Source organism: Syzygium oleosum, unplaced genomic scaffold (assembly GCF_021117445.2).
Source record: "Syzygium oleosum isolate NSW1041296 unplaced genomic scaffold, Sole_v2.1 Sole_v2.05, whole genome shotgun sequence".
NCBI classification, from domain to species: Eukaryota; Viridiplantae; Streptophyta; class Magnoliopsida; order Myrtales; family Myrtaceae; genus Syzygium; species Syzygium oleosum.
The window spans coordinates 15186867-15465649 of NW_026607489.1; the positions used below are offsets into that span (position 1 = coordinate 15186867).

Genomic DNA, 278783 nt, shown 5'->3' on the forward strand with positions numbered 1-278783 from the left:
ATTAATTAATTATAGGAAATACCTTTGCACGAATATTTTTCTAGACTCCCCATTTAATAGTTCACGGAAATCCTGTCTTGGGGCTCTATGACAAGGCTGTGCAAATTCTTTACTCGACTTGTATCGAATTTTGCTTACCGCACTTTAATAATGTCATTATCATCCTACTTTGATTTCCGTGCTTTCATTTTGATTACTTGGACGTGGATATGTCTATTTATGACCCGTCATGTTGAGCTCGATTGCGCATGGACACGTAGATGAACCAATTTAGGGAATTAAAATTGAAAAGACCCCATTTCCGATAAAGGGTGGTAATTGAACTATTAGAGTAACCAAGTCCCTAGATCCAAATCTTTGGTTTGTGAAAGTAAATCGACCTCCCGCGCTTTACTTGTCTCATTACCATGTCCAAAAGGTTAGTGTTTGACTCCCGAAGAAAAAAACACATGTCATAATTAATTGAGAAAACCAAGTTGTGATCAGAAGGTTGGGGGAACACTCGCCAAGTGCAAACAGCCCCTTGCGTTTGCGCCTGCTTGGCAATGTGTCAAACTTCCTCGGGGTTTACCTCAAGAGGGTCGCTACAATTTCGATGTGCATCACATCATGCTTAGAAATGAAGATCACGTGTGGGAATAAGTAGGTTGTATCTGTAAATGCAGACCGAAAGTTAATACTGAGTTTCTCCCACTTCTAGTGAACGCTGCAAAAGTAGTTTTCGCATATCAGAATTCTAGATATAAAGGAAAGTAGTCAAGTACGTTCCTCAACTTAGTAAATGTGTTCAAATGTAGTTTCCAGACTACAAGTGGAGGAGTGGAGTAGGAGAAGTAATCAGTGAGAGATCATACCTGGTTTTAACGAAATATATCGAGGCATAGAAATCTTCATGAGATCAAAGTATATAGAGAATATCTACAAAACCTCCCCCGGGGGAGTCAGAACCAATGAATCTTGAAGAAGTGTACTCAAAGTCCAAACCATCCTGAACAAATGGATGTCCCGAGTCAGTCGCAAGAATGATTTGGAAGAAGGCATTCAGATAACTCCAACACCATCTCCGCATAAACTGTAGAAGGGATTTCAGAACGACCATACTGACAGCAACTAAGAAGAAAATAGAAACGAGAACAGAACGACAGGTTATTCTGATTGAGTTGACAAATTTTATTTGTAAAGAAACGGTCGGTGAACGAGGGAATTTAGCTGCCCTTCATGATAGATCCTCGTTCTAAATTCTAATTCTACTTCATGACCATAACTCTCATCCTTCGAACTAACAGCAGCAAGAATAAGAAAGCAGTCGAAGATAATCACCCAACGAATACAAATCAAGTATTCATATTGTTGCCATAAACAAGCGATCGAGCACAATAATAAACAGAACAAGAAAATAAATCAGACACCAAATTTACTTAGTTCGGTCAGTGGGACCCACTTCATGGGAAGACACATGATTTTACTATAGATCAAGCAATGACTCACACGGTACCTACTCCTGATAATTCTTCACGAAACAATTTTAGAATCTCACAAATGAATTGACAAATCTTACCACAAGATTTATTGGTTTCAAAACACTTGCAATATCTTCATGACGTAATTCAGAACCACGCCGCAATTGTTACGGCCAAAAGCTCATCTGCTCACTGATATGCTGAAAAACAAAAAAACCTATGTCTTATGTGTATAACATTTGGGTTCAAAATAGGAAGACTACCCATCGGCTTTCCTTTATGGCTCAAACTTGGCAGAGATTTTCAACACTCAAAAAAGATGACTTCCGGGATTTCGTGGATGAGGTGCCAATAGCTGCCGGTCAGTTTTGAGCATCGCTCATTGAGAATCCCACATCCTTTGATCCAGAGTTGTTGCAGGGAGGGAGGGAGTCCCTCCTGGGGCAAGTACCTCAGCTTCGGGCATTGAATGATCCACAAGCGCTGGAGAGAGGGAGGGAGATTGCTGGACAGTCTTTTCAGGTTCCGCATATCATGGATACCAAGTTCGAGCAGAGAGGAAGGGAACGAAAGCAGAAGATCCTCCTTCTCTCCCACTTCTCCAACGCTGCCATCGATTGACAGATATTGAAGGGATGTGAGGAGGGTAAGCCACTCTCTCACTGGCTGCTTCATATTCCTGCATCGCATTACCGTAAGTCCCTTTAGCCAGGGCGGCAATCCTCCTTTCGGGAAGTGCTTAATACTCTCACAATCTTGAATTGCCATCTCACGAAGACGTATAAGTTGATGCAACTGATTAGGTAAGGATTTTATTTTCGGACACCCATAAAGACAAAAGTACGAGATGCCAGGAGGAAGAGGAGGGAAGCATTCCAACTCCAAAGCAGGACAGTTGCCCAAGGTCAAGGAAGTGAGATGGGATAGTGTGTGCAGGCACTCCGGTAAGCTTCTCACATCCTCGCAACACCAAATATTTATCACTTGAAGCGATTGAAGACGGTCTAGATCCACAAGCGACTCCACTCCACTACAGTTCAGCATTTCAAGTTTCTTGAGGGTCGAATATAAAAATCTACCCTCGCTGATTGGAGAGGTTGGCAGGTATTTGCATCCGGAGATTGTTAATTCTTGCAAACAAGATATCATGTCACCAAGGTTATTGTTGCTATTGCTTGGTTCATCCAAATGAATACTTAATCCTCTAGGCAATGATTGCAACATCTCGCAGCGTATGATTTTTAATGATATCACTGATGCCGGAATACCAGTTTCGGGAAAGGACACAAGTTTTGGACAGTTGCGGACAGTCAAGCGTCTAAGAGAGGAGAGGGTGTGTATCTTGCTTGGGAGCTTCTCTAAATTGAAGCAATCCTCCAAGTGGATAGTCTCGAGGTTGTCAGGCAGCTCTACATTTTCTTCTCTAGCCATAAAAGATATGAATTCAGGACAACTTTTGACAAGTAAGCTCTTCAGACAAGCAAGATTTTGAATTACATCTTTGTCTTGCCACAAGTACATTAACTTTTCACAACTTTTTATCTCCAACTTCTCCAACTTGATTAAGGAGCTTGTAATCCCAAGATTCAAGCACGTAAGTTCAGCAACATCAACTATGACAAGAGCGGTTAAAAATGTCATATTTACCAAACTATTTAGCACCCCCTCGTTACAACCTCCAAAGTTTAATTCATTGAGAAATGGAAGGCTAATGATAGAGGGCGAGTCATCCATACGCGGACAGGACTTGATTACAAGCTTGATGAGGGAGCTTAGTTGGCTTGGCAATCTTCCCATCAACATAGGACAATTCCGAATGACGAGACGCTCAAGACGGGGGAATAAAACTCCTACTTCAATGCCAAAGCCATGAGACCAGTCCTCCCATAATGGCATGTCCCTGAATTCCAGAGTTCTTAAGGATGGAAAATGACTTTTAGTTCCATAAAATTCAGGACCTACTGTGCATATTGCATTTAAACCTTCGATGTACAATTCTTTCAGTGAAAATAGCTGCCCGAGTGATGGTAATGCTTTAGCCCTATGACACCCTTGTAAATATAAATGCACTATGTTAATATGTGAGGGCCTTCCTAACCATGACGGGAATTTTAGGCCACCATAGTAGGATAACGTAAGAGTTTCGAGGTTTTTAGGAGGGCAAAGAAAGTTAAGGACCTCTGCTTCTAGCTCTTCATCCTGGAAAGTTTCAAAATCTTCACTCCATTGCATGGTCAATTGCCTTATTCCCTGCTTTGTGCGTAAGCTGGCATCCTTGGCATCACTGGCTTCTCGAACCATATGCAAATCAGAGATGCACAATTCCCCTTGAAGGTTTTCCAAGTTTTTTAACTCTTTCAACCTCGACCCATTTTTTGTTCCCACTACAAACTTGGACAACATCTCAAGACCCACCAAATTACCTATATACAATGGCATTGCTCTTAGGTTCAGTGTGTCCGTAATGTCTAGAAATCTTAAATTGACCAATTTCTCCATACCTTCTGGTAATTCGATAAGGTCTTGACAGCCCTGCAACATCAAAGCCTCTAGGTTGTACAATTCAACAATCGACTTTGGAAGCGTTTCAATATCAGTATACGACAGATTAAGGTACCGTATGTGCCTTAGTTTGCCAATGCAATCTGGTACCTCACTAATGTAATAGTGACTTAATGAAAGAACCCTCAAGTACTCCAATCTTGACAACAAGTCACATAGCACTTTCTGGGACACAAAAGACCTATTATAATGTCTAGGTTGCTTCCCTAATGATATGAAGCTCCTAAGTTCCCTCATTCCATGATATATCGTGAATGTTTTTGGCACAATGTGACGACCGGAAATGAATGAGGCGTGACGAGCTAAAGATGTGCCATTTTGATCACTCCCAAACTCAAACTCCCCTGAGCTAAAATAGGTTGCACCCGCAACTAGCTTTGCCAGATCATTCACAAGATCATGCATCAAGAATCTTGATCCACTGCTATTCGACTTTTGAAATAACGATCTAGATGCTAGCTCGTTGAAATAATTCAAACCTATATTCCAACGGTTCTTTCCTTCTTTTAGCTCTAACAAGCCCTCTGCAATCCACCAGTGAATCAACTCATCTCGTTCGATTTCATAGTCCTTGAGAAATATAGCACAGTAAGCGAAACATCTCCTCAAATGGGAAGGGAGATGGAGGTAGCTAAGTTTCAAAGCCGGAAGGATCTCATTTTCTGGTAGATCCCAAATCTTGCTGTTCAATAGAGCTTCCCATTCATGAAGACTGACCTTAGAACGTAGCAGCCCAGCCAAAGTTTTCACAGCTAATGGCAACCCTTGGCATTTTTCCACTATTTTCAAACCTAATACTTTAAGATCAGGATGATGATCGAAGTTTTCGACTCCAAGAGCATGAAATGCGAATAAAGTTATACAAGCATCTTGTGACAACCCTATGAGAGTATAGGGTCGAGCCCCGACAACTGAAGCAACGAGGTGGCTACGAGTCGTGATGATGATCGTGCTTCCCTCTGCTCCCAATTGAAAAGGCTTCAAGAGGGTTATCCAGTTATCATAGCTCTCGTTCCAAACATCGTCTAAAACGACAAAAAACTTCTTCCCCGAAAGGCTTTCCTTGAGCTTATCTTGAAGCCAATTAAGACTTTTAGCTTCACAATCCAAATCTCCATTGATTGTCTCCAGGATGCTCTTTGTAATAGCATGCACGTCGAAGTCATCAGAAACGCAAGCCCATGCTTTCACCTCAAAAGAGCTGGTGACTCTAGCATCATTGTAGACTTGCTGAACCAGAACCGTCTTCCCAACACCCCCCATCCCCACTATGGAAATCACTTTTGGATTTGCACATGTTCCATCATCTTCTTCAGTCAGTAATCTGAGGATCTCCGTTTTTTCAACCTCCCTAGCAACAAAACAACGCTCAGGCAAAGGCGTAGTGGGAATTCGCCCAATCTGTCGGCCGTATGCCGATCGATTCCCATTAATCTCTCTCAAGCGCAGAGCATTTATACGAGCTATGAGCTCCTGTAATTTGCCATCCATCTTCTCTATCTCGGATCTCATTTTGTGGTTGAACATCAATTCTCCCAGGCTCAATCTGAAGCAACAACTTGGAAGAAAGGAACGCGCCTTGCTAGTGCGAGGTTCTGCCTTGGACTTGTTTTCCGTAGATTCTGTGGTAAACTCATCAAGCAAGTCATCAATGTCGTAGGCTAAGTTCCTGAGATCTTCGAGCCATGATTTCACCTCGAGATCGCCGTTCAGTTGCCTGTCCTCTGCATCATCCAGCACCCAGTTGATACTAATCAGCATCTTCTCCCATTTCTTCAGCAACTTATTGATACCCCCGCGCCGCGCAAAGTTGAGAAGCTCGCGAGAGGCCAACCTCTCAAACAGCACCTGAAGAAAGGCGCCAAGAAAGAGCTCTGTGATGGGCATGGCTTGGTTCGTGAGCGGCAGAGGATTAAACAAGAAAGTTTCTGGATCGAAACAAAGTGTACAGAGCGGAGAGGAAACAAAAGTTCTTCCGTCCTGGACAGTAGCATCAAATGATGGCGTGAATCAAAGACTTTTCAAGCACCGAAGTACTCTTTCTTTCCTGGAAGAAGCTGCCATTGTATTTCATCTCGTCTCATTTGATTTGATTTAATTTAATTTCTTTTGCCTTAGTTTTTCGGAAGCAACTTGGTCGGACGTGGGACCCAGTCTTGGCATCATTAAAGCCACCAAAGGCTCGGAATGCAAAGAATTGGGCCCGTCCCCAACCCAAACTTCTTCTCCATTATTGTTCAATCAGTTCTCTCTCACCACTCGCATCACACGGTACCCAAATGCACTCATCCACCATCATCATGCATCACATAGATCATGTGGCATCATGGTTCCATTGATGCAGCCTCATGAAACCCATTGTTTTATTAATTAAAGGAGCAGTTATTACATAATTTAATTTATGTAGACGTAGCCATTGATCATATCGGTCCCAACATTATTCCGTGTAACACAAGAGCTCAACGCATCAAAAGCTACAAAAATTACGTAGTTGATTGCTCAACAAGTGTCCACAAACACTTGATAAAAAATTCATTTTTAGAAAATGACCAAAAAGAAAAAATTGTTGCTTTTCTTCATTGATATGGTTGCTACCTTGATTTGCTCCGTGAAAGATATATTTTGCTTAAGATTAGAGGGGAAAATTGAATGGCCTTAGAACGAATTAAATTGCAGACCTTCAAGCTTCATTTTCTTTTTACCTTTTTGCTAAGCAACGATGATTATATTCATAATGAAGCTTCCTCGTTTTATTTGGTCCGCGGGGTCAAATAAAATTTGCTTACTGTTTTGTCCCAGGAAGAGAGGAGCTACCTCACTTCTATATGCCCATCGACCACTCAAATAGGTAGAATTTGATGTGTGAAAATGAATTTATTAGCGTTAAAGAAATAGCTGGATCCCTAGATCACATCTTTTTGTTGTGGCATCTTATAAAAAAAAATGACTAATGTGGAGGAGTACGCTCTTAAAATGGCTCAAGGAGATGAACTAATTAAAACGTGAGAAAGTCGGTTCGGACACAACTTAACTGCTAAATCTTAAAAAATAAAAAAAATATCATAAAATGCTCATTGGTCTCAATGTCAAACAAAATGAGGAATTTCAAGGCAACAAGTTCAGATAAGATAGACTTATGTTTAATTAGGAGAATAGTTGGAGTACCTAACTACAATATGGCACTAGCTAAATATTTAACGAGCGACAATGATTATGTTCATAATGAAGCTTCCTCGTTTTATTTGGTCCGCGCAGTAAAATAAGCTATGGAATTTCCATGCGTCGAAATCAAATAATACATGCTTATGTTTAATTAAGAGATTAGTGGGAGTACCTAACTACAATTCATCCACCAGATAAATATTTTATCCAAAGATGGACAAATCAATAAATTTAACTAATTACAAGGTTTAAGGGGTGGTTCAAGAAGTGAGTTAGCACGAGGATGCGGTTTAAGGGGTGGTTTAAGAAATGGGAGCCAGACTACAGCAAGAAATATTGTGCGAAGGAGAGGAAGAAGGAATCAAACGTCATTCTCTCTCTAAACCTCTTCACCATTCCCAGATGCAGGCCCCATGTGCAAAGCATCGAAAGGAGGGTGATGATGGCAGCACATGCGTGGAAGCCAAGAAGTCAAACTTTTATAATTTTTATATTACTTCCCTATTTTCATAGTTCTTTTTGCACAAATAATTTATTTATTACTTTCTCTCTCTCTATATAAATTACTTTTCAGTTTTCTTTGCTATTTTATTTGTAGTTTGTATGTTATTGTTGTTCTTTCGATGCTTTGCACATGGGGCCTGCAACTACAGGAATCAAACTTTTATAATTCATATATTACTTCTCTACTTTCATTGGTCTTTCGCACAAATAATTTATTTATTACTCTCTCTCTCTCCATGTATATTACTTTTCGATTTTCTTTGCTATGTTATTTATAGTTTGTATGTTATTGTTGTTCCTCGGATGCTTTGCACAAGGGGCCTTTAACTGCACATGGTAAGGAGGGTAGAGAGGCAATGACATTTGATTCCTTCTTCCTCTCCTTCGCACAGTACTACTTGTTTTTTTTTTTTTTTGGTCGAGGCACGGTATTTGTTGTCTGGCCCCTATTTCTTGAACCAGCCAAATACAGGGTGTGAAGAGGAGAAATTACAAGGTTCCTATTGAGATGCAGTCCTATTCTAAAGGGATAATAACACAATTAAAAAGAAAGCAAACGAACCCAATTAAATCACTTTCAACAATAGCGTGCTATATTAATCATTAGGATTTATCTAAGAAACACTGCTAGTATAAGTCATTATATATAGATCTTGCAAATACGATGACCGCAAGTAAGCACCCACGTTCTCAATTCCACACGTATTGAATATGTGGCCTAGGACTATAGTAAATATACCCAAGTTTCCCCAAGTTATTATAATGTGTCAATATGACCTCATGAACCCCATCACATTATCAAATAATGGAGAAGTTATTACATGAGCTTACTTTATATAGATCGAAACAATCATCACCATTAATCATATGGGTCCCAATCATAATTCTATTTAACATGACAACTCAATGTATTGAAAGCTGCAAAACTTCCTGATTGATTGCTCAACTATTCTCCAAAAGCACTTGATAACAAATCATTTTTAAATAATGGTAAAAATAAATAAATATTTGTTACTTTCTCTTCGTTATTGTCGTTGCTACCTAAATTTGCTCTTTCAAAGATACATAATGCATAAGATTAGGGTAAAGAAATCGAGTGGCCGTAGATCGAATTAAATTGTAAACCTTCAAGCTTCATTTTCTTTTTCCCTTGTTGCCAAGAAACCATTATTATATTCATAATGAAGCTTCCTCGTTTTATTTGATCCACCAGGTCAAATGAAATATGATTATTGTTTTGTCCCAGAAGGAGAGGAGCTACATAACTTCAATATGCCCACCAGCCATTTAAATAGGTAGAATTTAATACTTAATAAGTCATATCCTATTATTATAGTGCGCGAATATTTTTATCGGTAAAAAAACAGCTGGGTCCTTAGATTATAGTTTTTGCTATGGCATCATATCATAAAAAAAATGGCCAATATGGAGGATTGCACTCTTAAAATGGCATGAGGAGCTGGACTAGCTGAAGCGTAGATCTCCAAATGTTCGGGAGTTCCTCTATTCAATCTTTTTCCTTCTTCTTGTTGCTACATATATCGTTCGTACACATCTTTTCTCTGTTTCCAATGCAGGCTCATGTTTCATTGGGAGAATAGTGGGAGGACCTAACTACAGTCTGTCTAGTACGAGCATTTTGAAATAGAGATGAAATTTTTTCCATTAATTTAATCATTGGTGAGTGTCCACCATAAGTTCCCAACCAAAATTCCCAACTCATTGTGTTTTGTCCCCTAGGTCAAAATTGAAGCAGAGGCCATCCTTCTCGCCGGCAACCACGGAAAAGGTCCTGTAGCTCCCGAACATCATCAATGGAAGTGATTGCAAGTTAGCCATTGATGCTCTACTCTGCACTCTCGCGCCTTGTCCTTGAGAGATTTAGCCTCTGGTCTATGCTTTGCTCTACTCTAGATAAAGGCAGGATTAAGTGTAACCCGGTCCTCCCGTTTCTCCAACAAATAATGTTTTCTTGTATGGCTATTTAGATGATCACTGAATGACATAACTTTCTAGCAAAAAAAAAAGAAAAAAGAAAAAGGAAATGGTATATTAAGACTCATTTATTAAATTGAAGAATTATGCGAGGTTTCAAACTTTTCTTAATTGTTGCATATGACTTTTTTGTTTAACGGTCCATTTACAGTTTGTTATATCGCTTGATATATCACTCTAGTTGACTGTTTCTAACATTATCTGTCGTAGTCATCTCTACAAATGGAGAGCGTTAGCTAACATTGACCGGTGATCGATTTAATACTCTACTCCTCTATTTTTTTTCTCCATAGCTCAAGTAGTTTAGACATAAATATATTCATCGCGTTCCTAACGTGGGATAGTGCATATAAAGATCTATCATCCTTCAAACACGAAATTGAATATGAGAAAATAAAACATTAATTTATTAATACGATCAAACAGTATCATAGAAGTTAAGGTAGTCTATCTAGTGAGTTTGGAAAGGTGACTTGATAATGGGAACATCATTAAAATGTCACCATTCTTTCAAAGTTTCAATATCAAATGTTATATCTTCAAAGTCTTTATCATTTCTCAAAATTGTTACACGATGTAACGCGAGACAACAAGCAATCATTCACGGGTCGAAGACATGGAAACATCTATCTACTAGACACGAAGTCTAACAATTTGCAATGTCTCGTTTCCATAAAAGAAGAATCTGATCAGTGGCACAGAAAGCTTGGACACCTTAGTGTCAAGTTAATATCCAAAATAGCTTCAAAGAAACTTGTCAAAGGATTGCCAGAACGAAGATTCAAGAGCACACAGTTATGTTCAGCTTGTTCTAAAGGTAAATAGGTAAGAAGTTCATTTAAATCAATAAATTATGTCACCACTAACCGAGCTTTGCAGTTGCTTCATATGGACATTTTCGATCCTACTCAAACTCTAAGTCTTGGAAGTAAGAAACACTGCTTAGTTATTGTAGATGACTATTCAAGATTTACTTGGGTATTCTTTTTAGCTCATAAAAGTGAAACATTTGAATATTTCTCAAAATTTGCCAAAAAGGTACAAAATGAAAAGGGCTATACTATTTCGAGCATTAAATCTGATCATGGAAGAGAATTTGAAAATCAAAATTTTTCTTATTTCTGTGATTAAAATGGTATTCAACATGCTTTTTCCTCACCCTATACTCTGAACAAAATGGAGTCGTTGAAAGAAAGAATAGAACTTTGCAAGAAATGGCTAGAACTTTTCTATTTGAAAACAAAACTCCAGCACATTTTTGGGCTGAAGCTGTATCAACAGCTTGTTATATATCAAATAGAATTTTTCCAAGACAAATTCTTGAAAAGACCCATTATGAACTGTTCAAAGGTAAAACCACCCGCCTGGGTGGCGCTGCTGGAGCGCACACTCTTCCTCTCGCAAAAGGTTGAGTGTTCGAATCCCGGGCGCCGCAGGGTGACTTAACCAGTGGCACGTGTGTGGTGGCTAGCACGTGTCGCCCCCAGGGTTTACTCCCCGGCTGTCGGCCGTGCGGGGGTTCCCTGGGTTACCAAAAAAAAAAAACTGTTCAAAGGTAAAATTCCCAATGTCTCGTATTTTCGGATATTTGGTTGTAAATGTTTTATTCTCAAAAATCCTAATGATCGTGTTGGTAAGTTTGATGAAAAGTCAGATGAAGGAATCTTTCTTGGATATTCAACAACAAGCAAGGCTTATAGAGTATTCAATAAAAATACTCAAATGGTCAAAGAATCACTAAATGTTAAGTTTGAAGACTCAATTCGGACTCAACAAGATGATTCTGACACTGAAAATCCAACATCTGAAGAATCTGACATAGCATCTTATGAAATGACGGTAAGTGAAAATGATCAGAATCAAAGATCTGATGAAGCTCAAAAATCATCAAACCAACAAGACAATGAAGAATCATCAAATCTCAATGATGAAAATGATAAAAGATTCAACAAAAACTGGAAGCAAAAATCCAGTCATCCCAAAGAACTCATCATTGGAAATTTAGATGAAGGGATCAAAACCAGAGCAAAGGTGAAGGAAATCATAAATACGATGGCTTTAATTTGTGAAGTTAAACTAAAGAATGTCGAAGATGCCTTGAAAGATGAAAACTGGATTGAAGCCATGCAAGAGGAACTTTTACAATTCCAAATCAATCAAGTATGGGAGCTTGTTCCTAGAGCCAAAAATCATTCAGTTATTAGAACAAAATGGGTATTTCAAAATAAACCAGATGATCAAGGAAAAGTCGTCAGAAACAAAGCAAGACTTGTGGCCAAAGGATATTCACAAGAGGAAGGAATAGAGTACGATGAAATGTATGCTCCGGTGGCCAAATTAGAAGCAATAAGAATTTTACTGGCTTATGCTTGTTTTTGTGATTTTAAACTGTTTCAGATGGACGTCAAAAGCCCATTCTTGAATGGCTACATCAAAAAGGAAGTATATGTAGAACAACCTCCAAGTTTTGAAGATCCTCACAAGCCTGATCAGGTATATACTCTCAAGAAAGCATTATACGGTCTTAAACAAGCACCACGTGCTTGGTACGAAAGACTGAACAGCTTTCTGGAACAAAATGATTTCACAAAAAGTAATGTAGACACTACCTTATTCATCAAAAGGAAAGGTAAAGACATTTTAATAGTTCAAATTTATGTAGATGGTATTATTTTTGGTTCTACAGATAAAAAATTATGTAAGAATTTCTCTAAAATGATTCAAAGTGAATTCGAAATGAGCATGATGGGTGAGTTAACTTTCTTCCTTGGATTACAGGTTAAACAAATCAAAAATGGCACCTTTTTTTGTCAAGAAAAGTATGCCAGGGAAATTACGAAAAACTTTGGTTTGGTAAATTGCAAAAAGACAGAAACTCCAATGTCATATTCTTTTAAACTAGACAAGGATGAAAAAGAAAAATAGTAGATAAAAAATTATATAGAAGCATAATTGGCTCAATTTTATATTTAACTGCTGCAAGACCAGATATTCTGTTCAGTGTTTGTTTGTGTGCCATATTTCAATTAGAACCAAAAGAATCTCATCTTACTGCAGTCAAAAGGATTATCAAATATGTTGGCACCAATCCTACACTTGGATTGTAGTATCCTAAGGGATCAAATTTTACTCTTATTGGATATTCTGATGCTGATTATGCTGGTTGCAAAATAGACAGGAAGAGCACTTCTGGAACGTGTCAATTGTTAGGACACATGCTTGTTTCATGGTATTCAAAGAAGCAACAAACTGTAGCTCTTTCAACGGCAGAAGCTGAATACGTCTCACTTAGAAGTTGTTGTATTCAAATTCTTTGGATGAAATAACAATTGAGAGACTTCAACATCAGAGACTCAACTGTGGAGATCAAGTGTGACAATACCAGCGCCATCAATCTGACCAAGAATCCAATTCTGCATTCAAGAGCTAAGCATATCGATATTAAAAATCATTTCATTCGTGACCATGTTTTAAAGGGAGATATTTATGTTCAATTCATTGACACTAAAGAGCAATTAGCTGACATTTTTACAAAACCTTTAGAAAAGAAAAGTTTTGAGCTTATTAGAGATAAACTAAACATCATTAACCCACTTTATTGAGCTGTGCAATATAAAGTCTCATTGCATCTGATGACTTATTTGATCAAGCATATATTTGAAATATTTGATTTTGGTGCGCAACTCATCTTATAAAAGGTATGTATATCTCATATATTTTGAATGTAATAATTGTTTGAAATTAGTTGTCTTAATTGATACCGTTTGAGAATTATAATCCCAAAATTTTCGGAATATAATTTCCGAAATTTCCCATAACTGTCAATTGACAGTTTCCAAAAGGGGTTTTGTAAAAATCGATATATTGTACTCCTCAGTTTAAAACCTTTTTCATCTTCTCTCTCATTCTCACACTCTCTCCGAACATACATTCTACTCTCTGAAACCCTAAAGATCTCCAAACACACGTTTTACCCTAAAAGATCTCATCTTTCTCTTCGGAAACTCAAAAATCTCTTCAATGGCACCGAAATCGATTACTGAATCAAAGAAAAGAATCAAGGGTTCCAGATGATCGAACCGAATCGCAGGAATATTCACCAGAGCAGACAAAGATGGAGAAGCAGAGAAAATTGATATCTCTGACTCGAGCTCTGAGAAAGAGTCATCTGAAGGTAATAAATCTCCACGAATCCCTGTTCAAGAACGTGATCATTTTGTTATGGCAAGACGACTGATAAAAACCATTAGAGTACTTCGAGAAAATCGGAGTGACCAGAGTATTATAAATGCCGTGTATAAAACATTAGGTTTTCTATCTGAACGTGAAGTTATGGAGGAATATGAGAAGGATATAAGGCTTGGAAGATCACCTATTGCTGTCACGCCCCGTACCCCACTGGAACGCAACATCCCGTCATGGTCGATTATGGTGCAACGTTCCCAGGAAACGTCGCCGACCCAACACCCAATCAGAGATCAATCACATACGGAAGCACGTATATAAATATATATATATACACCCGTACAAATAAACACATGAGACCAAGGTAGAACAACCAGCAATCAAACAACTGTGAAAATATATATACACTAGCATTGCCATAGAAAACTTTTTACAACCTTCAACTATACAACGATAGTGAAAAGCATACACCAGCAGCTACTCGATCAAAAGTGGGGGTCCGATCACGCCGTCAGCCCCCCTATAATACCAAGCCACGTACTCCTGGGCGTGGTAGTAATCCTCCCCCACGTTCACAACAAAACCGAGTATATCTCACATAGGCTGCTCCGTCTCCACAAGGATGTACGCTAGACGACCGCTGGATATGATGCGGTATCCCAAAAAGAGGTGGTGTCCTCGGCATCCTACGGCTGGGGGTCTGAAATGTTTCGGTATACACAACCGTGAGATAAATCTCAGTAAGTTCAACCCCTAAACCTAGGCTAGGCTAGCATGCAATCTCCTGACCGGAAACAAATATTTATAATCACAACACGACAATAATCAAACCATTTTCAGACCCTGCAGGTTAGACGGATCAACATATAATAATCATGGCACATACGTAGCACGTATGATCACCCGTATGCCAATCACATGCTCATGCACTGATTCTCACACCTTCGTATGCTAGTTTATGCATGTTCATGCATGCAAATGTCGTCGACATGTCATGCGCATTTCTCCGGCCCACTGGCCCACACTGGCACACTTGCCCAATTCATTATTATTACGACTCGAGTCATTAATTTTTCACGGCCATGTGTCTAGCCTGCTTCAAAGTGCATGAGGCGCAGCAACCGATCTAGCCCAGTGTCTCTAGCCTGCTTCAAAGTGCATGAGGCGCAACACTGTTCTCCTTGCGAACCAGAGCCTGCTTCAAAGTGCATGAGGATGGTCGCCTTCCGGACGTACCGGGCATCGTCCTGCTTCAAAGTGCATGAGGACGGTATCGACCCGAAGGTCACGACCCGAAGTCCCTTAGGTGATCACACAACTCATTATTATCTGAACCCAGCGTAAAACGTTTCAGGGTATTTTAGGTGATCACATGCTCATGGCAGACACGCATTCTCGCACAACTTCATCACATGCCTCACTCTTGGCATACACAATGCGTGTCCATGTTATGCAATGTAATGCACCACGAGCACCAACATAATTCAAATACTCAATATCACAACACGTGCTCAATTGGCCCAATTAATACCGTGTGGCCTAACGTGCGATTCACAAATCAATAAGTAATTGCAAGCCAAACAGTGGCCAATCGCACACCACAATAATCAGCCACACAACAAGCGACATGGCAGTACACAATTAATCACACTTAAGTACAAATTACGTACCACCAGTCAACCCGGACATACCCGGTAATTTTCCAATGGGCTCCTAAATTGGTCATTTAATCTAATTACTCTCCCCAATAAATCCTCAATGATTCACAACAATTTTCCCGATAATAATTCCTATCAATCGGTACACAATATTTTTCACTGCCAGTACTAGCATCCCTAAATCAGTCCAGAAAAATGCACTATCAGTCCTAATCCGGGTTTAAGAATTTTACTCACTTAATCTTGGACCACGACGACGAGGAACGGCGGCCGATTACTGGTGAACAGTAGAACCGGCGGCACGTTTCCGACGACGGCGTACGGCGACGGTGTACGGACCGTACGGGGCAGCTACAGTACCACCCGTACGGACACCGTACGGACGGTGACATACGGGGACGTACGGACGTGCTGGACGTCTGGGCTTCGACGGAACGGCGATCGGAGCTCCGACGAAGCTCCGGCGATACTGTTTGCAGAACGGGAAGAGAGAAAAAGAGAGAGAGAAGGCTGTTCTGGACTAAAACCGGGGCTGTAGTAGGCCGAGGCGGGATGAGAGAGGAGGCCCCAAGGGTCTTTGTGGCGGCGGGCTGGTGGGCGGCCGGCGGCTCCGAGGTAAGTGCTTTGTTCCGGCGTGAACAGTGCAGAGAAAATGCGAAAACGGGAATCGCAGAACAAGAAACGGAGAAGAAGAAGAAATGGCACGGGGGAAATGACCGAATAGGCTGAGAGGAGAGAGAGAGGGTCTGGTCAAATAGGTCAAAGATGGTCTAAGTGGAGTCCAAGTGTCAAAATCTTGGCCATTTGGACAATTTTGCCCTTGATCCAATGGCCAAGATTAATCCATATCCAATAATTTAGGGTTAAAATGGTCATTTGTCCCTAACCAAGGGCTGACCAGACCTGAATTAAGTTAACTCACCTTGGTTAGAACCCCAAAAATTTTCTAAATTCGGAATTGTCCAAAAATGGCCTAGGGGCATTTTCGTAATTTTTCGATCCCGAACCGAAATTCCAATTTTTGCACATACATGTTCCATATGTGCGTGGCCAACATAATATGGTGTCGGAATCGCGAAATTCATCGCGCAAGCCCTCGAAAATCGACTGCAAAGTTTCGGGAATAAAATAATATTATTTTTCCAATTTTTGTCGAAATTCCAGTTTTTGTCCAAAACGACTCCCGGTATGCGTGGCCACCCAAAAATGGCATCGACCTCGAAAAATAACCTCAAACGGCCTCAAAATACAACACCGGCGCCCACAGGAGCAAAATCGTAATTTTTCACCCCCGGACCGAAATTCCAATTTTTACTCGTACTAACTCCAAATGTGTGTGGCCAGCATAGTATGACGTCAGATTTCCAAAAATAGTTTCTTAAGCCTTCGAAAATCAACATCGAAATCCGAGCCCAATTCCGTGAACAAGACTCGCTAAACTTTCAATTTCAGGGTCTCTCACTAACGGGCGGCTGTTTAGAGGTTACGCGTATCGACCTAGGGCTATCCGTATCGTAATGGTCTCGATCATTGAGAGAATGAGAAATTATCACTAGTCCCAGAGGTCACGATCCTTCGGTTCAAGTTCAGGGCTGGTTGGCCACGTGTACTTTCGGTCTTACAGAATCACCTGCGTCCCTATTGTACATCGTTGGCCTTGGCCAAACCCAATCCATTACTCTTTCCTAAGATCGGCCCACGTTGGCCCAAAATATTCCTTCAGTATCTCTCGTGATCGGTGTCCGTTTCACGATAGGGTCCCCGGTCCACGTACCGTTCTCTAGTTAGCCTTACCCCATTGGTTAGTATCCCGAGAGTGATCAGCTCTGGGCGAGACTTACTAAAATGAAATGCGAAATAATATCAGTTTTATTGATCCCGAAATTACATTGAAATTCGAGCTGTTACAATTGCTGAAAAGGGGATAGTTCTTAAAGAAACCTCTAATGTTCAGGAAACCCCTGTGACTGTAAAGAAAGGAGTTTCTCGAAAAGGAAAAGAGAAAGTAGGAGAACATTCAAATGTTGGAGAAGATGAATTCGTTGGTGAGGAGGAACAGCAGACTTTGGAGAAAAGCAAAAACATTGATACTAGGAAGGAGGATAATGATGAGAAACTATTTGTTGAGTTTGTGCCCATTTTTGGAATTCCTCCTTATGACAAGAAAAACGACAGTCTTTTTAGAAACAAAACTCATAAGATTGCTTACAATTCGCTCCTAGCCAGAGGAATAATGAATAACAGAGTTGTAGACTTTAACTACTTTGAGAATTTCAAAATCAAGATTCAGAGTCTGATTGAAAATCTTGATTTCAAAGAATGTGCTCTCTCTCTCTCTCTCATAAAGTCTACCCTGAACTCACGGCTTACTTTTATTCAAATCTGTCATTCATTTCTCCTGTTGAAATTGAGTTCTCTATTTTTCAACAAGATTACAATTTATCAGCCTTTGATCTCTCTGCCATTCTAGGAGTAAAACATGCAGAATTTCTTTTATTCCTATCACTTCAGATTTGGCATATCGATCTCTGTCTGGTGACTCATCTTTCATCAAAGGCTCCACATCTCATGTATCTCACATTCTTTTTCCTCTAAATTCCATTGTCCTCCACAAAATCATCATCAATTGTCTCAGACCCAAAAGATCTTCCAAAACTGATGTCTCTTGATATGAGGCCAAGTTGATTTGGGCAATTCAAACTACCTTTCCCATTTCTCTGTCCCATATGATTTTTCTTCAAATGTATAGAACTGTCAAGAAGAGTAAAGGTCAACTCCCTTATGGAGCTTTGATCACCGCTATCTTTGAGTATTTGAAAATCTCCATTCCTGCAAAACTCAAAGGTAAACCTCTTCAAACAATGATTGTTAGAGAACTCATGATGACTAAGATGGGATACAGGTTTGATGGTGAAAATTGGAAGGATAAGAAGGGTAAGATTATTCCTACCGAAATGATGAGTGCACAGAACAAGGGCTCTGTTAACATTTTTTATGAGTATGATGAGGAGGAATCAATTGAACCCTTAGTAAGAAAGAGGAAAGTGCAACTGACAGTCTCCAGAACTGACAGACCAGCCAAAAGAACTCAAGCCATGGCCAATGATTCTAATGAGATGGAAATATCCGATGAACAATCTGATGAACAACCTCAAGCTGATGATAGGAGCCTTGAAGAGTCAAGGTTTATGCAATGGCTAATTATTCAAGATGCCAAGCATCAAGCTCGTGCAGACAGACATGCTGCCACTTAGCTTGAAATTCAGAGATTACGAGATGAGGAGGAACACTTGATGAACTCACTAAGTGACATCATCAACAAAATAGTCATGGAAAATCAGCAAGAACACATGGCTACTGCAGAAAAAGAAGCTAAGGAAGGACTTTCTAGGAGATAGGGGGAGCTTGAAAATGAACATATCATAGATGATGATATGCAGGAGGAATTTAAGGAAGAAAATGCTCAAGATGTTGAGAATAATGACTTTAATCAGCCTGACATACAGAAGGACCACAATCAGAGTGCACAAGAAGCAACTCCTTCAGCAGCAATTTCTGCAGATTTTCCTCTTGAAGGAAATGATTGTGAAAACAGTCCATCTGAAGCTCAACAAAGAGGCAAAGGGAAGGAAGCAGCATCTGTTGACATTCAAACCACTCACACTCCTTCTGGATACAATATCTCCTCATCCATGCCAGACCATGCATTTACTGCATTTTTATTGATTATGCTATCTATCCTTTCTGCTGATATAAAAAAGGGGGAGAAGTATTATATAGGAGTGATGTGAATGGATATGGCTTAACAATGCTTTATACGCTTCAGAATATGAATATGGCTTAACAATGCTTTATATGCTTCAGAATATGAATATTGATTTTAAAGGTGAACAATGCTTTATATATGTGCTTCAAAGTTATAAACTATTTACATTGCATATAGACAGTTTTGTCATCATAAAAAAGGGGGAGAATGTTGAGAAAAATCCCTAATGAGTTTTGAGGAATGACAAAACTATTTGTTACTTACCAGAATTACACTAAAGTTATTTGATGCAGGTAAATGCCAAGTCATCAGACTTAGTCGATGAAAGGACTTTGTTATCAGACTCAAAATTACTCATCAGATTCAATGAGTGTTATTTTTGGTAAGTTTATGCAAGATAATCAAATTGATATCTCAGGATATCCTAATTGGTAATCACAAGATCATTCCTTAAACACGAAGAACTACACTTATGGAAATCTTGATTTGATTGTATAGGCGATCAAAATCACTCAGAGATAATGGTTCTTTTTCTAACGGCTATGCATCCTATTTTGGGAAGAATCTCCAACGGGTTAATTTGGAGATCAATCCTCTGAAGACTGTCCAACGGATAGATTGGAAGTAGAGGAGTATAAAAGGAGTGCAAACGTCGTACAAGAAATAAGAACCAGAATCGAGAATTCCAAAGTCTGAATAGACCTTCGATCTTACACACTTGTGATTATTGTATTCCACGTAGTGAATTTAGAAAGAAAATTACTTGAGTGAAGAGTGTATGTGATAGTGCAGTCTATCATCTGTGAAGCACTGCTCTTGTAATCTTCTGGTGATTCAATATTGAAACACAGCCAATAGGCTGCCAGCATGGAGAGTGGACGTAGGCTTGATAAAGCCGAACCACTATAAAGATCTGTATGCAGTATTCTCTATCCCTAAACTTTCATTTATTATTGTTGATATTATATTGCATATATATCTGTCAAACAAGTTCGTCAAAACATCATTTTAGTCATCAGACGCGATCATCTGACAACAACTTACATGCAAATTTGTAATTCGCATTCATCTGATATTGTACATACGAATTGTTGACCTCGACTATATTTATTCCGCACGTTTAAATCATCTAATTTGGTAAAATCACCTATTCACCCCTCTCTAGGTGATAGCACTAGCCGTAACATATGGGACTAGCCATCAATGCCCTCCCCCTGCTGCTCCCTTACCTGCCCGTTCGTGGCTGATAGGGATGTCGAGGCCGCTCGGCTGTCTGTCAATTTGACGGTTGAAACAAGGGAAGACAGAAATGAAAGACCGGTAGAGGGGGAGGAAGGAGAGGAAGGAGCTGAGCCGGGCTGGGCTCAGCTCAGCTCCTATTGCAAAATGCAAAATGCAAAATGCACCTATATCTATATGTAATGCAATTGAAACTAAATAATTTCTTTGTTTAGGAATTAAGGACATTAACCCCTAAATTTTGTGTAATTAATTTTGGGCAATTAAAAATAGATGTCAACAATTTGATATTCCACTCTCTAATTTGAATCGAGAGTATATCAATAATCAAAAACCTCCCTGTATGACCGAAAATTTAATAACATAAAGCTTCATCGCTTCCGATTTTCACTTTCTTGCGGGCTCAATCCGGATGATTTAATTAAGCTCAAAACCACCATGTACCAATCCATTAACTCTAATGCAATTTATATAAGTCTTTACTGTTAATACAAATGCTCATAACATCTATATGCAATTTAACTAGTATTTTTACTTAGGGATTGTGGTCAATCCCTAATTTTCTACGTTATGAATAACTAAACGCATCGCCAAAATGTAGATGTCAACAGTCGCCTTAGGATAGACCAAAGGCGACAAATTAACTGGTGTGTTGCTTTGTGGTAGACCAAAGAATACATATTCTAAGATTTGTCACCTTAGGATCGACCAAAGGCAACCCAATCCTAACTTTGTCACCTTAGGTCAATAGCCAAAGGCAAAAATGGATTTTTGTCACCTGACGGCAAAGTTTCAATTATGTCACATGGGCCTTTACCTAAGGTAGCAAAACCATGATCTTATCACATTAGGCCTCACCTAAGATAACAAAATTTCATGTTTGTCGCCGTAGATCCAAAACTTGACGATTTGCTGCCTTTGGTCAACCCTAAGGTGACAAATTCTTAGACATGCCTTTTGTTTTGTTTTCATAATTTGAAAGTAATTGTTTACTTGGCCAAATAAACAAAAGTATTTGCAGATTTCATTTATGAAATCAAGTTGGTAAAAATGTCTTCATTAACAAACTATATGAATGTAATACCATAAAATCTAACCAAATTTTGATCAATTTGATTGAAACATTTTACCTATACATTTATTTTTGTCAAAGTAGAAATTAAAAATAAGGATCATTTATCTATCAATTTCAGTTTTGCAGAAAAAATCAAGTGAAGCTCTTTATATGATTAATTTATTATTGAGTAAACTCTTTTAAACAATTTCTCAAGAAATTATCCCATTCATCAATATGAAATAATAAATTGAAAAAAAAAAAGAAAGTGAAGAAGAATAAAGAGTGGTTGGGTAAATTAACATACAAGTTTGGCCCATAATGTACAATGCCCATCATATTCTCTACAAAATATACAATTACATGGCCACATGTCAACATTGGATTAACAACAATACGAATAGAAAAAATTGGTAACAGGATGGCTGTGGAGCGACATTTTCGCGATATTTTGTTAGCTGGGACTACTTCGGTAATTTTTGTAACATCCTGAATTCGATCCACTTTCGTGATCAATGAAATAGATGTGTATTTCTCATTCCATTTTAGTAAGTCTCGCCCAAAACGGATCCTTCTCGGGATACTGATCAATAGGGAATGGCTAACTAGGAAAACGGTACGTGGACCTAAGAACTCGACCACGAATCGAGTCCGATTCCGAGAAATGACGAGGGAATATTTTGTACCAATGTGGGCCGATCCAAGGAGGATGACGGATTTGGTTTAGCCAACGACGTACGATCAGAACGCGGGTGATTCCGCACGACCGAGAGTACGCCTGGCGAACAATTCCGAACTTATTCCGAACGATCGCAACCCCCGGAACTAGGGATAATCCTCGCGTTATCTTGGAAATCGAGACCGTCACGACTCGAGTAATCCTAAGTCGATACGCGTAACCCCTAAACAGCCGCCCGTTAGTGAGAGACGCTAAAATCGCATTTGAGCGAAATTGATCGTGGAATTGAGTCCGGACTTGAGTGTCGAATTTCATGTACGTACGCCACTATTTTGCAAGGACAATATCGTATTTATGTGGCCAATTATATTTGGGATCGGTATAGTCGAAAAATGGAATTTCGGGCCGGAAATGGAAAATTACCGTTTTACCCCTAAGCCTATGAATGGGATCCGAATTTTAGAAGTGTTAATTGGTTTTATTTAGTTCTTTAGTGGCCAAAAATATTCGACATTGATGCCCCCATCACTCTTACTCATTCCCTAAGTGCCCCTAGATATTTTGTGTAAGAATAAATCGTGGCCCTTGGATCTAGCTTGCCTAACAAGACCAATTGTGAGCCCTTGGATTACACTTGATTGATATGTTGACTTTGGTCTCTCTCTTCTCTCTCTCTCCTCTCCTTCTCCCCCGCTGAAAACACCCTACGCCGGCTGACCTCTTTCCCCGCTGACTTCCTCCTCCTTTCTCGCCGAACACCCCACGCTTGCTGACTTTCTGCTTTGCTGACCATGCTGACTTTCCTCTGCTCCCCCATGTCCTTCACGTGCTGCTGCCTTGCTGCTTCTGTTTTTGCTTCTGTTGCTGCATCTGTTCTGCAGCTGACCAATCCCCACCAACTCCACCAGCCATCATCATTGAGTCACCCATGCTACTGCTTCTGCTTTCCCCCTACTTGGCTGACTGTTGACCCCTAACCTGCCCCACGTTGCTGCTGCTTCTGTCCTTCATTTCTGCTTGCTGACTCCCTGACCTTCCCATGCCGTTGCAGACCAGCCCCTCGACTCCCCACCAGCCCTCATCATTGCTTCTTCCTCCCCTTCTTCTTCTGCTTTGTGGCATGCTGCATTGTTTCTGCTCCCTGCTTTTTCTTGCTGCTGCTCACCAGACCGACCAGCTCCGTTGCTCAGCCACCCCGCCACTCATCTCAGCCACACCCCACCGCCTCGCCTCAATATCACCGCCACCATCATCCCCCTTCGCCGCCCAGCTCAGCCGGAGCACCACCGCCCGCCGTTCACCGCCGAGTGCCGCCGTGAGGACGCCGGAGCGCCGCCGCTGAACCGGCTTGATCCAGCTGCTGTTTGGTCCGTTTCTCTTCTTGTTCAGCCCACATTTGAAGCCTTAAACCTAGTGAGTGAAAACCCTAACCCTTAATTAGACTTATATGCACTTTATACAAGTTTTAGGGGTTATTAGGGTATTTTAGGGGTTAATTAGTGTGGGCTGATTATGGCTGATTTTGTGGTGATTTTAATGGCCTAATGTGATGATTTAGGGATGATTTAAGGGCTGTGGATAATTGGTTTAGTGGCTGGTTGTGCTTGGTTTGCTTGGTGGTGCATGTTGGTTGATTTCCGGTAAGGTTGCTGCTGCGTCGCTGGATTTTGCTATTTTTGGTGTGACTTGTGTGGGCCGAATTTGAGGAAGTGTTCTTCATGAGAGTTGTTCATAACATCTTGAAGTTTGACATAATTTAATTTGGGAATTTTTGGAAATCATTTGAGGCCATTCGGAAGTCCATCTTTGGACCGAAATAAGTCTGCCGGAAACACTGTTCCTCCGACCTTCGGGTCTGTTCGAATTTTTATAAATTTTTATAGACCTATTTTCAAAATATTTCCTTCACAAAAATTGTTGGGGACATTTTTGTCTATGGTATATAAAAATTTCAAATCTTTCTAAGGAGATTTGGTTACTGCTTGAAATGCATTTTGAAAGCCGGATGGTCAGTTCGAATGAAATATTTTATGTCCGACTTTGGACGACAAAAAGAGGTGGTTCTAGACAGAAATGGATTTTGTGTTCTTCATGAAAAATGTTCATCAAGATGTTTTGTACAACATATCCAAATTTCATAATTTTTGGAATTGATTTACTATTTATTCCAAACGGATTTCTGTCACTGTGCAACCGCCCAGTTTGGACCCGATTTTGTATATTCTCGGTTTTTCTCTCTCTCGAACTGATTGGTGGCTGCCCATTGATGGTTTAATTGGGCCTTGTACGACTAATATGTGATTTGTTCGTGAATTGCCATGTGTGATTGGTTGGACCATGTGGTGGCTGAATTGGGGATTGAATTGTGCTTGATTATACAATGCCATGTTGAGTGCTAGTGTGACCGAGAATTGAGGGGCATGGCGGGCCTTGTGTGTGCTCGACTATATTGATTAATCGCATGAATTTGGGTGCCCAGTATGTGAGATGGCTGTTTTGAATTCATTGATTCATTGGGCGTGCTAAGAGGTGAATTAAGCATGTTGTGGCATAAATTGAGCTTGTGGCTAATTTAAATTGAGTGCCCGAGTGTGATTGTTATGGCCATGAGTGTGCATATTGAACATTGGCATAACATGTGCATTATGTGATTATGCACGATTGGCATAAGCATGTGATCGCCTAAATCGACCTGAAGCGTCGTTTACGCGGGGTTCAGATAATAACCGGTGGATGTGTATGTATGGTCACATAAAGCCTGATGCGTTTACGCGGGGTATTGAACCCGTCTTGATGCGTTTACGCGGGACGATGCCCGAATTGCCGGAAGACGGCCAACCTGATGCGTTTACGCGGGTGTGATCCGTATATGGAGATCGGTGTTGCACCTGATGCGTTTACGCGGGCTAGAGACACTGGACCTGATGCGTTTACGCGGGCCAGGAAGTGTTGGATATTGATGGACCTGATGCGTTTACGCAGGTCGGACCTGATGCGTTTCACGCGGGTCGAAAGTGAATAATCGGAAAGTTGGCACGTGTGCAAGTGTGCATTGAATTGTGCAAGCATGAGCATGACATTGGCAAGTGTGCAAGTGTGCATTGAATTGTGCAAGCATGAGCATGACATTTGCAAGTGTGCAAAGAGTGCATAACGAGTGCAAGCATATGCGTGGCGTGTGATCGTGGCCAATTGAATGATATGTGTATGTGCATTGTGGGGCATAGTATTATTATTATTATTATGTGCCTAACCTGCAGGGTCACTATATACTTGATTTGGGCCCGAAGGCCTAAGTCGTGTGATTGATCAACTGTGTGTTTAGTTGATGCTTGTCCGGGAGGTGCATGTTAGCCTAGTTTCGGATTAGGGGGCCTACTCGCTGAGATTTATTCTCACTGTTTTTTAAACCCCACTTTTCAGAACCCCAGCCTTGAGGATGGCAGGTGTGCCGATTCGTTTTGGGATCCGGGACCGGATAGACCGTTCGGTGATCGAGTACCCCGGTTGGAACGGGGAAGTATATGTTAGTGGCCGTTGACCCATTTTGGTTTATATGTGTAGTTGTTTTGCAATGGATATTGTAAATCCCTGTTGTTAATGCAAGTATGTATTTATGATGGTTGTTGTTCGATGGCTATCCTTGGTCGCGTGTTTTATTGTTCAGGTGAAATGTTGCTTCCGCTTGTGCACTGTTCTCTGTTTGGGTTTTGGGTCGGCGACGCGTCCTGGGACGTCGCACTGAATAGACCTCGGTAGGAATGATCGCGAGCCCGTAAGGTTCGCACTATAAAAAAACCGGGATTTTCCGACGAAAATTTGCGACGAAAAAGTTTTCGTTGGAAATTTGCAACGACTTTTCCAACGAAAAATAAAATCGTCGGAAATTTGCGACAAAAAATTTTTCGTTGCAAATTTCCGACGAATTTTGCGACGACACAGTTTTCGTCGCAAATTTCCGACGAAATTTCCGACGAAAAATTTTTCGTCGCACATTTCCGACGAATTTTGCGACGAAACACTTTTCGTCGCAAATTTCCGACGAATTTTGGCGACCAAAAATTTTTCGTGGCAAATTTCCGACGATTTTTCCGACGAATTTTGGCGACGAAAAATTTTTCGTCGGAAATTTCCGACGAATTTTACAACCGAAATTTAATCGTCGCAAATTTCCGACGAATTTTGCGACGAAAGATTTTTCGTCACTAATTTCCGACGATTTTTCCGACGAAAAATTTTTCGTCGCAAATTTCCGACACGAAAAATGATTTTTTTGATATCCGTCCCCACGCCCAATTTCTCTCTCACTACAAAAAAACTAGGATTTTGCGACGACAAATTTTTCGTCGGAAATTAGCAACGACTTTTGTGACGAAAACTAAATTTGTTGGAAATTTGCGACGAAAAATTTTTCATCGGTATTTTTCGACGAAAAAATTTTTCGTCGCAAATTTGCCACGAATTTTCCAACGAATTTCAAAAAATCGCATTTTTCGTTGCAAATTTCCGACGAATTTTGCGGCGAAACACTTTTCGTCGAAAATTTCCGACAAAATTTCCGACGAAAAACTTTTCGTCGCAAATTTCCGACGAATTTTGGCGACCAAAAATTTTTCGTGGCAAATTTCCGACGAATTTTGCGACGAAAGATTTTTCGTCGCTAATTTCCGACGAATTTTGGGACGAAAAATTTTTCGTCGCAAATTTCCGACACGAAAAATGATTTTTTTGATATCCGTCCCCACGCCCAATTTCTCTCTCATTACAAAAAAACTAGGATTTTGCGATTTACAAATTTTTCGTCGGAAATTAGCAACGACTTTTTGTGACGAAAACTAAATTTGTTGGAAATTTGACGAAAAAATTTTTCATCGGTATTTTCCGACGAAAAAATTTTTCGTCGCAAATTTGCCACGAATTTTCCAACGAAAATAGAACATATTGGAATAAATGCGATTTTTTGAAATTCGTTGGAAAATTCGTGGCAAATTTACCACGAATTTTCCAACGAAAATAGAACATATTGGAATAAATGCCTTTTGTTCAAACTCGTTGGAAAATTCGTGGCAAATTTGCCACGAATTTTCCAACGAAAATAGAACATATTGGAATAAATGGGTTTTTTTGAAATTCGTGTGAAAATTCGTGGCAAATTTGCCACGAATTTTCCAAAGAAAATAGAACATATTGGAATAAATGTGTTTTTTTGAAATTCGTTGGAAAATTTGTGGCAAATTTGCCACGAATTTTCCAACGAAAATAGAACATATTGCAATAAATGCCTTTAGTTAAAATTCGTGGCAAATTTGCCACGAATTTTCCAACGAAAATAGAACATATTAGAATAAATGCGTTTTTTTTAAATTCGTGGCAAATTTGCCACGAATTTTCCAACGAAAATATAACATATTGGAATAAATGCCTTTTGTTAAAATTCGTGGGAAAATAGAACATATTAGAATAAATGCCTTTTGTTAAAATTCGTGGCAAATTTGCCATGAATTTTCCCACGAAAATTGAACATATTAGAATAAATGCCTTTTTTTAAAATTCGTGGCAAATTTGCCACGAATTTTGCCATGAAAATTGAACATATTAGAATAAATGCCTTTTTTGGAAATTCGTGGCAAATTTGCCACGAATTTTGCCACAAAAATAGAACATATTAGAATAAATGCCTTTTTTAAAATTCGTGGCAAATTTTGCCACGAAAATTGAACATAGTAGAATAAATGCCTTTTTTAAAAATTCGTGGCAAATTTGCCATGAATTTTGCCAAGAAAATTGAACATATTAGAATAAATGCCACGAAAATAGAACATAGTAGAATAAATGCGTTTTTTTTATTTTCGTGGCAAAATTCATGGCAAATTTGCCACTTGCCACGAAAACAGGACATAGTAGAATAAATGCTTTTTTAAAAAAATTCGTTGCAAAATTCATGAAAAATTTGCCACCAATTTCAAAAAAATGCCGGCAAACAAATGCAAAGTCATCCTCTTCGCTATCCTCCTCGCCAAAGAAGAAGCCCGAACCAAATCTCCTCCTCGCCTTCCTCCTCGCCGTCGACTATGCCCAGATCTGGTCGCTAATTTCATCGCAAATTAGCCACGACAATCGCCTCAACAAACCCCAACACGTTCGATCATGATTTTAGATTATGTTTATTTCGTGGAAAATATAATATTTTCTTGAAAATGTTTATGAGAAGTCATTTTTCATGAAAATGATAATATTGTTTGGTATTTGGTTGAAGCTTGCAAATGAAATAAATTTTTTTTTCCACCATTTGGTAGGGAAAATATAAAAATTACCAAAGAAGAGTATATTCAAGTGCTCGAAATTCGTTGGAAATTTCAACAAGAGAAAGTTCGTCACACGATTGAAACTCATGAATATACCATTCCAACTTTACGAGATCCATGTGGAGCGATGATCAATGTGGATCCAACTGAAATTCGCGAATCAAATTTTGAAGTTGGTACAGAATTTGATTATGAGACAGAGGATGAAGATGATGCGCATGAAGAAGACGAAGACGAAGATGAAGACGAAGACGAAGCTGAAGACGAAGATGAAGATGAAGAATATGATTTTTGAGACTTTTTACTATTTATTTGCAATTATTATTATTATTACGACATGTGTTTTTTTTTTCTCATAAATTTTTGTTATTATTGTTGTCGTAATTATTGTTGTTGTTGTCGTCGTTGTTGTTATAATTAGAATTCGTGGCTAATTAGCTTCAGATTTAGCGACGGAATTGAAATAGTTGGGAAAAATATTAGAATTTTCAAATTCCTGGGAAAATTCGTGGGAAATTTCCCACGAATTTTCCAACGAATTTTGAATTCTTGACAAAATATTACACTATAGACTATTGCGTTGGAAAATTCGTGAGAAATTTCCAACAAATTTTAAGTTCGTTGGAAATTACCCACGAATTATAAATTCGTTGGAAAATTCGTGGGAAATTTCCAACGAACTTAAAATTTGTTGGAAATTTCCTACGAATTTTCCAACGAATTTCGAATTCTTGACAAAATATTACACTATAGACTATTGCGTTGGAAAATTCGTGGGAAATTTCCAGCGAATTTTAATTTCGTGGGAAATTTCTAACGAATTTTAAGTTCGTTGGAAATTACCCACGAATTAGAAATTCGTTAGAAAATTCGTGCAAAATTTCCAACGAACTTAAAATTCATTGGAAATTTCCCACGAATTTTCCAACGAATTTCGAATTCTTGACAAAATATTACACTATAGACTATTGCGTTGAAAAATTCGTGGGAACTTTCCAACGAATTTAAAATTCATGGGAACTTTCCAACGAATTTAAAATTCGTTGGAAATTTCCCACGAATTTTAAATTCATGGGTAATTTCCAACGAACTGAAAATTTGTGGGAAATTTCCAACGAATTTAAAATTCGTTGGAAATTTCCCACGAACTTAAAATTCGTTGGAAATTTCCCACGGATTTTCCAACGAATCTCAAATTCTTGATAAAATATTGCACTATAAACTATGTCGTTGGAAAATTCGTGGGAAATTTCCAACGAATTTTATGTTCGTTGGAAATTACCCACGAATTTCGAATTCTTGACAAAATATTACACTGTAAACTATTGTGTTGGAAAATTCGTGGGAACTTTCCAACGAATTTAAAATTCGTGGGTAATTTCCAACGAGCTTAAAATTCGTGGGAAATTTCCCACGAAATTAAAATTCGTGGGTAATTTCCAACGAACTTAAAATTCGTGGGAAATTTCCCACGAACTTAAAATTCGTTGGAAATTTCCCACGAACTTAAAATTCGTTGGAAATTTCCCACGAACTTAAAATTCGTTGGAAATTTCTCACGAATTTTTCGACGAATCTCAAATTCTTGACAAAATATTGCACTATAAACTATGTCGTTGGAAAATTCGTGGGAAATTTCTCACGAATTTTCTAACGAATTTCAAATTCTTGACAAAATATTGCACTATACACTATGTCGTTGGAAAATTCGTGGGAAATTTCCCACGAATTATAAATTCGTTGGAAATTTCCCACGAATTTTCCAACGAATTTCGAATTCTTGACAAAATATTACACTATAGACTATTGCGTTGGAAAATTCGTGGGAAATTTCCAACGAATTTTAGATTTCCAAAGAATTTGGCAGGAAGAGTATATTCAAGTGCTCGAAATAACTTCAATCAAACAACTCGTTATCATCATTAGCGACGGATTTAGCCACGAAAAAAATCCATGGTTAATTAGCGACGAATTTAACCATGAACTTGACATTACCAATTTAAAAAATATAAAAATTTTTGGGACGAATTTTTTTTTCGTGGCTAATTAGCTACGAACTCTTATGTTCATCGCTAATTTTGGCGATTTAGCGACAAACTCTTATTTTCGTCGCTAAAATTAGCGACGAACAGATGACTTCATCGCCAATTTTGCTCCCCGCCCTTTCGTGGCAAATCTCCCCGCCCTAACCCCAATTTTTCTCTCTCTCTCTCTGCTATTCCTCATATCCCCCCTCTTCCGCCAAACACCTCTCCGTCGCTCCCTCCTCCCTCCGCCAGCCATGATGGCCTCCGTCACCGCCACCGCCGCCGTTGCCTCCTCCTCCGTCGCCATACGCTCGTTCCGCGCCCACAAGCCCTCCCTCGCCCCAGATCTGGACGAGGTCGGCCGCCGCTCGACCTCGAGCAGATCTGGGCGAGGTCGAGCGGCCCGCCCATGGCTGCTCGACCTCGCCGTCGTCCCTCCTCCTTCGTCGCCACACGCCCGTTCCGCGTCCACAAGCCCTCCCTCGCCCCAGATCTAGACGAGGTCGGCCGCCGCTCGACCTCGTGCAGACCTCAGCCGAGGGCCCGCCCAGATCTGGGCGACGGCGGCCATGGGCGAGGCCGGGATCCGATGCTTCGTCGCCGAGGGCCCCGCGATCTCCCAGCCGAGGGCCGCCGGCGGGGGACTAGTTGATTGCGTGGTGGTCGGGGGCGAGAACAGCGGGCTCTGCATCGCCCAGGCGCTCACCACGAAGCACCGCGACAAGGCCCCCGACGTGGTCATCACCGAGGCCAGGGACCGCGTCGGTGACGACCACGTCGTCAGATTTCCGTCCCTTCATCGCGTTATTTTCCACTGAATGCATCTTCAGATGTACTTCTTCTCCAGGTATTACAAACTACAGAACACTCTCCAATCTGCATTTTGTACTTGATATGAATGCTATGTTACTCTAATGTTCATATGCAGTTGGATCTATATACCGCATCCAATGGAGTTCTAATTAGAAATGCTGCCAGAACTAATCCCAAAGATCCTTCTATTGATTTGGGACCTGAATTTGATAAGGTGAAGGTTACTTTAGTTGTGTATCCTTATTCCGCCTATTACGAATATTAATGTCATGTTTCATTATATCTGCCTTTTTCAGTTCGGAAGTTTTGTGAGCCGCTTCGAGTCTATTCCCAGTGTAGTTGAGTTGGATAGCTTGAAAGTCACAGGTGATGTGTCGTTTGGAAATGGCATTAAGCTCAAGGTATAGACATTGCGCTTGGCATTTGTTTTTATATACTTTGTCCGATTATTGAGGATCTACTACAAATTTATGGGACCTACAGTAAAACCCATCAGACCACCGGTTAAATTGTGAAGATTTGCTTACTCTGTTGAGTCCATCTATAGAGTATGAGTTGCAAGTAAATCTATGTTTAGTTAAAGATGCAGTGTTTGCAATTTAATTTAGATCTAGGCTATCTTGCAAACTCCGCTCTCTATAGAATTTATTCTGTCTCATGTGTTAAAGTACTTTTAGATGTAATTTGTAGTCAATCATTACAGAGAATATACTGTGAACTTAGACATATCAGGATGGACATATTTTGTCTAAAATGTTATGTGAAGTAATCATTTAGTACAGATGGCGATTGTCATAACCATTTCATGTTGTTGATCTCATTTCAATAGCAATGGATTTTCACTTATGTACTTTGAAGGGTTCACAGTACAGGGATTGGGATTACAAGGTATGAAATACCTGGATGTCCTTTTATAATATATCTATGTATTTTTAGTACCTTGATCTCCCCTGATTATGTTGGAGAGTGTGGTTTTGGTTTTGAGGAAGTAACTTAAACATATCGAGAACCTGTATATTGTTTTGGCATGATACTTAGTATTCTTGTTTGAAATAACAGGAGGAAGGATGTTGTATCTTTCTTGGGTAAGTTGGCCAATGAAGAGATGGTCAATGCAATGCATGTTCTGCTTTTGTATCTACGAAGTGCTCCATATGATGAAAAACCTTTGGTTGCCATACTTATGCTGCACTTTGATCTAATAGTATACTTTCTTGACTATTCATTTTGTAGTTTTTGGGATTTTATTGGACTTTGAATTTGATATTTGTAACTTCTCTTCTTGCCCATTTTTGAGTTGCATCTATAAGATATGCCTCGGTGAGTATGACGAAATTTTATGGTGATTAACTTGGTATTGGAATTTGAAGATGCAGTGTGAATCTGCAGATTTAATGAAGCCTACTCTTATTTTTTGGTTATCTATTCCAGAAAATTATGGCTAAGATAACACTTTGGTGCAGGTAGAACCTCGGAAGTACAGCATATACAGAGAGAGGCTGTCGTGGCAATTTCTGCATAAGTTATGCAAATGAGAGGTTGCAACAACATTTCAACTGGCATCTGTTAAAACTGGAGCAGGAAGTGAGCATCACACATGGACCGTATCTTTAGTAGTTTTGTTTAGTATTTATATGACGGGGATTGTCGCTAAAAGCAGGGTAGTTTTTTTTTATTCATTTTTGTCGTCATTATTTATTGTGCAAGATTATTTATTCTCTCATTATGTGTACTATAAAAAAAAATATTTATGTCATTCTTGTGGAAAACGTTGATGAATGTATTTCATTTTCATATTATTATAATATTTTGACGTTATTAAGTGCTCAATGTTAAATATAAATTCTAGAAATTAATGTTTCTTTTAATTGGGTTTAAAATTCGAAAAATAAAATATTAGATTATGTTTAAATTCGTTGCAAAATTCGCGAATTTTTAGCGACAAATTTTGCAACGAATTTTTCCACGAATTTAGCCACCAATTTTTTTTTCGTCGTAATTTATCAACGAAAATTGAAATTTTTTTGCGGCAAAATTTGAGATTTCCCACGATATTTGCAACGAATATTTTGCGACAAATTTTTGAATGAATTTTGCAACTAATTTAGTCACAAATTTTGCAACGAATAATTAGCTATGAATTAATTTTCGTCGCAAATTATCAACGAAAATCCAAATTTTCGTCGCAAAATTTTGCGAAAAAAAATTTCCAACGAATTTTTTTGTTCGTGGCAAAATACCGGGTTTTTCAATTTCGTGGGAAATTTCCCACGAATTTTCCCACGAAATTGAAGCTTTTTCCAACGAATTTGAAAAAAGCCGAAAATTTGAATTTCGTTGGAAAATTCGTGGGAAATTTCCCACGAATTTTCCAACGAATAGCAAAAAAAGCCAAAAATTTGAATTTCCTTGGAAAATTCATGGGAATTTTCCCACGAATTTGAAAAAAGCTGAAAATTTGAATTTCGTTGGAAAATTCGTGGGAAATTTCCCACGAATTTTCCATAGCCACGAAATTTGCAACGAATAATTAGCGACAAATTAATTTTCGTCGCAAATTACCAACGAATATTCAGATTTTCGTCGCAAAAATTTACGGAAAAAATTTCTGACGAATTTTTTTGTTTGTGGCAAAATACTGGGTTTTTCAATTTTGTCCCAAAATTCGTGGGAAATTTCCCACGAATTTTTGCAACGACCCTGTTTTCGTTGGAAATTACCAACAAAAAATTCAAATTTTTTGTCGCAAAAAATTTCCGACGCCGAATTAGCGACCAATTTTTTTTCGTCGCTAATTTTGTCGGAAATTCGTTTTGCAACGAATTTTACCTCGAAAAATTACCGACGAATTTTGCCACGATTTTTGCAACGAATAATTAGTGACGACATTTCCAACGAACTTTCCAACGAATTTTCTGACGAAGTTTCCAACGAATTTTTGCGACGAAAAAATTTCGTCGGAAAAATTTGCGACAACGAATTTTTGTTCGTCGCTAATTTCATTGGAAATTCGTTTTCCAACGAATTTTGCAAAATTTTTCGTTGGAAAATTCGTTGCAAAACGGCGATTTTTTTGTAGTGTTCGCGACGTGACAATTTTCTCCAATCACGCTACCCAACAACATAAAATAATATAACTCTAGTTAATGTTTCCTTAATTGCATTACATGTCAAAGTAAGAGTCGAGGGACTTGCTAATCAAAATAGGATAGTTCCTCGGCCATCGATTTTTTTTTATCATATAATCTTTTCAACTGAAATATCTCGTACTGTTTTAAAACTTTCAAATGGTTCAATAAGTATAACATAGGCAATTTATTATTTGTGCTACATAGTGATGGAAAAGGTTAGTTCAATATTAGGTGTAGCATTTTTTCTTTGTGAATGTAATAATTGCTACTATGTGGTAATGGTGTCGCAAATACTTGCTTTTACCCATTTTATAATTGAGGAGATACATTTTTTTTGTTCAATCAAATAGCTCAAATTATCAAATATGCGTCAATATAAGGCCTCTGTTAAATAAATTGCCACGTCATGTGATTAATTGCTAACCTGGCTTAGTTGCTCGGGAAAAGTTAACCACAATTGGTTATGTGGTTTGCATATTCAGTAAATATTGTGACATCTCAATTTAGATATTAGGTAATGAGCAAAGAGAGAAAGTGTCAACTTGAATGATTTTAGCCATTTAATATGGCTTTGCCGAAGCGACATCATCGCAAGTGGACCCATTGGACGCCAAAATCATCTTTTGTTGCAAGATCTCCAATTACCACAAATGAAGTGGTGGATAGCATTTTACAGGCAGACGTGACTAATGCAACGGCCATGTACTGGCCACAAAGTTGAACTTTGGAAATGCAACTTGCGCACATTTCTTTTGGTTCTTCTCTTGGATCAACATGGTAATTAGTTAATACGATAGCTTAATATACAAGGTAATCTATTGGAGAGTTACGTCTCTTCTATGCAAGACTAGTGAAAAAGAAAGAGAAATGCTTATACGATTGCCCTTAATCCACTGTGAGATTAACCATCTGTTATGGGTCACAAAAAAACAAATAACAAATAATTAGAAACGGCTATAGAGTCTACTTCTTCAAGAATTTGTGACTCATAATATATGGTTACTTTCATAGAAGCTCAAAGACCATTATGCTAGCAAAACTCAAAAAGAAAAGTGCGATATGTGAGTTTGATAGCTAGTTACATAATCGAATTCTTGCACATGTCATCATACAATAGGAGTTATGGAAACTTCTTTTTTAGACTAATGGAGATGCCGACCGAAACTATATCTTCACTGCCAGTCCGAGTAAAAATTAATTGAACGGATGTAATATGGAAAGCTCTTACTGCTTCTTTGGCCTAGTACAGCCCGTTTGATGTTCCATTCTCGGGCATGGCTTTCCCAGTATCATCATAAACATCAAGTAATGCCTTATCCAAAAGCTCGATATTCTGTTTCAAGTGGACAAAGTAAAAGTCGCATTTGATTGATGTAACATCGAATGGCCTACCACTTCTTTTGCATAGAAGATGCGGTAAGACCTTCCTTTTCTGGTAAATGCGCAGTCAATTTCATCATACAAATCAACAAGTGTCTTGTAAAACACTTGCATGCTCTCTGGCAATCCATCTTTGGCATCGACATCCCAACTGAGTTCAAGTTTGGAAAATATAAAACTTGACCCTAATTAACAATTGATCAAATTAAAATAAGTAAGATTAGAATTGGTAAACTGAGAAAAGCCTCCGAGTGCCAACTGTACCTCTCAATGCTTCCGTGAAGAGTTCTGGTTCGTCTAATGTACCACAGACATCGTAGATGTTGCCGAGAATGATAAGAACGACCATCATTTTGGTTCCTATTTCTCTAGCGGTCTCATACTCCGGTTCAAAATGAACTCCTAACATCCAGCTCCCCAAGCCTATCTCTAGCAAATGGGAACACCCTCTCTATGTCTAAATCCTTCCACCACCTACAGTTTACCACCAAATCCCGTTTAAAGCAAACACATCAATGATAGAATTATAGAAAGTACCTTAGACCGTATTCCAAAGAGATTAACACTCCTTGTCACGTACAAAATGATTTTTAAGGGTGAAATGTGTAGATAGATACTTGCATGTTGGCTCCTTGTAGAGGCTTTTTACAATTTGATTTTTAATTATGACCCGCTCCTTCTCATATATGCAAGTCGAATTACGAGACTACGGACATTCACGAAAGGGATAATAAGGAGACAAATAGAGGCTTGGAAAGATTCAAACTCAAGACCTCCTACTCTGATACCATGTGAAATTTAGTGAGACTATTGCCAACTGTTTCAAAAGTTTAAGCTAATAGGTGGAGGAAGACCACATGAATATAAAGAGCAATTAGGATCCGTAATCAAGCGATGTTGGACGATATTTCAATAGTATTTTCATAAATCTCTTAATATGGCCCTGCAATTATAAATTCAAAATAACGTGATTGGAGTAGTAGCTGTTGGAAAGTAAAGAAGGGTTTCTTTTACCTGAAAAATGAGGAAGTCAAGCAGAAATAACGCCAGGTGCAACTCCAAGGTCTGGTGTACAGACATCTTTTTTTCTCAGCCACATGCTTAAGTCCTCTTCCTCTAGTGTCATTCACACTGTGACTTTAATTCAGAGAGAGCGATGCTACTGAGTCGCGAGGGCCCAATGAAAGCTCTTCCTACAGGGACTTGGTCATGTAGATTTCATTGTCAGTGTAACAGGAGAATCCCACATTTGAGATAGGGACCCAGCTTCTTCCATGGCTACGATGGTCTCCGGGCCTATATAGTCCCTGTAACTGTAGCTCTTAGCACATTCAAATGAGCTTTCCAGAGTTTGGCAATCTTAACTGGTATTAACTGTCAAAAGTAATGTAAAAATCAATTGGAAAAGGAAAATCTAATAATTTAGGGGCAGCTTTCTTGAGTGCTTTGAGAGGTGGGATGGTCCAAACGTGATGAGCTAAGAACACACTGCAATATAGAAAGAGGGAGGAGCTTGTGGATGACCAGACCAAGAACAACGAGGCCAATCCGCATCGACATAAAATGAAGTACTGCCTTGGTTAGACCAAGTACGTCGGCAATTTTCGGTCTAAATTGACCGGAGTTACTAAATTGACAATCGGTCAAAAGGTTTGGGGACTAAATTGGCACAAATAAAAAGTCAACGACTGAATTAGTCGACATACAATAAGTTTAGGTCTTTTTCGATAATTTTTCCAAGTCTTAAATAGTGTTTTTAGGAACTTTTTAAAAATAACCTTCTAATTTAAAAGCTAAATCTTGCAAAGATCATGCTTTTAATTATAAAAGAATTATTATTATAATTAAAAAGGTTTTTACATATTCATAATTGGATGAGTGACATATGGATAATTTCGATATAGAGTTGTCAATGTATTCACTAAAAAATTAGGGAAAATTGTCCAAAAAAAACCTAGACCTATTGTACGGCGGCCAATTTAGTCTTAAACCTTTCAATTATGCCACTAAACATTTCAATTGTACTAATTTAATCCTAAAAGTTTTGATGGTTTGCCAATTTAATCCTAAACCTTTTAACGATTTGTCAATTTAGTCCTTTCGACCATTGGAAATTGCTGAAGTGGTGATCTAGTTAGCATCAACCGTCTTACGTGGTACGGCCAGTGCTGACATGGATAATTTTTTTAATTTTTTTTCCTTTTCTTTTTTTTTCTTTTCTTTTCTTTTTCTTTTTTCTTTTTTCTTTTTCTCTTTTTCCCTCCGCCGGCCATCATCGGGCCTCGTCAATAGCTGGCGGAGGTTGCCGGCCTCAATGGGACACCCACTCTTGGGCTGGCAAGGGCCGCCCTAGTTGGATTGAGCTAGGGCATCCCTCGCCCGAGGCCAACAAGGGCAGCCCTCGCTTGAGGCCGGCCACCTCCACCGGCCATCAACAAGGCTCAGCGATGACCGGCGGAGGGAAAAAAGAAAAAAAGAAAAAAATTTAAAAAATTGTCCAAGTCAACGCCAAACATGCCACGTAAGACAATCGGCACTAATTAGTCTGCCACCTCAGCGATTTCCGATCAAAAAATTGGCCAAAAGAATTAAATTGGTTCGAGTCTATTTGTCTTGTGATGGCTTTCCATGTTTTGGCTTCGAAAACTCTTCGGCGTAGTCATCTCTAAGTATTATGGACAAATAATAGGATTTCCCGAGCCGAGACAAATATGACAAAAGTTGATTTTGATTCTTTTATAAATGCAATGAACGCACATTTTGTGTACGTCGCAAAAGATATGGAGAGTGAGGAGTGAGGAGAGGAGGAAATGATGAAGAAAATGGAGAGTGATTATATTGATTATCTAATCATTCGATGATATCCATCGCTGCTTTCAGCTAGCTCGCATACTGGAAAGAAACTTTAGACAGAAAAAACTAATTAAGTTCGAATTTCACATGGGTAAGGGATAAATCAGCAGAGAAGTGACATAATTTTTTAGCTTGGTCCCGGCACTAGTGTAGTTATCTTCATCCGTATACAACACATCGATCACTCGCGTGAAATTGAGAATTCGCGTCAAAAGTTGCGATGGGATCGCGGTTGGAGCAAGACACTCTTCATTAATGTCCTTCCATGCATCAATTACTCGTCTCCGGAGCTCGTCCTTCGCTTCTTGTTCCGGGACGCCGTATTGTTCGACGAAACACTCCACCGCAGACGCCACATGTCCTCTCTTCTGCTCAAACTGTAAGTTCGAACGATGACCGACAGATATCAAACAAAAAGTTTCACTTAACTGACTAAGCGCCTGCATGGGCTAATAACACGTAATATGAGAATATACTCTTCTTGGTGACACACCTGGTGAGAGACGATGTCATCCATGAGCCGGCAAATCGTTGCTGAGGCCTTCACCATCTTGGGTCCGCCGAGCAACCAGTCAAAAGCATCTTTTGTTGCAAGATCTCCCATTCCCACAAATGAAGTGGTGGATAGCATTTCATAGGCAGAGGTTACTAATGCCACGGCCATGTACTCCTGCATCGTTGGGACGTGATCTTGATGGAACCATTTGGCTTCAGCAAAGTAGGCCCTCACAAGGTTTTTCATCTAAGGAAGAGAGAACAAGAGAATCCAACACGTTTTAGTCGCTCCTTTCTGCATCCTTATATCGCATCAATGCAAAACTACTTGGCCGAAAAGAAAAACTCTGTAAATGCAACTTGCACAGATTTCTTTTTGCTTTCTTATTTTTTCGGTTCTTTTCTCGAGTCAACATGGTAATTAGTTTATATGATATCCTAATATACAAGGTAATTCGGTCGAGAATTACGTCTCTTCAATGGACAACTAGTAGGAAAAAAATGTGATATAAGTGAGATTGATAGTCAGTTACATGATCGAATTCTCATACAACGGAGATACTAATAAAAATCTTATACTTTTACTGCAGGACTGAGTAAAAATTAGTTGAATGGATGCAATATGTAAAGCTCTTACTGCTTCTTTTGCGTAGTAAAGCCCGTATGATGTTCCATTCTCGGCTATTGCTTTCTCAGTATCATCATAAACATCAAGAAGTGCCTCATAGCATACTTGCATGTACTTTGGCAGTCCATCTATGGCATCAATGCTCCACCTGAAATCGTATGGGAATGTGCCAGATAAGTGTATGGATACCATTGAGAACTCAGTTTTTTTTTCAGGATGAGTAAGACCTCAGTTATTACCTTTCGATAGCTTCAGTGAAGAGTTCTAATTCTTCCAATGTACCATAGACATCATAGATGTCATCAATAATGGAAGTCATGGCAATCACTTTGGTCAGTAATCTTCTAGTGAGGACGAACTCTGGCTCAAAACATACTCCCAGAATCCAGAAGTAGCACTCCACAAGCCTGTCTCTCGCAAAAGGAAAGTTCCTCGCAACGTCTAATTCCTTCCACCACCTGCAAATTATTTTCCAAATCTAGCTAATGTTTTTTTTTTTTTTTTTGGTAACCCAGGGAACCCCCGCACGGCCGACAGCCGGGGAGTAAACCCTGGGGGCGACACGTGCTAGCCACCACACACGTGCCACCGGTTAAGTCACCCTGCGGCGCCCGGGATTCGAACACTCAACCTTTTGCGAGAGGAAGAGTGCGCGCTCCAGCAGCGCCACACAGGCGGGTGGTAAATCTAGCTAATGTTGGCACTTCTTTTATCACACAATTCAACTTGTTAGATAATACAGACCGACGAATTCATATGACTTAGTTCTCTTTGAAATGTGTAATTGAGGTTTAACTGCAAACAGTTTGCGCCACAAAAGACAACATAGGAAAAAAGAGGAAGAAGAGTTGGGAACCATGAAACATATGCACTTCATTTAAGAGTTGTAATTGAGGATACTATATTTGCCTTGAGTTGTTATTATATAAGAAGTTAACCTTGCAATATGGCCGAGTTCCTTCTGGTGTTGTTCTTGCATCAAGTTGAAAGCTAGCTTGGCTAAAGAGAGTAGCGCTTCATTGTGGGAAGGCTCTTCTTGGTAGATTGGAATATACTGCCTTGCTTCTAGTCTGGGCAAACCCCTGTAAATTGGCTGCTGTAGGGCATGACTCACTTGCTTTGCCAGAGTGGGGCTCACTTGATTTTCATCAATTGATTCAAGGTGAGTTAGAGTGAAAGAAAGTGCCTCGTCCAAGACATCTTCTCCGTGAACCCTTAGATGGCAAGCTTCATATAGACTCAACATTCCTCGTATATCAGCAGTGAGTGATTCTCTGAAGTTCCCCTCGCTGTCCTTGAACTTTTTAAAGATCTCTATGTCACCAATCAAAATTCGGCAAAAATACGATTAGCTATATACTTAAAGATGTTCTTCATTGCCATTTTTTAGGAGCTTATTATATAGATCCACACATTTTTCTCCTATAGGAACAGGTTTTTCTTATTAAGTTTCATTTTTCTTTCTAAGACGAAAAGAATGAAGAACTCAGAACTCATGGACAAACGTCTAGAGGAAAAATGGCAGAGAGTCTGATCTTAGTCAACTAATCATCTATACATGAATTAATGCTGTAGTTCTTTCTTTTACTTTCCCTTGGTAGACATACATCAACGGATTGGACTTTTAACTGAACGATTCATGAACATACCACATGAAATCCTGTAGCCGCTTTGTCGTAGCAACCGGAAGAGAACAGCAACCATGTGAAGGTCATCGCGGTTATGATCGCCATCATTAAGTTCGAAATAGCTCTTGTGAATTTGTTCTAGTTGCTCGTCTATCACACCTTGTAAACAGTAGGCGATTCCCAGCCGTTGGATTTGATCTATCAAGTCCAGTTTTTGCGAAGTCGGCACAATAGCGGCCACCATCTTCTTCACCTCCTCTTTCAACTTCTCGATTTGTTCTTCTATGCCGTGGAAGTTCTGATGATATGCATGAACCACACATGGCGCACGAGTCACAAGTTTCGCCTTTTATTGTTCCAAAATAGACAAATGCATGAATGGCTCGTCGCATTAGGCACCTCAGAAGGGTGAAACCATCAGGCACTTCGCTATATAATCCATTTCACATAACATAAAACAGGACATTTCGCCCGCTACTATATGATCAGCAAGGCTGAGAGTCTCGAGGAGCTTGAGCCACGAGAAAAACAATTTGTTGACATAGAAGTACTGTTGGACGTTATAGTTTGACCTATAGACATGAAAACTGAGTTCTTTTCGGGAACCTGGGGTGCAATAAACAAGATATTAATGTATAACAACGCCAATTATCGTTGGACTAGAGTCCATAAAATAAAGCATTTAGGTTGAAGCCTATGGTTGGACCTCTGCTATACAAGAAAAGATGATACTTGATGCGCCATACATATGCTATCCCTATTCGCTAAATGTAAGGACTCCAAATTTTCAGAAGCACGTAGCTAGTTTTAAGCAAGTTATTAAAGTCGCTACCATCGAGTATGAATCAGAAGCATATCTGAGGAAGTAATCCCCCCATAGGCTTGGATGAAAATTCGCCGACCGGCGTTTCGCCACGTGGCTCGTTTCTTGAGCAGAAGGAGAAGATGGGATTGCTGAGATCTGAAGAGACATATGTTTTTCCCTGTTATTAGATTTTAAGGTGTCTGACCAAACGATGAAGAACACTAGAGGGTAAGAGGATCTTTTTGTGAGAAGTCAAAACCTTCTTGATGGGTATTTATAGGCCATAGCATCTTATGTTCGAAAATTCTAGACAATAAGGAACAGAAAAGGCAAACGTTTATCTTCTCCGAAACACTGTCTCTCCATTTTTGTGACGAGTCTTTTGTATATAATTTAATTTCGAGATCTGATTGATATATCATTGACTTGCACTAGAGCTCTCCACCACCCGTTTTGCAAGAAGAGGCTCGCTCTGCTTTCGTTTGTTATTTTAAAAAACTAACTTGGTTACTGATGTCCAGTTGGTATTTTTCTGTGCAATCATCCAAGTTAGTTGAAAATTCGTCTTTTTTAATCTTTTTCTAGAACCTTATAATAACTTGTACGGTGACGTCAAGTTAGTACTTTTTCAGTTGTAATCATCCAAGTTCTAACTGAAGAGAGGTTTTTAGCCTCATTTGAAGCATATTACTGGTATGGTTCTTCTATTTTCCTTCAGTACTGTGACTGGCAATATACATATATGAATTGGCCATAGTCAAATCAGCAAACTGGACCTTACTTGGTCATACCTTCTGCTGTCTGACCGGCAATATACATTTGCATTAAAGATTATTTGGACGCTGCTGAGCTGCGCACTGCTTATGTTGGACACTAAGGCAAAGTTTGGGGGCATTGATGTTGCGCTAGGTAAAGTTTAGGCTTGCAAGGAAATTTTCCATATCTAGGTCAGCTCCATTTGCTTGCCATTTTCCATGTAAGTCCCCATGTCGGAAGTTTAACAGCCGGAAGGTATTTTTGTAACACTAGTAAAAATTTGGGGTGTTTGATGACACCAAATAAGGTTTGGGATATTGGTATCGCATTGTGTATAATTTAGGGTTTTTTATGGTATTTTCAATTTATAAATTAAGGAAGTCATAAGTAGGTTGTGCTGGTTGTTGTGTGTATATCATAAGTCAGGATATTTATTGTCATCCTAAGAACTAATCTTATCATCCAAAGCGTGCCACTAGACTAAATGCATCGTCACTTCCTTGGGAGCTCAGTTTTAGAACTGCTTTTGAGAATATATAATTGGTAAGACAAACTCCCTTATGGCAATAGTTTATACATAGGCATGATCTAAGTATTTCCTGGACCATGGGACTGAAGAAACCGATGGCATTTCCAAGTATGCACAGCACAGTTGTCGCCCTTGAGAAGGCTATCCAAAACATCAGGACATGAGTAGGTCCATCTCTCGTGTGCAATGGCAAAAAAGATGTGCGCATTGGCAAGGACGATCTGAAACAAATGAACTTGGATCGTCCACTAGTTTCTTTCCTTACTTGTCGGTCGCTTTGATGGTCCCTCTCATGTTCGAGAAGGGGTCTAAGGGGTATCTATCATGTTATGTGGTCCCTGTCTTGGAATAAAACGTGGAGGTGATAATTTGTAACAGTCCGAATTTTCGATCCTTTTCCCGGGATTTAAGAAATGAATTTGACCAATACACTATAGTGAGATCTCACCCGGAAATGCGCATTTATGGGATGCTAACCTTAGGGGTAAGGCCAGTACGGGATTGAGTTCGCACGACCAAAGAACTCGACCTTGGTTCGATCTTCGACCATATCGATTGACGAGGGAATATTTTGAGCCAACAGAGACCGATCTATTTGATTGATCGTGTCCGAAGGGAACTAGCAACAGACCCTCGCAATTATATGACAACCGAGGTCGTCCCGGGTAGAGTAAACTTAAACGTGATTTGACTTGGTGTCGGTCACGGGTCGAGAGCGCGTAATCCAAATGAGCCACCCGTTAGCAAGAGATAAGCTAAAGTTGCGATTGCTCGATTTTAGTCATTTCTTGGAATTCGGGCGCGGGAATCGAGAATTTTGAAAGTGACAATTTCGAGCGGCCGATGACGTTTTTGGCTTGGCCAACCTTAGGGCCATCCATTTCTGCAAAAAAATGAATTTCGACCCTGAAGTGAAAATTTACGATTTTGCCCCTCTGGACCCCGACGTTGATTCTGAGGCCGTATGAGGTTATTTTTCGAGGCCGATGTCATTTTGGGGTGGCCACGCATGTTTGTAGTAGTTACGATCAAAAATTGGAATTTTGGCTCGGAAGTGAAAAATAATATTATTTTAATCCCCAGGACTTTGCAGTCGATTTTCGAGGGCTTAAGAAGCTATTTTCGCGATTCTGACGCCATATTATGTTGGCCACACCCATTTGGGGTTGGTATGGGCGAAAAATGGAATTTCGACCCGGGACCGGAAAAATGATCGTTTTGCCCCTGGGCCGTTTTCAGTTCGGAATTTTGGGAAAATATTTGGGATAATTAAGAGTACCTATCACCTGCATTATTGGACCTAAAGACCAATGCGCCCCTCAATTATTTGGATAGGATCATCGAGGACCGTCGGATTAAGGGTAAAATGGTCAAGTGCGTAGGATCGCGACAAGTGTCCCCTTTTGGCCTCCCATCTTTGACCGGTCAGATCTCTCTCTCTCTCACCTCACCTCCGGCCATCCCCTCTCTCCTGCGATCAGCCCCTCCTCTCCCGTTTTCTCTCTCTCTCTTTCACTCTCACGTTCTCTCTCTCCTCACCCTCACCCTCACCCCCACCGATCGGCCCTCTCTCTCTCTCCCCTCTCCTTCGTGCGTGACCCAGCAAGGCTGGCCATCAGCTCACCGCCGTCGGTCGCCGCCCAGCCCAGCCGCCCGGCGCCGCTGCTTCTCCTTTCCGGCCACCGTTCGCCTCTCTCTTCTCTCTCCGTCTTTCCCTGTTCCGATCGGCCAAGCTGCCGCCGAGCCACCCCAGGCCGCCTTCCCCTGCCCTGTACGTGACCATCGCCACCCTCAGCCGCCCGTTTGCCGCCGGCCAGCCACCCGCCCAAGGCAGCTCAGCCGCTCGCCTGCTTGGTCGCCGGCGCCGTTGCTGCTGCTGCTGCTGTTCCGCTTGTTCCAGCCGCTCATCTAGCCCTGTTTGTCCCGCCTTTTAGAGTAAGTGTCTCCCCCAAAAACTACCTAGGACCTCGGGTATTGCTAGGCTCGTTTAGGACTCGGTTTAGGCATTTTAGGGGCTGTTTTGGAGCTGAATTGAGGGCTGGAAATTGGTTTGTTGTGGACTGATTTGGCGATGAAATTTCGAGGTTTAGGAGGCTGAGTTAGGGCTGTGATGTTGAGGATTGATCGGAAATTAAATGTGTGATTGGTTGGAATTGTTGTGGCTTGATTGGGCTTATTGAGATAACTGTATTGGTTGTGATTGTTGACTGTTCGGGACTGTGTTTGGGCTGATTGTGGGTTGGCCGTGTGCCTTGTTTGTGTGGATGTGAAATGTGGTGGCGTGGTCGTGTGAATATGCATTGAGTTCGCGTGCCAAGAGCGTGTGGTTAAGTGTGCGTGTTCGTGTGACGAGAATGCGAAATTGTGGCATGTGTGAGGTGTGTGTGTTTGGCCGTGTGTAAGGGAGGCCGTGTATGACCGTGTGATAGATGTGGTATGAGTGGAACGAAGGTACGGAAAGGTAGGATTGGTTGGAAAAGGGGATCCGTCCTGAGGCGTGTACGTTTACGCGGGACAATGCCGTCCCTGACGAGGTGACGATGCCCGGCCCGACGGGGTGTCGATGCCTGACGAGGTCAAAAGACCGTTGGCCTGATGCGTTTTACGCGGGCGCGGTAGAAGGAATGTGTGTGTAGGATTCCGTCCTGAGGCGTGTTCGTTTACGAGGTGACGATGCTCGGCCCGACGAGGTGTCGATGCCCGGCCCGACGAGGTGTTGATGCCTGACGAGGTCAGAAGACCGTTGGCCTAATACGTTTTACGCGGGCGCTGTAGTGGTGAAAGAGTTGAGATTGAGCGGGAACTGGCTTGAGGTGTGAGATTTGGGAAAGTGATGTGTGGTGTGAGTTAGTGTGCGAGTGTATTTGTATCGCGTGATGTGATGTTTAATTATGGGGTAGAAACTACTAGGCACGGTATGGGACGTGCCCAAGTGGTTTCTGTCTTATAATTGAGGCACGCGCGCGTCTATGATTCCTTGCTGCGATGTGCTGGTTGTATTATGGTCTAACGTGCAGGAACGTGCTTGATGGGTTCCAGGTAGGTTCGTGTGTGATTGTTAGAGTGATTGATCGTTGTGTGAGATGCGTGTTCTGTCTGGCGATACGTGAGTGCTTACGTGGGGTTTGGGGTTGTACACTTATTGAGATTCGTCTCATAGTTGTATAACCACCACTTTCAGACCCCCAGCCATAAACCCAGGGAGTCCGCTTCCTCTTTTTGAAGTACGAAGAGCTGCCCATGGTGCCCGGTGGATTCGTAGGCGATGCCCAAGAGATTTCCGGAGGATCGAGTCAGATGAATTACGAGCAGAATGGAGAAGGGTGACCCTTAGGTTTTTCCCTAGGGTATTTTAGGGGTTGTTCAACTTGGGTTATCCGATAGTGAAGTTAAGATAACCAAACCCCTGAACTTTTGTTAAAACGGTGGCAGAGGATGTTTGTCTGTATTTACGTCTGTAATATGATGTTTGTATATTTGGTGCTGTATGTGATGTTGTTGTTTGATTCTTATGGTGTTCTACCCCGTCGTCGTCATCTTTTTGTCCGGGGTTTTTATATTCGCTTCCGCATGTGACTCTGATGTTTGGGTTGAGTCGGCGACGTTCCTGGGACGTCGCAATATTTCGACCGAAGCGGGATGTCGCGAGCTCGATGAGGGTTCGGGGCGTGACATCCCCGTTTAAATTGGTATCAGAGCAAGGCTAGCTCGATACCGGCAAGGTCGAGACCTGGAGTGATAAGGAGCGGCGACTTCAGGGTAGCCAGTTAGGGAGCCCTTTGTAGATGCGTGTTTATGTTGTTTATGCATGCTCTGTGAGTACGCGCCTGTGATTGCCGAGTGATTTATTGTGCATGTGATGTTGTTTGAGACGAAGGTGCGGCAGGACTGGAGGTGAGTACGAGAACCCTGTTGAGTGCTTGGTGATGTTGCCTTGATGTTAGGTGATTGATTTGATGATGGGTTGTTGGTTGTTGAGTGTTGGTTGTCGAGTTCTGTGCCTAGGGTTTGGACTAGTGTAGTTGGCCTAGGTCCCTAATACCAATGTGGGCTTATAGCAGGTATGAGAATAGTAGGAAGCTGATTCAATGAGCAGCGAAGGAAGAGGAGTAGGAAGAGTCCCAAGAAGGGGCGCTGGAAGACGAATAAGAGGTAGAGGTCGTGCTCGAGCTAGAGCCGTAGAGGACATTGATATGGGTGCAAGAGTGGTAGAAAACCCTGGAGTTGGTGTAGGAGCTGCAGTGGACCCCAGAGCTGATGTTAGACCTGCGGAAGATCCGCGTATGGAAGGAGTTCTCAGGGTATTAGAGAGGATTGGGAATATGTTGGATAGGCAAGCTCAAGAGCGAGATAATGCGACCGCCCAAGCTTCTGAGGCTGCAGCTGCTGTAGTTAATGAGAATGCTGGTGTTGGAGGAAATCAAGCCCAGCAAGGGCAGGTTCAACCAGCAGGGGTTAGACAGATGCCCCAATTAGTGGAACAGTTCATAAAGTTGAAGCCGCCTCAGTTTCATGGTAGTGGTGACCCCGAGACTGCACCGAGATGGGTGGAATCATTGGAGAAAACTTTTAAAGTTTTGGGGTGCACCGATGAGGAGATGGTAACATTGGCGGTTTATCAGTTGCAGGACGGTGCAAATGATTGGTGGAAGGCCACAGAAGGCAGAGTATTCCCTGAAGGAACGGCACCAACTTGGGCAGTCTTTGTTGAGAGTTTCTATGAGAAGTATTTTTCGGAGAACGCCTAGGAGAAGAAATTGATGGAATTCATGCGATTGCGCCAAGGACAGATGACAGTTGATCAATATAAAGCGGAGTTTGCGAGGTTGGCAAAGTTTGCCCCGACTATGGTGGAAAATCCGCGAGACAGAGCTTGAAGATTCCGGGACGGACTGACGCCGGATCTTCGGAGCCAGATTTTGTTGCATGACCTTAAAGATTATGGGGAAATGTATAGGCGAGCTCAGATTATGGAGCAGGATATGACGGAAAGAGCTGCCGCGTCTGGATCACAACATATCTTAGCCGGGGACGATCGTCAGCAGGGGAAAAGGCCGATGATGGAAAACCGACGTTTTGTCCCTCCGGCAAGAAGGAATATTGGGAAGTCGGCATATCCGTCTAATTCCGCCTATAGACGATGTAGGAGATACCATGGGAATGGTCCCTGCCCAAGTGTGACTGGGGCATGTTTTGGGTGTGGTGGAATGAGACACCACATAAGGAATTGTCCGAATATTCAGGTTCGACCACCCCCGTCATCGCAGACACCTCGGATTGGGAATCCGACTAGTGCAGCCCCGCCGGCTTGTTCGAACAGACCGCTAGCACAAGGACGAATGTACGCCCTGACGCAAAAGGGAGTTGAGAATATGCCAGGCGAAGGTACAGGTATGGTTTCTCTGTATAATTATGTGGCATTTGTTTTATAGATTCGGGGGCGTCGCACTCGTTTATGTCTGCTTGATTTGTTATATGACTGGATTGAAATGGTTTTCAGAAGTATCAGCGTGTGTGATTATGCCATTGATGAATAAGATGTGCATGTTGTTGGGATGTTCAGACTGTGAAATGGTGTTTGGTGGTGTAGAAAACAGGATAGGCTGTGTTGATCATGTGTGATTTTGAGTTAATCGTGGGCTTGGATTGGTTAGTTAAACAGAATGCTGTAATGGATTGCAGCAGTAGGATGATTCAGTTTAGTCTGGCTGGACACCTTTGATTTGAGGTTGTAAGGAGTCGAGAAGGAACCTCGATAGTTGCGCTGCTGTCAGGATTTAAGTAAGAGATTTTATTGGATGGCCAGTTTAGACGGACTATATAGACTTTAGAGGATATGCTGTGGACATGTGTATTGGATTTTCGGGGCAAATGGAAAGGAACAAGTTTTAAGGATTAAGACGGTCCCATTGATCAAAATTGTTTGGGAGCATTACGAGCTAGAAGGTACCATTTGAGAGAAAGGAATAATGAGACGTCATCACCCCCATCTGTTTGGATAGCAAGTATAGTTGTAAATTTCGAGGACGAAATTTTATTAGGGGGGAAGAATTGTAACAGTCTGAATTTTCGATCCTTTTCCCGGGATTTAAGAAATGAATTTGACCAATACACTATAGTGAGATCTCACCCAGAAATGCGCATTCACAGGATGCTAACCTTAGGGGTAAGGCTAGTACGGGATTGAGTTCGCACGACCAAAGAACTCGACCTTGGTTCAATCTTCGACCATATCGATTGACGAGGGAATGTTTTGAATCAACAGAGACCGATCTATTTGATTGATCGTGTCCGAAGGGAACTAGCGACAGACCCTCGCAATTATATGACAACCGAGGTCGTCCCGGGTAGAGTAAACTTAAACGTGATTTGACTTGGTGTCGATCACGGGTCGAGAGCGCGTAATCCAAATGAGCCACCCGTTAGCAAGAGATAAGCTAAAGTTGCGATTGCTCGATTTTAGTCATTTCTTGAAATTCGGGCCCGGAAATCGAGAATTTTGAAAGTGACAATTTCGAGCAACCGATGACGTTTTTGGCTTGGCCAACCTTGGGGCCATCCATTTCTGCAAAAAAATGAATTTCGACCCGGAAGTGAAAATTTACGATTTTGCCCCACTGGACCCCCACATTGATTCTGAGGCCGTATGAGGTTATTTTTCGAGGCCGATGCCATTTTGGGGTGGCCACGCATGTTTGGAGTGGTTACGGTCAAAAATTGGAATTTTGGCTCGGAAGTGAAAAATAATATTATTTTAATCCCCAGGACTTTGCAGTCGATTTTCGAGGGCTTAAGAAGCTATTTTCGCGATTCCGACGCCATATTATGTTGGCCACACCCATTTGGGGTTGGTACGGGCGAAAAATGAAATTTCGACCCGGGACCGGAAAAATGACCGTTTTGCCCCTGGGCCGTTTTCAGTTCGAAATTTTGGAAAAATATTTGGGATAATTAAGAGTACTTATCAGCTGCATTATTGGACCTAAAGACCATTGCGCCCCTCAATTATTTGGATAGGATCATCGAGGACCGTCGGATTAAGGGTAAAATGGTCAAGTGCGTAGGATCGCAACAAGTGTCCCCTTTGGCCCCCCATCTTTGACCGGTCAGATCTCTCTCTCTCTCACCTCACCTCCGGCCATCCCCTCTCTCCCACGATCAGCCCCTCCTCTCCCGTTTTCTCTCTCTCTCTCCCGAAATTCTCTCTCTCTTTCACTCTCACGTTCTCTCTCTCCTCACCCTCACCCCCACCGATCGGCCCTCTCTCTCTCTCCCCTCTCCTTCGTGCGTGACCCAGCAAGGCTGGCCATCAGCTCACCGCCGTCGGTCGCCGCCCAGCCCAGCCGCCCGGCGCCGCTGCTTCTCCTTTCCGGCCACCGTCCGCCTCTCTCTTCTCTCTCCGTCTTTCCCTGTTCCGATCGGCCAAGCTGCCGCCGAGCCACCCCAGGCCGCCTTCCCCTGCCCTGTACGTGACCATCGCCACCCTCGCCCGCCCGTTTGCCGCCGGCCGCCCACCCGCCCAAGGCGGCTCGCCCGCCGCCCGCTTGGTCGCCGGCGCCGCTTGCCGCTGGCCGCCGCCTGTTCCGCTTGTTCCAGCCGCTCATCTAGCCCTGTTTGTCCCGCCTTTTAGAGTAAGTGTCTCCCCCAAAAACTACCTAGGACCTCGGGTATTGCTAGGCTCGTTTAGGACTCGGTTCAGGCATTTTAGGGGCTATTTTGGAGATGAATTGAGGGCTGGAAATTGGTTTGTTGTGGACTGATTTGGCGATGAAATTTCGAGGTTTATGAGGCTGAGTTAGGGCTGTGATGTTAAGGATTGATCGGGAATTAAATGTGTGATTGGTTGGAATTGTTGTGGCTTGATTGGGCTTATTGAGATAATTGTATTGGTTGTGATTGTTGACTGTTCGGGACTGTGTTTGGGCTGATTGTGGGTTGGCCGTGTGCCTTGTTTGTGTGGATGTGAAATGTGGTGGCGTGGTCGTGTGAATATGCATTGAATTCGCGTGCCAAGAGCGTGTGGTTAAGTGGTGCGTGTTCGTGTGACGAGAATGCGAAATTGTGGCATGTGTGTTAGGTGTGTGTGTTTGGCCGTGCGTATGTGTGGCCGTGTCTAAGGGAGGCCGTGTGTGACCGTGTGATAGATGTGGTATGAGTGGAACGAAGGTATGGAAAGGTAGGATTGGTTGGAAAAGGGGATCCGTCCTGAGGCGTGTACGTTTACGCGGGACGATGCCGTCCCTGACGAGGTGACGATGCCCGGCCCGACGGGGTGTCGATGCCTGACGAGGTCAGAAGACCGTTGGCCTGATGCGTTTTACGCGGGCGCGGTAGAAGGAAAGTGTGTGTAGGATTCCGTCCTAAGGCGTGTTCGTTTACGCGGAACGATGCTGTCCCTGACGAGGTGACGATGCCCGGCCCGACGGGGTGTCGATGCCTGACGAGGTCAGAAGACCGTTGGCCTGATGCGTTTTACGCGGGCGCGGTAGAAGGAATGTGTGTGTAGGATTCCGTCCTGAGGCGTGTTCGTTTACGTGGGACGATGCCGTCCCTGACGAGGTGACGATGCCCGGCCCGACGGGGTGTCGATGCCTGACGAGGTCAGAAGACCGTTGGCCTGATGCGTTTTACGCGGGCGCGGTAGTGGTGAAAGAGTTGAGATTGAGCGGGAACTGGCTTGAGGTGTGAGATTTGGGAAAGTGATGTGTGGTGTGAGTTAGTGTGCGAGTGTATTTGTATCGCGTGATCTGATGTTTAATTATGGGGTAGAAACTGCTAGGCACGGTATGGGACGTGCCCAAATGGTTTCTGTCTTATAATTGAGGCACGCGCGCGTCTATGATTCCTTACTGCGATGTGCTGGTTGTATTATGGTCTAACGTGCAGGAACGTGCATGATGGGTTCCAGGTAGGTTCGTGTGTGATTGTTAGAGTGATTGATCGTTGTGTGAGATGCGTGTTCTGTCTGGCGGTACGTGAGTGCCTACGTGGGGTTTGGGGTTGTACATTTATTGAGATTCGTCTCATGGTTGTATAACCACCACTTTCAGACCCCCAGCCGTAAACCCAGGGAGTCCGCTTCCTCTTTTTGAAGTACGAAGAGCCGCCCATGGTGCCCGGTGGATTCGTAGGCGATGCCCAAGAGATTTCCGGAGGATCGAGTCAGATGAATTAGGAGCAGAATGGAGAAGGGCGACCCTTAGGTTTTTCCCTAGGGTATTTTAGGGGTTGTTCAACTTGGGTTATCCGATAGTGAAGTTAAGATAACCAAACCCCTGAACTTTTGTTAAAACGGTGGCAGAGGATGTTCGTCTGTATTTATGTCTGTAATATGATGTTTGTCTATTTGGTGCTGTATGTGATGTTGTTGTTTGATTCTTATGGTGTTCTACCCCGTCGTCGTCATCTTTTTGTCCGGGGTTTTATATTCGCTTCCGCATGTGGCTCTGATGTTTGGGTTGGGTCGGCGACGTTCCTGGGACGTCGCAATATTTCGACCGAAGCGGGATGTCGCGAGCTCGATGAGGGTTCGGTGCGTGACATAATTGATGCATTATTTCAGAACTTGCAGTTGTCATATATGTCGCCCGTTTGTTGCGTGCATGGATCGATGTCATTTCCGCAACACCACCAGTGGCAAACATTACCACTAGTTTATTTGTGGATCAGACACTAAGGATGCTACCATCGAGCGCGAGTGGCGAGCAAAGTTTTGGATGTAATCTTCCTATTTGCTTGGATGAGAATTTGCCAAGCGGCGACTGCTGCTGAATTTTTTAGTAGGAGGACTTTGGGGAACCCGCAGAAATCTGGAGAGATGTTCGTTTCTTGTTGGTTTCCCGCTCTTGAGATACTAACCAAAGCATGTGAACGTACGAAGAGGAAGAAGAAGATGATATGGCTACAGTTCTTGTTTTCTTTTGGTGAGCGACGCAAACAAAGCCGCGAATGGCAGTTTAGACTGTTCCATGTCGTGCAGTAGAGATTGAAATGCCAAGAAACTTGAACCTCTTCTTTGCGTACACGATCGAAGGACCGACTGTGCCGTGCAATTATATGGGATTAAATTGATCACGAAATCTGCGATCAAACATGCTATGATTTACTCCAAGGAGCGAGCTTGTCTCCATATGTAGGGCGCGTTTGTTCTACTGAAGATCTCCATCCGTAAAAAATATCTAACGCAAACAACTAGGAATTGATCCAGTGGCCATCCTTCCTACTTAGGAAGGGAGAGGTGCATGACAAAAGTCTGAGAGTGAATTGAGCATTAGAGTAGGACAGACCAAAAAAAAAATATCTAACGCCTATGTTGTTAATAAGTTTCTTTTTTATTCCCCTTGGCTAATTTTTTTTCTAATATTAGTGGGGATTTGTGATTTTCCACCCTTGGGAAAATATGCGGTGTACACAATACCGTTGCTCTCCTATCAGTAACGGTACCATCCATCTCTAGCGTAACCGTGTCGTTTGTTTACAAAGTGGACGGTCCAAACCTTGCCACAAATTTTGAGCTTGGAAAATGGGAGACTCGCTTAGCAGGTTTCATATTTTTATCATTTAAAAAAGTCACGAGATGAGTTTGCTTTCCCTATTTTACTTAAAGAAACAAATCGAAGTGATAATATTCAAACAATTGGTGATATATGGAGAATTCAATTGCAACTATTAAAATAGGGGATATCTATTCTCCGACCAAAAGAAAAGATTAGGTGGGATATTCTTCCAAAATGAAAGAAACTTAATAACTCAAAAGAATATGATGTTAATATCTAGTACACTTTGAACTTATAATTATTTTAGGATTTTATAATCGATTAACGCAAAACTGTGGAAAAAGGTTGGTTAATCTCTGCTGAAGAGTACCCAATCAAGTTCTATCCTAATAATACTCAAAGCATCAGATAAAGGATCCAATTCAAGTAAAGAGACTTGGTCGACAGGAAAATCGATTCAAGAATCCAATTCAAAACCACCCACCGAAAAGTAGGTAGATTTATCTATTTTGTATTACATATACATTATTATTAATATTATTATTGTCTGTATTAAAATTAGATTCAGTACACTTTAATTAAAAATCTAAGAATTTTTTTTCACTAATGATTCTAATTAACACAATGTAAATTTCTCATATGTCAGCTTGATAGTAATTTGCTAAATTAAGCAGCTGGACTTTTTTACAGGAAAAAATAACCCTTGATCACTCGACGTGCGTTGGCACTCTAGAGAATCTAGGTCGCACGGTATAGTGTTGCCAAATTATTTTTCAATAATTATGTAGAATTCTTTGGAAATATATGTCTATACAAGGACTGAGGATAGAAGGAATTTCAATGATTTTCACACATTTGGGAATTTTTAAATTATGGAAAGTCGACGGAGGTTCAAGTAGCTTTGGAAAGACGAACTGCAATGGGCTACACATCATTTCAAAGGGAAAGTGAAAGCTTTCCATATTTTGGCTTGGAAAATTCTTCAGCGTAATCAACTTGTCATATTACTACAAGTTATACCATTTTTTTGGTTTATGCCAAAATCCCAAAAACATACAATTTTCCAGTCTGAATATATCAAAAGTTCAGAAGCTGAAAGTCTTCTTCATCCACTGCAACTATTCGGAATGTTCAGAACCTCGGCAACGATTCCTGATCAATCCGGACGTCCTGAACCCGAAACTCACGATTTACAAAACAAGAATTCGTTCTCTACACTTTCCGCTGCTTGGTCGAACATGTGCTGATATACTTCCACAAGTTTGATCAGCTCATTCTGGTTGAGATTGTAAATTAGGGGGGAAAAAGAAGAGTAACTCATTGAAGTAATAATCCAGCAGGAGACATGAGTTGCTTTGATAATAGAACTTCATCACTTTGCCCATAATTTAGAATTGCAGGTCCTCGCAATAAGACCTAATTATAGAATTAATGAAACTTATTTATACAACGATGTATACTGTAAGGAAAAGTAGATCCGAAAGATCACAAGAACAACAGGTAGCTAAAATAAGGAATGAACAAACCGAAAGATACAATAGCCATTTGGATGTCAGAACATGAATATACCAGGGCAAGCTATTGGATCACATGGTGAAGACGATCTGCAACACCATACTATGTACATCCAATAACTCCTATTACTACCGAAAGATGTTCGGTTTTCTGGTTTTTTCTCCATGAATATTTAAAACTCTGGCCCATTCTCAGTACCATGCAGAAGCAGAAATCAGGAACCTCTCTTTCCAGCCCAGAAGCATGCCCCCATCCTTCTCTACCAATGTATAATTCTCAGAGTAGTACCTCAGCAGGTTCCTTATGACTGAATTAACGTAACTACTTAAAGGGTATTGCCTAAATCCCGCCATCGTCAATCTAGACTTCCACTTACCGAACAGCTCATGCCGCTCCACCCTCTCCTTCCCCTCGCACGCGATGATGTTCACAATGTCCCTTGCCAAACAGTGCTGCTCTACATTTATCCTCTCCTTCCTGTCTCTGGGCAGGGTCACGTCGATGGACTCAAACATTGCCAAGTAGTAGTCCAGGGTCTCCACAAACCTTGTCAGGAATGGCGCCGTGTTTGCGTTCGCCTCCTGCTCGATCAATGTGATCACTTTCGGAGAAAGCGATTTCACCATCCTTAGTAGCCCATCCCTTGGATTGGTGATGTCAACACTCTCGTCTGGCATGTGGTGTAGCTGGAGTGGGAAGTTCACTGCAAGGGCTTCCCCAGGCCTGACATCGAGCATGTCACGAGTAACATCTGGGGCAAACACCGGCAAACAATTGAACTCCACCGGGATCTTAAATTTTTCAGAGATTGCCGCCAACCTTCCTGCAACTGCTTCCAATCCGGCCCCACGAGCGTACTTGGAGACCGGGTCATCAATCCCTGTAATTCGCACGTAAGGGGGCCCGCTAGGTCTCGCGGCGAGCGCTTGAAGGAGAGTCATCCACTGGGTGCCCTGAGTAATTTGGAAGTCTATGATATGTATCCGATCCTCGTTTTTGCATGCTTCGGCAATGGCCCCATTCGCCGCCATGTACCCAAACTTCAAGTATGGGCAGATCTCATACACAATTTGCATGTAGGAAAGCAAGTCTTTGCCTTCAGGCTCTCTGCATCGAAGGGCATGGTAGATGTTAGAACCCGATGCCTCTTTCCTGGCCACAAGTCCTTCTATCATGTAGGCACCAAGACGCTGTATGGGTTCTCCACTGATGGATACAGCACACCTGGCCTTTTCAGTCAACTTCTCAAATTCATCCATGTTGTTATCGGAAAGAGATTTGGCGCAGGCGATCAGCAGCTGCTTCAAATCACCTGGAGGAACATCTTGAACTGATGATTCCTGAACGGCTTCTTTATGTTTCTCCACATTAGTGCTTTTACCTGATTGGCTCCGAATGAAAGCAACAGAATCCTTGGGGCGACTAAATTGTGAGCCATGGGGATTTTGGTCCCATACGTGTTCCCCAAGAGAAGTATCTGTGGCAAGCTCTCCTTGTCCATCATCCATTAAGACGTCCTCTAGCTCCTGAAAAGTATAAGCTGTGTTCTGTGAATGATTCTCATTTTGCAGTGAGGTGGGCCTGCCAGAACATGAAAGCAAGCTGTCTCTGCACCCGTCTTGCGACGGGCTTGACCTTTGGAAACAGCTGGTGGTCTCGATTGAAGAGTTATAAGAAGAGCTAACTCCTGAATAATTGTCCGTTGAACTGTACTGCTCCTGACTATCGCTTAACGCAGTGAGCGTCTCACTGTCAAAGTGTGTCGGAAAGGGTGAGATAGGAGATTCCCTAATTTCAAACTTCGAATGCCCAAATAACCTGTTGGGAAGAGATGGAACAGTTGGATGAGAAGATGTGAAAGATAAGCCAGCACCTGTCTCACTGCATCTGTATAGTGGGTGTGATTCCATGCTTTAGCAGTATCATAAGCTTTCTGGTTAGAAAACTCTCAATTAGCTCATAATAGATCACAACAGGATATGTACCCCCTCGGCTTTCCAATAGCTAGTAGAGTTTCAACGGTGGCTCAGGATGAACAACTATAGCCCCCTGCAATTATATGTAGAAGCTAGTTAAGTCTCACGGTCATCAAGATGTACAGAGGCACCACGGATAAGGGATTATGTTCTTGAGTTGCAAAATAGAGAGGATCGAGAACAGAAGATCCAAGCTTCATGAAACACACACGAGAAAAGGTAGACTTAAAAAAGCCAAAAAGAATACAACAGCTAGGATTTGCCCCCATTGAATCTCATGTATCAACATGCACATGCAGATAGCTACCCAAAGATCATGGTAGTATGAGTATCAGACACACCACCCACACAGAGAGTATCGGTATCAGTTTATTTTGATTTTTAAACAGAAGAAATGCCACTGTCTTAAGAAATCAAAACTGAAATATCCCTTGTTATAAGAATCTAAAAATATTACGTTTGAGGTTATTGTTTCAGGTTCTGTTCGGGTCTCTTTTTGCGGGGCTATTTCACTAAACCAAGCCTCCTGAGTTCACGCTAGTTTCAAAAGCCTAGGCAACTTAAAAAAATTTAGAACTCGAGCTATAAGCTACTCAATTCTTGCATCTCAACTCGCTCTCGGACAAAACCCACGTAGAGAGCTCGCCAGGTGGCTTACGAGCTCTCGGAAAAAGACATCCTTGGCTCTATAAGCTCTCATAACTCCACACGTACTGCTCTTCTCTTTGTTCATTGCGAAGACCACTGATTTTGTACAGGGAAACTAAAAAAATCTAGATCCCATCCATTCTTATGGCACTCCCCATGCTTCATACAACCGAAAACAAAGAACAAGCTTCACTTCTTCTCGCTTAAAAAAAGAAGTTTCAAACCCGCAAGAAAAATTCACGAAACAAAAGCACCCCGGTGACTCAATCTCTCAATTCGAACTCGGTCCAAGGAAAAAAAACTTGTGAAATCGTAAACTCTAAGAAACTTCGCCATACATTACGCTTCGGTAGACTGTAGTGTCTCGACACAACAGAAGAAAACCAACATGTTAGTGGCTCGAAAAGAAGAAGAACCGAAATCTAACCGATTCAAATGAAGAGAAAACCCATCCAAATATCCTCAAACACCTGTGCGGCATTCTTAGAAGAGGAGCAGAGGCGTACCAGGACAACGGCCTCGTCGTTCATCAACCCCATTACTTAACCGACCCAACTCCAAATCCGACAACCTCCGACCAAAACAGAACACGACAGAGCTCGACAGCGAGGCGTGGCTATCTCTCCCCGGTTTTTCCTTTTCTCGTAGGACCGAACATCAAACACAACACGAACTTCACAACATGTGGACGAACTCTCGGGAAAAAAGCAGAGCGAAAAACGAACAGGGATTGATTACCTCAGCCCACACGACACCCGTGGAGTCAAAACGGCCGCAAATCCGACCCCCCTGCGTGGCCAAATCTGACTAGAATTGTTCCTCGTCCCTGTGTTTTTCACGTGATGCGACTTGGGATTTTGTTCTTCGACGATGAAGCATCGGAAGACAACGCAGCTCGCATTCGGTCGTTTATATAGAAGAGGGAGGCAGAGAGAGAGAAAGACAACGGATGCTTTTCGCCTTTTTCCTCCTGTACGGATGGAGGCACGGTAACGGCGACGCTGGTCGGAGCGACGGAGACCGTGTCTTAACGGCCGAACGCGCCGACCACCGAGGGAGGTGCGAACGCCGAACATTCCCCGCACTTTCTTGCATGGGAACCACGCGCTTTGATTTTCCTCTTTAACTCTCTCTCTCCCTCTCTCTTTCTAAGGTTGCAAACTTGGATTTGTAATTGAAAATTCAATTTTGTTTTGTCAAAAGACCATGTGATGAAAAGTAGGGCACCATAGATACTAGGCATCTTTAAAAAAGAAGGTCATGTTATAATCCATAAGGGAGCTTTCCCATTATTGTCGAACTTATAATATGTCCTCTTGATATATAACGTGCTGGGCATTATCCACTTCCTTTTATTAAAAATTCAAGAGTGTCGGTTAGGATTAACAACTACGGCTTTTGGTTTTTAACTTGGACCGGCATATGATACACCTTTTTGACTCGTTATGAAGACCGGAGAAACGAGTTTTGTGAGGATGAAATGTCGAGCAATGTCATTGATGTTTTCGGAATTGCCGGTCGGGAGTAACGGATGATTTTTCCGGCGTTCTCTGCTCGCTAGCTGTTTCCTACAGAAAGTCGAATCGTATTGGGGTTTCGATTCGTTCGCTATTGTAGGAAAAAGTACAAGGCATGGATGATCGGATCCCCCTCTCATGGTAACAAAAAGGAATGGTATTCGGAAAATTTGTCATCTTAACATGACATGACTCAAAAGGAGAGGTCCAGGTAGATGATCCTCTTCGTGATTAGTCTCTAGTGTATCCATACATATAGATCGAGAAACTACGTCAATCTTTCTGAATGCTCAACTTGGAATTTCGAACTCTAGAGTTCTAGAAAGAGAAAAGCTACAAGAATTCAAGCCAGAGGAAATCCAAGTTGATCGTTCAAATCGATCATCTCATATAATTTACCATTTTCGGTCAAACTTTTGGCCGCCATTGACGAGCTTTAACCGAAATCTACTTATTTGAAAGGTTTTTCCATCCATTCATCGAAAAGGTTGTGCCCGCGGCTATTGAGATCATGGAATTGCCGTCTCCCATATGAGACTCCAACATCTCGTTGAATGTCAAAGGCATTTATTACTCAAAAGCCATGGAACTTCCTATCTCGATATGTCACTAATAATGGGTTTGAATGGGATTTAAGAGCTTGTATATACACGTATTCTTGAATAAATGAATGGACACGCTGCACTTTGCTTGGCCCTCCCATCCTGAAATAAATGAAAAAAACGTTAACTCAAAGCATGTAAAGGCTCCGTTTGTTTGGCAAAAAATGAATAATTTGGAAAATATTTTTCAAAGAATGATCACTCGAATCACTTACGAAAAATGAATGAACGAAAAGAATATTTCCATCGTTCACGAAATTATTATAGACGAAAATCGTTATCGATAATAGAAATATTATTCACTGGCTAATTATTTCAAACGATACAGATAATTATTATTTGAAAGATATTTTTTAAATAATTTATTTTTTATGAAATAAACGGAGCCTTTCGCATTTGCGGGTCTTGATCAAGACGAGGAAGGAAAGATTGATGCGGGACAGGGAAAGAGAAGAAGGGGGCCGCTCGCCAAAACCGGAGGCGGAGGCGGAGGCGCGCGTGTCGTTTGGGTTCCGCCTGTTACCAACCGAGAGGAGTCGCGGATGGTCACGCGACACGAGCGTGAGCATGGCAGGTCGGATTTGACCCGGGTCAGATAGACAAGAGGGCCGCGAAATGCGATGCGACGTGGCAATCGTGAATCTCTCGGTCCCTCTGACTCCTTTGACCTTGCGCGGCACGCGTTGAGTAGTACCTCCTCGTAACCCAAAAAGGACCATACTCATCCCAAAGTGATGTTCAAGTAAAGCTGTTTAGGCGTGTAAAGAAAGACCGGTTCAACACGGCTAATCTAATCCATCGCATAAAGTTGAAGAATCCATGGATTCACATCACAGAACGCACACCCAATGGAGCCCCTCCTCCCACCAAAAATCCATCGATGGCCAGCCAACCCAATCCACTATTTCCAAAGTAAAAGCAAAGCAAATAATCAGAAATGAAGATTCGGGCCATCTCTTATTTTACATTATCCTTTTACCTCATGTCAATGAAAGTGACTAAGCATCGACGGGATAGCGTTTCTCCGGAAGAAGAGATAAAAGAGCTTCGCTTCAAAATAGTCTTTCTTACATTGTGCGCGCCCCCAGAATAGCTTCCACGCACTTTTTTTCTTAAAACGCATCGGGAGAGAATATCCGGGAAACAACTCCTCATCTTTACTCTCGTCTGTGCCGGATCAATGAGGGTGTTGTGAAAGCTGCGTTCTACATTCGGGTGTAGGTGGTTGTTTTTTGAGTGCGCGGAACATGCAATTGGAATTCGAGAGAATGTGTGAACGAATAGAGATGTTCACATTCCGATCTCATTTATTTCGGAAGAGAATATCCTTTATCATGTCAATGAAAGTGACTAAACATGGACGTGATAGCGGTTGGCAAAGGAAGACCAAAAAGAGCTTCCCTTGAAAAACAGTCTTTCTCATAGTGTGTGCGCCTCAAAACAGTTTATACGCAAAATGCATTACGAGACAATATCTGGGAAGCGACTCCTCATCTTTACTCTCATTTGTGTCGGATTAATGAACATGTAGTGAAAGTTGCGCTCTACACTCGTGTGTAGGTTGTTTTGAGCATACAAGACATGCAATTGGAATTCAAGAGAATGTGTGAATGAATAGATGTTCACATCCCGTTCTCATTCACTTTGGAAGAGAATATCATTCGAATTGCTTTGCCTCTTTGATAATGAAAGTCTACCGGTGAGTACGCATCGAAGCACAAACTCTTTTTGGGCTTTGATCAAGCAAAAATGGGTAGAGACTATTTTTTAAGGTAAATTACCCAATAAGTCAAAAACCTACCGTGCAGATGCCAATTTTTGTTATAAACTTTTCAATTTTGACAATTTAGTCATAAACCTTTACTCGAAATTCCAAGAAAAATTATCAAAAAAGTCATAAACGAAGTGTAAGGTAGCCAATTCAATCCTAAATCTTCCAATTATATCAATTTAGTCTTAAATCTTTTTCATGATTTGTCAATGTAATCATTTTGATCAATTTTGGCTGGAAATCATTACCATGGATGCCAACAGTGCACGATCAAGGCTAACGTAGACAATTTTTTAACAATTTTTTTTTTAACCTTTCTTTTTCATTGTGGCCAACAAGGGTTCAACCCTCACCAGATCCAGTGAGGGTAGCCCTCACTGTCGCCGATCACAAGAAAAAAAATAACAATAAATTGTGAATTTTTTTTAAATTGCAAAAATTGTTCATGCTAGAACCGGCCATGCCACATAAAACACACGGCGTCCACATCAGCGATTTCCAACTAAAATTGATCAAAATAACTATATTGACAAATCGTGAAAAATTTAGAATTAAATTGGCATAATAGAAAGATTTAAAACTGAATTGGCCGTCGTACAATAGGTTTATGACTTTTTAGATAATTTTCCCAAATTCTAATATAGTCATTACAATTAATTTTGACCAAAAATCAATGACGTGGCTGTATGCCACGTAAGATGGCCGGCGATAACTAGATCGTCATGTTAGCGATTTTCGACGAAAATTAACTGAGAGCACTACATTGGAATTTCAAGTGAAGATTTATGATGAAATTGGCAAAATTGAAAGTTTTAAGACCGAATTAATATCCGCACTATAGATTTAGGATTGATTAAATAATTTTATCGACTATTTTGGGTTGCGGACCGCTAGTTTCAATGTGTACTTTATATCAAGCAATTGTGTGGTCAACCAAATAGGGAGAGATTTAACTAGAGTGTTAGATCGTACACACAAATGTCATAGGCTGATAGATTCATGGTCGTGGAATAGCTCATACGGTGCCTGGTAAGCAGAGAACACTGGGCCAGCTATCCTTCTACAATTGTTCCTATGAACAATACGAGGAAGAGCATTCCCGTATTAAATTGTACCGCACCCAGTTTAGTTCGGGCATTCAGTCCCTCGAGCAAGACACACGGAACACTTCGGCACATCAACTGGTTTTGGTCTGCCATGACCTCATTAGGAGAGCAGTAATAACACCCGACCAGTTTATGCACGGGAGATCAACCCCACCTTCAAGGCTCATAGAGTATAATCGTTCAATCCTAAAATTCTTGGCACAAACGCCCCGATGCCAGTACTTCAATTCAGTTATATCATCCCTTCTACATCGCTTACTCTTCATTTCGACGTTATTAAGCTCCGCTCACAAGGGTACGTGAGTTCGGGAGCTCCACGTCACTCCAGTCCGTGACACAAAGGCACATAAACACGCGTGCGAAAGCGTTAATTTTCGTGATTAATTTTCAAATCGCTCAAAGCAATAGTTTTCTTTCCTTCCGCCGCCAGTCCACTTTTCCCCTTTTCTTCCTTTTCCCCTCTCCCCCACGGGAAATACGTGGGAAAACGACCGACGACATTGTGTTCTCATTCATTTCATTTCCCGGAGGTCGTCATTTCCTTTCACATTGCGGCTACCCCACGTGCGATTATTTTAAGCCCTCGCCACGTCAGTGTACTGGGACCCGGCCAGTCCAGGTGGCTTCGCTCTGGCAGATTATGTAAGTCGGTCGGTCTGGAGGGCCGGCAGAGTCAAACGTTTGACGTCCTTGATTTTGACACCTTCCCTTTGACCATGAAAAAGTTTGAATGCAATGGGAGGTCCGTTTATTGTTGTTGACTCGAATTTATTATTGACAAACGAAGGGAAATTTATTCAAAAAAATCTTAAATTTACTATACTTTTACATTCGACAAAAAAAAAATTATACTTTTATCAAATCAAGCTTAAATCTTTCGATTTTAAGCTTTCGTCGACTTCAAGCAACAGACACCCAGGCCTGGGCTAGTGAGTGCAGCCCACCCTTGCCCGGGGGCCGGCGAGGGTAGCTCTCTCCTAGGTGGGCAAGGGTAACACCCTCGCCTCTTGATCTGGCGAGGGGTTGCCCTTATTTGAGGCTAGTGGAGATCGTCTGCCATTGACAAGGCCCAATGGTGGCCGACGGAGGGAAAAAGGGAAAAAGAGAAAAGAATAAAAGAAAAGAACATTAAAGGGAAAAAAAGAAAAAAAAACAGAAGAAAATGAGAAGAAAAAAATTAACAAAAAATATTAAAATAGTATTAAAATTTGTCTACGCCAGTGCCAACCGTGCCATGTCGAACGGCCATTGTCCATGTCAGCGATTTTTGGCCAAAATTAATAGGATTAACTCAATTGGGCAAAATGTGAAAATGCTTAGGATTCAATTAGTAAAATTGAAAGGTTTAGAAATGAATTAGCAAAAGTACAATAGGTTTAGAAAATTTTGGACAATTTTCCCACAAACAAGTGTTGATGACTGGAATTTGTTAACACGTCAACCCACATATGTATGAAGTCTCGAGGCGGAAAAATCAACGATCTACGATATGCGCTCTAATCTTTTATGTGTTTTTTTTTTCCTACATTAAAATTTGATGTGGTCTTTATCACAAACCTATGAAGGTGTTATTGGATCAACAATTGATCATGACCCTCCGTTTGTTTGGCAGAAAATGAACGATTTGAAAAACTTTTTTTTTCTAAAAATAATCGTTCATATTGCTCGAAATAATCAAATAATAAAAAAATGGTTAAATTATTTTCGTGGATGATAAATTATTTTTCGATCATTCATTTTTTATAGTAATATAATCTATTGTTTTGAAGAGAATATGTTTCAAATTATTTATTTTCGACGAAACAAACTTACCTTTATACGTATATGACGAACCCGTTTCCTTACATGAAGCCGAGCAGCCATTTCTTATTATAGTGGGCTCTTGCGTGTTATGATGTGGAGCTGCATAGCTGGAGCTTGCTATGGCGTTTGTGCACAATACGCAAAAGGGCTTGGTAGAGCTTTGGGTCAAGCCTTTTGAGCCCATTGTAGTTCACTGTGGCCCATGAAAAGGACATAAGCAGAGCTCTTCGTCAAGCCTCTCCCAGGCATGGCCCATCTAAACATAGTCAACAACATCACACGATGTTTCTCCAGATTCATTCCGTTCCGAGTTGCTTTTCAGACTAGATGGACCTTTTCTTCTGTTACAAAAAATTGAAGCGGAAGAAAGAAAAGAAGAGAAGAAAATCCCACATTTTCAAGCCGACGGTGCATCGGATTTCAGTCCAGTTAAGCGGTACAAGATCGATCATAACTCGTAAGGATAGGTTGTCGCTCATGTTCACGGAATACTGGTCAGCAATTCAAGTAGGTTACTCGATATACATAATATATATATATATATATAAGAAAATGATACAAATGGTCCTTGAACTTTGACTCGATGTGCAATGTGATCTCTGGACTTTTAATTTGTTCAATATAGTCCTTGAACTTTAATTCGATGTGCAATGTGGTCCGTGAACTTTTAGTTTACTCAACGTGGTCCATGGACTTTTGGACATATTCAATTTAGTCCCTTGAAGTATGTGAAATGTTGAACGTTGTCCATAAACTTAAATTAATGGAAGGACAACATTAAACATTTCCATATAATTCAAGGACTAAATTGAACATCTATAAAAAGTTCGAGGACTACATTGAACAAATTAAAAATTCAAAGACCACATTACACACTGAGTTAAAATTCTGGGACCATATTGAACAAATTACAAATTTACAGATCATATTACACATTACGTCAAAGTTTAGGAACTAACATGCCATTATTCCTATGTATATATATCGGTCGTATGCTGTTAAAAGAGGGTAGGGCACGAAGGGAGTGGGTATCCAACAGAGGCATTTAATCAATTCACCAAAACATGGGATGTGATCAGAAACAGCACATGAGACCACATGTGCATCGTCACATGCTCCTTGTTGGTCCCCCGGGAGGTGCCGAATCAAAGCGAGCCAGCCAGTCTTCCTTCAAGGGACACCACCACCCACACCCATGATGATCCAAACTCCTAAAAAAAGTTATTAATGTCTTCACCCACAAGCTAGCTCCCGAACGTGACCCAATCTCAATCATCGACTGGCAAGGGGTACTCGACTTGTGTAGGTGGGGGTGAATTGACCCGACCTTTACGAATTCATTTCAATACGCTCTTTTCATTCGATCCGGTGATCACATTAATCGACATGTCGGATTGGGTCAAGATCCTTCGTACCCGCCGAGCGTACATGTGGCTCCTATTGTACCCAGTCGATCGATCGAGGAAGGTACTCTTCGGCTGCCCTTACTGGTGCTCCACTCTTGCCTTCTATTACGGATTGCACCGAGAAAACGAACCGAAAAAAGAAGAAAACCTAAAGAAAATGGAAGGAACGTTGTACTTGAGGCGTTAAATGCGATGAATGGTGGTCCAAAATGCCGTCGTGGGAAGGCACGACTAAATATATAATATAGGATGTATGAAGGGGGAGGAACGCGACCGCTTCTTAATGTGGGGTTGACTCCACCAGAGAATGAATGTCTGGACGGCGGTCCTCGTCGGTAGTTCCACACGCCACACCCTCTCCCGCCGGGACAATGCAAGGACCATCCTCATCCACCTCGACTTTTGACTTTTCCCAATTGCAGACCTCGACTTTTGACTTTTCCCAATTGCAGCTCGCTCCCCTCATCTGCACACGTCTCCGCGATTTAGTCCCCCACGAGCCCATTTCTTGGTCTTCGGCTCCAATTCACATTCACCTCGCGACGCACGGATATCTGCGTGGCGGCCGCGGTGGTGGGGGCGATCTGATGCGCGCGAACATGAAACCCTAAGGAAGTGGAGACACCATTTTCGAAAGTCGGGGACTGGAGCGATCGTACGTTATAATACCATGAACCCTGAAAGCCTATGCATATTATTACGATAAATTGTGATCTGACGCGATAAGGCAAGCCCTGAGATCTTTTGAGAACTCGAATATCCGTATATATTATGCATGTTGCCCCCGATTCAACTCTACTCTTAAAAGATAACCAATTGTATCAACCAATGATCTTTTATCTCTAGAAGATTTTAATGTAAATGGTTGTCCACAAGCGGCGCATGGGGTCATTGGGTGGTGTGTGGTTTTCGAGGATGAATTCAGGCGATGCTTTCCGAAGGAAAAGGCATTCACTAGACCGTTTGAGAAAATAATTAAGAAGGCCAAAGCTCGTGCTTTTTACCTCGTGTGGGGGAGGTTTTTACGAAGAAAAGTGAGCGACAAAACCCCAAGTGGGGGCAGTCTCCACTTTATTTCTATCCTCCTTTAATTTTTATTCTCATTTATTGGGATCATATATGCCCTATTTTTCGGCTTTCTTTTGGTATATCGGTCAAAATAATCTGCTCCTACTTGAAATTACCAAAGCCACCCTCCCGACCTTTTCAGCTTTTTTTGCTTCCTTCCATGCGAATTCCAGATACGCTGATGTATACTACGCAATTAAAGTGATCACCCGCGTGTAAGAATTCGAGTGATTGGAATTCTGCGTATTCAACCTTACAAGCACGTCAATAGATATGCAGCCATGCTGATAAATGAATTAGGGGGTGAGGACACTAATATAATAAGTGCGGGATTTGACTCTGGCGCTTTGCAGAGGACACGGCAAAATTAAAAGAAGAAGAAGAAGCAAAATTAAAAGGGGAAGAAGAGTTAGAGTCAGAACCCAAAAAAAAAAAACCTTTCGAGCATCTTTTGGGATATTTGACTTATTCTGAGAATAATTAGTGAAAACTCTTGAAAATCGCCTTTAAAATTGATCTTATGGAATGATAATTAGACGATTCCAAATTTTGTTTTTTTTTTTCATTTCACCCTAATAAAAAATGAGTGGACTAGAATTAACTTAATCATTGCACGAGTGCTTTTATTTTTAATTTATAATTTCTCGATGTTATCTCTGGGATTAAAAGTAGACATACTATTTGCAAAACATCGCTCAAGGCGGTCACTTGTTCTCCTGGCTAATCCTATCTCCGTCCGTGGAACACCGAAGTGTGCATGAAGGAACTGTCATTTTAATAAATAAGTATACGCATTGTTTTATGGGCTACACGACTTTTGATACAACCGTGTGTAAAAATACGTTATGCATCGAGCACGATCCTACGCATTCGCGACACACTATTATTGCCGCTCGTCCAATTTAATACCGAACATTAGAAAATCATAAGCATCGTAGAATTATTTCGTCCCGGATGATTATGCTTCTTTTGAGAGGTTTTGTTCTACGCCAGTTAAGTCTTTGAAAGGTTGACTTCATGATCATAACCTTGCCACGATATTCCTTCTTTGTTGTTCATCCACTCAAATCTCATCTTGTCCACCACCCGGCGTGCTTCGGAGGTACCGAAACTAGGGATGTTAAAGCCGATCCGACCCATTAACACCCTTACCCGAAACAGCTTCTTCTATCACCATTCCTTCGTCTGCATCTTGAGCTACATTAAGCTTTGTCAATCTCGCAGTAGTATATGGAGGAAGTGCACTCTTCTCTCTCAGTATCTTTCGTTATATAATTACTAACCATAGATAATGCAAGATACCCCTGGTCAAACCACGTTAGACAAGGAGGTTTCGAATCTTGAAGTATCTCGCGCGTGTATGTCTACTCCCCTGCGCGAGATCGATGCCGACAAGTGCACGCTATCGATACCCATCAAGCCCGTCGCGAAAGAGAGATTATCGTCGCGAAAGCTATCGGTTTCCCTTAAGAAGAGTCCGAAACCCTAATCGCATCGAAGCTCAAAATTTCCCCAAGTCGTTTTCATGGTGCGTCAAACGTTTTGAGGGGGTGTCGCTTGGGTCTCACCTTAAATCTCCCAGTTGGTTTACTCAACAATCTCTTCATTTTATTAACTTAATTTGGGATTAGGTGTGGGTTTGGTTGACAGTTGCTTACTACCCACCATCGATTTTTCTTTGCTTTTCTTACCTGTCTAAACTTCCAACATCGACGGCTGCGAATTCACCAAAGTCACATGTGCCCCCAGCTGTCGTGCATCTGTTCCTCAAATTACCAAAAACGATATTCACGAGCGTTCTTAATGCTTCGATTGAACCGACCATATGCGTAAGAATCCCACGCACACTGCCTGCTTCTTCAACTGGCAATGGAGTGGAACGTGTTGCTTTCTCGTGGTCGTGGACATGAACGAATCCTAAGAGCCTCTTTTGAACATTGCTTTGTCACCATGATGAAGAGGTTTGGTCGTTCTGACTTATGTTGGGTTTTGGAAAAGATCGGGAAGTCAAGGGGTCGGGATTTTTCCGTGGTTCGATCGATGTAACACGAGGGTGGCGATAGCTATTATTTTCCCTTTTTTTGGAAATTCTTTTTATTTTCAGGATCCGGTGTCATTATGCCGCCAACCCGATTGGGCTTCCGTGGCTGCCGACGATTTCAAAGCAATTAATGTCTTTTTAGCCAATTTATCACCATATGAAATTGAAAATTCCATCCCTATGCACTACATTTACTAGATTTAGTGGAAAGAGGAACAAACACCTTAGCTTCATTTAATTTCCCCAAGTGAGGCTGATCATATCTGACGTTAGAGTCAATGGGGCTTGCCTTGTTTTCAATCTTGGGTTAGCTCAACCTTTACACTACACCCAGAAATGAAATCCAATCTAAGATCTATTCACCTATTCCTCGAGAAGTCTCACCTTCCCACGAGCTCACGAAAATTGGGGTAATGTCACTTTCGACTCATATCCTATGATGCCGAGAGGGTTAATTTATCAAATGCCGAGCATTCTTGGACGATGATGATTTTTATTATCAGTTGTAAGCTTCTATTCGCATCGGACTTTATCACGGTGATTTCTCGAGAGACCAATTTATTATTGTAATATGTCGATTACATCATTTTCATTTATTCTTTTTAAAAATCGCAGTGAAAATATTTTCTGAGCTACGACCGCGCACCAATTCGATTTTTTGTATTCCGGTTGCACACCAACAACAAATATAAAAGAAAGGGGGCCACCAGGCTCGGAAAAAATAAAATAAAATGAAATGAAAAATGGAAAAAGGCGCAAGAAAATTCAAAAAGTCCCAAGGCACGGATCCCCAAAAGTCCCAACAAATCAATTGACGACACGGTCGTCAAACCTGCAAAAGATGGAGGGCAATTCGGGGAACGGAGGAAACTTTTTTCCTCTCCGGCGCGTTTCGTACCGCACGGCGAGGTTCCAAACGGCGACGGGAGCCATACGAAACGCCGAACGAGCCGGGTCGAGTTGAACCGGATTAAGGATCATAAATACCTAATTTTTCGAAATTCCGGTCACACATCGCATGAAAAAAGGACGGGTTCCGATGTGAAAGTAATTTGCACGAACCGTTTCATATAGAACACGCTCGACGAGTGTCCTAGGGACATACACCGACACGACCACTTGAATAACCTTCGCAATAAGTATGGTACTAAGGAGTTTATTTGAGGTGCCGATAAGTTTTATTTAAGGCAGTTTAAATGTAAAAAGACGAAGATTACGACATATTCAAGATTTTCACGATGACATTTTTTCAATGTCTCAATGACATTATTCATGTAAATAATCCTTTTACCCTATGCGTATCTCTGATTTTACATGGATTTCTATTTTTAGATAATATAGTCCAGCCACCCTCCACGAGAGAGAGAGAGAGAGCGAGAGCTTGCTTTAACTTTGATTTTCTCTCCTGCAAATGGCGTGGCTTTCTTGTGCGGCCCGGCGCAGGTCGTCGTCGTCTTCACCGTCACAGCACGCCCGCAGCCGCGCGCGCCCGCACTCTGCAGTGTTGCTCACGCCTCCCCTCGCGGCCGATTCCTTCCTCTGACTCGGGTCGAAGAACCCCCACGCCCCTCTTCGAGAATCTCTCGTCTCCTTCCCAAGCTAGCCGTCGCTCTCGGCGATCCGTCGCTCTCTCTCTCTCTCTCTCTCTCACTGCAACGTCTTCCCCGGGGGGGAAGGAGGAGGAGAGAAGCGAGGCATGTGACCGTTTCGGCTATACTTGTGCCGGCAGGTAAATTTCGGAGTTTACTTTCAGTTACATCTAGTGGTCGCCATTACGCTTTGGGTTTCTCGCATGCGTGCGCGCGCAAGTGTTTTTGCTTCGCTTTTCTTCTTGGTTTTTTCTGGCTCGCTTAAAGGCGGCGTCTTCGATCTGGACAAGTTCCTGAGGGTTTTCCGTGTGTTTTCGCAACTCTAGTTCCTTGCGCATTCTCGTCTTCTTCGTCGGCCGATCCGAGGATTCGTCGCCTTGCGGTTGGTCCCCTCTCTCTTCGTTCTTCTTTTCCGGGTGCAGAGTTTTCTGTCTCCGGTGCTAGCGTTCTTTGCAAAAATTGAAGTAAAACAAATTGTGGAGACGCCCCTTTTTTTGTTTTTTTGCTATGTTCAGGCTAAGCAGATCGAAAAGCTTTGAACTGTAATAGCGGATCTTATGTGAGTGAGCTTGTTCTGTTTCTTCGGAAGACGAATCTGTGATGTAGCTTCCGCGGCGTTTACGAGAGCAGGAGGACAAAAACGTTAAGATTCCTAAATATGTCCTTTCATGATAAGTGTTTGTCATTAGTTTTGTTCTCTTCCGAGCAGAGAAAGACTTTTTCTCTCCGAGTTCTAGATGATGCCTCGTTCATTTTTGCGGTCGAATTACCTGTTGACTTTTTGTCCGGTGGCACTTTGGTGGCTGGAAAAATCAAAGTGTATTTCGGCGGTTTGACCTCTGATTTGTCAAACCCGCGACTCAGCAGGAGAGACTGTGAACGCAACGGTTTGACCTGGTTTTGCTAACAGCTTGAGCGCCACTTTGCAGCCAAATGGATTGGAGACCTGAATAGGATACGTGGACGCACCAGAGGGCAAGGAGATGAATGCTAAATCATCCGGGTTGATCATCGGGCTTTCGGTAGGGGTTGTGATCGGAGTGGTTTTGGCCATTTTGGCGCTCTTTTGCATTAGATACCAGAGGAAGCGGTCTCAGATAGGGAACAGCAGTTCCAGGAGGGCTGCGACTATCCCGATTCGAGCAAATGGGGCTGATGCTTGTACTATACTGTCAGACTCGACAATTGGTCCAGAATCACCCGTGAAATCTGGACGCAATGGCATGTCCATGTGGCTTGACGGATTTAAGAAGAGTAGCATGGTGTCTTTCTCTGGAATACCCGAGTATTCTTACAAGTATGTCGGTTTTAGCATTTTGGTTGAAATTACCCAAATAGTTTTTGGTGTATGTGCGCACTTAAGAAATTTTATGTCGTCTGCTACTTCAATTTCGTAATAACAAGATAGTAGATTCTGCAAGTTAGGTCTTTAGCAGATATAAGCTGAAGCGCGATTATCTTTCTACTCCATTCAACTCTTGCCCCTCCACATGGTGGAGATATTAAGAATGTAACGTTTTGAGATTTATAGAGGTCCACTGAAATCTTTTTTATATATAACTCTGGTGGCATGGTTGTCCTGCTGCTTTTACTTGTTTACACGTTATGTGCCCGATATAATCATCCGATTGTCAAATTCTTCTTCTGGACTTGTGGGTTTACCTGCATGTCTTCTCTTGCGGCTCTCCTTTGTTGGGGCTAGTAAAAATGATTGATACTCCCGCTTCACATAGGAAATACACAATATTACATCTCGATAAATCTTCACGCTGAACTGCAGTTCATATCATGGAAAATGACCTTTCTGTATACAGTAGTTGATTGCGCTTTTTGCCCTTTTCGTGGCTGACGTTGCTTTATGATGCTACTACAGAGACCTGCAGAAAGCAACCTGCAATTTCACGACACTCATTGGGCAAGGAGCCTTTGGTCCTGTTTACAAAGCTCAAATGTCAACCGGAGAGACAGTTGCTGTCAAAGTGCTTGCCACTGATTCCGAGCAAGGGGAGAGAGAATTCCAGACAGAGGTAGAGGTTATACATGTTAATGCCTTGTTAACTTGGCACTTCGCGACTAAAACTGCTTTGACCTGTATGGCACTCACGCCAGCAGATATGTTACGCTCTTGTTCTCTGGTGGACATGTTATAACTTGCATCTTGAGATGTAATAAATTGCTTGCTACTTAATTACATGTTCTGTAGAATGGTTTCATAAAGGAAGCACGTGCTGTAGTGAGGTAGACAGTTCTGGACAAAAGATAAGTGAGGTAGACACTTTGGTGTAGTTACGGGCTTTGGTTGTCGTGTCGCACATTCCCTCCTTTATTATGTTATTCTTTAGGGATGGTTAATATTTCTTTCCGTCCTAAATAGGGGACCCCCTTTAAAATCCCGCAACAATTAGATTTGAATTGTCTATATATTGTCTACACTCTATAAGCTTCACTCGATGTTTGAAGCACGAATTTGATGACATTTGTCGACTTAAGACGTCACATTGTTGGCAAGATTCAGTGAAGGTACGATTTGTTTGAATAAACCAAATTTGTAGATATACCTTGGCACATATTATATAAGTTTTAACTTTTGCCGATGCTTGTCCTACTGGAATCAGCAATATGGATGTCCACATAAGTCTTCAACCTTTCCCTTTGATTTACCTCTTGTTCTAAGTAATATTGTACATCTTGACATGCGCCTATATGGGCTTCTCGTTTGCAGGTTAAGTTATTGGGAAGGTTGCATCATAGGAATCTTGTGAATTTGGTTGGTTATTGCGCAGAAAAGGGCCAGCATATGCTTGTATATGTCTATATGAGTAAAGGCAGCTTGGCCTCTCACCTGTATGGTAAGCTTAAACTCTACTTCCTGTTAAAGGAGATTATATATTTAGAGAGCATTATTCAAATGAATGAAATGCATGTTAGGAAGCTGGACTTCAGTACATGACAAGCGTGTTCATAAGCTATAAAATTTCCCAAGTATGTCTGAGTTTTTTTTTTCGCATTATCATTTATGAAGGAGCGTTTTTCTAGGTGTTTATAAAAAGTTGGGCAGTCCAGCAGTAATCGATTCATTGCCATAGGTTCAGTGGTGAGAAGGCTCTGGGGAGAATGTAACAGACAGTTGTTCCCTTCTATATGCTTGTTTCACAAAATGGCCTAACTGTGAATAATCCTGTAAACTGCTATATCCTATTATTTCAGATGATTATGAATGGTTTGGCATTGGACGGCATTTCTTGTAACGATTTATTGATATGATTTGAGTGCTGGCCGAATGAATGACGAAGTATGATGATCTTTTGACCACCAACTATCTCGCCTGACATGAGTATAGAAAATCCCCTTTTTGTGGAGTCAATTCTGTCCCTGAAAGATGTTTCTGTAAGAAAGAGCATTCTAAAGGATACTGCATGATTTTCCTACTTAAGTTACCCGTTGTTAGGTAGAAGGAAAAATAAGTGCGTGATTTTACCATGCTGTATGATGTTGTAAGTAGTACATATTCTTTCCAGGTGATATCAAGGAATCATTGAGCTGGGACTTGAGGGTCTATATTGCCCTAGATGTGGCAAGGGGTTTGGAGTATCTTCATGATGGGGTAAGATTTTGCCTGTCACCGATTTTGTTTTTCTTTTTTTCCTTTTAAATCTATTTCACTTATAGTTGAATTTGGTGCTTTAACGTGCTTTTCTGCATACTGTACTAAATATGTAGCCATTGTTATGATTCATTTCAGGCAGTTCCTCCCGTAATCCACAGGGATATCAAGTCCTCCAATATTCTCTTGGACCAGACCATGAGAGCAAGGGTATATCTCATTTAAGATTCTAATGTATATGTTCTAACCGAGAGTTGACCAGGGCTGGATAAATATTGCCGGTGTTAGATGCATTAGGGGATTCATCTTTTCATTTGTTTGTTTCGTTTCTTGAATGATTCTGAATTTGCTGCTTGCTGAGACCATATCCAAGTACATATACATAACTTCTCAATCACTCAATAAAATTGAATATTTGCTTATTCTGCTTCAATCAGGTCGCTGACTTTGGACTTTCAAGAGAGGAGATGGTAGACAAAAATGCTGCTAATATACGAGGAACTTTTGGGTACCTTGATCCCGAGTACATTTCCACAAAGGCTTTTACGAAGAAAAGTGATGTTTATAGTTTTGGAGTTCTGTTATTTGAGCTAATAGCTGGCAGAAATCCCCAGCAGGGTCTCATGGAATACGTTGAGCTTGTGAGTTCTCTCTCTCTCTCTCTCTCTCTCTCTCTCTCTCTCTCTCTCTCTCTCTCTCTCTCTCTCTCTCTCTCTCTCTCAGACACTCTAGTTTCAGAACAGGGAGAATGACATTTATCTAGGATAAAAGTTCTGTTATCAATTTACTGCTGAAGTGCTTAGGCAAACAAAACGTATTTGTTGTTTTATGTATTTTTTCACAAACCACAACGCCTTCACCTCTCCATCACTCAAGCCAATATTAAAGGAAGAAAAGAAGTAGTGGTTTTTCATATTGCTGACATTTCCCGTAAAAAGAATCTATGGGGTAATGATAATTGTCTCTCCTTGTATTTGTCTTCCTTATGTTTCAAACATTCTGTATTTTCATCAAGCTTGGTTCAGTATATGCCTTAATCCTTTTCTTGTCTAACTTCGTGGTAATGCATAGGCGGCCATGAATTCTGAAGGAAAAGTTGGGTGGGAGGAAATTGTGGACTCTGGCTTGGAAGGGAAATTTGATCTGCAAGAGCTCAATGATGTGGCAGCTCTGGCATACAAATGCATCAATCGCGTGCCAAGAAGACGACCTTCCATGAGAGACATTGTACAGGTTTTGTCTCGGATCCTGAAGTTAAGGCACAGTAGAAAGCATCACAGGAAGTCTCTCTCCGCCGCCACCGATGAAGCTGCAATCGATATCGACCAACAAGAAAGTAGGACTCCAACCAGCAACCACCGGAGAGAGGAGTCTGTGGACAGTACAGCCGACACGTTTGACATCTAAATGAACAGTTCTGCCATTTGTTCATTTTTTGTCTTTTTTTTTTTTTCCTGTGTTTTCATCTTGCTTTCGGTTTCGGTTTTGCTTTTGCTTTTGCTTTTGTGACATCTATACAGTGGGAAAGAAGATAGGAGGCAGGGCAGATCTTCCCCAATGCCAGCATTTCGCTTCTTCGAGTAACGAAGTAGGTCTCGCAGCTAATGTCATGTAACATATTCTGCTCACTTCATTTTCGACCCTCGATCTCTCGACTGGGTGACTGCAGCCATCTGATTCTGTACATTGGTCGTGCAAAGAGGGACTGAATGTAAATGTCTTTTATCTCCAGTTGTTAAATCTCCCTCTTTCGTTCACGCGTCGTCTCTGCCCGAGAGGTGAACGTGAATCCTTTCCCGATGCAAGGCGGTCCATTCTATTCCCCTCGCTATTTATGTTCTGGCAATCTTTCTGTTCGTGTGTTTATTTGTGCGGACAACTTATCTGCGCAACCCTCCTAAGAAACTTGCGGTTATTGAAGCGGGATCAGATCATCTGCGCGCTCTATTGAAGGTTTACCAGAAATCAAATTTGACGATAGGAGGTGCCGAAAATCTGGAGATTGTTCCCCTTCTCGCTAGCCTTATTTAAGTGGGAATAAGGAGCAAATTACGTATGGATCAATGGGTTGGTACAAATTTAATCCGGCAATGTGCAGAGAGAACTATTTGTACGTATCCGGGGGCATGTTTAGTTTCGAAAGACAAATTTTAACTTTCTTTTTCCATAAGTACTCGGGGACACTTGTTAATCCGGTTTTCATTTTTCGAAATCCGTCTAGTAAGTACTAAGAAGGGTTTTCCTTAGAAATCAAAAGTGTAAGTAAGCCATGGACGGGGACGTAGTGCTTTTTTGGCTTCATTGTTATTATTATTATTATTAAATTTATTACTAAATAAATTAGTAATAGAAAATATTAACTGGAGTAAGTATTAAATGAATTCAAATGGGCCGTGTTTTCAGTTTTTCCATCAGTCAGGCCCGTTTCCTCAGAAAACGGCACGTCGTTGATCGAAAAACCCAAAAAGCAGCAAATGCGTCGTCGTTTTATAGAAATGGATGGACACACACTCTCTCCATATTATCCAGATCATCATCACCATCATCATCGCCTTCGCCTTCGCCTTCGCCTCGCTTCACAGAGTTTGAGACCAAAATCACCAGAGCAGCACCGGGGGGAAGAGAAAGCACGGCGGCCATGGCTGCTCTCCAGAGCTCACTGACTTCGCTCTCCCTCTCCTCCTCCAGCTCGTTCCTCGGCCGGCGCCTTCCCCCCTCCTTCCTCCACCCGGCCTCCGTACGTTCTCCTCCTCCTCCTCCTCATCTTCCAAGTCGCTTTTCCAGAATCTCCCAAAAAAACTGCACTCGCTTGCTAGCTCAGGACCCAAATCAAACCCTAACGTGCCCAAACACACCTCGATTCGGTGTTTTGGCGGTGGATTTCGAGTGCGGCAAACTGGATTTCGGGCGGCGAATGCGCAATATATATTTCCATTTTTTTAGCGGAATGAGCCTGACGTTCGCCCGTTCGCGCTATCTGTCTTCATGGTATAAGACGGGCGGTTTTTTTATTCGACCGTTTCGCATGCCAGTTCGTTCGAATCTCGATTACTGTGGATTTATTCTTTTGGCTACTGAATCTGAGGCATTCAAAGGATTTGTGTTCTCGTGGATTGTGCTGCGGGGCGATGTGATAACACTGGATTAGGACTTGTTGCTAGTAATCATGTGGCGGTAGTTTCTCCGAAGTTGTTGGAGATGAGATAAAAGAAGCTCCTTTCTGGTGCGCAGAACACATCCGCCGAGAAAAGGTATCGGTTGCGGCGGTGTCCGACGATTCGTTGTTGTCTACGCAGCGAAACTAGAAATACGGGGAATCTCGTTCTGCTGTTGCGCAAATTGAATGGATGTGCTTTCGCAAGTGTCTCGGCTTTGCAAGTGGCTGCCCTATGTGGGTTTTGATATATAGGCACTGCCTTTTGGTTGGTTAAGCTTCTTCTGTTGTTGATCTGCATGGTTTAAAAGCTGTTGGAGAATTTGATAATTGGTATATCTACTAGTTCATTCAAACCTGTTGAAAGTAGCTCGGCAGATATGTAAAGTGAACCATCTTAATTCGGTGTATATCTACTAGTTCATTCAAACATGTCTAGACACATAACTCATTTCGGTTCATTGGACCCCTTCCTCTCTACAGGTCAATTCAGTGGAGAAGCCATGCCTCATTGTTGCGAAGGTTAGCATTGCTTATGTTTTCTTTTCTGAGTGATTTCTCTATAGCGCGTACTCGCTCTATCTCTCTCTCTCTGTGGTCTGGCTTTTCAGGGTTTATTTCATTTTAGAGCACTGGAATTGAATTACGCTTACAAAAGGGAACTGCTTTTGTTATGTACTACTTCTCAACTGGTTTTTCGTTTTCCCATTGGCAGCTCAAACGTTGGGAGAGAAAAGAATGTAAGCCAAACAGCCTTCCTGTTTTGCATAAAATGCATGTCAGGCTGGGCGATACAGTGAAGGTGATAGCTGGACGTGATAAGGGGAAGATCGGGGAAATATCTAAGATCTTCAAACACAACAGCACCGTTGTTGTCAAAGAGATAAACTTGAAGACAAAGCATGTGAAGAGCAGGGAAGAAGGTGAACCCGGGCAAATTATCAAGGTTGTTCTCACTTAATCATTGAGATTGGAGCTAGTTCCTTGAAGATACTGGTTGATTAGTTCGTGTCTATGGATAGTATCTTTTAGAGCTAAATATCAGTATCTTCCATTTACCATATAGCCATCCAATGACTTTGATTGAGCAGTTTTATACTTAGAATGACATCAATTATATGTAATGGGAGTGTTTATTTCTAATAAATTTCATCTTGGTTTTTGTTGTGAGAACTGAATACTTGTCATATTTTCTTATCCAGATCGAAGCGCCTATTCACAGCTCAAATGTGATGCTCTACTCGAAAGATCAAGAGGTGGCAAGTCGGGTGGGTCACAGAGTGCTCGATGATGGAAAAAAAGTCCGCTTCCTCATAAAAACTGGGGAGATCATTGACAGTACAGAGAACTGGAATAAATTGAAGGAGAGCAAGGAGAAAACTGAAGTTGCAGCAGCCTCATAGAAATGGCTCCGTGACTCCATTAGACTGAAGTTTCCGGATCTCTTTATGTAACATCATTCCTCTCTTGCAATTTCATTTGACCCTTTTCCCGGAGTTTAAATTGTATTCTTTCTTTGCACATCCTCGTTCAGACGGTAGGATAGGACAAACGAGTTTACTTATATTTAGTCGGAAAGAAATGCGGTTTGTTTCACTTTGGAAGATGAATGTCGGTGATAAGATGCAAATTTTTTTGACAAGCTCTAGTTTTTTCATGTCCTTTTTCATCGGATTTGCAATGATGCCATTGCTTTTCTCCTGCGCGCACATCGTGCTTTTCTTATGTGATATGGTTGTGGCTTCTTCTTTTTTCCGGCCCCCTTATGGAGAGCATGAGTTGAGCAACAGACGCGGGAATTTACATGTATGTGGACAGCTTATGTTTACATCACGTGGATCTGTTTTGAGGTCTGCAACTTGTAGTTAGATTGTAAGCTTTCTGTTAGATATTCATCTCGTGAAGTCTTGGATTATGCCTCGCTTTTGTTTTCTGTACCGAAACTCTGAAATATTTGCTCCATGAAAAACTACGAGCTTAGTTGCTGTTGGTATCACAGGAACGAAGGTTAATCAGAAAACGCCAAAGACACAGATTTTCAATTCGGCCCTCATTTGGTCTATTCTATTTGAGAAACATTGCTGGGAACAAATCCCTTCCTTCTTGCTTATCAGCTGTCCTGTTCTTTTCCCATAAACGGAATGACAATCTACGTTTGGAGATGTCGGATGGAACAACTTCGTGAGTATTTAGTTTTGGTTATAATGTAGGCAATTGGATCAAGCTTTCATTGGTTCCAGAAGCCTGGTGAACCATGAGAGAGTATCTGGTCATAGCTTTGAGATGCCGACACGTTCTTGTTTGTTCTGTTTACGTGAGTATTTGGTGGTTCTAACTCTTAGGTTGCTCGACTGTGTTGCAATGAGTGTAGGATGAAATGAACCTCCACGGGATGTAAGGAAAATGGACTCATTTTTAACGTTTGTCGAGATAACTCGGTGTCTAAAAGCGAGGACATGTTTGTGGCAGAAGCACAAAAGCAATAGAATATGACACCAAGTTGGTCAACACACACAAAAATCGACCTACTACAACTCAAGTTGGAATTTTTTATTCGAAAGCTAATTGAAATTTTTTATGTCAGCATATGCTGGATGATAACATATCGTCCTAAAATCTTTTAGGATAATTTCCTCGATTTGAATTTAAAATTCTTTTCTCAATTTGAGGATACTTTCCTTGATTTAAGGAATCAATTTTGCTCTCATCACGTAACTATGTGTCTATTTAAATGTATTCTGTACATCAATAGAAGAACAAGGAAAAATAAAAAAATTCAAAGTTTCTTTTACTTTTTTTATGGTATCAGAGCATTCTGCGTAATAGCATTATTTGTGATCCCGCTTCTCCTTCCTCTTGGCTGTCTCCAACAATTCTGAAGCTACTAGCGCTATCAACATCCCAATTCAGTCCCCACCTATTGTGATTTCAAACATTTCTAGCCTTGTCCCAATCAAACTGAATGCCTCCAATTATCTCCTTAGGAAATCCTTATTCACGCCTATTTTGCGTGGTCATCGCCTAATGCATCATGTTGATGGCTCTGTTCCTCCACCTTCATCTGATGATCCAACATATCCAACTTGGTTTGAAAAAGACCAGCTGCCGTTAACGTGGATCAATGCCACATTAACCGACTCTGCTCTTTCATATATATCGTTGGACTTACTTTTGCCAATCAAGCATGGGATCTGCTCAATAATAGATATGCCTCTACAACACCTGCCCATGTGATGTCCCTCAAATGGTTGCTTACGCGACTCAAGAAGGGCACTCAATCTATGGCTAATTATCTCCAGCAATTTAAGGTCATTTCTGACCAGCTAGCAGCCTGTGGCTCTCCCTTAAGCGAGGATGATTTACTTATTCACATTCTCGATGGGTTGCCACCATCATATCGACAATTATGTTCCTTGGTTCGTATTCGCGCCAGGACATCGACCCTATCTATTGAAGAACTTCATACCATGTTTATCTGTGAGGATCTCTCTTTGACTGAAGATACAGCGCTTGCGATTTCAGCTCAGTCAACTGCATTGGTGGCTTCCAAACCTTTCAGGCCCAATAACTCTCGTCAATTCTCTTAGGGCCGCGGCCATGCACCATCTCGTGGAACATTTCCTCCACGCCAGCAGTCCTCCACCTCCTCTAGATCGGTGCAACAACGACCATCACCCAAGGTCAACCAAAATCTCAAAATTTGGGTGTTCGTTCACAATGTCAGATCTACAATTGTATGGGTCATACTGCCATCGACAGTTATCATCGAATGGACTACACCTATCAAGCCCGCCATCCATCGGAAAAACTTGCAGCAATGGCTGCCACTGCCTCGACCCCACCTAACACTTGGTACACCGACACCGGAGCCACTCATCATCTCACCTCGGAACTCGAAAATCTCCAAATTTCAACTGCTTATGATGGTAATGACACTGTTGAGATAGGTAAAGGTCACAGTATGCCCATTGCATATGTTGGTTCCACTACCCTTTCATTCTTTTCATCACCTCTTCACCTCAAATCTATATTTCATTGTCCTACAACTTCACACAATTTACTCTCTGTTTACCGGTTTTCCAAAGATAACAATTGTCTCTTTAACTTCGATGCTTCTATTTTTGTATTAAGGACAAGGTCACGGGGAGGATACTATATCAAGAGCCAGTTGAGAACGGCTTGTACCCACTTCGCACTCCACCATCATCCACCGCCCCAAAAGCTCATTATAGTTCCTCCATCACGACGGACCAATGGCATGCTCGTCTCGGCCATCCCTCTCATGACATTCAACATGCCATTTTCTCAGTCGCTTCTATTTTCAATAAATCGGGATCTCGCATTTGCTCTTCATGTCAACAGTCGAAGAGTCACAAGCTTCCTTTTTTCAAGTCTTATTCTACCTTTAGTCGTCCTCTAAAATTATTACATTGTGATGTATGGGGCCATGCTCCCACATTATCTTGTTCTAATTATTCCTATTATGTTCTCTTTGTCGATGATTTTTCCAAATATTCATGGTTATTTCCTATGAGATTAAAATCCGACTTTTATGACAACTTTGTTAGTTTCAAAAAGCAAGTTGAAAATCTTTTGCGTCACACCATCACCACATTTCGCTCGGATGGTGGTGGCGAATTCACAAGTAATACCTTCAACAATTTTCTTCAATCATATGGCATTACACATGAATATTCTTGCCCTCCACACACCAGAACAAAATAGTGTTGTGGAGCGCAAACACCGCCACATCATCAAAACTGGCTTAGCTATGATGGTCCATGCTCATATGCCTTCTAAATTTTGGTTGGAAGCCTTCACCACAGCCATTTATTTGATTACCCGCATGCCCATACTTCAACATCACACTTGCTCTCCATATCAAGCTTTATTTCACACCCTACTCTCCATACTACAAGGCTAATAAATTGGAACTTCGATCGATCCCCTGCTGTTTTATAGGCTATAGCCCCAGTCATAAAGGGTATCATTGTATGAATCTCTCATCTGGTCGAGTATATATTTCTCGTCATGTGGTCTTTGATGAAACTAAGTTTCCTCGCTCCCATATCACTCCTACTTATTCTTCATATCTTCCACCTCATAGTCTCGATTTTTTTGGAGTCATTCAAACCAAGCATGCTCATTGTTATCCCTCCACCACTTCACAGGTCATTTTCACATCCAACAATACCTCCCCGGTGCCTTCTTCATCAACTATCGAACCTATCGTGCAGACCTTTGGCCAATCCCTTCCTCCACCTATTGATAATCAACCTGTCCCTTCTTCTTCCACTCACCCAATACAAACAATATCTAAGTTTGGTATTACCAAACGAAAGGCCTTTTCCCATACCCTTCACCCACTTCCGATTGCACTTACCGCCAACCATATCTCCGAACCAACATGTTACTCCCAAGCGGTTAAGGAACCTCAATGGCGTCATGCCATGGATCAAGAATTTACCTCTCTTCAACAGTAACAAACATGGTGTTTGGTCCCTTATGATCCTACTATGAACATGGTGGGCTACAAATGGGTGTTTCGAGTTAAACGAAATCCGGATGGCTCTATTAGTCGCTACAAGGCTCGCCTTGTTGCTAAAGGTTTCCATCAACAACCGGGTGTTAACTTTATTGAGACCTTCAGTCCTGTGGTGAAACCTACCACCATTCGAATTATTTTAGCTCTTGCGGTCTCTCACAATTGGCCACTTCGACAATTGGATGTTTTTTTTTTTTGATCGAAGACAATTGGATGTTGAATGTGCATTTTTACATGGTGATTTGCAGGAAACACTATTCATGTCACAGCCTCTAGGCTATGTTGATACGAGCAAACCTAATCATGTCTATCACATGAAGAAATCCATTTATGGCCTTTGTCAAGCCCCTCGAGCCTGGTATGAAAAATTTAATTCAAAACTTCATGATTTTGGATTCACCATCTCCAACTCCGATCCATCATTGTTCATCTTCCACCAAGGGCATATAACCGTATATCTCCTCTTGTACGTTGATGATATTATACTCACTGGCAATGATACTTCAGCGTTGCAGCAATTGATCTCACATCTTGGCCATCATTTCCGTATGAAGGACCTCGGACCTCTTTCTCATTTTCTTGGTGTTCAAATAACACGTAATTCGAAAGGCATACAACTTAATTAGTCGAAGTATATTATGGATGTACTAAAGCGTGCAAATATGGACAGATGTAAACCAGTCCCAACACCTGCTGTGTCTCAAAAACTTGGCCACAGTGATGGCCCTCCATTATCAGATCCCACTCTTTATCAAAGTTTTGTTGGAGCACTACAGTGTGTTACTTTGACGCGTCCTGACATTTCCTTTGTTGTCAATCAAGTTTGCCAGTTCCTAAAGTCTCCCACCGAGGATCATCTTGTGGCGGTCAAACGAATTTTGCGTTATTTGAAAGGCACAATCACTCACAATCTTCACTTTCGTCCAGGCCAACACCAGCTCACTACTTGTTACGACGCTGACTGGGCAAGTTGCCCCATTAATCAGCACTCTACTAGTGGGTTTTGTGTTTTCTTCAGTTCTAACCCCATTTCCTGGAATGCAAAGAAACAGGCCACGGTGGCACGTTCTTCATCTGAAGCTGAGTACTTGTGTCCAGCTCACACTGCAACTGAATTAGTTTGGTTATGTTCCTTGTAACGTGAATTGCACTGCCCACTGCCCACTCCTTACGCCACCCACCATCTGGTGTGATAATGTTTTCGTAATCTCTCTTGCCTACAATCCAATTTTTCATTCAAGAACGAAACACGTCGCTATCGATTTTCATTATGTCAGGGAACTAGTTAGGCGTAAGATTCTCACTGTTCAGTTCATCTCCAGCAAAGATCAAATTGCAAATTTGTTCACAAAAGGTCTAAGTTCTAAATGCGTCAGATTTTTTCGGAGCAAGCTTCACCTTCAGCAAACCGTGCTTAGCTTGAGGGGGGATGATAACATATCATCCTAAAATCTTTTTGGATAATTTTCTCGATTTGAATTTAAAATTCTTTCCTCAATTTTAGGATACTTTCCTTGATTTAAGGAATCAATTTTGCCCTTATCACGTAACTATGTATCTATTTAAACGTATTATGTACATCAATAGAAGAACAAGGAAAAATAAAAAATAAAAAGGTATTCTGTACATCTTGACAAATGTATCGGACTCCCTGTTTAATTGAAAATCTACCACCTGTCCAAGGTAAGGTATAGATGTAAAGCACTGACATGGCATGCACATGATATAAATACATTCCCATGTGACAGTGACAACCGTACTGTAACATTTTTACTTATTTGGACATTATAATAGTACATTTTCTGTTCTAAATGGGAGACGTAGCTGTCTATCATTAGTGCTGAGAAAACCAGATTTTTCAATCCTTCCCCAGTTCTCTTGCTGCATATCAAGTGGGGCCAAGGGCCATAATGTCAAAGAGCTGCCTTTCTCAATTCGCATGGTTTTGCAGAGAGGAGGAAGAAGGAGAAGAAGAAGAATAAGAGAGAACAGCCATGGAAGACGATGGCAAAACTTCAACTGAACTTGCATACTGTGTCACCGGGGCGACCGGTTATGTCGGCTCTTGGTTGGTGAAGTCTCTTCTCCGACGTGGTTACAAGGTCCACGCCGCGGTGCGCGATCCCGGTGTGCATCTCCATCTCTTTCTTTCATGTTTCCCCTTCTCGTTCATAAATTCGAGTCGAGTCAAGTTCGAACGCTTTTGAGTGTCTTGATTTTTTATCTTATTCCCCCCACAACCCTCCCCCCCCCCCCCCCCTGGTTACAAGGTCCACGCCGCGGTGCGCGATCCCGGTGTGCATCTCCATCTCTTTCTTTCATTATTCCCCTTCTCGTTCATAAATCTGAGTCGAGTCAAGTTCGAACGCTTTTGAGTGTCTTGATTTTTTATCTTATTCCCCCACAACCCTCCCCCCTCCTTTTTTTTTTGCCTTTGATGCTCAACTTCCTCCAATCGTGTTTCGGGTGTACTTTGATATTTTTGATGGTTTGAGTTAAGTTGAGCTGAGATTGAGAAGTCCGAATTCAATTTCATTACTCGAATGTGTAAAGTTTATTTGATGATGATGACCCCTGGCGGCGGAGAGAAAGCGAAATATATATATTGGTCTTAACGGGCTTGAACTTGGCTCATGGGCCACCTAATAGGCCCAAAAGGCCCATCAAGAGTTGAATTCGACCACGGATTTTGGCGCTAAGATCTTAGAACTGATCAAATTGTTCCATCTTGTTACATCCTAGGGAAGCAATTAAATGATGAGCAGCAAGAATTAGCATTGGCTATGTTGATTTGATCGGCTTGAAAGGTGCTTTCACTGACGCTGAAGAATGTCATGTTGCGGCTTGAGCTACATTGGAGACTGTTCATTCTTACTTTCACTAACTTCAACAATTCGCCCTGATCGCTTAGAAAAGCCTCCGGTTTTCCTCATCCTGCAGCTAAATCCTTGCATCTGCTGTCGATGTGGAATGGTGGCGAGCGCTTGAAGTTATTCCGAGCTAGTTTGCAGGATGACGGGAGCTACGATGAGGCGGTTGAGGGCTGCGATGGGGTCTTTCACGTTGCTGCCTCACTGCAATTCGACGTTCAAGAGAGTACCGGTAGATTCCTTTATATTTGCACAACTCTTTGGCACCTTTTTATGGTGACTATAGCCCAAGAAATTATTGAATCCCATAAGAACTGCTTCCTTTCTTAAATCTTTTTCTCAAGATGCGTACGTCCAGTCGAACATCATCGATCCGGCGGTCCAGGGCACCCTAAACCTCCTGAAATCATGCCTGAAATCACAATCAGTGAGGAGGGTGGTGTTCACATCTTCCATCAGTACAATCACTGCCAAGGACAGAGCAGGGAATTGGAGAGACGTTGTTGATGAATCTTGCCAGACTCCAATTGATCATGTGTGGAAGTCTAAAAACAGTGGATGGGTAGTTGCACTTTTCATTTGCCTTCAATATTCAAAAGCATACTAGTGATTTTCATTTTATTTTTGGGTTAAAGTGGAAAATTAGCAATTAGATGATGATGTTGTGGCAGGTTTATGTGCTATCAAAGCTTCTAACAGAGGAAGCAGCTTTCCAATTTGCAAGAGAGAATGGGCTTGACATTGTATCAGTGGTTACCACCACAGTTGGAGGCCCATTCCTTACCTCCTCTGTTCCCTCCAGTATACGAGTTCTCTCGTCCCCAATCACAGGTAGCCTCTTGCTAGTTTTATCTCAAGTAGATTATGAGATTTTGGAGTTTGTTAACATCTCGACTTCGCTCGCTGAGACATTAACAAGTGTGAACTTACGGCGATTGTATTACGCAGGCGAAGTCGAGATGTTCCAGATATTATCTGCTGTGAAATCCAGAATGGGATCAGTCGGTGTAGTCCATATTGAAGATGTATGCAATGCCCACATTTTCTTGATGGAGCATGCCAAAGCAGAGGGCAAATACCTCTGCTGTGCTGAAAGTTGCCCCATGTCTAAGTTGATCCAAAACCTTGCGAAAAATTATCCACACTCGAATATAACAAGGTAATTTTCCGGGATAATTTACAAATGAAGATTGCATTCCGTATGAAAAATTTTCACACGTAAACCTTTTTGGCTGAATGTCAGGTTGGTGGATCAGGAGAATGAGTCAGTCCCAGCTGAGATTTCTTCAAAGAAATTGCGGGACTTGGGGTTCAACTATAAGCATGGAGCAGAGGACGTTATACGCGAAACTGTGACTGCCTGCATAGACTTTGGCTTTCTTCCTCCATTAGCAACTTAAAACTTGGTCTTCTGTTCGCCAATTTGTGAATCCAATGGGCTACAAAACTAAAAACTAATCATTTGCGGCTGAAATGAAAAGTATTCTGAAGTTGGGTGAGAGCTGTCTTACTTTTATGTAATGCAATACAGCTGACACCAAATACTACAATATCAAACCTCGCGGCACCATTCGACTGTGTTTGTCGAATCTAATTAAAGTAATGTTTTGCTGTTGTCAGGACACATGAATAGCAGTTACAGCCATTAATGATGCTGAAAAGTTCAAAAATTTACGGGACTCAGCGAGCTTGAGCCATTAACATTTGAATTGTGAGATGGATTTCGAAATTGTGACCTGCATTAATGAATGCAAAGGTTTGACCATAGTTCTCGGCAGATGCTGCTGAAATTAGCTCATTTGTTAAATTCGGAGAAATCCCAAGAGGAGGGTAATTCAGAACTCGAACAAGACCAAAGACAAAGATTTCTGAATCAATACATGTCTGTACAGTACACTCAGAAAATGGTTCTCCACATTCACTCGAATCTTTCAAGAAATCCAAAGCTCAGTCAGAAGCAATTGGAAGAGAAAAACCAACGTGACTTTCGCCTCTCGCCATTAAAGACATGGATCGCAATTGGGTGCTGCGTTTCAGATCTTAAACCAGATATCAGTAATCATATCTCTTGTTCAGAGAAGATCAGAAAAAGCGGCCCCAATACACTCATTACTCGAAGGTTTTCCTCATCTGTTTTCTTCATTTTCTTTTAAGTTGAATGTCCTGATGAATTGTCAAAATCAATCTCTCTCCCCGGTTTGGTGTTCTTGCTCCGTAGATGCTACCGCCTCCATTAAATGTATGTTGCGTTCGGTTCATCTACCCAAAAGCTGTACGCCCCTCAACTTCTTTAGGGTCTTTGAGTACTGGAGATTCTGAACACCTCATTCAATTCATCCACGCTTTCATACAAGCGTACATATAAATTGGTTAGTGACACATTCATTGAGCCAGTTATGATGTTAGGTCCCGGATGGCTTTCAATGCCGGACCGATATCACCGCGGAAAGGTACGAGTATTCTCTCGATCTTTGGTAGGGAAGCATATGATATTCCGTCGATGAATAAATCGAGACTGGTCAACGAATGCCCGAAAGTACTTGTTAAGTACCAAAAGTTTCGATTTTGATGACGCTAATTACACGCTTCACCAGAACAATTTGATACATTGGAACCACACCAGCTTGATCTAATCAAATAGAAGTTGAAAATGCTCTATGAAAATTCTTGCATCCATGTTCTTGGGTCCAAGAAAAAGTGAGATGCCAGCGGCAAAGACCCTGTTGGATGTTGAAATGAAGCAGATCCCTTTTTTTTAATTAAAAAAAAACACCCATTTAAAATTTCTTAAAGCACTTAGCAATTAGCAATCGGATTATAGTTTTTAAAATGCTTGACTTTAATGGAATTTTGTTGAAGGGTATCCCAAAGACACTTAATAAGAAGTAACGATTGTGCTTTTGAGCTTGCATTTCAATTATTGACGTCCTAAAAAGAAAATATATTATCGATATTCCACGTTCCATATCGTGCGCTGAGAATTGTTCTAAAAATCTTCGGGTTCCCGTCGAGTGCTCTTGGTGAACAATTCGAAAAGACCCATTTTAATATCGGTCATGTTAACGGGTGTCCAAGGCACGCTGATCAAACATCCGATTGGGGAAATTTTGCATTTTTCCATACACCAACTGCCTTCGTGGTATGCACAAATTATGTCCTCTCAAGAAGTATGTCGAAATACTCGTTTAACATGACTCTCATAATAAGGTGGTGCAACGTCCTTGGCATCGCCGGTATTGTTTTCATAGTTCCCGTTTCGCTATCATTGCTGTTTTCAGAGTTCAAACATGTATAAACAGTATCGAACAGTAATACGAACAGCGAGCGTACGTGAACGGCATTAATCATAAGTCGAATCTGCGTTGTTCCCGTTGACTTTTCGTATCACAAACTCTGGGACAAGATTCGTCGCTGCGGTCTTCTCTGTTCTTCTTTAGATTCCTCAAATTATGTTGGAATCTTGAGAATTTGCTAAATTCTTTCTGCAGAAAAGGTGACTTTCTCACGGGAAAAGCAAACCCCCACATGCAAATATTCTCTTCTCAAAATGCTTGAGAAAAGTCAATGAATCGAAAATATCGACTATTTAAAGAGTGCCTTGGAAGAAATCTGTTGATGAGAACCGAACAACAAAAGCTGCTGAAACGATTCAATCTGTTATACGGTGCATCGTGATATCTCAAGATCCAAGATATCATCTAAATTTATTAGATGTTGCAGTACAGTAAATCGGTGTGAACTCTAGCATTGGTACTAATTTATCGTTAAAAAAATCAATTTACAAGATTTTTCGTATTAAATGTTTTTATGATTGTTGTGAAAAATAAGCAATCAAATAATAAAATAGGAAGGATGAGGAAATAAATTTGGACACTAAACTTACGTGATTCGGTTAGTAATGGAGAGCAGCATAGGATTTCACTGTGAATCAATACAAACACTCTCGGTGTTATAAGCCCTCCACTCTTTTCACAATATATCTCGAAATAATCGCTCAATCTCACAAAAGAAATCACAAATTGGATACTCTTCATGCAGAAGACTCGCTTCTTAATAGTTCTAAGTAGAATTTCATGCTTTGTCACTTCGCACATGCTTACCATACTTCTTTTTTTATCAAAGTTGTTACCTATCCAATCCTGACAACATCATTAAACTTGTGCCTTAGCACAAACCCCCATGTCCTCCTTATGTATATATCCATAATTGTTAGCATAATTCTGAGACTCTTTCTTGTAGGAATTTGTGATAACCTGTGAATTAACTTCAGAATCATTATGGTTTCTCTAACGGACGTATTGAACTACACTTTTCGTTATTTGCTCAAGTCATGGCATCCACATACATTTAGTTACTCAGGCGCATAACCATACATGTTAGGTTCCTTTCACTTGGAACTTTAGAATCCTCTCACCAATGTGCCCCAAGCGCATATGTCACAATTTAGACTTTCAAACAGATGCATCCGACGTTTTCGTGGCTAAAACCGTCAGTTTCTCACCTTGAAATTCATTCGAGCCACTGTACTCGATTCATCTCATATCATCAAGGCAACTTGAACAAACTTCATAACTACACCTTCCTAACACACGGCTAAATCCAAGGTATTCAAGGAAATTAAATTCTTCTTCAATTCTAGAACATGCATCACTCTAGTCAATGCACTCGCGATACTGTCATGCAATGTGATCCTGACATCATCAACACCCACAACATCGCACTCGACGTTATCGCCCATCTTCCAAATCAAAGGATAAACGGGCCCGTTGGGAAGAGGATGGAGTGCGGTCTGCATACCACTATCCATTCATTGATGAGTAGTAGAATAGTTTCCGTTTTGTGTAGCATAAAACGAACAACCAAAATTCATAACCCATATGCCAAGCAACAAATTCTCAGTGACAGACAAGACATAATCATCATCACCCAAGACACCACTAGCAATTGTAATAATATCAATATTAGACTCAACTCTATTTCTCTTACCATTCTCATTATTCTACTTAAGGCAATCCCTTCTAAGATGCCCCCATGCCACGATTCCAAAAGACAACACGATAGGTTCTAGATTGACTGTGTCTGTTTGGATTCGCATTACTCTTGCTAACACAAGTACTAGTTCTTTCTCTGGCTTTACTACTAAAGCAGTAGGCACGGGTTCACCATATTCTTTTCTACATATGTGCTCACTCAAAATTCAATCGCGAACCTCATCAGACGTCAAACTTGTTGACCTAAAGGAACTATTCACAGAAGTAATGTAGTATTCCATCTATTAAACAATCAAGATAATAGAAGCAAAGCATGTACATCATCATCAAAATCAATCTTAATCGAACTCAATTGACTAACAATTACATAAAATTCATTGATATGATCAACAACCGATGCATATCCGCCCATCTTTAAGCGAAATAGGCATCTCATCGAGTAAACCCTATTGATTGAAGAGGGCTTCTAGTACATATTCAAAAGCTTATTCATTACAATCCGTAGTGATATTTTCTTTCATGAAGTTAAACGCGATATTACAAGCCAATATCAGCCGAATAACACCTAATACTTTTCTATTTAGCAACTCTCAATCAACTGGCTTCATCAAATTTGGCTCCTTCTCTGACGCGCAAATTCTTCTTGTATGGATAATCCTCAATTTACATTTTCTAGAAAGTGAAATCCTTCACTTCAAATATGTTCATTTGAACTTTTCCTTCCTATTTGTTATCGATTCGCTTCAATTTAGCCAAGTCAAGCTCCGATATCAATTGTTGTGAGAAACAAGCAACTGAGAAATAAAATAAAGAGAACAAGGTAATAAATGAGACTTCAGATTTACATGATTTTGTTGGTGGACCTACTATATGAGAAGAGCGCCACAGGATTTCACTATAAATCAAGACATATAACAGAGTTTGCAACCACGTTCGTGTTACTCAATTACTCCGACTATTTTCCAACTGCAACTACACTCAACATTTGCACGGCATTTAAACGCTCACAAATTCTCACAAAATAAGAAAGGAATCCATAAATGTCTATTGTTCCAAAGTGCAATTCACGGAAAGCTGCCTCTTAAATACTCTCCATGCATAAAACTCACTTTTTATATAGAAAAGATTTAAACCCAAAATAGAAAGCATACTCGAACCGGAAATCCAACTCGAAACTACTAAAATTAGGATATTTATTTGAATGGGTTTCTCAACGGGTTCAAACTCGAAAGATATCACCAAATCAATAATGATGATAAAGACGGCTACGACCATAATAAATCCTTTTACGAGGAATTACGAATTCGAGCAGCGTATTTAGGCAAACATCATCACATCGCGTAATGACTAATCAATACACGTGGGTGCCAGTAGGATGAAACAGAAAGAGACAAAAGAACTGCACGACATGCAAAACCCCTTCCTGAATTTTGTCCTCCGGCCTCGAACCAATAATCCTTTTGGCTAATACCGTATTTACCAAATTTTCCCTCTTCCTCTTTTTTTGTTACATTTTGGCCCCTAGAGTACCAAATATTTACTCAACTTGGCATGTGCATCAGGCAAGATTTTCATAAGTACCCCCCAAAACTAAGAAGGTGTTAACGGAAGTCTTACTTCCAAATGGGGCCCCTCATCTCCTCCTTTGCACTACTATTCTATGTTAAATCAGAAAAGAATAAACAGTGGTTTTTCTTTCCTAATTTTTTAATTCGGCCACAAGAAACAAGGCCCCTTGTTTAATCCGTCTTTGCTCGTTCGTGCATGAAATTCAAGCTGGTCGCTAACATTAATAAACCGTGAAATTCATCAATTTTTCAAAGCGCCGACAAGGTGATCGGCGGATTCATAGGGGTTCTGAATCAATTTCATATTGATTCTGTCAAAAACTCTCGATTTCTCCATGTGTCACGAGCGCCACCCATGTTCATCAATGGTGCTACATTCATACAACCGAAAGAAAATCTGAACTTTTTTTTATTCTAGGATAAACTCTTTAAGCTTCGAGTTGGAGGTCACACCCAATATTCATTCGAACTTTTCGTTTTGTTGTGTTTTGTTTTGGAGCAAATATTAAATGAGTTTCAGACCCTTCAATTCGATTCAGAAGAACGTGAGGCCAGTCCCATTCCTCTCTGAAAGGCCCCTTTCAGAGCTAATTTTTCATTTGTCACCTGTCATCTACCATCAACTCCCATCTCTGATAACTGTCAGATTCTGAATTTTCGCCATCTTGTCCGCATCTGAATTTCAAAAAGACATCAAACATAATGCTGTAATATTCAAATCTTTTTCAAGAACATAGGCACAGACTTACAACTGGCCATTCCATGGTTCTACCGAGAATGAAAAAGATTCAAAGAAAGGCCAGATTGCAGAAGAATTCGAGTAAAAATATATTCAAGAGGAGGATTTTGAAGCCAAAAAGAATAACATGCCAGAAACTTCACAAGCTCCATCAAAAGCCCCGGAACAAACAAAAGAATGCAACTCAAGAAATCGCTGATCCAAATTACTCATGATTTTTCATCTTCTTTTTCTTCACATCCTCCTCTTCAGGACTTGCAAATCACCACGAAACAAGGAAGCAGGGCTCTAGGATTGAGCAAGTAGAGCTCCTCGATGTGTGAATACAGACCCACTTTACCGGCTAACGAATCGAACCCAGTCTGACCGGCCATTTCTTGGATGTTCTCCAATGGCCTGTGAACCCTCCCTGCAATCACCCTGCACACTATCAAGGCCTTCCTCACAGTCGGGTCGTTCTCGACCGTGTCGATGCTCTCGAATGCTCTTCCACTCGTAGATGTCGTGAACACCCCGATCCCTCCCTTCGATTCCTTCTTCACCGAGAAGCCGTGCCGCACGACCCTGCACACGCGGCACCGGTCGGACGTGCACAGGCTTGACGAGCCGTCGAGCCCCAGCGGGCACGCCACAGTCGTGCCGTAGAAGCGGAGCAGCTCGTTCCCGTCGGCAAGGCACCGCGGGTGCTTCTTCGGGAGCTTGCCGGCCTTGATCTTGACCGTCTCGCGGTACTCCTCGAACCGAGCCAGGGTCTTCTGCATGTTGTGGACCTTGAGGACCCGCTCGATCCGGTTGCCGCCTTGGTTCTCCGATTTCAGCCACCCGGTTCGGCATATGATCTCCACGATCTTCCTGGATGAGTCCCCTTCCACTAGTTCAGTCACTGTTGAGCAATAAAACAATGTGGTGAGATGTATGTGATTGTTGTTCAAGCTTCGTCATGTTATTGATCAATGTGAGAAAGAACAGAGACAGTGAGGCTTTCAAATTCCGATAAATCGTAGCAGCTATAGTTCAACAGATGCTGGGAAAGTTGACCATTTAGTAGAGCCAACGAACTTTTTGATCCTCCAGCTCAGACATTGATGAAGCAAACGATAAAGAATCAGCAGGGAAGGAAAACAAAGAAAAAGGACCCTTTCTTTTTCCATCAATGAATGAATTGGTAATCGTCCTCAAAAGGGTAGAATTGCATGAGAAACTTGAAACTTTTTGCAAGAGCAGAGCAGCAACTACAAAGTCAGCCACGTTAAAGTTGATTCGCGAAAAGGTTCCGATGAAAATGAAGCAGATTCCGTCATTTTCACATGCAAAGGTGTCCTTTTTTTTCCCTGAAAGTAAAAAGAAGTTGCCTCCCGTATTTGCTTTTTCTCCGAATCAGAAAATCCACAAGGAATGGTTTTTCTTTCGAAAAAAAGTGAACTATTTCTCGTACCAGCATGCTTGGAGAGATGATGTGCCTCAGCAGCATCCCATTTGGTGAACTGCTCTCCACACTTGTGGCAAGTTATGGTGGACATCCCATTAGCGTCAGCACCCAGCGACACTCTACTGCTAGTACGGACGCCTCCGACGCCGCTGCCTCCTCTGCCACTGACGCCTCCAGACCCTTCTCGCTCGCTTAAGACAGAACCTCCCTTCCTCGGAGTTGTTCCGTTTGCTGAGGTTGTCCTAAACGAAGGATTGAAGTAATGCATAGGCGTCCCCGGCGTCAGAGTCCCCACAAAGGTCGACCCGCCACCGGCGTCGCCCCCTGCACCCCCGCCGGCGCCGGAATCTTGGAACCCGTTGCCGAAGCCGGTGATCTTGAGCTCGCATTTGGTGTTGCTGAGGATGACTTCGTGGGTTAGGGGGTTCAAGAACTCGCTGCTCCCGATGGATCTCGGGCTGCAGCTCGGCGGCTTCTCGGCCATGTGCCTCTTGCTTCCATGGATGACGTCCTTGAGGTTGGCGATGGACCTCGAGCAACCTGACCGGCCAGTCTTTTTGGTCAAGATCGTGGTCAGCTGCTTTCTTGTCTTTGGGTCGTGGACGTCGGATGGCTCTGATTTGCAGTGTAGTGACTTCTTGAGTGCAAACCACACTGTTGGCATCTCTCTCTCTCGCTCTCCTCTTTGCGGGCTTCTTCTTTTCCTTCTTCTCTTGCTCGTGCTCTATCTCAAGGCCGCAAAAGCTTCGTCTTCCTTCAGAGAGTATAGGCCTTTCCCTTTTCACTTCATGGGTTGCTCTGACTATCTATTTTTGGCAGCTACCGCTCAAGAAAGGAAGCTAGAGCTAGAGCTTCACCCACGAGCTTCATCATCCCAGGAGAGACTTCTCGGAATCCTCTCAGGTACCCAACAAGTGCTTGGAGATTCCACTTTGGTGAGCCATCTCCTGCTGAAGCGTTTCTTTTGAAGCTTTACTGCGGACCGGGCGACAGGACACATGGACTTGGGGACCAAAGTGGGAGTGTTTTTCAATTTCGAACCCGGAGAAAAGAAGAGGATAAAGAAAGGTGGGAGGAATACGGAAATCTGTGTAGCCTGTAGGGGAGAAGAAGATGACAAAGGGGAGCTTATAAGAGAGAGAGAGAGAGAAGCTGTCTTTAGTGTTGCCGATTAATGATGGTTTACTGAGGAAGGCCACCACAAGACACGACACAAAAAAACTCTCCCTGCCTTGTTGTCTACGAACCTTCGTTACTGTATCTTGTCGCCCGTTTATGATTTTTCTTCTTTTCCCATTTAACAAAACAAAAAACAAGAAACTTCACAGGGCACCTCTTAGATACAAGGGCATTCAAATTTTTCCACCGCTGCAGCCTGCACTGGAGTCCTTTTTTCTTTCTTAACATTACAGAACCCTTTGTTTACATTCATGAGCAGAATTACATTTGTCATTTTGCAGTCAGAATTCAATGTAAAATTAGGAAAGTCATAAATGGGTTCGGCCCAAATTCACCCATTTACATAACTTAGCTGTCCCATATCCAATCCAACCCAATCATTTGCCACCTCTAGTATTCATGATTATTCTTGTCTTCTGACAAGCTAGCTCCAAAAGTAGTTTGATCGAAACTGAAGTCAAAATATACAACAATTTACTAGAGCTGCAATTCTTACGATTCATTGCAAATCTAAACAAGAAGATCTTGATATTTATCAAATCAATCCTGGTGCCTTCTAGAGTTTTAGCTTCCATCCTAGACTTTTTGATGTCACTCTTTTGGAACATCCAATGGCCTAGGGAGTCTCGCTACTTTAATGTATATGTTTGGTCTAGAGATTATTTTCGATGTATGTCATGTAATTGTATTTTGTGGAACTTTTTAGGTGTTTAGAGTTAAAGAAAAATTCAAACTTTATCCGTCATGAGGCTTAAGTTAATTGTAAAAAGTAAAAGTTCATACAGATATATCTATATTCGTAACGAGATAATTGGGATATAAAATGTCGGGCGATTTTTTAAATGCGCTACAGAAATTCGTAGATGTGCTGTACACAATCTGGGAGTCGGATTCATAGGGTAATCATTTATGCTTGTCTCGTGAACTTTAGTGCTCATTTATTCGTCACTATCCGGGACATTCAAACTTTATAAAGAGGGTGCAGAGAATTACAAGTTAAGAAGGATGGTGAATGATAGCTCCTTGTTTCCTTTCCTTGAAGGGTTGGCGGAAAAAACAAAAGACCTTGGTCCAGACAAATGTGTCTAATCCTCCGGTCAAAGTGGCTACGACCTTGTCCCACAGACAGAGCATGCAGCTGGACTAAAATCCATTTCACCTGATAACTTTACTTTCATCGATGGCTCTCGAGTATATATCTACCTGCCTTTCACAAACTATCATGTATTTTACAGTGGAGTTGGAGAATGAAGGCATACCATGCTGATTGAGAGAGATAGAGAAAGAGAGAAAGAGGCCCTTTGATGATTCTACCTTTTCTTTTCCTCTTTTGATTGGTAAAAAATAGTTATATTGCCTCAAAACATACGCCTTGACAAAACCCTCTTGCGATTCTACCCAACAATGCCTAAAGATTCTAACTATGGGGGGACTTTCTAGCATATGAAGATCTCCCAAATGGGAGTTAGGAAGTCCCTATAACGAGACTAGCTATGCATGCGCTGTTCGCATTATTAGCTCCAACAAGTTCGAGAAAGGCACACAATGATACATGATTTGTCTTGTTTTCTCTCAACATTATTCAAGTGCTAAAGTATAAGTCAGTAATATTTTGCAATTTCGCCTTTCCTCGTCATTCAGGAAAAGGGACTAGGCATATTCGGCCTATGATAAGATGTCTAGCTAGACTCAAATACTCGAAAACGTCGTGGTGGCAAATTCACCATAATGCTCTACGGAAAAAGTGGGGAGACATTGAACACCGGCCAATTCACCATCTGTCCCAAAAGGGGATGATGTACTAGAAGATCTCATTGTCCCATAATCAGCACCCGGCAATTAGTGGGATTCGGAAAGGTGTCGATCCATGATGCATAATATAATCCTAAACCCAAGAAGTGGTTGGGAAAAGAAGAGCTCGTCATTGAGCTTCGGACCCCCCTTCCAGAAAGAAAGTTCACGATGCTTTGAAAATCTAAGGAAAAGGGTGTTGAAAAGGAGGATTTAGAAAGAAGGGCAAATCTTATTAGCTTTTTGCCAATGGAAAGTTGTGATTACTGATTACCCTTTTCATGCTGTGCCGTGCTTCTGCTTCACCTTTCAGTGAAAATGGCATAGAGAGAGAGAGAGAGAAAGAGGAAAAGGACAGTGCTCGAAAGCTATGTGCGTGCACATGCAAGTGATGGATACTACTTCTGTAGGCAAATGAAGTCGATAATTAATGCTTTTCCGATAATGTCAATGTGGACAGGTTTTTGGGTAGAGAAAGGGGGCATGGCTGCGAAAGCAGCCTGAGTGATGGGTCTCATTAGCATTTTACATAAATGTGCAGTCCACCCAATTACAACCCAGAATTGCGCACACCGTGTTTGTGGAAGTGAAGAAGTATGAATTTGGCTTGATTGTAATCCAAAAGCGTGTCCATACTCATCCATCTAATGTCGCGTTTGTCATGTACATATTCTAATCCCCGCAAGCCCGACCACGATACAGTTGGGTAAGTGATTTTAGATGAACCATGTATTTGGTGTAAGCATACGAAAATCAAAATATATAGACATTCATCGTACTTTTCTCAAGGTTTCAACTGTAGGATCCCATATGCCCTCTTGCTGCTCAATTGGTGGCCTCCACCTCGATGACCCCCCGGATGTTGGAACAAAAATAACATGTGGTAATGTAGTCCGAAATCTAATATCGGGCTGACCATGGTGGCTCAAAGGAATCGATCCATTGGAAATGTGGAATGAGTGAGCGACGCTACTCCGGACAAATTCTAGAAGACAAAGAGGATTATGCGGCGCCCAATTCAACTTGCAGCGAGGAACGACGAAGAGTCGAGGGAGCTTCTCGGCGACGTTACGATTGCGGATGGAAGAGCCATTCTCAACATCCCACGGCCTACTTTCGCCGTACCTGTAAAGGTCCTCACCGGAGGTGATGAAGATCGGTCGAATCTCGAAGTGTTGAGATCTTCTCTCTCCGAACACAAGCGTGTGCCCTGATCTTGATGATGTTCTGAGTCTGTTGCAACCAGCTTTCGACTTCTAGAGAGACCTGGTAATCGCTAATCGGGTACATATCTAGGTCAACAAGCTTTGATTTCTTGTTAATGGAACGATGTTGACGATCCAAGTTGACCAAAGGATCTCGGGCCGCATCAGCTTTAGGAGCAAGCCTAAAAGCCCGACTTCAGGAACCACGCCCGCCCAAGAACTCGGAGGAGCCGCTAGAGGGCTCGAATTGGAATGAACAAACAGTCACATTTTTTTGAAGAAATTGTGAGGCCAATGATGGGGGGGAAAGGAAACGCAACAAGCACAATCGCGTCCTTTGATCGAATACATGATGACAAGTGTAATTTCCACTTAAGTAATCAAAGTCTATGTGATCGGAATATGTGTACCGGTTTAACCCGGAGTTAATAGTCTCGATGAAAACTTCATGGGCTCGATGGAAATTCGGATTTATCGGTTTGATTTTTCGTTTTATTGATTCCCGGGGAGTCTGACATTAATATGCGTGGAATGAAAAAGAATACGGCTGTCGAGAGCTCACAGCCTCACACACGGTTGATCTAGTCTTGGTCGTTCGTATTCAGCTTTATATTCACGCCAAGAACTTCACCCGACGCACTCGTGTCTACAGCGAAGAGACGTATCGAGAACAGAAACAGAACGTTCACGCAGAAATCAGAGAAAATAGACGATGCACGAATTTACCCAGGTTCACCCTCGAATAGGGCCATGTCTTGCAAAGAGATTTCACTATATTTTCGGTTTACAGCCACTCAACTCGTTACAATGATCAGAAAAACGAGCAAAATATATATGTGCCCCAAACGGGCCAAAAACTTAAACCTATACGAAATCTCTTAATCTCGCACCATACGAGCCAGCCCAAACCCGTTGAGGTTTCGGGGGCGCTGCCCCGAGCCCCCGCCCGCTCACCGGCGAGCGGAACACCTGTGTCGGGGGCGCTGCCCCCGAACCCCGCATTCCGCACGTAGGGGTCACATGTCGTCGGATAACACTTCAGTTTCTCTAAGCTCACGTGGGCGTACCCGGTGTGAGAAACAATGGTCCCCGAAGTATTCGTCAACTCCAACATACAGATGGGCCTACAATATTCAATTCTAACCCTAGATTTTGAGGGTTCGAAAGAGTATCCATCCATAGACACGACCGTTTCGAGTCGATTCAAACCTCTTTCATTTTATCAGAAAGTTAACCGATTCGGTCAAGTGCGTTCGACATCTAGCGTGCAGCAAGAAGATCGGGGACTATCCTACTTCTTGTTGGACGGGCGGTCCAAAAGAACAAGGGGATGTAGCTCAGATGGTAGAGCGCTCGCTTAGCATGCGAGAGGTACGGGGATCGATACCCCGCATCTCCACTCCAACTCTTCTCCAGTTTTTTATTTGGAATCTCTCTTTTCCATTTTGGATCCAATTCACATGGGCCGCATCTAACCTCTACAGTCCCCCCCTCCTAAAGAAAAGCAAAATTATATATTATCATTACTTACATTGGATTCTCTCTGTGGCTGCCATGTGGAGTTCGCACCTTTGCGGTCAAGATACATTCCGCACGTGACCGATCCCGACAATTTACGATCTCCCCTTCTTGCTTGTTGAATCTCGATGGTTACGCCACCCAACCCATCATCATTCGACTTCGGATTCATGGAGTTCGAATCTTCATCGTCTTCCACCAAAAAAATAAAAAATAAATAAAGGAGAAGGATCTAATTTTTCGTTCGAACTCGTGCCCCTTGTCTTCGGGCGGTCAAGTTCTCGGAGCCAAAATATTGGATCGTTCATCGGATGAATGTTAAACTTATTGATGATTGAAGGAAATAACAAATTGTCGGCGTGACAATTGACCGAATTCCGATCTGGCCAAGCCCGAGAGAAGGAATCGGTCGCCCTCGGGTCCAAACGTATTTTCGGTTTGAGCATATCGCGAACCGGATTCAAGAGAGCCCATCGAGGCGCGACGATAACCCATGCGCACGATCCTCCTCTCGAGCCTCGACAAATCGGACAGGTAAAATTAGCTTGTCGTCGCGCAAAAAACGTACCAAAGATGCTCCATTTCCGCCGTAAAAAAGGAAAAAGAAAGATTAAAAAAAAAGGGACTTCAAAAAAAGGAAAGGCTACGAGGGCTTGCTTTAAACTCCCAACTGCGCTTGTTTTTTACTTGCGGAGTCCACGAAAAGGGATCCGGCAGCTGCACCAAATTCCCTCCCGTGACGCAAAGTTGGTTTTTAGAAATCGGAGGTCAACAACACTCAGTATCCTCCCTCGTCCGGCCTTTGATTTATCAGGATTCTGCCTCTCCTAATCTGCCATACGTGCATCTCTTTGGATGCACACAAGATGAACATGACAAATCACCGCCCGCAGCGGCTGCGTTGGTTCGCGCTCTTTGCCCCTCACGAAGGGTGGGGAGTTCGAATCCGGCGTAGTCGTTAGGGATTAGAAATCTTGTGCGGCAGTGGTGGTGGGTCACTGTATTAGCGTCGGCCGGGTTTACGTTCGCATTTGTTGGCTGTACGGCGGTTCCCGGATCATCAAAAAAAAAAAAAACATGACAAATTGCTCCCGAGAAGAGACAAGAACATATTTGCCTTCTGCTGACCACAGAAACGTACCTTCCACTTCGTGCAAAAAGCCTGCCTTTTGTTCGAAAGAGAAAAGACCTTTTCGGTTCATATGGTTTTTGAACCACCCCCCCAAAAAACAAAAAATTCATTTGGAAGCGTCAAGCATTGACTATGGAACCATTCCAAGGAGTGACAAGATTGCCTACGCATTGTGCGCGAAATAACCGGTCGCGTGACTCACGTCACCTCCGCATAAGGATATCATTCTTCGATAAAGAAAAAAAAAATTGTATAATTTAGATTTTTTTATTTTTTTAAGTATAACAGGTTGCGACAACGCAAACATTCGGGTTATGAATTGACGGCGTGACTTTCAGGTGCGCCTGAAAATCTCTATCCGGATCCTAGCTGTCGCATCTTGACATTGCTCGTCGTATCGTGGCGAGAGATTGTGGAGTCCTAGAAAATCGATCACTCGACTTAGTTCTCGCGTCTTTCCCGAATCCGAGAGAGCTGCCGACACCGATTTTGTACGATTTCTTCCACAGCTGGCTAAAAGAAGTTGACAAAGGCAGCCCCCAATGTATTGCCGATTTCCAATCGTCGTCATCGTCATCAGATTTACCACCACCGCCAATTGTTTGGTGGAAGTCACGCAATAGACATGGCGCTCTCTACTGGAGTCTACGCTCTCCTTGCATATGTCACGATCGAAGGAACCGAGCAACGACAGGATGCCTTGCGATTTAAACTCTAATGCATCATAGATTCATAGTTGATGGTGGTCCGTCAATGTTGTGAAGGTTACACCTACAAAAGTAAACAAAACCTGCTCCTTTTTTACGTCGATTCAACAACCGTATGCGCGAAGCTAAGGGTTTCTGATTTGGAAAAAGATGTTTGGTCTTTGCTCGGTTTAGGTAATGGGATCGTTTCACGCCATGTCGAGGGATAGAACATAGCCTCTTTTCTTTCTTTCTTTCTTATTGTTGTTGTCTCGTGCGATGAAACAATGACATATCGGAGTAATTTTGGCATGCCGTGTTATGCCATGTACCCTTTGATCCGGGCAATATCTTGGCGCTGAAAGGATCGCTTTCTTGTAATTTTATCACGCGTTGTCCCTGAAATCTCCCATCTTCTTTAAGTAAAGTTTGGAAGATAGTCTCGTCGGCTCGATTGAATTACCCGGGATCGTATAGACCATCAATTTGGTCGTGGCTAATTAAAGAGGGAAGGCTCAGGTGAAAAGCGGGACGAGAAAAGGACGTCCCAAGAATGCAGCCGAGCACCAATTGATGAATAGAAAAGGCAACAAACTCGTACCATTTCCTCTTTTGCTTTTCTAATTAAATGTTTCGGTGCTTATGGTTTACATTACAGAGAGAGAGAGAGAGAGAGAGGGAGGGAGCGGATCGGAATCTTTTTACCCCCGGGGGGTTATAAAGTGAAAAATTCTTAACTCCCTTTTGAAGCAACAGAAGCTTAACTAATTAATTTATTTATTTATTTATTCGAATCCGATTTAATGGCAATGTCTGGTGATGGGGAAGCTTCCCCTTTTGCGTGGAGCAAAAGAAAACACAGTAATTCACGGGGACAACAAAGGGACAAAATTATGTTGTGATTCAATTGCAAGTACTAGGCAGCCAAGAGAATTCCTGTTCTCGTTTATTATAATTTCTTATCAATTGATGAAAAGTGGTGAATGTATTAATTAAAAGGGATCGTGGAGTGTTTTTTTTTTGGGGGTTTGGTGCTCTATCTCCTTCGGATAAAGCTATGGGAATTCTATTCACACCATCCTGGAGCCCTGAGCTGAAGACTTGATTGGTGACTACCAAATTGTACGAGCACATACTTTCTGGCTCCCTTTTGTTGTAGGGTGCAACAAATGTGGGTAAATTGGGTGTGCGCATGATTTGGCACATGCTCTCACCAGCTTTCCAATCTTAGCTCTAATCATTCTATTTCCATATGTAGCCTTTTCTTTTTCTTTTTCTATGAAGTTTGGTGTTAGGAATCGACGAGAACCGTCTTTGTAATTTTGAGTGCTCCGTAGCTTTCATGAACACGTGTCTTCGATGTACGACCGTGCGGTTCGAACGGATACCATAATGCCTATTTCTCCATTTATACAGAGACATTCTCTACCGAGTGTCGATAGAAGTGTAACGAGAATCTTATATCTTGCCCCCTAAGGGACCAATCTCCCATTAACATGGATTTTTGCATGTCTATGTATACGTATATAACACATAACTGTAATCGTAAAAAGTACACGAATGTTGAAATCTTACCAAACAAACTCGTCTTACCGTAGATTTCAATTTTTTTACACGGTACAAGTGTAAACCCAACTGGGATCCTTTCACCATTTTGCAAGTCATGATAAAATAAGGACCTTTTAAAGCAACCAAAAAGAAAAAAAAACTTTTCAAGGACTTCAATTTCACGTACCGCGTGTAATTTCGTCGTTAATTATGCTTAATAAATGTTTTCAAGACACCCGTTTAAAATAACTCATCAACAATGTCACAAAAGTCCTTGCCAAGGATTTTTAATTCCTTTTTTCGTGTTTATTTAATATCCGATCGTACCTCTCATTTTTACTATCTTCGAATTTAATAACATTTGCAATTTTATTTTAGCAAGTAAAAAACAATTTGCCTTTGTCCGAACGAGTAGCATTACGAACCTTCAAGTCCACATATTTTTCACAAATGTCAATACTCTTTTTATTTATTCGGTTGGACAATTGTTAATTCCTCAAAGAAAACCTATTTTCTGATTTAAAATTTGAAGGCAAGATAAGTTTGATTGCTCTGAACGAGTGCTGCCAAACAAGAGACATAAAAGCGGAATTGTCCGAAAAGGACCTCACGAAGGAGGGACGGGCGCACGCCGGACCAAGGGCATTTAGGTAAATTCGGAGGCCCAACGACTCGCTACCATAAGACCGCCAGATCCCCCGATTTAAAAAATTTCAAACTCACCCCCCCCCCTCCCCTTCTGTTTTTACCCCGAACCCTAACTGCAGTTAACGTTCTCCAGTCCAATATTGTATATTTTTTATTTCTTCCCCCTTTTTTTAAAAAAAATTTTCAGAAACACGCAACGCTTAAAAAAGGAAAAAGAAAAGAAGGGGGGCCGATTTTTAAACGGTATCCGTCCATCGGGAATGACCGTTTCAACCCCGGGTCGGTCGCCATTTTGCGGGAGCGCCCCCCGCTGGCCGTCTCGGTCGAGGGCTGATATCCCACCGATCGTGTTTACCGCATCTCGAAGCAACGGCCCCGATCCGTTCAAATCCCTTGGGACTCAATCAACGACCGGGCCCCACACCGAGGGCCACTCTCTCTCTCTTTCCGTGCGTCTCGTCTGTGAGGGAGAAGAGTAAAAAAAACTTTTTCTCTTGAGGCTCTTGAAAATGGCGTCGAGGAAGGACCGGGGCAGCAGACCACCACCACCCCCGCTCCAGAACCAGAGCAGCAGCAGCAGCAGCAGCAGCGCCGCCTCCGCCGCCGCCGCCGCCGCGTCGCTCCCTCTCTGATCTCCGGCAATCCTTCTTCGCTTCGTGCGCGCACTCCGCCGATTTGCAGTCGCGGCTCCCCCTCCGAGCATCCGCGCGCGCATGAAGTGGAGATGGAAGCGCGAGCCGGTTGCGGTGCGGTGTGACGTGAAATAAGGTCCGACGAGCTCTAGGCTTTTTGGCCGCGCTTGGCGTTTTTGCTCGGTGACTCTTTTTGTCTGTCTCGTGGTTGCGCGCGCGCGTGAGGAGTGATGCGGACTTGTTTCTGTGGTGACGTGCATGGTTCAGAAGAAGTGCGAGGCCGATGAGCTCGAGGAGCTCGGAGTGACCGGGAAGGAGCGGGGAGATCGATCGGTGGTCGGTGGTGGTGGGGGGGCCGAGGATGGTTGGCACGACGACGGCGGTGGCGGCGGCCAGGCTGAGGAGCCGGGAGGCGTTCTCGGTGGTTAGCAGCGGCCAAGATCTCTGCCCTAGCAGCGCTCCGGCGAGCAATGCCGGCTCCGAGTGCAGCGGGATAGAGTTCACCAGGGAGGACGTCGACGCCCTGATGAATGAGAAGCCGAAATCGAAGAACAAGTTCAATTACAAGGTCCGTGTTTTGCGTTCCGGCATTTATGGTTTGTTTGCGCCATTCGATGTGTCGAATTTCGAGAGTTCTATGTGCTGCATTCGGTTAATTCTGTGCGTATAAAGCCTCTTACTCTTCTTTTCTACCGTCCAGACATCTCTCATGTTTCACACGGCCATTTTTCAGTCAACTAGTTTCGAGTGTTAAAGATGAAGAAGCATGAATCGTGCTGTTTTTTTTAGCAGCTTGAGTGTTTCGAGACATCTACTGCAGTTCTAATTCATCAATTGTTTTTGCTTCTGATCCGGGGCAGCCATGAACTTTCAGTTTTTATCGGAATTGAAATTTTCCCTCGCGTATTTTCTTATGACGCCGGTTTTTAGTTTTCAATGGGATGTGAAGATAGAGCAGAGGAGATCAGTTAGATTAGTGGTCAGCAGATAAAACTAATTTCATTAAGCAAACCTCTTCGTTCATTGTTTTGTCCTTGAATAGTGTTTGTTTGCTTTGTCAGGAGAGATGCGAGAATATGCTGGATTATATAAAAAGGCTGAGGCTTTGCGTCAAATGGTTTCAAGAGCTTGAGGATAGCTATCTACAAGAACAGGAGAGGTTAAGAAATGCCTTGAATTATACTCAGCAAAGGCTTGATGAATTAGGTAAGTGCTTCCTGGGAAATTGTGGATGTTATAGTATTCTCTCCTGTTTGATCAAAGCGTTCAATTTGTTATGTCGATGCATTTTGTAACAGAGGTTTCATCAAAAAATAAGGAGGAAGAGCTGAGTTCTATAATTGTTGAGCTAAGGAAGAATCTTGCTTCGGCTCAGGAGAAACTCGCAAAAGAACAAGCAGAGAAGCTGGTAACTGGTTTATATTCGAGTCATATTCAAATGGTCAGCTTTCGGGAAGTCTAAAAATGGTTTGATCATAATAATCAGGCTGCAGTAGATTCTCTTGCTAAGGAAAGGGAGGGCAGACTCAACAGTGAGAGGTCGCAGGCTTCTCTTTCTGAAGATCTTGCCAAAGCTCAACATGAGCTGTCAAGTGCTAATCAGAGAGTATGTTGCGGATTTCATTGGGTCAAAATTCTTAGTTTTCCAGTTATATGTATGGCTTTTCCTCTGGGAAGTATGCTGATGAAGCTTGTTGCATATTGCAGATTTCGTCAATTAATGACATGTACAAACGGTTACAAGATTACAATGCGAGCTTACAGCAGTACAACAGTAAACTTCAGTCAGATCTTAGTACTTCCAGCGAGAGTCTAAAGAAAAGTGAGAATGATAAAGCAACATTTTTTGAGGAACTCTGCACCTTAAGAGGTCATCATAACTCGCTGAAGGAGCAATATGCTTCAGTGAAAGTGAGGATTTACTTTACTATGAATCTCATATCGTTCTCATCCTGTAAACTGCTCTTGTTTTAAACAGCTCACGGCAGATCAACTCATTGTTTATTTTCCTCGAATTTATGGCCACTATGCTGTAAAGTAATTTTTGGCTACTAAGAGTTTTGGCGATTATGTTCCGAGTCTAACATATACAGGGAGATTGGTGGCTTCATTGGGATTTGAAGTAACAATCATAACTTTTTCGATGTTTTCTTTGCACCGATCAATTTTCATTGGAATCACCATCTGGATGGACGTTTAAAACAGAAACATTATGCATGAGCTCTTACTTATATCATAGTAGGTTTAGACCATCTTTTGTTACTGTTTTATTTAAGGTAGCAAACATGTCGATCTAAAACTAGGTTTAATGCTAATTTGCTCAGGCTAACTTCCTTTTTTGGGTTTAATAGGCTAAAGTCTACTTGGTTATATTGTCAGGCTTCTCAAGAGGAGGCTATGAATCACAAAGAGGTTTTTTCAAATGAGGTAGTATGTTTGAGAGGGGACTTGCAGCAAGTTAGAGATGAACGGGATAGATATCGCGTGGAAGTGGAGGCTCTAACAGTTGAAGTTGTTAAGTACAAAGAATTTACTGGAAAATCTTGCTCTGAGTTGGATCACCTGACGCTAAAATCAAATGAATTGGAGGTTCTCTCTAACATGCTCAGTTTGTAAACAAATATAGTGATTCTATTTGTTACCAAATGATTGTTTGACTAATAGTTGACGTATTTTGTTGTAGGCAAAGTGTTTGTGTCAGAGTGAGCAAATAAGGACTTTGCAGGACAAGCTGATAGTTGCTGAGAGGAGATTGGAGGTAACTTATGGTTTGCTAAAAATAGGAGTGTGCACCCTCGTATGTGTTTTCTCAATAGATAATCAAAATTTGTCATATTAATGTTTCTGTCCATTTTTATAATCCCAAATACCCTTTTTCAGGCATCTGATTTATCCACCCTCGAAACGAGAGCAGAATCTGAAGAACAGAAAAAACTCTTATCTGAATTACAAATCCGTCTAGCCGATGCAGAATTTAAGCTCATTGAGGGAGAGAAATTACGTAAAAAGTTGCACAATACTATCCTGGTATTTATCATCACCGGCAAGACAACACTGTTTATATGATTAACCGTGTCATCATATTCGTAACTTATTTTTGTGTATGCTACAGGAGTTGAAAGGAAATATCCGCGTATTTTGCAGAGTGCGCCCTCTTTTACCAGACGAGAGCAGTTCAGAAGCAAAGGTGATATCCTATCCCACATCCATGGAGGCTCTCGGTCGGGGGATCGATCTAGTTCAAAATGGTGAAGTCTCGATCAAGCGCTGTATTTTGTTCTTTTCTTCTTCTTTTTCTTTTGCAATTGGCTATGTTGTATGATGTAGAAACTCATGTATCTTTCTGCTGTGAACAGGACAAAAATATCCTTTCACATTTGACAAAGTTTTTATGCCCGACTCTTCACAAGAGGATGTTTTTGTTGAAATTTCACAACTTGTACAAAGTGCTCTTGACGGTTACAAGGTAAATTGTCTCGCAAGTCATTAGATACTGTTTCGCTGAATTATCTTAACATGTTGATCTACTGCAATATAGAGAACATGGACATGATTTTTCCAGAGGTAAAATAGTTGATTTTCAAACTAGTCAAGTTTGTCACTATTACATGTGATACGAATTTCATTGCCGAATCTGCTTTCTTGTACTCGTTTGGCCGGAGCTTCCATAAATATCAAAATGCCATCTGCAGAAGCAAGGCAAACGTGCCTTTTTTACATGACGTTAGTTTCTCCAGGATTGAGCTTTTCTTGTTTTGTCTCCAGGTTTGCATTTTTGCTTATGGTCAAACAGGTTCAGGCAAAACCTACACTATGATGGGTACGCCAGGACATGTGGATGAAAAAGGATTGATACCGCGCTCTTTAGAGCAAATATTCCAAACAAAACAATCTCTTCAATCTCAAGGCTGGAAATATGAATTGCAGGCATGAAACTTTTCTATGCAGTTTTTTTGAGGCTGTGTGCTTATTTTCTTGTATGTTTTTCGTGAGTCTGCTGGTTCAAATTCCAGGTGTCGATGTTGGAGATATATAATGAATCAATTCGTGATCTGTTACCATCCAATCGGTCAAGTATTGATTCTACGCGGACAGAAAATGTCAACGCAAAGCAATATGCAATCAAACACGATGCCAATGGAAATACTCATGTTTCTGATTTGACGGTTGTGGATGTTCGTAGCAGCAGAGAGGTTTCCTACCTTTTAAATCATGCTGCTCATAGCAGGTGAGAATATTATATTTTACTTCTTTCAAAGGGCAAAAGAAAAAGAGAGAGACAAGGGAGGAGGCTGCAGAAGAATTGCAAAAAGGGAAGAAGAGAATGTCTACCCTGTTGAATTGAATCTTTTCATCATGTTTTTTCAAGGGAGTGCAATTATCTATATTTTAGATAAGATTTAGGTATGATATTGATAGCTAAAGAATAGGCGAAGCCAAAGCATGCAGCATATTGACTTACCTCTTTTTTTTTTAATTTTAAAAAGAACGATAATTTAGTGATGTGCGGTATATGAGTAATCATCTATGGTATAACCTTTCTCTTCAGGTCTGTTGGCAAGACCCAAATGAACGAGCATTCATCAAGAAGTCATTTTGTTTTTACCTTGCGTATTTCCGGTGTAAATGAGGTATATTCTCCTCCCTTCCTACCTGTTCTGTGTGTGTACATATGCGTGTGGTGTCTTGGAACATAACAAAAATACAATTTTTTTTTCAATTACTATTGTAACCTTGAACTTGTCCTGTGATCTGATAGAGCACTGAACAACAAGTGCAAGGCGTCTTGAATCTCATAGATCTAGCGGGAAGTGAGCGCTTGTCTAAAAGTGGTTCAACTGGTGATCGTTTGAAGGAAACTCAAGTATATTTCTCTTTTGACCTGATTGTAGTTTCTTGTCCTTTGAATATCTCATCTGAGCTATTTTTTTCCCTTTCTTGTGGAATTTAGGCTATTAACAAGAGTTTATCATCCTTAAGTGATGTCATATTTGCTTTGGCCAAGAAGGAGGAGCATGTACCATTCAGAAACTCCAAACTTACTTATCTTCTTCAGGTAACTGAAAGTTGTTGGTTAGCTTTCTTATATCTACTCAAGGCAAAGAAGTATGTGATTTTTTCATTTTGCATATAATTAAAATTTGACTCTTAACTCATCCGAATTACATAAAGACATCTCTTGTTTTTTTAAATGAGTAAATGGTTTCAGCAGAAAACTGGTAGTTAAAAACTGGTTATCTTTGTCATTAGAAAGATTAAGTTTAGGAGATAGTGTGCAGTGACAGTAAATTTGTAAAAATCAGGGGAGTATGTGAGCTTTGTGGCGATTGTAGTTTTAGTTGGAGTGATTGTATACGCGCTTAAGTTGGCAGTTGTCTTGGACGTGGCCAGCAGATCATAAGCTGTGTGGGATCGTGTGTCTGCTATTGGTGAATTTTCGATGAGCAATACTTTTTTCACTTTTCCTCATATTATGGTTGATTTTGAAAAGGCACTGATCTTCGAAGTCTTGGTTAACAGCCTTGTCTAGGTGGAGATTCAAAGACACTAATGTTTGTGAATCTCTCTCCTGATCCCTCATCGGCCGGAGAGTCGCTCTGCTCTCTTCGTTTCGCAGCACGTGTAAATGCTTGTGAGATTGGAGTTCCTCGACGACAGACAAGCATACGGTCCTTGGATTCTCGGTTGAGCTATGGGTGATTGTTTTACCGAAAGGAGCTGTTTTTTTTTGTCAAAAGTTGATATATTTATGCCTTTTAACTCAAGCTTGCGCAAGTGATATCAATGCTAACATAGGCTGGTTGTATTCTGTATAGAGAAGCATTCACTGGGGTGTATCGTCCAAAGTAAATCGTACCCATCTTGTTTGTCCTGACTACTGATAAATACGTGGCATTGGGATTGAGATTTGACACTGTATAAACTGGCTACTCCTCAAGTGGATGAAGAGCTTTTAATTCCGCTCGAAATTCCACAATCTGACACGCATTTGAAAGTAAATCGCTAATCTCTGCTGACCACTAAGAGTTCATCCCAGGTACGATTATCATTCTTGTTCTGGTCCATGTATCTGTTTACTTGCTCAAAACCGGAGTGTATTCACTATTTTCGGATAGATTTGTGCAATTTGATAAGATGTGGGGGTGGCTGATGATAGTTTCACATGGTCTCTTCTGAACTGGCAAAATGAGCCAGTATAGTTTCACTTGTAAAGATCGTGCTTTGAGTGCTTGCTTACGGCTGCTCGTGGTTAGCTACCATCCGATATTTGGTAGTTTGTGAGAACTTGACGCATTCGGACACTCAGGACAAGCAATGCTGCATCTAATTGGATAGTTGTGTACTTCATGTGATTTGCGCATTCCACGATCGCATGTGATGTTGTAAAAATTTGAATGGCTTCGAATCAAGAGAGCAATCAAGTCGGACTTTGAAGCGTGATATCACTTTCCTTAAGGATTTATTTGCCCCACAATGCTGCTAATGGTCACCGGCAAAAATCCTCCAGGATACAACAAAGTCTCAAAATGAGAATACTAGATAGCAATTCTAGTATTTCTCCAGGGTCTCTCTAGGAAACAATTGAAAATGATGGCCGTAGTTTTTCGAAAGAAGACTTGAAAAAATTGATTGATTTTTCCTTCTTGCCAAAAACTGACATATATAGAAATCGATCTTCATAGGCAACTCTTCACGAAAGGTTGCAAAGCTAACAAAGATATTCCTTCGGAAGAAGTTGCAAACTGAACAAATGCAACCCTTCGGAAAAGGTTGAAAACTGAACAAGTATAATCTCCGAAAGTTGTCTTGAAAAGACACATGTAAAATTCGGAATAAAATGAAATAAAAAATATATATAAATAAAATTCCGAATTTTCATAATTTCGAAAATTATTTAATAAACAAAAAACAACCTTTCAACTAATAAAGATTAAGGAGATAACCTTACGAAATAAAATAAAAAATAAAGGGATTAGAGCTAATTAAACCGCGGCAATTATTCGCGCACCTGCACGCGGGTATTGTGTGGACTAGCACACACCCCATTGTCTTCACTCTAAGGAGTAAGAAGACACTCACAGTTATAAAATGGCCCACTTACCCAAAACTTTCCTATGTGGGACAAAGGAAAAAGCATTGTTTTGTTTGTTTTACAAACAAACGTCCAACATGTGATAGTTCGGAGCTTTCATGTGCTCCAACCGTTATGTCAGTGTATATCGCGAGAAATTATCATCGTACCTATAGTAATCACGTGTTTTACTGATCATGTTTCTCCTGAATTAGGCCATTTTGCACGTGGCACCTTGTAAGGGGTGTGGGTTTTTTTTGGCTAGTTGGAGAAAAAGTGGCTCCATAAAGCCAGTGGTCTCTTTTTGACTTTCCGGGCCCGATTTGTAATTGGAATTGGGTCGTTTCCCTTTCACCCGATGCGATCGAGAAAATAAGACCCGGATGGAAACGCAATAGCGATTCCGTGAAGTCATTGGTTCCTTCTTTTGAAAAAAACAAAGGAAGGAAGGAATTTTCTGCAACATGTTTAGTTATTCTATGGCAAAGTTGAGTGGAGATCACATGACTTCGGCAGAGGAGAGATGGGGGTGTCTGACTAGGAGTTGTCATGTCTTGGACTTGGTTTGGGGTCACATGTCGTCTTTTTCTTCTGTGGCAGTTACTTGTCCTTTTCCAAAAAATTTTATTGTAATTTTTGGACTATCTCGGATAGAACTTGTAAAAAATTTGTATCTAGATATGATATGGAAATGCAAGTTGGGGAAAGAAGAAGAAGAAGAAGAGGGGAATATCGCTTAATGTGCAATTAAATCTTTAGGTATGATGCTTAATTTCGATGGAAAATCTTCAATTTTTTCAATGAAAGAAATCTGGAAGAAGTTGTATCTTTACTTGTCTGGAAAACCCTTGGATGATATGAAGGCAATATGCATGAGCATCTTCCGAGGAATTAGACCTTAAAAGAACTTATTGCCAGTCCGGTCCCTATTAAGATTAAATAAACCGAGTATCAACTAATGCTCATCGCGACTTGCCATACTCATATTGATTCCACAAGAAAGGCCCGGTATTCACATTTCTTAGTGGGAAGTCCTAGTGTTTACCGGACCCTTTTGAAGTTTGTCCCGATCGTTAGCGATCACGAAACGATTTCGGCAGTCATGTCCCGGTTATTGAAACTTAGCGAGCCGATGCGGCATGGTTACCATCTTCCACGGGCAATGACCCTTCCGAGGCTTCGAAAGGCCAACCATGTTGTTAGTGGTGTCCCCATCCGAGCCTGTACAACGACCCGGAGTTTGTGCGCGAAACTGAAGAGGACCACCAAATCTATTCTCCAAAATGGAGATCGTCCGAATTGATAGATGCCCTGCTTTCAGAAACAAAAAGGGGGAGATTCCTCCATAATCTCACAAAATCCCACCTTCTTCGCCGATTTCAGAGGCCTCCACTTATTACCGGAATGAAAACTTTGGGTTATTTGTCCCACCACATTTCCTATTATCCGTAGATAAGATAGGGTTGCAAAACAAAAATGATCGCCAGCGTTGCCAAAGCCAAGTTGTTCCTCTCTCCATGTGCATGGGTGGTTTGAAAATTGTCCGCAAAAGTCTCTTCCAAGAATCGATATTCATGAATCTGCTACCGGTGCTGACCGTACAGATTCCACGTGTGCACAGAAAGGTCCAACCCGAAAACTTAAGCCTAATAGGTAAAGAAAGACACGCCACACATAAAAATAAACTAGGCATAACTGACTTTAATACCATATTGGCATGTCCAAACCAAAAATTAGGTGGATAATCTCATGCGTGTGAAGAATACATTGACCCCCGTAAACAAGCGATCCCTGAAGCTTTAATACGCACTATCTTCAATTTCTATTTTACATGAGACGTTTTATTTAATTTTGTACGTCGCGAAGAGTGCGCGTGATTGATAAAGAAAAGTTGACCTGAAAAGAGCGCGGGACAATTGGAGATGCTCCACTGGAAGGGGAAAACAGTCGAACTTTCAACAAATTTCATTTGAAATCCAAAATTTTATCAAATTTTATATGCCCTCGGGCTTCCCTTTTGGCATCGGCACTTTTCGAGGAGAGAGAGAGAGAGAGAGTAAAGGGTGCAAGGAGCCGCATCATCTTGTAGGTAAGGCATTCACCGGTCCAGGGCCATTGATGTCCCACCACTACCGTTTTGAATAATCACTTGCAACAGCCAATAGGACATATCGAAGCCGACATCGACATGTCGGCTTCGGGTCGCACCTCGCATTATCTTTCTATGCTCCACTTGGCAATATTACATTACAATTATTTACGTACGTGCTGACTTAGATGACAAGAGAACTCGCTCTTCTATTGGTAATTTCGGGTTCAAGTCTGATTGGATACTTGATGAGTAAAGTCTTGAATGCACCGGTCCGAGACGGACGCTATTGGACCGCTGTATTAACCATATAGCGAAATCAAAATATTTCTTTATTAAGTATGCTTAGCGAGTGTTAGAAAAAGAAAACTCTAATTTAACGATTCTAATAAAATGTTATTCAGCATAATGGGCTTAATTTATGTCATAAGTGCGCCTATCACTCCCACGCCATTAAATAAAACTGTGGAATATACTCGGCATTGTGTTCCCGACGTAAGGTTTAGAAAACTTTGTTAGGGTAACTAAAATGATGAATTTAGGTATGCAATTTCCAGATGAACAAACTTTGTCCTAACAAAAAGGATAAGTCTCTTAGCTTTTTCGGTCGCGAATTAATGGATGCTTATGTCGATTCTAGTAATTTCTCATAAGCAAAAATGATTTCGAAAGGCGATCATGCACTGTACATAACCAGTTTGGTAAATTCTCATTTGCCTCAATTACGAGAATATTTGTAGATATTAGAAAGGACATAGCTTTATTTTTGTCACGTTATTTGTTATTTTTAAAGAAAACGACACGAATGGCTCGTATGCAATGTCGTCCCTGAACTTTTAATTGGTTCAACACAAACCCTGAACTTCCAAATATTTCATAAAAGACATCAAATAAATTAAAAATTCAAGGACGATTTACGTACCGGGTCAAAGTTCAGGAACTACGTTAGCATAAACGAAAAATTCAGGAGCGATACTGTGCATCGGACTAAACTTAGGATATTAATTGCCACTTGTTTTACACCTCGTGAGAGTCCGACCTCATTTCATCCCCAAATTGGCTCCGGGAAGAAGGCCCCAATTCTCTGCAAACGCGGTTTCCTCCACGACCGGGGTCCGAACATCCGACCACCACGGCCACCTCCTTTCCCCCCGCAATCTGAAGCGCCGCCCCGCGAATTCTTCCGATTCGCCGTGCGTGCGGCAACGGCCCGGGGATCGGGTTGGCTTCTTTCCGGCGGCCGTCCGAGATGGTGTCTCCGGAGCACACGAATTGGATCTACGACTGCGGCCTGATCGACGACATCGCCGTGGCCGACGGGGATTTCCAGGTCTCCGGCTCCGGATACCCGTGGCCCGTTCAGCCTCTCAACGGATCTTCCATTTTCAGGTCTTACTCCGATCCGTTTGTTCGTTCTTTGTTTGTTTGTCTCGCAAATTAGGGCTTTAAACGGGATGGAATGGTGGTTTCAATCGAGGATGACGTCTCCGGTCGTCATGTGAAGGAATGCTAGTTTCTGTGGTTTTGAGGAATTCGTAGGTGTATGCTGTATTGGATTCGGATTTTAGCTTCGGTCTCTGTGGATGATAAGTTGAAGGACCTGTGTTATTTGTCAATCCAATAGGAAAATCACTGCTCAGCAAAATCTTGGCCCCTAATTTTGGGGAAAACCGTAAAGTTCAAATTTTGTGCTTGTATCTGTCGCCCCTAGCTCAAAAGGGGGCTCATGCACTCCACTCCTTAGCTTCGGGCGAAGAAGCGAGGAGCTGAGGGAGCGACTTGAACCTGTAATTGTAGCCCGGGCAAGGTTATACTCTGCCGTTGCGTTATTTTCGCCAGTTGCGCATGTGTTTGCTGGCGCAGCCATCGAGGCTGTCTTTGCTGCGTAAACGAGAATAAGTGGGAAATCTCCTTAGGCCATGGCTTTTGCTGCATTTGGATGAGCTCACATTTTGAGTGTGTGGAGGAATGAACATTGAATATTAGGTTCCTGTTTGGTTCGAGAAGATGAGCTTGACTTGCGCTATATCCTTAAAGTATCTGAAGAACATTATTTTTTAATATGATTATTAGCCCAGTCCTCATTGTTTGTATTATCAAAATTTAATTGTTTCGGGGTTGTATTTCCGGTGGCTTCCTTAGACTTGGGTTTCTCAGCATTATCCAAAGGAGCTTGCTCTGTCAGGAGTTAACCCTTGCAAAGACATTTTTGGTTGGTCGAAGTAGACTTCCATTTCAACTCTTTGACTCTTTCCATTTGGTTGGTTTCTGAAACTGCACAATATCTGTGAATCTGTTAAATTCCCGAGATTCCGCTAATTTGAAATGACGGGATTCCAAATTCTTAGGATGCTTAGGCACACCGATTGGATCAAGATTTATGGATGATTACTTTCTGGTTGGGCTTGCTAATGTAAAGGATTATTTTGAATTGGATGGACCATGAAGGCTTGCGCTGTGGGTGTATGTATTTCTGTAGTATTGAAGTGAGTGTAGCACGTGAGCTGATTTTGTATGGTTAAGAATTCACCGTCTTCTTTTTGCTTTGTTTGTCTGTTGGATTTCTTACACTTGTATTTTTTGTGTAGCACGGAAATTGATGGTTCCTTTGGGGAGTCAGATGGAGTGAAGGAAAATGGCTCAAAAAAGAGGTATCTGTTTCTATGTTAAATTGCAAAGCGAGGATTGGAGTTAAATTTTCTCTGTTTCCAGTTTTTCCAAGTTATTTGATATAATTGCGTTGAACCTTCTGGAAGTGGATATGGTCACCATGTAAGAGACCAACTCAAATTATGGCTGCATTGCAAGGATTTGTGGTTATGGTTTCAGTAATAGCCTGTGCTCATGATCAATGCTAATGCTGAGTACATGTTAGCAGAATGGTGTATGTTTTAGTTCACGATTGCCTGACTGGATATTCTTTCTACTGTGGTAATTGAAGACTTAAGTCTGGCTGAATTTGGGCTTAGGAAATGAAGATTGTCACATCCTTGTTTGAAATTTGAACTTGGATTTTTTGTCAGCTGTGCACGTATAACGTATTTTGATTTGCTTGAGGAGGATATTGCAGGGATCGGTTTATGCCGGATTCTTGTTTATTTAATTTGGAGCTGTTGCTGCAGGGTTAGAACTGAATCATGCGGTGCTTCTGGTTCCAAGGCATGTAGGGAGAAGTTGCGCAGAGATAGACTAAATGACAAGTAAACCTCTCGTCTGCCCCATGTACACTCTTGCATGCATATGCACACAGATTGTCCTTGTCATAATCACTTGCATACAGTTGCCCTCTCACTTCAGCTTTTTGCTGAAAGAAAAACAAAACCGTCTCATGCTTTTAACGTAGTACAATGTTATAACTGGTAGGTTTTTGGAATTGGCGTCTCTCCTTGATCCTGGAAGGCCTCCGAAGACTGACAAGGCCGCCATATTGATAGATGCTGTTCGAATGGTGACCCAGTTGCGTGGTGAAGCTCAGAAATTGAAGGACTCAAGCAGTAGTCTCCAAGAGAAAATCAAAGAGTTGAAAGTGAGTCTGCTATGTTCTATAAACATTTGGAGAATTAAACTTAGACATGTTCCCTCCCTTTGTTCAGTTTGAGTGTTTTAATTCTATCAAAATATATAGGCTTTTCCCCTCAATTCCAATAAGCCTTTTGGGCATTGATCATTATTTGAAATGGTTGATTGAAACTGTTCAGTGTCTTACATTTGCTTTCACATTTGTAGACTGAGAAAAATGAGCTTCGTGACGAGAAGCAAAGATTGAAAGCAGAGAAGGAGAAGTTGGAACACCAGTTGAAGGCCACGAATGCACAACCAAGCTTCTTGCCTCCACCTCCTGCAATTCCTGCGGCTTTTGCGACCCAAGGCCAAGGCCCCGGAAACAAGTTGGTGCCTTTCCTTGGTTACCCTGGTGTTGCCATGTGGCAATTCATGCCTCCAGCGACTGTTGATACCTCACAAGATCATGTTCTCCGCCCACCAGTTGCTTAAGTTGGCAACGTCGGATCATATGGGCTGGCTTTCATTTGATCCTCAATATTTGTATCAGTTTGTCATGTTTATTGGCTGTTTTAGCTTTTGCTGGAAGTGTACTGACTGCTTTTTGTTGGACGAGTAGCATGTCTCCAATCAGAACTATCATGACTTATGATGGTTTCACTTGTAAATTTCGCCAATTTTATAATGTAGCTGTCTTTCAAGTTTTATTTCCTGGTGGATTCTTCTCTATGTTTTCATCTTGCGGCTGCCCTTTAAGCCTCTTTATCATGATTCATGGGTATGTTTGCGGTTAGATTTTTCTGCAACAAGACGCATCTCAGTGAAGTCTTGGATGGATTTAATTACCAATCTATTTTGGTGAAATTTCGTTATCTGCTTTGAATTTGTGTAGAAACTTGTCTCTTTTAATTTCGATTCCCTTTTCGGCATTCGTTATTCATCAATAACAGTTTATAGCAAATAATGCAAACTTGACGGTTCTTGTTGAAATATTGGAGATGTCAACACACTGTCTATAATGGCCACAGGTCAAGGGAAGCTCATCTTCAGCCAAGGCTTCGCTTTGCCACTCTAAGCATAGGCGAATATTGGATTTGAAGCATCGTTCCCGAAATGGTCTCTGATTTTCTGAGTCTCAAATTTGCCAAAAATTAGGTTCTCTGTCTCTTCAGTCCTCGTATAATAGACTTTCCCATATAAAAGGCATGAAACCACCTGGGACAGAGTATCAATGTGTACAGTAAACTCTCTCCAGTTTCGATTTTGTAATGAATGTGAAAAAAGAAATTCCTCCTTTATGTGAACACCAAATAATGTATGTTGGAGATTTGGATGAGACTGTCTGTGGCCGTAAATGGTTTGTCCAGAAGCAAAACAATACTGATTTAACACATCTGCCAACTACTGGCACTCTGTAACAATCCATCGAGGAAGAAAAAGGAACCGTCTGTATAAACGAGATGTGATAGGGTTGGGGAATTCTATCTAGCTTGATGCCTTTTATGCGTCAAGCCTCTATTGCATCGTGCATCAGTACAGACGACACATTTGCCTCAACAATTGGAGAAAGTGGATTGCCCTGTCGAATTCCTCTTGAGGGTTGGAAGTATTGAAGAGGCACTTTTGTTCATCTTGACGCTAAAAGTTGCAGTTTTCACGCACTGTGCTATCCATTTCACCTAAACATCCAACAGAGCCCATTTTCTTGTTAAGAAATCTCATCCGACCCTGTCATAAGCTTTATTCATACCCAGACATCCTTTTCTTTTCCATACCCTCAATTGGTTCACCACTTCATGGACTAACAAAATGTTGTCCATAATCTGTATTCCTTCAACAACGGCACTTTGTTCCGAGGAAACCAAGAATGGCAGCCGAGTTTTAAGTCTAAAAGCCAGAACTTCGGCAACAGCCTTATAAGTTGAGACTACAAAGGCTTCTAGGGCTGTATTGGTCAAGATTTCAGGGTTGGGAAGCTAGGGTGGGAAGCTAGGGAATCAGTGTAACTCTGTAACCTATTGTCTTTATTTAGCTCTGGATTGAGGGTCCCTGATTCGAAAAACTTCTGCACCTCTTGAAACACATCTTTAATATTACACCCATTTTCGTGGTCAAATAGGCCATTCATACCATCTGGGCCAGGTGCCTTGAGTGATCCCCAGTTCAAAAACAGCTTTTTGAACTTCCTCTCCATAAAGCATTACTCCTTTCAGCATTCCCCAAAACAGGACAGTCTGCAATAACTGGTTCAAAGTTTTGAGGCCTCTTCAAAAAATCGTTATGGTCACCCTGCTTGAGTTGCTGTGGCTCTCTGCACCGTTCATCATCGGAGATTGTATTATTTGGTATTGATAAGTCTAGGAGATTTAGTTATATTGGAACAAACAGGTCATAGGCAAGCTTGAAGTTCGCATGCGAGGACAATGGAAAGTCCACAACGACGATAGAGACAAAAATTTGGTAGTTGTTTGTCCCCTCGTCTTCAATTATGCTGATAAATTTGCTTTGCACTTAACTGTTAGCTTATGCTCCAAGTAAATGGCAGTAGCACAACGTGTTAGCTCGATTCACAAGCCTCAGAAAAAATTAGAGTAGAACTACGGTTCCACAAATTGCCATCGACCTCTAGGCTGGGCATAGTCTAACTTGTCGTCGCTCTCCATGGGTTCGGACACCATTTGATCATTCTAGGACTTTATGGTCCATGAGAACATACTGGAATTGAATAATCAGGTAGCTGTAGAGGAGCTGATACGTCGAAAATTTTCACAGGAATCGCAGTATCACTTTAGTCATAGCTTCGTTGTGTAGAAATATTTTAGGGCCTCTTCGTTTAATCAAGGGAGGATTTGCCGGAAGCGGTAAAAGGAAAGGAAATGCCTTGGTGGTGGATTCTAGACAATTGGAAGTTTGGAACCATGACACGGATCATTTCGTCGACCTTCACAGGAATAATCAATGAGGGTATCATCACTACTTTGCTATTCTGTTAAACTGGTTTCAATGGTGCGACGTGGTTGACTTGTGCCGATGGAGTAATCGGAAGTCCTAGAGTTTTGAGCACGGGGAGAGTATGCTACGCAGGCTAGCAGGATCTAACCAAGATTGACTGTGAGGAGGAAGTCCCGCCTGACGTCCGGGAGAAAATCGTCTTGGATGTAATTCACGAACAAGAATTCACTGAAACACCCACTGCCAAGCACTCACGAATGCGGCGCTTCAAGACTGTGCACAGTAATAGCGCTTCTTGAGCACTCACACGGCATGCACGCTTGTGGCTACGCTATCAAACCCAAGTTATATATCCGAAACAATCTTGGTGGAATCCCACTGGTTGTTCTTTCTTTAGTTTCCTTCTTTGCTTTTCTTGGACCGACCTTGAAGGAGTTGATTTTCTTTCTTGACTCGGTCCCACACAAAGTCCATGTTGGACTTTCAAGTTCTGTGGCCGAACTCCTCAGGATAATATCTATCCATGGATTTCAAAACAAAATTTATTTCTTTCCTTCCTTTCTCTGACCTTTGTTAGATCGAGTCAAAGTCCAACTCAAATTCCACAATTCACTTTCCAAATTCAGCCGCTCCGTCCAACGCGCAGTAGATTTTTTTCGTTCTTTTCTTTTTCTTGAAATTTATATTTTCGCTCCGTGCTCAAACTCGAGACATATTTTCAATACCACGAAATCTAAACTCAAAATGGATGATGATCCTTGTGATAAGATGCTTTTGCTTTCAGAAGCAAAAAGGGGAGATTACCACAGTTCCACAAATCCCACCTTCTTTCCCAATTTCAGGGGTTAATTTCAAAAAAAAGCATCAACTTTAGGTCGAGGGATAATTCTGGCCCGAACTTTTTTTTGTTTCATAAAAAAGCACCAACTTTAGGTCAAGGGACAATTCTGGCCCGAACTTTTTTTTGTCCCATAAAAAAGCATCAACTTTAGGTCAATGGACAATTTTGGCCCGAACTTTTTTTTGTCTCGTAAAAAAGCACCAACTTTCATTTAAATCCCAAATTTGGCCCCCTATTGACTTTCTGTCTGAAGTTACCCTTGTTTGAGAAAAAAAGTTATGGTGGTAAGCCTGGCGAATCTCTTCCATGGCGTCTGTCGATGGGCGGTGGTCTACAGCTTTAGATTACGACAAAACGACGAAGTTTGGCTAGAAAGATTCAATCTGGAGATATTTTTGACTTGCCGGTGAAGTGAAGGAGACGAACAGTTTCACCGTTATTCTTCAAGCTGTGATTCAGAGAATAAGACAATGAATAATGCTTTAAATCCAGTCAGCAAGTCACGTGGATTTATTGCTAAGGTGGAATAGTCAAGTTGGAAAATCAATTGTTTTAAGTCAATAAGGGTCAGATTTGGAATTTAAGTGAAAGTTGATGCTTTTTTACGAGACAAAAAAAAGTTCAGGCCAGAATTGTCCATCGACCTAAAGTTGGTGCTTTTTTATGGGACAAAAAAAAGTTCAGGCCATAATTATCCCTCGACCTAAAGTTGATGCTTTTTTATGGAACAAAAAAAAGTTCGGGCCAAAATTGTCCCTTGACCTAAAGTTGATATTTTTTTTTGGAATTAACCCCAATTTCAGAGGCCTCTGTTCATCTTCGGAATATGAATTGTTCCTCCCTCCTTGTGCATGCCATTCAAAATCATTGATCACCGGAGGGACCGAGTGAATTGTCTGTGCTGATACAGGACGGCAGACCCCACTCTTCTAACACACTACGGCTGCGTTTGGGAACGCTTTGGGGAAAGTCTTTGGGGAAATGTAAAGGACTTTAGGTTGAAGAGGCTTTTAAAAATGTAAATTGTGTTTGGTAAGTTGTAACTTAAAAGTCCTTTGCAAAGTAACTTTGGGTAAAATAGTGTTTGGAAAAATTATACTTGCAAAGCTCTTTTTTTATTTTTTATTAAAAATGTTGAAACCCTTCGCCGGCTCTGTCGAAGGGCAGCCGGCCGCCGGCGACCCAGATCTGGCACCGGCGGCCGTCGTATGAGGTGAAAGGACCTCCGGCAGCCCTCGGTGACCACCGACGAGGGCCGCCTGGGGTCCAGCGACCCTCGACGAGGGTCGCCAAACCTAGGCGAGGGCCGCCGGCGACCCAGATCTGACGCCTCGCGGCCCTCGCCCGAGGCCGACCTCCCTCAGGCAGCCTCGGTGACCATCGAGGCCGGACGACCTCGGGCAGCCCTTGGCGATCGCCGACGAGGGCCGCCTGGGGTCGAGCGACCCCCGACGAGGGTCGCGAAGCCCGGCCGAGGGCAGCCGGCGACCCAGATCTGACGCTGCGGCGTCATTTTGTTTTGTTTCCGGTTTCCTAAACCGGAAACCCCCAACATTCTAAGCAATTGCGTTAATCCTGAAATGGTTCATTTTGTTTTGTTTTTCTTTTATGTGTGCACTATCATGGGTGATTTGTCTACATACAGTGTCTAGAAAGATTAATATTAATGAATTCGATGCTTGTGCTAAATATACGAAATATACATGTGCATCATCTTGATTTTCTACCTTATATATGGAATTTCTTTTATGGTATATCCCCAAAAATGGTGGAACGCATCCATCTTTGGATCCCTCTTACCTGCTTAAAAAGAAGAAGAAGAGATTATTCTAATTTAAAGATTCTCAGAAATTTTGTTTGACATATTGGACGTAGAATTTGTCATAAGTACACAAATCGCTTCCTTGATAAAAATGTTAAATATTGCAAATATCTTATGTGCCTGGCATATGATTTACAAGATTTATTATGATAACTCAAGTGAAAAATTTGGAAAGGCTATCTCGATGTCATCAAACACATACATTTTTTTATTATCTAGAAACGATAAGATCATTAGTTTTGTAAGCGATGAGTAACTATATTGTCACATCGATTTCGATAATTTTTTATAGAGCAAAATAATTAAAGAAGATAATGGGCATGTTTTTATTTATATATGGATATATTGCCAATTCGATTAGTCAATTGTGTAATTGTCGATGAATTCTCATTGGCCCCAACGACGAGAATATTTGAGGTACTAGAAAGTAGAAACGACATAATTTTGCTTTCGTTGTTTTGTTTCTCCATTATATATTTTTATTGAAAAAATAAAACAACAGTCCGATGCCGACTCCGATCCGCATTTCATTCGAGTGGGCCCAAAAAAAAAAAGCCCATCTCTTTCTATCTCTGTACAACTTTGTGCTATTGTCGATATTGCCGTGGCTGGACTTGGCTCCGGATCTCCGTGGCCGATCAGTGTCTGAACGGAGCTTCCATATTCAGGTACTTTATGATCATCCTTTTTTGTTTCACAAATTAGGGCTTTGAACGGACAGGTGATTTCACTCCAGACGATATCTCCTGTTCCAGGTGATGGAATGCTAATTCCGATCATTTTGAGGAGTCCGTAGCCGTATGCCGTTTTGTATTCGGTGAGAATTTCGGCGTTTGTGGTTGATAAGTTGGAGGGCCTGTGTGGGGTTACAGGGAGCGCTTAGGAAAAATTAGGAGAATTGCTGCAAAGTGGAGAAAAGTAGTTTGCAAAACACTCTTAAGACAGACTAAGTGGGAAATCTTCTTAGGCCATGACTTCAGCTGATTATCAGCCCAGTCCCCATCGTTTGTATTAGCAAGATTCAATTGTTGTGGGGTTGGATTTCATTGGCCTTCTTTAGACTTGGGTTTTTTCAGCATTATGCAAAAGGAGCTTGCTCCATCAGGAGTTAACCCTTGCAAATACATTACTGGTTGGTGGAAGTAGACTTTCATTTGCAACTCTTTGAGGGTCTACCAATATGAAGCAGCATTTGGTTGCTTTCTGGAAACTGCACAATGTCTGAATCTGTGGAACTCCTGAGATTCCACTGATTCTAAAATGACGGGATTCCAAATTCGTAGGATGCTTAGGCTCTAATTGGGTGAACATTTGTAGATGATTATTTTCCTTTTGGGCTTGCTAATGTGAAGGATTGATATACACAGTACAGACCATGAAGGCTTGTGCTGTGGGCGTATGTATGTCTGTAGTATTGAAGTGAGTCATCTGGTAAAAAATGAAGTTTACTCTGATTTTTTTGTGGGTGTAGAACGGCAGCTTGTGTTATGTGATTGAGAATTCACCATCTTCTATTGGTTTTGCTTACCTTTTTGATTTCTTGCACTTGTACTTATTCTGTAGCACTGAAACTGATGGTTCCCTTCAGGGAGCCAGATGGAGTGAAGGAAAATGGCTCAAAAAAGAGGTATTTGTTGCTATGTTAAATCGCAAAGTGACAATTGGAGTTTAATTTTGTTATGTTTCCACTCTTTCCAGGTCATGTGATAAATTGGAAAGAAGTAGAGATTATACCCTAGACAATTTTCATGCCTCTTATCTAATAATTAAAGGAAACAGTTGATAATTAGCTATTACTATTTAATGAAAACATTCTTGATGTAATAAGACTAGGAAGTTATTATCAAATACATTGAAAAGTATTATTTATCATGGTAATAGCTTATCATACGAATTGATTGAACACGGATATCAAATTTGATGTTGCATGAATATGATTAATTACAAAAGGATAATCAGTATTTTTTTCCATCGCCAGGGATCATTACTTCGTCAAGCTCAAGGACAAGGATTAATACGTGACACGAACCAAGCGACGGCACAAAACTCCGGCGATGGATCTGCTGCGCAACGCTTACTCAGATTCCTCCGACGAAGAACCCAAACCCGAACCCGCACCCGCACCCGCACCTCCCTTCCACCCTCCTCCTCCGAAGCGACCCAGACCCGAAAATCATACAGTCTCCATCCCCAAATCCAATCTCTCGTATCCTCCTCCGACCGGAGCTCTTGTCCATGGCAGATATGTGTCCAAAAGGGAGCGAGCCCTCCTGGGTTTGGGTTCACCACCCACTATGGTTCTTGACCCAGAAAACACTGACCCGTCAGCTTCAACTTCTGCCGCTGGTAAACGCCATAGCTGTGTCTCGAGCCTTTCATTTTCCCCTGTTCTTCAGTTATGTCTTCGCGATAGTCTCTGTGTCTGGTTGAGAATGCTTGGGGACGACGTCTTTCTTTCGAGTTATTGCTATTCGTTTTAGTTGTTTAAACACAGGGAATGATGGCTGGATTGTTGAGTGATTGGATAATTCCCATGTCAGGTGATTTAATGAGCAAAACCCGGGTTCTGTAGCAGAGACTGCCCTGCATTGTCAAGCTATCAAAACTTCCCATTTGAAGATGACAGCTTTGTAGAAGGCTTAAGCTCACTTGTCATGCCATGAAGCTGTGGCAAAGAGTAATTGAGCATAAGTTAGAAGGAAGAGACTCACTTTGCTGAGAGTCAGTTTGGTTTTATAGTTGTCAAAGACCTATTTATCTATCGGGATTAGCAAAGAGATATATTTAATTCTAGATTTGGAGAGAGAGAGCGTGCTACGGACTTCTTGGAGATGTTTGTAGAGGACTTTGGATAAGAAAGGCATATGAGCTACATATATCCGAGAAATAAAGGACATCTTTAAATGCTTTCGCGCTGAACATGCTTGGCAAATTTCACATACTGTTCATTTGATAGATCGCTAATTTTACGAAGCTAAGCTACGGACTAAATTGTCTAAGGCAATTTTTCGACCTCGGTGTGCATTTTATGTGTGGATTTTTGAAATTTACTGCCCTTGAATGGCAACATGGAGGATTAAGATGAATGTAAAGCAATTCGTGACGTATTGTTCTTTCTTTGGTAGTAATTTGCATCATATCTGCATACATGAATATCACTTTCTGATATTGCATCTCTAGCTTGTGTGAATCGTATCTATCTCACTCATGGAAACATGAGATCCTGACTTTATGCTTTCTGCTGTTAGTTTCATGTATGGGAAGTTTATTGGATTCAGACCTACCATCTGAAGTTCTATCACTGTTGAGGCATCAAACAAAAGGTCGTAGGGGTCTTGGTCAAATACAAGAAAGGCTATCTGTAGCTCTAAAGGGCCATACAAAGGCTGTCAACACGATCCAATGGTCAGAAAGTCATGGTAAGATCTGCCTCACGTGCTTCTATTGTGGTTGCTACTCGTCTTTTCATTTGTTGCTTCAATCATTACATAGTAGAATTCAATCTTTGTTATTTCTCTAGAAGATGGTTGGTCTGGCACTGTGATATTTTGAGCTTACTTTGGTATGCACTTATCAATAAATCATGCTTCACGAGCTGACTTGTGGGCACACGTTACCTGAACTCAATCCCAGAAGCATCTTCAATTGTGACTCCTTCAGCCACAGCTTGGATGTGAGTCAAAAAAATAGGAAAGCTGTAATTTGTTTATCCTATTTTATCCACTATTTCATTGAGCTGATGTGTTAGCGATTCCAAGGATCAGGTGGTGGACCTCAAATAGAAACTCAGAATGAGCATGCGAATAGAGTGGAGAACAGAATGGAATGGAGGAAATTTGGTTCTCTGATGATAACCTTATCCTTGTTTTTTCTTGACATTTCCTATGATCAGACGTGGTTTCATATCTGGGACAGTTGATCGTGTCTAAATCTCTGTGCGCATAGGCCAAGTTAGAGGGAATTTGCAAATGCAAGATCCATGTGGTGCATGTTGGCACACAATAAAGAACTTTTTTCCAGAGACCTGCTTTGCCCTACTATAAGAGTCTGTCATGGTTATTGCATGATCAAATTTGCGTTAGTTCATTTTAAGGTCAATGCATGAGTTCAAGTTTGCAGTAACTTGCATTCTTAGGTGGTCTCAATATGTAAAAACCAAATGTGGAATATCTGCATATTGATTGGGCCTCTCACATCATGTGCATGCACAAAATGATTTGTTCCTTCCTGTTCTTTTATGCCTCCATTTTTATGGTGGTAAGTGCTTTGTACTCATGATCTCCAATTAATCTGTTTACTAGAGTTAGTTTACAGCTCATCTTCTTGCATCGGCTGGGATGGATCATAAGGTCTTCATATGGAATGTGTGGAGTAAAGATGACAAGAAAGCACGCATTCTGAGCCACCACAATGCCGCAGTGAAGGATGTGAAGTGGTCAAAGCTTGGTTGGCATGTACTTTCTTGTGGGTATGACTGCACATCAAGGTTGGTTGATATAGAAAAGGGGATAGAGACTCAGGTATTCAAGGAGGACCAAGTTGTCAATGTTGTGAAATTCCACCCAGACAACTTCAACCTTTTCCTTTCAGGAGGAGCAAAAGGCCAGCTCAGGTTATGGGATGTCAGAAGTGGTAGAGCAACACATCAGTATATACGTCAACTTGGTCCGATCCTTGATTTGGAGTTTTCTCTAGATGGCAAGCAATTCATCTCTTCCAGTGATGTCTCCTTTAGCAATATCAGCGAAAATGCAATAATAGTTTGGGATGTTTCTCGACAGGTTCCTCTTTCCAATCAGGTCAGCATTCACTAATTACGACTGATTTGCTATAGTTGTTTGAGTTTCTTTTAGGGAGCAAGTCGTATTTTGATATGCAAGTTGCTTGTAAAGCTCTCATGAGTTTGAGTTTTTGAAGCGATCTGCACATTTAGTGAGTTTTAATAGTGTTTAATCTAAGTGACTGCAAGACAGAGCAAAGCTTGCTGAAGATTGTTGTCAAGAATCAAACCTGAAACTCGTCTTTTGGCATGGGGATTTGACCATTTATGTATCACAAGCCAGATCTGTTGTCACTTTTACTTTAAATGATGAACTTTGCAGATTAGAAAACCAGACTATGAATTTTTTTTCCCATACCAAATGATGTAGTTCTATTATTTTGGGCAAATGATAATATTCAATAGAACGATACTATACATGCTAAGATTCTTCTACTGTGTTTGGTTACTAAGTGATGTGTCAGATTCCTGTTAGATGCTGAAATGGGCCCATTGACTTAAATAGACACTACAGAGAGACACATACTTAGTAAACCATTTTAGTGAATGAGTGTTAGTATCCCGAGCATTGTCTAATTCAATATAATATCCTGGACCATAGTGATGGACGTGACCTCATTAAAACCATTGGATTACTGTTTGAGGGGACTCTGCATCATAATTGTCATGCAGCTTATTGCCATATAAATCAATAAGTTTGTTCTAGAATCAGTTTCTCGTTGTCTCTCCACTAGTCATATAGAAATTTATCTAGAGCTTCTGTACTTTGTGTCCACAGAAGTCTCTTTCCTCAACTTGAGTTCTTGGAGTCATGACTCTTAGACAATATTTTAGGTCTGCCAGAGTAGCTGTTTAACTTAATCCAGGACCAACATAATTGCCAACCTATTCTTATGTGGGTCCCACTTGGCTCCTGATCTCGAAGTACCTACAACATTTGCTCCTGGAGGACCTAATACATGCTTACTCGTGTGTTGAAGCGCTAAGTTTTTGCCCCCTTTAATAAGCATAGATATATTGATTAAAGAAGCAGGTAAAGTATACCGTCAGGTCAATCCTGAGTCTATCTACCAGTTTTTGATGAAAACGGACCAGACAGTTTGTATGTGAAATTGATTTAAGGGATTTTCACAATAAACTAGAGAAGTGTTGATTTATAACCTATGTTCTAATTAGGAAGGAAGATTTATCACGCCAACATTAGAAGATGGCCTAAAAAACTGCATTGGCTTTTTGCCCAAGGAAATGTTCTGGTCATATCATGCTTCAAGTATTAGGTACATGTGACCTTAACCGATAATATTATTGGTTTAAATGGTGGATCTTATTGATAATAGTTCTACTAATTTCTTTATGCATATCTACTTATTTAGTACGGTAAATCCCTGTGTCTCTCTCACAGGTTTATGGAGAGGCCTATACCTGCACCTGTATTAGGCATCATCCAATTGAGCCTTGTTTTGTTGCCCAGTCTAATGGAAATTACATTGCCCTTTTCTCTTCAAACTTCCCTTTCCGGCTCGACAAGTATAAAAGGTACGAGGGTCATGGAGTCTCCGGGTTCCCCATCAAGTGCAACTTCAGCTTAGACGGTGAAATGCTTGCAACGGGCTCCTCAGAAGGTTCCATATACTTTTACAAGTATGGGTCATCCAAGCTTCTCTGGAAAACTAAGGCGTACACATCACCATGTGTGGATGTGGCTTTCCACCCTATCATGTCGAATTTTATCGCAGTATGCAGTTGGGCTGGAGATATATCGGTGTTTGAGTAGCTTGATGTAATCCAGACTCACACAAGCTCATAGACAATGTTTTTTTCCCCAATTTCAGCAGTAAAAATAGAAGGTACCGCTATATAACCACACGTGATTGCTAACAGACGTGCAAGACCATCGATTTTGGTTTTTCCCTCGTTTATCATGTAATTCTCAACTTCTAATCTGGTTACCCAATGGAATTCTTGAAATTTGTGGGAAGTTGTTTGTTTTCTCTCTTAAGGAACTATTATGATGACTTGCTTGTTTGCCATAAGATTGCGGATATTTCAGCAAGTTGTTGCCTTTCCAAATTTAAGAAGCATAATGTGGAGTACAGTTGCGAGGTTTTGCCACATTTGGATCCGATATGATATGATCTGAGATTATGTGGACTACAGTTGTGAGGTTTGCCCCATTTGGATCTGATCTGATATGATCTGAGACATGATAAATGACTAATGAGTTGCCATTTGAAATATAGTCAAGTTGCACACATAATGCGATGGTGATTAATAGTTGAGATGAAAGACGACAACAACAGAAGAATGGATAAGCTCGGGCGCTTGATGGGGAAGGCTGAGAGCTCCGGAGATGGCCTGTTGCCTAGGTTGTGCGACCCCAGGTGAGGCAATGCCAAGGTCGCTGCCAATGCCAAGGTCGCTGCCGAGGTCGCGTGGCCTTAGGCGAGCTAGATCTGGAGATAGAGGCTCGGGCGACCCTCAGCAAGCCTTGCGGGATTTTAGGCGAGCCAGATTTCAAGACCAAAGGCAAGCGTCAACCTTGGCAAGACTCGACCGGGCGAGCGCCAACCTCTGCAAGCCTCGACTACGCAACCCTTGACCCAGCAACCCTCAACCTCGGCGAGCTTCAACCAAGCGACCACGCGACGACACATCTGAGGCTATTGAGAGAGACAGAGAATAGAATAGTGCTTTCATGAAGGCTAGTGTGGAATGTGAAACTATTAGTATTGGCAAAATTGGAAAAAAAAAAAAATTCGTTAACCCTCCTGAAAGTAGCATTTCCAAAATGCCGAATGCCAATGTTGGATGGGACTTGCATTAGGCTAAGATACTTTGGAAATGATAACTTCAGCTTGAAGGCGCGGAACCAAACACCTCAAATTTACCCTAAAGGATTTTGGGCAAGGCTCTGCAAATGCGGAACCGAGTGCACCATTAAAAAACTTACTTATTATCCTCTTACGTATGTTTATTTATAGTCAATGATAATCCAAAGAGAAAAATACGATCATGTTTCGTGGCCATGCTACAAGTTTTCGGTAAAATTTATATATATGTCATGTAGGAGGATATTTTAATTATAACAAGTTGCTTACAATGTCCCCATTGCAAAATTTTCCACTAATCTACTGCTAATTGCTGATTATATTTCCTTTCTTTTTTCCCTCATTTTCTCGCGCAATGGGCGGTCCTTATTGCTAGTTATCTCCTTATGCTCCACTTGCTAATTAATTAAATACGCAAATGCACAAGGTGTCCCAACTCCCACCACAGGATGGACTGCATCAATCCTTAGGGAAAAAAAAAAAGATATTTTAAATTTAGAGATTCTCAGAAATTATTATTTTTTTGGGCATAATGGACATAGAATCATCATAAGTACACAAACTGCTAAATAAAAATGTCGAATATGCCCAATATTATATACCCGGCAAATGATATCGAGATCACGCATTTCTTTTTTATATCTCCAGACATGATAAGATCTTTTTACTCTTTCGTTCTGTAAGCGACTGTTGTTTGGTAAGCGGTGAATTATTATATTGTCATGTCGATTCCGACAATTTTTTATAAAAGCAAAATAAATTAACAAGATGATTCGGTATACATACATGTATATATTGTGTAATTGTTGATAAATTCTCATTGTCTCGGTTATGAGAATATTTTTGGGTGTTAGAAACGACATAAAATTGTTTTTATTAGGAGTGTGCAAAATGGATCACATGGACTGGACCGGACTGGCCGGTTTGGTCTGATTCCCGAGAGTATCGGTCCAGTTTCCGGTTCCTAAAAGTGGAACCGGTGTCCAGACGGTCCGGTTCCCGATTCAAAAGGAGAACCGGACCAACCGGACTGGATCGACCACATCATTTTTTTTATTTTTTTATTTCTTCGAAAAAATTAGTAAAATGTGAACTAAATCCACGTACAACGCTTTTCCCTTATCGTCGCACCACAATGACTCTTCGCTCATCACCGCTTCTGTCAATATGTTGAGATTTGTGGAAAAAAATAGAAAAGTGACTGATTCCATTGGGTGGAACCGGACCAGATCAGGAACTGATCATTCCTAGTTCTTATTGTTCTGCTTCTCTCTCTATATATTTTTTCTAATGAAAAATTGAAACGACCCGAGAGTCCGACCCGTTTTCACCGGAGCGGGGCCCCGGAAAAAAAGCCCATATTCTCTGAAACCCGTTTACTTCCACGACTGGCTTTGACGTACGACCACGACCACCACCACCACCACCACCAGCCTCGTTCCCCTCCCCCTTACCAATTTCTTCTCTCCTCGTCTCCGTGCAAAGCCTTCGTGCAAATTTCTCTGCTTTGGCGTGCCGGAAGGGAATCCGGTCGTCGTCCGACTCGAGATGGTGTCGCCGGAGCACACGAATTGGATCTACGACTGCGGCCTGATCGACGACATCGACGCGGCGGCGGAGGACGGCCCTTTCCAGGTCTCCGGCCCCGGATTCTCGTGGCCCGATCAGCCTCCGAACGGATCCTCCTCCATTTTCAGGTGCTTTGCGCGATCCCTTTTTGTTTCGTAAATTAGGGCTTGGGATGGATTTCGCAAGTTGGGGCTTTGAACGGGGGGCGGTGATTTCAATCTAGACGGAATGCTAGCTTCGATGATTTTGAGGAATTCGTGGCTGAATGCCGTAATTGTATGTGGATGGAATTTCGGCCGTTTTGTGATTTGATAAGGTGGTGGGCTGTGTTGGGGGTACAGTGAGCGCTTTAGAGAAATTTAGGAGAATTGCTGCAAAGTAGAGAAAAAGTAATTCGCAAAACACCGAGACGTCTTATAAGGATGGTAAACCATTCTCAATTCAGTTGGGAAATCACTGCTCAGCAAAAAATTTAGGACGCTAATGTTGGGGAAAACGGAAAGCTCATATTTTTTTTGCGTTTATCTGTTGCCCCCATCTCTAAAGGGTTTATGCACTCCGCTGCCGAGCTCCAGACAAAGTCTGTGGAGCAGAAGGTGGGACTTGAACCGTTCAACTGTGGCCTGGACAGGGTTATGCTCTGCCATTGAGCTATTTTCGCCAGCTGCGCAAGGTTTTGGTGGCGCAGCCATCAGGGTTGTCTTTGCTGCGTAAACAAGAATGAGTGGGAAATCTCCGTAGGCCATGACTTTAGCTTTATTTTGAGAGTGTGAAGGAATGAAAAGATTTAAGGTTCTAGTTTTGTTTGAGAAGATGAGCTTGACTTGCGTTATATCTGTCAAATATCTGAAGAACATCATTTTGATATGATTATTATATGACTATTAGCCCAGTCCCTATCGTTTGTATTAGAAAAATTTAATTGTTGTGGGGTTGGATTTCCGTAGCCTTCTTTAGACTTGGGTTTTTCAGCATTATGTAAAAGGAGCTTGCTCTATCAGGAGTTAACCCTTGCAAATACATTACTGTTTGGTGGAAGTAGACTTTCGTTTGCAACTCTTTGAGGGTTTACTAGTATGAAGCAGCATTTGATTGCTTTTTGAAACTGCACAAAGTCTGTGAATCTGTGAAATTCCTGAGATTCTAAAATGACAGAATTCCAAATTCTTAGGATGCTTAGGCTCTAATTGGGTGAAGATTTGTAGATGATTACTTTCTTTTTGGGCTTGCTAATGTGAAGAATTAATAAACACGGTATAGACCATGAAGGCTTGTTCTGTGGGTCTATGTATTTCTGTTGTATTGAGGTGAGTCGTCTTGTATATGAAGTTTACTCTGATTTTTTGTGGGTGTTGCACATGAGCTTGTTTTATATGATTGAGAATTCACCATCTTCTATTGGTTTTGTTTATCTTTTTGATGTCTTACACTTGTACTTATTCTGTAGCACGGAAATCGATGGTTCCTTCGGGGAGTCAGATGGAGTGAAGGAAAATGGCTCAAAAAAGAGGTATTTGTCTCTATGTTAAATTGCAAAGTGACAATTGGAGTTAAATTTTTTATGTTTCCACTTTTTCCGAGTCATTTGATATATTTGTGTTGAACCTTCCGGTAGTGGAGATGGTCACCATGTAAGAGACTAAACTCCAATTGTGCTGCTTCGCAAGGATTCCTTGTTATGGTTTCAGTAATAACCTGTGAGCATGATCAATGTTAATGTGGGGCATGTGAGCAGAACGCTGTATATTTTAGTTGATATTGACTGATAATCAGTTCTCTCTGTCATGATTGCCTATCTAAATTTTGTTTCTATTGTTGGTTATTGAAGACTAAAGTCTGGCTGAAATTGGGCTTAGGAAGTGATGATTGTCCAATCCTCATTTGAAATTTGAACCTCGGTTTTTTGTCAGTTTGGTACATATACGTATTTTGACTTGCTCTAGGAGGTTATTGCAGGTGATCGGTTTATGCAGGATTCGTGTTTTTCTAATTTGGAGATGTTTCTGCAGGGTTAGAACTGAATCATGCAGTGCTTCAAGTTCCAAGGCGTGTAGGGAGAAGTTGCGTAGAGATAGACTAAATGACAAGTAAATCTCTCTTCCCCCCGTGTACACTCTTGCATGCATATGCACACACATATTTGTCGTCACAATCACTTGCATACCTTGCCCTCTTGCATAAGCTTTTTGCTGAAAGGAAACAGAACCGTTCCATGCTTTTAATGTAGCGCAATGGTATGACTGGTAGGTTTTTGGAATTGGCATCTATCCTTGAGCCTGGAAAGCCTCCTAAGACAGACAAGGCCGCAATATTGATAGATGTGGTTCGAATGGTGACCCAGTTGCGTGGTGAAGCTCAGAAATTGAAGGACTCAAACAGTAGTCTTCAAGAGAAAATCAAAGAATTGAAAGTGAGTCTTTGATGTTAGCGTTACATAAACATTTGAAGAATTTAATTAAGGCTTGTTTTCCTGCCTTTGCTTAATATGAGTTTTTTAGTTCTATTGATATTTGAAGGCTTTTCTACCTCAATCCCATGAAGTTTGTTGGGCACGGACCATAATTAGAAATGGTTGATTAAAATTATTTGGTGTCTTACAGTTGCCTTTGCATTTTTAGGCTGAGAAAAATGAGCTTCGTGATGAGAAGCAAAGATTAAAAGCAGAGAAAGAGAAGTTGGAACACCAATTGAAGGCCATGAGCACACAACCAAGCTTCTTGCCTCCGCCTCCTGCAATTCCTGCGGCATTTGCCACCCAAGGCCAAGCCCCCGGAAACAAGTTGGTACCTTTCATTGGTTACCCTGGTGTTGCCATGTGGCAATTCATGCCTCCAGCGGCTGTGGATACCTCACAAGATCATGTTCTCCGCCCACCAGTTGCTTAAGTTGGCAACGTCAGATCATTTGGGTTGGCTTTCATTTGATCGTCAATATTTGATTCAGCTTGTCGTGTTTATTGGCTGATTTAGCTTTTCTGGAAGTCTACTGACTGCTTTTTGTTGGACGAGTATCATGTGTACGATTACAGCTATCATGACTTATGATGATTTCACTTGTAAATTTCGCCAAATTTTATAAGGTAGCTATCTTCCAAGTTTCATTTTCTAGTGGATTCATCCCTACATCTTTGTCACATAGGCCTCTTATTCATAAATATGTTTCCGACAAGATTTTTTGGCGACAAAACGCATCTCAGTGAAGTCTTGGTTGGATTTAATTACCAACCTATGTTAGTAAAATTTCGTCGTCTGCTTTGTGAAGGAACTTCTCTTTTTATCTCTTCAGCCTTCGATATGCATTCATGCCAGCGGATTTATTGCCAATCTCTGCAAATTTGACAGCTCATGATGGATTTATTGGAGATTCGACGTACTCGGTCTATAATGGCCACAAACCAAGGGAAGCCTATCCTCAGCGAAGGCTTCGCTCTGCCACTATGCGTGGGCGTTACAATTATTTTCCTGATAATCCAGAATTTCGGCTGTACAGGTCTATGCACGTAATTTGCCATGACAAATGATAATGGTTGAAGATTTGGATGAGACTGTCCTTGGCCTTTACCAGTAACATTTCATGCATGTATTTTCCCTCTTATAAGGAAGTAAAGGAAAAGATTTTGTTATGTTTCAATTGATGTTTAGCTTTTGCCTCCCTCTAAGTTAAACAAATAAGAACCCTGTAGAAATGACGTGACTTGGAAATTTTCCAGCATAAATACTGTAAAGAAAGTTAATTTGGAGCAATGTGCAACCACAGTGGCTGCTTAAGTGACTTGCATTGCAGAGAAATAGAGCTAGGTAAGAAGCGGACTGCGAAGTTGGCGATTTTCTATTTGAATGGAGATTCTCCATGAGTGGAGCAAGCTTGAAAGGCGAAAGTTCGACGAAACTTGGCATGGATCTGTGTAATCATTTGGAGTAGAAGAAGGTAGTACGGTGAGTTTCCAAGGTGAGGTTCTTGGACTCTTGCTGTTAGCTCTTGGGGACTTCAAATAGTATCTGATAAAACTAAGTCTAGGAGATCTACTTCTGTTTGGAACAAAGCGGTCATAGGCCAGCTTGTAGTTTGCATGCCAGGACAATGGGAAGTCTCCCACAAATGACGATAGCGACAAATTTGTTTAGCACTTAAGTTTATCCCGTCTTTGATTCTGCTAATAAATTTATCTAGCACTCAGATGTTAGCTTATGCTCCTAGAAAATGGCAGATACCACAAGTTGGGGGAAATTGTCAAATCAGTCATAAACCTATTGTACAGCGGCCAATTCAGTCCTAAACCTTTTAATTTTGCCAATTCAGTCCTAAACCTTTCTAATTCTTGCCAATTCAGTCCTTCCGGTCAATTTTGGCCGGCCGGCGCTGACGTGGCCGTCGGCCGGCGCCGGCCATCCGACCAACGCTGACGTGGTAATTTTTTAATCTTTTTTTTTTCTAATTTCTTCCTCTGGCCGATCCGGCGACTGGCGGCCGGCCAGAGGGGAGGGCCGGCAAGGTCGACCTCGCCGCTGCTGAGGCGAGGCCGACCTCGCCGTCACGAACCAGGCGACGGCGAGGTCGGCCTCGCCGCTGCTGGGCCTCGCCTCGCCGTCGCCTGGTTCGCGACGGCGAGGTCGAGCCTTGCCAGATCTGGGCGAGGCTCGACCTCGCCGTCGCGACCCAGGCGTCGGCGAGGTCGACCTCGCCGGCCCTCCCCTCTGGCCGGCCGCCGGTCGCCGGACCGGCCAGAGGAAGAAATCAGAAAAAAAAAGATTAAAAAATTGAAAAAAAATAATAAAAAATTGCCACGTCAGCGTTGGCCGGACGGCCGGCGCCGGCCGGCGGCCACGTCAGCGCCGGCCGGCCAAAATTGGCCGGAAGGACTGAATTGGCAAGAATTAGAAAGGTTTAGGACTGAATTGGCAAAATTAAAAGGTTTAGGACTGAATTGGCCGCCGTACAATAAGTTTAGGACTGATTTGACAATTTTCCCCCACAAGTTGCGTGAGGTAGATCCACGAGCCTCAGAAAAAATTAGTGGGAAATTTTGGTTTCCCAATTTGCTGACTTGACCTCTAGCCTGGGCGTAGTCTTCCTTGTCCTTGATCTCCACGGGTTCCGACACCATTTAATCAAATCTAAGACTTCATGGTCCATGAGAACATAATGGTATTGTATAATTGTGAATCTATCGCGGAACTAATACGTCAGATACTTCCATGGGAATTGCAGTTTCACTTTGGTCGCAGCTATGTTGTGTAGAAATAGTTTAGAACCTCTTGGTTTGACTGAGGGAGGATATGCCAGAAAATGTTCGTATAAAAGGAAATGCCTTGTCGTTGAATTCCAGACAATTGGAAGTTTGGAACCGCGATATAGATCATTTACGTCGACCTTCATCGGTATCATCACTTTTGTGCTATTCTGCTAAACTGGTTTCAATGATGAAACGTACCTATTTTTGGTTGAATGGTGTGTTGGAGTAATCGGAAATCCTAAGTTATGAAACTTATTGTCACATTATTCTTTCGACAGATCCTCCAAAGTTATTTGCAAGGTAAGGTACGATAAAACAAAGTATGGATGTCCATGGTTGCTTCCATTCAATTTCTTTGTAGGATGATGACAAGCTTTTGTAAGTCACTTTTCTTGTTCCATCTCCCGTCCTCTTTCTATCCGCTGATTCATTTTGGACTAGTACCAACCCTCAAACTATATAAAAACCTTTTTCCAGTGTATTACCTTCCCCTCCGTAGCCATGGAGATCATAGCCGCGGCTACTGCTGAAATCACTAGATCATTTACCACCTTTGCCATCTCAAGAATCAAAGCCTTACTGAAGTTACACAGAAATGTCAAGACGCTCCAGGATGAAATGAAGAAGCTCACCGAGCATAAGAACAGCATCAGAGAAGACATTGAATTTGCTCAAAGAGAAGGGAAGTCTCCTACTTTACAAGTTAAAAAGTGGCTCCAGGATGTTGAGGAGCTTGAGCGTGACATGGACTCAATGCTCGATGATGGCCCTGTTAATTCCTCTGCTGATCCTGGCCGGAACATCTCCTTCCGATACCGCCAAAGCAGACGTGCAGTGAAGAGACTGAAAAGGGTTAAAGAATTGATCAGCTCATGCAATTTCCAAGTGATGTTAGCCAATAGGAAGTCTCCAAGTAAAGTTGTTCAGAGAATGGCAGCAGAATCTCTGGCAGGTCAAGAAGCAGCCCTGGAGACTCTGAAGAGGCTCATGGAATTCATAAATGACGACCATGTCAACAGGATCGCGGTTTGGGGAATGGGAGGCGTTGGGAAGACAACACTACTGGCGAACCTGAACAACATCTATGAATGTTCCTTGACTGAATCCTTCGATATAGTCATCTGGGTAACAGTTTCCAAGGACTCAGACTTGGTTACGATTCAGTCTCTAATTGCTGAGAGGCTGAACCTAGAGTTTGAGCCTGGAGAGAGTATGCAACGAAGGGCTAACAGGATCTACCAAAGACTGATGCTGCAAAGGACGTCCCTCCTTATTTTGGACGACGTCTGGGAGAAAATTGACTTGAAGGACGTGGGAGTCCCACACGGTGATGATCAAGCCAAGTGTAAGATCGTTCTGACCACTAGATCCTTCGATGTGTGTAGGGACATGATGACTGATGAAGCAATCAAGGTAGAAGTACTGAGGGAAGAAGCAGCTTGGGATTTGTTCATGCAAAGTGCCGGTGATGCTGCCAAGGTAAGTGACATCGAGCCTATTGCACAAGAAATCTGCAAAAGATGTTGTGGATTGCCTTTGGCCATTAAGACGGTGGGGAAGTCTATGAGAAGCAAGAGAATGATCGAGCTGTGGAAGGATACGCTCCGCCGGTTGAAGCTAGCGGTTCCTAGTGGGGGGAGCAGTATTGAGAAAGAAGTCTATTGGTCAATGAAGCTGAGTTATGACTTTTTGCCAAGTAAGATACATCAATCCTGCTTCCTATTTTGCTCTTTGTATCCAGGAAATTTCTCTATTAAAGAGAGCGAGCTGATACAATGTTGGATAGCGGATGGACTAATAGACAAACATCAAACAATCGAGGAATCCTTCAACAATGGGATTGCTATGATTGAAAATCTGAAGGATTCTTGCATGTTAGAGCAGGGAGATGGGATTGGAACTGTGAAGATGCACAATGTTTGGAGGGACATTGCTGTTTACATATCCTCAGTTGAGAAGGAAAGTGGGTTCTTCCCTCAGTCCAGAATGTCGATCTATGAATTGCCCGAGAAGTTGCAACATGCTAGGAGACGAATATCGCAAATGAACAGCAATATTCATGAGCTGCCTCCTCGGGTCCTGGGTTGCTCCAAGCTCACGGTTTTGTTCCTCCAAGGAAATCCTCTAAAGAAGATTCCGTATGGATTTATACACAAAATGAGGGCACTGAGGTACCTAAATTTGAGCTGCACTTTAATATGTTCATTGCCTCTTTCCCTTTTTCAGCTAAGTGAACTGCACACTCTTATTTTAAGAGACTGTCGGTATTTAGAAAATCTGCCTCCTCTTGGCGCTCTTTGCAAACTCGAAGTGCTAGATCTCTCTGGCACCCTATTGAGACAGCTGCCTATGGAAATGGACAGACTTGACTGTTTAAGAGTGTTACACTTAGCCGGCACCCGTCACTTAGAATATATCAAAGCCAGAACTTTCTCTGTTTTATCTAATCTCGAGGAGTTGGACATGTCATTCAGTGCTTATACCTGGGACATGGAACAAAATTTAGGAGGAGAAAGAGCGACGTTAGATGAGTTGGTTCTGCTGGAGAATCTTTCCAACCTCCAAATAAGGCTAGACACTGTCCAATGTCTTGTCCCATGTCGTAATTGGCTGGGAAGACTGAAAAGATTCAGGATATGGATTAGTCCGAGGATATGCGAATCAAGTTATTGTCCCATTCAGCAGGATGAGAAGAGGGCCATCCTTAGAGGTGTTGACCTTATGGTCCTGGAGAGAGGCCTCGAGGTATTATTGGACAACGTGAGTGCCCTGGACCTCATAAAGTGCGGTGGTATAAGTGAACTGACTGAAACAGTCAGCAAGATGAGTCTGCGTGGTCTGCAGAACTTGAAATCACTCAGCATAACAGGTTGTTCTTGGATTAAGGTGATCTTGAGCGGGGAGAAGATCCAGCACAATGTCTTGCCGAACTTAGAAAACTTGACATTGAGTCGTTTAGAGAAATTGGTGAAAATTGTCGATGGAATGATACCGAAAGGGTGCCTTGACAAATTAAAAACCATAGAGGTGGTTGACTGCCCGAAGCTGAAAAAACTAATCTCATACGCTTTTCTGCGCCGGCTCCGTAATCTCAACAAGATCAAGATTGAGGACTGCGAGAGAATGAAGAGTGTCATCTTGGGAAAACTGTCGGGTGGAGAACTTCCAAAACTAAGAGTTCTGGAGATGAGGGATCTGAAAAGTTTGAGGATGATATCTCCTGGAATGTCAGATTGGCCGTCTTTAGAGAGGATTGAGGTAAGCAACTGTCCCAAGCTGGATAGGCTTCCTTTCGCATTCCAAAATGGGTTTTCAATCAGAGAAATAAGGGGAGATTTGGAGTGGTGGAACAACATCAAATGGCCAAGTGATGACATTAAGATCAGCCTTCAGGAGAGGTTCCAGGTGTTCATTGCTACTCCATCAACAAGAGGATATAGGGAGGTAAAAAGAATTTCCTTACCTTAGCTTTGTCTGTTTCTGCTTCTAATCCACTACTACCTTGATATGGTGTCTCTCCCACTATTGTGATGTTTTTTTTTTTTTTATAATTCTGAAATACCATTTTCTTTAAAGGCCTGAAGAGGATGATGCAGCTGTTGCCAGTTCATTCATTCAGAGAGATTGGAGACAGTTTTGTAATAGTAAACATTGGCATTTCGCTTTGTAATGTTCTTCAACGAGCTCTAGGCCTATGAAAAGAATGCACAAGTGGGTGTGATATCGTCTGAAAGTTTTCGTTTCATCATAGAGAATAGTGTTGCTTGTAACCTATGCTTTTCTTACAGATTGTAATCGCACAAGGTTCCGAATGTTCTTCAATAAGACCGTCAACCAGATCATCTTATCGTCTCATGCTGTCATTCGCTTTTCTATGCATGTGTGTCCCTTCGGCAGTTGTCTTTCAGATATTGTCTTCGGAACAATACTTGTGAGAATAAAAAGCTGAAATGAACTTGAATCCACCATCTGTTTCCTAGAAAAAGCTGAAACATCCTCGACTCGGTCTTTCCATTTTTCTCCCTCTCTATCATATGAACCGTCCCCCAAGACACGGGGCTGCAGGTGGTAAACACCCATCAAATTTGATAAACGTGCTTTTTTTCTGTCGACAAACTAATGTCAAGTGTTGTAACCTTAGGAAGTGATCTAACAGGCGTCGATTTACCGTCACAGAGCAAGTTTTACCCGTCCACCCAGTTTCGATGTTTGCCACCAGGCATCCTACACGTGCCCTTTTTCTCTTACTTCTTCCGTGGCTTCCTTTTTGTCAAGAAATCAAGCACCGCATCCCAGTGGTCACCAACACAACATGATGAATGCAGTCTCGCACAACTGTGATTTCATCATTTACTGCCCAATCATCGTTTTTTCCGCTCCCTTTTTCATTAATACACTCCATTTCACAGTGTCTTGACCATTTTACCCTTTGTGGGTATTATGATTTTGGCATCCGAAGGTTCAAATTCGTTGCCCCTCCTTTCATTGGGTTTCTTTGCTTGTGGGTCTTACTCCTTTTTAGTTACTTCCTCTGTTCTCTCTGTGTGCATTCGCAATCCTTTTCCTCGTTGGCCAGCAACAATGAGAAACAAACTGAATAAATATACCGAGAACAATACACGAGACTTTGAATATCCTACCATCGATTGCTCCTAGTTTTAGTTTAAGTACAGCTCAAGAGACGACTGGCTAGGTGGCTTAGGTGTACCGAGGCAGACGCAAATCACCCCCCTCTGTTTTCACCTCCATTTCTATCTGCCCCCAACATGACCCGTGAATTGAAAAAAACCAACAACAACAACAATGAAATAGTCCGAGTTTGAATGGAAATAGTCTACTATAATTGCTTCATTGGTGATGATGAGGACTGTTGTGGAGAGCGGTGACAGAGCCCCGAATATAAGAGAGGGATGAGGGTCCCCATCCCATTGAGGGCAGCCCCCGAAGCCACACCCCAATTGCGAAAGCCTCTCCATACCCTGGCTAGGAGTCCACCTTCATCCCCAACATGGCAAGCCAACCACTCACGGTGTTTGGCGACGATCGGGGAAGAGGGGGCTCGGTGCGGGCTCGGAAAGGCGGGAGTAGAGAAGATGGAGGAGAGTGGTAGCGACGGGCCAGCAGCGGGAAAGAGAGTTTGTGGAAAGAAAGCTGGCAGATGGCGATGGTAGCGTTGAGTGATCGTGGTGATGCTCTAGTTAGTTTGATACAACGGGATTGTCTTCTTTTTCCTTAGCCTTCATTGTTTAACATTGCCATTACCATTGCCTAGACCTGTTAAATGGGTCTTCAAATCTATATATGATCCATTTAAAAAATAAATAGGTCATAAAATGTTAGTGGATGCTTTCTTTCCCTCCTTAGAGGTTCTGGATTCGAATTCCCGCTCGGTTCCGTAATTTAAGTGGGGGGCTCTGGCGGTGGGTTGTTGGGCTAGTCTCCCCCGAAGTATAGGCGCCCCGATTACTTGTGCGGGCTTGTCCCCGGGAAATGGTGGCGGATCTTCGGTTACCAAAAAAAAAAAAAAGGTCAATATAACTTTGAAAAACCCATCTTAAATAGGTCTTAAAGTTTTAAACTCATCATAAATGGATCTTAATGGGTTGAGTGTCAAACCCATTTCCAACCCACTCATTAAGCCCACCCTCTTTTTATAAAAATATATTTTTTTAAAATCGAATTTTTCTTTTCTTTTTTTTCTCTTTCTCTTTTCGTCCGGTGGCCGGCCACGGCAACGATCGGCCACAGGGGAGGAACGACCTTGCCACAGGTCGGCGAGGCCTCGGGCTCGCCGAAATCGGGCGAGCTCGGCCTCACCAATCTGACGAGACTCAAGGTCGCTGGCCTCAGACGAGCTCGAGCTCGGCCTCAGGCGAGGTAGAGCTCGCCTGAGGCCTCGATGATCTGGCAAGACTCGAGCGGACGAGCTCGACCTCACCAGATCTGACGAGGTTGAGCTCGCCCGAGGCTGGCGAGGCTCGACTCGTCGAAATCGGGCGAGGTCAAGGCTCGCTCGAGGCCGACGAGGCTCGGCTTAGCTCGCCGGAATCGAGCGAGCTTGAGCTTCGTCGGCCTCTGGCGAGCTCATCCTCGCTTGTGGCCGGACGCCGGCCGTCATCATGGCCAGCCACCGGCCAAAAATAAATTAAAAATTAAAAATAAAAATAAATTAAAAATTGGATTTTAAAAAATTAAAAAATATTAAATTTAAAAAAAATTAAAAATTGCATTGTATGAAAATGTTTTAGTAGTATAATTTTAAAAAAAGTCATAAGAAACAAGTTATCCTATATTGAGTTAAATATAGAAGTGTTTTAGCTATAGGATCATGTCAGGTATGGATTGGGTATGGATCGAGATATTTACATTACAAATAAATATGACATAAATAGGTTAATGGGTCAATTTGAATCGGATCATTTATGACTCGACCCAAACCCGACCCGACTCACATGTTTAACAGGTCTACCATTGCCTTGAGAATCGCCAAAAAGGGGCCTCCGCTACGTACAAAGAAAAGAAGAGAGGTAGGACCCGCAAGAAAAGAAAAAGGAAGAAACCAAATAAAATGAGGGGCACCGAATTTGAACCTTCGGATACAAAAGACGTGGGACCCACATAACAGTGTGAAAGGGAGCTATCAGCGAAAGAGGGAGTGAAAAAAGCGCGACTGTGTAAAAAACTCCAAAGAAACCAACACAACGCGACTACAAGAATTTGATGCATCAAGCAAAAGCAACTAAAAGAAGTGGTCGTCTATATATGTTACAACTGATTATATACTGTCAGTTATGTACAAAGTCTACTTAGAATTAGGAACCCACATACATACTATGTACAATTTCCTTCAGTCATTTGCCTGTGTCTTCCACAACCCACGAATATTAACAGCCAACAAGTCTCCCAGAGGAATAAAAGAATAGTTTCACACCTGCATATGAAGAAAAGTGAATACATAAAAGTCTGGAATTATCTGAGAAGCAGCAGCCACAGCAGCCACAAGAGAATTGATTCCAAGAATCAAAGTTTGCTATAACGGCGCCAATTGATAGACCCTGTTTTTTCCTAATCCATGATAGTACAGAAGAAACAAATAGTATCTCATTTAAGTGACGACCCAAATCAACTGCTTTTCTTGGCACGAGTGCTAGTATCCTAAGATTGATATTAATCTTTCACTAAAAGGCTAAGCTGATGAACATTAGCCTGAACCAAGGAGACTCATAAATTAGTTCACAAGAGTGTTATGTCCTAAAGTCAATGAAGCTACACGGTTAAGATAATAATATCCGTCAAAAATCTCTAACCACCATCGTTAAATCATTGTAAACAACCTTCGATAACCTAAGCATAGGAGTGATGTTTTACCTCTAATCAAGCTCATCGCCTTCATCTTCAAAATTATTCTCCATCCTCGAGCCTTCTTTGTTACTATATACATTTTCAAGAGGATCCTCCAATTTCATGCTCTCCCTTTTATTTACAGTCTCAGGCCCGGTCTCGGGATTCATGCTAACATTACTTACACTATTTACGGAATCCTTACTTTCTTTGGGCATCACGAGACCAGATAGAGCAGTCTCTTCAACACTATCCTGTTGTGCCACTGCAAAGTTTCTGCCGTTAAGGCTGCTCCTGCAAGAAAGCTTGCCTTTCTCTGACAGTGCAGACGTCTGATGCTGTACTCGTTCATTACTGTTGCTGCTTGAGTTAACCATTCTGAGTAAGAAAATCAAACTGTCAAAAAGCCTACCCCTCATGATAATTAGACAAAGCACCAACAAGATTATAAACTCTAAAAAGACGAGAAATGCACATGCCTCAAGAAGCTTTATGATACATCCATTCTGAAACAGATAACTGATAGTAACGCTAGCAAGTAATGCACACAAAGAAACATATAGAAAGGTTGAGATTGCAAAGTTTGGAAAAGAGAAAGAAAGTCAATGGAAACCTGGCATGTTGATTCTTGGACGTTTGAAGATAGTCAAAAACTGGAACCAAATCCTTTGACCTTGCTTCAATTAAGTGGGTTGAGATCTTTTCAATCTCGATCTCCCCTTCTGAAGCATTTTCTTCGTCTGATTTGAAGTCTTCTGCCGTCATTGACTGGAAGATGATCTGGCAAGATATTTAAGAGACCAACTACAAGTTACAACCTCAAAGCAAACGATAGAGCAAAAGTCGCAAAAAAATTCAGCAACAGCCAATCATCAAAATCCTGAAGGATGCACAGTACCCCGGGTTTAGCCCACAATGGTATCTGAGCTTGGTGCATCTGAAGTTCAGCTTCTGAAATATAAAAATGATGCTTTTCCTCAGAACTAATCCTTATCTTTGCGGCTGCATCTATTCCAACAACAGAATTGCAACTTCCCTTGATGATTCCTTCAGGATATATCTTCTTGCTATCTGCACTTCCATTCTCACCATATATGTCGAAGTTGTCTTCCCGTTCTCTCCTGGTATGTTTCTGACATATATTCCATTTCTGAATTGCCTCAACCACCATTCTTCCATCACAATCTACTGCTGATTCATATGCATTCCCCACCTCAGCCAGTGTTGACATGGAATCTAGTCCAGTTGATATTTGCAATGCATATTGTATCATACAACCGGAAGGGGAGAATACCAGTAGATGGTATTTAGCCTTTGAGGAATTTCGATCTGCATAAGAGTCGCTCCTCTTGCAAACGTAAAAGCATGAAGCAATAGCCCCTGGCAGGGAATGAAACCTGCCAGTTGCAACTGCGGCTGCGCCACTTACGGTGCCTCTCCATCCATTGTTTCCATTTCTTATTCTGCTTATAGCAGAGAGTGTAACTGGATTACCTGCCCCACAAATATTCTGTTGACTAGGCAGTTGTAAGTCTGCAGTAGGTGGCCAGCGAACTGCTGACTTAGTTGCAACACCCAATCCACCATTCTGAGCAGCAAAAGTTGATTCAGCTGATTGAAAACTAACTGATCCTCCAGAAGGATCTATAGCAAACAGGTGGCTTGTTCCCCTTGAGGAACTAATCATTATCCAACAGCTGTCATCACTAAAACTTATATCCTGGATAACCTGATAAAGAGATCATCAAATTAATATTGGTTTATACAAACTCCCTATTTCCCTCTACCTTTTTGGTTAAGCTAGTGACTCACACTTGATAACATCTAAAAGTGGTAGGTTAAGCTAGTAAATCATACTCGCTAATAGCTGAAATTCAACAGAAAGAGATAACATTACTCACAGCATTGGTTAAACCACGTTGCAACCGGTAGAGGTGTACACAAGATGATCCCACATCAAAAGAAGTGGAGGTTCCAGCAAACACTGGCGTTATTTTGAAGACATTTATGTTGTGACCCGTGACTGAAGCAGTAACTAGAATGGTCCCACTAGGATCAAAGCATAATGCAGAAACATGGCTCTTGTGCGCCTTAAATTGAGCGACCACAGATTTACTTACGATATCCCTGACGATGACCTGGAAAACCATAATGAGAAACAAGAGGAGAAACGAAATGATCATCGCGCCAGGAACCATCCATTGGACAATTAAACTGTTCAACAAAAACAGAGAAGCTAATCTGGATATTTAACCTACAAGAAAAACCGTACATACCATCCCAACATAATTGGCATCTTGAGGATGACCATTGACCACTCCAGCGCCTTTCCGGCCACAATTCCCGGACTGTGGAGAGCTGCTATCAGGTAGAAGCTCAGAGTAATATCTGGATAGCTTCTTATAACCCATGTCTCCAAGAGTCACAATCCCAGCTGCAAGATGCTTGCTTGATTCTTTGGCATAGTGCGCTGCCAGGCTACCGTTTGAAACCGAACCAGAAAAGCTCGTAGAAGATTGGAGAGGCTGTGGAGTTACACGTCCACTGTTTGAAATTGTAACTGGACTTCCACTATAAGCCAACCACCTAGGACCCACAGCCACAGGCCCATAGCCTACACCACTAAAACCAGGAGAGCCCGAGACGACAGGATTTGTAAGAATATTATATGCCCTTTCTAGAGATGCGGCGTGAAAACAGTGTATCTGCAATTAATTGAGTTTTCTATGAGGGATCGGTAATGTAAGAGGCTACAATGATCATATTTTTAATTCTAAAAGTGTACCTGAGCTGCTTGAGAAATAGCAACAACCCGAGAGCTGCACCTCACAGAATAAACAGCTGATCTGAACTTCAGAACGTGTACATATGATTGAGACCTCAAGGAATAAAACCGAACAGTAGTAGGTACAAAAGTATTATCATTGTTGTTAGGTATGTTTCCATTATGGTGAGTGGTGAACCCATCCTGGAAATTAGTGCCTCCAGAACTGTCACCACAGACTACCAGCAGGGGTCGGCTCTCATAAAACTTGTCCTCCAATTTAGTTGATGAAATTGGATTTGGCAACACTTGCATGAATGAGACAGGACCATCATGTCTAGATACTAGGTCGCGCACGTCATCAGCTTCTTCGACATCCCAAACTTGGAAGCCAGATCGGTATCCGAGCAGAAGAACTCTCCTATTAACATCACCTTTACCCTCTAACTTGTCAAATCCAGCCCAGAGCACCTTTATTACACGCAAAAAAAAAAAAATGAGACATTTGACCCTCATAACTACATTCTCAACTTACAATACAGAAGCTTCCAGGGCTAGCCACAAAAGAGGCAATGACCCAAACTAGAAGTTACCAAGAAAAAGTGAAATGAGATTAATAGGGCGCGCTTCCAAAATAGGAAAATGAGGTCAGCATCGCAGGTAAAACAGAGCCAGTGTCAAAACTTCTTATGGCCCAAATTGATGATCAAACTTAGTTTTTTCTTCGCAATGCAGAAAGGCACAGTAGAAGCATAACTTTACAAGATTCACTGGAGATCAAGTAGTAGCTGTCATTTCTCCTGAGGGCATGACACATCTGTCGTCCAGCAGCTATACATGATGCGAAATACAAGGTGGAAACCAGCAAAGTTACTGGAACTGTTAATTCCCTTAAAAAATGGTACTATCTATAGTTTCCAAATACTTCCATTGAATTTCACCTAACAAAAAATCAAACATGATAACTCCATCTCAGTAAATAAAGTGGCACAGATTACTAGAATCGGACATCAGCATTTAATCCCATGTAGATTCTATGAGCAAGAAGTCCTCCTGGTCTAACTTGTCACTTAGAGTTTGGTCCAAAGGAGCTTAGAACTAGCCCTTCGATCGGGAAAAATGTAGTGACAAAAAATTAAGATGAGGTGTCACCACTTACAGCCATCTTCTAAAACTTTCACGTCAAAAAAAATCTTATCTTGCTTTATGGTTTTCGTGTTTTAAAAATCAGGACTCAAAGAATTTCCACCTCTCCCGGCCACCAAGCAAGTAAAGAGGCGATCTGCTCTAGCCAGTGACAGAAACAATACACCTAGCCCTTTCATTGGCGAAATAACCAAAAATTTAGACACAGAACATAGTACTCCTTTAGTTAAGAAGGCGATTGACGCTAATGTGCTCCCTATTACTATCACCAATATCATGATCTATTTAAGCTCTTTGCCAATACACACGTAGCCCTGGTGCAACTAAACAACCTTCAGTTATAGGATTTTCCAAAAAAATACATAATCGTCCATGCACTAAAGGAATTCTCTTCAAGAATAGTGGAAGTAAGAAAACAACAGGCAGCTGACAAGCACGCTATACAATCCAAACGTCATCTACATCCATGCTAATTGTTCGGCACAACAGAAGCAGAAATGACATCACAATAACAAATAAAAATCTCTGGCCAACTCATCTCACAGGTCATACGGATCCTCTGCGGCCCAAATCAAACGTTTCCCTTCATGAATGACTAGAAAATAAATAACACAGCCAATTATTGTCGTTGCCTCCTGGTAGTCCGCAATCTGAATTCTTATGTTTAAATGCAGCATGTAAGGAATCTACAACCGAAAAAGTCAAAGTAATGACAGGTGGCGGCCACTTTCCCAATAAAAATGACCATATCGAAAGAAATAAATCTAGTTCAACTATATCTGTCTACAAGGATACCAAAGCTTCATTTACCCTATTTTTTGAATGATAAAGAACGAAGATGCTGCATGCTCATATGAGACAACCAAAAACGATACGTTCTCGAATTCGACTTGGAGTCAGCAACTGGCTCCCCACTTTTCTCACATGGTCACACCATCCCAGACAGCTCCCACCCAAAAATTTTGCCACCCCTTCAAATGTACTACTGCATCCACGATACAATAACCCTACACCTCCTACAAGGTAGCCACCGAACTCAAGAGTGCAGCATTTCCAAAGGACATCTCTTTTAACCTCCACATACCGATTTTGCCTATCCTTATTAGTCATTACTCCTCAATGAAAACAAAAATTGGATAAAGTTAAAAAAGCCGTAGCACGAAAAAGCTAAAACATGAATTAAAACATGTAGGCTAATGTAAATTCAGCAACTTTATACCATATCATGGCCAGAATCGTCGTCCCTATCCACGATCGACGACGCCACCGACACTGCGGACCGCGCCACGGTTGAAGCTCCGGAGGAAACGATCCTCAAGTAACTCGAAATGGCGCGAAACGAGCTAGGGATGAAGCCATTGACCCGGCCCGATCGCGGCGAATTGTCGCCGCAGGTCTTCTGGCCATCATTTTTCCTCATCCGAAAAGCCCGAGCGATCAAAGTCAACAACAACCAGTGCACAAAAATCACCACCGATTCTCCGAATTCTGCTATAATCATAACCCCAGGCTGTTTCTTCTTCTTCACCCCCCCCACAAAAAAAAAAAAAAAAGAAGCCCTAAATTTTTCAAGAAACAGCCCAAAGGGATTCAAATTTCAGGTGACAAACGTCTCCATCCCTCCTCATATCCTCGACAACATACGAATTCAAAAGAATGCAAAAAAAAAAAAAAGAAACAAAAAAACCAAAACCAAACCCAAACCAAACCAGCTCGAATCAAGAGAATCGAAACAATCGATCGGAAACAAAACCCAAGAAAAACGCTTCGGGATTCCTGTCGCGTTCCCCGGTTCTTGATATAAGCCCAGGACACGAAAAATCAAAGCTTTTCGCGAAATTCGGGAAGTCCCTCCAGCTTTCCTTTCATTCCCCTCTCCCTCTTTCTCTCTCCCCGCGATCAATCGAATTTGGGAACGGTGAAGAAGATGATATTGTACAAGAAAATTCAATCAAATTAATCAAAAAATGATACGGAAAAATACACGAAAACCAAAGTTCTTCGGTCGGGGGGCTTGGCGAAAATGAATAGTAGTCTCGATTAAAATCAGATAAAGGGCATCGAAATCGGGAAGCGAGAGAATATAGGATTCATCACGAAAACAGGGAGACAGAAACACAGAGGAGAGAGAGAGAAAGAGAGAGGAGAGAGAGAAACAGCACAGAGAGAGAGAGAGAGAAAGGGGATAATGTAGAGAAGTGACGTCATAAATAAAGAAAAATAAAAGGCGAGACTTTGGTTTACGTATCGCACCGTCCCCGTTTCTCACGCCCTCAATTCTTTCCTTTGCCGTGTAAATGAATAAAACATTTCTCGAAAATTTGACGAAAATCGGGGCAATTTAATTTATTTGTATTTATAGGATTAATACCACAAAAAATCCCAAAATAATATACATGTGACAATTTTACCCCAAACTAATTTTTTGACTACGAAAAACCCCAAGCTGGTACACCTGTGACAAATTTACTCTCAGTTTATTTCCGTTAAATTTTACTGTCAAATTACTTTATTAAATGAAACGCGGCAATTGACGGATGTACCAATTTTACGTTTTACCCTCCGTTTATCACAAGTGTACCGGTTGATGATTTTTTGTGGTATTAATTCAATTTAATGGAAATCAACGGAGGGCAAATCTGTCACAAATATACCAGTTTAGGGTTTTTGGTGGTCAAAAAATTAGTTTTGCATAAATTTTATCACAGGTGTACTAGTTTGGGATTTTTTATGATCAAAAAATTAATTTGGGATAAACTTGTCATAGGTATACTAATTTAGGATTTTTTGTCGTATTAACTCTTTGTATTATCATATTATTATTTGTTGTTGCTGCTATTATTATTATTATTATTATTAAAGAGGATTTTTTTATTTTTTTTTGCGTTTCGATTTATGTTGGTGGTGGGCGGTGGGATGGGCTTCTTCGCCTCCTCCTCCTCCTCCTCCTCGTCGAACCAAAAACGACGACTTTCCTCCCGCGTCTCGCAGCTGTACGGCCGGGTCGCATTGAATTTTTTGTGTCTATCGGAGTTTTTTGCTGGCCCGCAGTTTTTGGGATCGGCGTGGGGCCCGAATGCGTGCCACCTTTCGAAACAATCCGCTCGTGTGAATTCGCTGGTATTAAATCTTAAGATTAGAACGAAAATAAAATTAATCCGAAATTGACGGTATTCGACACGTTTCATTTTTCAGGAAAAAGAAATAATTATATCCCGATGTCGATCGAACGTACGTTGTTCCCACATCAACGCAAAACAATATGAATTGCCAATAAAAATATTAATAACACGTTTTACCACTCTCGACTCGACCCTTGTATGATTATAGGAAAATGACAAATAGTCTCGACTTTGACGATGTGTAATTTGGTCGCTGAACTTTTAATTTGTTCAATGTAGTCCCGCGAACTTTAACCCTAATGTTGATTTGGTCCTGAACTTTTGATTTGTTCAATGTGGTCCCGAACTTTTAATATGTATTCAATTTAGTCCTTGAACTATTTGAAAATGTTCAATATAGTCCTTCCATTAATTCAAGTGCAAGGACTATATTGAATATTTTCATATAGTTCGGGACTAAATTGAATACATATTAAAAGTTCGGGACCCATTAAACAAATTAAAAGTTCAGGGACTAAATTGAATATTATGTTAAGGTTCGGGGACTACATTGAATAAATTAAAAGTTCAGGGACCAAATTGCACATTAAGTCAAAGTTCAGGGACTATTTGTGTCATTACCCCATGATTATATTTAATCACGTAACTTTCTTTCATCGTTAGCATTAGCAAATGACATGTTATGAATGACTCCTCGGTGGATTTGGTTGTACGACAATAACTATTAATATGAGATATTCGGGGTCACAAATCCTAGGCTTTGATCACGGGAATACTGGGATTACGATGCTCGTCTTTATCTGCAAGGATTTGACCGTTTTACTACGACTAAAAGGAATCCGATCGGAAGAAGAAGGCATGTCCAACTTTTCCTCCAAGCAAAAAAAAAGGTCCTTTCTTGCCTGTCAAGCGTGTGACCAGGAAGGACATGCACATCTCAAAGCATTGTCCAACTTGTATCCCACGGAAGAATCCGTTGTTGCAAATCGTGTTTGGACTCCCGCATAAATCGCGGCCGTCCTTCTTCCGTGTAGGTCGGGCTTATGAAATATTCTCGCTAATCATGTCCCGAGCTTGACCCGTTTATACGGCGGTCTTCTTAAATGCCGAGCTGATCTCGTAGGATTACCATGAGGAGTTATTACGCCCCCTAGCTAATCAATTGCGACAAATCGTGCGGAGCTTATCATGTCTAAGAAATTGAATACGAGACTTCAAAAGATTTGATCTTTGCTTTCAATGAGACTGAATTTGGCCCAAAAGGACCCGCTAATGATTGGCCCTACTGCGAAAATGTCCGCAAAAGGAAACAAGAGCGCGAAGGAAAATCTGTGGGAGCGTTGCCTCGACGATTGCTTGCAAAATGTGCAATCGGTGAGACGCAACCGCACGAGTATTGCCTGCCTTTGCCCAACGTTTCTCGCCCCTCTTTTGCCCCAGGTTTTGCCCCCATGCTCAAAAAATATCGGGCGATTAAACCATATGTAGGCCAAATCCAATGGGACTGTCGATAGCTCGAGCACATCTATCGAGCACATCGTACTTCGGGAAATTCGTGAGTCCACGCCATTATCGTCTTTAAAATTCACGAGTTTTGTGTACCTTTTACATTACGATTGGTTTTGTCTGTCACATCAGTAAGTGAGTTCATGTCGTGTATCGTAAAGCATGAATATAGAGTCGCTTTATTCTGGGATATGAATTTTTATGTATGAACCTCCGAATCGGACTCTCTCAGCAAACGCCCTTCCCTGATCCCGCCTGAAAGAGTCCTCGAGTCCCTATAGCTCGGCCTGCCAAGCCCATGATCAGATCTATTACGATAGAGGTTCACCAAAGCCGGCCTCGGAAACAAAATGAGCCGATTCTTCTTGGTGGTAGCAAGAAGAAAAATGGCCGATTTATCTGCCGTCGCCATTCGTCAGAAGTTAAAAAGGATCGCAAAAGCACGGACGTGGGACGGTGTCCAGAGGCCTTGACTATCTCCGTAGTAGGTTGAATATAATCCATTTTTCATCCAAATTTCTAAGTAAATTATTTGATTTATTCCTGATTAATATGACCCTCTTCTTTAATATCTACTTACAATTCGCACACATCTTGTAGATTAATTTCAATAAACCATTTTTTTTCCTATCCCCGTAATTACTGAAAGTACGATTAAAATGAAGTCGGGCATCGATACTGCTGTTTCATAAATAACTTTAGTATTGGGGTGTACGTGCTTTTTCATTTTCATTTACAAGTCGCTGTTCCGGATCACGGGCATTTTGCATATGAAAAGCTTTCGTTACCAGCAAAATGTCTTTCACCTATTCTGCACGTCGTCGTAATAATCATTATGTAAGTTACTTAAAATTGGCAGAGTGGCATGGCATCGGGAACCGACTATATGTCGCAATTCGTATCCAATTTCGAATTAAATCAACCCCACGGAATCGAAGGCTCGAAGCCTTCATTCATGTTCACGTGCCTATTGTGAAATTCGAATCGCGACTTCCGATATAAAAAAATCATCTCTTCTACGGTCTACACTATGCCTCGAGAGGGTTAAACATTCGAGAATATTTTTAGAGCACGTATAATAAGTAAAATATATATATTCCTGAAATTTCCATAGATAACTCGATTACATCGACAATTATCTACGTCGAATCATCATTATCTGGCCGCTACTCTTTAACACGATAGTCAAAAAGAGCAGGCCCAATATCAAAGTTCGGTGAACCTACGCCTTTCCTCTCACCAAACATATGATAAAAAAAAGGGGGGGTTTCCTTTTATCCCTAATTAGTTCCGTCGCCCATCAACTTTCACAATTTCGTGGACAAATCTTTTTAGCTGTATACCATCCATCATGATGAAAGGCACGAAGAAAAAGGCGAAAGACTTAACCCCATGTCGAGCGGGCCGCATTCGAAAACGATGCCCCGCGCTCTCCGGTACACGGCCTGCCTACACCGTAAATGCAAAGGAACGCGTGCGTGCCTCGTCGTGTCGACTCGAGGTAGGGAAGGAGGGCTCGAGGAACGGATGCATGGCATGTGATAGGGGTATGCAAAATGGACCGTTCAAACCGCAAATCGCTCGGACCGGACTTGATCGAACAGGCCGATTGAGTCCGGTTCCCGGGAGTGTCGGTTCGATTTTCAACTCCTAAAAGTGGAACTGGTGTCCGAACAGTCCGGTTCCCAGTTTCAAGGAGGAACCGGACCGACTACATATACTTTTTTTTTTTTATTTCTTTGAAAATAATTAGTAAAATGTGAATTAAACCCTAAGTGAAATTCATTGACAAAAATTAGTAAAATGTGAACTAAATTCTAAGTGACCAGTTCCAATGGACCGGATCCCAAAACACCGATCCGATCCGGTCCCGGGTTCTCAATTTTCGGAACCGATCCTCCCTGTCCAATTCCCAATTCTACCTTAGAACCGGACCGGACCGGGAATTGATCACCCCTAACATGCGATTTAGATTCGAGGGTGGAGTTCGAAACAACCTCAAATTACTAGGATTAACTGATTTTATGCCCACATCGCACATTTAGTCTCATGGTTCGCTTTATCAATCAAGGCGAGCGGGAGCTGGCTCATACATCACCCGAACCTTGTACCCAAAAATCAAAAAATGGTACAAAATTGCACCATTGAATTTTATTTTTTCCATTTTTATATTTTCCATAAATGGGATTATACCAATATTAAAATCCCGAAATATACTTAGGCTGCGTTTGGTCGTCTGGAGTTCTAGTTAAGATAGGACTTGATAAGATAGGATATGAAATCCAAGGGATTTGCTATATCCTATCTCTTGTTTGGTGAATCGTAGTAATAACGCCAAAGATTTGCACATCGTACCATGTCCATTATTTGCTATGAACATCATATTAGTGTAAATAAACCTAAAAATTGTACAAACGGAGATGATAAAAATCTCTCACGACACTCTTACCTACTTCATTTTTATTTGCTTATTTTTTATTATTTTTCCCTCTCTTTTTTAATTAATTAATTTTTTTATTTCTTTCTCCCCTTCAATCATTCTCTAATAAAATTTTATAAAATAGTAAACTATACTAATATACCTAAAATATTTAATAAATATAAATACTAAATGTATTTATTTATATATATGAAATTTATATCATAAGATAGGAAGAAATTTGAATATTTAAAATAAAAAAAACGAAATTATTTTTATGTTTTTGTTATTTTGAATATTTATATTAAAATTCAAATATTATTTATATTGAAATATTATTTTAATTTTATTAATTTAACTAGTTTGTTATTCGAGAAAAATAACTTTTATAAAATATATTTAATACTTACCGAGTAGAGTAAACTTGCAATAGGATCTGCCGTCTGCGTACTATGCACATGGGCTTGATGAGCTGGGCTCAGAGCCTCATGGACACGGTGGGGCCCATCTGATCGCTGTCCATTTGCGTAGATTACGCTCGAGCCTTCGCAGGCGCGCTTTTGTCTTGTTGTTTTTTATTTTTTTCTTCTTTTCTTTTTTTTTTGGAATTTCTTGCCGCCTGGAAGCGGCGGAATGTAATATCCTTTTTTTCAATTTTATGTTTTTTTCCCGATGGATTCTCAGCATTTCTTTCTCTTTTTTTTTCTTTTCACGACACGAGGGCTTACTAAATCGAACACCATCGATTTAATGGAATAGTTATTTGTCCCCAAAAAAAAAAGGAATAGTTAGAATTTACTTGTTCTTTTTTTTTATATGAATGAAATGTCCGGAGTTCTTTGCGCATTCTATTAATTCCTAATGTTTATATGATACGGTGGGTCCCCATCCCGCATATTCCGAGTAATTGTCGAAGACCACACGTCTATACTCAATGGATTGGCCGAGAGCATATGCATGTGTGGTTATTTGAATCCAGACTTTGAGCGAAGAAAATGAACATACTTGCCACTTGAGCAACTACTTAGGGCCAATTGAATAGTTACTTGCTAGCTAAATTGGTAGTGAGCGATTAGTCCGAATCTATGTAGTCCTCGAGAACGAAAATATCGATTGCCCTATTTAATCTTTAAATTCTCATCCTTCAAAATATGCAAATGTCAAAATCCCGCCTATACATCAATCTAATGAAATTAATGAAAATTTTTATGATCATATTGTTAATTTTAAGCAGGTATAACAATTCTCAAGCAGAGATGCTATAGGGTGAAGAAGTTTCGAAGTGGAACGAGAATTGAGGGAAAAATCATCCAAAAAGTCTTAAACCTATTGTATGGCAGCCAATTCAGTCCTAAACATTTCATTTCTGCAAGTTAAGTCTTAAACTTTTTAACGATTTACCCATTTAGAGTCATAAAATTTTCAATCGTGCGAATTTAGCTCTAAGCATTTTGACAATTTATCAATATAGTCTTTTCGGCAAATTATCCATATAATAGGTTTAGAACTGAATTGATAAATTAAAGGGGTTTATGACTAAATTGATAAATTGAAAGGTTTATGACTAAATTGGCAAACCATCGAAAGGTGTAGAACCGAATTGATACAAATGAAAGGTTTATAACTGAATTAGTCACCGTACAATAAGTTTATGCATTTTTGGTCAACTATTTCATAATTGGGACATATTCAATGTTAGAATCATGAATGGTTGAGAGTTTTACTCCTAAAGAAAAAGGGCGGTTTGTGTTCCTTGAGCAAAAAGTTCTCTCCTTGCAAGTGGTTGAAATCGGCTTTGCAAATTGCATGGCGTTGCTCGTCCTAGGATCGAGTTGACTTCCTGAATTCCAACCCTCAAGTTCCAATGCAGAGCTAGTGTACACATTAAGCTTACTTACAAAACGTAGCTAGTGTAAAGATTAAGATTACTTGCAACAAAAGTTACCCGATATAAACCTAAATATCAAGCTTCGCTATTTGCATGGTGACCTAAGGTCAACGACTTGCGGCGATAGACCAAAAATGAAAACGAGTTGTCACAAGACCTAGTCACTTTCTCGGTATGTTGCAAGGTCAGACGATGTGGTAAATGCTTAAGATTTCCCTCCTCTCAGTGTATCTGAATTTCGCTCTTCAAGATGATGGTATTATGACAGTAGATTAAATAACCGAATCTCAATATGTTGGTAGTAGCTTGTTCTTTTGTTATATTTTGATGGTGAGAAAAAGTTTACCTTAAATAATTCTCGGATTTCATGAAAAGTCATGCAAATCTAATGACATAAGTAAGAAGAACGCCAATATTAGAAACTTTAATGTCTCCTTTTGCTCTTCCTTACACCTCGTGGACATTCCCAGGCAAAGTATTTTCTATGTATTAAGCCAAATCCTCTCATTATCTCACTTCTTGAACGCGTAGCCATTTGCATCGAATTATACGAGTACTGACTATTCATTATTTTCTCTTCGTCATCTCAAGTAACAACTCAACTAACACGTATTTAATAACCGCCCATCACATCCATACACTTAAATAATAACCAAAATTCTTTCAAAATAAGATTACTTCCTCTTCATGTATAATCAACTTAGGGTCTATCTATTTGAAAGAAAACTGCTTCTGAGAAATCGTTTTTTGACTTTCAGTATTTGGATGACGGAAAACTAATTAATTTATAAAAAAAAATCTTCAATGGACCGATAATGACAATCTTAGATTGAGGTAAAACGACTCTCTCTTCTAATAAGAAGTAAATTAATTTTCTAGCCAAAAAAAAAGTAAATTAATTTCTTTAAACTACCAAATAAATGAAAATTTTAAAAAAATTTAAAATGATTTTCATGAAAAATATTTTGATTTGAGTAAAATCAATGCTCTTTTAAAGTCGCGCACTTGTACGGTCCAAATTAAAGGGACTCACTTTGATAAATAGAAAAGCTAACGTTCGAAGCTAACGTTCGAGGGCCATACATACAGGTCCCAATAATTAATTCGAATCGGTAAAGGGAGGGGAGCATCACTGTACGCTAATTATTCCCGACAACTCCTCGTCATCTACTGCTAAAATAAACCCCACAATTGCAGCAGCCCAGTTATCGAAAAAAGTGGAGTTGACGCCATACGGCCGAAGCAAAATGTGCACATTTCTAGTATAAACCCCAATGCTGACTAAGAAAAGGCTGCTCTAGAAAATATATACTTTGTGCTTACGTGGTATCACCGCATCATCGGGATGTTGATTCGAAACGTAAGTTCAATAAAAATAGCTAGGTGGTTAAATGAGTAAGTTATGTTTGTACCATCTAAGATGATTATAATCACCCGATACGATGCTAGCCCTAATCCCCTAAAATCAACAATTTTAGGTTTAATCCTAATTCCGTCTTGAACTCATTTTTTTCTTGTCCGAAAAAAAAAACTCTCAACTTTCATTGCAATCCTAAATCTGTTAGTGCATTAAAAAATCGCTGCCGATTTTTCCAAATTATCATTAGTAAGGTCAGTTCGAAATTCATTATCAAGATCTACGTCTTTTATCAACACCCATTACTTCGTATATAATAATAGCGGCTTCCTGATAACGATAATCCTGAAAAAACTGGTAACGGTTTTCTGACTGGTTGATAAACTTGGGAACAGAATGAGAGTCGAGACGAAGCAGAATTGAAATTAGCCTCCAGGCTGATGGTTCTTTCGAGAGTTAGCCATGATACGACCCACTATCCCACCCAGATCTTATCTTCCCTGCATCAATTTTCACTTTTTCCTTCTTCTTCTCCTTCTTTTTTAACCAAAAGGAGCGCAGACAAAACCGACAAATCCTCCCTCCTGACAAAATCCCCCGCGATCCAACGCGCTGCTTCCTCTTCAGACTGTTAAAGTGGTCCGAACCCATTCTCCCCCTCACGTGCCGCCCACCCCGCACGTGCCTCGGAGCCCCCCATCCCTTTTCCCTCCCTTCCCCCCGCCCTTTCTCCCACTGTTCCGAGATTCTAACCTGCCAGCTAGCCAGCTGAGAGATCAGAAGAGAGAGAAAGGTAGAGAGAGAGAATCTCATTTCTTCTCCTGAAAAACCAGACGTTTCGGGGGAAGCATTCTCGCCTCCGGATCCTCCCTCCCCTCCCCTCCCCTCCCCAACCCCCTCAGCCCGAACCCGATTAGGTCTCCGGTTGGATGCCCGATCGCGGATCCGGAAGTTCCCCGGAGCGCGCGGAGGTTCCTCGCCGGCGGCGATCGCGGCGGAGCTCGGAGCGATGGAGTCGATACTGGCTCGGGCCTTGGAGTACACTCTCAAGTACTGGCTCAAGTCCTTCTCCAGAGATCAGTTCCGGCTGCAAGGTCGCACCGTTCAGCTCTCCAATCTAGGTAATCTCCCCCGTACTTTCTCCTCGTGTCACGTTGCGGAGTTCTGCTCCAATTCGTTTTGATGCCGCGATCGATGGAAATGGCTGTTCGCCGCTTGGCAATTGTGCTGTATCGGATCAATTCAGTGTTTGTATGTCTTGATTTTGCTGGTTTTGTTGAGTGTGTGAGTGCCAATCGCTTTGGTATGGATTGTTGGAATGCTGCGTGATGAGCTGGTGGATTGACGATCTCCTTCGGCATTTTTAGATATCAATGGAGATGCTCTGCATTCGAGTGTTGGACTGCCGCCGGCATTGAATGTGACGACGGCCAAGGTTGGCAAGTTGACGATAATCGTAAGTTTTCTCTTCTTTGGACCTGTTTTTTTTTTTTTTTTTGTATTTGGAGTTGCTTGTCTATCTGTTGTTCGATTACTAGAGATGTTTGAAGAAGCAGGACAAATGAAATGGAAATTGCTATGTTTACTACAATGGAAGTCTAAGAGATTGCTGTTCACTGGGTGCCCTGGCAATCCTTTAACAACTAGTTTTATATTTAAAACCCCTGGATTAGGAAGTTTTCGGGTTCAGTGGAGTCTCGTTTACAGTTAACTCGAGTTGTTTGATTTGTTTTCCTACAGCTTCCATCGGTAAGCAACGTCCAGGTGGAGCCAATTGTGGTGCAAATTGACAGGCTTGATCTGGTTCTGGAGGAGAATCCGGATGCTGATGTGTCTAGGACTTCATGTAGGTAATGTGGACGTCATTAGGCATGAGATATTGCATCATGCTTCCTGTCGATCTTGGTTTTGCAGATGACTTCACTGTTTTGACTTCAATTCTTCTGCAGTACACCATCATCTGCTGGCTCTGGATGGAGTAGTGGTTACGGATTTGCTGATAAGGTCAGGCTTGCTTTGATTACAAAAGTTCTCCTAGCATTCAAGTACTTCTTTGTTTGGAGTAATTGGACATGACTTATTGGCGTACTCCAACTTCTCACTTCCTGACTGCATTTGGCTATTATGTGCATGATTAGCGCAGGATTCTAAAACAGCATCTTACTTAAGTTATTTTGCGATCTAAAATCAGGCGAGGTGCCCATGGCCAAAAGCTTTTCATTTCATGACAAACGACAAGTCTAGAATGTGAGCTCATAGTGTTTTTTTTTTTTTTTGTTGGGGGGGGGGTGTTGTGGGCTGGGTTTTTCTGTGTCTTTATTTCTTCTCCGTGAACGTGCCCTGATTTATGGCTGTGCATCTCATTCCCTTGTATAGAATGAATTCCTTTTGTCCTTTATGTTTCCATGCCCTTCTTTCCCTCTCCTGCCTGGTATTCTCTTTGTAGCACTAAGTCAACTTTCTGAGATACTTGATTTTCCATCTCTCTAGATCCACCTTCATCACATTCAGCCGAAGGTCTCTATAGATCCATGCTACTTGAGCGCTTAAGTTGCTTATGAATGTTGCTGAATGTAGAAATACTGCTCCAAAATATATTTACTTTGTGCTTCTGAATTTCTAGATTGCAGATGGAATGACTTTGGAGGTTACCACTGTCAATCTTCTTCTTGAAACTCGTGGAGGTGGCAAGAGTCAAGGAGGAGCCGCATGGTGAGTTATTGTTTTTCCTTGGGAGGTATAGTGCAGAACTTATCCATGACCGGAAATTACTTGTTTCTGGAATACAATCTATATCATTAAAATGGGATGGTTTACCCAGAGTTGGTTCGAAAACCTACTCTCACAAGATCACTTCATCAGCCACTCCGACCTTTAAGCACTTGTTTTTATGTACCTCCCTTCATTTTTGTGTAGTTATTTAATAATTATTAATTTGCCTATATTAGGCAATCCTTGGCCCAGCACAACGCGGAATATTATTGTGCATTACATGAGAACACAACTTGATCTTGACACAAAATTAGCAAATTTAGATCCACAGTAATCATAATTGTGTTGAAAATATATATTTTTCTGTACTAAATTTAACTTTTATCCAAGACACATGCGTTGAGAACACAACTTGATCTTGACAGGACATGTTTAGATCCGCAGTAATCATATCCGTGTTGAAAATATATATTTTTCTGTACAATCTGATTTCTATCCAATACACATGTTGATTTTTGAACTTGAAAGTAAAAAGGTGCATCTTAACATGGATTTACCAAGAAGTGTTCTCTAGTAACCTTTTACATGTCAAAATCATGTCGATCGATCATGTGTTAATTTGGTGTCTTACAAGTAAATTTTGGACTTCCAAACTTATCACTTGAGAAGGCAATAATATTTTTCAAGAAAAGTAGATTATTGACTACACGGCATGTAAATTATCAATTTAAATAAGCGGTGCCTTCAACTTTTTGTCTTAAATGTCTCACGTCTTAGGAAAGTTTTGTTCAAAATATTAAAATAAAGGACTGTGTGCTTAATATATATCCACTCACGTACTTCTTTCTAGGTGTTTACTGAAAGATTATTCTTGATACAACTATTGATCCTAGACAAAATTCAATTGAACTAATAATATATTTTCTATTCTCATCATGCTGAAGGCATCACATAGCAGCTCATTATATGCTTCTGATGACATGCCATATTATGGTGTCTTGACATAATCATTCCAGGTTACTTCGTGACACGTGGATTGACTGTGAAATGAAACATGTAGACACAGCCTATTTCCAAAATGATGGTGCTCATCTGTTGATGGTGTGACCTTATAGTTCATGTAATAGGCGAAAGGACTTCCCGTTTCCAGCTCGATCAAATGATGCTGAGCTCTCAGTTTATAATGGTGATAGGTTGTAGGAGAGTGGGAGTGGCAATGTAAATGTGGACAAGAATATGCAATGTGTCAGATGCAGTTTGTATAAAGAAATTTTTTTTTGGTGTCGAGATCTGCATATGTAGATTTTACTCAACTATTGAAGTTCACTGGTGACGCTTGACTATCTTTTCTTCCCAATTTGTGCCCTCCACTTAATTTTTTTGTTAACTCGGTATGTTCGGGTATTTTTCTTTTGTTGTTACTTCTATCTCAAATGTTGGAAATAGAATAACCTGCTGCTTACCACTTCTCAGAGTTCCCTGGAGATATTTGTTTGGCTATTTGGGATAAAATCTTCTGATTTATGGTCTATAAACTCTAAATGGATTTGCTTCATGTTATCTCTGACTAGTGCTAATCCCAACCATTTCCAATCTTTCTTTATCTTCATTCTGGATTGGCATGTGTTTTTGGCGCTTGTCAATGCTAATTACTTGTTGTATACACAGGGCATCACCTTTGGCATCTATAACTATACGCAATCTTCTTCTGTACACCACGAACGAAAACTGGCAGGTGGTCTGCTTGTATAAATAATTTATAATTGGCTTTACATGTTTCATGCCGATTCTGACAATACTATTGCAGGTTGTTAATCTCAAGGAAGCACGTGAATTTTTCAGTAACAGTAAATATATATATGTATTCAAGGTAATTTGCTTACTTAAATCATCTCCAGATGCAAATGCAGTGCACAGCTTGTTCTGTAATTTTGTCGAAGGGTGTTATGTATGAGATTATCATCTGAACTTGTTTGCTGTATTTATAGGCATATGGTTAGATGTAGCTATTGAATGTTCTGAATCTGAAGTGCCCGTATTTACAAGTACTTGTGTTTGTGTGAGCTCAAATGCTCTTGTGTGCATTCATATACACTTTTTTCAATAATTTTGAAAGCTTAGGATGTTATCTGTTTCAAGTAAGCACTTTCAATTTTTCCCCCCAAAGATCAAAGATGTGGTAGTGCATTCTACTCTGATGGCTAATGATGCTTGGTGATCATTGAGCAGAAACTTGAATGGGAATCTTTATCTATCGATCTTCTTCCTCATCCCGATATGTTTTCGGAGGCCAATCTGGCACGTGCACAAGAAGGAGCAGATCTAAGAGATGATGATGGGGCAAAGCGAGTTTTCTTTGGTGGGGAGCGTTTTATTGAAGGAATATCGGGAGAGGCTTATGTAATACGACTTTGACTTTGTCTTTGCTAGAAATTGATGAATATTTTTCCCTTATATCGTATATTGACTCTGTGAGTTTAACAAGGTAATTTGTGCGACAATTAAAATGTTGATGCATTTTCTATGACTTTATGATAGATCACAGTGAAGAGGACAGAACTAAATACACCTCTTGGTCTTGAGGTTCAGTTACATATTACAGAAGCTGTTTGTCCTGCACTAAGTGAACCAGGTATCTTAGGTTTTCTTTTCTTGGATCTTATTCCCTGGTGATGCTTGTCTCATAAATAGCTGGAGTTGATATCTAGCATCATATGAGCAGGACTTCGTGCTCTTCTCCGTTTCTTGACTGGACTGTACATCTGCCTCAATAGAGGAGATGTGGATTTAAAGGCTCAACAGGTTTTAGATTTCACCACTACCATTTTGAGTAAGCTTGAGACTGTTGCTACTCTCTGCTGAAAATCTCCATCTCTTCTTTCATATATTATCTTGACAGCGATCTGTAGAAGCAGCTGGTCACTCTCTCGTATCAATTATAGTGGACCACATTTTTTTATGCATTAAAGATGCTGGTTCGTTCTGCTACAACCCTTTAATTCTTTTCCTATCTAAGTTTTCTCAGAAATGTCGACTCAAGTCTAATGGCGTTTCAGCTTTAGGCGTTCTCTTTCAACTTAAGATAATTCTTACATTCATATCTACTTGCAGGGTTTCAGCTGGAACTTTTGATGCAATCACTCCATTTTTCTCGAGTATGTCTTGTGGCACTACAATTATTTTCTTGTTTTTCTTTCACATTAGATTTTATATTTAGAGATGCCATTTCTTCATTGCATAACGCAAGCTGAAATTCAATCTAGCAAAGTACTCTTATTGTGAGAAATGACATAACAATTGAACTCTAGGCATTGTGGTCTCTAATTGTTGATATTGAACAAGTATGAGAACCTCGTTGCAACTTTAATTGTTTTCCTTCTATTTTTCATGTTCTTTTGTCTAAGTTGTCTTGTACATTTGCAGAGAAAATATCTTGAATCGGCAATTTGAGGAGTTTATTAAATAACATTGCATTGACAATTCTAGGGAACTGGTGCTGTTGGTGTGTCTAATTAAGTATTTACTGTTTAAAGCTTAAGTGTGATTGGAATTGCTCAATCAATGAAGGCTTCTGTATTTTGTCAAAATGGGCTGAATTTTCTGCAAAATTCAGCCTTTTGAAGTCAAGTGTAGTGTAAAGTTATAGCATTTTGGAGATGGATGTTGTTAGATGTTATGGCTCTCATCTAGCTGAAAAACTTCAGGACCAGACCAATCTTTTGTTAAAAGGGGGAGCAACAAGTAATGTGCTATAATTGGCGACAAAAGGAAGTCACACATTAAACATTTGACAAAATAAGTTCTAGACCTTTCCCATGAACTAATTATTTCACATTTTCGTTGAAGCATGTCTGTGTTTGGCAAATTGTTCAACAGGTTCTTGAAAGTTTCACTTCAACATTTCAGGGTGTGTGTTTTTAGGATGCGGGCACTTCTATTTTTATTTGTTCTGTGAGATTTTCTAGTTATTTCTTAAGTGCATGACTAAATGTAGAATTTTTTTCCTTTTCCTGTATAGATAAGTATAACAGCCCGTTTCTGTCCATTCTTCATAGATCTTATATTGGATTGCTTGCCTTAAAGCCGGTCTGCAATTATATATTTTATGTTGGACCCTGCAGGCTAGTGTCTCAGATGGAGAAAGTGCCAATAACTTGACAAGATTGATGGTTGGTGGTCTTTTCTTAAGGTTAGCTCCTGTATTTTGTTGAATAATTTTTGTTGCAAATAGCTTCTTGGAGGAATGTTTCTGTTGTGAAATGCTATTCAACTTTCACAGTTGACATGCTAGATAAAGGTGGAGCTTCAATTCCTTGTGTCGGCGGTTTTGACACCATTTGGCATTTGCCATAACATATTCTGAAAGTAAATCTACCCTTCAGTCAGACTTACATTGTTGACTTTCTTCATATGGTTTTGGAAACAGGAAATACACAATGACAATCCTCAAACTCATTTTGCCTTGAATTGAAAAAATAACGTGTTCGAAATTTTCTTACTGATGTCTTCAAAATTCCTTTAATACTTCCGGTCTTAGTTTAAGAATAGATGCTGTTAATATTTCTTTCAAGTATGGAGAAGGATAAATTTGCGGTATGGAACTTAAGGCCTTGTTTGGGAGAGTAGAACAGGAGAGGTAAATTGAGGGATGGGGAGAAAATAAGGCACAATTACTTTGTCCATTTTCCCTCACTTCCCAAACAAGGGAAAATTTCTTCACCTTTAATTTTACTCTTGCAAAACAATTTATTTCCTTCAATTCTATTCCAAAAAATGACTGAGTGCTTGAATGATGTCTTGTGTCCCTAAGTCGATTTAACGTACTTTTGGATGATCAAAACGGTGCCTTATATTAGGAAATATATTGCAGGGACACCTTTTCACGCCCTCCATGCACTTTGGTTCAACCATCAATGCTGACTGTTGCAAAAGATATTGAGGACATTCCTGACTTTGGTATCAGTTAATTTTATCATGTACTCGGCAGATTATCATGGACATCAGGTTGTTAGTTGTCATTTTAAGTTGGCTTTTTTTTTCTTGCAGCTAAAAATTTTTGTCCTCCAATTTATCCTTTGGGAGAACATGAATGGCAGAGAAGTGTAGGTGTTCCTTTGATATGCTTGTATTCTCTCCAGGTCAATCCATCCCCTGCCCCACCCTCCTTTGCAACTGAGACAGTCATCAACTGTCAGCCTCTCATGGTATTCATCAATCGTCTATACTTTGCCTTCAATAGTTTACTTGCCGCAGGTGCAGATAGACCTTAGTATTTCTAAAGTATGACTTGAACCATTCTTTGGCAGATCTTTCTTCAGGAAGATTCCTGTTTAAGGATATGTTCCTTTTTGGCAGATGGAATTATTGTGAGTCCAGGAGCTGTTTTACCTGATTCTTCCATAAACTCCCTTTCATTTACGCTCAAGGAGTTAGAACTTACAGTTCCGTTGGAGTTTGGGAACTATTTAACTTCTGAGAACGGGAAAGACATTGTCCAGAAATCTTTGACTGGAGCAAAGCTTCGTATTGAAAACTTATCATTTTCAGAATCACCTTGTCTGAAAACGCAGCTACTGAACCTGGAAAAGGATCCTGCTTGCTTTTGTTTATGGGATGACCAACCCGTTGATGCTAGCCAGAAGAAATGGATCACTGAAGCATCACTGGTGTGTTTGTCTCTAGAAGCATGTGCTGCTGTCATCGAAGCACCGCATTCTCGTAACAATACATCAGATTCGTGGCCATGTGTTGAGGTTAAAGATGCTCGCTTTGAAGCAGCAACGGCTACTTCTGATGGGAAACCCTTGACAGATGTCCCTCCTCCAGGTGGGATTGTTAGAGTGGGAGTTGCATGCCAACAGTATCTATCCAACACTTCTGTTGAGCAGTTGTTCTTTGTGCTGGATCTCTACGCCTATATTGGAAGAATCAGTGAAAAGATTGCTCTAGTTGGAAGAAACAGCAGAGCAAGGAAATTGAGAACTGAAGCTGTTAGTAGAAGGCTAGTGGACAGGGTTCCCAGTGACACTGCTGTGAGTTTAGCTGTAAAGGATCTGCAGCTTAGATTTCTGGAGTCTTCTTCCTTGGTGATGGAGGACATGCCACTGGTTCAATTCATTGGAGATAATATTTTCATCAAAGTTTCTCATGTAACCCTTGGAGGTGCCATTGCTGTTTCATCCACTTTACGGTGGGAGAGCATTCAGGTCGATTGTGTAGATACTCCGAGAAATTTGGGTGATGAGAATGGCTTGGTGTTGAGTACTGAGGACAATGGTAATCTGGTTATGGGGAGTGAAACCCCTAAACTAAGAGCTGTCTTGTGGATAAATAACAAAAGCAAGTATCAACCGTATCCAGTTCCATTTCTCGACATAAGTACTGTGCAAGTGATTCCATTCGATGAGGATGACATAGAGTGTCGTAGTTTAAATGTGTCAGCTCTCATTTCTGGTGTTCGCCTTGGTGGTGGAATGAACTATGCCGAGTCCCTGCTGCATCGATTTGGAATACTTGGTCCAGATGGTGGTCCTGGAGAAGGACTGTTGAAAGGGTTGGATAATTTGTCCTCCGGGCCTCTAGCCAAACTATTTAAGGCATCACCACTTAATGCAGATGATCTAGAAAAGAGTATGAAAAGATTTTGCAATTGGTTATCCTTTTACCATATCATTTTTTTTTACTCATAATTACGGCACTTGACTTATATCTAGTCTATCTGCCGTGTTGGAATTTCAGGAGATGGAAAAGACAATGGTTTTCTGCACTCAGCAAAGCCAGATAATTTTGACATATCTGTAGAGTTGAAAGACTGGCTTTTTGCTTTAGAAGGTCCTCAAGAGATGGCCGAAAGTTGGCAGTATAACGATCTCACAGATGTCGGACGAGAAGAGAGGTCTTGGCACACGTCTTTTAAGTGTTTGCGAATAGAAGCTAAAAGCGAATCGAAGAACGGAATTAGTTGCAAACAAAGATCTAATCCAGCGTGGAAGTTGCCTTTGGAGTCAGTCATTGTAAGTAAAAATATGGATTTTTCAACTTGTACCGACAGTTTTAGTTTATCAATGAGCTTTTAGTTGCTAGCTGAAGGAAAATTAATAACCATTATTTACTTTAATATTTTCTTGCAATCCTGTTTGATTCAAGCCTTTCTTGCCAACATTGGCTGGGTAAGTACTTTTGAGAAAATACCAAAACTTGTCTGTTGGGTCATGATGCACCTGAGAAATCTTATCTAAACTTTCTAGGTGCAGTGCTTGGAATTATGCCTTTTTACATGTATATTGCATAATGTAGCTATCAAAGTTTAGTGTTAAAAACGAACTTGGTCCAGTCTCTGTGTCTTGTCACTTGATGCTTACATTTGTCTGTTACATGTGAGGTCATCTTGCTTTATCTGAAGCTGTAGCCATCTGTTTCCTTTAACTATCAGTTTTATATGGGAAGACTTAGATCAGGTCAGCTTCTTATGTGCTTGTACTTTTTATCATTCTTGAAATTTCCTTAAATTTGGATCCATCCTAGTCCATAGGAAGACGGTATGTTCCTCATACCTTTTATTACGAACATGAGTAAATTCACAGTGGACTGGTCCTAATGCATTAAAGGGGAAGTCTGTTTTAGATTAAAGATGTTCGAATGGCACAAATTATCATCAGAACATCTAAGTTTGATAAGTATTTGAGAGTTGGGAAATCACTTTGGCTCAAAATCACAGAAAATGATTTAGTGTTTAAATGGGCCATAAATGGGCCGGTAGGTGGATCGACATTTTCTATCCGTTGTTATATTGTTTATTTCAGTTATGATTATCGAAACTGGTGGACAGCTTTTGGAAAATCTGCATGAAGTTTGTTATGTTGCCAACGACTCTGATTGCCCTTGCAGATAGATATTGAAGGCCTGCAGACCCTGAAGCCCCAATACCAGGGGGAAATCCTTGTAGCTGGTGTACATTCAAATGGGATTAAACAAAATTTTCAAATGAACGAGGGGATAAATCTTGAAGTTCGCATGGTAATCTCCGAGGATGATGCAGATAGTGAAATGGCCAAGTGGATGGTTGAAAATTTGAAGTTTTCAGTCAAGAAACCGGTAAATATACTGAACCACGTCTCTTTCTGTTTTCCATACTTTTCTGCTGAGAAGCCCTTTTTTCCAGATTGAAGTAGTTGTCTCCCGGGATGAGCTTAAACATCTCGCCTTTCTGTGCAAATCTGAAATTGATTCGATGGGACGAATTACTGCTGGAGTCCTGCGTGTGCTGAAGCTGGAAGATTCTGTTGGTCAAGCTGCCATAGACCAGCTAAGCAACCTTGGTAATATTAATTGAAGTCCTCTGGAGCATATATTATTCAGATTTGGGATAATGACACAAACAGTCCTTGAACTTTGGCTCAATGTGCAATTTGGTCCATGAACTTTTAATTTATTCAATGTAGTCCATGAACTTTAGCTTAATGTTCAATGTGATCCCTGAACTTTTGGTACATGTTCAATTTAGTCCCTGAACTACATGAAAATGTACAATATAGTCCATGAACTTGAATTAATGGAAGGATTACATTGAACATTTTTATAAAGTTCGGAGACTATATTGAGCATGTACCAAAAGTTCAGGGATCACATTAAACAAATTGAAAGTTCACGGACTACATTGAACATTGGGTTAAAGTTTAGAGACTACATTGAACAAATTAAAAGTTCAGGAACTAAATTGCATATTGAGTCAAAGTTCAAGGACTGTTTGTGTTATTTTCCCTTCAGATTTTCCTTCTCAGGAGTCATACTATCATCTTTTTATTTTGGTTATTATGCAACGCTTCTCTCTCTCTCTCTTAAGAAAAGGGATGTTTTTAGGGGGTTTTTTAAGATGGGACGTGGCAAGAGGCAAGAAGAGGTCATTATGTTTGGAAATCCGCAATTTATCTTGGACTCTATCTCATCGTGCTACAGAAGTCCTACCTGTACCAAGTTGTAAAATAGAGGATAAATGGGGGGGTCGGGGCTCTGAACCATTGGTTATCAAAAAATGAACCTGTGGATCAGACTATCCAGAATCTTCGAGAGTAGCATCTAGGATGCCGCTTTGACAAAACGAGCTAGATCGATTTCTGAAATCCTAGTAGTTAAAAATTCTAGGCGGAAACTAGTGTATTGCTTTGTGATAGAAGTATGCACGTCATTTTTGTGTACACATTAGTGTGGCATCTTTATCATCCTCTCGAGTCCTGCTTCTAAATGCTGGTATTCTCAGAGAACTCGCATAGCTTATCTTATAGTTTGAAATTGGGCAATATCTAATTAAGGCATGAATCTTTAGGGCTGAACCAGGCTGTATCATGCAATGTTACATGGGCACATGGTTTGCTTGCACCATTTTTTGGACGTGCTCGTGTTGATTTCAGAACTAATGATTTGCAGGAAGTCAGGGTCTCGAAAGGATCCTTACTCCAGGCATACTCAGCCGGGGTAGCAGTGCTGCCAGCATCAGTCTTGCTTCTCCATCTTATATGACTAACGATCCTCCTACGGTTCCCTCAACAGTGGCTTCACTTGAGGAGACAGTTTTAGAGTCGCAAGCTAAGTGCACTGCTCTCCTGACTGCTTTGGGTAATTCAGGTGCTTCTACCCAACATATCGCCGATGTTGAACAACTCACTCAGAATCTTGAACATATCCAGAGATTATTGAAGCAATTGAGGACGAATATTTAATCAACACTTTCACTCCCTTGCTTTGCAATTTTGACGGAAGAGGAGCTCAAGTGTATAGTATATGCCCATTCTTTTGTGTACAGTATACAAATATGTTGCCCCGTACATGTCCAGTTTATGTGTGGAATAGCAATCGGGCAAAGTAAGATGTCTGATCCGTATACAGAATTTTGTCATGACAAGGACCGTGTCCCGAGACATAAAGGAACCACTTGTAATAGGTTCAGTTTTGTCCTTATGTTTCTCCTTATACACCATGTTCCGTTCTTCTGGAGAATGAGATCAAGTGGGATTTTCTCAAAATCTGTGAGATCCTTTTGCTTCAGCGTGCACAGCTATATTTCTGGCACTTAACGGCATTCAAAAGAGAGAAGTTCTTCTGGGCCGGCGTCTCTGGCATCCCTATATCCCGATTACTTACTGAATAATTATACATTGCCTATATTAGGTATTTGATCGTGTAATAGTAAATTTGGGCACAGTTTGTCGCTTACAATCGGGCTGGCTATATTTGCAAAGAGCCTACCAACGAGGGAGAAATTACATCCGGTGAAGATTAGATGGTTGTTCTTTGTAATTGGCCCGATACGGTTGTACCTGCCCTACACAATAAATGTAAGCCAACACGACCGTGTCTTATCACGGACGCGAGTTCGTTCATCTTTCGGTGCTCTTGACCTGTGGCTTTGTTCATTCTCGTCTTAACAAAAGTGCATTGGGCGGAGGCCCCACTCAGGGAAGTGATGGTAGATTAAACTGCATGCTTCTAGGGTAAAAATCTCAGTTTGCGAACTGAAATGATTCAGAGTTCATTTGACACCAAAAAGTAACTTTATAAATCGTTCAGACTGATGCACAACCAAATCACCTACTTACTCTCCTCATTACCAAGAAGCAGTTGTCCACTCGCATCTGTGCGGTGATGCTATTTGAGTCTCCATCATACTAAGAGTTTGAAGGAGCTCCTGTTTAGCGGATGCATAATAGAGGACATGCCCACACAAGAGGGATTCACAAATTACAAAACGACTTTTCCCACTCTCTGTCCCATAGAAGGTTTAGGACGGTGATGCTGCAATTGCGTCCCAGCGCCATATGGTACCATCCTCGCAGCAGCTCAGGATTGTGCTGTGAAAGAACAAAAAACCTCTGAGAAGTCAAAACCATAAGAGAGATTCCTGGCATTTCCTCGTCATGATAGATCTAAGTTACCTCCCGTCAAATGACATGGCAGTCTGTCTGATTGGGGATTTTGATTGAGCATGAGACAGCCTGACACATGATTGAGCAGTGGGGATAAAGATACAAGTGCCAATCACGAATTCCTAAAACAAGGATAAACGAAAACAAAGCGAAGCCATCCATACTTTGCGATTAGAACAGGAGGGCTACTCTGCAGCTCCCATACGAAGATCTTCCCTTCCCTATTTCCTGGTATGTGATCAAGACAAAAGTGATTTCCCTTGTCGACTAAAATCTCGAAAGTTAAATACACTTGTTGAATCCAAGAAAGTAAGTGAAGCATGACTAGATCAGTAGTATATACTTATGCTAAAGATTATTGACCGCGAAGTGATAAAAGCAAATTAAAGGAGCTGTAAGATTGCAAATGGAACTCAAATATGCCGAAGCTGGAGGATGATGGGCTTTAAGGTACCTATAGCAATCGAGTTATAATGAAAGTCGCAGGAAAATTTGATGAACCAAATGTCACACTCTGGAACTGGATATTTCTGAAGGATATCCACTGATCCCTGAGCCCACCATATAGAGAAATAATTCAATGATCAAGTTTTCTATTGATTTAGAGGGAAAATCATTTCAGGATGCACGATCTAACCTCCCCTGGAGATTGTTCCTTCATTTTAGGTTCCCAAAGCACAATCTCATTGTCAACACTCTAGAGGCACAAGGGGAAAAAAATAAGCACACTGTCCAATAGATTAGAATTTGCACGATAATGTAAAAATTGATCAAAGAAAATCAAATCAAATAGAGTTCAAAGAGAGAGGGTGAAGAGAAAAACACGAAAATGACTCTAATATAGAGAACCAGGCTCAAAAGCTTTGACCATATGTGACCATGAAGTCCACACTCGCAAAGTGAAAGATTATCGAGAAAAAGAAGAGCATGCTCCCAAGCTCTCTTATCTCATTTCATTGTTTTCGCAACAGAAAATGCAACACAAATGATAAGGGTGCATTTTAATTGATAGTGATGCCCAGTGAAGACATTCCAAAGGCTGAGAAAGGAAGATCCTTGAGACTCTGATCAAAGGTTCATATTGGCTAGCTTAATCAAGGACTTTACCTTTGACAGAACAAAATCACCAAGCCACCTGTTGCAGTCAACATAGTTTGAATGAATTGGAGCTATGAACACCTGAAATATTATTACAAACATGTCAGATTAAACAACACGTTGTCATGCAGCAAACAAAATTAACTAGAAAAGCTCCTCACTGGAAACTGCACGTATTTTGTGGGAAACTTCGAAGGAAGATCGGTCCATGTAGATGACTTCTCCACATATGTCCAGAACTCTGCAGCAAGGTCAATAAAATGATCAAGTGGGCTTAAAGGTCCAGGCAGAGTTCACTAGATTGCGATTAAACATTTACACGAGCTCAAAAATTCCTATGAAATAGGACAAATAAACTACATAAGAAGTGTACCAGCATGAGCCGCAATCTCTACAACTTCTTACGAAACTGGAAGAATGCACAACACTAGCCGGCAAATATAACTTCCTTTAAGCTTAAGAGCTGCTATCTCTATGCGGTACAACAACTCATTTAATGTTAGATCCATCAGTATACAACAGTAGGAACATATTTCTCCTTAAATCAAAAGCAACCAACCCTAAAAAATGCATCGTCCGTCTAAAGATTTTCATGTGCAACGTATAGAGGTCCTGTGTTTTTAAGCATCGCCAACTAGAAGCAAACTGTACATAGCCAGCACAAACTTTACCTTTCATTGACCAGATTTTAACCGTGTTGTCCATACCACAACTTGCAATACGGTACATGTCGGAAGGATGGAAGTCCTACAAAAGCCAACATAATGCCGCAACAACATAGCAAAAGAATAAGTAAATAGATTTCTTCAATTCTCTTTTGACTCTTGGGGCCTGCAGAAGAATAGAACATAAGAATCTATGCAGTCGAGACTTACCACACTCAAAACTTCATTGCGATGACCCCCGGCTCCAGCAAATATCAGGATACAAATTCCTGTATGAACATTCCAGAGCCTAACGGATTCATCCTGGACAATTCAGATCAAGGTCAAAAGCAATAACCAGCATAATGTACAGGTTACACGGGATCCTTGGCAGGTCAAGACTTAATCTTGCAAGAAAAGATTTTTTTTCCGTAGGACACTAACCAATTAGACTAGAAGAAAAAGAATTCCAGACGTGCAAAATACAGAGATCTGTGACATTACTTTGCTAGCAGACACGATGAGGGATGGTTTCAACGGTTGAGTCCTGATTTCATTTATCGAATCCCCATGGCCTACAAAACTCTGCACAGGAATGACATAGGAAAGATAAATGAAGAGCAAATAAGTATCTCCATTCCTCCATAAAACAACTATCTTTCGTGAATTATTGGCAATGAGTACGGTCGTCTGACGGATTTTTAAGCTCCAACAGGGCTACAAAATCATGTATGGATCTTCAAGAGAATGACTTTATTCGTATTCATGGCGAGATTGCGTAGCTTTATATGGTTCATAAATAAGGAAATAAAAGTACCCTGTGTATCTTCTCATTGCCAGCATCAATCACACGGATGATACCATTGATTCCTCCAGCCACCACAAACGGGGCTCTATCGATATTGCACGCCCAGCTGACCGTGTAAAACGACTCGTCCTTCTGATCTACATAGCACATGGAAGTCCCAAAGCTCCATTAGATAGCTTATTCATACGGAATGCACATTTTATCCACAAAGGGTAAAGCACCGGAGAAATATCACTACAAGTTGTTTGGCCTTACATCTTCATCAATGTATGACTGCAACACAGCTATTACTCCCCCTTCGAGACACTGATAGACAGTAACCTGGGAAAAACAAAGAACAGAACAAGTAAACCACTTTTTTGCGCCAAAGTAATTGTCTCTAAACGATTGTCCTACCCAAATTGTATTGACCAGGTCAAAATTAAAAATGCCACGAAAAACCCAGTTTAGCTAAGCTGCTGCAGATTGCTCGAGGAGAGACAAAAACCCATAAAGCTGAGAGCTTGGGGAGTACACGGTTGCCGCCGACGGTGGCGAAGACATTGAAGTAGCGGGAGTCTATGAAGTTGAAGACGACGGCGTAGAGGGGGCGCTTCCCCTCCTGGAGCCTGTTGGTGACCCTGTACTCCTTCTTCTTCGACGAGGTCAGAGTCCCGACCACCGGTTCGCATCCGAGCGCGGTCTTCGCCATCGTCCGATCCGCCGCCTATTCCCTTCCCCTCGAGCCCGATCCGCGGGGGCGCAAGCCGGCGGGACGCGGCGCATATGCGCGCCGCGGTGAGCACCCGAACAGTGAGCGGACGAGGGAAATTTTGTTGCCTGTAAAGAAAGAAGAGCTCCTACAAATTAGACCATGATGTGCTCTTAATTCTTATATTTTGGTCTTTAAACTTTCATATTTTTTGTCCAATTTTTTTTTAAAAAAATTTTGGTAATTTTTTTTTCCCCAATTTTGTTGTACTCTCTATGAATCAAACGAGTTTACATTTTAGAAAATTAGCTTTTGTTGACATCCGACTTGGGACTTTAATTACGAGCTCTATCGTCATGAATGCAATGTCGGCCGGCACCACAGCCATATCTGCAAAACTTTAGGGTTCATTTGTTTTGTAAAAATCAACAGTTTGAATAGTATTTTCGTAATTTTATCGCCATTATCACCTACTAAAACATTTTTGTAGATAGCGAGATTGTTTTTTTTGTTACATGATAAAAATTAGAATTTTTTTTTTCAAATTATTGACTTCAAATTGAACCTTAAAAAGGACAACAACAAAAATGAGAAAATTAGCATTCAATTTGAATGAGGTATTTCTTATGATATATTTCGATCCACTTTTCTACTTTAATGAGTCACTAATCTCAATTAAAACTCACCTACTAAATTTACTTTGGACCTTCCAGAAAAAAAAAATTTACTTTGGACCCTGGGAGTTAACTAATTACTTTGTAAAACTATTAATCACTGATAACAGAAAAATTAGTTTTGAACAATAGAAAAAGTCGAAAAATAATTTGAATAACTTAATTCATAATATACAGCAACTTGCATTTTTATATGGAAAAAATAAGTACCATTCTCCCTTTAGTAAATTGTTGATACTACGAAAAACTCCAAAGTAATATATTTGTGATAAATTTATTTCAAACTAATTTTTTTATCGCAAAAAACAAAAAACCGGTACAACTGTGATAAATTTATCCTCAGTTAATTTGTGTGAAATTTTACCATCAAATTGCTGAGTTGAATGACACGAAATAGTTGACGGGTGTACTAATTTGGGATTTTACCCCTCCGTTTATCACATGTGATTTTTCGTGGTATTAATTCAATTTAACGTATGGTAACTTTATCACAAGCTTACCGATTTGAAGTTTTTGATAGTCAAAAAAATTAATTTGGAGTAAATTTATAACAAATATACCGATTTGAAATTTTTGGTGGTCAAAAAATTAATTGAGATAAACTTGTCATAGGCATACCAGTTTGGGATTCATGGTATTAACCCACGAAAAAGTAATTTCGATTAGTATTAAAATGTTTATGACATCAAGTGGGGACAAAATCTACGTTATCAGTAATTTGTTTTATGACAAATTATTGCCGAAAATAACTAAATATTTAACTGAATGAAAATATCCCGAAAAGCTTATCCATCTCCTTCTCCTTCTTCCTCGAAAGCTTCCCAAGCTCTTCTCCCATGGCCGCTCAGCTCCGCTCCCTCTGCAACTCCACTCCCCTTCTCTCGCCGCCCCGGTCACTCCATCGCCCTCACCGCAGCCGCCGTCTCCTCACCCTCAAATGCACCTCCGATGATTCCGCCCCGCCGGACTTCCCCTCCCCTTCCCCGACCTCCGACGCCACCATCGCCCCCGACAAGTTCCCCATCGAGCGGCGGCGCCGCTCCGAGATCGTCCGCGACCGCCGGCCCCGCCCCTCCCTGTCCCGGCCGGAGCCGCCGAACATGGAGGTCGGGTGGAGGCGGACGAAGGTGATCGACACGTCGAGGCCCAAGGGCCACGCGATCGCGGACTTCCTGGAGAAGCTGGAGGGGCTGATGGGGCGGGAGTTCGGGTCGGCGGACCTGCTGGCGAAGGCCGGGGAGATGGTGGCGGGGAGGGCGAGGGAGGAGGCGGAGGCGCTGCGGGAGGGAGGGGAGGTGGAGGAGAGGGTGGTGACGGAGCTGTTCAGGGTGCTGCGGCTGATGGAGATGGACCTGGCCATGGTGAGGGCGGCGGTGAAGGAGGAGACGCTGGCGGAGAGGGTGGAGCAGGCGAGGGCCCGGTGCCGGCAAGCCATCCTCGTCGCCAATTCCTTCTGACCAATGCCCGGTTGAAATCCGAACGACGAGGATATGAAGTTTTCGACAGGAGCTGAAACCACACTCGGACAATTCATGTTTAAAAAGAATGCGAATTTAAGGTTCGTGTTTTGTCAATATGTATTATATAACATAGCGGATTTCAGACGGTTCATATGTTTAAATAGATTATCTTTCTCCCGTTTCTTTCAAGAGATTTTACATAGAGACGTCACATTAGCCCGAATCATCCCCGCATGCGCAAATCAAATCGCGATACACGGTGTTTTCCGATGAGCCAACTCGACACTTCGAGGTAGTCAACTCAACAGTCACTCGTACGATCAAGTTTAATTAAAGGATTATCGGTGGATTATTTTTGAAAGTATAGGTATCGTGGTGAATTTTAGCCCGGAATAGAAAGACCACTGGCGACATTATTCGTAATATATACGATCCATCATTTCTTTTTTTGTTACTCAAATGTTTTCTTTTTTTTAACTGTTTCATTTGGTAAATCAGAGCGTAGATTCACAAAGGCATTATGTTCTTAAATGTCTGGAAACTAGCGTAGACATTGAAACTATTAGTCCTTCGCCTTCAACCGCTGACAAGTAACTTTTGCAACGAAATATCACGTTTTCATTTCGTACGATAATCGCATTTACAAGTATCTATTGGCAAATACCCCATAACTTAGTAAATTCTCAGAATTATTAGAAAGTATAGAGCTGCAAAGGTGAAAGCCGAGATATGACAAGTTAGGTAAATACTTAGATATAACGATAATTATCTTCACTTTCACTTCACACCGTTAGTTAGTAAATTTCGCAATCGCCTTCCTATTTTATGAAAGGACCAAAACGAAATCAATCATCAAAATCCGAGGACGCAATTCGTGAAAAAAAAAAAAATTCAAAGATGACATTTCCACAAATGGAAAAAAGTTCAGAGATCTCTCGTACTGCTATCCCCAACTTTTCGATATATTAGTAATCATAAGGACAGACGAACGAACGAGGGAATCCCGTGACTATTGTCACGAGAGCGTCCGAGGATGATGCTACCCTAAAATCACATCAGGATCAAGGCATACATGTACAAGAGGCTATTGACCTAGGAACTACAATGTACTTGGAAAAGGAATGCGGTTAGTCCATGTACTTACCTTTTCACCTTCGACTTTTTATGCTTTGTCACCTTTGTTTTTCGGTTTTCCTCCGTCTTTTTCTCAGATGCCATCTCAGCATATACCCTTTGGGATTCTTGGATGATGAGGCGCACATGGGGATCGTTCCTGGGCATTTTGCTCAGCACAATCCTTGCAGACTTGAGGTCTCCGGAAGCCAGAACGGCTTGATACATCCTACCAATGTTCATAAAGTACAGATGTCCACATCAAGCTTGAAAATCTTGCCAAATACAGTCGGTGACTCGTATGATAGCCAAGGATTAAACAACTTAAATCTGATTCGCTTGAATGAGACGGATTAATGGGAGCTTGAGAGAGTAATTAAGAGTATCACCTCAAGAAACTCAGAATATTGTAAGGGAGGTCAGCTGCTTGATATTCTTTCCAAATCAAGAGAGACTTGTCCAGGTCTTTCGTACTGACACAAGCACTGAGAAGAGCATCGAGAACCTTTCGTGAAGGGGCAAGGCCAAGATCATTCTTGATTACTTGAAGCAAGTCCAAGCCCATCTGCAGACGGGTTGTCTCTTCCAAAATGCTGAAGAACACCTGCACGAGTGCAGGAAGAAGATAGAGAGGCAGTGATTGATATATTCCAGCATCCTTGCATGCATCGGTCAAATTTTGCATACTTTGCAAGCTAACAGGCAATTGCTACTGATGACAAAGAAGGACATTTCCGTAAATAACTCAAAATGACTCTATAGAGAGAAGGGGAGGTTGGGAAATGGAGGGAAAGGAAGAACAGAACCACTTATCCAGTTGAATCCAAAAGAATGACGCTCAAAAAGTACCCTAAGCATAATTAACCCTGAGCTTCTAACATATATTAACTACGATTCTCGGTTATCTTTTGCATTTCCAATCTGAGAAGCCAACTTCCTGACTGAAACTACTAAGAGTTTTCAGCATAATAAAATAGAACAGGTTTGAACCTCATCAAAAACTGCTTCCATGGCCATTTCATCATTGCTGATACGATCTTTGAGTTGCTTCAGCAAATCAATGGCAGCACTGAATCAGATAAAGAAAACGGTATAAGCAAATGAATGCATCAATGTCACATCCGAGACCCAAAGGATAACATATAGCACCTTAAATGATTGAATCGAACACAATACAGGAGAATTCTATAACATCCATCAAGCCAGAAGTGCCGATCAGTTAACTCCTCAAGCAGCTTAAGCAATCTACTCAGCTGTCCATCTGATTGAAGGTACTCCTGCGAGATCATGATACAATGTCATCACCTTTCCATAGTATAACTACCTAGAGCTGCCTTGTGAGACTTACAATCAGACTGATAACAGCTTTAGGCTCCAAATCGCAGCCATCCCGCTTGAATTCCTCATACATTTCAAGAGCATCACAGATTTTCCCATTTGACGCAAGAGATGAGACAAGTGCGCTCTTCATTTCATTTGAACCATTCACGAGTACTCCCTCCTCTTCAAGTACCTGTCATGACAACATAAATCTTACATATGAACTTAATATAAGGAACTATGCAACTTTCGCCGACAGTCCCAGAAAGGAAACAAGTACTGATCAAAATTTAAATTGGAAATTACTGCAAAACTTAAAATGCTAAAAGAAAGAAGGGAGAGAGGATTAACAAATTAGTTTTTTATTTAGTTTTCCTCTAAGTAAGAGTTCCCACAAAGATTAGCTTAGCATCTTCTAAGGTGTAAACAGATGCTACAAACAAGATAAAAACGATGAAGACACCACCAACTCACAGACAAGATATCATTGAAATGTATACCCCATGAAAAGAAGGTTGAACAATATGCCGAGAATAGATACACTCCTATCTTTAGTTAGCTGGTGAGACATACAGGAGATCAGCGGACTGGGTACAATCCATTTATTAAATAACCATCAATTATTTCCCAACATTTTGAACTTACATCGATAGCAAAATTAGCACTTATTACCTTATTTGCATTAAGTGTTAAATTGAAACATCTAAAGATACAGAACGCTTGTATATCATAACAATTTCTCTTTCAGTGTTTTCCAGTTAAGGTATGCATAGGACTACCGAGTCTAGGAGTAGCAGGAGTCCTGCAGAAGAATTTACTCCACACAAAATTACCTTTTTTGCCTTCTCAAACTGCCCGCAAGCTGCATATGCACTAATAAGGGCCATGCAAGTATACTTCGTTACTGGTAACCCACTGCGCTTGAATTCCATATAGTACTGCAAGCAGATGAGAAAATTTTGATGTGAGAAGCATAAACATACAGCCACCGAGGAAAAGCATCTATTAACATGTAACATAATGATGCCACACAGAACAGAGCTTTCTAATTGACTTGAGGGAAAAAGGTGCTTCCACTATTCAGTTCCCCTCTCTTTATCCAATATATATCAATTGGTCCATGTATTGGAGAAAATAATATATTCCAGCACTTCCAACACATGTATTACTGAAAAAAAAAAAACCGGCAAATTCAATAAAAGACCCTGAATTATGGTAAAATGTGTCCCATTTCACACGATTTTAGGCCAAGAATTACATTTTTTCTGATGTTGTACAAGACCCTCCGAATGCCTTCAATATATATAAAAGGCAGTCAAAATGCCCAGGTAAGTTATAGCCAACTAGGAAGTCATTAGGGGCGTAACATATAAGAATGACAATAATACACCAACTGATTCCCAGTACGCAATAGGCAGACATGAGTGGCTAGTTATTGTGTACTCATGACAAGATTAATGGAAAAAAGAAGAAGATCCATTACAAGATAACTGACGCATAAGCTCCAAAGCACCAACTCGTCCACGGTGGAAAATGAGTTATAGGGAAACATCAAGACGGATGTTATCAACAAAGCACACAATTGCATTTGTCCCAAGCATTGCTTACTAAATTATGTAGCTTAAGTGGCATCTACTGTACATTGTCAAAACTTTAATGCACGAATAAATTTATCGCCAGTGCCTGCTTTTTACCATGTATCATAGAAAAACAAAGTACGAATTGTGAAAAAACTGTTGACTACGCACCAGAGGTACGGATACAAAGTCACCTCATTGTGCCTGAAACCTAAACTCTTCCTAGTTAGCGTGTCATCCAAGCACCATGATCTTGTCCCAAAGAATGCCAAGAGGGAAAATTTATTTTGTGCCATCAGTTTCATAGAAAACTCCATACATAAAATAACCAGAGTGTGCATTGGTTAGTGCATATAGACATACATACTATAAAGCACACATCCACATATATGTATATGAGTTTTGTCATATAGCGTTCTCTTCTTTTGAGTTCAAATTTGAATGAGAGTTAATCATTCTGAACATTCTCTTCATCACTCGTTTTATGAGAAGCATGGTTAGTCTTTCCTTCACGTAACAATGAGATACTTCATTCTAGACTGTGATTGAAAACCATTTTGAACTCACATTAAAAGGGCCTTATTAAATCGGTTGCCCAGCAGACATATAAAGAAAAAAAAAGGTTGAAGTTGAGAACGTTCAGAATATTGTCTACTACACTTAACCCTACCGTTGCTTTTCTTATCCACTGTTTCATTTATTCCGGTACATATGCAGCACGAACATGCGTGTGCATGCAGTACCATGTGCTTTCACCTTATGTACTGAAAGGCTTGAAGTCATGACTAGGATCTTATCCACAAAATTTTACAAGAAAAACTAAGAAAATTATGCATAACGCCGCCTATTAGGACAGTAGCAAGTTCCTTGCCAGCAAAAGACCTTCCACACATTTAAAGTTCATGAGGAGTTAAGAACAAGCATGGCTTTCACCAATGAAAGATTTCACAACAGTTTAATTTGAAACCAGGAAGACATGATTATTAGATATACATGAGGCTTACTAAAACGCAGTAACAAGCATGGCTTTCACCAATGAAAAATGCACAACAGTTTCCAGGAGCAAACTTACACTTAGTAGAAGAAAAACTATCAAGTAGGAGCTGAGCACAGAGAAAGTACATTAATACCTTTTTTATATCCTCTTCGGTATTGCAATTACATATCAGATAGCTATAAGTCTGACAGTCTGGTCTCACATTTGCCTTTTCCATTTGCTTTAGAACCATCAATGCACGGTGAGGATCTTTCTGCAAATATATGTATTTTAGCTTTATTTTTTCAAATACCTCAAGGTGTATGCCATATGGCTCCAACAAGGAAGAACAGAAATTTCTTACAAATGCACTGTCCCTGTGAGTGTCTGTGTTTGAGAGAGAGAGAGAGAGAGAGAGAGAGAGAGAGAGAGAGAGAGAGAGAGCTTATAAACCATATGTATGCTTATAAACCATATGTATGAATTTGACAGTACCTAAAACCAAAAATCATACCCTTAACAAATTAACTAGGAGTAACTAGTAAATTTTTAAACAGAAATTAGACAGCGAGAAAAGAAACATAGTCGTCATTGACAAGGGAAGGCTGCACAAACCATACTCAACAGTTATTACATTAATCAACTTTTAATGCCATATTCTTCTAAATCTGTAAGCCATTTCTCATATTAGTAGGGCTACTTCACTGGTTATAGGTGCAAAAACCACAGGGCATTGTTCAACAATGAACTCTAATAGCTATCAGCTATGTTACCTAGACTTGCCTGCCAGTATCAGATAATACAAATCTAAGCGTCCAACTTGCCTAGCCTCACACTTTAGGTTATGGCCTGGAAAGGATAGAAAAATTACTAGCAAGCACCTATATAAAAAAAAGGTCGATATTATGCAAAAATAACGAATTTTGCAAGGGAAATGTCAATTATTTGGGTGTCTCTTGCAATAGCCTACCTTTAATATCTTAACTTTCTCCATTCTTTTTGTTTAATGGCCTTGTCATAGGTTCTTCTCTCCATCGGAACAATAGGGCCCGTTATGCTCATTGCTAAACTTGTTGAAGAGATGAAATGTTAACACGGGCCTCTCTTTTTCCTAATCTTAATGGGTTTCCATATATTAATTTGGGAAAAAAGGCACCAAAAACCCCAAACTATGCCCACTGCGACACATTTACCCTAAACTTTTATTTTTGGTGACAAAAAATTCTAAACTTGTACTTGTGTGACATATTTACCCTCTGTCAAGCTTTGCTAACTCTTGCTCTCACTTGCTTTAAGACGTGGCATATGGATATGATTAGAAAATTTTGAAATTCTCGTGAAGAATCAAGAAAGCTGCTCAAGATTACAAGGAACTCACCTCACGATAGTATCCTCCCATTATAGCGTTATACATACTAGCTGTAGGTGCCAAATTCATTTTCTGTGCATCCTCAAGCATGTTATAAGCAGAATCAAACTGCACAAAGCAATTCCAACGTGAACTGACAGAAGATACAACAGTAAACGACATTCATCAAGTAGATGTGGCAGTGAGTAAACAGGAGGAACTTACATCTCTCAATCTCACAGACAAATTTATCATACTTCTGAAGGTATCAGTATTTGGACTGAGATTGTGGCGATGCATCATTGAGTAGATTTGGTGGACCTTAAGGTTGAACAAGATAAAAAAAAAGGGCAGAAATCAGAAACGCAGATAAAATCCAGCAGAAATAATTCCTAAAGAAAAACATGCATTATATTGAGATTTAATTCACCTCATTTAAAGACTTTTCGAGTATACAGCACTATTAGAGAGGCAGCGCATACAAAAAAGATTTCAAGATAAACGTATTACAGAGGAGAATTCATCAATCAAAAAGTACAAGAGCTTAGTGCCACTGGAAAAGTATAATGGAAAAAGAAAAAGACCCCGTGAAATTTACTGTCATCGATAATTAAGAAGACAAAATTAGGCTAACCAACCGCTGTTACAACAGAAACCAGCCCATAGAATGACAAACACATAAAACATAAAAAAACTTGTGAGGTAGGGGAATTGGCTTCATCAAGATACAAAATGTGGGCCTCATTTTATCCAGAAAGGTTTATCATTACAGACAATGGGTTGGCCCTAAAGTTTTCCCCCAAATCATAATCCAATGGGAAAGGAAATGGTGTAAAGAAGGGGGGGGCGATTGACTTAAGATAAGTAGGCCTATATTAACAGTCATTGATTATAAATGCCACATGTCAAAATTCAATGAATTAATGCGCAAAGAACACTACAAAACATGACATGCAGAAGAGACATAATAAATCAAACGTACCAAATTGAAGTCATGGCTCTCGTCGCTAGCTCGTAAAATAGAATGTACTACCTCTATGGACAAGGAGAAACCAGCATCACACATTTCTTCCACTATATCCAGAGCCGTGTGCACCTGCAGCCAAATAACATGAGCTGACAAACAGATTAGCGGTTAATAAAAATATCATCATGAAATTATATGTATTACAATTAAGGCACCCTTTATTTGTCTATTTCAATGTCCTTCAAGTCCAATTATATGTAACAATCAATTGTACCTTGAGTGAAGCGCAACAATAATTAATGAGACTTCCATATGAAGTGGAAGACGGTTTCACCTTCAGCTTCTCATGAAGACTGCGGAACTTAGAAATGACATCCTCGACCTTAAAAAGAAGTATAAAATAATTAGTTGAAAAGTATATTATAAGAATCAAATAAACACTGTCATCATATGCACAAGTAACTCACCAGGAAGGGCTTTAAGCTAAGTGCACTAACTAAACTAAACTAATTTTTAAACTGCAAAAGACAAATTCGTGTACATCAACCCTATATGCCAGAACACGATATTATCAAAGTGGTTAGAATAAGATTGAGGGAAAAAGATAAGTTCCTCTGATCACTAGATTTTGAAGCCGATATACAAAAGAAATCTATTCATATTTGCTTATAAACCTCTTGCATTTGCATCAATAACATATTTAACCAGAAATTTAATAATGTTTTCAATTTTGCTCCTCAATCATTTATTGGCTGTACCAGCATAACAATTCACACAGGGTCCTGATTAAACTTCATGTGGCCAGTAAAACAGGAGGTCATAAAGAGAATATCTTCCTGGTATGCACTGTACACCCGAATATTACAAAGGAGACCTGTGGTCGAGATGAAGATTATTTGGAACTCACCACCCACGTATTGACCGAGAAAAATGGGGGAAAAGGTGCTGGCAGAAACAACTGAATATCCCAGCCAGACTTTCTGTGGACAATTAAAGATTTGCCCCCCATAGTCCAGCTCAAAGTTCACAATGGTTACTAACATCAAGAAAGACTCATATTTGAACAAAAAAGTAAAACAAAGCTACACAAAGATGAAATATTTTGGAAATGCATGTGCAGATAAAATTGAATCAAACATTTCCCAATAACTCAGAAAAGGCATGCACTCATAGGCATGCTTGCTCAAGCACATGCATGTAAAATCTCATAGGTTTTAGCATAAAGATGTGGTACGGACCTAAAACCCATAATCAGTTATTTGGCAATAATAACTATTATGCAAATATTTATACTCAACTCAACCAAAGCATGACCATAAATGATATGCCATCAAAAGGAATGGATATTAAGAATTTATACATACTGGCAAAGTCAAGCAGCCCAAAACCTAAAAATCTTAACTTGCTAACCCATAAATTCGGAGCTCTCAATCATAGTGATTATAACATTGAACTACTATGGCGAAGTTCACTGTCTTTACGACAATTATCTTTCGTCTAATATCTGGAGCAGTCACATTCATATTAAAAAGCATATACCAGTAAGTCATACAGATCTTCACGGCGTATTGAAAACTGAAATGTACCAAAAGTGGACACATCCATGTGTGTTCCATTTAAATAAATTCAAAGATTTTTTTTCTGGTCCTCGTATTCCCTATGAAAATGAGTTGTCCAGCTGTTGGGTGGGAGACCAAGCACACAAGGGAGAGAGAGAGAGAGAGAGAGAGTGGAACCCAAAAAATTAATTATTAAATTAAGCAAATAAAACAGTGCCGGTACACTTGGAATACCAAATGAAGTCTGTGCAAGCAAAAAGATAGCTAGGAGACAGAGGTGCTTCTAAGAATAATGGACCCAAGGAATTACCAGCAGCATTCATGAGAATCCTCACCGCTAAATTTGGCATATAAGCAACATAATCAAAAATGAACTTTGTCACATGCTCCGCTCTATCATCTGCAGCATATTGTTCAAACCATCAATATTAGAAATAGTCCTCACTTGCAAAGAAATATATTGTTTAAGAAAATATTAGTCGTTCACCATTCCGCAGAACCCAAGAGTTGCTCTGAACAAAAAGTTTGCAACATCAAACTGTGATAAAATATTGGAGGATCATCTACCGATGGAATCCAATTCCAACCAGACCTTTGAATGACATGAAATAGTGACCGACTTAAAACCATTGAATTAACTTTTATCGTTTCTATTTGACACCACAGTCTCTGAAACTGCTTGTCTAAAGATGTTAGGAAGGTATATTTGTAAAAGTGGGCAGAATTGAAATAGTTTATTAATCCAGCAATATATAATAAGCTCCATTAACCACACCTAATTAGGTACCTAAAAAAATTTGAAAAAAACCTACGCCTAATAAGGTAAATTTGTATCTAAAGGCTTATCGTACACAAAGTACAAGAGCACAAACTTACGATGGTCTTTAAGCGCCAGAAGGAATTGTTCTGCAAGGACATCCAGCTTTAACTTTCCCAAAGAGGTAAAGATGCTTGTTAGACAATCCAAGGATGATATATTCTGGATGTCTATGACTTGTAAAAAATGCAAGAGCTCCTTTCGATCACTTCCACATAAAGCTAACAAGTAGTTTCCTGTAACAAGAAATAATAAAAAGACTGGTGATGAATCAAGATCACCAAATCAAAGGAGAAGAGCAGGTACATCCTGAACCTATTGATATTCGAAGCAATAAAATTAGCAAGCAGCAGTATTATAAATAAATGTTGGAAAGACAGCATCTACAAAATAGATGTTCAATATTAAAGGCAAATATGAGATGGAACCTCAATATTATGTTAGTGAGGCAATATAGCAAGTGCAGAAGCAACATTAGACATATCTTTCTTTGCTGTCTTTAGACCACTGCGAAATATTTCCAATTTTCCTTCCGCAGAAAGGTGTGATTTTGTGTTAGGCAAGACTCCTTTCACGAGTAATATATTCTAATAGCCTCACATATATGCCTCAAAGCAGGGTTAGCAAATTTGTTTAGAAGATCTTATTGATCGGGTTTGAGTAATAATAATTGACGAATAACTTATGATCGAGATAAAATAAGAACATTACTTCTAAAGTAACTCTGCACTAATATATGGGGCATCATCCTTGAATGAACCAGATTACTCGTCATCCCACGTACAGCGAATGCAAATTTAATAAATCTAATGGAAAGAAAAAGAGAAAATCGCTGTTACTAAGTTAGTACCTCTTAATTTCTCTTTCATGACGTATTATGCCACAAGAATTTACAGTTCTATATCATTCTTGCCACATTACAAAACTTTGAGGTTTGGTTGCAAAAGGAACATGACATTGACCAAGCCATTCATTATTGAGCAATAAAAAGCTTACTATCTTGCTACTGATGACACAACCCAACGCAACAAGCCTAATCCAGAAATCTAGCAAATGTTTTAGCAAAAGATCCAAAAGCCGTACCTGCTAAGTCATATTTGTCTTCTCCATCATGACATGCTACATGGTTAAAGAGTTCTCGAATCTTTTCTTCTTGATTCGTTCTACAATAAAGCAGCATCTCATAATAACCAAACCTTGATATAGAGCTGGGATTATCGTCTTTGATAAGTCTGCCAAAGAAATGGAACTCGTCTTCCATCTCCATGTCAATCAAGTACATCAGAAATGGACCATAAGTATCCTCCCCTATCCGGAACCCTTGCTCCCTCATTGATTCGAATAGCGTAAAAGCCTTGTGAATCTCTTGCAAGGCAACCTCCTCATCATCACTTTCCCTAGCCTTCTCTATGCAAATAGCTATCAATGCATTATATTCTTTTACTCCCGTTTCATGTCCCAATTTACCAAATACCTGCAACGTAGCTTCAGTACCTAGCACCTGTGCACACATCTTGACCAAACGGTCATATCGCCGAACTAGAGTATTTTTGAAGATCCATCTTTGCTTTCTTTCACGTAAAGTTTCCTTATGCAATAACGCTTTTGTCTGAGACATATCCGCAAACAATGGTTTACTCAATACTAACTCTAGAGACTTCAGGTTACAATCTTCTGAATTAGGTGAACCGATGGAAGAATCACCTAAGAAAGATAATGCAAACATATGAGCCACATAAATTTACCTAACTAGATCGTTTTCAATAATAACAGAGGCTGTAATCAGCTTTATCAAAAAAGATAAAAGAGAACTTTTTATACGATATCCTGGTACAGTCCGGATAGCGATATGCAGTAAACGTTAGTGCTTTTCTTAAATAAAAAGGCAAAAGCAGGTATCATCAATATAAAAATGAAGCATCAGTTCAAATGCATTACTAAGTATTGGATAAGTAACAATTCTGAAAGCCTAATCAATAAGCATACATGGGCGACACAATTCATTTATGCTTCATTCGGAATTCACCACAGGCAGAAAAACTCCTTGAACGTCTTCTCAGCACCACAACCAATCTCGAAATTCTGAATTTTTATTTATCTACTACAGATAGAAACTACAAATGCAAGCCGAACTAGATCCAATATACTAATTAATCACAGTGAAATCAACGAACACGTACTGCGCAGGACGTGTGATATCTCATTTGACATATCATTTGACAGCCGCTTCCCCAGCAAAGCATCTGAGGAACAACAACACATAACAATCAAACCAAAAGGTGAACTAAAACCACAAAAAAAAAAAAAAGAAGGAAATAAAAGGCACTACAGATTCAGCTATCCTCTGTCACTGGTGAAAAATCAAGAGTAAATAAAGCACGCTAATCAGACACAGAAACCATAAAACCTTCCAGCATCTAGCAACACAACATTGAATCGGTGGCTTTAATTAGCATCATTATAAAAGAGCTCAACTTTTCAGTTAAATCACGAAGTTCCAGCCTTTGTAACAAACGATTCAGATTTCGCTCGGTAGCTTATTCTCCTATTCGTATAATGTTTGCTAATATCCCAGCCTCCAGACACAAACAACCACCCTCAGATCATCCCGAGACAAACCCAACCGCAAAACTTCGCTCCATCTCCACGACGCCGCGCACTTCCCAGCAGCCAGAACAACCAAACGTACCGAATGGTTCGGCCGCGTTCGCCTCCGGACTGGAGACGGACTTGCTCCGCGCCAGCTTCGGGGAGGACCTGTCGGGGCGAGAATGCCGCGCGGCGGGGCTGTCGGAGAGCCTCCGGAGGGTGTCGGTGATGGTGGAGGACGTGGACGTGGACGAGGCGGAGGAGGCGGAGGAGTCGATGGAAGAGAGGACGTTCTTGAGAGACGCGTCCTTGGCGGAGGCGGCGACCTTGTTGGCGGACTTGACGGCCGATCGGAACAGCGCGCTCAATTTGAAGGAGGAGGAGGAGGAGGACATCTGAGCTGCCGTCGCCAGCTCCTCTCCTTCGTCTTCTGCTTCCACAACTCCAGACCGACCAGAGGGTTTTTTGAGAGGTTTTACGCTGTACGCATTTCCGCCCTGCTTTGCTTTGCTTTGCTTTGCTTTGCTTGTCATGTACGATGGAATGGCGAGGTCGGAACGACGTCGTTTCAGGTGGATCGCTTCGCTTCGCTCCTACAGTTTCCATCTCGGCTCGTGGGCCTGAAGAGCCCGGGACCTCCCTGATGGGCCGGGCCGGGATGATTTCGGCCCGATTCGGGAGAAAATGGGCCGCGCTCGACTTCGAAGCTTCGCTACGCCAGATAGGCCCCGCGGCAAAATATCGGCGGAGAAGATTCATCAACAACCTGAGGACCAATATAAACTTGGAATCTGACCAAAAATAAAATAAAAATAAAAAAAATTGGACAAAAAATAAGAAAATTAAACCCTACAGAGTTCGAGATAAGGGACGGGCTCGAGCATGGGACACGACGTTGCGAGTTCAACCCCCTCTGTCTGCAAAATGTTACCAATTCCTCGTGGTCCAACTTCCCAGGTTATGTAAAAAAAAAAAAACCTTCCCGGGTGAAAACCGTGACTTAATATGGGCCATGGGTTAGCAGGAGTTCATGAATCCCAGGAAATCAGATGGGCGAAGCTTGAATCATCACCCCATCATGAGAAATTTTTTTTTTGACTGGTGCTTAATTAGCAAGGGAAAATTTAGTTTCCATTAAAAATAATGTATTCGTTATAAAATGAAATTTTAGTTTTTCGCTCCTATATTATTTTTATTTGTGGGATAATTACCAAAAAAAGTCTTAAAAATATTCGCAAGATGTCAATTTAGTTAATAAATTTTCAATTTAAAACCAAAACTTTTATGACCTTTTAGTTTAGACCTAAACTTTTTCACGATTTATCAATATAATTCTTTTGGTGAATGTTGGTCGGCACGTGAACATCAGCCGTGGCACCACCGACGTTGATATGAACAATTTTTTGAATTTTTGGAATCTTTTATAAATTTTATAAATCTTTCTCTTTTTTTTTCCCTTCTTCCTCCGTCAATCACCTTGGCCAGCAACGCTCGACCTTGCCAGCCTTGCCTGAAGCTGGCGAGGTTGACCCTTGCCAACCTTTGGAGAGGGACCTCGCCGGCCCTCGCTTGTGGTCGGTTGCCGATCATCGCTAAGGCCTAGCAACCGATGGAGAAAGAAGGAAAAAAAATGCAAAAAAATTGTTCACATCAACGCCAACTAGACCTCGTAGAAAGGCCGGTATCTATGTCGGCGATTACCGATCAAAATTGGCCGGAATGACTACATTGGCAAATCGTCAAAGGAATTAGGACTCAATTAGTCAAATTAAAAGGTTTATGACTCAATTAGCATCCAAAGAATAGGTTTATAACTTTTTTTTTTCTTATTTTCCCTCTTATTTGCAGTTGAAATCTACAAGGCCCAAAACAAAACGAGTATATATCAGAGTGTAAAGGTTCTGTGCAACTTCCTAATCGGATTCTTGGTCGTGATTTACCCTTTGAATCGATGTTTCACATACCAAATGACCTAGTCCAGAACTTCCACTCTAAGAAAAACATGGCCAAATTCCGTGATGGATTCGTTTTTCCCTCCAGATCTTCTTCATCAACCTCATCCTCCAGATCTCTCTTTTGTTTGCAAGTCAGAAAGTCCTACGTCTGTCTGTATACATTCACATGAGTGTTGTCCCCAAAGGCCGTAATAAAGCTGATTGATCCGTGCGTTCGATGATGATGTCTAGAGGGAGAAAGAGTTCAACGCAAGGACGTTATTGGTCTACACATGCCTCGGATCCAGACCCCACTCCAGAGAAACCTTATCTGAAGCTCAATGGCAAGCACAATAATGAACTCAAATCTCCGAGTACTACAAAAGAAAACGAACCTTGTCCTTGTGCACAATCTGTCAACCGCAGGGGCTTGCCGAGCAGTTGGAAGCATGCTGGATGACGAGCAAGTACCGAGTGTTTCAGCCTCAGATGTCCATTCACGGTTCCACCACAGAAGGACTGACTCATTACGCCTCTTGGGCCTCCACCTTTCAAAAACAAGAAACGCCTTTCGGAAAAACAAAAGGCCGCTTTCCCTGAAGAATATATTATTACCCAACTGCTACGCTCGATTCGCTATTTCAAGCTGATTACACATCGAAACAGCTTGTTCCGTGTAAGACCTCCGGAGAACATTCGCTTTTCAACTCCACGTTTAATTTGTAAGACTGTGATTGAATCTGCCCCGCGGTACAACGTTCATATTATATGTTATTCAAGAGACATTTTGGCTTTTAGGGCATATATAGTTGTGAGGGAAAATTCCAAAAATGGGCCCAAAGTGGAGTCATTTTCTCAAATAAGGGCTTGAAGTGGACATTGCCTCAAATAAGGGCCCGAAGTGCCCTCATTTTCTTAAATAAGGGCATGGAGTGACTATTGTCTCAAATAAGGACATGACCTCACCGGCCAAAGGGTATTTTCGTCTTTTACTTTTATTATTTTTTTCTTTTTTTTTTTCCTTTTCCTCTTCTTCTTCTTTTCCTCTCTTCCCTCCGTTGGCCATCGCCGGGGCCGGCAGAGGTCACTGGCCTTAGGCAGAGGTCACCCTTGCCTGGGCAGGCAAGGGTCGCCCTCGCCAGCGTCGGGCGAGGGCTGCCCTCGCCTGGGTTAGCGAGGGTCGCCCTCGCCGACGTTGGTGAGGGCCGCCCTCGCCTGGGTTGGCCTCGCCCAGGCCAAACCAGGCGAGGCAACCCTGGCCCGACGCCGGCGAGGGAGGCGACTAGGAGGGAAGAAGAAAAAAGGAAAAAGGAAAAAGAAAAAGGAAAAGAAAAGGAAAGTAAAATAAAAATAAAAATAAAAATATTTACTTATATTTTTTTTTATTAAAATACCCCTTATCCAACAATGGAACAGTCACCAGGCCAAAGGTCCTTATTTGAAACGATTGGCCACTTCAGGCTTTTATTTGAGACAATATCAACTTCAGGCCATTATTTGAGAAAATGACTTCATTTCGGGTCCCTTTTTGGAATTTTCCCTAGTTACGAAGAATATGTTGTCCTGGGGACCCTGAAAGAGATAAAGTGTGTACGACGACAAAGGTGGTTGGATGGAGATAGGGTTTTGTCTGCAAGATACTGGGCAAAATCTATCTAAAACTTGGAGGGGACTCTTCTTCCTCTCACGCTATTATTGCAGTCTTTTCGTCATCCACTTCAGGTCCTGCCATGCATGCAAAATCAAGTTCATGGCATAATGAAGGGATAGTACTAAGGGATACAGACTTCTCCTTTTCTTTTTGTTTCTGTGAAAAAATACTCCATGCATCTTTGGCGTGATATAGATCATTGTTTTCTCTCTTTCTCGTTTTCTTCTATGGTGACTTGGGATTGTTGGTAAGTTATCAACTCAACTTATCCCCTCATGTATAGGCACATGTAGTAAGGATTTACTCGAATGGTATACCAAATTGGTTGAATGACGTGACAGACTGCAAGTTAGTATTTACAGATTGAGCCATAGAACGAAAATGCTCGCGAAGTTTTTGGGACTCTCTCATCGGATATCGAATTCATTGTTATCGAAGAATTTATTTACAAGTACCATTGTACGCTTAAAGTCTTGATTAGTCATAATAATTTTTTTTGCAAAGTAAACACGGCCAAAGTCTAGGTAATCTCTAAAATGTGAGGCTGTTTGAACACGAAGACGTGAGGATCAAACCTGTATAAATGCGCGAGAGAGAGAGAGAGAGAGAGAGAGAGAGAGAGAGAGAGTCGCGTTTGTGCTCTATCAGGCGCCATCATCCATGAGAGAAGAGGACAAAGGCAGTTCACAGCACAATGAAAAGGTACCAATTGGAGTGCAGTCCAATCCCTCATACCTTACCGACTCCAAAGAGAACAAAGCGAAGAAAAGATGGCATGCGTCGTCTCTCCATGTAAACTGGAAGAGAGGTACAAGATTCGATCAACAAAGAACGAGAACCACCAACTTCCCTGACCCCAACTCATGTAAATACACACAGCAACAAACAAAGTTCTATTTGACATAGGGAGAGAGGGCATGTGAGCCTGAACTCGCAAGCAAAATTACCACAAAATTACCACCCATATGCACACATTTATATATGTATATAATAATATACATTTAGAGTGGTGTAGTATACTTTCACTGAATTAGGAACCGAGAGAGGCCGACTTTGTCACCTGTGGCCTGAACATCCCTGTGAACTTGCGCTGTGTATTCTTCGAAGCTAAAGCTTCTATACAGGGCTGGCTTGAGGGGGCTTTCGATCAAAGTGTGGATGGAGGGGCAATAGAAAAACGCCATTGAGAACCTTTCCACTTCTTGGCTGGCCATCACTCGGTGCTTCACGCTCTTGTAAATGCCGTTGCTCCAAGCCTGCACTTACAGGAAAACTTCATATGCTGATCAATGAAAACCAAATAGTTTAACTCTCAATGCCATTGTTACGAGAGACTTCCATTTTTGTAAACCCCGGGCATGATCTTGAATATAGGGTATCGTTGAAAGGTTAGGCCTAGTCACTTGAGAATTTTGCAATTCTTGTTATAAACTCGAGAAAACAGAGCAGCTTTGAGATTCTGAGAGCCATTTTCACGGGAGTCTTCTACGAACTACCAAAGTTTAGCCCATTTCACCACTAGGAAATGACCTAGTGATTGGGATGGGAGGGTGGGTGACCAAGCTCGCCAAATACGGATGGAGATCCTCTACATATTTCATTATAGAGTCTTAACCTAATGTCACACTTTCACTGCATATAATTACGAAAAAGTGATGACTACTTCTCATCAAAAATGCTACAAAACCAGCCTAAGCACACAAATTGGGACAGATTAAAGGGATGGATAATCGCACAACGTCCGGGGTAGAGTCGGAAGTACCGTTGTGCCTAGAGATTGTTCCTAGCTACAGAAACCCCGCGTTCATCCATATAATGTGTGTGTGTGAAATATGAGCTTCTCAAAAGATGATTATACAGAACAGTCCATTCTAAAGGGGAAGCATATGCGTATGCACTTGGAATGACCTATACTTGCCTCAAATAAGTCGCCAACGTTGACGAGGAGAGCATTTGGGTTAGGGTTAACACTGACCCATCTCTCGCCTTCCATCAGCTGCAACCCTCCAACCTTATCTTGACACAAGAACGTGAGGAAATCAGTGTCCGTGTGAGGCATCAATCCAAAGACTTGGGAAGCGAGTGGGCATGGAGGGTATCTGTTCATCCGAAGGAAGCAAGTACTCGACGTGCAATTCGCTTCAAAGTAATTGGTGCCTTTGACGCCCAAACCCTCGGCTAGAATTTCAGCGATCAATGCTGCAAGATTAGCAACAGTCATCCCGTAGGTCTCCATGGCGACTCTGAAGGAGAGAAAGCATCGTACATCTTTTAGCGAGCATCAAACGGTGATGTAATAAACAGGACCTATCGGTCATAACACAAAACAATATAGCTTTGTTTGCAAGGACCAAGTACTTACATCTGTTTCCTTTACATCTTGATATATAATTGACTGATTTAATGAAACGGACTTTGTGCAAATGTTCCTTTTTTCGCCATTATAACAATCTGTGAAGCCGAAGAGATTGGATTTTCCATTTGTATATGCAAATGTTGATAGCGTAGATCTAATCTTGAATCTCATGGACTAAGGGTGATGCTTGGCCCCTCCATACCAACTTGAAATCAGGGAAGATAGTCCTCCTGATGTTTCCTGTAACCCCGACTAATATATTAGCAACCTTACTGTTGCCACCCATGTATCTATTGTTGCTGCTTTTGCTGGCCTTCCTCTGTGTGGCCATGTGGTTGTAATTGACAACGGTTAAGTTTCAAAAGTGCAAGTGGTCTGGTTTAGCAAGGGCCAAAAGGATAAGTGTCGCCCCATTGGTGCTCTACTAATTAGCCTGTTAAAACTAAACATTGCTAAACTTTTAGTTTCATTTTGGTATGAATTGTGGGATACGATCGACCTGTATGTTTGTTGATGAGTCTAATTTGATGCTAAAGTGTTCTTCTAATACTAATGCCACAAAGCATAATGACATGATAACATGGCTCTTGTCAACTTACATAATTACTAAAAACAAAAAAACTTACATAATTACTACAAGCATGATTCACTTTCTCCTAGTCAATAAGACTAATATCGTCATGTGCATGGACCAAAGTACGTGTTCCGCATAAATTATGATCACATCACATAGTGAATGATATAAACACATCACGAAATAGTCTTTTTTTCCCAACTAGGAGTGTGCGGACTGAAGCATGTGCTCTTCGTGTGATTAGGATCATAACAAAAGATGACAGTAAACTGAAGTTAATCAAACAGTTTCCCTTTCTCTGGCAAATGGTGATTATGCTAAGATCTGCTCTGCCTGATTTGTTCCTTCCCCTTTTAGTCTTTGACACATATGGTGCCAGAAATAATTGGCAAGAGACTTTCTAGCGATAGACCCACGTGAAGAACACCGTCCGTGGCGTGATATTCATGTGATGCAGTGATGAGTTTTGAAAGAGAACAAAAGAAGTGGAGGGCAAGAAAAGTACAAAAACTTTCAGGTGGTATTTGCATGGAGGTTCCACATTTGTATGTTCGGACAAGGATGGGTCTCTTGTCTTTTAAAAAAAAATGGTGGTGCGTCCGAGACCTTTACACCGTCGGATCGAAAAGCAAAAGATCGCAACCATCCAAACCAACATTTATTGAACGGTTGGGATCTGTCGGCGTAAAAATATTAGGGTTCGGCCTTTTTGAGGACTACCCAATCCACCCGTACATAGCATGTAAATTGGGAAAGTGCCCCCCACAATGCTTTTGGATTTCCTGACAAGGAAAAAGGAAAAGACGTGCGCGTGCACATCACAAAAAGACGTTTGGGCACAAAAAAGAGAGAGGGCAGCTTTTGAAATTCTGAAATAGACTTGATTGACCCCAATACTTCAGTGTTCACGTACTTTAGCATCTTAATTTATCAAGTCGGGTGTGCTCTCCACCCCCATTATTCGTCAACATTGTTGGACATGAAAAAATGATACAAATAATTTATCAACTTTGATTCAACGTATAATATAGTCCTGAACTTTTAATTTGTTCAGTGTAATCTCCGAACTGTAGCCAAATGTGTAATGTAATACCTGAACTTTCAATTTAATTTAATGTGATCCCTGAATTTTTTGTACATGTTCAATTTAGTTTCTGAACTCTATCAAAATATTTGATGTTATCTCTAAACTAAAATTAATGAAAGAATAATATTGAACATTTTCATATTATTCAAGGACTAAGTTGAATAAGTACCAAAAGTCCAGAGACTACATTGAACAAATTAAAAGTTTAAGGACTACATTGCACATTGAACTAAAGTTCAGGGCCATATTAAATAAATTAAAAGTTCAATGACCATATTGCATATTAAGCCAAAGTTTAGGAATCATTTGTGTCATTATCCCTTGGACATGATATCATAATTCAAAAGGAAATCAACTCGACTCAAACTATTTCTCAGTCACCACAATCATGACGGAACACCTATATCGTCCACATATTTTTCAAGTGATGGTTCCCCGTCCTATTTTCACACCTTGCATTTAACGTCTCCTCTCCGAAATTAGCTCTCTGCATTTCTAATGATATCGATATACAAAATTCGATTTAGATTTTGAAATATTGAAATTAATCATCCGCATGGATATCTTTAATTAAATCCATGGTGGTGCAAATAGATAATTCCACGAGTAGCTAGGTCAACCTTTTCTGTTTGGCCACTACAACTTACTGTAAGGGTTAATTACATTAATTTTTTTTATCTATGTATTCTTGTTGATAAATATTTCCATTCCTACGTTGTTGGGACTTTCTTAAACGTGAAATGGACTACAAGACGCGACTCTGCTATTCGATATAAATAACTAAATATATTGACGAAATAATAATTATGTTTAAACGGAATAATAAGATATTTCATTATTGCTTTTTAAATACATCTCCTTTTCTATTTAACCTTCGAAATTCATCTCATCTAATTTTAAATTTCAAAGAAGGCATTATCAGTCCGCACAGGACTTTATGTGTAATTTTATATTTAAATACCCCGATTTCTGTATATAGCTATAATTTTGTGGGACCACAACTATTCTAAACTTTTAAACTATTAGATGAAGGCGTGGTTTAATATTTAATTATTCTAACAATAGCCATAGAAAGTCGCTCTACGAAGAAAAGGAAGATTAACTCATTGTGTGTCTAAAACAGATATTCCATACCTGAAATTGTCATTCCCTTTCATTCTTGAGATGTTTGCAAAAGGTATATGGAAGGCTTCAGACCAAGGAAGCTGCTTCAAGCAAGTGGCCCGCGGGTTTCCCCAACGGTAACTCTTGGTCGGCGATGACGACGACGACAAATTCAAGAAACTGAGCTCAGCTTTCTTCTGAAATGGCAATCTGAAGAGCTTTGTCTGCTCATGCTTCATGCTCTCCAATATCTCTGCGGGGAACCCATGATTCACTATTTGAAAGAAACCCCATTTTCGTGCAGCTTCCACAATGTTCCGCCTGCACTTTGCTCTCACAACTGATGACCCTCGAGTTTGTAGATGGCTCAGGTCAATGAGAGGTAACTCACAGTGCTCAATAAGCATGGGTTGTGGTGGTGGTTGTCGATCACCATTTTCATCATCTAATTTGTCAGATTTGTTCTGCAAAAGGGTCTTATAGTTCTCCTGAAATGGTGGTTCAAAATCCATGATGACGGTTTCTTCTTTTTCCTGGAGCTTCAATACATAATCAACGACCCAGATCGTCCTTCTAATTAGCTTTGTCTTGCTTCTTAGTTGGAGCATTCCACTTGTCACTTCATAAATGCAGTCTCCCTGTTTCCTAATTTCACGTACCAAACCCATGATTGATATATGTCATCAGTCTTTAGAGCTGGATTCTTCCAAAACTTGCTCTTATCTTATCATCAATACATAAAGTTCCACACAAAAATACATTCTTCTCTCTCTCTCTCTCTCTCCCTCTCTCTCTCTCTCTCAGAGAAATATGATTTTCCTTGGTTCATAATTTTCTTTAGTTCCCGAGGCTTATCATACCAACCGATATCAACGCAAGCATGGAAATTCTTTATTGATAACTCATCTAGCTGTAACATGAAAAACTACTACCCAGTCAAAACCCAGGAAAACATAAGCTCCATTTCTGAGGGCTCGATCCGTGTGCTTTTTACCCGCGATTTTAAGTCTATACTACGCGCTGAAAGAAACATAGATGTGCTTCATGTAAATACTCGTCATTGAGTTTTTAACAGTTATTTCATTTGCTGTTGCAAGGAAAAACAAAAGTTCAAACTCCATTCAGTGAAGATTTAATTTGATGGAAAAAAACTGTTTCCTTTTTGTGTTTGAGTTTCACCAATTTGTTGAATTTCTCTCATATTTCTACACAGTTTATCACAGAAAGGCAGGCAAACACAAGGAAAGAGACTCCACAAAGAGATTTAATTCTCTAGCCTAAAGTCTTCCTGCCACGGATTATAGTATCATATAAGGCTACTTTCACTAATCTAAAAAATTCATGATTAAGCAGTATCCAAGGGGGTTCGTAGAGAGTGAATTCACTTCTAAGGAGGTTGATAAGTTAGATGGGTTATATCAGAAACATGGGTCGTGGAGAGACTTCACAAGCGGTGTTGAATAGGTGATAATATTGAATTATGCGATTATTAATTTTAGAGTAGTTACTCTAATACACATTGCCATTAATTTGACAATGGATATATTCTACCATGGTTTTACAAATTCTCCTTGGGTTGCTAAGATGTTCCAGTTTCGCACACATCTAATTTTCCAAAAGATCACCTGTAAACTGAAAAAAAATAAAAAGTTTCACATCAATTAGTATGTGTTTTCTAAAGAATAGATTTCTGCAGGCATAGTATTTCAGTGACTTTCATCTGATGTGTACGGCATCAATCAGAATCTAATTATGTGATTAGTGGAACTGAGATTATCAATGATTAGTTCTAAAGTTTGCACCCTCCGTTAAAGGAGATCCTAGACTTTCCATGAATGTTTGGAGAGCATAGGCACTGTTTGAGACAGGTGGTTCTTTTGGGGATTACAAGTAACCAGATCATATAATTCGCCACCATATTTTAGAGGCGTGATTTTTTCAATATATACTGAAGTATGGAAACAAATGAGAGGCAAATAAAATTGATGAAACATAATAGGTTTGGTTAGGCAACAAATAGATACACATTGCTTTTTCAGAAGAATAAAAAAACTAACGATGCATTAACTGTGTTGAGTTCTGCACTGGGAGCATAGTCATTGTTCATTCATCAATATGTGCGTATTCATGTCATATTTAGTTCTTTCCCTTCTCTTTTTTTTTTTTTTTCAAATTGCATTTAGAATATCTCAGAGCAGATAACGATCACTAAAAGGCTAGGAGAACAAACAAGAATGCAAGTAAAGAATATAACTGTATTTTTATTTGTATAGGTATGTATTGACGATCTTATTTTCTTGCTTGTCAAAGGAAAAAAAAAAAGAAAAAAACTAATTAATTAGAAAAGAAACTCCTGAGTTTTCTAAAATCATTATCCACTGCATTGTCTCAAATGTGCCATGCAACTACAAAAGAACTGGGCCATGAGAAATCAGTAAGAAAACCTGAAGAGAATTTAGGATTTTTCTCGTTGCATATGGAAAACAGTTTTTTCACATGGATTTACTAATGATGAGCATATAACTAAAGAAGTACAAGCGGGTAAATCAACTAAATTGATTTATACAGATATCGTCATATGACACATGTAGAAGTACCTATTGTCCAAGACTATATATTAATTGAGATCCGCAAATTAACAACTTAAAACTAGAGAGAGAGAGAGAGAGAGAGAGAGAGAGAGAGAGAGAGAGAGAGAGAGAGAGAGAGAGAGATGTTCTTGTGAGAGTAATACAAACTGTTTGATTACCTATGTCATTAAGGCAAAGAAGGGCTGTTCTTCACTAAATTCTGTTGTGTGCCGTTATTGTTCTCCAAGTACTGAAGTGCACCATTCGCAATTAAAGAAGCCCAAAGAGTAGCTCTCACTTTCCTGTGAACTTAAGCCACTAACCAGAATGTGAAGGAGATAAAAGAAAAGGGTGCATTTTTCCCTTCGCAACCATTTTGTGAGAGGAAGCTCTGTGACTAGTGAGTTAGCATCTCTAGATGATTCAGAGAAGACTAGGGTTTTGGGACTTGAAGGGAAGAGAGAGAGGGAGAAGGAGAGGGAGAGAGAGAGAGGGAGAGGGAGAGAGAGAGATATTCAGACATGTATACATAAGGCTTTAAGTTGGCCATTCTCTTTCATTTCCAAAGGCTAATCATATAAATAGGGTTTGGGATGAGAGTTGTGGATTAAGAATCTATGGCTGAAGCAGAGAACACGCGTTTAAAGATGGCAACAGGTGATTATATATGGTGGTGGAGGAAGGTGGAGGTCGTGGACTTTGAGAAGATATTGGGATTTTATTGCAAAAAGGTAAAGTCTTGAAGAGGGTGTCCCATAACTATCTTTTTCTCCATCGTTTCTGTAAATTAATTATTAAAGTCTTCACACCACGTTTCGTCTTATTTGAGTGACCTGCGTAGTATCTTAAGCTTACGAAGAATATACTTCGTCCGAGTCTCTGCTCTCCATGTATTCCGATCAATTAGTAGTTACCCACGTTCCAATAGAGAGTTCTGAAAATAACTAATTTTTTATTGAAGGCGACTCTTGAAGAACGAAGAGATGGAACTCCTCGTCTTACTTTACTTAGCTCCTTGTTTCTACATGAAAATATAGAGCTACTGTACAAATTGTGTTGCTCTTGAGAGCCAAATATACCATCTGATCACTGATGATCTAAATGAGTAAGGTGAGTATTGATTGCATAGATCAATTTTATACTCAAAACTGGTTCAACATATACTCTTTACTCCACCGGAGAGCTGGCCTCCTTTTAACTATTAGAATTTCTTTGGGAAATTATCACATCACAATGAGTAAATAACATTAGACCCATGAATAAAACAAAATCAAATAGTGAACAACGAAATGATGCAGTATTGACTGTAGAGATTGTTAAATGAAAGTTCAGAAAAAAATTGCCAAAGATGTCAAAACAACGAAGTTTGAGGGAAACTATGAGCATGGACATGACTCCATCTAGATCAAAGGTCACACAGCCTATCTAAGTTAGAGTACATCCACTGCTATGGGATCTCTCTCCTAATCCAATCCCTCCAAAACCTCTTTGGCCAAAACCAAAACCATCTAATATTGTTTACAAGCTAATTTCTCGTCAAATCCGCATACCAAATGCTCTTGGTTGAGAGGTAATTGCATGGGCTTTTCAGAAAAAAAAATTGCTTATTTGACTTTAACCTAGTTTTAGTGCTGAAGCCATCCTGTATTTAATGTCATAGCATGGCTATTGTGATCCTGAGGTAAAATTAATATGTGATACTTTAGGGTAATAGGTTTTAGGGTGGATCAGTTCCCACATTAGAACCTGGAATCAGACCATGTAGGGTCGATTCCCAATTTGTCGAACCAGGAATTGGTCCATTTGAATCAAATCGACCGGTCCAGTCCGATTCCAGGGTTGGCCCTGGAATTGGTGATTTCTTTGTCTTCTTTTTTTGGTTTCTTCAATTCCCTACAAGTGGGAGTTTTACAGCATTAAAAGAAAAATATAATTTACTGATTAGGGTGTGTCTAAAGATAAATAAATAAATAAAAGAAATCTTTGCCAGTCTGTCGATCCAGTCTAAACGGTCCGGTCTAGGTGGTGTGGTACCTTATTTGGAACTGGGAAAACCGATCTCCTCGGAACCAACCATAACTGGCTAGTTTGGTTTAGCTCGATCTAGTTCCTAGGTTGGACCAAGACTGATGTACACCCTTGTTATACTTGTAATTCGAATTTGTAGTTTTGAGTTGGTGATAGATAAGATTCAATCTCTCTTAATCCCTCAATCATAGGAGATTTGAGAAGGTTGAGATATTCTTGTACACTGTGTATATGGAGCTTGATGTCAATAAAATCCTTACTTATCCGAGTTCAATTATTTATGCCATTTTCATGACATTCAGAGCTAGAGATCCCGAATGTAAATCTTTTAATATTCCTTATTTGCCTCTCCATATATATATTTACATGCTTTAGTCTTAAGTCAAAGTCCAATCTATTGGAGAATATTAAAACATTAATATTAAACCCTTGTGTTCCCACAAAATTTTACATTCTCAAATCGGGAGATTGAATCTATTTACCCTACTTGCTTGGTAATATGGATTGCCCAAGGAAGTTTCGATTGGTCATTTGATTGTCCTAAATCCGCAATCTTAGAAATAAGGAGTTCAAATGTTTGAACGAATCGCGGTTCGGATAGCCATAAATTTATCTAAAGATCATTCTTTCCTATATATAATCCATGAGTATTTGGGTGATTTATTAGTTGGGGAAACTATTTGACTAATCCTAAATCTATTGAACGGATGCTAGTTCAATCCCAAAGTTTTCAATTTTTCAAATTTTATGATAAATGAATATATTTTCCATAAAAGTCATTTTCAAGATAAATAGTAATTTTCATTTGTTTGATGGTTTAGGGAAAGTGACTTCCTTCTTGTCAGCAGCAGAAGTCGTTTTCCCCTTATTTAAGTTTGTTGTTTTCAGTCCACAAAATACTTTTTCCGTAGATCGATTAGTTTTCCATCATCCAAAGACCGAAAAATCGGAAAACAATTTCCCCTCATACAAATGATCCTTAGTTTATACATATTTCCCCTCGACGTTAGAAAAATACCCCTTATCTAAGCTTGTTGTTTTCAGTCCATGAAAGATCCTCGGTCATCTTATCTTACTCCCCTCGATCAATAACATTGATGCATCTTGTTTCACACCAGCTTTTCGTGTGGGTATTTTTCTAAAGTCGAGTAAAAATAAATTTTGGTCAACTTATTGTTTCATAGAGAAATTACTATTCAACTTTTTCTCTCTTTTTTCCTCTTCCTTTGAAAAAAAAAAATAAACAATTGGTTTGGCCGGCAAGACATAGTAGTTTCGTAAATTTCGTCGTAGCCTTTTTTAATTTCTGGAAAATGCAAATATCTATTTTTTTTCGCTGACTGACGAGTAATCCTCTAATAATGACCGGTCATGTTTGGATTGGTTTTTAAAATTAAAGATTACTTATTAAGCTTTTGCATCAAAATAGTGTGTGTATATATATATTAAAAAACAATGTTATGTGATTACAAATGACTTTAAATGGCTATATGTCTAAGTTTGTTGAAGATTCAAGATGTATAACAATAAGTAAAAATCACCAAAAGTGCAAATAAAAGGAATAAAAGCCGCTCTACGTACACCACAAATGTTTTTTTTTCTTGAGCAATAAAAAAGAATAATTTTGCAAAGTAAAAAAAAACAATTGACACGTTCTTTCTCGACAAGCAATAGAAAGAAACAATAGTGGACGTGACTCGTGAATTCGGTTTGAAGGCTAGCATTACATTTTGAATTGGCATGTCGGCCGTCCACCAATTCATGAAACTGTCAATTTTCCAAACATTGGGGGTGTATTATCCTTCTTTTGATTGATTGAAACTTTTGAAAGCCAAGGTGGAAAAGGCTAGCATCCTTATTTACATTTATATAAAAACAAAACGTACTTTCTTACTTTTCCTGACAAAATTGAAAATACTATTTTGCATTTTATAGAATAGTGAAAAGAAAAAATGCAACTCTGCGTATCAATATTTGCATATCGTGAAAGTTTTAGGTGTTTCGGGCTAAAAAGAAGAAGAAGAAGAAGTCAAATTGCGCTATAGTAAGTTTTAGATTAAGGCTCCGTTCGTTTGGCGGAAAATATTCTCCTTTTGGAAAATATTTTCCCGGAAGTCATTTTCCTGGAAAATGTTTTCCCATAACATAATTTTCCGGTGTTCGGCGACCAATATGAAAAAGTTTCGGAAAATATTTTTCACCGGCGACCGGCTGCGCCGGCCAGTGGCGGCGGCCGGTGCCAGGCGACGGCACGGCCGCGATGGCGGCGGGCGGCGGCGGCGGCCGGTGACCGGCAGCGTGGGCGGCGGCGGCCGCGGCGGCGTGCCGATGCCGGTGGCGACCGGCGGCGGCGGGCGACCGGCGGCCAACGGTGGTGACCGGCGATCAACTTCCTCTCCCACGGAAAATATTTTCCCTCCCATGGGCAATTTTGCCTTCAATTTGGGGGACAATAATTTCCTCTTTGTGAAAAGAGGAAATCATTTTCCTCAAAATAATGAAGGATTTGGGGGTGGGGAAGGAAAATGTTTTCCCACGGAAAATATTTTCCGGAAAAATATTTTTCCGCTAACGAACACAGCCTAAGAGTGCGTTTGTTTCATTTAAAACTTTTTGATAAAGGAAAATATTTTCAATGGAAATCATTTTGAAGAAAGATGATTGGTTTTTATTTGTTTGGTGGTTAGGAGAAAGTGATAAAGTGATTTCCTCCTTGCGAGAAGGGAAATGATTTTCTCTAGGGGTGTGTAAAGGAACCGGGAACCGCCCAGAACCGGCAGTTCCCATGGGGATCGGTCTGCTTCCCGGTTCCAATTTACATGAAGCAGTGAATGCCGGTTCAGCTCCCGGTTCTAAGTGTGAAACCATTCACCAGCCCATCTGGACTGGACTAGACCGGTATATAAATATATATTTTTTTAAAAATTCAGTTCACTGACATATAACGTGTTTGATAGAATGCCTCTAAGAATACTAATTTACTAGGTTTCGAAGAAGTTACTTGCGTTACATCATTGTTCATGAGAGTCTTAGGCTCATTTAATTTGTTAGCTTAAATGAGAGCCTCTTGAGACTTGCAGCAGGTCGTGCATAAGCTTGAAAAGTTGTAGAGGGCAAGAAAAGATCAATATAACAAGCTTCTTTTTCATATCACAAATACAACATAAACATGAGACAAGGGAATGTGAAGAATAGCCCACATGGGTTGGAAGAACTAGAACAAGCAAAGCAAGCAAATTTTTCCCTTTTCTTCATCTCCGATTCTTTCTCTCCCTCTCACTCTGCACATGTCTTTCATTCTTGCTATGCATCACCATGTAGTGAACACAACCCACCAAGATGCTTTCCTCCATGAGCCATGGGATTTAGATTGACCCATTTTTTGATTTATCTAGAGAAGCTTGGTGGGACCGGTTTCATGGACCCACTTGGGAAATGAACCGGCTGGTCCAATTCAGTTCCTGGGTGGGTCCATGGCATCAACGGGCGGTTTCCAGTTCTCAATTTTCAGAACCAGTCCTTAGTGGGTGATTCTCGATTCCAGGATGGGAATCGCCCCTCCGGACCATGCTCACCTCTAGTTTTTCTCCAATCGATATTTATTGTTTTTAGTCTATGGAAAACGTTATCCATAACCTTAAGTGAAATACAAGAAGGAAGAATCTATCCGGACGGACCTCGAAAAGTAACATGGCTCTTGTTATGCCCGCGTAAATGAGAATATAACTATTATAGTTCTCTCCAAAGATAGAACTTTATGCAATTTGGATCTGGTGCTTAAGATGAATCAATTTGATGCCCAGCCCGACTCGTGTGCTAACTCAGCTGACCCATGTTGGTGAGTCTCTTACTAAAAGAAAGCGATTCCATCAACAGTGTAGCGTGATGGTTAGGAAGAACCGCACCAGTTAGTAGGTTTCTAACTCAACATACACCCTGACAAGGCAAAAGTGAAGGCAATTTAGGTTTAATCTGTTTGGACCTTGATACATGCGCTTCCATCAGGTGAAAACCGGGGTGTTGAAGCCTCTAAATATCTAGCTCGGGGGGTTACATGGAAACTGAGTTGGATGCTTCCCTTTCGCTCTGCTTTGATTTCAAACCCTAACTTTGTTAATCCATTCTTATAGAATCTTGTTGATGATGGTAGGACGATAATGTCGGCTGTTTCTCGAACCCTTTGTTTTGTTGAATGTTATGGCGTATGAAGCTTTAGGTTTATCTCAACTTCCTTCAAATTGAGAATACTTGTCTCTACACATTCATACCATTGCTTGAGGACCACCAAGGCATTCAAGAGGAGCCCAAGGCACGAAAAGCTTGATCCCATCACAAACGACGCTAACCCAGAATCACAAATTCAGCTCTAGATCATTTCATACTGATATCGATGCATTCGACCTCCGAAAGTCATCTTCTTTCTTGAATGTTAGCCAATGCTTTAAACGTGAAAGATAAAAGTCGAGTGAGTAAAATCTCTCGCGAGTGTACTCATCCAAGGGCAAACTTGAAGGTCGGCAGAGATCATTTGTTCACTATCGGTACTGATTATCAACTGTGCGTTGGTACCCTGTGGGATTGCATGTCATCCTTGAGAAAGGACTTCACATGATGATGACATAAAGCGAAAGGGACAGGGCCGTGGGATTGGGTCACGCAGTCCACTTGAAGACTCAGTGATCCCTGTCTCTTGCAAAACCAAAGTGAAAACCAGTCATCAGTAGGTCACTGCAATCTCATTTTTCGTCCTGACTAGTGAGCTTGTGATCGACAAGCCATGATGATTTAAGCAACAACCAACCTTAATGGCCGCGACGATGAAGAGATCGTTCACTAAATGATGTCATTCATTCTCACATTCAATCAAGATGGATCTAGACTCTAAGGGGCACGTTCAGACGTGTGCAGATAGAGAGTGTCCGTGGAGGCACTGGAAATAATGGGGTGTGTTGAAGTTAGCTTTATGACAGAATAAGGATGTCAAAAGATGCTGAATTGTGTCTTCCACGAGCTAACCATCGTTTCGAGGAATCGAACCACCAAGCGTAAGATTGTCTTTATGGTCAATTCCACGATGTACAATTGTTTCTTCATGATTATGGTGTCTTTATTGCTCCACTCTGAAAGGGACGTGCTCAACATATGTTAATGGAAAACATTAGGGTTTTAATTAGCGTAAGAAAATCCAAGTTCAAGGATGTATAACGCAGCTTTTTTATGTGGGGTAAAATGAAATATCCCGTAAAATTAGGAACCCAATCATCAAGAGTGTTGCCTAGTGATTCATGGGGTCATGTTGTATCCAGTGAGATCACAAATTTGAGTCACGTCGTGAACAAACATTTGACCGGCTTGTACCTTGGAAATTTGCTACTTCATATGGAGAGACTTTCCGACTTCTAGCACGCCGGTAAGTCCGTCGTGATGGGCTCATGCACCTATGAGTAGGCTGAATAGTTATAACTAAATCCGAATATTCCGCAACAGATGTTAGATCCTTAACAGCTAGTTGCACATCCCTCCCCCATCCTTTCCATCCGTAAAAAAGAAAAATTAGGAATCCAAACGAAACAAAGAGTACCGTGATTTAAAAGCCAATAATTGATTCGATACGGGGGAAGGATTGTGTCCTCTACCTTGATGGAAAACATGGACGTGCAAGGGGAACTTGACGTTAATCGCAAATTGAATGAGGTAGGTTTGCCTTTATAGGGTTTGGCACGGTAAGATTCGACAGCTTAAAGATGAACCCACCAAATCAAATTCCATCAAAGTTGCTCAAACAAAAGTTTGATTTTCCTTTCGGCCTACTACGGCCGATTCCATTTCCATTCTAAAAGGGCATCACTGATTGACCCCCTTCACATGCCAAATAGATCCGTAATGATGTCGGCAACCAGAAGAAGTGCACCACTCGATCGCGCCACCGATTGGTTCAAAGTCAAGGGACTCAAAGCTCCCTTGTTTGGGCCAATTCAACGGCTCTCATCGGTCCTCATGTCGCGATGTCCAGTCGTTTCGAGTTAGTGCTGCGCACCTCACGTCGTTTTCGCTGAGACCCACATGGTGAAGCCGTGCGAATGAGCCAGATGTCGGACAACGGTGAACCTACGAGGACCCCCAAGGTTTTCGCATTTTGGTCTATGAATTAGAAGAAGGGATCTAATTCCATCTCCTTAGCGTGGGCGGTTCTTGTTGCTGGTCCCACTGGTTTATTTGTGTCCAGTGCCGATTTAGATAATATAATGTCGCCGGAGATCGATACGCAGGCAACAACGCGAGGTGCTGGAAAAATCTGAAGCCTAGTGATTCCATCGTTTCTTGCAAAGTTCTCACTTACACCATTCAATGTGTAAGGAGTCGGGGCTTTATACTTTTCTGCTCCTGATCCCTTAAGGTTTGGACGTGGAGCTCTTCTCATGTAAAAGTAATGCTTCTAAGTTCTAGGCTCGAGCTGTTATTGCCAATCGGGGAAATGACGAATTTGTAACACCCTGACCTGTTGCACCTCTCTTCGTCATTTCGCGAGCCGATTGGTGTGGTTCATGTCGTGATAATGCCTGGTTAACATTCTCCGTTCGATCGCCACTAGTGGAGAGGGGCTGAAGCTTGATAATCAATCGAAACTATAGGGAACAATTCAAGGTTGCTCCTTCATTGTTAAATTGTATTACTTCGATCCTGAATAACACGAGAAACCTATTTATTTGCTTTCACCGCTCGACGTAGTCCACCGCCGTCTCCCAGAGACTTGATGTAAGTCCTCCCCTCGAAGTACAACATAGCAAAGTCCACCGCAACAGAAAAGAAAGTGATGAAGGAAACAAAAACATGCAAACTCCCAAGAATACATCCTACTATCTATAAACAGAGCAATTGGATGAGGGCCGGGCAGAACAGTATGATCCATGTCATTCGTCGTCTTTGTATGGGTACTCTTCAGGGACTTGCTTCAGGAGTTTCACTTGTAACTCAAACGCATCATCCCCTCGAAGCATATCGCGAATCCATGTTACTTCCGTCTTCATTGAAACCTTAATAGAAAAGGTAGCATGTTCAGCACCATAAAAAAAGAGGGAACAGAGAAGAAGTGTGGCATAAAGCAACATCACCATCTCTACTTAACAGAAAAAAGTACGCATAAGGTCGGCACTTCAAGTTCGATGCCTAACTCTTAAAATGCTACTTTTAATCAAGTCTCTAAGAGAAAAATCTATATTCTGCCAAAATAATATCCAGGAGCCAGGACGTACACACTCTCTCTAATGTGAGAGACTTTATATAAAACACCTTAGAGTCAAACTCAGAGACAGCAGGTTTGATATCTCGATCTAACGGCCACAATGTGATAATAGCCATTCAAACAGTATAGCACATGCTATCCATCCTCATTCCAGCATCCAAGTGTCAAGGGAGAAAGTCTCAATAATAACATAACAACAATATTTTAAAGAACCAAAGTACCCTAAGTTTTCAAGAAAAGAAAAATTTTATCACAAACAAATTCCAGTTAATGGAAGACAAGGGCTCCCCCGAGCCTCTTTCATGTTGGACCGCTGAGTGATGCATCGTCTTATCAAAGCAATTATCAGTAGCCAGTCCGAGAGAATAATTAGCCATACTAGGACTGAGACATGGCCCCAACTTCTGGGAATTTTGCACAATGCGCAAAAGCCTGATGAAGCAACATCGCATATACTGGAAGGTAAAGGGACTTGCCAAAATACAAATCTCCAGAAACTTCAGACTGAAAGAAGGTTTATGGAGATTTTGCGAGGCCTTAAATTCCAAAGATCTTCAACCATTAATTTCAATGTAAGAGAAAACGTCCCAGGTTCCTTTTCATAGTGTCCTTTCAGGCGACCGAATAAAAAAGGGTAAATGAGTCCACAAATACCTAAACTTTTGCCCTTTTTACAATCTAGTACCTAAACCTTTTTTTCTTCAATCAAATACTTCACTGTTCCAAATTTGGATCAATGTGAGATCCATCTAATAAATTGCCATGTTATATGATTATGATGATGTGGCTCGTTTATTTGGCAAAAACTACACACTATTGATGACGTGGATCGCTTACTTAGCAAAAATAGCGCCATCTCCATTTAGGTGTTACGTTATAAGGAGGGAGAGAGAGAGAGAGAGAGAGAGAGAGAGAGAGAGAGAGAGAGAGAGAGAGTGTTGACTTGGATGATTTTAGCTTTCCAATATGTCTTCGTTAACATGGCATCATTTTAAGAGGCTACATTGGATGCCAGTATGGACAGTTAATGGCTACTTGATGGCGGTAGTGTCCACATTGGCATTTCCTTCCTCAATTCTAACAAAGGTCTCACATTGACTCACATTTGAAAAGTTAAGGTACTATTTTGTAGCAAAAAAAAAAGAAAAATAGATACCGGACTGTAAAACTGACAAAAGATCACACACTTGTAGTTGCAGTTTCATATAGCAAAACGGAAAGCTCAAGGATACCATCCAGGATTGGTTTTATAGTTTAATTATTCCTATTTTATATAAATCCAGTTATGATCTCTCTAGCTGCTTGGTTAACTCGAAATTAGGAACCTCAAAATAATTGATCATCAATGTTATGATAAATCGATCAACATACATTGAATTTTAGGCCTTACTCGATGCTTTATTTTATATTGTTCATAAGTGAATTTCATTACTCTGGACTGATCATGTATTGGCCCCGCTTAATTGTGTGATGCATGCCGCAGAGATTTGGCATGGGGGACAACACTGATTGCCACTATTCAGTAGCTGGAGGCTATCTAGTGGGCTCTGTAAGACTGGAAGAGGCTTCAGTAGAAGAACTTTGATCCAAATCAAAGACAGAACTCAGGAAAGGCCTGAACACATAGAGAGATCTGCAAATGACTTGATTTTCTTGGAACTAGTGCCAAGAGCAACATAACAAATTGTGGCAATATGGCTGGAGTTTTGCATGCGGTCAACCTATCAAAAACTTCCTTACATCTCTTAGTCGTGTGCCCATAAGAAAGATCAGATTGGTGAACCTATATGTGTATGTGTGTGTGTGTGTGTGTGTGTAGATACACACACGCACATTCATCCATTCTTCCACTTTGAACACTATAAGACTTTTAGCCAGATGGCTTCAACAGGTTGAGCACAGACGGGCAATCAAGTCTTGATCAAGAAAGCTTGAGGGTACAGTCGATCAAGTCTTGATCAAGATTGACTGAGAATCTGTACCTTTGTCAATGATTTGCGGATTTTCGGTTCCAATCAGCTATAATTCTTCAAGATATATTCTAGGTACTGTAATGGCAGGTATAGGAGCCTAGAAGTACCTCTGTCGAAAGCTATTGATGGTCCTGTTATGACAGAGTTTTCCTCGATAAGAATTCTAGTGAGACCTTGTGCTATATCATTTATTGGCATGTGTTACATTGGATCAATTGTGTTGGGTGACATTGGCGCTATGCAATTCATCAACCACCCTGTCAATCATGCCTGATATCCAGAAAAAAAGCAAAAATCTTAAAGCAGCAAGTGGCTAGCTACTTCTGAGCAGCAAAGCAGTACTGGTGACACAATTAAAATGATAAAGCTAGCATTATCCTGTGCCCTAATGGATGTCTAAATGAGAGATGATAACATAAACCTTTCAAACAAGTCATCATTGAAGTTACTAGAAAACGTCTCGATTGCAAATGATGATTTGAATTGCAAAGACAAAACTAAAGCAGCAACAAGTAAACGTAAATAAGGTCAAACCCTAATATAACAAAAAAGAGATGAGCCATAGTTAAGTAAGATAATGGCTTAGTGCTTACCATCTCCAAAGCTCCTCTTATGACCCCACTCAAGATGTTGCAATAATATAGACCTTGACATGTATCTGGGAGTTCGACAAAGTCAACCAAGGGATTATCCTCCAAAACTATACTGCAACAGGCACCATCGGCATCCCAATTGGTCACAGAGGCAGTAACTCCGAGGAACATTTTAAAACCCACCTATGCCAAAAAAAAAAAAAAAGAAGTAAAGAAAAGTCTAGTGGATTTGGAAAATTATGGAGAGTAAAAACACCTATAATGTCACGGTCATGGAAATCTAGTGGAATATAGGACAAGGACATAAGGAAAAATGAAACTAAAGAACGGATGTCCAACAGTGAGTGATTATCGAAGCCACAGCGTCCTAGATGAAGATAAGGTAATGAGTATGTACCTTTGCAATCATTTCTGATGTCTCCTTAAAGTCAACACATCTGCTGACATTTGATTTAGCTAGAAATTCGTCAATGAGTCGTATTCCAATGTTATAACCCCTGCAAGGTAATTAAAAGTAAACAAAGTTTACTCTCATTTTGTGATTAGATATAAGCATGTGGGAGTATGGTTCTTCCGATTGCATGAGAGTGCATAAGGGTGACGTAACCCCACCTCTCCATGGCCAACAAAAAAGAAGAATGCATAGAGAATAGATGAAATTATTGACTTAACAGAGAGATCAGTTAGAATCCATGCAATAAGAGATGTAGTGTATAAGTCAAGTTGACACTTTATCCCTCACTTGTTCATGAAGCAGATACATAACAAGCTCTAGTCGATGATTGGTGCATTCAAACATGATCAACAGGAGCACATTCTGTGAAGCAAGAAGCGTACTCCAAGAAGTTTGCAAGACAAAAAATAAAATAAAATCCCAAGACATGCATATCCTTTTTGTCCCAGACAACCACCAGGAGTACTCTCACTGTCTCACATTGATCCTCACGTTAATGAATCATGTGTGGTTGGACTCGATACTGAAGCCAATCGGAACAAATTTTAGCTCCACCCATAACAGGCTTTCAATTGTTCAGAACTGATATCATGTTTATTACCATAAATCCAATTAAAGATCCCATTTCAACTACTACCATTACTACTACTACCACAGTCACTGATGTCGTTGCTGCTGCTACTACTGCTGCTACTTGTCAGCATAAAGGGAATCATAAAAACTTTCGTAAGAGAATCATCAGTAACTCCAAAACAAGTACATGTTGAACATAATTAGAAAATGGGTCTTGTTAAATAATTCCCCCGGAACACTAGTTAAGCAAACTTTATTCGGAATGGTTCAATTTTCAAGACACTTTTATGCGTTAACACGAGGGCAACCGATATAATGAAAATTGTAGAGTTTCCATTCTTAACAAGTTCCCTCGGGCACTTGTTAACCAAATCATTAGAATAATTACCCAACACCATAGAACAACTTCTCTGAGGGGCAAAACAAGAGTCAATTCGGTAGAAGGACGGAGAAATACATTTGATCGAGCTGCTTGTTGACTTCCTCCACCTCCTCCAGATCTGTGAGCAACTGGCGCACGATTGCCCCGTACGTCAGCGTAAACAGTTCCGCATTCTACAACAAGACAAGCCAAAAAGCATCATAATCTCGTCTTACACCACACGACGCAGCAGCAACACAAAATCTCTACTGAGATTTCGCCAATTTCCGGAGTAAAGAATCGCAAGTCCTAACTAAACAGCGCGCAAATTTCGAAGTCGACTGCAGGCAGATTGAAATCAACAGGAAAGCGACAATCTCCCCTCGGTAGCATTTCCGAGATGAGCGCTCGGCGAAGGAGCGAGATCGCACGCCATCGCCGGGAAGTTCGTGCGTCAAACTGACGAAATAAATGCAGAAGCGAAATCGGAGGACTGAGATGAGAGGAAACGCGCAAGATCCTGCTCACCACGCGCTCGACGCTGGCGAAGATCGCGTCGCCCGATCGAGGACCTGGAGCACGCGACATAGCGAGAGGGCGAGAGAGAGAGAGAGAGAGACACCGAGCTTCAACTTCAGCTGCAACCGCAAGGCGCCTCGACCCTCGCTCCTCGTGGCGATCTGAAACTTTTTCTGATGGCCGAGGATTGAAACTGAGATGGCGACGAAGAAGAAAGGGGAGAAACTAGCGGGCTACTGGGCTTGGGCTCTTAATGGGCCTGTTTCCTGGGCCGATCAGATAGCGATCCGTATGCACAACCATGCCCGGATATAGCCCAATCCAAGTCTGACGGTTTTTTTTTTTTGATAATTTTTTCTGACTTCTTACTTTTTTTCATCTTTCAAAATGCACAAATTTTACCATATGCAATGATATGTATATTTAGGTCAGTTTAATAAATTTTAAATTAAGAAATATATCAAGTATCGAATCAAAAACCAATAAATAGCTTCTCAATTGAAAAAGTTTGAAACTCAGTGGCACAAAAAAAGTAGTTTCTCGCAAAAAATATATGTTATTTGTCCAAAAACTAATGCGACATAGATGATGTCATTAATCTAGTTAACACTCCAATACGAGAATTATATCTGATATATCATCAGAAAATTACAATTGGTCTCGCCTTTACTACCTTCCTAATCATCCAGTATATATAAACGAAAAAGTACATTTGATCTCCTTCTGAGTATCTTCCATAATTTGACCCTCCTAAAATAAATAAATAGCGAATAAAAGGGATGATATCATAAATATGCATGTTTTCAGTGTCGTGTAACTTGAATGTACTAGCTTTCTATTGATTGACAGCTTTTGCGCGAATTTAAGAATGAGAATCGTTTTCACTATTTTATAATGGATTTTTCACATCTCCAGAGGAGAGATTAATTACGAAAGTGCGTAGCACGGGCTTGAATGCTACAAACACTTCGCAGAGGCTTGAAGGCTCCTATGTTTTAGAACTTCGAAATGCGTTATGTCAAGTAAAAGTCTCATTTTGAAATTTAAGTGTAAGGGAAAACTCGAAAACCACGACGAAGCACCCACTCAATAATCTCAGTAAAGAGGAAAAAGCAAAAGTTTGATTAAGGTTCTATTTATTTTGCAGATAATGAACAAATTAAAAACACTCTATAAAAAATAATCGCTTCTGTCGCTTAAAATAATTAATTAATAAAAAATATTTTCATCATGGACAATACTTTTAATCTAAATATTACCGAGATCGATAAAAATATTTTTTACTTTTTATAGTATATACAAAAGATTAATTTTAAAATAGTATCTTTTTAAATATTCATCTTTGGGAAATATACGCACCCTAAATAAAATTTTCTTTTTTTGGGTCAAACTCATTAAACAAAAAACACCGAGAGGAAGTGTTCCTTTTTATAGGGATTTTCATTGCGTGGCCCAAACGGTCGCGCGTTTTGCACGTCACGAGATGCCTCCGATTGTCGCGTCGTGTGGGCCACGCAACCAAAACGCGTGCCGTTGCGTCGATCGTGGTTTCTTCTTTTGCCCGGCAACAAGCCTATAAAATACCCACGATCTCACGCTTTGACAATTATCTCTCTGTTGCAAAAGAAAACCCTAGGCGCCATCTCCGTTCGACCTCTCGAAGTTCTTCTTCGCTCCTGTTCAAGGTAATGGCAAGATTTCCGCTTTGTTCGTAGGTCTTGTTTTCGAGATCTCTCGAGGCTAAACATGGCATGAATTGGTTCTGCTTGTGCGGGCGGTTGATTGGATCTTTTTCCCTTTGATTGTAATCGATTTCTTCGCATCATGGAACTGCGTGATCGATCATCGATTATCTGGTGTTCAAGAGTCGTGGAAGCATGGGCCAGAGGTCCGTTTGCTGATCAGGCCTTTGATTCCAGTCGTTTTGTGCATCTCGGATGCTTTAGCATTGAATTATGGTGCTTTTTTCTACTTTTTAGGTTATGCTTGTAGCCTTGTTCACCCAAATTGGGTTATGCCTATGAGATTGCCCTTGTGGCTTGTTAACACGAATTAAATCTGGGCTTTCACTGCCTCTGAGGGGGTATGGTCGTGGCTTGTTAATCCAACTACGGGTTATGTTTGTGGGGGGGTTCTGTTGGTGAAAACGAAAAGGGTCTGCGTGTTTCTGAATTCTGACAATTGATTTTTTTGGCTCTTGATTTTCGAATTCCGAAAGATGTCTTGTTTTTCCCGATTGATTGCTCTTGTGCTAATTCTACTGGATATAATTGAGTGGAGGTGCCGTAGTGCCTAGAGTTTTCTTTGTTTGGGTGGCCACAGACGGTGGTGCATAGAGTTTATGATACTGTGAACATGTCAGTCAATATGTTCTAACTGATTAATTATGATTTCAGATGCAAATCTTTGTGAAAACCCTTACTGGCAAGACAATCACCCTCGAGGTGGAAAGCTCCGACACAATCGATAATGTGAAAGCAAAAATCCAGGACAAGGAAGGGATCCCTCCAGACCAGCAGAGGCTTATCTTTGCTGGCAAGCAGCTCGAGGACGGCCGAACCTTGGCCGATTACAACATTCAGAAGGAGTCCACCCTCCACTTGGTGCTCCGCCTCAGGGGAGGCATGCAAATCTTTGTGAAGACCCTCACTGGGAAGACAATTACCCTAGAAGTTGAGAGCTCTGACACCATTGACAATGTCAAGGCCAAGATCCAAGACAAGGAGGGTATTCCCCCAGACCAGCAGAGGCTCATTTTTGCAGGAAAGCAGCTTGAAGATGGCAGGACGCTTGCGGACTATAACATCCAGAAAGAGTCCACACTCCACTTGGTGCTCCGTTTGCGGGGTGGGATGCAGATTTTTGTGAAGACACTTACTGGGAAGACCATAACATTGGAAGTGGAAAGCTCCGACACCATTGACAATGTTAAGGCGAAAATCCAAGACAAGGAGGGTATTCCCCCGGACCAGCAGAGACTTATCTTCGCTGGCAAGCAGCTTGAGGATGGCAGGACCCTTGCAGACTATAACATCCAGAAAGAGTCTACTCTCCACTTGGTGCTCCGTTTGAGGGGTGGGATGCAGATTTTCGTGAAGACTCTTACTGGGAAGACGATCACTCTTGAGGTCGAAAGCTCCGACACTATCGACAACGTGAAGGCTAAAATTCAGGACAAAGAGGGTATTCCACCGGACCAGCAAAGGCTGATCTTTGCCGGTAAACAACTTGAAGATGGCAGGACACTGGCGGACTACAACATCCAAAAGGAATCGACCCTCCACCTTGTCCTACGTCTCCGCGGTGGGATGCAGATTTTTGTCAAGACCCTGACGGGAAAAACCATCACCTTGGAGGTTGAGAGCTCGGACACGATTGATAATGTCAAGGCAAAGATCCAAGACAAGGAGGGGATCCCGCCGGACCAACAGAGACTGATCTTCGCCGGCAAGCAGCTGGAGGACGGGAGGACCCTTGCTGACTACAACATTCAGAAGGAGTCTACGCTCCACCTGGTGCTCCGCCTTCGCGGGGGGTTTTAAGCGGTGTTCTGGTGCTTCGTAGAATAGCACCGGATTGGTGTTGATGACCATTGTAGGATGGCTTTGAATAAGTTTTAAGACCTTTCGAAATTCTCTGCTTGGGTAGGTTTTTATACATCATATAGTATGAAAGTGGTAATGACATTCTGGTGAATGATTTCAGTTTCGTATGGTGGTTCTGAGTGTGCTGTTTCTATATTTAGTGTAGTTTGTCCATCATGGCATTGCCAATTACCATAAGGTTCTCTGGCCTTGGCAGCATTTAGATGAGCCATTTGAAATGTTAGCCACGATCTGATGGATCTCTTGGTTTTATAAAGTATATAACCATAATAAATTTCACTGCCATACCTTATTCCGTCCACGTTTTTATGTCAGTTAAGATTACTTTGATCTCGCATTCAATAGTACCCACTTTCTTGTGCTACCAGAATGCGTTGTCGTGGAAAAAAATAAATATTATATACGATGCTTCTCATAGTATAAGAGTATTTAGATATCATCATTATTTTTCTTTAGAATTGAGTACAAGATATGAAAAATAACGCGATATCTTTTCACATTATGCTCTTTCTCAAGTCACTCTCTCTCTAGCAATCAGAGCCTTCTGCCACATTGCCTGATGCATCGAGTTTCGACAAAAGTGAGTAATTCACTTATCAGGTAGAGTCTATTCCAGTTAAACCCAATTTCAGTGCTTGAGCTTGAATCTTGGATTAGACCTTAAACTCCATGCATGAGCTTTGTCTTGATTTTACTACTCTTATGGACGAATAAGTTTCCTTAAATTAGATTGCAGTGTGGATTTAAGATTGGAGCTCTATAAATCGCAATAATCTCATCTTTGTTATGCCGGTTAGGCTTGATATTAACCTAATTATTGTAGCCTTTAGAAAATGATTCGGCGACCACTTCAATTAATCTGATCATCTTTCTTTCTCAAGACTTGGGGCATTCGCATACTTGACTTAAAGCTTAGCTTAGCTCAGCTCGAGTTTATTCGTAATTTTTTGCTCCTAGGTGGTGAAAGGTCAGTTGTGAAATTTTAATCATTGCTGTCCTCGGTCTCCTGGCTATCAGGGGTCAAATTTGAGGAGTTGTGGGGATAAACTCTGGCTTTATTTACTCTTAGATAGATAGATAGAGACAGATAGATTACATTAGAGATAATCAAAACCATACAAAGTACCTTCTCGACCTAAATTACTCTTTCATGATCACTTCATAAACATAGAGCACTCATTTTTTTTCGTTTACCCTCTTTGCACACTACCTAGAGGGAACTGTTTTTTTTATATTTGAAGACAACACGGAACTCGGACCGCCACCCTCCGGCTCTAGTAGCTTCCGCTGCCGCCGCCGGAGAAGCTGATGTCGCATTGCTGATGACCAAGGCCGCACCCGTTGGCAAGGTTCTGGGCCTTCTGGACCTCCTCCCTCAGCTGCTGTCCCTGAAGCTCACCCCGTTGCCGCTGCTGCTGCACAATTTGCCTCAGCCCCTCGCACTGGCATTGCTGCTGGTCTATCTGCCTCAGTTGCTGGCAGCATTGCTGGAGGGACTCCTCGCCTCCCTCGTGCCTCGGCAGCACGATGAAACCCCTGCGATTTTCCCTTAACCACGTTAGAACAAACCGAAAGAAAAAAACCAAAAAAAATAGCGAGGTTATGACAAAATGCTTACCTTCCTCGGGTAATGTATTGCTCGCACTCGCGGAGCTGATGGATACAAATCGTAAGACGTTTGAATGGTTTACTGCATTATGGTTCACATCATGGTCGAACTAGTACCTTGTTAGTTTTGTTAGCTGTAAGTGGCTTGGTGCAACAGTATGTTTTAGAAACTTTAGAGCACAGTGGTGTAAGAGCACTTAGTTCTGTATCATCTGGAAGCATATTCAAAATATGACGCGGGTGCTTCAACTGCATTGCCTTTTCCATTGACGAAAAGTAGAGTTCCGGTGCAACATTGTTCAGTCATTAGGATGGGAAAGAGACTGAGTAAAAGATTCACTCCTCACCCCGATAGAGTAATGTCACGGTGCAGCGTAATGCTGGGTATAGCACAATGTGCGTGGAATTTCTTACCTCCACCAATAGTTTCAACAAAATGAACTTGTCATTGTGCCCGTGTGCATCGAGTCCATGTGCCCGTGCATTGAGTCCCTATACCGTGCGTTGTGCCTGGGTGCATCTAGTCTCCCCCGTGGTGCCTGTGCTACCTTGCATCATGCCTGTGCTGCCCCAAGCATCGAGTCCCTGTGCCTTGTGTCGTGCCTTGAGACTTGCGTTGTGCCTGTGTATCATGCTGAGTGCATGGGATGTGGCCGATGGTCATGGCCAAATGTATCGTGCCGGGGGTCATTGGTTCATGGCCAAGTGCTGCATCGTGCCCGTGCATTGTGCCTGTGTGTCGTGTCCCTTTCCCTTGCAGTAAGCATGCTACCGTGAGAATTTCGGAATCAAGCTTTAATTGCTCGTTGGTCTTCACGTGGAAACGGTAACCATCCAAGAGTGGCATTTCGAGGCTAACTTGGGTTGGGCCTAACAAGTTGAGATCTACGTGGGCCCTCTCTCCCTTTCCCTTGTATGGGCTCCGGGCCCATTTCTGCCGTCCACGAGGAGCCCAAAACGTCGCCGTTAGGGCCCATCTCCTCCGGCCCACCTAATCCCGAAAAACCGAAAGCGCAACGTTTTTTTCGAGGCTTCCTGCTCCGTCGGGGGTCCCGCCCCCGCGCGCCAACGACAAAAGGGAGAAACGACCCCGCCGGCGTCTGCAAGCCCACGCGCTCCCCTCCGTCGACCACGTGTACGGCCAAGCGGCGTCGCGGCGCATCGACGGAAGGGGAGCGGCGAGTAAACCATCCAACCGGTACTCTCGGGCTGTCGAAAAAACGAAAAAAAAGAAGAAGAAAAAAGGCTGTTTGCCGCACCGACCCGCGAACCTGACCCGAAGCCCGTGCCCACACGCGACTTTTGTTGTTATATCTCTCTCTGGCCCTCCTCGTTCGTCTGCATCTCCGCTTTCTCTCTCTCTCTCTCTCTCTCCGAAGACGCCCCGCGAGAAGATTCTGTAGAGAGAGAGAAAGGGAGGTCCTCGTCGGAGCTGCTCAGGCCTCATCCAGATCCGGCGGCCCTTTGTCCCCTCGAACTTCGGATCTGGTGAGTCCTCCCACGACGTGATCTGGTAGTTTGCTTCGTCGTGCGTTAGGGATCGAGAATCTGTTTTCTGTGGGAAAGCGAGGGTTTCTGCTGCCGACGTAGCTTTTTTTGAGATTGAAGGGCTAGGGCTCCGCGTGTGGCTGATTTTGCGCCTTCTTTAGGCCTAGCGAATTGTATGTTGGGAGATCCCCTTGATCTGTGATCGGAACGCCTGTAATTGTGAACCCCGGTTTCTGTTTCTGACAAAGCGGTGTTCTGGAAGATTTGCGGTTGTTCGCAGGGTTTCGCAGGATGTGGAAGGTGTCGGATCTTAGGATTGTGTTGTGTTTTGTTCGGGTTGATTGTGTGATCGATTTGGGCAAGATTTGTGCTCGACTGTGAAATCTGGGATGCGATGCTTTTCGAAATTCCGTGTTTTTCTCATCCCGCCCCTCGCGGATTTGGGCTGTGAGCTTGACTTAGATTGGGAGGAGGACGGTGATTGTCTGTAGGACGGTAGTGCCTCTAGTTTGTTTATCTGGTAAAGTTTTCTGGAATGAATTCCGAGTTGGTGTCCTCGTCGAGATGGCGTCTAGATCCTTATACGATAATAATCTAGTGCACCTTGTTGGTTGCCTTAATAATAGATGGGAACCATCTTTTTGCATCTCATGTTTGTGTTCTCCTTCAAGGGCAAGAGCGCGAGAGGTTTTGTTGGGGGGGGGGGGGGGGGGGGGTCACAGGTGTGTGTGCATGAGCGCGCGTGTTGTGGTGTGGGCATTTCCTTTGGAAGTATGAAATAATATTCTGTTGTGATTTTGTTGTATTTGTTGTCGCCCTTTCGGGGTGTTTTTTCGTTTTTTGGCTGGAGTGGTGATTTGCTCACTTCTTGTTCAGGTCTGAAGCTCTCTGGTTGCTACAAAGTTTCAATATCAACAGCCAAGTTTCATGTCTGATCTCGACGTCCAGATTCCCACTACCTTTGGTATGTCAATTTTTCTTTCATTCAATTTTTGTTACTTAATATTGTAGCTTCTTTTGAGGGTTACTGAGCTTGTTTTGTGTTCTCTCCTTCGTTGGGTGTTTCAGATCCTTTTGCTGATGCTAATGCTGAGGACTCCGGTGCTGGTTCAAAAGAGTATGTGCATATTCGTATACAGCAACGGAATGGTAGGAAAAGTCTGACGACTGTGCAGGGATTAAAGAAAGAATTTAGCTATAACAAGATACTTAAGGACCTCAAGAAAGAGTTCTGCTGCAATGGGACTGTTGTCCAGGATCCAGAATTAGGGCAGGTTTGTCATCAGCACAAATCGCTTTGCTCTTTGCTTGTAATCTGTTCAAATCGACTAACTTCCTATATGTTTCCATAATCATAGGTCATTCAACTTCAAGGTGATCAGCGTAAGAATGTTTCTACCTTCCTTGTCCAGGTATTGACCCTTTTCAATTAGCATGTCCGTAGAATGTTTAGGAGACCTATTGACCACATTGGTCTATGCATAAGCATGATAATCGGTCGCAGTTGACACTCTGGTCCTTCTATGTTTTTTATGTCAGGCTGGAATCGTGAAGAAGGAGCATATCAAGATTCATGGTTTTTGATTGCAGTATCTTTGCATAGTGCGTGGCCTGTGTTAGGGCGTCATATCTAGACTTTGAACTGTGCTTACTATGTTATTTTGAAGGCACTTCTGTTCTGCTTCTGGGTTTTTGTCAATTTCCTGAATTGTGATGTGTGTTGTCTATGGAACATATGGCACTTTGTTACTGTTTATGTACTCGTAATAAGAGTTTGGGTGTTAAGATACGGAGTCCGTCTCTCTCTTCTCGTTTCTTATTTGTCTCCTGCCACCATGAGCTCGAAAAAAGGGTGGCATGATGAGTTTGACGCCTTGAGGTGAATGTCCTGGGTTCAATCAAGCTTGTGTTCATAGAATCTTTATAATGGTTTGGTATGCGCCGTCTGTTCATCATTGGAATCGGTTCTACCCGGCCTCGCTGTTGAATGTTGGTTTGCGCCTTTGACTCGGGGCAGATGCTCGTATGGCCAATTATCTGAATCGGTCTTTAGATCTGACCCAATATCCCATTTTCCTTGCCAATAGTGACAATGGTAGAAGTAGAATGATTTGATCCCATTTACGGGATGCTGCTGCGAAGAAGCGAAGGGCATGATTTGCATGGAACGATCCATAGTTGTCATGGGATCCACTGTCCCTGATACTTACACCGTAGGTGGAGGCTAAGAGGTCGGCACACCCATGACCAATGGTGGATCATCTCGTCGTTTAGATCAACGGGGCGGTAGGACTGTGCTAAATTGATGGGATAGCTCAATATCTTTGAGCGGAAGGAAGATTTCGGGAAAATGCCTCGGCCACCGTGGCCCATCAATCATAATTAATAATCGCAGCATAAATTATAACGACGAAATGCAATGGGAAACTTCGCATCGGTCATGATCCTAACTCATTGTCGCCGCAAGTGTCTGGATTGAAGCGGTACTTGAGTACAACCGCTCATGGTTTCGTGCAATGTCTGGTGGCTTAAAACCAACCAATAATTGATATTTGAAGAACTTTCATTTACGTTGTCAACCAACTCAAATTCGAGGATGCTCCGTCCCCCTCCCCACCGCCCTTGGCAGAAGTTATCGCATGAGCGTTGTCACATGAGATTCTAGTGAAGTGACAACTGGCCATCATGGGATCAGAGGTGGTGTATAATTTCATCGATTTGATCGTATAAATAAAGAAAAAATTATTCAAAAAGTTATAAATTTATTATACTTTTATCAATTAAGTCATAAATATTTTAATTTTGTCAATTGAGTCATTAACTTTTTTACATTTTGCCAATTGAGTCCATACATGGCACGGTCGATACTGACGTAGGCATTTTAAAATAATATTTTGATAATTTTTAAACTTTTATGGTTTTTTTATTTTTTTCCTTTTCATTGTTTTTTTTTTTGTTTTGGAATTAAGGCTAGCAAGGGCTGGCGACCCTTGCCAGGCATAAGCGAGGGCCAGCCAACCCTCACTGCATCTAGGCGAGGGCTTGCGCGCCCTTGCTTTTGCCGACGAGAGCCACGGCCTGGGACCAATGAAGGTTGCCAAGCCCTCACCTGGCCATATATGGCGAGGGCGTCGCGGCCCTTGTAGGATCTGGGCGAGGGTTCGTGCACCCTCGCTTTGCCCGACGAGGGTGTCGTGGCCCTCGCCCAAAGTCGACAAGGGCCGCAACACCCTCGCCCAAATTTGGCGAGAATCGACTGGCCACCCTTGTTGACCCTATCTCCAAAAAGGAAAAAAAAACCATAAAAAATTCAATAGGTCAACGTTGGCAATTTCCGATCAAAATAGGTCGGATGAACTCAATTGGCAAGAAGTGAAAAGGCTTAGGACTCATTTGGCAATTTTAAAATGTTTAGGACTGAATTAGCAAAAGTGCAAAAGATTTATTACTTTTTAGACAATTTTCCCTACTAACGAAAGTCAAGAGGATTAGATACGGGCATACTAGAGCTGGCCAAAATGGGTATTTTTAACTCAAATTCAATGAGATGGGTCAAATATGGGTTATTTAAAATTTCAAACGGGTTAAGTGGGTTCACAACATCAAAGCTTAACTAGATATGGATCTTAGTGAGTCTAAAGACAAATCCATTTACAACCATTGTAAGATTATAAAAATTATTTGTTGAAGAAATATCAAGAAAAGAAAAGAAACGGGGATTTGTGCTGTCGAACAAGAGAGGGAACCGCTACCGACACTGCCCTTTGCCGTCAACGATGCCGCCCACAATGGCCAATTGCCCCTCCGCCTCCGCCGCCCGCCGTTGCTTTGTTGAGTGGGCATCTTTCTCAAGGATCTCGGGAAATTGGGTCATTGCTTTGCCGATTGCGGCGTCTTTCATCGTTTCCTTTATTCAAGTTTCGTTCAAGACCAAGAAAGCTGAAGGAGATGGTCTTTTTTGTTGCTAACCTACAAAATCTTTCAACGAAAATGATTCTACACTGTACAATCGAGATCCAAGAAACCTCAGCAACCTTGTATTCATCCAAATCGCGCGAAAGAAAAGAGCCAATCGGCCTTTTCACACGAATCCAGATGAGGCGAACAAATCCTAGCAAATCGAGCTAGAAGACGTCCAATCAACCTCCAAGTATCGAGTCAAGTCTGACACAACAAATCTCCCATGATAGAGCAAATCACGGTATACAATGGAGTGGCTAACGCAGCATATGAATTACTCTTTTACACCTCCTCCGAGATTTTCGATATACTTTTTATCGGTCACCACTTGTTTTTTGTGATAATATAGGGACAATCTATCTGGCCACAAATCTCATCTTTCATGCATGAACCAAGTACGTGAAAATTGACTAATCATTTTGTTTGTGATTTAATCAGCAAGAAGCAATTGGAATTCGCTTCATTCCTACATAGGTGCACATGGCCGAAATGTGCAACCTCACAGTGACTCCGTGACCATTTCGTTTGAAGGGGTGTGATAGAGCAAATCTCCAACGATAGAGCAATCTTCCACAGTCTGTGTCAATTCCGTTATAGAGTCAATTTCATTGATAGAGAGAATCTTACACAATCTGTGCTAATATTGTAGATTCTTACATTTTGTATAATCTTTTCCATTATAATTTTCCTGCTTATGTATATACTATAAATATAATACAAATTTCCAAACCTCCAAACCGATGTGTGTGCGATCAAATTCAGATTTATACTCTTGCAAAATCCAGACTGAGACCAGCAAGGCAATGACCCTACATTGTAAAATTGAGATCAATGCGCGCATATTTAGAAACACCTCCAATTGCTAGGAAAAAAAAAAACCACATTGAAACAGAATCAAAAGAGGAGCGACGAGACACCGCCTTTGGGAGACCGGACAGAGAAGCTTCCAATCGAGGAAAATCACTGCACAAGAAGACCGATAACACAAATAGAAGACGCAAATCGAAGAAACAAGTTAGGAGGACCAGTGACGTCAGCAATTGGCGGAGCGGACAGCGATGACGACGGGAGGCAACGGCACAATGGGCAATGACATGAGCAATCGATGTTCCTATTAATTTTTTTTTGTCAGATTTAGGCTGGATCTGAGTTGAGTTGAGTATAGGTCCTCTAAATTGTTTACAAAATAAAAGTGTCAATATAAGTTAAATGAGTCTATTTGGATCGAACCAATTAAAGACCCTCCCAAACCCAACCCACCCATTCGTCACGTCTCGGGCTTATAAAGTAAATTTGCACGACAGATGCATATAAAGGGAAATAAAACGAAACAATTGATCACTGGATGGTTGGTTGGCTTTGGCTTCACACCCCGAATACAACTGTAGGTCTAGCAATTACTTTGTACGCACCGGGTGTATTCACTGTCTCTTAGGAGCGGTATACGTGGTATTTAGGTACTAACTCTGTAAATAGAAGCATTCGATTTACTTCCTCTAGTGCTTGATTCTCCAATTTTCTCTGCGCTTTGCTCAGTTTCCATCCGGACGATGATAAGGGAAAAAAACAAAGAACCATATCCTCTCGCCAAAGATCTGTCGAAAAGTGGCCGCGAGCGCGTCCGGACAAAACACGCAACAAATATCTGCATGCGAATGCAGAGGAAAGGAAAGGAAAGGAGAGGGAAGGAAGAAGATATTATCATCGTCTTCCCAATTACCAATTTACCACTGTCCGTTTCAGTGGGCCCCAGCAAGATCCAGAAAACGCCAAACGGGATCCCCGCCCTTTTGCTCAAAAGGCCACCCCGAAAGGCAATCGCGCGTGGGCCCCACCCGTGCCCCAATCCTACGTTAGAATCAGCAAACGAGCCAGACATTTCGGGACAAAAATCCAAAAAAAAAAATTTAAAATATAAATAACATGTAACGGTTTTGAAAAAAAAAAAAGTAAGGGAAAATTTTAAATAAAGTGCCGCCATTTTCTAAAATAAAGATTCGTAGTGAATTTTATTTTAAATAAAAGATTGAATTGGCTATTTCCCTCTCAAAGAAAAATGCCGCCTTCGTATCCTTATTTGGAAAAATAAAGATAGTTTGGTCATTATTTGGAATTTTTTCTTAAAAAAAAAAGCGAAAAAGGAAAAAAACGGACGAAAAAGGGAGCGAATCGTCTTCCTCGCATGCACTGCTCATGACCCCAGCGGCGCCACTTGGTGCAGAGATGGACACCACCTTGCCCCCATTCTGGACCCTTCAATTCCTATCCTCCTCCTCCCTCCACGTGTCCCCCCCGGTCCCTCCGTCTCCGATATTTTCCTCGCCGCCCCCCTTCCTTATATACTCCCCCACCCTCGCCGCCCCCTTCGCTCTCATCCTCTCCCCCACCTGCGAAAAGAAAACCCTCGACATACCCCCGGCCGCCCCGCCTCCCACCACCGCAGCCGCCGCCGCTCGCGAGCTCTCCCCAATGGCCGCCACCATCGCCTCCTCCCTCTCCTCCAAGCCCAAGCTCTCCTCCCCCTCCTTCCATGGCGCCCCTCTCGCCCCCGCCGCCGCCCAGTCCCTCCGCCTCCCGGCCCCCAGGTCGTCGTCCGCCCCCCACTCCGGCGTCTCCATGTCCGCCGCCGCCTCCTCCCCGCCCCCGCCGCCGCCCTACGACCTGAAAGCCTTCCGGTTCGACCCCATCAAGGAGTCCATCGTCTCCCGCGAGATGACCCGCCGCTACATGATGGACATGATCACCTACGCCGACACCGACGTCGTCGTCGTCGGCGCCGGCTCGGCGGGGCTCTCCTGCGCCTACGAGCTCAGCAAGAACCCCGACGTCCAGGTCGCCATCATCGAGCAGTCCGTCAGCCCCGGCGGCGGTGCTTGGCTCGGCGGCCAGCTCTTCTCCGCCATGGTAAGGAGGTTTGGATTTGGGAGACGTACGTGCATGTTTGATTCCAGAAGGAGAGAGTGATGTCGAGAAGCCAAATGATATATTTTCCGAGTTCTTGGTCGTTTTTTGTTTTGTTTTCGCTTTGATCTGGATACATCTGAAAATGTTTCGCTCAGTCAACGGTGGACCGAGTCCGACTGAACCGGGCGAGTATGACCGTTGGATTTGCCGAATCATTTCGCTGCAGAGATGATTTTTGAACTGGTGCGACGTTTGCAGGTGGTGCGGAAACCGGCGCACCGCTTCCTGGACGAGCTTGAGATCGAGTACGACGAGCAGGACAACTACGTGGTGATCAAGCACGCCGCGCTCTTCACGTCGACCATCATGAGCAAGCTCCTGGCCAGGCCCAACGTGAAGCTCTTCAACGCCGTGGCCGCCGAGGACCTGATCGTCAAGAACAACCGGGTCGGCGGCGTGGTCACCAACTGGGCCCTCGTGTCCATGAACCACGACACCCAGTCGTGCATGGACCCCAACGTCATGGAGGCCAAGGTGGTGGTGAGCTCGTGCGGCCACGACGGGCCGTTCGGGGCCACCGGGGTGAAGAGGCTGAAGAGCATCGGGATGATCGACACCGTGCCGGGGATGAAGGCCCTCGACATGAACACCGCCGAGGACGCCATCGTGGGGCTCACCAGGGAGGTCGTGCCCGGGATGATCGTGACCGGGATGGAGGTGGCCGAGATCGATGGTGCTCCCAGAATGGTGAGCGCTCTCAATTCCCCCCTCCGTTGCTAACACCGCATTCTCTCCATGTCAATGCTTTGCTATATCTGCTAGTGGTTTGCGCTTTGAACATTGGATTATACCAACATTTGTTGCGAAATAGCTCTCTTTTCTCGATTGTGGGCACTGATGCGGGACGAATGGTTTAACTTGGGTCAGGGGCCAACCTTCGGAGCGATGATGATATCGGGCCAAAAGGCGGCTCACCTCGCATTGAAGTCCCTGGGATTGCCGAACGCGCTGGACGGATCCTACGCCGGGAGCATCCACCCGGAGCTCATCCTCGCCGCCGCCGACTCCGCGGAGATCGTGGACGCCTGAAATTGGCTTTATCGAGATCTCCGTCTTAAGTAGAGTCTGACAAAAAAAAGAGAGGTGCTTTTGGTGAGATGAATGAGGGGGGTTGGGCTTATGGCTTGTGATCGATGGTGGACTAGTTTGGGGTTGTTTGTTTAATAAGGTTGGATGTTTCAGGTCTCTCTCTTTCTGTCTCTCTCGCTTTGCGTTTTCTGCTACTTTTGCTTCCATCAAGAACCCTTTTGCCTCCTTGAATTTGGATGAGTAGAGTTGAGTTTCAGAGTCGATTTGCTTGTGTCGATGAGCTTCGATATTGTTCATGCCGTCTCTGAGATGCTTTCCGGATAATCTTGGAGAATTCACTAAAAATATCTATCCCCACATCTTGGATTTTTCTCTCTTTTTTTTTCTTTTCCGGACGTGATTGAATTTTAGATATTTTAGATCTAATTAATGTCTGAAGTCACTGTTGAGTTTTGTGCTATTTGTTGTCAAAAATACGTTTTTGTGCTATTTATCTCCAACAGTAGCAGACCAGCAGGAGCTATTTTAGCTCTTGCTGTGTCTGGAAGAGAAGGAGCCGGAGGAAATATTTTGTGGCTTCAATTTTTTACGTTTTTATTGACCTGAAATGAAATTAAAAAATAAAAATAAAAATTTCTTGTTCCACTGGCCATGGACCTCTCGGACTAGATGTCTGTCACCCTTGAACACCAGCACTAGAGGCCAAGCCTCCAAATCTAGTCGAGTGGTGGCCTCGACACTGCACCAGATCTAGTCCACCATCGTCGGCCTTAAAACCGTTCGAGCTCAGCGGCTCCTCCACGGTCGCCGAGATCTCGGTCACAACGTCAAAACTTGGCAGCTATAGAAGCCCATCGTCGCCTTTGGATCTGGGGGCTCTGTGGCGATGGGGGTCATGCATTTAGATCTAGAATGTTGACATTGCATAGATCTGACCATCATGAAGGTCACGACATAACCTCGAGTTGCAGGATGTAATTATATGACTTTTGGTACATATTTAATGTAGTTTTTGAACTATATCACATTGTTTAATGAAGTCTCTAGTATAGTTTTGGGACTACATTGAACATGTACTGAAAGTCCAAATACCACATTGAACAAATTAAAAGTTTATTGAATACGTTGAATATTAGGTTAAAGTTTATGGACTTACATCGAATAAATTAAAAGTTAAAGGATTATATTGCACGTTAGGCCAATGTTAGGGACTGTGTGTCATTATCCCTAAAGATTATAGTTTTTAGTCACCTCACACAAGTCAAACGCGTCCCTCTAAGTCAAATTTATTACTTCTTTTCTAACCACCATAGAATGTATAACGTATTATTTACAACAACAAAGAACTTTAATGTCTTAAAATGATTTTTTGAATGCAATTATTACTACGATTATCGATAAAAGATACAAACAATTAGAATTAACAATGCTAGACACAACGCGTTTGCTACGACATCATAGAAAAAACCCGAAAATGGCATGATAGGACAACACTAACTTATACGTGGACACAAATTGATCTAAATCATGACTTGACATGTTGAATCGAAATCAAGATACTTTAGATCAATACGAATTGATATTAATTATAAGCATGTTTGTGACACGTTAATACGAATTGCTAGCCCTACAAACATGTTAGCGCGAGTAGGGAAGGAGTGTTCAATAAATATAAGGTTGATTCAAAAAAGCTCTTTGGTGAGTATTTGCCATCCGGTGTGATATTCTTTTTCACTTTCTGGCCCTTCTCTAATTTTTCGAATTTGAATACCAAACTTTTCCTTCACTGTTGAACATCTCACATAACCCTTTAAATTACATATAAACCACAAAATGGAAAACCACCTCGAATTTTTCCCTTTTTTATAAATTTTGTGAAATTTAATACATCCGGAATCCAGTATTCTGTAAAGCCGAATCCGAACGACAAGCGTTTTGCTCCAGTAAGGTTAGAAAAGGCGCTTCGTCGTTTTACTGCAACGCATCGCTCGCGGTGGGAAAAAGGAACGACGACGATCATCTCGACGTACGAATTTGTCTAATCAATCAAACCAATCCAGAATTTTAGCGCCACGATCACCCTCGCCGATCAGCTGAACCTGGGGCGTTCCTCTCCGATTTCACGAAGCACGATCAATCGATATCTTCGTTTTGAAGATCGAATCGGAATCCTGTAGAACCCTTGAAGTACTCGCCTGCTCGCCGCGAGCGGCTTGCAGATCCATCGTCGGAGGAGGTAGCTGCTCGTTCAGGTAACTATGCATGCATTTGCGAATTCAATTTTGAGCTCGAAACTTGTTGTTTTTGCATCGTTGAGCGCGCGCGCGCGGTGGGATGGTGCTAATGACATGTTTGATTGATCGCTGGTTGGTTACTGCTGTTAATTCGTTTGAGGAAGTGGGGGATTTTGTTCGAATCGGATTTAACGGTTGGAAATTGGTTTGTCCTTAGTTCTGGTTGATGTGTTTTTCTGCTGTGAATTCGCGATGGTGCCCTCGAAAATGCAGTGTTAGAGCAGATTGTGTTTTGTTATCTGATAAATGAATGGACTTTTTGGGGGACTTTGTGATCAGATGATAAGTGCAAAGTGCCGGTCTTGTTTGCTTTCGTCCGATTATGTCTCCTGAGTCTCGGTCTCGTTGTGCGTTCGATTTGTATGCTTCTAGGGCTTGAAGATGGAGGAACTCTTTGTGGCCATACTCTCGATGCTTCTTGTTATGGCGCTCGTTCCGCTGTATATTTGGAAGCGGCGGCAGGATTCTCCATCAACGGATACGCATGAAGAACAAGATCAGGTTTGTTTCCAATTCTTCTCTGCATGCGGGAGTGCGTTTGAGATGGATAAAATCGTTTGTCGCTAGGGCTATGTCCATCCAAGTATATTTTCTGTCCAGTCATTTTGACTATGGGAATTCGGGTGCTCCTCTTGTGAATCAGGTCCGACAGAGAGAAACTGTGGTGCGTGCATCTGGGACCCGTCGGATGCGTCGGAGACCACCTTCTGGGGCTAGCACTTCATCTGCGGTGCCAGAAGCAACTGTAGAAGGTTTGTTTATGCTTCTTCCATCTGCCTCCTTTCTTCATTTCTTGATGCTCATCTTTAGCAAAATTTTCTAATTATTTATGGATGGCAATTTCTGGTAGAAGCTTAAGTGGTAAGATGGAGCAATTATGTTTCTTCAATGATAATGATCTTGGGATGGATCGGATGTATTTTGTGAAAGCTACTTATTTGAAGTCAGAATTTTTGGAAAGCCAGGCTAGTTTTACTTTTAATAAACTATAACAATCAGAACCTTAGTCTATACATCTTTGGTTTTTCTTTTGGACTTCTTTTGCTAAAACTTAACTGGGCGTTTATCATATGCAGACGATGCTGATGGAAGTGATGAAGATGCTATGGCTGATGACTATCATGAGGCTAAAGCATCAAAGAAGAAAGAAAAGAGGCGGCAAGAGCGGGAAGCCCAAAGACAGGTTGAAGCAGATCTTCCATCTAAATGGTCTTTTTTTTTTTTTTCATGCTCCACTTTTTGGAAGTATCTTCTGGAGCTCTTGATGATATGAGCATGTTTGATTTCTTTCTGTCTTATAAAGAAAGAAAAGTCTCTGGTACCTCCTTGAGGTGATGTTTTACACAGTAAGTTCTAAATAGTCATCTTTCCCACCCTTCGAGGAGCTGGAGTGGGTCGTTTAGTTTCTGTACTTCAAGGATATATTCCACTGCAATTCTTTTTTTGGGGATTAGGATAATTTTAGAGTTGAGAAAGATTTGTCTAATTACTTGAAAACAGAATTTTTGTACAATATATTAGCAGGGTAATGTGTCAAACCTATAATTCAATTGGGTGTATTCTTTTGATATCATACTCTTTCTTCCCTATGATTTATGAGCATGACTGCTTTCTGACCATGCTGAGCTTTTTCTGAAGGCTGATGAGGTTGCACGCGATTCAAGGAAAACAAAACAAGATCGCTACGCAGAAATGCGGAGGAGAAAGGATGAGGAGCGTGAGGCAAAGGAACGAATGCTGGTGAGTTGGTCACCTTGCCATTTTGTCTTATTTCTTGGCATGACTCGCTAGATATATGTGGAGTAGATAACCTGTTAGAAATTTATGATGTATACAGGAGGAAGAGGCCAACGCTAGGAAGGCCAGGGAGGAGGAAGCTGCTGCATTAGATTTTGAAAAGTGGAAAGGGGAGTTCTCAGTTGATGCTGAAGGTACTACAGAGAATGATGTCCAAGATGGAAGTCAGGGGTTGCTTTCTGATTTTGTCGAATACATAAAGGTACTTTTAACTTTTTTTTCCAGTTGGTATCTACATCTCTTGGCCACCGCTACATAACATTATTTCTTGCTTCTGTGTTTATTTTTGTGATCGAATTATCTTTCAGAAGCACAAATGTATTCCCCTAGAAGATCTTGCTGCAGAGTTTAAGCTAAGGACTCAGGTTTGACTGCCCATGCTTTCCCTGTTATCACTGTGAATGTTGCAAGAAATTAGAATAGAATGCTTCTTCTGGTCATCAAGAAAATATATCTTTGTGGTTTAGTTGCTAGAGTTGGTGTTCAAACCTTCCGTACAATGAAAATATCTTTTTACAGTCTCTTTTAGGGGTTCAACTGTTTTGATCATTCTCAATTATCTTCTTTTTGGTTTGCTGCAGGAATGTATTAATAGGATAGCATCCCTGGAAAGCATGGGTGCGTAGTGACTTCCCTTACCCTCCTCATTGATCTTGTCTATAGCAAAGATGCACTATTGAAACATGTCTTGATAGTTATGTTTCTGAAACGTGGAACTCATATCACGTGCAAGGTTTTTTGGTCTCTTCAATCATTTAATACTAATGACTGGTGCATTTAATTATGCTGCCATTAATTTTTTTTTTTTGTTTTTGCCTTTTTGGCTAGATCTGGCAATTGATCGAGTTTTGTTGTTTATACTTAGGCCGCCTTTCTGGTGTCATGGACGATAGAGGGAAATATATATACATATCATTAGAAGAAATGAAAGCTGTTGCAGATTACATTAAGCGTGAGGGCAGGGTTAGCATCTCACATTTAGCAAGCAAGTCCAACCAGTTCATTGATCTGGAGCCTAAAGCCCAGTTTGTGGAGGAAATCAGTAGCATGGAAGAGATCACTGTCAACTAACACTCTTTCCAGTACAGGGGCGAACAAGATTAACCTTTTTCTTTTTGGCAGAAAAGTGAATGAGATTAGCTGATCAAATGTGTAATTTGTATTTTTCATGTCCAGTTGTGTCTTCTTTGTTAGTCAGGTCTCATAAATTCTCAGATAGGTAGATTTTGGTTTGAATCCATGGATTGAGAATCTTTCACAATCAGGCATGGGATGCCTAGTTTGTTATACTTTTGTTCTCATCCATCTAAATGGATACATTTCCACCTCTTTGAAGACCGAAGTAGATTCAAAGATCATTGCTCTCCCACAATAGTTTTCCTCTTGTGCGTGCCCAAAGTTTCTCAATTCGTCTTTTCCTGAGCCCTTTCTTCTAGATCGTATTCTAGACATTACAATGTTAGTCTGCAATGTTATAGTTTATTCGAGTATCGACTTAAGCTTGTCCCAGATCTTTTCTCAATGAGAGATGCTCAGGCACTTGGAACTGCTTGGATACTTGTGAATTAGAGGACTACGCCATGCTACAAACACCAGAAACATGAAAAACTCAGAATAACACGTATGTACGGGATATGAATGTTCATGTCTACGTAGTTTTAGGTCATTCTTGTGCAATCTAATCGTTGGGCACGTCTAGGAGAAACATTGATTTACCAACTCCAAATATAAAAGAATCATGTATATCACACTTCAGGTGAGTGTACCAAGCTGGAAATGGTACTAGGTACACCTCAGAAAAATCCCTACCCAGGTAACCAAACATAAAAGAACACAGAAAAAATCAAAGCACCTCGGAGACCATAGAATACGTAGATCAACAGTACTTTGGGAATTATAGAAAGCACATTTCACAAAAGTCATACATTTCAGATTGGAATGTTTATATTTCCAAAACACAATCAACGATTTAGGATAATCTTGTAATTTTCTATCTATTAATACAAGTTCAGATCATCGCTATTGATACGTAAGAAACAGAGTATCAAGCTCTCACATGGTGCAGCTGTTATTTAGCTCTACGTATTCATTCTTGGGTACAAGCGTGTCTACGGAAGAGAAGTATTTCTTCCACCAAGGCGGTTGTGATAATTTTCGAATTTTCCTGATTTGACATGTTAGGCGACGCCCGAAAGACCAGAAAAGACATAGGGAGAAGCAGACAACAGCGTTCTTGTTGCCCGCCTTCCTAAGGACACCTAGTTAACGACCAACGAACTTTTGAAAACAACACTCTTCATATTCTCTCTCTCTCTCTCTCTCTCTCTCTCTCTCTCTCTCTCTCTCTTTCTTCCCGATTCCCTCGCTAAAACTAGAGGAAGAGAATACTCTGCTGACTCTGTCCTCACATTCTCTCCTCTCTTTTCTACAACCCCGTTTCAACGCCCTTCTCAAAAAACAGGGCCTTTCCTCCCCACGCCCTCTCTTTCTCTCTCTCCCTCGCCGCGTTCATGCGCGGCTCTAGCCGGGTAGCATATCCCCCCTTCCTTTTAACCAAACCACCCTTCAGTGTCGAGGTTTATAGCCGTCGGGCACATAATCGAAAGCAAGGGCAGGCATGAAGATGCCTAGGCAAGTATTCCTACTTGTCTGGGTCTTGATCTTGCTCTGTTCTTGCATCAACCATGTTTGTCACGGCCAAGATTACGAGGACGAGTCCACGCCGGCCGCGCCTCCCCCGGAACAGGAGGACTGCGACGGTATATTCATCATGTACAACTTCATCGAGAGGATCAAGGAGTACCCGCACGTGAAGAACGCGTCGGCGCAGTCATGGGCCTTCAAGTCGCAGATGACGGTGTTGAACGCGGGCTTGGAGGAGCTCAAGGCATGGAAGGTGTTCGTAGGGTTCCAGCACAACGAGATCCTGGTGGGCGCGAGCGGAGCCGTATCAATCGATGGAGAAGATTTGCCTGCGAAAGTCGGGAACAACGGGACTACATTGGCTGGTTACCCGCAGGCCGATCTGAAGACTTCTATTGAAACAGCAGGGGATATCAATCAGATTCAGGCCAGGATTGAATTGACAGGGACCCAATTTGGCGTAAAACCACCAGGTGTCCCAATGCCGAAGAAGATCCGGCTCGAGAATGATGGGTACAAGTGTCCTGCTGCTCGTCGCCGTGGTGAGTACTTTAGATTAAGGGAATCATGTGTTATCGGTTTGTTCACAGGGTTTTGACCTTAATTTTCTGATTTCTTTCCCCTCAGGTACAAACACAATGCTTATGTGCTGTGTCAAGGACAAGAAACACAAGTCCAAGCAGACGAAGACCAAGTTCTTGCCTCGCCAGTACGGTGATCTCACCTTCACATACGACGTACTGCAAGCCTATGAGGGCAACTATCTTGCCCAGGTGACGATGGACAACAACCATCCATTAGGCCGTCTTGACCATTGGAACTTGACATGGGAATGGATGAGAGGAGAGTTCATCTACTCCATGAGAGGAGCCTACACCCACAAAAAGGACCCGTCAGAGTGTATCTATGGTGTTGCGGGGCAATATTACAAGGACTTCGATTTCTCTCAGGTCATGAACTGCGAAAAGAAGCCCGTCATCGCCGACCTGCCTGCTGATAGAGCCAATGACACGAAAGTTGGGAAACTACCATACTGTTGTAGGAACGGCACTCTTCTCCCAGCTTTGATGGACGAGAGCAAATCGAGGTCCATCTTCCAATTGCAGGTCTATAAGATCCCTCCGGACATGAACCGTACCGCTCTAACTCCGCCGCAGAGGTGGAAGATTGATGGTGTGATAAATCCGGAGTACAAGTGCGGCGCACCTATTAGAGTGGACCCAACAGAATTTCCTGACCCGAGTGGGCTTCAAGCTACATCTTCGGCAATTGCGAGCTGGCAAGTGAGTTGTAACATCACGAGGCCGAAGGCTAAAGAGTCCAGATGCTGCGTTTCATTTTCGGCATATTACAATGAGTCAATCATCCCTTGCAATACTTGTGCTTGTGGCTGTGACAACACCGATAGGTGCAACCCGAAAGCACATGCAATGCTTCTTCCTCCGGAGGCTATTCTCGTGCCGTTTGAGAACAGAACAGCGAAAGCGAAAGCCTGGGCTAAGATCAAACACTATCCAGTCTATAACCCAATGCCGTGTCCGGACAATTGCGGGGTCAGCCTCAATTGGCACATTAACTCTGACTACAAGCAAGGCTGGACAGCTCGTATTACGCTCTTCAATTGGGACGACTTCCCTTTCGAAGACTGGTTCGCGGCAATACAGATGAAGAAAGCCTTCCCCGGCTACGAAAAGGTGTATTCTTTCAACGGAACCAAGCTTCCGCAAACTAACGACACCATCTTCTTCCAAGGCACACCTGGAATGAATTTCCTGGTAGGTGAAACCAACGGAACCAACCCGTTAGTCGATCCGAGAGTGCCTGGAAAGCAGCAGTCGGTCATATCTTTCACGAAGAAAACTACTCCGGGCATTAACATACTGCGGGGCGACGGGTTCCCCTCAAAGGTGTTCTTCAACGGGGAGGAGTGTTCGCTTCCTTCCAGTATACCACTTCGAAGTGCGGGTTACCGATTCAGTACTAATTCTCTGCCAGTTGTAGTCATCGGGATTGTGACTTTCTTGCTGATGACAGAGCTCTTCCATTGACGCTTGTTTGCCTATTCTTGTGCATATGCTGTTCCTCCAAATATCGATCGACCTCGTGATAAATATGGTGTTTGATATTAACTGTTAAAAGCAAAAAAAGGTGAAGCTGATCTCACGGTCTCTCGTATGTTTGTTTTTGTTTACGGTCTGAAGTGAGAGGAGGATGTGTCCTAGTCTTTTGATTGGTTTTGTAGATTCATGTACCCATATGACGTTGCTTGTAGTATATATTGGTTTGGTTCTCAAATGAAGAGAGTTAGGGTGTAACAAGTTCAAAGATCAAACGCATGATGATGTCAACTATTCGAAGGCTTAGTCACACGCCATGAGTTTGGCAATGTGTTTTCATTTTCATCGATAAACTGAGAGCGGGCCGAAGATTTTCAGGTGCATAGATAGACGATCTACTTAGAATGGTCTTCATGAACTTGACGTAACACAATTATGTTGCTGTTAGCAAAGGAGAATCTGCAGTAAAATGAATGAAAGAGAGAGTTCGAAATACTTTGCATCCGCATTCACATTCACATATATGGCAATTTGGGATTATCGGCAAGCGCCATGCACATCTCCCTCTGAACCTCGTCACTGAACGTGTGCTCTTCGCCCCCCGAAATCCTTTCACATGCCTCATCATCAGTCATCACTGCAGCAACTGTTGCTGGTTTTCCAGTATCATTCACCCAACCGCTCCAAGTGCCGGAGCGATTCTAATAAGCGCTTGGCAAATACGACGGACGCGATCGGCGGTCGCATCTTGCGCTCCCATTTTCTTTCCTCTGCGCGGATCGATCTTGGCATTGGACCAAGACGCCTCGGCCCGCAGATGCTGGTGAACCGAGGATCACCATAGGATCGCTGTCTTGCTCATCCAATCCTAACGTGGTGGCTGACCTGATGGGAACCGGGTCCATCACAGCCATCAACTTCCTTCTGTGTTCCACACATGGTCCCGCCTGGATCCCACTGAACGGACTGCTGTGATCGAGACTTGTTGAAAAGTGTCTTCGGTCACTCCTTAAACATACTTCATAAGAAAATTTTGAATTTTTGAAACATTGATTACATTATTCATTATAAGCATTAGTACAGCAACAATAATGTTTCCTTAGTTTGTCACTTAGGTAGCGAATGATAACCATTCTGTTCCGGAATGAGTTCCTGAAACAGAAATAGATTTTTCTATTTCTGGTTCTAGGATGAGTTTATGAGAAAAGAAACCAATTTAATAACAACAAAAAATTTCTATTTCTGGAACAGAAACCCGTTTGATAACAGCAAAAAATTTCTATTTCCTGAAACAAAAACTCGTTTGATAAACAACACAAAATTCTATTTCCAGGAAAAAAAATCCATTTTTTTTAAAAAATGGAATAAAAATAATTAGAAAATCCAAAAAATTCCTAAAAATCTCAAAAAAATTCAAAAAATCCAAAAGAATTGAAAAATTCTAGAAAAATTCATCACAATTTCCAAAAAATAAAAAAATTCATATTTTTCTAGAAAATAGGAAATTTGTTGAATTTTTTCAAAAAAAAATCAAAAAATAAAAAATTCCAAAAATTTTAAAAATTCACAGAATAGTTTAGAATACATGTGGCCACCCATTTTAAGTGAAATTTAAATTTTTTAAGGTGCCTAAAAAATTCAAAAACTCAAAAATTTCAAAACTTCATGAATAGCTTAAAATACGTGGTCACCCACTTTGAGTGAAATTTTAATTTTTTGAGGTGAAAAAAAGCAAAAATCAAAAATTTCAAAACTTCATGGAATGACTTAGAATATCTGTGGCCACCCACTTTGAGTGAAATTTAAATTTTTTTAGGTGCCGAAAAAAATTTAAAAACATAAAAAAATAAAAAATTTTAAAACTTCACAAAATGACTTAGAATGCCTCTAGCCACCCACTTTGAGTGCAATTTAATTTTTTTAGGTGCCCAAATGGTATTTTTGATTTTTAAATTTTTTTCGGCATCTAAAAAAAATTAAATTTCACTCAAAGTGGATGGCCACATGTATTCAAAGCCATTCTGTGAAGTTTTGAAATTTTTGATTTTTTTTTTTTTTTTCGCACCTAAAAAAATAAAATTTCATTCAAAGTTGGTGGCACAGTATTCTAAGCCATTCTGTGAAGTTTTGAAATTTTTGCTTTTTTGCTTATTTTTATTTTTTTCGGCACCTAAAAAAATTAAATTTCGCTCAAAGTAGGTGGCCATAGGTATTCTAAGCAATTCTGTGAATTTTTGAAATTTTTTATTTCTTTCGGCACCTAAAAAAATTTAAATTTTGCTCAAAGTGGATGGCTACAGGTATTCTAAGCCATTATGTGAAGTTTTAAAATTTTTAATTTTTTGCTTTTTATTTTTTATTTTTTGAGGCACCTAAAAAAATAAAATTTCGCTCAAAGTGGGTGGCCAGATGTATTTTAAGCCATTCTGTGAAGTTTTGAAATTTTTTCTTTTTTGATTATTTTTATTTTTTTGGCATCTAAAAAAAATTAAATTTCTCTCAAAGTGGGTGGCCACAGGTATTCTAAGCCATTTTGTGAAATTTTGAAATTTTTGATTTTTTGACCTTTTTTTATTTTTTTCGGCACCTAAAAAAATTTAAATTTCGCTCAAAGTGGGTAGCCACAGATTTTAAACCATTATGTGAAGTTTTGAAATTTTTGATTTTTTGCTTTTTTTTTCCCACCTCAAAGATTGTGACTTCCAAATGAACATGTGTTTTAAAGAAAGAGTTCTCTCAGAAATGATTCTCATTTTTTTGTCTAGAAATAGAAAACCAACTCTTTTTTTGTTCTGATTTCTGGTTCAGAATCGCTTCTGGAACAAGAACTTGTCCCAGAAATAGAAAAATGAAATTGCGTTCGGTACCTTAATAAGTGCTCTAAGAGCGTCCACTGACAAATTTCTGCGAAATTTTTTTTGTGTTACACTATTACCCTAAATCTTTTTTGTATCACCAAAACTACTAAACTATGCACACTATGATATCAATATCCAATATTTTTTTTTTGTCATAAAAAACCCCAAATTTGTACCAGTGTGTCAAGAATATCTTTGTCTACCACAAAAAAAAAACTATTATTTGGACTAAAATGATATCCAGTCGATTCCAACAAGAACACCCTTCGTCACTAGTGCATGTTTAAGGGTAATTGTGACAATTTTTTTTTTTGGGTATTGGTGACACAATGGGCAAAGTTTAAGGCTTTTGGTGGTAGATAGAGCGTATTTTTGTAATACTGGTACAAGTTTTGGATATTGGTGGTATCAAAACAAAGTTTGGGATATTGTTATCACAATGTGCAAAGTTTAGGGGTCTTTGTGGTTGACGGAGGGTAATTTTGTCATATTAGTACAAATTTGGGGTTTTTGGTGACACAAAAGAAGTTTGGTATATTAGTGTCTCAGGGGTCATATTTAGGGTTTTTTGTGGTATTTGCTTGATATAAATAAAAGAATAGGTAAGAGAGAATTTCAAAGAAAGGCTTGAAGTGAGGCGAGGCCATATTTTTAAAAGATTTCCCAGAGTGGATAAGGTCATAAAGTGATCAATTTAATCTCAAATAAGAGTCTGAGCGCATTGATGGCCAAATCTTTGTTGGCTGGTGTGATTCACATGCTTACTTCGATGGTAGCATCAAGGGCTAGTTTGTCTGAAATGTTTTGATTTTACCCAAGTTGAAGAATCCTATATTGAAGCTAGCATTCATGCTAAACATTCTTGCATATGCCAGGTGCATCTCATAAAGTGAAATCACCGCCGGAATAATCACATGAGTTGCATGTACAAACCGGCTCGCAAAGATTTGACCGGTATGTGAGTATAGGATCTTATTTCAGACTAAATTGGCCATTTCAAAACTTTATTTGAGTCAATGTGCACATTGAGTACTTTTTGAGAAAACAGCCTCAATATGGGCCCAGATAAAAAAGCTCCGTTTGCGCTATTATTTGCATTATTTAGAACAAATTTTTTTTTTCCCACTAATAGAAACATTGATGCGCTGTAGCACTGATTTGTATTGTGTAGTTTTTTGATGGCACAATTTTGTTTTCGGTCTCTTAATTTATGTCCTCTGTGCAATTAAGTCTTCCGTTTCCGAATTTTTGTTAATCAAATCCTTTAATTCGTGTAATTTGTACAATCAAGGCCTTTCGTCATTAACACACTCAACTACGGTAACATGGTTACCGATTTGACATTTTTAGTATTAAAAGGAGAAAAAGAGTTGTTTTAAAATTCTGAAATTAATTAAAGAGAGAGGAAAAAAATTGATAATGAATAAAAGGTTGGGAAAAAATGATTGCATTAGTGTTAAATTCCAACTGTTATTAGAGAGGTAATGAATAATACGAGTCCTCACCAATGTGGAAGCCACAGCCAGCCTCCTCCAACGAGTACGTTGCCCATCAGCAAGAAAACATGCTTCAGCACATGCATATGCACAATTTGCACATGCAGGCACCAAGAAATGGGGAGGAAATATTTCTTGAATAATTCAACATATTTGACAACTTCTTGGCCTAGATCATTTTTAGAAGAGAAAACATATTTGGGAACTGTTTTTATTAGAGATTGCTCCAATGGAGATATGGATTTTATGAGGAACTGACATACAAATTAGTTATCAGTTCAAGTAAGTTGTTGTCTTTTGTTTGTCTTTCTTTAGGAATACAGAAAGATACACTTAATATTTGTACAGCTCCTCTGGAATCATAAGCCGACGGCGAGAGGCGAATCTCAGTTCCTCCTTTTTTCGCATCAGATCTCAGGGATGCTTCAGTTTTTGCTATGTCTTCTTAGCCTGCAGGAAAAAAAATGATATAGGAGTTGTAAGAGGTAGCATCGAAAGCTATTCAACAGCTGATATGTTGATCGCCCTCTCATTGTTTCTTCTTTTTCTTGCTAAAGACCCTCTGGTCGCACTTGATTTTAAACTACAGTGACATTTCAAATCGACCTCTTTTAAACTAGTTCGTCACAACTCTCATACTGCGTTCTTCTCTTGGGATGAAAAGAAAAACTTGATATCACAGTGACCTGGGACAACCGCTTAAGATAATGGAATGGATTATATTGGTCAAATTTACAGAGACAAAATTAAATTTGTTTGGGCAGAATTTGGGTTCAAAGTATAATCTTTGGCTGGAATATCATCAAACTAAGCAGATAAGGCAACTCAATTATTTCTACTGCATTGTTCCGTAATGGACTCATTTTGTTTAACAGGACCATTCATTGAAAGGGAAAAAACATCATATAAAAATGAAGTGCTGAACAATATTTGACCATGAAGATACTCTGATTCTTATGTAACGACTAACGAGTTAACTTCTAGGCTATGACGACTACATGTCAGATCAAAGCCAGCAATTTAATAAGCGAAAAAATGAGTAGGTGATACCAGATAATTACATATAGAAAGAATGAGAAGATGGTACCTTTTTTAAATACTTCTTGTGAAGTTTCATAGCCCCACTGCACGCCTTTTTTGCATCCAGATTTCCAGTCATATCATTGAGTATCTGGAGAGGGATAAAATGGATTAAGTAAGAGATCTATAAAGGATAATCATTTATATAGACAACAGGTGAAGTTAGATATTTTAACACGTCATGTGCATTGCATCATATAAGAAAGAGAAAACTCTCGCCCTAATTTACCAATCATCCACAGGGAAGTAATTCTTTCACTTGAAAAAATATCCCTAAAGGTATAAGTCCTAGTATCATCTTCTCAAAGAAAGAAAAATCTAATCATCTTGTAGCGAATCCTAAAGCTAAGTTTAGGATAACTAGGTATACTGTATAGTGATCTAGTCAAACATTTTCAGTTTGCCACAATGAATTGGTATGCTTGTCTACACTTCTAAATAAATAACAGCAAAATCAAAACTCCAATAAGGGTCTCAACTTTATTAAGCTAACCTTAATGACATCATCCAGGCCCCGTGCTTCTTGCAAGAGCTTTGAGCTCTTATCCTTCAAGACACTGGCAACAAGGAAAATAGAGATGGGCAGAGGGGCATCAGAGTTCTTTGCTCCGTTTCTCATATTTTCTCTCTCAAACTTCCCACACTGTCGTATTGACTTGGCTTTTCCTTTAGACCCATCAGCTTTTTCACCAGCTAAATCGGGCTCTTCATACATAGAGAACAAGTCTGGGTCATATTCCAAGGCCCACATCATCTGTAATATAAGTCACTAATTCTTTTATACATTAATGCTAAAGAAATATAAAATGAAAAGAATGAAGGATAATGTAAAAATTCCTATAACAAAAAATGGTCGGACAAACGGGGTGGAAGAGAACTTGATATGTCACGGGTCATTCCTACTTGTAAAGATAGCCAAAGAGAGTGAGTGGGGAGGAAAAAAAGGACACACAAAGGTACCAATTTCGTGCTAGCTACAAGTCCATTCAAGCAGAAGCAGCTATCATAGGCTAGTACTTTGACACCACTCAGCATCTATAGGTAAACTCAGAAAGAAAACATTACACCAATTTCCCCGGGAGAATCTGAGATGTATCATCACAATATGTTACACTCAATTACAACTGCCTATTAATCCACCCTCTTGCCAAACGTTAAAGAAACTTACTGGCATCTAACCAAACAAGTATGAAGCATATGTTAAAGAGCAGAGCCAGTCAGACCAGACATTAAGCAAAAACACTATGGTTGGTCATTCTTATCTGATGCTCAGACCAGTATACATGAGAATTTGCTACTTAACGGTGGTTAGCCACAGATAGTGGCATCATTGCCCAGATGGACAGGGAAATGAATTACCAACTTATTAGAAGCTTGTAAAAGTTCATTTATGAGGGGACATATTAATAGATTCTTACTGCATTAGTGGTATGAGGATGTTGACAGAAAGCAAAGTCAAGCTTATAAGACAATAATCACTGTCAAATTAGGTATCACTATGCAGAGTAGTTTCCCCAAACCATGGAATCTGAATAATATAACTGTAAAAGTAATGGCTAAAACAAGGAAAATTGGGATGTTTTGCCTCAACATTAAATGCAAGCAGCAGTTAAGTCATATCATAAGCAAACTTTCAATGTATCTGTTGGTCAATAGTATTGGTTTACAAGTCATATGATATCTTGGGCACCAAGACTTAATGCATCTCAGTCAAAAAGGCTTGGCCTAAGTGGTCCAGAATAGTCAATATTTCAGTAATGAGAATAAACAAATGCGCATTCAGTAGACAATATAGATAAAAGAGAGGCATGTGAAATTAAAAGGTACCTCCCAAAGATACAAAGAGTCACCAAATGAAAATTCTCGACGGAACAAAACCATAATCATTCGGAAAGCAAAAAGATAGTCTCCTCCACCCAGTGTTTCTGTGCATCATCAAGAAAACAGGCTTCTTAAGTTTCCAATAGTGACATTTAAGGTACCCAAGAAAATACAAGAACACATTGCACCATCTCAGCTAACATAGTTTCAAGATTAGAACATAAGAAGCATCATGGATACAAGAAAGAATGAAGAATTACAGTACTATAGAGGATGGTCCTAAGAATCGAGGGAGTACTTAAACCTGTCAGTCAGAGTCACAATCACCTCTTTGGCAATCAACAGTATTGTTAGGGTGGTTTTCCAAATAGCCACGTGATCTATTATATCAAATGGCGTATTTGATTTTGTGGAAAGGCTATGCAGAACTCTGTCTATGGAATGTGCAAAGTGGAAGCTCCGCACATGCCCTCATTCTCTATGTACGCAAGCCAAGAGGCTAGAGCCCCAGGAAGCATTTGCATTATTTTTAAACCTGTTGGAATGGGGATTCTAATAAATAAGCAGAGACATAGCTCTTCTTAACCAGTAAGTTTAGGATATTCATAGAATTGGTAGAATTGGGAAGTTAACATGATTAGGAAAGCAAATTGGCTGCTTATTAGTAGATAAATCCAGTCAAAGCCAGCATCTGAGACAAAAATCAGTATGCAGACCGCATGTCTCATCCTAAGTAGGCCCTATGGTAGGCCAAAATCACATCATCTAGTGCTCTTGTGACTGTGCTACAACCTTTCACATCGCACCATATCGCCTAACTAACACAAATTATAATTATGAGTACTATGAGAACTTAATTGAGGTAATACCTATATGCTGATGAAGTTTCGGATCGATAACTTGAGTAATATTAGCCAAGTTACTAAGTTGTGCCTCCACCCCAACAGAGCTCTCGGTGCATCTGAAATTTCCTCGCTTAAAAATTGCGAAGAAGAATACACGTAAAAATCTTAGGATCATAAAGAGAGTGACAATCCTATAAAGAAAAGCATTAGTATTTTATCCTAAAGAAAAACGTAAAGCAGCTGTATTTCAACTTCATAGCAAGTCCCAATATCGGAACAATCTCTCTTTTTTTTGTTTTGGTGGGGGGGGCGGCGGGGCATGCAATGAAATGGTCAAAGAGAGCAGATGCAAATGCACATGCACAGGCACAGGCCTTCAGAAAATGGGTATGCATTCCCAAACATGTAAATGTAGGAATTAGAGAGAGAGAGAGAGAGAGAGAGAGAGAGAGAGAGAGAGAGAGAGAGAGAGAGAGAGATGAAATTACATACCAATCTGCGCATTAACCGTTCAAAGCACCAAAATGCATCAGCTTCGTCGTCAAGAAGCATTATCATTGGGGAGCAAAGATCGCTCATTCCTGTTATTGTCACCCATCATCCTCAAGCTTCAGTTAATTGCAGACAATGAAATTAACATCATCCACCATTCAGCAGGAGGTTAGGAAACTAGGGGCTAAAACCAAATATGTTCAAGTATCCATATTTTCCCATGTCAGGAATCCTCTCCAGACTTCTTGATATTCACGTTAAGAGAGAAATGCAGCAGCTTTCACAGAAATACTCTTTTTTACTGTTAAAGAATAGAAATTTCTGTGATTTTGTATAGAGACTGAAAGCAAATAACATAAGACCAGTCAATATAAGAGGATGCTAGACAAAGCTGTCTTTATGGAAAATCATATTTGGAAAACTATTTCCTCATCCAAATGCTCATCCTGATGTTAGATACTGATATTTCCTTGTATTGAACATAAGAACTTTTAATAGTACTGGTATTTTATTGTATAGAAGGAATTGGTCCAAATGAACATGCAAGCGTAATGCACAACAACCAAGGTATTTAAAGATGAGAAGAACATGCTTCATAATATAAGGAACATATCCCTGATGACGAGTGCAACACTGGCAAATTGATTGCTCATTGCGAAACTGGACAAAGCTTACTGGACGCAGCCATATTAATAAATAGCCACAATCGCTCATCATTTCCTATCAAAATAAATGAAAGTTCAACAAAGTAATCACCTTGACCGTAGCCGACATCTTTGTCTATCCAGGCATAAACTGCTAGAATATCCCAAAGCTTTGACAAGTTTTCTTGCTTTTCGTAGAACACCAACGGCCTGTCTGTGCGAACAACATCGAGACCTAGCAGAAATTTCATATAGAATATGGGAATCAAACGGTGGGAACAAATATGTTACAGTATATTCTAAAAGTTTACTGTAGAAGCTTAATTTAGTAAATGAGAGCAAATGGAATGGAACATTTAGTGCATAAAACATAAGTTCTCACTCTTTTGTCAAAGTTTAAAGCTGAGGGTCTAAGGATCAGGCTTTCTCTCAATCAGAGAGAACAAGGAAAAGCATGGTGAAACATACATAATTGCACTTAAGAGTAGATTTAAGTGAGAAATTCCTCATCTGCAAGAAGCATATCCACTAACTCGTAAGTAGTGACACTATACACCCTTTTTGAATCAACAAAACTAAGGAATTACCACAGGAAGGGGGATGGGGACAATAGAAGAGCATATTCCCAATTGAGAACAATCTTCATGGTCCATTCAAACATAAATAATTGGAGAAATGGTGCATTTAGATTCCAACTAACCTATCTGATGTAATGTGAGCTTCCATTGGATTTCTTTTTTGTCCAAAAGTACATGGATTGAGGGTTCTTGTACTGTTTCCACAAAGGAAAATTCTGTATCCATGGAAGTAGGCGCAGTACCATTCGTTGCTATGCCGGTTGAGGAATGAGAATTATTTTGAGGAGTCAAAACTGCTCCATGTGGGTTTGTTTGGAGGAGTACGATAGGATCTTGGATTGCCTTACCATCCTCAGTAATTATAGGTGCGGTCACAAACCTACCACTTCCAATAAGAGGGAACATTTGGTGGCACTCTTCCTTCCACCTTGCATATTGAACCCTGAAAAGATGAATAAAGTTATGCGGTTGATGATGTCATGGGAAAAAGGTAATTCAATGTCTAAATCCCGAAAATGATGCAGTTGAATTAAGCGAAGACCAGGTTAGTTAAATAACCATAAGTGTGGTGCAAGGATTCATGCTCTGTTCTGAAACACCCAACATAGGTAACAAGAAGAAATGTCTTAATTACCCAATCAATTTCTCCTTTATTAGTGATATATAGCATTCACCTGGTTAAGAAATAGTTCAAAGTTCAAAGAAAAGCAACATAATAATTGGCTTGGTCATTAATGTACTTATCAATGAGAATGCTTAATATGCCATAATAAGAAGACTTGTACTTTCTTTGCTCGGAAATGCACAAGCAGCAAGTTTTTGGAGAGAGACCATTGAGCCCAATAAACCATAACTCCTCATAAGGGAATAATAGCCAAGACGAATTTATTCAGAGAAATACAAGCGTCTCAAGAGTCAAGACAAGGATTTCTAAAAGGTAATCCTAGATATGTGAACCAATCTTGGAACTAACGGGACCCCACATTTAATATCATTTTGAGTTGACAAAAATAACACAAATATAATACACGGAGGAATTGTGATTCAGTTGGTATTGTACTTAGCAGAGCTTGCTTTACCAACAGAAGAGAGTTCCCATTCTATCCATGATCAAAATGACCTAAAAAAAAAAAATAAAGGGAAAAAATTCTTGATAATGAAATTATAATAGCTTGATGGTTGGGAAGTGTGGAATATTAATTCACATCCAGGAAGTGTGAACAGAGGAATCAGTGAAATGTAGATCCACGCCATGCCAGTAAAATCTGTTAGCATCACTGGATTAGAAGCTGACGACCACAGCAAGTAAGAAAGTGTCCACTTCCAATTTGAAGAGCTGCATTTCTGACTAGTAAAAATGAGGGCACATACAGGCAAGAAAGAACCTACTTTCAATTTCGAGACCAGTGATGTGACAGGAAATTTTCCCCTCACCAAGTCAACAGGGAGATCAATGGAAGACTAAATTATGATGATGAAAACTCATAGCTCCATTAAGCAGCTGTAATAGGGTACCTTCGACGTTGCCGTATCTGTTCACGTTCGTCGAATGTGCTCTTTGGATCATAACACCCAAGTAGAAATTCCCATACTTCTCCTCTAATTGATGGATGAATACCCTAATGTATATAACAAGAAGAGGAGGAGTAGAAAGCATCAAGAATTAATGTTATTAAGAGAAGCAACAAAACATCGAGTAGGAAAGTAGATCGACAAAAGTATCTTGAAGGCAGGTAAGGAAAGATAAACCAAAGGCACAAAATAACATAAAATATGAATAGATGTCCCTGCCATATTTTGAGCAAGGTACAAGGACAAAGCATTTTCCGATGAAGTAGACAAGAACAAATGAAAATATCACAGGCCATGCTCCAAAATCTTTGAAGTTCCGTTTTCTACAATCTATTGCAATCACGGATCTCATTCATGGTTGGTGACATGCAAGAAAAATTTACATCCTAATATGCACATCTAGAAAGCAGCCTGGAGGAATGGTTTCGGAAGGGAAAAAAATATGGAATAGCATGACGTAACCATCATATGCAAAGTTAATCTGGAACATGTTCTCCTCATATATAGCAGCTTGATCAAAAAGTTCAAGAAAATGGTCCATCAGGAGGCTAGGGTTTCAAATGTTAGTTTAAGAAAATTCTTGCTTCCTTTTGGAAAAAGCAATAGCTCAAATCAATCTCCTCAAGCTCAGACTCATAAGATTATGCTTACCCCATGTTGAATTCGGCTCAAAGTCTTGCCTATATCCAGATACCCTTCAGGAGAAAATGCAGCATGCCATTTTCTTGCACTCAATGTTTTCCCAGCCTAAATGAGCAAGAAAAGCAGAAAGCATTAGCCACTTTGATATGAACAGTAGAAAAGGCACAAAACAACCATTTCAGGTCATAGAATTATTCTGGGGATTAGGAGCATATGGAACTTTATAGATTGTAAACCTCTTATTCTCATGGAACCAGTGTCATTCCAGTTTGCTACTGTTTTGAGAGGGACCTCTCTTTTTGAAGTACAAAAAAATTTACTGAACAATCAGAAATATAAATGGTCTTTCACTCGCAAGACTTTGAATGGTAGTCACTCAAAGTAAGAAAGGTGATGTGTACACTTCTGATTGCTAAAAGCTTGCAACACCTAGAAAGCTCTCTCTCTCTCTCTCTCTCTCTCTCTCTCTCTCTCTCTCACACACACACACACACACACACACACACCAAACAACAAATAGAATTTAACAAAAAGAAATACGAGTAACAGAAGTTCGAAATCTTGCAAGAGAAACCATTTAACCGGCACCCACTTTCTTAAAACCTTAGGAACAATGTGATAAAGCGCACTCAAAGTACTACATTTCAAATACTTTTCTTCTATTCCAATCCTTGCATCATCCAATCTCAACAAGGTAAACAATAAAGCTGGGTGCTTTCAAGATTCGGCATTTTCTAAGTCACACCAGCGCTTCCTAAATCACACCATCATTCGCTCGCACCCTTCGATCAGACAGCCCCGCAAATCTGTCACCACGCAAAAGCACATTGCGAAATATTTTCAACATCAAAGACGCATCACGTCTAGACAATCCAAGAAACAAAAGAAAAACAACCGATGCGGAACCTTGATCCTGAAGCGCGTCTTGGGAACGTCGGTGCATTCCTCCCGGACCTCGTAGAAAGAATCGGCCGGGGCCCCAGGATCTCTCCAGATCGCCGGAACACGAAACTCCATGCAATCTTTTCACGATGTCGAACGGCACGAGCAGCTAGACGATGAGTCCTCCTCCTCAAAACGCGGATCACAGTGCCAGAAACGCACAATGCGGCGGCGAGACCAAGTCCGGCGACCACCTTCGACGCAGAGCGAAGAAAATCCTGGGAAAGAGCAATCAACCAGAAGCGAATAAATTCCCCCTTTCTTCCTTTTTTCTTGTTTCTTTCTCTCTTCTTTTTTATGGTTCCGTTGCGAAGAGGCTGTTTCTTAGGTGGATGTCGGAGCCGCCGAAAGGACAATGCGGTGGCGTCCGGTGATATCCTGTCAACGTGTGAGGTGGCGGCGGCGAGCGGCGGCGGCGGTTGGGAATTACTTCATTTTTTTTGTGGGGGGGTTGGTGTTTGTTATGACCATCTCACAACACACGGGAACACAGAGCCGGTTAATGCGTTACTGAAAACACGCCCGCTTTGTCTAAATTTAACTCCTTCGATTACTGAATGATCGCCCACCCCTCTTTCTTTATTTGGGTTTTTTGGTGGGTTCATCATCATCACCTTCCTCGTATTCTCAGACACCTCCCTCGTCCGTTCTTCACTTCTGTATCTCTCCATTTGGCCCAGATCGAATTCGATTCATGTCTGGAAATGAAGTCGCTTTTTCTTGTCGTGATCTATTACCCTTTTCCCGATTTTGTATGTCGAGTGAAAAGAAGAACAAAGAGGGCGAGATTTCGTTGGTCATCCACAGTGCGATTAGCTTAGATCTTTGTTTTCTTGAAATGGGTGCGTACTCCGAGCGTTCCTCTTCTCCCTCCCCACGTATTTCAGAGTACACTTTTCCCGGTACAAATGTCGGGAAGAAGAACTCACAAAGACAGGGGGTCAGACCCTGTGCGAGCGAGAGAGAGAGAGAGAGAGAGAGAGAGAACCCAAGAACAAAGTCTAAGAACGGAAGTCCAAGAGGAAAGAGATGTCCCCGTGATGAACACCTTTTTGTCTTTGATACGATGTAACTACCATTTGCCAGCTTCAATCTTCAATAATGAGACCCCCAAGATTGATTCAAATCTTCAATTGAAAGGTCAACCATGTGCAATCGAAACATAACACCTTAACTTCTTGTGGACGTTTTGATCTAATTCTCGTTATTTAGTGAGTTCTGCAGCAATATGATTTACCTGTCGGTTCTATCATCGTAACAAGGTGATAGGCCAACGAAGATGTACCGGGCCATAGGTTACTTTATTATTCGAATCATGGTAATAGACACGACGTCACAAACACTGAATTTATTAGACATTCTTTTGGATGTATCTTTTGTATAATCTTTATTAGGGATACTTTGAAGATGTTGTTGATTGAGTGTCTTTCACTAATTTTCCTCGACAACTTTTATTAATTTTAACATTTGAAAATTAAAAAAAAATCAATTTGAATTTTTAATAGTTTCTTTTAGTGCACCAAACCTTCTAATTACCAACTACATAATGTTCGGTTCAAGTTGTAACAAATGCACATTTTGAGAAAGCCCATCATTGCTGCTTCACCACAGCACGAGTGGAAGTAGAGTTGGAATCACCTTACACCATAGGGAAAATTGTCAAAAAAGCCTTAAACCTATTGCACTTTTGCCAATTCAGTCCTAAACCTTTTAAGTTTATCAATTCAATTATAAACATTTTCACTTCTTGTCAATTCAGTCATAAATATTTTCACTTCTTGCCAATTCAGTCATAAACATTTTCATTTCTTGTCAATTCAGTCCATTTGGCCGGTCGGCGCTGACGTGGCCGCCTGGCCAGCGCTGATAGCTCGCCAGTCCGTGCCTCTGGCCGGTCGCCGGACAGGCCAGAGAGAAAAGGCAGTAAAAAAAGAAAAGAAAATTCGAAAATTAAAAAAAAACATTTAAAAATTGCCACGTCAGCGTTGGCCGGGCGGCCACGTCAGCGCCGCCCGGTCAAATGGACTAAATTGGCAAGAAGTGAAAAGGTTTATGACTGAATTGGCAAGAAGTGAAAAGGTTTAGGACTGAATTGATAAACTTAAAAGGTTAGGACTGAATTGGCAAAAGTGCAATAGGTTTATGGCTTTTTTGACAATTTTCCCTGCACCATAACATAACTAAACCTACGCCACAAAGAAGCAAAGGCTTCCCGAGTCCGCTGAGCAATGAGCAACCGGAGGGTTTGAAGCCTGTGGATGAGGGGATCCCGAATTATCTGTGAGCTAGTCCTGCGCCATTAGGCCAACAAAGAAAACCTACCATTTTCATGTTTAAGCTTTCTATATCTACACATTTGGTAAAGGAATGTACTTATGCTATCATGGACATCATCTAAAAGAATGGAAAAGGATTAGAGAAAGTGTGCGCAAGATGAGATCTCTAAATTGACTTAATTATACCTTCTCTGTCCCAAGTAGTAGGTCAAATAGAAAGAGAATGAAATATAATCAAAGAATGTTCGCCACAATCTTGAGCTCCCATTCCATGCTCCAAAAATGACGAACAGAAGAGTCAAGGTACAATGTGAAAACAACAGGACTCACAAAGTTTTTTACCTCAAAAGCTCATTAAGGGTCCAATCATAGAATGTACGTTCCCATCAACTACTAATATAAGTCCAAATGAATCAAGAATTTCAAGAGTTTGCCTTTGTTATGATTTCTCGCCCAATACAAGAAAGACTAAAGCTTGATACAATAACCAACGACGACCGCAACGATGAATGCAGAGATCAACGGGACTTCCGGTTTTTGCCTCCGAAAAAGGCTGTGTATGCAGCTCAGATGTAATAGATCTAAACCCACTGCACAAGGTTTGAATATTCTATGCAATGTTAAAGCAAAGAATAAACATGCAGAACAATGTCTAACAAAAAGTTGAGAGCCCCAGAAAGAAGCTCGAAGAACAATCTGTTTAGTCCTTTCACATGGTAATGCACATATACTTTGCACCAGTGGCTAAGAAATCCAAAGAAAAATCACAGAACATGGAAAAGCAACAAAGGCTTCACCTCCACAGCTTGTAAAGTTCGTGCAACCGCTGGCCTACAAAAACCCCACTCTTTGTCGAACTCAGATCACATCCCAATCCTGAACAGAAGAGAGAATTCGGACTTTTCTCTCACTGAATTGCTCGTCTGTTCTAATTCTTCGATGGCAATTCCTATGTTGAGATTGGATCGCCAAATGAAGAGAGTGTTTCAAGTGATGGGGGTCTTGCTCTGGGCAACAATGTTGGCGCGATGGAGCGAAGCATACGAGTTCAAAGCTGGAGATGCCAAGGGTTGGACCGTCCCTGCTGATTCCAGTGCAAATGCTTTAAATGAGTGGGCAGAAAAAAACCGTTTCCAAATTGGAGACTCTCTAGGTATGTCAATGCATTTTATCGTACTAGTGCAATCTTTATCACAATGTATTTTGTGCAATGTATATTGTGCAAGAACGGCATAAATGATCGGCAATTCATCTTGACTTGTTGGTTCTCTCCATTGATCCCTATCACAGTGTTTGTCTACCCGCCCGGCCAAGACTCAGTGCTATATGTGAACCAAGACGACTACAAAAATTGCAATGATGCATCGCCTATCGCAAAATATGTCGATGGCCACACCGTGTTCAAGTTCAACCAGTCAGGACCATTTCACTTCATAAGCGGAAACAAAGACAACTGCCACAAGAATGAGAAGATGGTGGTCGTTGTGATGGCTGACAGGAGCAACAAGACCAGTGGCGCAGTTTCACCGTCCCCGGCACCTTCTGGCGAGGAGTCTCCTTCTCCACCGGCCGGTACGGTGGAGATAAACCCAACTCCGGCTCCTGTCAGCCAAACACCACCACCCGGGAATGGCGCTACCTCAGTGTTTGTCGGTTTTACCGGTTCTATCGGAGCATTTGTGGCTTCATCTCTACTTCTGGCATTCTAAGCGGAGGATCGGGAATTACGATATTGCGTTGAATTTGCAGCGGCTATCTGAATTACCTTCTTTTGCTCTCTTTTTTTCACCCCAGTTTCTTCTCTGTGATTTTTCTCGCTTCAAGCTCGGCTACTTCATCTGGGCAAGGTGGAGCGGCATCTGACATTTGTTATTGAGGAATTTGTATTGGTTTTACATATCACAAGTGTGTTGAGTTGTTTTCACCGTATGAGAACATTGTAGATGTGAACATAAATAAATTCCAGGGGCTTCTGGCAAGGTCGGTACTTTCAAATGCATCTCCTACATTTCATTGCTATCCAGTAAAAGATGAAGCGTTCATGGCATAGAACTAGAGACAATTTGGCTGGGTTAACTAGGGATGTGCAGAGGAACCGGAAATCGCCGGGATCGCCTTAGTGGACTAATAAAACCAGAAGAACATCAAACATCAATTGAAATACACAAGCACTCTTCATTTGAACGATTAACTCGCCATTCATGCGTCTATAAAGCGAGTAGAGTTTCATTTCTTGATTTGTCTAGACTTCGTTTGAAAGACGAAGGAAATCATTTTGTAAGCATACGTTGTTCAAGCCTGCGTGAAATTCGCGATTAATTTGATGTGCATATACCAATTGAAAGGCATCATGGCATTAAGATTTTTAAGTTATAGCCATTAATAGGTAAGGTTGTTTTCCCTCGATCAATCAAAGACTGAACAAACCAATTTACACCAATTTTAGCTACAAACCGATATATACATATTCCCTTTAAAAGAAATACCCACATAAAATCTAAGTTTATCATGGCATTGATGATGAATGCAATTTTGTAGCGATTGGGGACTGGTTCTATTGATCCACCCTTGAACCGGCCCAATCCGATTTCTAAGTGAATCCATCAAACAAACGGGCGATTTCCAGTTCTAATGTTTCGGAAGTGGTTCTTAGTGGGCAATTTCCAGGTCCAAGGTGAGAACCGCCCATCCTGCCCACCCGGACCATGCTCACCCCTAGGTTAAACTACCTAACTGAGAATGTATTGAGATTGCACTTTATTTCACAACGAAGGGGCGCTATTGATCCCTTGCTGATACATCCGAAACCGATACTACATTACTCCAGGACTTGTATTGAACGAGTAAACATACAAAAAGCGGGAGGAAGCTAAACAGTAGCAATCCTCCCATACGAAAATCACTTCTAGAACAGCGAATGGACTCCGCGCAAGTTAAAATGATCTCAAGTGTTTTCTTTTAAAAGTCACGCAAATGAGTAATCTGTGCTCTTCTTTGACACTAGTCTTTCTTCAGATTCTCCTACAATACACTAGCAACTGTAATAACCATTCGTACATGCAACAAGCGTTTTCTTTTTCAGCCAAAAAAACTCGCAGCTGAATCTGGCAAGGCAAAATTGCAAGTATCCGCTTAAACAACATTATGCACTTCAGTCAAATATTTTTGCCTAACTCCACTTTTTTCATCAATCTAACTGTGTTGTGAAGAATCGAGTCCAATATACCAGCAACCTGCGAATCACACAAATAAAGAATATTAACACCAACAGACTACAAGCATAAACAAACCATGATGTTAAGTACCCACCGTGAAAATGCCTCCAATAATTGCACAAACATTTGTGATGAAATGCGAAAAGGACTTCGAGTTTTCCGTGATTAAAACCTAAATGGAGGAATAAGATGTAAACTCAATGCACAGAGAGAAAAGCGGAGAAAACTAGAAGCTGAAATCCCACAAAAGTATTTCTTATAGTTGTTTTAACCTGCATGGGAGAGAGCTCGAAATGGAATTTCACAACAGGTATGTACACACTCTGCACCAAGCTGCTGTGGGCAGTATACTCGTACTCCTCAACTAATTTGTGGGTTCCTCTAGTTATCACCTCTGTTTTGACTATTTGAAGATAATGTTCAATCTGCAAATGGAAAAGGGATAAGAAAAAGAAAAACAGGATCTCCATGTCCAGGCACCTCTAGGATTGACATTACACGGGTGATGGTATGAGTTGCAGATAACATGCTGAACTTACAGTAACATTTGCACCTATATCGTGCTGATTAATAAATGCTCGGCCATTCAGTCTATCGTGGCTTCCACCAAGATAAGGTATCAACCTCTTTGCATCGCTCATCACTCTAGGGGAAATCTTCCTACCAAATGACAGATGTGATATGACATGTGACATGTTCATTTCCGAAGTATCAAAAGAATGGGCTCCTGAACGAGCTGAGATGATAAGGCTGCCAGGGACCTGTAAGGAAAAAGATTGAAGTTGAATATAACTAAGTGTCACCTAAAGACAGGCCAACAGACCAAACATTTAAAATCAGTGAGGTATAAATGATCCAGATGCCTACACCCCAAGGAAGCAAGTCATCATACATGACTCCAATGCATCAACTCTACTAAGTGCGCTATTAGCTTTACCTTCTTTACCCGTACAAATCCTTCAATTCTGCAGCCTCCCGAAGAAGGAGCTGGTCTTTTTATTTTATCTGTTGAATTATCAGTAGAGGAAGCGTGCTTCTCAGACTCCACTGGAATTGGCGCAATTAGCTGTTCCATCATCTGTAGGATATGTAAGTTCCACATAAGATAATGATGCCTCAATATACCCATACCATTCTCAAGGCAAACTACATGCGTGAGATTATTATTAGATATAAGAATTTAAGTTCCTACAAAAAGAATGCTCGAACCTTAACCAGGCTCTCTGTGTCTCGATCTCCATAATAGGACTCGTGTTCATGGTGTCCATGGTCCTCCCTGTGATCAAAGCAAACTTGCATGTTAATGTCCAATATAGGAGACTATAAAGGGACAAGAAGAAGTGAATGCAAGCATTCATTCAGTCATGCACACCTATAGAACTTAGTGCGATAAAAATGATAGGAGAGATCTAATCACAGACATCTGCATACATGCAGAAAATGCATATTAACAGCAAAATGATAACACAACAGTAGTCATTGAATAACTTATTTGGAAGATGAATAGGAGATGAAAAAATAGCTGTGTTACCTAAGATCAGTTCCCTTACGAAAAATGCGAATGGATGGATACCCTTGTATGTGATTCCTGAGAACGCATAAGGAACACTGTTAACCATAAGGAAGAAATTGAAGGGATCCACAAACAGAAAGAACATATAACAGAGTAAGGGGCAAAAGGGAGTCAACAATAATGATATGAGGATCGTATGTTGCTAGCTGAAAAGCTAACTGCCAATAATTGCACAAGAACTATTCTCTACATATTTCAAAAACTGTCACCAGATACTAATGGACAACTTAATAACTACATGTAGTAAATATCGCCACGGTTTGCAAGATAATGCTTATATTGACAAATACTAGAGTTCCTAGCAGAACCAAAAACACAGCTGTGAGCCCCCAACAGAAGAGCTCTTCTTATAGCTCAAATATCAATATATTTGCATCACTTTGCGGACTCAACTCCAAAGAGAGGAGCTTTTACCTATATCACAAACACACAGCAAGCTAGACCTGAATGCTCATACTTAGGAGGATTCAAAAACTTGTGCAGAAAACTATATATTTCCTATTTCACAGGAACAATAGAAGAACTGTCTCATTGGCTCACAGCACTTTCATTTGTAAAACTCAGAAATGCTATGTTTGGCAAATGGTGGAGAATGGGGGGAATGAAAACTTAAATGGAAAATAATGAAAATTTTAAAACTTTTGTGAGAAGGGTGTGGACGGAATTTTCCCCATTTTTATCTAGTGGGTGTCTTCTAAACATAGCTCAAACGCATTAAACAGCAACAGAAACTGCTTTTAGTTCAGAAAATGGTTATTTCCCCCTCATGCCAGGTATTTAGGGACAGGGACAAAAAGGGACGAGTAGCCAAGGACTTCAAAGCTTGGTAAGGGACACTAAGAATACTAAGTAGAACCCTTAAAAGCATTAGGGGCTGCTTGTATCAAGAAAATTTTCTGAATTTTCATTTTCAAATGAGAGAGAGCATTTGTTTGTTACAACCTTCAAAACTGTTTTCACTAAAAACGCAATTTTTTCATTTGAAAATGTGTTTTTCACTTGAGGGCTTCAAAATTAAAAATAACTTGTTCAGAGTTTTCTTTTCTTCTGAAAACACAGTTACATTATGTGCTAGAAATCACGTCTTTTTTCTTATTCCTGTTTGTGCAGTGCAGTCTTGGCTAAATACACAGCTGGGCTTCAATCAATAGATGATTGCTAGTCGAGTGAAGGTAGGCGGAGCTTCAACCATCTGAATCAAGGATGGGAGAAGAGGAAGACCACGATGTTTCATGCTTCAGCACAAACCACAAAGCTCAAGCAGATGTCCGAAGCTCTGCCATGCAAAGTTTTCTCTTTTATTTTTTACTGGTTTTTCCCCCCTTTTTTTTATATATTGAAGCAGTGAAGTTTTACGAAGCGGTGACTTTCATGAAGCTCCACAAGTGAAGGTTTTCATTAAAAAAAAAAAAACTGAAAGATCTAAAGGTAAAAATATGAAAGTGTAGCAATTTTTGTATAGTTAACCAATTTTTTGAAAAGCCAATTTTTCAGTAAAGGTACAGAATTGTGTGGGGATTATAATATTACATTTGTTAAAATTTCAAAGTCTGGTTAAAATGTCACAAACAGACAGATCTTCATAATTTCCATTTTCCCAGTTTCAATACCAGAAAACTTTTCATGAAAATTGGAACTGTTTTCATTTTCATTAAAACTGAAAACATTCTCACAAACCAAATGGACCCTTAATATTTTCAAGCCCATTTATCTCAGTTTCCAGTGTTAAAATTGCAAGGAAAAACAATGGGATTGACATTCAACTATCAAACATAATATTCATTTTCCACACAGATGACCGTTAAATAGCTTGATATCATCAGTATACCTGCGACACAAATCTCCTTCTTCGGTGCAATCAACCTTTCCTGAAAGAATACGTCCATCGATTTCTGGATCATATCTGGAACCAATTGTCAACAACTGAGAGATTGAACTTGCATATTCTCAAACAAATTCGGTTAAATCGTAACTGTAAGCAAAAAAAATCACAAGCTGTAGCCGATGTACCTCTCTCTTATTATCTTAGCAGCCCTCTCCCACGATGGTTTCTGTGAAAGAGAAATAGAATGATAGGCTCCATCAGATTTCAATAACAGTCACAAACACGCAAGACCATTCACTATGATCTTCACAAACTCGTTATCTTGTATTAAACAATGAAACTGGCCGAGTTCTATGATTGGTCATTCGCACAAACACGGATAGCGATCGTTAAAACCCAGAGGTGAGCATCAAACGCAATATTAATTAGACCAACTGGAGAAATTTATAAATATATTCGACAGGTAGAAGATAAGAACACTTGTCACTTTTGGATCTAAATATAATAGCTCTCGTTCTAAGACATGCTACAGTTTGATGAATCAACTATAGGCACAAAATCAATGAGGTTGACAAAAGGAATTTCAATATTCATGTATGCTCTCCACCCATGTCTTGCATGATTGTACATGTGCAACAGTTACCCATGCAAGAGACAGCTGCAATTAAATTTTGTCAAGAAATTAGTTAGCAAATTTACAGATGATAAACTTACCAGGCGATTGCTCCAGGAACACCAAGGAGCATAAAAATTAACGACCAAAATTGGGTACCTGTAAAAAAGTGGGGCATAAAGAAACATAAGGAGTATATCAACACAAAAGTAAGTCTAAAAGGGTCTGAATATGACCAACTTGGTAATTCAAGCTTCAAATACTTACTGGTGTGAAACTCTCTCAAAATTATGAGAAGTTAATGGAACAGAACCTTCGGCATATTCCTCATCAGCTTCATCTCCATGCTTAATGGCATGTGAAACTGAACCAGAGTGGAACTCAGAGCCAGTAATTTTCATATTTCGATCAATAGAAAATTTACGCACTGTTTTGGTTATATTCAACCTGTTCTGCAAAAGACGATGCCATGGTCAGGCACATGGAAGAGAGCAGTGTATAGCAATATTTTTCAAGTCAAAACCCATATTTCCTATTTAAATGATTAGCATTTACCGCCTTTCTCATTTGTCATTAGATCATGTTATCTTGTTCAATAAATCCAATTTTGCAACATTCTCCTTTAAATTAAAACATGAAGTTCAACAACTTTTACATTTCTAGCTGATTCAATAAACTACTCAAGAATTAATTGCTATTAATGATCCATATCTCATTATGACATGTATTACACAGTCAGGTTGTTAAAGAACAATAGTAAGTGGAGGATACTTACTGTTCCCAACACATCACTCACATCAACCGATGCAAATTCACAGGAGAGTGAAGGAAAGCTGCAAATAGGGAAAAAAAAAGATCAAGACTTGCATGCCAATGTATGTGAGAGGTCTCTTTCATAATTTTCCTGTAAGGATACTTATTGCATCAAGTGTACATAACTCAGCTATTCCTTCAGGGACATGTTTGCATACAAGTGTAAACATTGGTCCAGGGTCGACTAAATAACCTGCCGATACACCACTCATTGTAATTATAGAAGCACCTTCGCAAAATGGCCATCGAAATTATGTTCCTTCAACACCATGCTGATTATGTGTAGGCATAAGCCAATAAAATTCTGACAGTCTTGGATACATATATGCCGGCAGCAGAGATGTGGTGCAACAGGGGAAAAAGACAGTATGTGGTCTGGCTAACTCAACATAATTGAGAACAAAAGTAAAGTGTAGGACATATTTAGTGCGACAAACACCAATGTTATGCATGACAAGCGAGTGTTTCATGCACTAGCTTAGCGTCCATATTTGCTGTGCTAACACAAGAAAGCAGCAACAGCAAGTGCATAAAAACCGGAAGAAATTTTATTAACACCATCCGACCTACCTGATATTAAAGTCAATTCGTAAAAATTCCCCGTCAGTGCTCTTATCGACTATAACGGATGTAGAGGTGCTGACAGACAAATAATTACTCAGTTCCTGCAGAATGAGCATCCCAAGAGTAAAGAGGACTGAGAGATCAGCTTATAGTGCCAAGTAATACAAGAAAGAAAAACTTAATAGAGGCAAGATTCATTGTTCATAAGAATTGGCAAAGGCAAGTCATAGGCAAAAGTATGGGCATCTTCTCCCTCCTCTATTCCCCAACCCAAAAGGCAGAGGTCCTGACAGACAAAATAATTGCACAGTTCCTGCAGAATGATGTCTAGTTGGGGACAGTTGCCGTGTGATTAGCTTGACTACTACTGCCTATTAAGAGGGAGAGACATTAACTGGATACAGATCCATTGCCAATGTGAAACACAAAGTAGAAAAGGTAAAGAAAAGAAAAGAAAAGAACAAAAAATCAAACAGAAACTGACAACTGCCAAAACCCTCTTAAAGCCATAACCAGGTCAAAGTCTATCAAAAGTAGATGCAATGTGCATACCATCCCAAATAAAAACATCATGGCAAGAGCAGCTATAATGGATAGACCCGCGCCCGAGATTGATGCCTCGGTCAAATCTCGAGGAATTTTCCTGTAGCCAAGAGTGAACAATCAGAATACTTAACCAAGAAAACACTGTGTTTAAATGAGCAAAACTGTTGTATCAAGAATATCTTTTTGTCTCAGATCACCAAACAAAACCCCACTCCAAGACTTTAAAAAGAAAGGGACAAGCAGAAAGGTCAGATTATTGATTAAGGACATCATTCATGCTCTCACAAGAAACATCATGTGAATCCACATGCCCATTTCCCAAGTGTTTTGACCGAGCATCAGCTGTTTATTCACGACTCATGCATTCAGCTCAAAGTCAATACATGCCTCCAGAGAGTCCGATTCTCTTCATCAATACAAACATGAGAAAAACTCATTTGAGAAACAATTTAAAATGATATCTCATTCTCATCTTCTCCTTAGCTGCTAAACCTTCCCCTGAAAAAACTATCTTATCCAGTACCTCCAGAAAAAATCCGTTATCACTTTCCCATCAAGGCACAGAAGTGAAGATAAAAACCTCTCTCCCACATTAGCTAGCATAGATTCATGCAGATGCAGACACGGACAAAACCTATCCGTCTTATGCAAGACAGATATTTGATGGACCATCCATCAACAAGACCCATCAGCAACACAACCACCGCGAGTGCCAATTTCGCCTCCTCCCCTAAACACCAGAGTTGTCGGATTCACTTCCCGTACGCAACTTTTTTCGGTTCCCTCTTTCACAAAAACATCGACCACGCTGCTTTTCTTGAGATACAAATTGAGAACTAAAGGCAAAGCCAAATCCTTAAAAACACTATGCACATGCATAGCGCACCCGTTAACAATGTCATAGTTCAGCTGCACCGACGAGTGACTACCTAAACTCTCCTCTCCTCTCCTAGCAATCAATTCCAGCTCGTTCTTTCACAGCGGTCAACTCAAGAAGCAAACGTTGCACGCAACACACTTAAACACAAAAAAACAAACATACGGAGAATGCACGCTGAAAACACTTTCCACGGACCGCTCGTCTCCAGGAAATGAGACGCGTATCGAATCAGCGAGCGATATCATCAAACACGCTCATAGGTTTCGTTAGACACGAAAACCGTTCCGAGCGCAGAATCACGGGCGGGACTTCCGTCCGGCACGCGCGCATCGAGCCGCCGCCGCCGCCCCGCGCGCGAGGAGGAGGAGGAAAAAAAGACGCACAATCGCGAACCGAAATCTGGAATTGCGAGCTGGATCGAATCTGACCTGTAGAAGTCCATGGACTTGATGTTCCGCGACGAAATCATGGCTCCGATGCGCGCGCCTCGAGATCGATCGGGATTGCGAGCACCACTACGAGCTCAAGATCTCAGGGACGAGGGACGAGGGACGAAGGACGAAGATTTGGAGAAGCACGAGAGATCTGGCATTCCAGTTTGACGATGGATGACGGTCCCTTTTTTTTTTTTTTTTGGCTAATCGCGTTTCGTGCGCGTTTTCATTTGCTTTGCTCTGCATCGAGTCGAGCGCAAAGCGCAAAAGAAGAGATAAAATTTGCAAAAAATTTATTATAATCCTCCTCGAAGCACTTTTGCATTTTTGAGCATGTGGTTATTATTGAATAATCGGCTCATCATAGAACTTAAACAAAACCGAAAAGAGCGCATACGAAACCCCTGAAAATAGAAAAGAAAATCTCCGATGCCACTTAATTTTTAGTAATAATGGATCACGACGTGGATTTCACCTGTGAATCTTATTACGTGCTCTTTAGAAAAGTCGAGTGAAAGAAAGGCATACTTGTCCTCCAATGTTTTGACGGTAGTCAAAATAGATCTGGACTACCGAATCGCTTGAAATGGTGCGGTGACGCTTCTTTTGGCTATACAACTGAGAGGCCCTTGGGGGTGGGGGTGTTATGGGTACACTCTAATGTGTATGATAACGATTCTGTACTCGGAAACTGATTCCACTCAGAAATGATTTTTTTTTATTCGGTGTCCGGGAACGATTTCTAAGCATTTGGTAACTGCCTAAAATTTCCATTCTTAGAATAGAAAAGAACGTAAATGTGTTTGGTAACTACACAAAATTTCTTTTTATTAATAATTTTTTAATAATATTTTTGAATTTTTTAATATTTCTTTCTCTTTTTTTCTTTTTTTTCCTTCCCTTCCTTGGCCATGGCCCGTCGCCGCCCGGGCAAGCAGCGGCCACGAGCCGGGCCGGCGAGGGCATCGCAGCCCTCGTCGCCGGCCTCGCTGCCGGCCTCGCTGCCGGCCTCGCCTGTCGCGACAGCGAGGTTGGCCTCGCCATGGTCGGGCGAGGCTTGACCTCGCTAGATCACGGCGAGGTCGAGCCTCGCCCAGCCAAGGCAAGGTCGACCCTCGCCATGGCTGGGCGAGGCCTCGCCGGCCCTGGCCGGTGGCCAGTGGCCGGCGGCAGACCAGGAAGAAGAAGAAGAGCAAACTGTGGCCGGCGGCAGACCGGGAAGAAGAAGAAGAAGAGCAAACTAAAAAGGAAGAAGAAAACTAAGAAGAATAAAAATGGAAAAATTGTTCCAGAATCAAGTAGCTACTTTTTTTTGCTTCTTGATTCTGTTTCAAAACTGATTCTTGTAACAATTTTTTGCAAATTTGTGTCCGGGCACAAAAATTTTAACAAACGGATTTATGTTTCTAAACTGATTCTGGGAATAAAAAAATAGAAATTTCACTATTTGGCAACTTGCCAAACGCCCCCTTAGTGGTTGTGCAATGAGCTCGTCGACGGTCATGGATGCTTTATAAATCGGTTTTCGCCTTTAAATTAGGGGTGAGGATAGAACTTGAAACTGAAGAACCGAACCGAACCATGGGAACTTGTCCAATTTCAAGGTATGCAAGATAGGTTCTAGGCTTCAAAATTTGGGGAACTTGTTTCGACGAGTAGATTCTAGGTTCTAGGTAGGTGAAATTCGGAATAAGTTTTTGTGTTTATCTAGGTCTATGTTTTCGTGCGATCTTGCAGTATTCCATGGCGTCCGATGATGAGTACATAATTTGGAACTACTAGTCCTTTGGGGGGGGTTATGGGTACTTAGCGTGTGCATGGTAACGATTTTGTGCCCGGGAACTGATTTTGCTCAGAAATGATTCTTTTTGATTCTGTGTCCGGGAACGATTTCTAAGCATTTGATAGTATTTGGTAACTGTCCAAAATTTCTATTATTAGAATAGAAAAGAACAGAAATGCGTGTGGTAACTACACAAAATTTCTTTTTATTAATAATATTTTTGAAATTTTTAATATTTCTTTCTCTTTTTTTCTTTTTTTTCCTTCCCTTCCTTGGCCATTGCCGGTCGTCGGCGCCGGCGACTGGCCATAGGCCAGGGCCGGCCAGGGTGTTGCGGCCCTCGTCGCGGCCCTCGCTACCGGCCTCGCCTGTCGCGTCCCTCGCTACCGGCCTCGCCTGTCGCGGCGGCGAGGTTGGCCCCGCCATGGTCGGGCGAGGGTCGACCTCGCCGTGATCTGGCGAGGTTGAGCCTTACCCGGCCAAGGCGAGGTCGGCCTCGCTAGATCTGGGTGAGGTCGACCCTCGCCATGGCTGGACGAGGTCTCGCCGGCCCTGGCCGGCGGCAGACCGAGAAGAAGAAGAAGAGCAAACTAAAAAGGAAGAAGAAAACTAAGAAGAATCAGAAATGGAAAAATTGTTCCAGAATCAAGGAGCTACTTTTTTTTGCTTCTTGATTTTGTTCCAAAACTGATTCTAGTAACAATTTTTTGCAAATTTGGGTCCGGACATAAAATTTTTAATAAACGGATTTCTATTCCCAAATTGATTCTGGGAACAAAAGAACATAAATTTTCACTATTTGGCAACTTGCCAAACGCCCCCTTAGTGGCTGTGCAATGAGCTCGTCGACGGTCATGGATGCCTTATAAATCGGTTTTCGTCTTTAAATTAGGGGTGGGGATAGAACTTGGAACTGAAGAATCGAACCGGTGGGAACTTGTCCAATTTCAAGGTATGCAGGATAGGTTCTTGGCTTCAAAATTTGGGGAACTTGTTTTGACAAGTAGATTCTAGGTTCTAGATAAGTGGAATTCGGAATAAGTTTTTATGTTTTTCTAGGTCTATGTTTTCGTGCGATCTTGCAGTATTCCATGGCGTCCGATGATGAGTATATAATTTGAAACTAACAGTTTGAGTTTTCATTTTATTACTGAGACTTTTACTTTATTAATGTTTCATATTCTTCGTATATCTAACCATAAGTTATGATCAGTGGATTGCAGCACTAAGTGGTGGTAATTATAATTAATGATTCGATATAATCGTTCAATTAATAATACAGGTTGAACATGCGCATATCTTGGAACCAACCTTGAAACCTGTGACATAGTAAGTTCCAGGTTCCAAAAAATTGAGGAAATTGTTCCAATAAATAGGTTTAAGGTTCAGGTATGAAATCTGGAACCGCTCACCTCTACTATAATTTACAATTGGTGGTGGCATCAATGAGGCTCAGATGACTTTGCAAGGGCCTAATGACAATCTCATTATTGTTTTCGTACAAACCCGTGAGAGGAGCAAGACTCAATATTAATGTTATTGTGTCTTATATTAGGTGAAGGAACTTATTCTTCTTTTTCTTAAGGAAATTACGGAGTGCCAAAAGCGCCATATAAGCAGTCGTCCCCTTCAAATTCAGAATAAAAACTCGTACTTAAAGTAGAGAAAAATTAAGGTTGACATATCTCTAATAAATCAATTAAAAAAAAGTTTGACACTCATACCAACAAGCGCATCTGGTGTAGTGGTATCATAGTACCCTCCCACGGTACTGACCGGGGTTCGATTCCCCGGATGCGCAATTCTTTTTACCATTTTATTTTATTTTATTTTAGCTAAAACCCTATTTATATTTTTTAAGGAAAAATTATTTGTCACGATCTTTTCTCGTTTCCTTGTCCAACCAGAAGAAATTTCTGCGGATATTCACCAAAAAGAATGGTAAACTCCGTTCTAAAGCCACCCATACTTTTTTTTACTCCAAAAGGAAAAAAAATATTTTGCTAATAGTTACTTTAATGGTTCATTTGCATTTTCATTGGACAAAATATGATATTTACTTTCAATTAAAGGGAAAATTGTCCAAAAAGTCATAAACCTATTGCACTTTTGCTAATTTCAAACCTAAACCTTTTAATTGTGCCAATTGAGTCTTAAATTTTTTTACGTTTTGTTAATTGAGTCCATCCATCCAATTTTGGCCAACAATCGCTGACATCGGTAATATTTACTAATATTTTTTTTGAACTTTTTTGAATTTTTTATATTCTTATCTTATTTTTTTTATTGTTAACAACCGAGGCCCTAATGACCCTCTCGGGCTGTTGGGCAAGGGCCTGCGAGCACTCTCTGGCTGCAGGTAAGGGTTGCAAAGCCCTCACCGGTAGCTGGCAAGCCCTCGCCCAGCTGTGAGCGAGGGGTGGTGACCCTTGCCTAGTGATCGACAAGGGTTGTGAGCCCTTGCGTAGTGGCCAATGATGGCTGACAAGGGGTCGGCTCTCGCTTGTGATCGACGAGAGTCAGTTGGTGACTCTTGCTGGATTTGGTAAAAAAAAAAAAGAGAATAAAAGAAAGAAAAAGAAAAAGTAATAAAAAATTATCAACGTCAATGCTGATTGTACTATGCGGCACTACTTATGTCCACACTAGCAATTTTTAGTTAAAATTGTCCGGATTTATTCAATTTGTAAAATGTGAAAAGGTTTAAGGATCAATTAACAAAATTGAAAGGTTTATGACTGAATTGGCCAACGTGCAATAGGTTTATGACTTTTTGGATAATTTTTCCCTCAATCAAGTGATGCATCATGTAGTAAATCCTACAAATTTCTATTTTTTTAAAAAAAATATTACGAAAGTAGTAGAGTTTTATTATTCTATGCCCAAAAGTGTATCTTTTGTGTGCTAATAAATTTCAATAAGTATTGATAATTGTAAAAAAAAACTATTCTAATAGTAATTTGTGATGAAATTTTTTCCAAGTATCTTGTTGGTAACTTATTGTTATTAATTTCATTAAATTACTAACCTTTTATGGTTTAGAGTTAGCAAATTTTTGTACTAATTGATGGAGAAAAGTTGGCGAGTCATTGTAATTTATGTTGGTAAACTCCAATAAGAGTTTGCAGATATCAGAGGTTACTAACCAAGATAAATAAAAATTGGTAACTTAATAGAATTGGTTTATCGGCTCTCATTTGAGTTATTTATTGACATTTATTTGAATTTCTTACATGACAATTTTCTTATCCTTAAAAAATTTTATTTGCATGTTTTATGATACAACTTAATTTTACCAAATTTTTAATATTTTCGACCAAAAAACTCCCAACTTTAGATCTAGTTCTAATTTTGCCTAAAATATTTTTTGTCTACAAAAATCTCAAATTTTCACTATAGTCTCAAATCTAATTCATGTCCAAAATCGCCACCATTTTCTTCAATATTATCAACATTAAGGTCATTTGGAGGTTTATTATTAAAATTCGCGTTTTCACTAACACTCTCACGTTAAAAAATGATCACTTAAGTGCTTCCAGAGATCAATTCCGGTAAAAATTATTACATAACTTTTATAATAAAATGTTTAATCTGATATGGCATTTTTATATTAAAAACGAGTCCAACGTGACTTTGAGGTGGCAAGTTTGTGCCTAAACTACGTTGCACAAAGCCCATCTCAAAATAGACAGATTTGTGAAGCTTTGTTCAACGCTTGCGTTTTGTTCTTAATCCTAGATAAAACGAGTCAAAAGGTTTTGAATCCTACCTTACCGGAAAACAATCTAAGTCGTCATTGAAGGTTGCGATGGTAGGAGGAAGTGCTCAAAGCTTCTTCCGATTAAGATCGACTTTAATGACGATGCTTGAACCAGGGAGATTGAAGCTTTTCAAGCTTACACGGCCGGAAAACAAAGAGAAACAAAGCATTCGCTGTGCTTCTCAAACGCAGCAGCGACAGTGGGCACTGAAGAGTAGTGACAGGCAGCGACGGGCAATGACTCAGAAGATCGAAGTCTAAGTCCAACAGCAATATTCGATCGAGGTTTGGATCGCTCAAAGCTCTTGTTACCGCAAAGGAGACGGGGCACTCTGATGTTATGCAAGAATCGCTTGAAGGTGATGCTGGGTTTTCTCAGGCGACTGCCTAGAGAAAAATCCGAAGCTTCATGTTTTAGCCGTGTTCTTTTCTCTCTAAAATCTTTGCACTGCTCTCCCTGAGAAAACCCAATGCCCCCTTCTCAATGACGTCCACCAAATCCGAAGCTTCGTTGAAATGAATTTTAGCTGCTCGTTGGGCTTCTGCTCTTTGTTGCAAGATTCAACTGTTAATTTTGGGGGAAAACCAAATTAGTATTTCGAATTCGGGAAAATGCAACTTTTGGCACTTCTAGTGTCTATGCCGAAATTTACACTTGTCAACTTTTTCGGAAATCTACTATCATGGAATAAAAAATTCAATCCTTTTATCGGAATAGTAATTCGTCGGAGAGATGATTGCCACACGCATGCAAAACAACTTTATATACCTCGGACATTAGATAAGCATCTACACTGCACAGATGCAGATGCATACTCCTCAAGGTCCACACGTTTTCGCTCTGCTCTTCCAATGAAAAGTGCCGCGAAAACAACATAAGAAGAAGAAAATGACGCGACATCTATACCGGGACATATCATGTCGGTTTATACATAGGCAAGAGTACATGAGAGTGATGAAACTGAGAATATTTTTCAAAGACTTTCATGACTTTCTCATTCCCATCATTAACTTCTGATCCTAGAGTACTTGAGCTTCACCACCATAGGTTGATGGCGGCGCCAAGCGAGGACTGGATTCCTTCATTGCCCCGCGAACATCATCTCTTGCAATAAGAACGAGATCCTTTCTCAAATGTGCCCGATCTAAGGTGCTTTCTTTAGCCTGTAAGAGCAAGCCCGAAATGTTCTGTGCAATTTAGGCTTAAACAATATTCTGACAGTACAGTAGACATGCATGGAGGATTCTGCAGAATGAGAAGTCATGAACCTTCACATATTTTTAGTACCTACCTCGGTAGGAATATATATTGGATGTTTATTGCATACCTAGGCATGATCTGGAAAATCATTGTTTCGTCTGAGAAATTGGACTAGATGAGACGGTGTACTTTAGTTTTAATCCATTCAAATGACCTCACACAAATGCACGTCCTTGAGCAGAATATGTATACATGCAAACCTAACCTTAGGGCAGTTTAGAGAACTAGCTGTATCCTCTAAAGCGTCCTGGATGATCGAATCCCGCGATTCCTTCTTCTTGAAACTAACTCTTTTGCAAGAGATCGTCCGAGTGGCATCGGCGAACACCCTTGTGATAGAAGAAGTAGCGTCGGAGACCAGAGAGGAGCTGTTGTTTTCCGAAGAAATTAGGGAACTCTTCTTCTTATTGTCAATCAGAAAATCCCCAAGATACATAGTCCAGCTACTTTCTTCGGCACGATCGGTGGTTCTTGAATTAGACATGTCATTTCGGTCCACTTCGGTGTCTCCCATCTACAAAGAAAGAGAAGAGAAAGAGAATGATCACAGAACAGTTGGAATTGAAGTTTGCATTGGTTCATCTCATGAAAGACGAAAGACAATTAGGATACCGAGTAATTTTTATACTAAGAAGGACTGCTTCGAAAATGAAATGAATGATATGCCTCGGATACTAGGAGTGGGGACCGTATTTCTTGAAGATTTTGGTTCACATTTCAGTCCGAAACCTAATTTTGCAATCTGATGAGCATCTTCTGGGAAACTCTTTGACTAGCTGTCAAAACTCTCTCTTTTTCACCATACATTCTTATGACTTGTGCAAATCTGGCTTGCCTCATCTATATCTAATGCATTAAACTCTCTCTCTCTCTCTGATAGAATGTCCTAGTAAATGTAGCATCTGTTGATTTGGTCTGCTAAGAGTAAGAGGATGAGCTCGTACCTGACTCCGATTAATGTGACATCGACCCGCCCGCTTGGGTTAGTTAAGGCCAATGCTGCTCGGCCGAAATGATGAAGAAAAATCTTCATGTGTTAACAACAGTCCGGACTCACAAATGCGAAATGAAGAAACTTGTACTTTGACAGTTCAACCTAGTCAAGATTGAAATGATTTGGTACATGTTAATTTAACTCGTTCCTAAGGGGGGGCCCTGATGGAAAGAGAGTGCTGTTTGGGCTTCATTATGTGAGTTAGCGAAGCAACTGAAACTAACCGAAATCTGAATAGTATCGGAAATTAGATATTTTGTCGATAAGCATGTTTTCGCAATTGGAGATGTGGGCAACTCGTGAGGTCTCCTGGTGGCGAGGCGGGAGTGTTCTCTTTATGCTACAGATGAATCCAAAAGAAGGTATATATATAGTGACGGGTTTCCTTCTCAATGAGATGCTTTGTGAAGCTGTGACCACTTCACGAGTGGGCTCCAATCTAACATGGTTCAATCATATCCTTCCTAACATTAGGTCAAGCTCCTTTATCTTTCACTCTTTTTCAATGATGCAAAGTAAACAGAATTTTTGGCAGTAGTTAGAGAAATGGATCTTTCCGGGTTCTAGTCACTGGTATTCATGACAAACACAGTACAACGAGCACATGGGAACGACCCCATGCACGCTTTCGGAGTTTTCTTTGCACGTATCGCAGCATGTGACATGGTACTCCAATAAAAAAATTGGTACCACTGGATCATGTAACCTCTCATCATTATGTCGAGCTTGACCGGCAGTCATTCCCCAGCTGTAAATTTACGAGGAAAACTAAGGTCAATGCTTTATAAGGTCTCGTGATCACGAATCACGGTCGTCCATTGTGTTTTTTGGGCACCTTTGGTTCTTCCGGACCTACTTAAAGTGCAATATGTCATTAGTGATAAGAAAAGTAAGGATTTGTCTTTCTGTCAAGGTGAGAAGAAAGAGAGTGAATCTCACTAATATAGAGAGGAAGTTACACTTATACAAAGTTGGTAAGAAATAAACAGTTCAATTAATTACTAAGGTACGAGAAATGGAGGAATATGATTAATCAAGCTTGATCAATGTAGCTTGAGCGGAGTCTTCTCCATTCTGTCAAATCTGTGAAGATTTTATTCGACCATCAGGGAAACATGATGCACATTCATAGCCATAATTACTTTCTTATGACTCCCCCTCGAAGTGGAACCCGGAAGCATATAGAGGCTCAAATTGCATCTTAAAGCTTGACGAGCAATCGGCATCCGAGTAAGCATACATGTTAAGTGAGCTTTGATGCAAAATTCGCATACCTTGACCGATAGTGCCACTTAAATGGCGAAGCATACGCTTGACAGCACGATAATCTCTAACGGTCGGCAAATGCATGAATTGGCACACATACTTTACCACATCGGAGAGATCCTGGCTAGTCAAAGTCATATATTGAAGAGCCCCAACAATGCTTCGGTAGTGTGTTGGGTCTGGGTAGAGATCATTATCTGAAGAAGTTGGTCTGACCTTTGTTGCCAATGGAATGGAAATCAGTTTGCAACCTGTCATTTGAGAACGAGATAGAATATCACTGGCATGTTTAGATTGGAGCGAGAATAAACCATCCTGCGATGTGTGAACTTCAATGCCCAAGAAATATTTAAGTGGCCTGACATCCTTGACGGCAAACTCTTCACCGATGCGTTGAACAAACAACTCTATGTATACAGGTTTGTCTCCGGTTAGAATCACGTCGTCCACTTGAATAAGAAGGAGAAAAGTCCCCCTATTAGAGTGGCAAATAAATAACGAAGAACCAGTGAAGCTACAGAAGAAACTAATGCTCAATAGGAAATTACCGAGCATATCAAACCAAGCACGTGGTGCTTGCTTCAAACCATAAAGAACGTGCTTCAGGTGGCAGACCTGATTAGGAAAGTTACCATCTAGAAAGCCGGGCAATTGCTTTATGAAAGCTGGTTTGTGAATGTATCCATGTAAAAAGGGGCACTCTTCACATCAAGTTGGCGGATGCTCCACTTCTGGACCATGGCTACAGAGAGAATAGTTTGGATGCTACCAGGTTTTACGACCTGAGGAAATGTTTCAGAAAAATGTGTTCTGGGTACTAGATGAAATCCTTCAGCAACAAGATGTGCTTTAAGACGATCCAAGGTTCCATCTGGGTTCAGTTTGGTCTTCAACACCATTTTGAGCCAATGAAATTCATTTCCTTCCTTCCTATGGTTGGCACGAAGGGCCTCAAGTTCCTCATGCATTGCAGCAGTCCACCCCAGATGTCTCAGTGCAGATTCAACAGTCCAGCTCTACCGGTATCATGGAAGAGGCACATTCTGTATGCATACATAGCGAGGATTTGGTTTAGATATGCCTCATTTTGAGCGATTACACATTTAGTTCTGCCAGAACCCCACAATATCATGGCTAACTTCTGGTCTAGTCACCTCTTTGATGTTGTTCATCATTAGTCACGCATTGAGTTGAACCATCACCTGGACTACACGTTCTTGCTACTAACCCGACTCACCATTAACAATAATGTACTCCTTTCAGTAGGTTGACTTTGGTCAACATCCGACTGAATTTCCTGCAGAAGTGGTTCCACCTGGGTAATGGCATCGTCGCTCATGTCTATATGTTGCATTTGGTCTTGTCCACTGATGACACCGGCACTACATAAGGTTGAGTTGGCAATAGAACTATTCTCATGGGCGAGAGCATCATTTGGCACTTGAAGGCAAGATTGACCAGAAGTAGGCAAATATGCGTGATTTGTGCATAGGAGTGTATCGAGTGTAATCTCTGTTTCCATCTGCAAACAACCAGATGTAGGTCATGGGATAAAGGAAAATATAATTTCATTAGTTTGACATAATAGTTTTACAAATGTAGTTGATGGAGGAGTATTGGTGGAGGAGCTAACGATGTGGATTTATGATCTCATTCCCCACAAGATTACATGAATGAGTACATACTCTATTTATAAAGCCATTCCACTGACATAGAGAAGATAATTTTGCAATTTGGAGATTATTTTAGATTCTTCTACACACTCTCGTGGGCTCCTTTTTTACCACCAAATTCAACCACTCCTTAAGAAACTTGAACACCGACGGCAGAAATCGTCGTCCAATGGATGACCTCAATTGATATTCAGTGTAACTTCTGTAAGGCCAGTATAGAAGACAGAATACATTTACTTTTCTAGTGTGAGTGGACAGGCAGCTTATGGCGCAATATCCTTGCACAACAGGGGATTAGGCATCCTTTGGGAGGATAGAATGAGGAACTTCAATGGATGATTAGGGCAACAAAGGGCAAAGATTTGGCGGCTAGACTTCTTAAGGTATCCTTTCTAGCAACCATTTATGGCATATGGATGGAGCGCAACCGAAGACGGTTTCAAAACAAGTCAACTGATATCCATATTATTTTGGTTAACTTGCGTAAAAATATAAGAGGTAGAGCTTCACTCTACCAAAACATTAGACCTTCTCAGACAAATGTTGCATTGGCTACTATGTGGAGACTTCCCACCTCCATCTTCTCGAGCTATTAGCACCATTTGTAATGCTGGGGGATACCCCTAAGCTGTTGTACTTCATTTGCTCTATAATATTGACATTTTACACCAAAAACTACCCACTATTAGACCAGATAGTTCTAGGCATTGCTTTAAAAAATGGATCACTTTTCTGTTAAACATCCAATTTATTGAACATCAGAGACGCAGCTCTGATACCAAATTTGTTGGGATAAATTTGAAGGTGAAAACACTCACAACTCACACAACTCAAGAGAAAGAAACAAAGAGACCTTGTTCATCTTTATAGGTAACTCCTTATCAGTTTCCCCTTATCATCCATATTTACAAGACTTGCTTATACATAAACTTGATACATGACTCTAAGACTGACTCATAAATATATCTACCATTCCAAGGAGATTTTTTTTGGGAATTTACAAAACATTAACTAGACATAGAAACTCTAATAGACTCTTCGAAAACAACATTACAATAAAGACTCTTTTTAAATGTGTGCACCGGTCGTGGGAGTCGAATAGTCATCGGTAACTTGTTTAATGAATTGACAATTTCCAATTAATTTGGTTTAATTTCTAACATTTTCAACATTGACTCACCGAGAGTAGATTTGTTTTCATCTTAGACACAAATAGAACATTTTAAAGAGGAATGACATAGTCTCCACTAGAAGTGTAAGAGTTGCTCGTGAAGAATTTTCAGTGTCTCTCCTCTACCAACCAAAACACCATCCGAGCCATCGCAGAGTTGTGAGTTTTATAGCTTACCAGATGTACCACTCATCAGGAAGCCATTTATCCTCCTATCTTTCTTCCAATTTGCTTAAGGTACATCATCATCTTGGTACGAGTGGTTGAACCAGTGACATCAGGAATTTTCTATGCTCAGTAATAATATGATAAAGTTAAGTATTATTTAGCTTGAAATTTTGGATGATTCGTAGGGAATCTTAGTTGGGTCGATGGTTTTGTGAGGTGTGGAAGGTGCGAATGATGATTTTCCACAACCGTAATTGCCCGTAGTCTGATGCGTTGGGGTTAAATTGATGTAGAATGACGATAATTAATTTACCGCCATTTTAGTTATAGAAAGGGACTAATATGCTCCGAATTTCATATTTGATTACTGAGTTATGATTCTCCTAATGTTTAGTAATTTTCGCGGAATGTTTTAGCGAGTTCAAAATATTTTTCAAATTTATCAATGCTTGGAATGGACATTAATTTCCTTATTTACATACTGACTTATTAGATATTTGGATAAGTTATCAAAATATTTACTTTGAAAACCATATAGTTGAGCTATTTGTCTCTCTTTAATTTGTATCACCTCTCTTCATTCTCCACCAATTATTTTAACCTACATGCTCTTAGCGACAACTTAGCCTAACTATGATATCATGCATTACATCGCCTATTTAAACTTTAGCTCACTCATGCTTTTGATTAGCTTAATTTTCATCCATTCATTTTACTTGGCCGAAGGAGCTCTCTCTTTTTTCCAATCAAAATATCTTCTTTGAGCTACTCACTTAGGGCCACTTGTAGTTGTTGGCTTCGAACATCTATCTCTCTTTCATGTTTTTTTTTGGTCGAAACCTATCTCTCATCCTTTACACATAATGTTTTTAATCCAATGTCATTTATAACTAACCTTGGTTATTTATTCTCATACAAGCAAACCAAATGTGGCCATACGTAATGTTTTGATCACATTCCCTTCGATTTTCACCTTGTGTCTTTTTTTTTTTTTAACTCAAGATCATCATGATTTTAACTTTGGTTACTCAATCTTATCTCTCGGTAACTCTTGAGTAGTTTACTAACTACATTTCCCTTTACTTGGCCGTATAATTGGATTTTCGGAAGACTTCAAGCTTTTAAGTGGGAGTTCCTACTTCATTAACTTCCAATTTTCAGCATTCTTCTTAGACTTCCATTTTCAAATCCCACAAGTAAAGGCGAAAGTCCCACACTAGTGTTATTTAAAGCTTCTATCACAATCTTTTAGGTGTTGACAAGGTAAATTAGTGGATTTTACTACTTTTTTACCAATGGGTTTTGGCGTTTTAAAGGCGAGAATTGTTAATTTTACTTGAAGGTGACTAAAGTTTTGAGTTGCTCAATTTGTTATTTAAGTAAGTGAAAACTCTAGGACTAAGTTAAATTCATCTACTTGGTACTTTTGACTTGGTTGGTTGATGATTGTTAATTTCGCTTGAATTTGATGAAAAGTATGAGCAAGGATCATTATTGACGTATTGAGGTGTTGTGATGATTTGACTTGTCTTGATGAGTTCTTATATGCTTAAATGTGTTTCATTGATTTCTAAGAGGTGTGGTAGCTTGTTGGATGTCAAAAATGTAAAAATGACGAACTAGGCTTGAAAGTTTTGTAT

The 278783-nt window shown here is 41.0% G+C and overlaps 30 protein-coding genes, 3 long non-coding RNA genes and 2 other non-coding genes across 47 annotated transcripts; 22 read left to right on the forward strand and 13 right to left on the reverse strand.

Annotated features, from left to right (window-relative positions):
• Positions 1-323: 323 nt before the first annotated feature.
• LOC115663125 (putative disease resistance RPP13-like protein 1) lies at positions 324-6153 on the reverse strand. Its single transcript, XM_030585171.2, has 3 exons — positions 1559-6153; positions 855-988; positions 324-706 (listed from the first exon to the last, which is right to left on the reverse strand). Exon 1 carries the CDS (start codon positions 5907-5909, stop codon positions 1764-1766), a length of 4146 nt encoding a protein of 1381 aa, XP_030441031.2. The 5' UTR covers positions 5910-6153; the 3' UTR covers positions 324-706; positions 855-988; positions 1559-1763.
• A 25010-nt stretch (positions 6154-31163) lies between these two features.
• LOC130138301 (uncharacterized) lies at positions 31164-31975 on the forward strand. The gene is made up of 3 exons (XR_008816708.1): positions 31164-31443; positions 31525-31623; positions 31706-31975. It is a non-coding gene; the product is annotated as an uncharacterized LOC130138301 (long non-coding RNA).
• Positions 31976-32235: 260 nt separating this feature from the next.
• On the forward strand, positions 32236-33231 carry LOC130138300 (uncharacterized). Its single transcript, XR_008816707.1, has 2 exons — positions 32236-32297; positions 32469-33231. It is a non-coding gene; the product is annotated as an uncharacterized LOC130138300 (long non-coding RNA).
• Positions 33232-38734: 5503 nt separating this feature from the next.
• LOC115664915 ((-)-germacrene D synthase-like) lies at positions 38735-42528 on the reverse strand. The gene is made up of 7 exons (XM_056311801.1): positions 42357-42528; positions 41546-41822; positions 40835-41210; positions 40136-40354; positions 39906-40044; positions 39267-39515; positions 38735-39150 (listed from the first exon to the last, which is right to left on the reverse strand). The coding sequence occupies exons 1-7, from the start codon at positions 42495-42497 to the stop codon at positions 38857-38859; spliced, it is 1695 nt and encodes a 564-aa protein (XP_056167776.1). The 5' UTR covers positions 42498-42528; the 3' UTR covers positions 38735-38856.
• A 5408-nt stretch (positions 42529-47936) lies between these two features.
• Positions 47937-48362, forward strand: LOC130138232 (uncharacterized). Its single transcript, XM_056311675.1, has one exon. It carries the CDS (start codon positions 47937-47939, stop codon positions 48360-48362), a length of 426 nt encoding a protein of 141 aa, XP_056167650.1.
• Positions 48363-55627: 7265 nt separating this feature from the next.
• Positions 55628-59128, reverse strand: LOC115664015 (scarecrow-like protein 21). 2 transcript variants are annotated; one of them, XM_056311743.1, is made up of 2 exons: positions 58756-59128; positions 55628-57674 (listed from the first exon to the last, which is right to left on the reverse strand). In XM_056311743.1, the coding sequence occupies exon 2, from the start codon at positions 57533-57535 to the stop codon at positions 55817-55819; it is 1719 nt and encodes a 572-aa protein (XP_056167718.1). In that variant the 5' UTR covers positions 57536-57674; positions 58756-59128; the 3' UTR covers positions 55628-55816. The 2 variants fall into 2 exon arrangements, with proteins under 2 accessions (XP_056167718.1, XP_056167719.1); XM_056311744.1 differs by having other exon boundaries at positions 58988-59120.
• A 12567-nt stretch (positions 59129-71695) lies between these two features.
• LOC115665592 (calcium/calmodulin-regulated receptor-like kinase 1) lies at positions 71696-76513 on the forward strand. The gene is made up of 7 exons (XM_030587458.2): positions 71696-72449; positions 73026-73179; positions 73875-74001; positions 74671-74756; positions 74895-74966; positions 75194-75397; positions 75828-76513. Exons 1-7 carry the CDS (start codon positions 72136-72138, stop codon positions 76161-76163), a joined length of 1293 nt encoding a protein of 430 aa, XP_030443318.2. The 5' UTR covers positions 71696-72135; the 3' UTR covers positions 76164-76513.
• Positions 76514-77291: 778 nt separating this feature from the next.
• On the forward strand, positions 77292-79514 carry LOC115665609 (50S ribosomal protein L24, chloroplastic). Of its 2 annotated transcripts, none has more exons than XM_030587468.2 (4): positions 77292-77493; positions 78394-78432; positions 78626-78856; positions 79113-79514. In XM_030587468.2, the coding sequence occupies exons 1-4, from the start codon at positions 77395-77397 to the stop codon at positions 79311-79313; spliced, it is 570 nt and encodes a 189-aa protein (XP_030443328.2). In that variant the 5' UTR covers positions 77292-77394; the 3' UTR covers positions 79314-79514. The 2 variants fall into 2 exon arrangements, with proteins under 2 accessions (XP_030443328.2, XP_056167528.1); XM_056311553.1 differs by lacking the exon at positions 77292-77493 and adding an exon at positions 77600-77787.
• A 5579-nt stretch (positions 79515-85093) lies between these two features.
• Positions 85094-87826, forward strand: LOC115662848 (putative anthocyanidin reductase). 2 transcript variants are annotated; one of them, XM_030584936.2, is made up of 6 exons: positions 85094-85582; positions 86396-86557; positions 86670-86887; positions 86997-87156; positions 87274-87484; positions 87569-87826. In XM_030584936.2, exons 1-6 carry the CDS (start codon positions 85450-85452, stop codon positions 87723-87725), a joined length of 1041 nt encoding a protein of 346 aa, XP_030440796.1. In that variant the 5' UTR covers positions 85094-85449; the 3' UTR covers positions 87726-87826. The 2 variants fall into 2 exon arrangements, with proteins under 2 accessions (XP_030440796.1, XP_056167758.1); XM_056311783.1 differs by lacking the exon at positions 85094-85582 and adding an exon at positions 85904-86262.
• A 5862-nt stretch (positions 87827-93688) lies between these two features.
• Positions 93689-96213, reverse strand: LOC115667614 (uncharacterized). The gene is made up of 2 exons (XM_030589177.2): positions 95059-96213; positions 93689-94506 (listed from the first exon to the last, which is right to left on the reverse strand). The coding sequence occupies exons 1-2, from the start codon at positions 95714-95716 to the stop codon at positions 93872-93874; spliced, it is 1293 nt and encodes a 430-aa protein (XP_030445037.1). The 5' UTR covers positions 95717-96213; the 3' UTR covers positions 93689-93871.
• A 4340-nt stretch (positions 96214-100553) lies between these two features.
• Positions 100554-100626, forward strand: TRNAA-AGC (transfer RNA alanine (anticodon AGC)). The gene has a single exon. It is a non-coding gene; the product is annotated as a tRNA-Ala (tRNA).
• Positions 100627-105250: 4624 nt separating this feature from the next.
• LOC115666342 (kinesin-like protein KIN-14N) lies at positions 105251-111553 on the forward strand. The gene is made up of 16 exons (XM_030588082.2): positions 105251-105959; positions 106453-106597; positions 106690-106799; positions 106878-106997; positions 107099-107302; positions 107771-107980; positions 108075-108149; positions 108272-108418; positions 108504-108639; positions 108748-108857; positions 109157-109318; positions 109405-109619; positions 109941-110022; positions 110151-110255; positions 110343-110447; positions 110912-111553. Exons 1-16 carry the CDS (start codon positions 105753-105755, stop codon positions 111089-111091), a joined length of 2313 nt encoding a protein of 770 aa, XP_030443942.1. The 5' UTR covers positions 105251-105752; the 3' UTR covers positions 111092-111553.
• A 4039-nt stretch (positions 111554-115592) lies between these two features.
• LOC115666642 (transcription factor ILR3) lies at positions 115593-118765 on the forward strand. The gene is made up of 5 exons (XM_030588338.2): positions 115593-115941; positions 117141-117203; positions 117675-117752; positions 117916-118078; positions 118279-118765. The coding sequence occupies exons 1-5, from the start codon at positions 115802-115804 to the stop codon at positions 118543-118545; spliced, it is 711 nt and encodes a 236-aa protein (XP_030444198.1). The 5' UTR covers positions 115593-115801; the 3' UTR covers positions 118546-118765.
• Positions 118766-125707: 6942 nt separating this feature from the next.
• On the forward strand, positions 125708-130259 carry LOC115663933 (uncharacterized). Its single transcript, XM_030585893.2, has 4 exons — positions 125708-126014; positions 126917-127087; positions 127983-128467; positions 129851-130259. The coding sequence occupies exons 1-4, from the start codon at positions 125723-125725 to the stop codon at positions 130220-130222; spliced, it is 1320 nt and encodes a 439-aa protein (XP_030441753.1). The 5' UTR covers positions 125708-125722; the 3' UTR covers positions 130223-130259.
• Positions 130260-132706: 2447 nt separating this feature from the next.
• On the forward strand, positions 132707-135952 carry LOC115663934 (transcription factor ILR3-like). Its single transcript, XM_030585895.2, has 5 exons — positions 132707-132973; positions 134293-134355; positions 134855-134932; positions 135093-135255; positions 135464-135952. The coding sequence occupies exons 1-5, from the start codon at positions 132825-132827 to the stop codon at positions 135728-135730; spliced, it is 720 nt and encodes a 239-aa protein (XP_030441755.2). The 5' UTR covers positions 132707-132824; the 3' UTR covers positions 135731-135952.
• Positions 135953-138804: 2852 nt separating this feature from the next.
• Positions 138805-141965, forward strand: LOC115664026 (disease resistance protein At4g27190-like). Its single transcript, XM_030585977.2, has one exon. The coding sequence runs from the start codon at positions 138823-138825 to the stop codon at positions 141544-141546; it is 2724 nt and encodes a 907-aa protein (XP_030441837.2). The 5' UTR covers positions 138805-138822; the 3' UTR covers positions 141547-141965.
• Positions 141966-144794: 2829 nt separating this feature from the next.
• On the reverse strand, positions 144795-151462 carry LOC115665154 (autophagy-related protein 18f). 4 transcript variants are annotated; one of them, XM_056311465.1, is made up of 9 exons: positions 150549-150678; positions 148941-149014; positions 148205-148654; positions 147696-148124; positions 147321-147557; positions 146318-147148; positions 146033-146199; positions 145447-145797; positions 144795-145009 (listed from the first exon to the last, which is right to left on the reverse strand). In XM_056311465.1, exons 2-8 carry the CDS (start codon positions 148998-149000, stop codon positions 145449-145451), a joined length of 2523 nt encoding a protein of 840 aa, XP_056167440.1. In that variant the 5' UTR covers positions 149001-149014; positions 150549-150678; the 3' UTR covers positions 144795-145009; positions 145447-145448. The 4 variants fall into 4 exon arrangements, with proteins under 4 accessions (XP_056167440.1, XP_056167438.1, XP_056167439.1 ...); XM_056311463.1 differs by lacking the exon at positions 148941-149014 and having other exon boundaries at positions 145447-145779; positions 150549-151462; XM_056311464.1 differs by lacking the exon at positions 148941-149014 and having other exon boundaries at positions 145625-145797; positions 150549-151462.
• A 9053-nt stretch (positions 151463-160515) lies between these two features.
• On the forward strand, positions 160516-172299 carry LOC115663413 (uncharacterized). 4 transcript variants are annotated; one of them, XM_030585413.2, is made up of 20 exons: positions 160516-160742; positions 160989-161077; positions 161362-161471; positions 161571-161625; positions 162245-162333; positions 164002-164068; positions 164141-164203; positions 164563-164733; positions 164872-164965; positions 165056-165135; positions 165233-165308; positions 165445-165488; positions 166455-166522; positions 167204-167289; positions 167380-167537; positions 167640-168963; positions 169072-169346; positions 170221-170427; positions 170495-170651; positions 171757-172299. In XM_030585413.2, the coding sequence occupies exons 1-20, from the start codon at positions 160631-160633 to the stop codon at positions 172047-172049; spliced, it is 3618 nt and encodes a 1205-aa protein (XP_030441273.1). In that variant the 5' UTR covers positions 160516-160630; the 3' UTR covers positions 172050-172299. The 4 variants fall into 4 exon arrangements, with proteins under 4 accessions (XP_030441273.1, XP_030441280.1, XP_030441286.1 ...); XM_030585420.2 differs by lacking the exons at positions 160516-160742; positions 160989-161077 and having other exon boundaries at positions 161366-161467; XM_030585426.2 differs by lacking the exons at positions 160516-160742; positions 160989-161077 and having other exon boundaries at positions 161366-161467; positions 162252-162333.
• On the forward strand, positions 162340-163685 carry LOC130138124 (uncharacterized). The gene is made up of 2 exons (XR_008816533.1): positions 162340-163096; positions 163141-163685. It is a non-coding gene; the product is annotated as an uncharacterized LOC130138124 (long non-coding RNA).
• A 485-nt stretch (positions 172300-172784) lies between the features above and the next one.
• Positions 172785-176654, reverse strand: LOC115663440 (polycomb group protein FIE1). The gene is made up of 13 exons (XM_030585437.2): positions 176317-176654; positions 176058-176123; positions 175812-175934; positions 175499-175579; positions 175226-175318; positions 175022-175097; positions 174512-174591; positions 174360-174431; positions 173890-173949; positions 173707-173803; positions 173417-173480; positions 173262-173321; positions 172785-173177 (listed from the first exon to the last, which is right to left on the reverse strand). Exons 1-13 carry the CDS (start codon positions 176491-176493, stop codon positions 173108-173110), a joined length of 1119 nt encoding a protein of 372 aa, XP_030441297.1. The 5' UTR covers positions 176494-176654; the 3' UTR covers positions 172785-173107.
• A 1288-nt stretch (positions 176655-177942) lies between these two features.
• Positions 177943-179081, forward strand: LOC115666018 (protein CHLORORESPIRATORY REDUCTION 41, chloroplastic). The gene has a single exon (XM_030587823.2). The coding sequence runs from the start codon at positions 178004-178006 to the stop codon at positions 178622-178624; it is 621 nt and encodes a 206-aa protein (XP_030443683.2). The 5' UTR covers positions 177943-178003; the 3' UTR covers positions 178625-179081.
• A 425-nt stretch (positions 179082-179506) lies between these two features.
• LOC115666011 (pentatricopeptide repeat-containing protein At4g04790, mitochondrial-like) lies at positions 179507-191399 on the reverse strand. 2 transcript variants are annotated; one of them, XM_030587814.2, is made up of 16 exons: positions 190994-191399; positions 190485-190547; positions 189388-190008; positions 188364-188540; positions 187823-187887; positions 186203-186310; positions 185944-186057; positions 185187-185282; positions 184992-185090; positions 183768-183887; positions 181894-181998; positions 181089-181253; positions 180890-181017; positions 180731-180809; positions 180130-180344; positions 179507-179969 (listed from the first exon to the last, which is right to left on the reverse strand). In XM_030587814.2, the coding sequence occupies exons 1-16, from the start codon at positions 191286-191288 to the stop codon at positions 179768-179770; spliced, it is 2652 nt and encodes an 883-aa protein (XP_030443674.2). In that variant the 5' UTR covers positions 191289-191399; the 3' UTR covers positions 179507-179767. The 2 variants fall into 2 exon arrangements, with proteins under 2 accessions (XP_030443674.2, XP_056167549.1); XM_056311574.1 differs by lacking the exon at positions 190485-190547.
• A 3799-nt stretch (positions 191400-195198) lies between these two features.
• LOC115664035 (gibberellin 2-beta-dioxygenase 8-like) lies at positions 195199-196732 on the reverse strand. The gene is made up of 2 exons (XM_030585982.2): positions 196397-196732; positions 195199-195734 (listed from the first exon to the last, which is right to left on the reverse strand). Exons 1-2 carry the CDS (start codon positions 196712-196714, stop codon positions 195501-195503), a joined length of 552 nt encoding a protein of 183 aa, XP_030441842.2. The 5' UTR covers positions 196715-196732; the 3' UTR covers positions 195199-195500.
• A 2813-nt stretch (positions 196733-199545) lies between these two features.
• On the reverse strand, positions 199546-200267 carry LOC130138233 (gibberellin 2-beta-dioxygenase 8-like). The gene has a single exon (XM_056311676.1). It carries the CDS (start codon positions 200265-200267, stop codon positions 199599-199601), a length of 669 nt encoding a protein of 222 aa, XP_056167651.1. The 3' UTR covers positions 199546-199598.
• Positions 200268-210883: 10616 nt separating this feature from the next.
• Positions 210884-216109, reverse strand: LOC115663121 (uncharacterized). Its single transcript, XM_030585170.2, has 5 exons — positions 215923-216109; positions 215491-215588; positions 214404-214503; positions 214007-214189; positions 210884-211231 (listed from the first exon to the last, which is right to left on the reverse strand). The coding sequence occupies exons 1-5, from the start codon at positions 215980-215982 to the stop codon at positions 211109-211111; spliced, it is 564 nt and encodes a 187-aa protein (XP_030441030.2). The 5' UTR covers positions 215983-216109; the 3' UTR covers positions 210884-211108.
• Positions 216110-217438: 1329 nt separating this feature from the next.
• Positions 217439-219625, forward strand: LOC115663113 (polyubiquitin). Its single transcript, XM_030585160.2, has 2 exons — positions 217439-217598; positions 218310-219625. The coding sequence occupies exon 2, from the start codon at positions 218310-218312 to the stop codon at positions 219453-219455; it is 1146 nt and encodes a 381-aa protein (XP_030441020.1). The 5' UTR covers positions 217439-217598; the 3' UTR covers positions 219456-219625.
• A 2828-nt stretch (positions 219626-222453) lies between these two features.
• LOC115663131 (protein translation factor SUI1 homolog 2) lies at positions 222454-224403 on the forward strand. Its single transcript, XM_030585179.2, has 5 exons — positions 222454-222614; positions 223491-223578; positions 223683-223888; positions 223973-224026; positions 224154-224403. Exons 2-5 carry the CDS (start codon positions 223542-223544, stop codon positions 224196-224198), a joined length of 342 nt encoding a protein of 113 aa, XP_030441039.1. The 5' UTR covers positions 222454-222614; positions 223491-223541; the 3' UTR covers positions 224199-224403.
• Positions 224404-228782: 4379 nt separating this feature from the next.
• LOC115664044 (thiamine thiazole synthase, chloroplastic-like) lies at positions 228783-230941 on the forward strand. Its single transcript, XM_030585993.2, has 3 exons — positions 228783-229478; positions 229737-230225; positions 230406-230941. Exons 1-3 carry the CDS (start codon positions 228798-228800, stop codon positions 230565-230567), a joined length of 1332 nt encoding a protein of 443 aa, XP_030441853.1. The 5' UTR covers positions 228783-228797; the 3' UTR covers positions 230568-230941.
• A 1657-nt stretch (positions 230942-232598) lies between these two features.
• Positions 232599-236011, forward strand: LOC115667870 (DDRGK domain-containing protein 1). 2 transcript variants are annotated; one of them, XM_056311165.1, is made up of 9 exons: positions 232599-232803; positions 233234-233362; positions 233505-233613; positions 233938-234044; positions 234500-234601; positions 234699-234860; positions 234967-235023; positions 235240-235276; positions 235524-236011. In XM_056311165.1, the coding sequence occupies exons 2-9, from the start codon at positions 233243-233245 to the stop codon at positions 235727-235729; spliced, it is 900 nt and encodes a 299-aa protein (XP_056167140.1). In that variant the 5' UTR covers positions 232599-232803; positions 233234-233242; the 3' UTR covers positions 235730-236011. The 2 variants fall into 2 exon arrangements, with proteins under 2 accessions (XP_056167140.1, XP_030445280.1); XM_030589420.2 differs by having other exon boundaries at positions 232600-232819.
• Positions 236012-237063: 1052 nt separating this feature from the next.
• On the forward strand, positions 237064-239658 carry LOC115667283 (COBRA-like protein 10). The gene is made up of 2 exons (XM_030588887.2): positions 237064-237843; positions 237929-239658. Exons 1-2 carry the CDS (start codon positions 237276-237278, stop codon positions 239347-239349), a joined length of 1989 nt encoding a protein of 662 aa, XP_030444747.2. The 5' UTR covers positions 237064-237275; the 3' UTR covers positions 239350-239658.
• A 4349-nt stretch (positions 239659-244007) lies between these two features.
• LOC130138127 (rab GTPase-activating protein 22-like) lies at positions 244008-253250 on the reverse strand. The gene is made up of 11 exons (XM_056311237.1): positions 252293-253250; positions 251396-251491; positions 250688-250791; positions 249295-249614; positions 248707-248829; positions 247951-248039; positions 247483-247588; positions 246620-246717; positions 245286-245546; positions 244800-244883; positions 244008-244162 (listed from the first exon to the last, which is right to left on the reverse strand). Exons 1-11 carry the CDS (start codon positions 252401-252403, stop codon positions 244148-244150), a joined length of 1407 nt encoding a protein of 468 aa, XP_056167212.1. The 5' UTR covers positions 252404-253250; the 3' UTR covers positions 244008-244147.
• A 2210-nt stretch (positions 253251-255460) lies between these two features.
• Positions 255461-256583, forward strand: LOC130138244 (early nodulin-like protein 18). The gene is made up of 2 exons (XM_056311740.1): positions 255461-255757; positions 255895-256583. The coding sequence occupies exons 1-2, from the start codon at positions 255544-255546 to the stop codon at positions 256311-256313; spliced, it is 633 nt and encodes a 210-aa protein (XP_056167715.1). The 5' UTR covers positions 255461-255543; the 3' UTR covers positions 256314-256583.
• A 954-nt stretch (positions 256584-257537) lies between these two features.
• Positions 257538-265318, reverse strand: LOC130138279 (protein disulfide-isomerase 5-3-like). Of its 2 annotated transcripts, XM_056311893.1 has the most exons (15): positions 265062-265318; positions 263760-263850; positions 263214-263308; positions 262606-262663; positions 262098-262282; positions 261932-261989; positions 261403-261443; positions 261221-261295; positions 259351-259407; positions 259029-259095; positions 258757-258897; positions 258359-258580; positions 258092-258244; positions 257914-257991; positions 257538-257837 (listed from the first exon to the last, which is right to left on the reverse strand). In XM_056311893.1, exons 1-15 carry the CDS (start codon positions 265100-265102, stop codon positions 257760-257762), a joined length of 1440 nt encoding a protein of 479 aa, XP_056167868.1. In that variant the 5' UTR covers positions 265103-265318; the 3' UTR covers positions 257538-257759. The 2 variants fall into 2 exon arrangements, with proteins under 2 accessions (XP_056167868.1, XP_056167869.1); XM_056311894.1 differs by lacking the exons at positions 263760-263850; positions 265062-265318 and having other exon boundaries at positions 262098-262277.
• A 3262-nt stretch (positions 265319-268580) lies between these two features.
• On the forward strand, positions 268581-268651 carry TRNAG-CCC (transfer RNA glycine (anticodon CCC)). The gene has a single exon. It is a non-coding gene; the product is annotated as a tRNA-Gly (tRNA).
• Positions 268652-271347: 2696 nt separating this feature from the next.
• On the reverse strand, positions 271348-272623 carry LOC130138272 (vascular-related unknown protein 1-like). The gene is made up of 3 exons (XM_056311869.1): positions 272484-272623; positions 272077-272385; positions 271348-271774 (listed from the first exon to the last, which is right to left on the reverse strand). The coding sequence occupies exons 2-3, from the start codon at positions 272383-272385 to the stop codon at positions 271631-271633; spliced, it is 453 nt and encodes a 150-aa protein (XP_056167844.1). The 5' UTR covers positions 272484-272623; the 3' UTR covers positions 271348-271630.
• Between the last annotated feature and the right edge of the window lie 6160 nt (positions 272624-278783).

Excerpts from the sequence above, each read along its gene's own strand:
- LOC115664915 (XM_056311801.1), bottom strand. The coding sequence starts at position 42,497 with ATGTCTCTTCAGATCTCAGCAATCCCATCTTCTCCTTCTGCTCAAGAA. Across the intron at positions 41,211-41,545 it reads CGGCTACAGGATTTCATGTG|AGATCTTTAAAAAGTTCAAG; the intron begins GTATGTTCATGA and ends TTGGTGACATAG. Across the intron at positions 39,516-39,905 it reads TTTACTACGCAAAAGAAGCA|ATGAAAAACCTTGTGAGGGC; the intron begins GTAAGAGCTTTA and ends TCTCTTCCTTAG.
- LOC130138127 (XM_056311237.1), bottom strand. The coding sequence starts at position 252,403 with ATGGAGTTTCGTGTTCCGGCGATCTGGAGAGATCCTGGGGCCCCGGCC. Across the intron at positions 250,792-251,395 it reads TGAGCCGAATTCAACATGGG|GGTATTCATCCATCAATTAG; the intron begins GTAAGCATAATC and ends TATATACATTAG. Across the intron at positions 248,830-249,294 it reads GCTCACATTACATCAGATAG|GTCTCGATGTTGTTCGCACA; the intron begins GTTAGTTGGAAT and ends AATTTCTGCTAG.
- LOC115666642 (XM_030588338.2), top strand. The coding sequence starts at position 115,802 with ATGGTGTCTCCGGAGCACACGAATTGGATCTACGACTGCGGCCTGATC. Across the intron at positions 115,942-117,140 it reads AACGGATCTTCCATTTTCAG|CACGGAAATTGATGGTTCCT; the intron begins GTCTTACTCCGA and ends TTTTTTGTGTAG. Across the intron at positions 117,204-117,674 it reads GAAAATGGCTCAAAAAAGAG|GGTTAGAACTGAATCATGCG; the intron begins GTATCTGTTTCT and ends CTGTTGCTGCAG.
- LOC130138244 (XM_056311740.1), top strand. The coding sequence starts at position 255,544 with ATGGCAATTCCTATGTTGAGATTGGATCGCCAAATGAAGAGAGTGTTT. Across the intron at positions 255,758-255,894 it reads CCAAATTGGAGACTCTCTAG|TGTTTGTCTACCCGCCCGGC; the intron begins GTATGTCAATGC and ends TCCCTATCACAG.
- LOC115666011 (XM_030587814.2), bottom strand. The coding sequence starts at position 191,288 with ATGTCCTCCTCCTCCTCCTCCTTCAAATTGAGCGCGCTGTTCCGATCG. Across the intron at positions 185,283-185,943 it reads AGAGCCATGACTTCAATTTG|GTCCACCAAATCTACTCAAT; the intron begins GTACGTTTGATT and ends TTCAACCTTAAG. Across the intron at positions 180,810-180,889 it reads GTTCGATTCAATCATTTAAG|TGCTGCCATTGATTTGCTGA; the intron begins GTGCTATATGTT and ends TATCTGATTCAG.
- LOC115663934 (XM_030585895.2), top strand. The coding sequence starts at position 132,825 with ATGGTGTCGCCGGAGCACACGAATTGGATCTACGACTGCGGCCTGATC. Across the intron at positions 132,974-134,292 it reads GGATCCTCCTCCATTTTCAG|CACGGAAATCGATGGTTCCT; the intron begins GTGCTTTGCGCG and ends CTTATTCTGTAG. Across the intron at positions 134,356-134,854 it reads GAAAATGGCTCAAAAAAGAG|GGTTAGAACTGAATCATGCA; the intron begins GTATTTGTCTCT and ends ATGTTTCTGCAG.
- LOC115664044 (XM_030585993.2), top strand. The coding sequence starts at position 228,798 with ATGGACACCACCTTGCCCCCATTCTGGACCCTTCAATTCCTATCCTCC. Across the intron at positions 229,479-229,736 it reads GCCAGCTCTTCTCCGCCATG|GTGGTGCGGAAACCGGCGCA; the intron begins GTAAGGAGGTTT and ends CGACGTTTGCAG. Across the intron at positions 230,226-230,405 it reads TCGATGGTGCTCCCAGAATG|GGGCCAACCTTCGGAGCGAT; the intron begins GTGAGCGCTCTC and ends AACTTGGGTCAG.
- LOC115664035 (XM_030585982.2), bottom strand. The coding sequence starts at position 196,714 with ATGGAGACCTACGGGATGACTGTTGCTAATCTTGCAGCATTGATCGCT. Across the intron at positions 195,735-196,396 it reads ACGTTGGCGACTTATTTGAG|GCTTGGAGCAACGGCATTTA; the intron begins GCAAGTATAGGT and ends CTGTAAGTGCAG.
- LOC115663121 (XM_030585170.2), bottom strand. The coding sequence starts at position 215,982 with ATGTCGCGTGCTCCAGGTCCTCGATCGGGCGACGCGATCTTCGCCAGC. Across the intron at positions 215,589-215,922 it reads TCGCCAGCGTCGAGCGCGTG|AATGCGGAACTGTTTACGCT; the intron begins GTGAGCAGGATC and ends GTCTTGTTGTAG. Across the intron at positions 214,504-215,490 it reads AACAAGCAGCTCGATCAAAT|GGGTTATAACATTGGAATAC; the intron begins GTATTTCTCCGT and ends ATTACCTTGCAG.
- LOC115667870 (XM_056311165.1), top strand. The coding sequence starts at position 233,243 with ATGGAGGAACTCTTTGTGGCCATACTCTCGATGCTTCTTGTTATGGCG. Across the intron at positions 233,363-233,504 it reads CGCATGAAGAACAAGATCAG|GTCCGACAGAGAGAAACTGT; the intron begins GTTTGTTTCCAA and ends CTTGTGAATCAG. Across the intron at positions 234,861-234,966 it reads ATTTTGTCGAATACATAAAG|AAGCACAAATGTATTCCCCT; the intron begins GTACTTTTAACT and ends ATTATCTTTCAG.
- LOC115663131 (XM_030585179.2), top strand. The coding sequence starts at position 223,542 with ATGTCTGATCTCGACGTCCAGATTCCCACTACCTTTG. Across the intron at positions 223,579-223,682 it reads CCAGATTCCCACTACCTTTG|ATCCTTTTGCTGATGCTAAT; the intron begins GTATGTCAATTT and ends TGGGTGTTTCAG. Across the intron at positions 224,027-224,153 it reads TTTCTACCTTCCTTGTCCAG|GCTGGAATCGTGAAGAAGGA; the intron begins GTATTGACCCTT and ends TTTTTATGTCAG.
- LOC130138272 (XM_056311869.1), bottom strand. The coding sequence starts at position 272,385 with ATGGGAGACACCGAAGTGGACCGAAATGACATGTCTAATTCAAGAACC. Across the intron at positions 271,775-272,076 it reads GTTCTCTAAACTGCCCTAAG|GCTAAAGAAAGCACCTTAGA; the intron begins GTTAGGTTTGCA and ends TTGCTCTTACAG.
- LOC115667283 (XM_030588887.2), top strand. The coding sequence starts at position 237,276 with ATGAAGATGCCTAGGCAAGTATTCCTACTTGTCTGGGTCTTGATCTTG. Across the intron at positions 237,844-237,928 it reads TCCTGCTGCTCGTCGCCGTG|GTACAAACACAATGCTTATG; the intron begins GTGAGTACTTTA and ends CTTTCCCCTCAG.
- LOC115665609 (XM_056311553.1), top strand. The coding sequence starts at position 77,671 with ATGCGCAATATATATTTCCATTTTTTTAGCGGAATGAGCCTGACGTTC. Across the intron at positions 77,788-78,393 it reads TTCGACCGTTTCGCATGCCA|GTCAATTCAGTGGAGAAGCC; the intron begins GTTCGTTCGAAT and ends TCCTCTCTACAG. Across the intron at positions 78,857-79,112 it reads AACCCGGGCAAATTATCAAG|ATCGAAGCGCCTATTCACAG; the intron begins GTTGTTCTCACT and ends TTTCTTATCCAG.
- LOC115663413 (XM_030585413.2), top strand. The coding sequence starts at position 160,631 with ATGGAGTCGATACTGGCTCGGGCCTTGGAGTACACTCTCAAGTACTGG. Across the intron at positions 164,966-165,055 it reads TCCTGCACTAAGTGAACCAG|GACTTCGTGCTCTTCTCCGT; the intron begins GTATCTTAGGTT and ends TCATATGAGCAG. Across the intron at positions 170,428-170,494 it reads AGTTTTCAGTCAAGAAACCG|ATTGAAGTAGTTGTCTCCCG; the intron begins GTAAATATACTG and ends CCTTTTTTCCAG.
- LOC115665592 (XM_030587458.2), top strand. The coding sequence starts at position 72,136 with ATGAATGCTAAATCATCCGGGTTGATCATCGGGCTTTCGGTAGGGGTT. Across the intron at positions 72,450-73,025 it reads ATACCCGAGTATTCTTACAA|AGACCTGCAGAAAGCAACCT; the intron begins GTATGTCGGTTT and ends ATGCTACTACAG. Across the intron at positions 74,757-74,894 it reads TGGAGTATCTTCATGATGGG|GCAGTTCCTCCCGTAATCCA; the intron begins GTAAGATTTTGC and ends GATTCATTTCAG.
- LOC115663125 (XM_030585171.2), bottom strand. The coding sequence starts at position 5,909 with ATGCCCATCACAGAGCTCTTTCTTGGCGCCTTTCTTCAGGTGCTGTTT.
- LOC115664026 (XM_030585977.2), top strand. The coding sequence starts at position 138,823 with ATGGACTCAATGCTCGATGATGGCCCTGTTAATTCCTCTGCTGATCCT.
- LOC115663933 (XM_030585893.2), top strand. The coding sequence starts at position 125,723 with ATGGATCTGCTGCGCAACGCTTACTCAGATTCCTCCGACGAAGAACCC. Across the intron at positions 126,015-126,916 it reads AGCTTCAACTTCTGCCGCTG|TTTCATGTATGGGAAGTTTA; the intron begins GTAAACGCCATA and ends TTCTGCTGTTAG. Across the intron at positions 128,468-129,850 it reads AGGTTCCTCTTTCCAATCAG|GTTTATGGAGAGGCCTATAC; the intron begins GTCAGCATTCAC and ends TCTCTCTCACAG.
- LOC115663113 (XM_030585160.2), top strand. The coding sequence starts at position 218,310 with ATGCAAATCTTTGTGAAAACCCTTACTGGCAAGACAATCACCCTCGAG.
- LOC130138233 (XM_056311676.1), bottom strand. The coding sequence starts at position 200,267 with ATGGGTTTGGTACGTGAAATTAGGAAACAGGGAGACTGCATTTATGAA.
- LOC115663440 (XM_030585437.2), bottom strand. The coding sequence starts at position 176,493 with ATGGCGAAGACCGCGCTCGGATGCGAACCGGTGGTCGGGACTCTGACC. Across the intron at positions 175,580-175,811 it reads GCAATGAGAAGATACACAGG|AGTTTTGTAGGCCATGGGGA; the intron begins GTACTTTTATTT and ends ATTCCTGTGCAG. Across the intron at positions 175,319-175,498 it reads TCATCGTGTCTGCTAGCAAA|GATGAATCCGTTAGGCTCTG; the intron begins GTAATGTCACAG and ends TGAATTGTCCAG.
- LOC115666342 (XM_030588082.2), top strand. The coding sequence starts at position 105,753 with ATGGTTGGCACGACGACGGCGGTGGCGGCGGCCAGGCTGAGGAGCCGG. Across the intron at positions 108,858-109,156 it reads GTGCTCTTGACGGTTACAAG|GTTTGCATTTTTGCTTATGG; the intron begins GTAAATTGTCTC and ends TTTTGTCTCCAG. Across the intron at positions 110,023-110,150 it reads GTATTTCCGGTGTAAATGAG|AGCACTGAACAACAAGTGCA; the intron begins GTATATTCTCCT and ends GTGATCTGATAG.
- LOC130138232 (XM_056311675.1), top strand. The coding sequence starts at position 47,937 with ATGTTGGATAGGCAAGCTCAAGAGCGAGATAATGCGACCGCCCAAGCT.
- LOC115665154 (XM_030587043.2), bottom strand. The coding sequence starts at position 150,830 with ATGATTATAGCAGAATTCGGAGAATCGGTGGTGATTTTTGTGCACTGG. Across the intron at positions 148,125-148,204 it reads CTATTTCTCAAGCAGCTCAG|ATACACTGTTTTCACGCCGC; the intron begins GTACACTTTTAG and ends AATTAATTGCAG. Across the intron at positions 145,798-146,032 it reads TCCAAGAATCAACATGCCAG|AATGGTTAACTCAAGCAGCA; the intron begins GTTTCCATTGAC and ends TTTCTTACTCAG.
- LOC115666018 (XM_030587823.2), top strand. The coding sequence starts at position 178,004 with ATGGCCGCTCAGCTCCGCTCCCTCTGCAACTCCACTCCCCTTCTCTCG.
- LOC115664015 (XM_056311743.1), bottom strand. The coding sequence starts at position 57,535 with ATGGAATCACACCCACTATACAGATGCAGTGAGACAGGTGCTGGCTTA.
- LOC115667614 (XM_030589177.2), bottom strand. The coding sequence starts at position 95,716 with ATGCCAACAGTGTGGTTTGCACTCAAGAAGTCACTACACTGCAAATCA. Across the intron at positions 94,507-95,058 it reads TCATCTCTCCAAGCATGCTG|TGACTGAACTAGTGGAAGGG; the intron begins GTACGAGAAATA and ends ATTGCTCAACAG.
- LOC115662848 (XM_030584936.2), top strand. The coding sequence starts at position 85,450 with ATGGAAGACGATGGCAAAACTTCAACTGAACTTGCATACTGTGTCACC. Across the intron at positions 86,888-86,996 it reads AGTCTAAAAACAGTGGATGG|GTTTATGTGCTATCAAAGCT; the intron begins GTAGTTGCACTT and ends ATGTTGTGGCAG. Across the intron at positions 87,485-87,568 it reads CCACACTCGAATATAACAAG|GTTGGTGGATCAGGAGAATG; the intron begins GTAATTTTCCGG and ends GCTGAATGTCAG.
- LOC130138279 (XM_056311893.1), bottom strand. The coding sequence starts at position 265,102 with ATGATTTCGTCGCGGAACATCAAGTCCATGGACTTCTACAG. Across the intron at positions 263,851-265,061 it reads AAGTCCATGGACTTCTACAG|GAAAATTCCTCGAGATTTGA; the intron begins GTCAGATTCGAT and ends TCTTGGCTACAG. Across the intron at positions 262,283-262,605 it reads TGAGTGATGTGTTGGGAACA|AACAGGTTGAATATAACCAA; the intron begins GTAAGTATCCTC and ends CGTCTTTTGCAG.